This window comes from Manacus candei, unplaced genomic scaffold (genome assembly GCF_025592945.1).
Source record: "Manacus candei isolate 608988 ecotype Guabito, Panama unplaced genomic scaffold, ASM2559294v1 h1tg000127l, whole genome shotgun sequence".
Classification (NCBI taxonomy): Eukaryota; Metazoa; Chordata; class Aves; order Passeriformes; family Pipridae; genus Manacus; species Manacus candei.
In genome coordinates, this window is record NW_026138175.1 from 70,998 (window position 1) to 344,961 (window position 273,964).

Genomic DNA, 273,964 nt, shown 5'->3' on the forward strand with positions numbered 1-273,964 from the left:
TAATGCCAAGGAATTTTAAGGAAGTGCTCACTAATGGCAGGCAGGCACTCGTTAGTTAATTACCTGAACTGCAGCACCAGAACGTTCTGTCCTGAGCTGGGCAGCAGCACAAGTTCTGCACTCATCGACTGCTTTGTGGGTTGTGTCACCTGTTTGAAATGGGTTCTACTACATAACAGAAATCTTCTGCAGTTTTAAGGGGGCTGTTTCTGTGAGAGGTTTCACAGCAAATCGTGCCTCGTGCAGCTGGGTCTGGAGTCCTGGAAAACGGGTCGGAAAACTGGTTTCAGGTGTTAGATTGGCATTTGAGCCCCAGCCCTGGTTCTGGTTACAGCTGCAGGACTAGACGTGCTGCCCTCTGAGGGATGTGTGTTTACAGGGATCCCTCCCTCCCACATATCTGCTTCATCTTAGTGATCACATTCCCCCTTCCTGCTCCGGATTTCAGTTAAGGAAATTCTCTAATAATTTACCTTTAATTTGCATGGGTTTAGAAACCTTACTGTGTTGCTCACTTAGGCTTTTACAGACTTTATTTAACAGAGTCCAAGATGGTCATTCTTAATAATGATCCTGAAATTTGGATTATGAATCTCAAATTCCTGATGGCCCAAAGTTCCAGTTCCTCAGCTGTTTCCCTGGGGAAAGGCCCCTCTCACCATCAGAAAAAGTGACTTTCTTTCACAGGTAGCAGGTTCAAACCCACTTGATCAAGTCTCAATTCACTGTTCTTATGAAAAAATGATCTTCTGGGGGCAGAGGAAATGATAAAGGTGCCATTGCCTAACCCAGCGCTGACCCTGGTACATCTGAATCAACATCCTGAGCTGGGAGGGACCCCCAAGGATCACCAGCCCAACCCCTGGCCCTGCACAGACACCCCAACAATCCCACCCTGTCCCTCAGAGCGTTGTCCAAACACTCCTGGAGCTCTGTCGGCCTTGGGGCCGTGACCAAACCCCGGGGAGCCTGGGCAGTGCCCCAGCACCCTTTGGGGGGTCGGTGTGTCCCCGGTCCCGCAGCTCCAGGGAAGCGTCGCCGTGTCCCGGCTCTGCCCGCGGTGTCGGGGGTGTCCCGAGCCCGGTCCCCCCGCACGGACGGACCCGCCGGTGCCTGCGGGGCTCCCCCCGCGCCGCCCGGGCCCCGCGGCCTCCCCGTTTCCGTGGCAACCGCGCCGGCCCCGCGCCCCTCCCGCTTCCGCTTCCCCCGGAAAGGGCCGGGGCGCGCGCGGGGGAAGGGGAAGCGCGGGCGGGATTTCCGGCGGGAGCGGGGCGGGAGCGGGAGCGGCCGCGCGGGGAGCCGGGGCTGCGGGGCGGCCACGCCACTTCCGCCGCCGCCGCCGCGCCAGGGGCCGGCACCGCCGGCAGCGGCACCGGGAGCGGCACCAGGAAACGCACCGCGAACAGCCGGGAGCGGCGCCGGGAGCACCCGGGAGCGCGGCGGGGGAGCCGCCGCCCAGCGCAGCCCCGCGCCCGCCGCAGCCCCCGAGCGGCTGCGCCCCAGCTCCATGAATGGAAATCGGCAGCGCAGGTGAGTCCGGGCCCGGCGGGGCCGCCGCGGGCACCCACCGCGGGTCCCCCCGCGCCGCGCAGCCCCCGGGGCCGGGAGGGGCCGGGAGGGGCCGGGGAGCCCCACGGGCTCGGCCCCGGGGCCGAGGGAGCGGGTTCCCCGCGCGGGGCCGAGGGCACGGTCGGTATTTCATAACCGGAGCGCCCGCCTTGCGTAACCCGCCCCGAGCCGGGACCGGCCCGCGAGGGCTCCCCGGGATGGGCCCCGCTGCGGAGCGCGCTGAGTTTTAAGGCTGATTCCCGCGCCTCTGGGTGTGCTGCTGCACTGTCGCCAGGGTGGTTATTGCCCGGGGAAGCTGTGGCTGCCCCAGCCCTGGGAGTGTCCAAGGCCAAGCTGGAAGGGGCTTGGAGCAGTCTGGGATAGTGGAAGGTGTCTCTGCCCATGGAGGGGGTGGGACTGGATGGACTTTAAGGTCCCTTCCAGCCCAAACTATTCTGTGAGGATCTTCACATTTTGGCCGTTTGATCCCTTTGCCAGAGGAGCACGTGCTTGGTATTTATAAGCTTTGTGTTTTAAATGGGTTTTGAGTATCAGAGAAGGAATTTCTTCTTTGGTCTGTCGAAAGAATTTGTCTCCAAGGTTGGCAGAACAGTTCAGGTTTGGGCAGTGTTTAATCAGCAGTTCCCTGACTGAACATGGATGGCAAAGGGAATGTCCAAAGCCACCTGGAGTTCTGTGTCTGTCACATCAAGAGGTGCCACAGGTGCTGAGCATGAGTATGAGACTGAAGGTGCCAGCACAAAATGTGCCTTTTCACCTCCACGTGTAGAGCCTTTTGTAGCCTACTTGAAGATTTAAGGACAAGGATGGATTTGGCTGGAAAAACCCCCCATCTCAGCTGTTGCCTGGCTTGATGAGGAGTTGAAAATATCTTAGGAAGATGCAGGATTTTAGCATTCTGGTGGAATTCAGGTGATACACTCATCTGTTAACTTTAATTATAACCTGCTGCAATGGTAGTTGTCTCCTGATGAAGAGATTTGCAAGAGCAGCCCCTAAACCATTTAGTTTCCCTTTGGAATGAGTTTACCTGTTGTTGGGCTGCAAGATGTTGGATTTTAGCAAAGCTGAGTGTTCCTGGTGGGCTCAGCCTGTGTCCAGCACAATGGGTGACTCTTCCACCTCTGCTGTGTGATGAGGGAAGTGTTAAGTGTGATGTTTTGGGGCGTTGGAACAGGAGGACACAAAACATCCTTGGCAGAACAAACGAGGGTTAAAGCTTTGTCATCAAAAGGAGGACACTGAGATGTGGCTCCTTTTCTGTGTGTGAAGCGAAAATATGGGATAGAACAAGCAGAAGGGAGCAGAGATGGGGTGTGAGTATCCCTGGAGTGAAGTGTGGGAGCGTGTGCAGGCACATCTCAGGTGAAGCAGTGCTGTGGGTGATGTCCTGTTTGTGTGAGAGGCTCAGCCTGTGAAATCTAGAAAATATGGCTCTCCCAGTCTGTGGAACTGGAACATGGCTTAAAGCAGGGGCAGGATGTGAAGGTGACTGCTCAGGGTGCCAGTCGTGCTGAAGTCAAATGACTGAGGAATAGGAGTAAAATGTTCACTGGGAGAAGGTACAGTGAAGGAAAAGCAGCTCTTGGTACTTGAATCCAGTGTCCCACATTGCACTTCCACCAGGAGAATGGGAAGTAAACTTCTAAAAGGCAGAGAGATTCAACCAGCTGGGGATGCTCCATGGTGTAACCAAGTTGGATCAGTGCTGTGTGTGTCTTTATTTCCATGTCTGCATTGCTCCTTCAGAGCTCACAGTTTTTTGTGCTAAAAGTGTTAAATTGTTGTTTGGAGTTTTTGCTCTATTTTTTAACAGCCACTTTTAATATTCCATTTGCTTTTCTGTACAGACTGGCTGAGAAAATCCTGAGAAGCTGCTTTTCTCTTTCTGAGTTCAGGGTAGTGATTTGGGAGGCCCATTAAAAGTCCCATTTTTGTGGGTGGGGTAGAGGAGGGAAGGGGGTGATTCATAGGTGCCTTCAAAAGTTCCTCTGTGCTGTGAGATACAATGGCAGATTTCCTTTGGGGTTGCTGTGGAAGCTGTTTGACTCACAGTATGAACTTTACAAATTGTTTCGTCCTCAGAGCTTTGCTTTCTCAGGCAGGAAGGTGTCAAGAGTATTTCTTGAGCTAATTTTTACCTTCCTGATTTTGGTCTGTGGAAATACCTTCCAGGGAAAAGTCTTCCAGGGTTTGTGTGGGCTGGCCTGTTCCCTTCTCCCAGAGCAGCTGGGTATTAACTTCACTATGTGCATATAAACTGCTGTTTTGAGCTTAAAGCTCTTAGTATTTAGATTTTTTTTTAATGGTTCAGGAGCATTTATTGTCTTGTAAATGCTCCCAAAACACTTCACTGTGTTTTCTGTAACTCCATTGGGCCAGAACTGAGTTACCACGCCAGTGTTTGCTTGTGCAGTTGGCAGTCACTGAGCATGGCATCAAAATGTTGGCTTTTGATGAGTTTTAACATGACTGAATACCTGAAACCTTGAAAAAACCCAAACCCTAAATTGCGAGGAGGAATGTTTAGAAAACGTGGATTGCATTACTCATAAATAATGTAATGCCACCCAGCGAGGCCACAGCAACAGAAATGAGGCAATTCTGGATTTCTGGCAGGAGGAGCTCGATTATTGAAACCAACGTTTGAGTCTGATCTTCCCTATGTGTTTTTTTTAATCTAGAATTAAGTTATTTTTTGGTAGTGTTAGGATTTTCTTAGAGCTCCACAGGCTGGGCCTCTGAGTCCAGGCAGAGGCCAGGGGCCCTCTGCAAGGGAATCTTTTATTTTTCCCCCTCCATGGGGAGCCCTCCCGGGTGCAGCTCCAGCCTGAGGCTGGGATCTGTTCCACAAATCTGCCTCGTGGTCCTGAGCCAGAGTTTAAATTGTATTTTACCTGCTCAGGCCTCAATGGTCTCTTTTGGTCTGTTCCATCAGTTAGAAATTTAGAATGGTTGCATAAACAAAAATAAAACTGTTAAGTTATCTCTGATAATGCAGTCTGGTTTTGTAATGCTGAAGCAACGGCAGGAGAGAGGATAATTTTCTGCTGGGAGGCCTTTCTGTAAGGAAAGGATCATGTAAGGAAATCTGCATTTCCTATGAGCATCCTGCCAGGGCTCAGGACTCTGCTGGGTGCTGTGGAGCTGTCGTGCCTGCCAGCAGCCCCAGTTGTCCGTCAGGGGTGTGCTGGGGGCAGCTGCAGGTCTGTGAGCCCCTGCTCCCTGTGCCCAGGCTTTATCCCAGCAGGGCTTCCTCTGGTTGCCAAGGTGGATGTGGGTGCTGTTTGGCCCCGGGCCAGGATTCCTCGGGTGCTGCTCAAGCCTGATCAGAGCATGGATAATCCCACAGAGGCAAGGATTTGCATTCAGAGCTCCTCCAAACCTTTAGAGGGGCTTCCACAGGGGGCTGGATCTGGGTGAGCTTTAAGGTCCCTTCCAGCCCAAGCTGTCCCCAGATGTGCTCCCTGGCTGCAAAAAAGCCTTCTAAGAATCTGTCCTAGGCACCAGTTTTTGTTCCTCTCTGTGTGTTCCTTGTTTTCTGTTATAAATCAGGTGACTTTTAGTGCTGGGGACCCTCCTGAGCAGGTTTTATGAATTGAGCTCTGCTCTGACATGCTGAGCCAGGCTTGGGCTAGAGGGTTTTTCCTTGGGTTTTTAAGAACATCTTTGGTGTTTACCTTAAGGGAGCCTACAAGAAAGATGGAGAGAGGCTGTTTACAAGGGCCTGGAGTGACAGGACAGGGGGGAATGGCTTCCCACTGGCAGAGAGGAGGTTTAGGTTGGTTGTTAGGAAGAGATTCTTCCTTGTGAGGGTGGGGAGGCCCTGGCACAGGTTGCCCAGAGAAACTGTGGCTGCCCCATCCCTGGAAGTGTCCAAGGCCAGGTTAGATGGGCTTGGAGCAACCTGGGATTAGTGGAAGGTGTCCCTGCCCATGGCAGGGGGTGGAACTGGACGATCCTTAAGGTCCCTTCCAACCCAAACCATTCTGTGATTCCATGATGTGTACATTCCTGAGGCTGGAATGGCAGAGTAGAATGGTTTCTTCAGCACAAAGAAGTTTCTCCTCTAGAATTTGTGGGCAGCTGAGCAGGGCAGAGCTGCTGTCTGGAGGCACTGAGGAACAGCAGGAGGAGGCCCCGCAGAGCTGCTGCCTTGACAAAGGGGTTTGAGACTTCGCCCACTCTGTTTTTGCAGTGGTTAAATGCCTTGGAGGAAGGAGCCTGCCCCTCGCTCGCCCTGAGCTCTGCAGATCGAAGCTGCTTGGAGTATTTTTGGTTTGTGTGTTTATTTCCATGAGTTTGACACAGGACTCAGGCATGAGGTGGGGTGAGTCACCGAGAGCTGGGCAGCAGCACCGGCCCCAGAGCGTCGCTGGTTTATTTGTGTTTTACTGGGCTTTGAGTCACAGCTTTGAAGCCAGTGACACAGACTTTCACAACACACAATCTGGCAGTTCAGTGTCTTCTGGAAAGCAGGATCTTCTGAGTGGGCAGTAATGGCAGAATTGACTTACAGCACACTCGGGTTTTTTAAGTTAATTTGTCCAAGGGAACGTGTGTCCAGTGACAGCAAAACAGCTGAATTTCTAAAAATTATGCCTGAACAGTGTGTAGACCTGCACTTCTTATTCATTTATTGGTCACTTAATCCCCAGCTGCCAAAATCTGAGCCTTCCAGGCTGAGCTGGGTGAGGGGTACACAGGGCAGGCCAGACTGAAATAACCTTTTAAGCGTTATCTTTATTTGGGCAGTTTTGTTAGTCTTTCCCACAGATAGGAACTAAATATAAACCAACTGTGGTGTGTATGTCTTTGGAATATTAAAATGAGCTATTGAGTCCTTTATGCCACTCAAATGTTTAGTAGTAGCTGCTTTTTGCATATGCTTATTATATTCTGCAGTGTAGCTGGAGTGAATTGTAGAGCTGCTTGTACTCGTGTGAGAGTATTAAAACGAAGGGAAAGTTGAAGAGAGCAGATGCTTGGAACAAGTTTTGCATAAGCAGAGTCTGTGAGCGGGTTTTAAATGATGCTTCTTGGTTTCTGTTTTGTTTTATCTCGTGGCTCCACGCCAGCCTCACTCAGAATTTTTCGGGAGGTTTCTGGATAGAGCCAGACAAATGTTACAGGGGAACTTGGCTCTGATGTTCACCTGTTCTCAGGACACGGTTTCCTTCAAGACAATGCGTGTTCTTTTTCCAGGAATTATGGAGATTAATCAGAAGGCAAATAAAAAACATTTTTCCCAGCACTTGACATTTTAACTCTGCTATGAAAAGGAGTGGGCTGGAGTCACCTGCGTCACCGAGTGGGAGGAGAGGGGAGAACTTTGCACTAACTCACTGGAGTGCTCTGTAAATCAGGGCATTTGTACCATGAGCAACTTCTTATAATTCAGGCTACAAAGGGTTTTGGGTTTGTTGTTGCTTCTTGACTGGAAAGAGGTATTTTTAAGTGGAAATACCAGTGGAAATTCTTGGAAATGGACTATGTTTACTACTGCGTTTGGCTTGTAAGGCATGAGTAATGCAGATCTGGAGTGCAGGATTCTCATCTAAGTGGTGCAAAGTAAATTAAATAGATGAGAGTGGACCAGATTACTGGGCAGGTGTTTTTAGCTGACTTTGAAAATACCCATCTCACTGCAGATTTGGATGTTTCTCTGAGCAGCTCTGAGTATTCTCTAGTCTATGAGTAATCAAGAGTTTTACAATCCTGTGTCTTAATCTGAGTCTTTACTCTTCCGGCAAATTGGCTTTGTGGGGGCAGTTAGACAGGAGGTAATGGTCTTACTCTTCATCCATTTTCAGCCAGCAAAGTTCAAGAATAATCTGTCTTCCGAGACTAAGCTGATAATGGCACTGAAATGAAGAGTTTGTCACAAACCCTGTGCATCAGTCCGGAACTACTAATGCATTTTTGTACTCTGCAGCCACTTTGTTATTACCAGGGTGTTCAGGACAGGCTGGTAAAACTTTCTCTGATATTTTTACAGGGTGGTTTTGTTGTTTTGGTTTTGGTTTTGCTCGGTTGATTTTCGTTCAGGAAATCTCCTCACCAGAATCTCCTGATTTTGTTCGTGCTAATCCCAGAAGCTCATCAGTAGGAGAACAGCCTAGATGTGGGTGGAGGCTTCAGAATTAAAAATGGGCAAATGTTTGTTTGGACTGTGGCGGGCAGCAGGCTGCTGATGTGTGCTCTTGGGGACGGCTGATGTCCCGTTTTCCCACCTGCTTGTCCTGGGAGCTGGGTCAGGGGATTGCCTGTTGTGCCTCTCTCCTAATCTGTGGGGTTTTTCCTTCCGCAGGACCCGTCGGGGCACAGCCCCTGCTCATGGTGCCCAGACGGCCCGGCTATGGCACCATGGGCAAGCCCATTAAACTGCTGGCCAACTGCTTCCAAGTTGAAATCCCAAAGATTGATGTCTACCTCTATGAGGTGGACATCAAACCAGATAAGTGTCCTCGGAGGGTGAACAGGTGAGAAGATGAAGTTCATGTTGTCCATTGTGCCAGTGTGAATGTTCAGTACCATCCTGTGAAAGGGAGAGTTCCTTTCCCCACGTCCCAGCTGGGAGGTGAAAGTGCTGCTGCTCGTGCAGCTTGAAGAGGAAGTCAATATTTGTCATTTTCCTGAAGTGCTTTGGGTTAATATTGCCTGGCCAGGAAATGGTGCCTGGGAGCTGCTGCTGTGCAGGAATTTTGGTTTGCAGGTGCCTAAGGAAAGTGTTTCCATTCTGTAGAATGAGGGAATTGTGTGTCAAGTGAGATATGGCTGTTGTGCCACAGAAACACAAAGGCTCCCCAAAGAATTCAGGTCCTGAGGGCAGGTTTCAGTCAGAGGTCTTGCAAAAGTCTCTCTGGTTCTATTTACTACTTCTGTCAAGAAGCCTTTTTTGTATAAAAATTTTATGGTGTTTTTTCAAGTCTGATTTCAGTGCTTATATCAGGTTAATCTTTATTGCCATCAACTTATAATAAAGCAAGGGAGATGAATCTTTAATTGTGTGCAAATTTGATCAGGCTTTTACTTAATTTTGTGGTAAAAACTCAGGTTATTAAGGACTTAAAGCCAAGACTTTTTTGTTAGGGTACCACATGTTTATAACCAGTGTAGGCAGAATTCAAAATTCTTGTTAATTGAGGAGCAGGTGAACATTGCTGCAGACTGTACAGTGAGCTGGCAGAGCTTCCAGCTGGGAGTTTGTACTGGTTTTTATCACAATACCATCTTGTGGGTTTCTTCCAAGGTAACTGTGTCCTCATTCTCCGTAATAAAGGTGACACAAAGGCCTCAGTCATTTCTAGGAGTTTCTGAAGTTATTTCAGTTCCAATATTTCCCAATATTTGAGCATTTACTTTGATTCTGATTTTATTATTTAGTGTTTATTTATTATTTTAGTTGAAGCCTGTGAAGCACCTTTTGGAATACCCAGTGGGTGTTTATAAATCACTGAGTGCTGTTTATTGAAATTACTTCAGCAAAATATGGGGTTGGGAGCCAGCTCCAGTCTGATCCTTCTTTGGAAACATCCTCAGTGTAAAAATATCCCCTTTTCCAGGGATGTGGTGGACTCCATGGTGCAGCATTTTAAAGTGACAATATTTGGGGACCGTAGACCAGTTTATGATGGGAAAAGAAGCCTCTATACAGCCAATCCACTTCCTGTGGCCACTACTGGGGTAAGATAACTGTTGTATTGGTGGCAGCTTCCTGGGAAGGAGAAAGAAACGACTTTTAATATTGCTGAGTTCAGAAAAACTGGAAGTGTCTTACAGTAGCTGTGCTGAAACAGAGTCCTTGTGATGTATTTCCTGCAAGTTCCAGTGTGTGTAAATGTGCAGGTAATAGTTTAGAGGTAACAGAACCTCCCCTAGGATTTAGCAGCCACTTTGTACAGCAAAATCTGTTAAACACGGTTTTGCAGACTGTAAAACATGCTCTTAGGATGAATTAAAAAATCCAACCGTGTTTTTTCTGGAATGAAGAGTTTCTGATTTGAGGTGACAACAAGTTAGATGATTCTCTTCTGCTTGGTCAGGGCCCAGTTCTCTTCACTCTGTGCATTTTATAATGTATTTTATCAAATGTGCTGTGTCCTCCATATCTGAGTTTGAGTCTCTGGCCCAGTTATGGGGAGGAGTGGAAACTCAAGGCTACCAGACTCCAGGTTAAACAGCTGGTTTTCATTTCTCTCTTCCCTCCCCTGCCCAGGTGGATTTGGATGTGACACTACCGGGAGAAGGTGGAAAAGACCGTCCCTTCAAAGTGTCAATAAAGTTTGTTTCTCGGGTGAGCTGGCACTTGCTGCATGAAGTTTTGACAGGAAGAACCTTGCCTGAGCCTCTGGAACTAGACAAACCTATCAGCACTAACCCTGTTCATGCTGTCGATGTGGTGCTACGACACCTCCCCTCCATGAAGTAGGTTCACTGTCTTCCTGCAGTCTGTCTTTACCTGAAGTATCCCCACTGGGACACCTTCATCCCTGTTTCTTCACAGGTGAAAAGGAGAGCTGCTCATTCCCCTTGTGCAGCACAGCTGGTGAGCTGGCTGGGGAGATTGGAGCCAGTTGTGTACCAGTGTGTTTCTGTGGGCAGAGCAGGTGATGTGTGTTTGAAGAGATGAGGGAACAGGAGGCACTGATAATAGGCCTTAATTGCCATGCTGAGAGGTTCCATGAGCTGGAGCTCTGCTGTCCTGGTTCTGCTCAGCTTGAGCCAAGTGTCTGCACTTGATGGCAGTGGCTGTGGAAAGGCAGGAGGAGTCTCTTCAATCCACTGACACCCATCACCAGTGTGAGTTTCTCAGGGCTGAAATACGTGGCTGGGACTAGATGCACATCCTAACAGTCTCTAAATTTCAGGGTTTTGAGGTAAAAATAACAAGAGAAGTTAATTTTGCTTGATTTGGTCAGTGAGAGTTATTTTTGAAGTTGGCTGGCTTTAGGCACCAGGATGGCTTTGCTCTGGGGGGTTTCACTGGCTGTAACTGGCTCTTAAAAAAAGGGGCTTGTGGTTTTATGGAAGCCAGTGTTCCTCAGCTTCCCTGTTGCTGAAGGAAACATTTAGATGTTAACCTCTGTACTAATGCCTGTGATTACAAAACTGAGGAGGTGGGGAGGTTCAGGAGCAGCTGTTTCCTACCAGAGAAAGAAGCAGTAGTTCCTCTAGTTCTTTTTTTCCCCCACAGCTTTTGCTTCTGTTGGTGCATCCTGTATTAAAAAGTTCCTTAGTGAAACAGGCAAAATGGTGTTGGAGGATCAGGGCAGTATAGACAGGGCTGTTGTACAGACTCTGCTGTGATGGAGACTTTACCTTCTTGAGGTAGAAAATCAGGAAGGGTAAGTTCATTTAGTTCTTGATTTGTTGTAAAAACTGAAAGTGGTTGTGCATTTCTAAAAATAGTAAATGTTTTGTCTGAATTTGAAAGCACTGTGATGGGAACAGGAGCACTCAGGGTATATTGTTTAAACTTGCTTCTTGGCGCAGATTCCTGGTGCACAAAATTCCAAAAAATAATAGTGCTGTGTGTTATAATCTTGACTGCATAAATTTTATGTTTGGGAGGCAAGAGCAAAAACGTGTGGCCACCTGTTTCACCAGGTACACCCCTGTGGGCCGCTCCTTCTTCTCAGCTCCAGAAGGCTATGACCACCCCCTGGGAGGGGGCAGGGAGGTCTGGTTTGGATTCCATCAGTCAGTCCGACCTGCCATGTGGAAGATGATGCTCAACATCGATGGTAAGTTGAGATTCAGAGCAGAGATTCTGACCAGACCTGTATGGCAAAGGCTGCCTAGAAATCCTAGTCTTTTTTTTTCCTCTGGATTTGTCATCATGTCGGTGTTTGAGCCGAAATTTAACTGCCATATAAAAACCAATATTCCTGTACAGGAAGGAATTGCACATGGCTTGTTTTCCTGCTGAATGTCTGTATTGGTCCATCCCCAGTGACAGGGGCAGGTTGTCTCTGTGCAGCTGTACACAGAGAGCAGCACTCAGTATTTCTAAGAAAACTCTGTAAAACATATCCCAAACACTTCTGTGAATAGGGCTGATTGGGTTGGGCTTTCTTATGCAAAAGCAGATCTGTTCTGCACCACTGTATTGAGTCTCAGATGAATGGATCTGAGAGCAACTGGTGCCTGTGTGAGACTGAGCACTTGAGTCTGTTTAGTTGTTAAACCCCCATTGAAAAGTGCCAGTGGTGGAGGTGCAGGTGCTGCCTGAATTTTCCTCTGATTCACATTCAGTTCTCACTGTCTGAAATGCTCTATAAACCCAAGGTAAATAGTCTGTCTTGCTCCAGGTTAGACAGTCAGGTTGTGTTTCACACCTGTCTTGGAGCAGAATAAAATATCAGAGATACTGAGCTTTCACACTGAAAATTTGCAAGTCTGCGTGTTCTGGGTTACCTAAATTGTGGGTGATACTCATGTGGCTTCAGATGGGTTTGCTCTTGTAAAATTGCCTTTCTAGCATCAGCTGTGGTTTGAAAAACAAATGTCAAAATCTTACCTGTCTCAGAAATAACCAGTGCTGGCCTCTCTCTGTGCAAGGTACTGAGAGAGCTGCAGATCAGGCAGGAGAAGGGCATGAATTTATACCAATTGATGATGTACTGTGCTGTGAAGCAAGTTTTTCTTACCAGCAGTAGCCAGTGAAGTGGCAACTCTTGGAGTAGAAATCTTTCAGTCCTTCCTGTGAGTGGGAAACCCGAGCCCTTTGTGAGCAGCGGCTCACGGAGCCATCACTCTGGGTCGTGGTCTGAGGCTGTGAAACTGCCTCCAAATCCCATCACTGGAGGTGTTTTTGGTTGTTTCATTTGTACAGGGTTCTCTGTGAAAGTGTTGCTGTGGGAGACAACCCACAGGCTGCCAGGGAGGGGAGTGTGAGGGTTTGGGGTCACTCAGTAATTGGTGGTGGTGCGTCACGGGGAGTTGGCAGCCGGCTCAAGTGACACACGGCTGAGGAATGTTGGGTTGTGTGAGCACAGATGTGGCAGGTTTGGTACATGAGATCTGGAAAACTGATAAATGCTTGTCGAGTACGTCTTTTTTGTTGTTGCCAATTGAAGTTTTCAGTGTGTGGAACAGGATGGGACTGAGCTCTGTCTGGTGCCACCTCACTCTTCCCTACTAAAGGTGTTGTTCCCATTTCTTGTAACTTTGTCAAGTAGATGATTTATGATCTTCCATGGAATGAATTAACTGTCCTGCTTAAAAGCAGCGTGCTGTCAAAGTGATGGTGTCATTAGCATGTGGGGAGGGTCAGAGGTTGGAGTGGATCAAGGATTGCACTCCCCACTACACCAACACAATTTGTGTGTAGTCAAAGTAGTGCTCGTGTCTCTACCAAATACTGGTTCAGTAATTGAGTAGATTGTATAACTGATAAAATTATTTTGCATGTTGAATAATGTTAGCTTTTAATATAAAAAAGTGCAGTAGAGAGATATTAATCCTGCATCTGCAGCTCTATACAGAGGTGAAGGAGAATGTCTCTCTGGGGCGTTGCAGCTCTCTAGAAATAAATGTTCCCTGGGGAAAAACCCTTCAAACCTCTGAAATGCAAAGCAGTAGCAGGATGACTGTACTGCAGACTGATGTGTCACCATGGGCCCTCCACTGGCATTTGGATGCTTCACTGTGGCAGGGTTTGCTGACCTGTTTTTAAACAAGCATTTTTCTTGAGGTTTGCGTGGAATTCTAAGAAGCCTTCATTTAATGTGCTGCTTCACAACACTCTGACTGGGTTGGGGTTTTTTTTACACTTAATATTTTGCTCTTTGTAGTTTCTGCCACTGCCTTCTACAAAGCACAACCCGTAATTCAGTTCATGTGTGAAGTCCTTGACATTCATAATATTGATGAACAACCAAGACCTCTGACTGATTCTCATCGGGTAAAATTCACCAAAGAGATAAAGGGTGAGTAGAAGTGGATCTGTTTGGTCCCAGGTAACACAATCAAAGTAATCCTAAGGGATTTGTTTTAACTGGAAGCCTGGCTAGCATGCATCAGAAGGGCCTGGAACTGCCAAGGGAATGGCAGTATCCATGTTTGTAGTTCTAATCCGGAATGGAACAATGCGGCTCTGCGGAAATGAAAGCTGAAAACCATTCCCAGTGGCTTAGAGGGAAAGAGAGGGCATGTTGTTCATTGCCTGGGCAGAGGTAGGTGGCTGGTGCCAACCCCTCCTGAGCCAGGGTCCCTGAGGCCACCTGGCATTGTGTGTGGGCTCCTGCTGTTCCAGTCCTGTGGCAAAGTGAACGTTGGTGTCGAGGCTAACACTGATTCTTTGAAAGAATGCTGTTGCAGTGGCTTCTAATAACTGATGGCCTTGTGGAAAAACAAGTACCACTTGCAGCTGAAGGCCAAATTCCATTCCAAAGGAATTGCATAAGCTGCTGGTTTGAGTGGTTTCACTCCATATATGCTACTTGGGCCTACATTTTCCCATATCCTTCATTCCAGTGTAACTTGCAGAGAGAGAAGCCTTGAAGGAGCTCAGCTCTTAAACACTGATGCAAGGTTAGACTCTACTGAAATACTGGGCAGCTAAAAAGTAAATTTGAACTACAGTCATAAAGGGAAGTGTTCATAGCATAGTCATTAGTGAAAAAAACCTTAAAGGAATTGTTTTGTAGTAGTCCTAACATGCCTCCTTTTACATTTATCTGTCTTTGTCCTGGAGGATGGGTAACTGGAGAGCGAGGAGCTGCCTCTGCTTGATCTCAGGTGCCTCAGAAACTCTGTTACCATAGTCAGAAAATACTGAAATACTACCTTTGCTCTGAAACTTGTCTTTGCTGCTGTAGGATCTGGGAAATCCATCCAGGCTGTGACCACACAGAGCAAAACAAACCCTGCATTAGAGCACTGGCAGTGTGTGAGCAGCACTGTGGGAGGGCAGTGCCTTGGTAGTGTCACAGCAGAGAAATGGCAGAGCAGAGCTGGGTTCCAGATATGTGTTCACAGCCCTTTTCTGTGGTCACAGTGCCCCGTGGTTTCTTTTCTTTGTTTTCTCTTAATGCTCTGTCAGGGCAGTGGTGGTTTATTTTTGACTGTACCGTCCTCTGAGTAATACTGATGTTATTGATGCAATTAGTGTTGTCAGGGAGCAAAGAAGTACAGCTGGTGCTTCTTTGGGATGTCTCTGTCCCCAGTAAACCAAGCTCAGTCTGCTGTCTGGTACATGGGGAGCATGTACCAGATTTTGGAGCTGCCACTGTCATGATGATCATGGGTAGAGATAAGTCAGGAGAGGCTCTGCTCTGGAGGCTGAGTGCTTTGAGATGAGATGCTCAAAATCTAAAGTTAAACCTGGACGGTGGAATTAAAGAAAGTTACAGGCTGAATGTGGCCATAAAGCTGGAGGGGGGGGGGAAGACAATAAAGTAGAAATATGGGTTTGCCCTCTTAATTTCAATTACATTGGAACTGGTAGTTTGAAGAGGTTGTACAAGACTGGGAATGAGGACAAGAGGATATGGTGAAAACAGGCCTCTGAGTTCAGTCAGTGCCTGTTAAATGAAAGTGCTACAGGAAATTCAGAAGACACTGAACGTTAAGTGTTATACCTCATAATTTGTTTTTGAGGGTAGTAATCAGGATTAGTCAGAATTCAAATTAAAATGAAAGCAAAAATGTTTAGAGAATAATAATTCCTTATGTTTGTGCTATTTGATGCTGACCCCAAAGCTGTTGTGTTCTGTCATTGGAAACCCTGTGTCTCCTGTGCACATTTTTGGGTAGTTTTGACACCAGGTTTTGATGCTTTCCTGCAGGTCTGAAGGTAGAAGTGACTCACTGTGGGACGATGAGAAGGAAGTACCGTGTCTGCAACGTCACGAGGCGACCTGCAAGTCATCAAACGTAAGAGGCTTTTTGTCAAAGCGTGGAGTGTGTGAGAGCTTCACACTGAGTGTGCAACAGGACCTGATGGTTCAGTAATTTTGGAGATGATGGTATTTGGCAACTCAGATTTTACTCAAGTGTCTGTCTTTTCAGCTTTCCTTTGCAGCTGGAAAATGGCCAGACTGTGGAGAGGACAGTAGCACAGTATTTCAGAGAGAAATACAACCTCCAGCTGAAATACCCTCACCTTCCTTGTCTGCAAGTGGGACAAGAACAAAAACACACCTACCTGCCTTTAGAAGTAAGGGCCTTACTCTGATAAATCAGAAGGGTTTGGGGTAGGTTCTGTCAGTTTGCAAAAAGTTAAGAATCAGTGCTCTTTGCAGCATGAGCTTGTTTGCAGATTTACATGTTCATTACTTTAATTTCACTAGAGACTGTCTGTATCTTAAAGTGCTTTAAGGTTTAGAGCTACAAGGAAGTCTGAGCATGCAGTTGCTTGGACACGCTGGGGTTGTGGTTTATGGTGACAGCATGGTGTTGTGTGTGTGGTGTGGTGGGGTTTGAGCGCTCCTGTTGTGGATTAATGCCTCTGGCTCTCCCCTGCAGGTGTGTAACATCGTGGCTGGCCAGAGGTGCATCAAGAAGCTCACGGACAATCAGACCTCGACCATGATAAAAGCCACAGCCAGGTCTGCCCCAGACAGGCAGGAGGAAATCAGCAGATTGGTGAGTCCCTGAGCCCAGCTGGGGGTGACACTGGGCTAAATTCCATCAGTGCAAAACTTCTTATACACCCACCTAGGCTTTTCATTCCTTCTTGTCCTTTAACTTAACAGATTGTAACTACTTTCTTAATAGGACTTATTTACAATAGCCTTCAACAATAGCTTGAGTCTGTAGTACAGGCTCTTGCATTATCACCTCTACAATTGATTCCAAGCTGGTGTTTTATTTACTGTGAGGAAACAAAATGCTTTTGAATAGGCAAACTACAAGTGAGCACTTCAGTAACAAGTGGGAACAAAAAAACATGTCATCCAAGATAACTCCTGGTAGTAATTGTTTTTACTGGGGATTGTGTTGAGCAGTTAAATCCGAGGCTTTTCCAGCGAAATTGTTGTAGAACACTTCTGCAGTGTTCCTGTTACTCTGTTGTTTGTTATATGAATTATAATCAGACACTTCTGTAACCTCTTCTTCTAGGTGAGAAGTGCAAATTACGATGCAGATCCATTTGTCCAGGAGTTCCAGTTCAAGGTGCGGGATGAGATGGCCCATGTGACGGGCCGTGTGCTCCCAGCCCCGATGCTGCAGTACGGGGGACGGGTGAGGCTTTGGCTTTTCCTTTGCTTTCCATTCTGAGGAGGGATTTCCTGTGCACCTTGACTACTGCAGGTAGCACAGGCAGCTTCTTCTGCAGCCACTCGAGTGTCTGTTGCTTTTGTTTCCCCAGAATCGAACTGTGGCAACCCCAAGCCATGGAGTGTGGGACATGAGAGGGAAGCAGTTCCACACTGGTGTGGAGATCAAGATGTGGGCTATAGCTTGCTTTGCAACACAGAGACAATGCAGAGAAGAAATATTGAAGTAAGGCATGTCGTGGTTCAGGCTTTGGACTGTTCTCTTAATGAAGTGAAACACGAGTACAGGATTTCTAATGAGCATTTACCTGGGTTAATCATCTGAGGTGTTATAGAGAGAACCCAGGCTGGTTTCCTTCCTTGCTGGAAGCTATAGTCAAAACACTGTGCCTGGGAGCCTTGTGGGGTGTTGGTCCTGTCCCTTCTGGTATCTTGAATGAAATACTTAAGGTGTCTAAATGTTTTGGGGTTTTCCCCCTCATTCTGGCCTGTGGTGTTTTACAGCTGCACAGCCTCCACATAGTGAATGTTTTCTTAAAAAGCTATTTGGAATTGTTGTCATTTGACTACCACAGTTCTTTGGTCCCCTTCTGCTTTGGTTGTTGTGTGCTGTTGCTACTGCAAAAACCCAAAACTGTGCTGCTCTTCAGGGGTTTCACAGACCAGCTGCGCAAGATCTCCAAGGACGCCGGGATGCCCATCCAGGGCCAGCCCTGCTTCTGCAAGTACGCCCAGGGTGCAGACAGTGTGGAGCCCATGTTCCGACACCTCAAGAACACCTATTCGGGCCTGCAGCTCATCATTGTCATCCTGCCAGGGAAGACACCTGTGTATGGTAAGGGCACACCTCTGTCTCTGCCGGGTTGGTCGGGTATCGTTGGGAGAAATTTGCTGCCCAGCGTACGCTAGGAAATTATTTAGGGCCGTTCTTTAGGCATTAGAAACCATGGTTTGTGTCTGAAGATAAACTGGAAGCAGGTCTGAGCACGCAGGTAAGTCGAAAGTTACTGCAGAGTATGTGCACTGAAATTATTGTGACTTAATCTAAGGTCAGAATGCAGCAGTAACCTCAGATGGACTCAGGTTGTCTCCTCCTGTTTGCTTCCCAGCGGAGGTGAAGCGCGTGGGAGATACGTTGTTGGGAATGGCCACACAGTGTGTTCAGGTCAAGAACGTCATCAAAACATCTCCACAGACCCTCTCAAATCTGTGCCTGAAGATCAATGTTAAACTAGGAGGAATCAACAACATCCTTGTACCTCATCAACGGTAAGACTCTGGAGACTGACTCGGGCTTTCTTTTAACAGGTGTGGTTACTTTTGCTACTTTGCACCCAAAATTTAAATATGGCCAAGTTTTAAGTTGAAACATTCTTCTGGTATTAGTACATGATGTTTGAGGTAGAATTCAGTTCCTTCCAGCACAGGTTCTGAGTGGTTGTTGGCCTGTGAGTTCGGTTTTAAGCCAGGTTTGATGAGTATCAAAGGTGAAATGTGAACAGTGGTTGTGTGGGAGGGTATTTTAAAGGCCCTGGGAGACCATCCTACTCTAAGTCCTGTAAACCAGAGTAGTGTGTGTGCCACTGCTCCCAGCTGCAGGGCTGATGCTGTACCACAGTGGGGCTTGGGTGACCTCCAGGCACTGCTTTGATCACCTGCAGCACGGCAGGCTCTGGAAGCAGCTGGATGTGCCACTGAGGTGTAACTCTGTGGCTGTTCCCCACCAGAATCCCCCCTGGAACTGCTCCGTGGCTGTTCCTCACCAGAATCCTGCCCCAGTTCTGGCAGTGTGTTCCCAGTGTGTGCTGGACTCTGTGCTGGGGCAGGTTCCAGGTTCACCTCCTGTGCAGAGCCCCCCTTGCTGAGCCTTGGCCCCGGTACCTGACAGGGCTGAGGCAGAAACAGCCCCCGTGAGCGACGACCTTGTGGCAGCTGCTCAGCTACGAGTGTGACTTAGCACTTTTTTCTTTTTGAAGACCTTCTGTGTTCCAGCAGCCAGTGATCTTTTTGGGAGCTGATGTCACTCACCCTCCAGCTGGAGATGGAAAGAAGCCCTCCATCGCTGCTGTGAGTTTTGTTACATTAACGTGTTTTTTCATCTTAGGTAAATGTTAGAATACAAAATACAACTCATGGACTGTGTCTGTGTCAGATACCTGTCAGGGCTTATGCCAGTTCTTTGTACACATTCCCAATGATACTAAAAGTCATGTCTTTAAAAGGAAAAAACAATGTTTGATACTTCTGTCTGGTTTCTTAGCTCTTTAATTTTTAAACTGAGGTAAGATAGCATTGCTAAATAATATATTTCTCCAAAAATGTTCTCACCTTGGCAATGTTAGCTAATAATGTCCTTGTCTTTTTAAAGGAAAAAAAGTGTAACTAAAGGCCTGGTTTGGCAGAAATATTTTTGATACTTCTTACCTTTTGTGTTGGTACAGTCCAGGAGACGAAGGTGATGGTTGGAGGCTTGGTCAGTCCTCTTCTGTTTTGTCCCCTTGGTATTTTAGATGTCATTGATTGCAGTTATGGAAACTGTGTCCGTGTTTAAAGTGACTGAGGGAAACTGAGGTGTTTGGCCATGTAAAAAGTGAGAAAACTTCACAGGAAAAAGTCTGTCTGGATTATAAGAACGTGCATTAATGAGGTGTGGGACAGAGGGGAAGGCAAGTTCTGTAGATGCATTTCAGGGTGCTTGGGGACAATTTTTGTTACCTCTTCTCAGAAGGTGTTAAACCTGTACCTACTCCAGATTACTCTTGTTTCACATAAGCATCTTTTACTTGAGAATTGCTGCTCTTGGGTTTTTTGCTGTTGATTTCTCTGGATGGATTGGATCTTGAAGCCTTGGCCGCCGTGCTGTGCCCACAGGTTGTAGGCAGCATGGATGCCCACCCCAGCCGGTACTGTGCCACGGTGAGGGTCCAGCGGCCCCGGCAGGAGATCATCCAGGACCTGGCCTCCATGGTCAGGGAGCTGCTCATCCAGTTCTACAAGTCAACACGGTTCAAGCCCACCCGCATCATCTTCTACAGGGACGGGGTCTCTGAGGGACAGTTCCGACAGGTGGGTTCAGCTGGGGGTTTCTTGGAGGGGTTTGTTGCTCCACAGTAACTCCAGGTCTCGTTTTTGTGCTGTTTGAGTTGCTTACCACCAAGAGAGCAGAAAGTAACTGAGACTTTGAGGTCGAGAATTTCTTAATCACATTGGGTAAGAAGAGTTGGTGTTTCTTTCCTGTCTGGGAAGGGGAAGTCCTAGAACTTGGGAAACCACGTATTTCTAGGTGCTTCCTAAGATTACTAAAGCAAAGTTGCACTTGGTGTTGTTAACTACAGCCCCTTTACTAGGTGTTGTGTGTAGAATGCAATGGAAGGAAAACCTGAACTCTTCTGTTCTTGTAGGTTTTGTATTATGAGCTGCTGGCCATTAGAGAAGCCTGCATCAGTCTGGAGAAGGATTACCAGCCTGGGATCACCTACATCGTGGTGCAGAAGCGACACCACACGCGGTTGTTCTGTGCTGACAGAACAGAAAGGGTGAGCACTGCCCTCTCCTAGGAGCCTTGTGGGAAAGCTTCATGTCAAGCTCTTATGCTGCTGGAGGAAATATAGTGTGGGCTTCTCTGTCCATCTGGTTGTCTGTGCACTTAGGGAAGTGTTGGACTGATAAAATGTGGCCCCAAATGGAAAAATCATTGACCTAAGTAGGTTAAAAGACCCCACACATCCCCCTGGAGCTGACGTTCCTGTGAGCAACCAGGACCAGTCCCCAGCAATTGGAACAGCAGAAAGTACAAAATGGTGGAGCCTTTTTTCTGAGTCAGTTGATCCAAGCTGAAGCTGACAATTGGAAATACAAATGTTCTGTGCAGCTCTTGAGGCTGAGCTGGAAAGCCCTGAAGTGCTGTAGGTGCAGTGCTGAGGTGCTGGAGAGCCACCCAGTGTCCTTGTCAAACCTCCCAGGCTGCTCTAGTGGCACATTCCTGAGGCACTTCTTGCACCAAACCCTTGCCAGTGGTGAATAGAAACTTGTGTTTTCCATTAGAGTCGAGCTGTAAGAACAGCTGAGGCCGCACTTACCAAACCTTTTCCCCAGGTCGGACGGAGTGGCAATATTCCAGCGGGGACAACTGTAGACACAGACATTACACACCCCTACGAGTTCGATTTTTACCTCTGTAGCCATGCTGGAATACAGGTACAGTTGCTTCTTTGTAAGTAAACGTGACTTTAGAACGTGTTGTTTTTCTCCGTTTTGCGACGCCTGTTTGCAAACAGTTATTTGGGAGGGAAATGTCATTTTATCTCAGTTTTATATGATATCGCATTATTTTGGGACTGAGTGTTATTTGCTTAAGAGGTGGTGGTATCTTCTGCACCTTTAAACTTGCACTGATGGTAAGTGATGCTTTTTAAAGTTTATTTTAAAGGGGTCACTTTTTTTTGTACCTTTTTATTTCTGAAAATAAAACTTGCTACTTGTATCAGGACATTGCTTAAAATGGAAAAAAATTAACTCCTTAATTTTTATCATGTAAGTGTGACAACATTGTAATGAGTTTTGTTTAGGTTGGATGGGCATGATTTCTTTTCCAGTTTTGAGTCATTGCTATGGTTTTTTGTCTGTCCCTAGGTCTGGGCAAGCTGGCTTTTGGCCCTTTGGAAAAAAGAATTGTATCAATATAAGTTGAAGCAGAAATTGCCAGATGTAGTTTCAGCTCATTTTAATTTATATTTTAATACAGCAAGCCACAAAAGGGCCGCAAGTAAATTTATGCTTTCGATACATTTTTTTGAAAAGAGAGACTTGTTGCCTGGCTAAAGCACAACTATTGACCTAATTCAGGTGCAGTGTAAAATTTAACTGTAGTTTCTAGTGTTCATACTTGAAATTAGGATGCTCAGGAATTGCAAAGAAGTAAAAGCAGCAGTTATTTCTCTGGGAAATGTGTCTTGGTGAGAAACTGAAGGTGGGTAAGAAGTGGTGTAATCATGGTTTGGTCGTGTTGGGAGCAGGTGTAGATCACTGAAGGTTATGTAGAAGGCAGGTGGGGTTTTATCCAAGCAAGAATAATTACAGCAGTATAATCAGGTAAATGTTACTTACTCATCTTTAAGTGCTTTTAGGGCTGACATGAGACTGAATGTTCTTCAGCTGCTGTTCCGTGGAGTTCAGACAGGACAGTCTGACCCCTTCTGAACTTGGTGTGACTTGTTTGTCTGGAACCAGGTGAGTGAATGGATGTTCCCCTCTCACAGGGAACCAGCCGGCCCTCCCACTACCACGTGCTGTGGGATGACAACTGTTTCACAGCAGATGAGCTGCAGCTCCTCACGTACCAGCTGTGCCACACCTACGTGCGCTGCACCCGCTCCGTGTCCATCCCAGCCCCAGCCTACTACGCTCACCTGGTGGCATTCCGGGCCAGGTACCACCTCGTGGACAAGGAACACGACAGGTAAGTGACTGTGTGCTCGGGTTTGTGTCCCCACTGACCTCTGTTCCACTGTCAGGCCTAAAGCCACCTGACTGGGCTAAAAAAAAAACCCACCTGGGTTTGCGTTTAGTTTTTGTTACCTCTGGGACCAGCCTTGAGATCATCACTGCTGACAGCTGCTGCTCTGCATCAGGCCAGGCTGGGTTGGTGGATTCTGTGGAATAACACTCAGATTGAAAGAATCAAGTGTAGTTCACTGAAGTGTTTTGTTATGACTTTGACGTGGTCTGAGGGAATCAAGCAACACATTTAGTTCTTTGCTTTGGGATCGGAGTTGTCATGAATGAACCAAATGTTAAGTGCTTCCACTTATCTAACTCCGTACGTCAGAAATATTTTATAACCTTCAGACCATCAATATATTTATAACAGGCTTATTTTTAGATGAACAAGCTGAGCAGCCACGGTGGAGGGATTTGTGAAAAGCCTCGAGGTTGCTGGGTGAATAGAAGAGTTGATTCTCCTCAGTATTCAGTTCTCTTCCTGGTGCTGTGTTGCTCTGCTGAACGTTGGTGAAGGGTCTGGAGAGTCATATGAGGAGGGGCTGAGGGAGCTGGGGGGGCTCAGCCTGGAGAAAAGGAGGCTCAGGGGGGACCTTCTGGCTCTGCAACCCCCGACAGGAGGGGGGAGCCGGGGGGGGTCGGGCTCTGCTCCCAGGGAACAAGAGACAGGAGAGGGAACGGTCTCCAGCTGTGCCAGGGGAGGGTCAGGTTGGACAGCAGGAGGAATTTCTCCATGGAAAGGGCTGTCAGACCTTGGCAGGGGCTACCCAGGGAGGTTTGGAGTGCCCAGCCCTGGAGGTGGCCAGGGAAGGCCTGGCCGTGGCACTGAGTGCTCTGGGCTGGGGACAAGGTGGGCATCGGGCACAGTTGGACTCTGATCTTGGAGGTCCTTTCCATCCTCGGTGATCCTGCGATTCTGTCGGGAGCGATGCAAAAGCAGCATTTTGATCCAAATTAATACAATTTACAGCCCTGCCTGTCTCTCCCTCGTTCCCTGCAGTGCTGAAGGGAGCCACGTGTCAGGACAGAGCAACGGGCGAGACCCCCAGGCCCTGGCGAAGGCTGTACAGATTCACCAAGACACCTTACGCACGATGTACTTCGCTTAAGTCAATGACCCGGGAGACACTCACCGAGAGGAGAACTTGAGAACTTAAGCCACATACAATGTATGTTTCCAGGGGGTTGGTTTAGGGGCTGTGCCTCCCATCGTGCTGGAGCTGACGCTGTGCAGGGGGCGAGAGGCTCACCCTTAAATTGACACGAGGAAGATTGTTTACTTCATCCAGGAACACAGCACTATTATGCAATATGAAACCAGCCAACTGCTTTTTTGGGGCGGGCTCCCGTGGGAAGCGCCGCCGTCATTTTTTTTTGTTTTTTTTTTTTTTAATTATTATTTCTCGTAGTTTAACCCTCTTCTGCCTTTACCTCAAGTTGCTCGGCAGCACAACTATTGTTGCAAAAAACAAAAAAAAAATAGTAATAATAATAAACTAAAATCTGTTGTGGAATTTAAAAACAAAAGGCAAACCACCTTTTAGGAACAATCACAGTGATTGTTTGGAGGGAGGGAAGTGTGCAAAAAAAAAAGAAAATAATTAAGTTTTTAACCCCCGTGCGTTGAGGAATCCTTCTCCCAGTATTGCCATCGAGCATTCGAATGTGAACATATCCGAGTGCATTGGAATGTGCAGCACTAGCTAGGAAACAGAGAGGGGGGAAGAAGTTTTGCACACTAATCCAATAATTTGAACCTAATTTAGCCAACGGCTGCCTTTGTGTCTTTTCTCACAGCTTTGGAGTTCTCAGCTCCAAGAGTTCCCTTTCAAAAGCAATCCAAGAAGCTCGTGGTTCGTGTGCAGGCAGTAGTGACCCAACTCTTCTTGCTCCCTGGGGAATTTACTAAAGCTGCTGTTTCACCTAGTCCGAAAGTTTCAATTTTTCCTATCTGGCAAGTCCAATCTGTTGAAGCTTCACGTGAGATCCAACGTCCCAGGTTTGCTGGGATGACGTACAGTAACCACCAGAACTGAAACTTTAGAGCTAAGGTCTTTTTGGAAAAAAAAAAAGAAACCTGCTAGTTTACTTGCTGCCTCTCACACCTTAATGTGATTCATATGTATGTGTGTTTGAAGTTTAGCTTCCTTTTGTTTCTTTTATATTTATTAGAGTAATAATAATGCTTTAATTTAATTATTACAGAACATGTGGTCAACATCAACTTTTATTTTTTAGAAGTGTAACCATGTTTATTTTTAAAAAAAGAAACTGACAACTTGTTTTGCTATCTTTTAGTGCAATAAGCGTTCTAAAGAAAAACTGTGTCCATTGAGCTGTACTGAAGCAGTGTCTGTACCACGGACCGTGGGAGAATGGACACCTCCAGGATTTTAAAAGGACAAAGTAAAAGCCTTAATTTTGAAAGGAAAGTTTTATAGTCAGAAGGAATCTTGAATTTTCCTTTTTTAAATCAAAAAAAAAAAAAATTACAAAAATGCTTCTAGACTTCTGCAAGCTTTACTTGTCGCTGCAGTCTTTTGATTTAACAAAGGAATTGGCCTTATTTTTGGCTTTGAAATGTGGAGCATATTTGAATTAAATGGAAAGGGTTTTGTATTAAGATCTCAGTTTTTACATGCTTAGTTAAACCTATTTGACATCAGTAAAATGTCTGGAATTAATAAAAGTTTTTAGGCTTTTTTCCTCTTTGATAATGACTTTCCTTTTAAAATTAAGTTATTGGTAACTTCATTTCACTTTGCAAATAAAGAGGGCTGGGATAGTTCTAACATGTTAAATCGCTGAAATGTGAATCAAACTGATGAGACTCTTTCATTCCACTTTAAAACCAATGTTTAAGATGTCAGAGACAAGCGTTTATTCAACGAGGGGACTGGGGAGTTTTGCACTTTGTAAACTCGTGAACTGCATTTTTGACTGTTTTTATTTGCACTGGTTCATAGTATATTTACTGCAGATGTTTGTATGGGCATTGCTGTTGATCCCAGCCCTCCTGACCTCCACCTGCTCTCACATGAAAACCAGTGGGTTGGTCTAAGTAGCTTCTCTCCTCTTTTCTCACCAAATCCACTGTTTGCCAATATACTGTATTTTGAGCCTAAAATCTGAGCCCGTTTTGCTTCACCAGGCATGAACCTCCCTTTTTTCTGCCAGAAAACCAAGTACTGTATTTTGTGCATTTGTATATTGTATGGAAATGTCCGTAGTGCTGCTCACAACTGTCCACAAGAGCTTTACTAACAGTTAGTGTAGATACTTATTTTATCTCCCAAAATCAAGGAAAACAATGGAAACAGACTAACCTGGCAAAGTTAAAATTGCACTGAAAACAGTCGTGAGGGTGGGCAGGGCTGGGGGTGCTCGGAGAGGAGGTGGGAGGTGGTTGGGGGGTTCAGCAGATCCCAAGGGATCAGGAACCCCTGGAGCCAGGGCTGTTCCCTCTCAGCACCTTCAGAGAAACCTGGTGCAGGGAGGTGGGTGGGACAGAGTCCTTTGAGCAAGGTGGTTTCTCAATAAGTCTCTCAGATGTTTTTCCCAGTCTGTGACCTGACAGTTTTCTCCTAAAGCCTCCACCGGTGCCGTTTGTAACAGGTCCAGCTTAGGCTTTTTACAGAAATTTGTTTTAAAATAATTTTTTTTTTTTTTAAATTCTCTGTTTTACAAGGAGTTCTTGTGGAGTTCTGGCATTTAGGTGAAAACTCCTTTTTACAAAGCCTTTTGACTCTCCTTTCAAAGCTGCTGGATGCTTCTCATCCCACCCACGCTCGGCAACTCGGATTCGAGAAGCTTTTTTGCTCGCTGCTTTCACCAAAAACTAAAGAACCTTCATTGGCAAAGTGACTTCAGTTGTCAAGGTAACGTTGTACCTGGTTTTCATGTGAAGAGTATTTGGAAGTTTTAATCTCTCTTCTTGGTTTTGCAAATATCTACGTCAAGTGCCGATACTTCTTTGTATTACGATATCAAGTTACTGACGTTGTGAGGGCCACACATTAATGATGCTGTAGCTGCTATATTTATTTAAATGGAGATGGACAATTACTGCACTAAGGAATGAGGAGAAAAGCAAGGAATCAAGGTTAGTTAGATATCTTGGGGTTTTTTTCAAAAGAGAAATAATGGTGTGAAATATCAAGTGTAACAAAGGGTGCTGTCATTTTAACTGAGATTAAATAGCCAGATATTCTTCTTTTGTTTAAAAACATATATATTTTGATGTTTGCAGTTTGGGGGTGGGGGGTCGGGATAAATGGTACCTCATCTGTGGTGGCAGTTTCCAGTATATTTTCAGAGTATATGGATTTCTTTTATTTTTGTACCTGCTCTCCTTTAAAAAGAAAAAAAAAATTCTCAGATTTTATGTGCCGTTTGAGGAAATCTTGAGTGGCACAGCAGATCCCCCCTCTCCTGGTGGGAGCTGGCTGTGGATAGTCCAGAGAGGGACGTGGGCACAGGCTGATGATTCTTCTTGCTTTGCAGACACCGGGTTTATGCCTGTCGGGAAAAGCAGTTCCCGTCTCCTCAGACACTGAGACCTCACTTGTACTTAACAAGTGCCACTAAGTGCTCCCGTGGGGGGAGCAGCCCCAGGGCTGGGCCAGGAGTGGCTGTAGGGTATTGCTGGAATGGTGCTGGCCATGGGGATGGACCCTGGGGTGCCATCAGTGCCCCTCCTCACCTGGGGATGGACCCTGGGGTGCCATCAGTGCCCCTCCTCACCTGGAGCCAGCTGTGCCCAATCCTGCCATCTGGCCACTGGTAGATCCACAGTTGGAGGGAACCCTGGAATGTTTTGTGGTCGAGGCATTAAACTTGTGGCATCTGCAGACAGACCGAGTGACTCCCTAAGTCGCCTTTTGTCCTTGGTAGGGATTTCAGCCGTGGTCATTGGACTCAGGATCGCTGTGTCACTGTTCAGTGTGTCATCTGGTTACACGTGTCCAAAAGTTATTTTTATAGGGTTCATTCCGGCATCCTTCTGGAAGTTTGTTTGGCCACAGAAATGGGTTTTCAGGAGTTAAATGGGTTTCTGGAAGCTGTCAGTCAAATTATTTCAAGATGCTCTTGGTCCTCAATGATTTTCACTTATTCATGTATGAATTCTTGTCCTAAAAAATGCTCAACATGAAATACCAGACAGTCATCTGCTGTACAAATTCCAGCTACAAATACTGGTGTTCTACTAGTCTTAAAGTTCACTCTGGTGAAATTCCAAGCTCAAACTTGAGGCCTTTTGTTTTTCTACACTTTCTTCATATCTTGTCCTGTTCTGATATTTTCCCTGTTTTTTGAACTGAGGGTTTAGAACCTTTCTCGAAGCACTTTTATAACCAAGAAATCACAAGCTCAGATTATGTATGTCAGACCTGTAAATTCAGTTTTCAGAGGAGGTTGTTTCTAAATGGCCATCGTGGTCTCTGGTCAGGCCAGGCTGATGCCCTGTCCCTTTCAGTGCCGTGGGGTTTTGTGGCTGCTACTGGCAGGTTGGTTGGATCTATTGAAAAAATCAAAGGGAAAGATTCCTGTCTTTTTCTACCCAAAGATGGTACTTGAGGTTGATGCTGGGTGTCAGAATATCATTTTTATTTTGGCACATGTTGAAATCCAACTTCACTTAGCCAATTCACTCCTGGTTTTTATACAATATCATGGTTAGAGCTTGAGCTCGTTGATGCTTTCTGCTGGTAGAAGATTTTGTACTTTCTGTAGTTGAGGTATGAGCGAGATGGATACAGGATCCTACATTTTACCTCCCAAGCAGAGTCTTAAGAATCCTGATCTGTGTGACACTAAAACCCAAACTGTTGTCCCTGACTAGGCAAAGGTGCATGTGGAGGGGAAGGAATTGTAAGCGAGAGGTTTGTGAGGGGAAAATATCAAAGCATCGGTTTGGCAGAAACGAGGGTGCTGGGGAGACTCCATCCATCTCTGCACCCCACGTGCCCTGGCCTTTCAGATCCTGTCTGAGGTACCCCCTCACCTGCCACGGGTCGTTACTGTAGGGTTCTTTTCAAACAAAGCAGTTCCACTGTTTAAAACTTGGAATGACTTTTATTTTTTTTTTAAGCAAGACAGTCCTCAGAAAGTGCCTTTTTAGAAGATGGTGCTGTAGATTTTTATTTTCCAGTTGTACGTGGCTGCAAATTTAAGATAAATTATTGAAAAATGCCAAGTGTTTGATAGTATCTTTTAGGTACTTTCAAGCATCAGCTTCTCTGAGTCAGGACCAAGAATAACCAGGAAGGTGTTTTCCTTTGGAGGGAGAGGCATTGAGGAGCGATCACCAAATTCAGCTGGTAGGCTGGGCTTGGGCTGGGTTTGGTCAATGTGATTTGCCTCTTCATATTGAGGGGGTGTGGGGTTTAGGGTGTGGGAGAAGCTCTAGGGATGTGGTTAGTGTCCAAAGGAATCCATAGCTACTGGAGGATGTCATCTCTTAGGGGTAGAGACATCCCAAAGATCCAGACAAACTGAAAGGTGTCTTAGGAGGATGTCTTAAGGATGGCTTAGGAGATGGTGGGTCCTCACATGGCTTGTGTGTGTCCAGGAGGAATGTCATGGATCACTGGGTCCTTCTGATTCCCAGCTGGGAGTTGGGTGCTCTGGATGGGAGTGGGTTGGGGGGTGGGTGGTGCCATGGAGGGGGTGGGTTCCTGGTGAGTTTGGTGAGCGTTCCTCCAGTCAGGAAAAGCTGTAGACTAAACTATTAAACACTGCACCTCAGTAACCTTGTAATGCTGCATAAAGTAATAATAATAGCAAAGTTGTGCTTTGATGACACTGTAATGTGCTTGCACATGCCTGCAAAAAACACACACTTCCCTTTCCTTTGGTCTGAGTAGCAGTTATGGGACTTTTCTTTTATGATGAGCCTCGTCCTTTCTTGTGATATTTCTGTATATTTATTGGTGGTCTGTGTGCAGCTCATAGGTCTGTGTGTCTGCTCTGTGTGTTGCTTTTAACACTTTATTTTTAGGCGGGAGAAGTTTCTGAATGTTTTGGTTTTCTTCTCCGAATTCAGCTTAACCAGTCGTGTTTGAGAGGAGCCAATAAACCCACTCACCATAGACAGAGGCTTCATTGGTACCTTGTTTCTTTACAACTAAAATGATTTTGTGCATTTTATTACTGTTTATAACGTTGGGCATTTAAGATGTGGAATAACTCGACATCAGTCAGGGTAGGTTTGAATATCAGGAGCTTAAGCGCAGAACTCGCTGAGTAATTCCAAGTGGTATCTTTGCAGGAATGTGTACATGTCCAGACTTTTTCTGGGAGCAAGCAGAGCTTCTGGACATCCTCAATGAAATACGTAGGGCCCAGAGTGCCAGCGTGGGGCAGTGCCCCTGCTGAGTGCTCACACCTCCTTGTGAGGGGACGCTGCCCGAGGACCGTGCGGTGCAGCCCCTGCTCCGCTCCCCAGGCACAAGTTGACTCTTTTTGCTCTGTGATTTCTTCTGATTCAACTTCGAGACCTGAGTCTCTTGTAGTTTGTTACCAACTTTCTTGTCTTATTACAGTGCCCAATGCCACTGTGTTGGTATTTAAGCTTGCCATGATGTTCAATTGTTTTATATTCCCAATTTCTTAGTGTTACTAGAGTAGGGTTTAGAAAGCATTTTTCAGTCTAAGTTCTGAGCCAAAACTGTGTCTCCTGTCCTTTTTAGTAGTAGCTGTTTTTATCTTTTAGACTAAAAAGGGCCAAAAATCTTGTACCATCAGCTTGTTTGCAGCAATATTCTCCATCTCCTCCCTCACCTGTGAACTGGTTTGTTTCTCTCTACATTTAGCTAATACTGGAGCTGTTGAGATTTAGAAGGAAGTTGCTGCCTTTTCTTTCTATCAAAAGAAATGACAGAAGAACCTGACAAAGCAGGTTTCTGTTGGACATAAATCTCTTGCCTTGGTGTCAATGAGCTGCTGCACACGAGGTTTAATTCCAGCAGAAATGTTTCTGTTTCAGTCATTTGAGGGTGTATGATGATGTAAAGTATCCAAATTAAATAGGAGCTAATAAACCACTGAAAAGAGACACTACTAAAATACTTCAAATTAAAAAAAAAAAACAACCAAACAAAAGGTCCTTTCCAACCCAAACTGTTTTCTGATTCTGTGATCACCTGAGGAGAAAAGCATTTTCCTGTGTATTTTAACGGTGCCTGTTCTTCTCCAGGACTGTGCTGTGAGCAGGTGGCAGTGCCTGGAATAGCTGCACCCTGAAATCAAAGTGTGGTTTATCCACACCTTGGAACTCCTTTACTTGGATCAAACCAGGTGCAGGTTCCAGTAGATTGGTGCCACCTGAACCAACAGACCCGAGGGGCTTCTGAGCAATATCTGACCCCTCCAGCCAACACAGAAGCCCTGACAGATTCCTGGTTGCCCTGAGGTGTGTCTGGCTCCCAGGAACAGCAGCAGGCAGGTGTAGAGGTAATTTTGCTGCAGCACTACAGTTGCTCTGCTCCTCCTCAGCTCTTGCCTACCTCCCCTTTCCCTGACCAGGCTCACTCTCCCTCCCCTGCCTGGGTGGAATTAGCCATGTTGAGATGCTGTAGCTGTGTGGAACACAGGCCAGCTCTGGATCTGAGGGTGGGGCTGAGATGGTGACAAGAGCCTGTAGAAATGAAGGACTGGGTAGGAGGTGGGTGGGTGTTGGTGAGCTGTGATCAGCTCGAGCCCTTCAGGGACATTGATGGGGACGTCAGCCATGAGCTTGGTGGTCCTGAACTGTTTGTGCTGGACTTGAACTCACTGAGAGCAAGCATGTGCCTTTTTCTGACCAGGAACAGAGCTGGAAAAACCTGTGTTTGCATTGGTAGGATGGTTAGTGTTTTTCTGGAACTGTTTTTAAAGCTAGAAGTGCTTGGTCAGAATGGAGTTGGTTTTGTGTTTGAATTATTTAATCAAAGCGAGCCCTGAATTATTTGTGAATTAGAACTACCCAGAGAGGAGAAGCTTTTAAAATAAGTGGTTTCTGAAGAACAATGTCATCAAATAAACCTACTTCCTGGTAGACTTGCAATTTTTTTAAGATAAAATTTAACCTTGATGTGTTTATCCAATAAGAATCATTAATTCTGCCTTTCTTTGAATGTTGCCTGTCCAGTGATGTCCTCACTCTTTACTGTGCTCCTGCAGCTTTCCATACACTCCATTGCTTCTCCCCTCTCAGGGATGTGGGGAATATTGTCCAGGGAATGTCGGGGAGCAGTGCAGAGCTCTGATTCAGTGGGAATGTGGAGGTGAGGGTTAAACATCACAGATAATTCCTCGAGAAGCAGTTTGCCAACAGCAGGGAACAGAATCATGTGGTCGCTTGGGAGAGACAAAGTGGTGTGAGGGGAGGAACAATCCCTCATCCTCTGACACCAGGTACCTGTTTTAGACAGTGTGCTGTGCAGAATTAGACACCTCTGTCCTTAGATGCCAGTTTGAGCTTGCAGCTGCTAAAAAAAGTGGATTTTCAGACCAAAATGGAAGAGTTTTTCCATCAGGTTCTATTTGATGCAGTTTTGAGGTACTGGGGAGTTGTCCAGCCAGGAGCTCCAGTACCAGCTGGCTCTGGAGCGAGTTCCCTCTCTGACCTGGGGGAAGCGACTGCCTCGTGTTTCATCTAGAAAATGTTGGTGATGGTTCGTGTCGCCTTGTGAGAGTGAGTTACTGGGTGTTCTGGGGTTGAACTGTGGCAATGGTAACTGCTTGATACAAACCTGTGCACCTCTTGCACGTTTGCATCTGCAGTGAATCTGGTTCTGTTTGGAGCCTGTGCTCTTCCCTTCCCTCCCATCACAGCTCTGCCCGAGGCAGAAGGCACTCGGGGTCGATCCCGTGATGTTTGACGTGTTGCTTTCTTTTCAAATAATCCATTTCTTGTAAAACAGACAGTCAGAAGGCAAGTTTATTTAAATGGAGGGGCTTTTTTCATTGCTGAGAAGTATACAGGTCTTTCAAACACATCTGGCAGTTGAAAAATTAACACCGTAACACTATCTAGCAACACAAATACACAGACTGTGTTGAGTTTAGGGCTATGCTGGCCCATAAATCATAGGTCCACAACCCATTTACATACAGGTGTGCAAAAATTAGCTTTTAAAATAGTTACTAATAAAGTTTCCTTGTGCTTACACTTGCAAATCTCTTGAATATCTTCAAAACTAGTTTCTTTGATAGAAAAATCCGTGTCTTGCTGGTTAGTGTCCGCTCAGACCTAATAGCAAAGTGATGCCCACTGGAGCAGTGGAGAATTTAAAGGACTCTTGGGAGTTTTGGAACCCAATGGAGTGCCAGCAAAGTGGAAACTTGAGTAGTGCTCTTCAGGTAGTGAGGAGAATTGAACACCCACAAAACTCGGTGAGAGGAAGCAACTTTGCAGTGAAGAATGGCTTCTCCTGGGTACTCAGTTTTGCACATCACTGTGGCTGTAGTGTTTAGCTTTCTTTGACTTGACTTCTGTTTTGCAGCGAAATCTTCTGATTTTTGCAGTTTTCAGTGTTGAATCTCACCTCGAGACAACTTCCTGTTGTTTTCCTGTAGAAAAAACCTGCTTCTAGCTCGTTGCGTTCGGTGTCTGTTTGCAGGCAGGTGTGAAAAGGGAGCTGCAGCACAGCAGTGGAGCTGGCAGAGCGAGTTTTGGGTTGGAAATGTTGGGTTTACAGGCACTGGCGTGCGGATCAGCATTCCATGGATGCGGTGACGCTTTGGGCTCACAGGGTACAGACCCTCCTGTCTGTTGTTCTTGTCCCTTCCCCTGGTGGGAGCAGTTCAGCTCCCCCAGGTAACCTCGTGGTGGATAAATGGTGCTTGTTGGGGAAAAACTGGGCTGTTTACCTGGCTGGAGGTGTCTGATCATGGACAAGAACGTTGTCCTTTAAAGCTTTCACAGAAATCAGTAGCATTTGGTATGAGCCAATCTAGAAAGGATCTTCAGAAGAAGGTGGCTCAGGTGGCATCGTGTGTGCCATACACATCGTTGGCCAGTGAGCTGGGTTAGTTTTGGAAACTGCTGGAAGAAATGTAGCGCGTAGAAATCTTGCGTATTTAAGATCATGTGTTTAAATTGTTAAAAAAAAAAAAAGGAAAGAAAAAAAGAAATCATGCTGTTTGGGATTCCTTTTCCCAATAAAATTCTAATAAACCAGCCCAGGGGATCCATCCCCTCCCATGTGTCTGCTCTCTCTCATATGCTGGTAACTGCTCCCCTGTTTTGGTGTCCCGTTGCTTCGGCAGGAGCGTGAGTGTGTTCCCACCGTGAAGGTCCTGGGGGCTTTCGAAGCAAAAGGGAATTATTTTCAGGAGTAAAGCAGAGCTGTGACTTGAGACGTTGCACAAATAGATTGTAGATGGGTGGCAAACAAACTGGTAAAAGCCTTTATTTTTACTTAACCATCTTGACCATGTGTGCCTCTTTGTACCGCGGGCGTGGGCTGCAGCCGTGCGGGGTGGGAGGGAACGTGTTGGTGTTTGAGATGTACTTGCTAAGCAGAAGCCGTGTCCTCTGCCCCTTCTCCCTTTCCGGAAAAATTGTTCTTGCCAAAATTTTCTACCTGTTGCAAGAGTTGCTTTCTTTCCAGCACAGTAAAATGTCGACTTCTTTCACTGTTCCTTCCCTCTCGTAGGCATCTGTAACCTCTGTACGACTGTGTATAGGACACAGCAGTCATCGATCTCTGCTGGCTATAGATACCATCAACTTGAGTGTATTGTAAACGAACCGTATTCATTTGAAAAATAAATTTTTTTTGAAATGCATCTGTGATACTTTATTTTATTTCTACTTGCATCGTTTTAATTTATTCCCAGAGCCAGGATCTGATGGAGGTGGAGGTGTTGGGCTGGGTGGTGGGATCTGCGGGGAGCTCCAGGCACACCCATGCCAGAAAACCACTTACTTCTGGTCTTTTCTGTTTGATTTTTATTTTAATGCCGTTTAGCTTAACGAACAAACAAACCAACCCCAAACGGGGCCGAGCTTGAAATGCTCAAGTTGTAGTTTCAATCCTGTGACCACCTGCAGGAGTCCTGGGAAGGGATGGCTGCTGTGGGGTGGGGAAGGTGCTCTGGGTCTGGGCGCTCTCTCCTGCTCTATGGGTCATTTTGTTGGGATTTTTTTAAAGTATTATTATCATCCTCCTTAGCTGCCTTGGGTGGCACTCGGCTGCGGTTTGCGGGGTCCCTGTCCCCGACACCCGCCCTGCAGCCGGTGCTGCACCCGCCGCACCCGCCGCTGCCCGGGACCGCCCGGCAACGGCCCCGCGCGAGCCTGGGGAGAGCCGGGAACGGTGAGGGCAGACCGGGGATCGGCCGGGAACGGTGAGGGCAGACCGGGGATCGGCCGGGAACGGTGAGGGCAGACCGGGGATCGGCCGGGAACGGTGAGGGCAGACCGGGGATCGACCGGGAACGGTGAGGGGGGACAGCGGGGCCACGGTCGGTCCTGAGCGGGGGAGAGCGCGGGATCGGCGCCAGCCCGGGCTGTGAGGGGAGCACGGCCCGGACCGGCCCTGAGGGGGGGCGAGCGGGGCCGGGAGCTGCCCTGGGACGGGGACAGAGCAGGGCCGGGACCGACTCTAAGGGGGGAGAGAAGGGGTCGGGACCGGCCCGGGCTGTGAGGGGAGAGAAGGGGTCGGGACTGGTCCTGAGGGGGGGAGCGGAGCAGGGTTGCCCGAGAGAGAGAGGCTCGGAGGTGCCGAGCCCCCTCCACCGCTGTGCCCCGCGGCCCTTTGTGCCCTCCCTCCGCGCTTCCTTCCCTTGGGAATGCCTGGTCTGCGCTTCCCCGTCAGCCGGTGGTGTCGGTGGCCGTGCCCGAGGGGGCTGCGGGTGCGGGGGGTATCCCACAGAGTATCCCAAATCTTTGTTCGAGAAGCCTAGCCATGATCCCACAGACGGGGACCCCCCCCCAGAACTGCACCTGACCGTGGGGCTGGGCACCTGCAGCCCCCTCGGGACCCGCTCTGGGTCTGTGGAGTGGACCCTGCAGTTCCTGCCCGCTGTGCAGGATGTGCTGGGTAACAAGGGAGATGGCTGCAAACTCTGCTGTCCCTGCAAAGCCTTGGAGTGCCCCGGGATCACAGCCCTGGGCTCAGCCTGCAGCTGTAGCACGGCAGAATCAGTCACATCATCAGCCATTTTGTCCAAGCTCGGTGCTGTGAGCAGCTCCTTGTCCCTGCTCCGTTCCCCAGGGAGGGACCGGTGCACAGGGCTTTCCCCTGACCTGGGGCAGAGGAACGGCACCGATCACCTGTCCTTATGCTCCCCGTTGTGAGGACACGTGTCTGTGTTAGGCCAGGTGCCAGGTTACCGTTTGCCGCTGCTTTTCTCTTGAAGAAGAGCTCTGCAGTTTGTGGCTGCAGCTCCATTTCGGGCGCACTTCCACGAATAAACAGATAAATCTTCCACTCCCGTGCAGTCACCTGCTGAGCGAGATGGCCTCGCTGAGCGTAAAGCCGGGCCAGCGGTTCACCCTGCCGGACTGGCAGAACAACGCCCACCGCATCTCGGCCGATGCCGAACACCAGCGTTCTACTTCCCACCAAATCCGGCAGGAAGCACGAGCTCTCCGCAACGACACCGGCAACCAGGTGCGCCTTCTGGCAGGGGGGCTGCTCCCAGGTTTGTCGGGATGGCGGGCTCAAGAGCATGGGAGAGTGTCTGGATTTGAGTGTATGAACCTGTACAGAAACTGCTAAATATGTGCATTTACGTCCTGTAAATCTGCCTGCAGTGATGTGTCTGTACGGTCAGGAAATCCTCGGGTGTGATTCTCATGTCTGTTGCAACTTGTGTTGTTCTCTGTGCTCTCCGTTTGTGTAAATGGCTGTTAGACCAAATGGCAACGTGTTGTGCTCCTGTGTAGGGTCAGTCAGTCCCAAAAACAAGGCGAGGCTTCAGCAAGATTCATAAATGCAATTTTGAAAAGAGTAACGTCATTTCTCTCTAATTCCAGGCGAAATGGGATGAGTGTGAAACCCGAACTCGCCTGAAGGATCGTATTACCAGCGTGGACAGATGGAGAGAGGTCCTGGCCAGATGCCTCACAGACATAGACTTGGAAATCGATGCCTTAACCAAAGTATGTTGGGAAAACAGATGGCTGGAAATCAACTTACACTCTCAACGTGGGATGTGAAATAATTGAGGCTTGTCTTGTGCAATGGGCAAGCCCATCTGGATTTCAAGGAGGCCTTTTCACTAGATATATATGAATATTTTATACTGGGATCCATAGCTGATGGAATGACTTCCTGGAAGACAAACCACTGTGTGTTCTTGGCTGAGCCAAGCCATGATATGGAGCCATGCACTGCATGCTCCTGTTTGGGTTTCTGGGTGGTTTTTTTTGTTGTTTGGGCTTTTTTTAGAGCTCTGAAGGAAAATGAGAAATATGTTAACACTGTCCCTCAAAAATGTTTGGTTTTAACTAGAGAATAGCAGTGGGACATCTCTGATCCTGTGAGTTCTAAACCTGCTGCTCCTTGAGTTGTTTGTCCCCAGCAAGGGGTGATTCCCAATGGCAGTGGCAGGTGTAGAGGACTAAGATGTTTGGCTCTGGCAATTTTTATTCCAGACCTGCTAAAAGGTTTCAGAACTGCAAAGATGGGCAGTGTGAGCCCCTCTTAATGAGGGTATGGGTGGGTTCCCCTTCCTTTCTTCCTCCCATCCCTAAAGGTTCCCCCTACACACCTGGCTGACTGCTTCTTCCAGGTGAAGGAGGCAGCAGAAGATGCCCTCCAGGCAAAGAACTTGTGTTTGGATGTTGCCATCGAGTGCCTGACGTTCCGCGAGAGCCGCCGCGACATCGACGTGGTGAGGGACCCTGTGGAGGAGGAGCTGCACAGGGAGGTGAAGGTGATCGAGAAAGCCAAGAAGGAGCTGCAGCAGCGAGTGGACGAAGCCTTCACACAGCTCTGGTGAGGAGTGACAGCTTTTGGCCAAACTCTGCCCTCCTTGCTTGGCCCCAGATATTTATTTAATGTGCCTCTAATGCCACGCTGAGACGGGCAGGCAGGGAACCACACAGGAGCCTTGGATGGTTACTGTCAAGGTCTGGGGATTGGCAAGGGAGAGTGTGTCAAGGGAGACTTCACAAGCACCCTCGGGAAATTTTGGCCCAGACAGATCTCTTGTGCCACCTGCCTTGGTTCAGGAATCAGCAGCTGGGAGGTGTTAAAGGTCCCAGGCCCTAATCCTCCATGGGAATCCTTTGCAGTTCCATTTTCCAGGGTGATGCCAGCACAGGCAGTGCTGGGGGGGCGGGCCCAGTTCCCGGTGGGGTGGGAGGTCATCCCTCATTTCAGAGATGACTGGCATGGTGATGAAGCTTGGGGAATTGAGAGCTGCCGTTCCCCTTGGCCTGCTCCCACTGACCCCAGCCCTGCTCTCCGCAGCCTCCTGAAGGAAGCTCGGCAGCAGCTGAACTGTGACCACCGGCACAAGGTGGAGGCCTTGGATCTGGATCGGCAGTGCTTGTCCTTCAACGTCACCTCCGGCAACATCTCCTTCAAGGTCAACCCAACGCGGATCCCAGACGGGTAAGGAAAGAACCTGCCCTTGTGTGGCCAAATCCGTGCTGGTGCCTGGAGGAGCCCTGAGACGCTTTTTCCTTCTGTGCTGTATCCTGGTTTGATGGGTACAGCTTTGGAGAGAGCTCAGAACAGGATTTGGCTCTGGGATTTGCTGTGGAATGGTGAAGCCACAGACTTTTGGGAGCTAGCTAATTCATCACCACAAACCCAGGCCAGCTGCTGGGCCTCCTGCCTGGCTGTAGGTGACACTCAGTGGTGTGTGTCACCCCTGCCACAGCTCATGGGGGAGCTGCTGCACATTTTCACTTGGCATTCCCTTCCATGGCTTGGATGTGTCCCTGGTGGAGCAGCTGTTGGGCTCAGTGGGGTTCAGTCTCTGAGGAGGTGAGGCAGGACGTGACCTCCAGATTTCTGGAATTGTTTTGTGCTGCACAAAGCCATCCTCGTCTGCAGCAGGTGGTTCCTTTGAGCTGTCTTGCAAACACTCAAGTTTATTTTCTTAACTGATTTGTTGACAGAACAACTGCACTCCGTGAGTGGGAACTGAACAGCCAGTGCAACAAGGATCGTGCTGATGCAGAAATGAAAGCCTCGATTGATCTCCGAGGAGCCATCATGCTCACCATTGCCCAGGTAATGCTCCCTTGGCTGTGGATCTGTGGTGCTGTCCTGGATCCAGTGTGGGAGAGTGGCAGGCATGTCTCTGGGTCTATCTGGGAGCAGCTGCCCTCCTGGTATAAGAGAGGAGCTTGGCTGTGCTGTGGAGCATGCAGCAGTGCCAGCAAGCTGGAGGGCATGTACCTGTCCACCGATCCCTACCTTCTGGCTACTGGGGGAGGGTGACCTGCACGCCTGTGGCAGTGGCCAAACCCAGCTGGTTTTGCTCCTGGGCTTGCCCCAACCTCCCAGGCACAGCTGGGGGGCACAGACACCTTGTAGCCACGTGTGACTGGAGCCTGTTCCCTCCCCAGACAAACAATGAGCTGGATGCTCAGCGGATAGCTACGGAGTTTGCCTTGAGGAAGAGGATTAGAGACATGGAAGGAGCCCTCAGTGAACTGAGATGGCAGGAGAAGAACGTAAGTGTTGTTTCTTTGGTCATCCACCACAGCCCTGGCTGGGAATGGAATCCAAAAGGCTGTTGGTTACATGGAAAGCAGCTTGTGGAAGCAGAGGGTTCAGTTCTCAGAAATCCTCAGAAACCCATCCCCAGCACAGTGAAATCCCCAGAGCCATGGGGGCTGTGTCCCAGTCTGTCTCCCAGGCCATCCCTCATGACACATCTTTATCCCCTCAGACCTTGGAGGAAATTGCTGAGATGGAGGAGGAAATCCGGCAGCTGGAGGAAGATCTCCGGAAGAGGACGCTGGATCTGAAAGTGGCTCACACCCGCCTGGAGACCCGCACGTACCGGCCCCACGTGGAGCTCTGCAGGGACCAGGTACCTCCCCTGGCACAGCCCCTGTGCGGGACGGGGGCTCTGCAAAACCTAGATGAGTTTTGGAGGGGCTGAGCAATGGATCCTACAGTGACAGAGCAAAGCAAGGAAACAATGTCACAGCTGGGGTGGAGGGGGAATGGGACAAGTGTGGCCTTTGTCAAACCATCCCTGGTCCCCCCTGCAGGCGCAGTTCGGGCTGACAGGGGAGGTGCAGGATCTGGAGGCAGCGATCCGAGTGCTCCAGCAGAAGCGGACAGAGTCACAGTGAGTGTCCTGCTCCCTCTGAGGCACGGGATGGGCTCGGTGGGCACGAGGCACAGCACGAGGGGTCACTGTGGTTGGAGGGGAGCAGGACTCCCACGGCCCCTGCTCGACTCTGACTTCATCAAGGCACAGACGGTTCCAAAAGGGGCAAAAAGGAGGGTGAAGAGGAAGCAAGAGAAATGCTGCTGTGGGCTGGCAGCTGCCAGGGTATGGGCTTACTATTCTCTGCCCCAAACAAGGAGTGTCTCACACCAAGGAGTATCTGATGAGTTCGCTGTTTGCACAGGGCCAAATGCTCTGTGAAGAAGGTGGGAAGTTGGGTGTGTCCTGTCCAATTTAGAATTATGGAATATCCTGAGTTGGAAGGGACCCTCAAGAATCATCAAGTCCAACTCTTGGCTCTGCACAGACACGCCAAAATCCCACCCTGTCCCTGAGAGTGTTGTCCAAACACTCCTTGAGCTCTGGCAGGTTTGGGGCTGTAACCACTTCCCTGGTGGGTAATGCAGTGTTTAATCCCAACTCGTCTCCCTTCCCCTCGTTCCCAGGAATGCCTTGGACGCTCTTTACAGACAGCTTCACCGCATCCAGACCGACATTGGCTACAAAACCAACTCCCTGCAGCTGGACAACAAGTGCATGGACACCCGGAGGAAACTCGTGATCCCCGTGGAGAAATTTGATCCAGAGGTTGACGCCGTCAACCGGACCAGGAACCTCCCGAGGAACAGTCAGCTGGAGCTGGCTTAGTTTGGGAATCACGCAAAAACTCCCGGTGGTGACACGACTCCATAGAGCCAGGAGGAGGGGGGTGGGTGGAGAACAAGCGACATCTGCGCCGCGTTAGGAGAATGGAATTCTCCCCCCCCCCGCCACACACCCCACCTCCTTGGTTTTCTTTTATAACTCTCTGCCCCTTGGATGATGTTTACAGCCTCCCGCGCTCCGAGGAGATTTATAAACAATAAAAAACAAAAGCAGCTTGTCCCCAGTGGTCATCCGAGGGGGATTAAATCCATGTGGATTCCAGGAGGGATTTTCAAGGCGGGTTTGCTGTCGGTACCTCGGTCCTCCGGGACGCTAGGGGGCAGTGTCCGCGGAAACGCCGGAAGGCGTTTCCGCGGACACTGCCCCCTAGCGTCCCGGAGGAAGAAGACGCAGCTCGGGACAAGATGGCGGCCGCCGGTCCGGCCTCGGGCCCTGGGCGGCTCCCGGCTCGTCCCCGGCCCGGCCCCGCTCGTTTCCGGGGCTGTTTGGCCGGGGCGTTGTTGGGGGATTGCCTGGGAGCTGTTTTCGAAGGCAGAAGCGTCGTGAAGCTGCCGGAGCTGCTGAGTTTCCTCAGAGGGCTGGAACCGGCGCCACCTGAGGAGGAAAGGGGAGAGGCGGCGGGGAGCGCGCGAGGAGGTGGGTGAGGGAAGATCGGCTTGTCCCGTCCCTTCACGCACCCAGCTCAGCACCCCGGAGATTCGAGTTGAACCCTTATACCACCCAGGATCAGGTGTTGGAGTGCTGTCCCCCTCCTTCCCCCATAGAATCTCCCAATCTGGGATACTGTGGTTCTGTGTTGACCTGACTCTGATGCACCTCTAGATATCAAGCACTCTTTCCTGGATCCTGTTAACCAGGAAGTACATTCTCTCTGGTTTTAGCTGTGGAGGTTTTGGTTGGAAAGGACCTTAAAAACATCTCATTCCACCCCCTGCCATGGGCAGGGACACCTCCCACTGTCCCAGGTTGCTCCAAGCCCTGTCCAACCTGGCCTTGGACACTCAGGGATGGGGCAGCCACAGCTTCTCTGGGCAACCTGTGCCAGTCAGGCCTTGGGGACCGGGGAGGTGCTGGCAGAGGGCAGGAGCAGTTTGTCCCTGGCTGGGGGTGTCACCCTGTCCCTCCTGTCACAGAGTCGCTGCCCTACACGGACGACACAGCCATGAGCAGGTCGGTGGTACAGTCCCTGCTGGCCAGGGGGGAGTTCGACGAGGTTGACATGGCCAAGAGGTGAGGACGGAGCCTCCTGAAGGTGAAACCATCACTGTGGCTGTCTGTGGAGTCACTGGTAATTTGTGGAGGGGAAAAAAGTCAGGACAGTGGTGGCTAATCCTGTAATTTGGTGTGTGCTTGGCCCTGCCCTGGACCTGCAGCAGCATTGGCAGCAGTGTGGGGTCAGAGTCTACCTGGACATGTCAGCCCTCTGTGTGTTCATCTTTGGGGAGCAGAATGCCTGGAGAGTTCAGAAACACTTAATTTCATGTTTATTTGTTGCTATTTATGTTTGTGCTGCCCTCAATTTAGTGAGGGAATAGGAATGAGCTCAGCTTGGCTTTGTTTATGATCCATTTCCCTCTGGAATCCCCAGCCCTGGGAGCATTTGGTTCCACTTAAGGGAGAGCGTTTCTTTGTTTAGAAAACTCTTCCATTGAACTTGAACAAAAGACTTTCCTTGTGGTTGTGACCCACGGAAATGTTTCCAGTTTGCTTCTATTTCGAGGCAAAGCTGAGAGGGAAACAAGTGAGTTGTGGAAGGTGGTGTTTATACACCCTTTCCTGCTTTCACACTTTTTCAGGAATTGTTTCCTTGCAGAACTGAACCCCTGACCCCTGACTGTCACTGACTCACACGTGTGTTATTAATTCAGTTTAGCAAGAGGCTTCACCCAGTCACAAACACCAGTAACAGACCAAACCCCCCATGTGTTTACCCTGCCCTGCCCACGCCAGGTTTGCTGAGGAGTACAAGAAGGAGCCCAACAGGGGTTATGGGATGGCCGTGGTCAACGTGTTCAAGAAGCTGCTGAGCCCCAAGTGCAGCGACGTGTTCGAGCCCGCGAGGGCCCAGTTCAACGGGAAGGGCTCCTACGGGAACGGCGGGGCCATGAGGGTGGCCGGCATCCCCCTCGTCTACGCCGACACCCAGGACGTCAAGAAGGTGCTGGAACGTTCTGGGCTCCCCGGGGTGTCCCTGGTGCCGGGGCAGCCCCCTGGGAAGCTGTGCTGACACTGGCCTTTCCTTGGCAGTTCGCCAAGCTGAGCGCGGAGCTGACCCACGCCAACTCCCTGGGCTACAACGGGGCCATCCTGCAGGCCCTGGCCGTGCACCTGGCGCTGCAGGGAGGGCTCAGCAGGGAAACCTTCCTGGAGCAGCTCATCAGCCACATGGAGCACGTGGAGGCGGATGACAAGTCCCTCAGCGACGCCCGGGCGTGAGTAGCTGTGGGGGAAGCACCAGCTCTGCTGTGGTGGTTTGTTCTGGCTCTTCACGTTCTCCCCCCCTTCCCTCTCTGCTTGCAGGCTGGGATTTGAGGATTTACCGTTTTCCAGGCGTCTAAAGAAAATCAAGGAGTTTTTGGAGTTCAGCAGCGTTCCCAAAGCAGATGTGTTGTTTGAGTTAGGTGAGTACCTTTCTTACTATTAGCATTAGGGAGGAGCTGGAAGCAAGACTACCTCAGCAAGCCTGGTAGGTGCGTCTTCCCCTAGAGTTCTCTTTGTGCTGCCTGTTGGGCACAGAATGTGCTGGAAAAGCTGCCTGTGCTGACCTGTCAGGAATTGCAAGTCTCTACCCAGTGATTCCCGCTCTGTGTTGTGTCTTGCTAAGGAAAACTTATCTTGCATAATACATCTTAATATTCAAAGATCTCTTAGTGACCAGTGGGTTGTCATGTTGAATGGGAACAGGTAGATGTGTATGGCCAGACTATACTGGCGTAACTGGGAGTTGCTCTTTGGAATATGAGTGATACTGGGGAACAGGGGGGATTTCTGAGGCACAAACCTTTGCACCTTTTCCTGATAAAATTCATGATACTGGTATGGAAGGTCAGTGGCAGCAGGAAGCTGCAGTTGGAAGAGGGAAGGGAGCCCTGAGGGTAATGGCCGGGTGTGTTCCAGGCAATGGCATCGCTGCTCTGCGCTCCGTCCCCACTGCCATTTACTCCTTCCTGCGCTGCATGGACACTGATCCCGACATTCCCGAGCACTACAATGCCCTGCAGAGAACCATCATCTACTGCATCTCCCTGGGGGGGGACACGGACACCATCGCCACCATGGCGGGGGCCATCGCCGGCGCTTACTACGGCGAGGAGCAGGTGCCCCCGAGCTGGGAGCAGAGCTGTGAGGCTTTCCAGGAGACCCAGAGGATGGCCAAGAGCTTGTATGAACTCTACTGCCAGCGGCTCTGAGCTCCAGGGGAGCTCCAGGGGTTTCCTGAAGGCGAAGAGATGGTCACCTCTGCTTTTGTGGTCAGATCCAGCAGTGGATCCGTGCCGTCGGTGACACCAGCAAGCCTCACCTGGGAAAGGTGCCTGCTGCTGTCAGCTGGGAGCATGAGCTGCCTTGGAAGGGGGGGGACATCCCCTGCAGTCATGGATCAGCTGGGAAGTGGCTGCATGTGGCACCTTGGACAGTGGGTGCAGCTCTTCTGAGTGTACAGGAGTGTCTTGTTTTCCATGGGATTTCTGCTGCTTGCTTTGTCCACCTTTGTGCCATTTGTCATTGCAGTTACTGGGGGGGGTCTACATCTGCGGACTTTTTCCCTGTTTTCCTCTGCTCCTGTGTCTGTGGCCTGTGTTGTGGCCCATCCAGTGGCTTTGGGAGGCTCCACACCCCTCGCACAGCAGCAGGTCACTCTCAGCTGGCCAGCTAAGGGATGTCACAGGAGTCACCAGAGGCCTGGTGGCCTGGGTTGTCCCCTGTGCTGAGTGAGGATGCCAGAGCACAGACCTCCCAGGGAGATTTGTTCCCCCAAAGGCAGAATGAGAAGTGCCAGAGAAAGAAGGGATTTCTTTGCATCACTGGTGGCGTTGTGAGAGACCTTTGTTGCCTGCAGACAATCCCTGCTGGGAGAGGGTGTCCCTGATTGCTGCTGCTCTGTGTCCTTTGCCCTGTGATCCAACAGGCACCATCACCTGCTGCATTTCATGTTCCCTTGCACAGCTGTCACACTGCTGCAGCTGCTCTGGCTGCTCCTGTGCTCCTCATTCGTGCATCCCACGTTTTTAACATCCTGTGTATCATGTGTCCCCAGAGCACCACGTGAGATTCCTGTTTAAATCACAGTATCACAGTTCTCTGAGTTGGAAGGGACCCACGAGGATCACAGGAGTCCAGCTCCCAGGGAGACCAAATATGGGGTGGAGATAGTTGTGAAACCTGGTGTTACAGGGATGGAATTCCCAGTTCTCTCAGTGGGAAAAGTGACTTGAGCAGGATGCAGGAGTTACTTCTCACAGTTCTAGTCCTCTGTATTGGATAAGACCCAAAATTAGAGGGGAAGGTGGGTTAATTGGGGGAGAATTTATCAATGTTTAGAAGCAGCTGGTGCTGGTGGCCAGGAACATTCTAGCACAGCTGTATTCCAGAATTTCACATTCAGAACCTTTTCCTGCTGGAGCTGGTGAGAAAGGGAGAAACAGCTTGGGAATGGCACGTCTAGAAAGGGGTTGGAAGCTTTTTTAATAATTGAAAACAAAAAGTCATCATATGGAAGCGTTTATAAATTTGAATGTGACTGTGTGACTCTGTTATTTCTCCAGTATTTCTTGTGACACCGGGAAGTGCCCGTTGTGCTCCCCGGTGGTGTTGGCACGTGGGGGCTGTGGCAGGCTGCATGCACATGTGGGAATCTGGCTGCCACAGGTCCTTCCAGTGTTCCCTGTAGTCTGCTTCCTTCAAGTGCCAGTCTTTTGTGTGATGCTTTAATGGGTTTTCCTCGTATAAATGGGTTCTTGTCCTGGGAACATGTGGAATTTTGGTCTGTTGTATATTTCTGTATTGTGCTGCAGATCTGAGCTGTAAAATGTCAGGTTTTCCACATTATTCTGCCAGAGGGGCGACCAGATTCATGGAATTATTTAAAAGAAGATATTTTTCTTTTAAAGCAGCTTTATAATTTTAAACGTTTGGAACTCACGGAGAGCAAAGAGCTCCTGTTTAAAGACTAGAGCTCGTTTTAGGCCAAAATTTAAACATGTACTAAAACCTTTAGCTCTGACTTCCTCGGAAAGGAATAAAATCCCTCAGTTATCTTTGTTAATTAGCCACTGCTCCTGTGTTTTGATTCAAGTCATGAAGTTGTGCTTCCCTAATGCCAGGAGTACCAGGAGTGGCTCTTGGTACCAGGGTGAGTTGACACTGGGCATTGCAGGGAGGGTCACTGGAGAGGAGCTTTCCTTCTCAGGAAATCCAGCGTGTGGTGATGGTGCAGAGACCAGGGGATGTGCTGGGACCCTGTGACTGGCAGCACGAGGATGGCTTGTTCCTTGGAATGACTTTTGAAGGTGCCTGCATGGCAGCCTGGCTTCCCTGGGAGTGCTTCACGTGTTTACAAGGAACGTCTCCTTTGCCAGGTGGGAAAACACATTTTCTTCTCTTTATTCTTTGTACTCTGAGCCTCAGAAGGTGCTTTGCTACAGGTGATTCACCAGTCCTGGCTGTTTCTGAATCACTTGGGATGGAAGTTGGCTGTAGAATAAAAAATCATGGGGAAAAAAAAACACATAGAAGGGAAAGGGAATCCCCAACGCTTCACCCTAAATTCCTCAAATTAATAACTGCCTGGCTGGAAGGGTCTGGGTTTCATCCTTTTTTAAAACTGAACTTCTGGAGACAGGAATCTTTTCCTTAATCAGAAGAAATAACCTCTTGCATAAGGATATCAACAAGGGAATCTGCTGGGTGTGAGTGAGGAGATTTGAGGAGGAAGGAGAGTATAAGAGAACTGTGTGAGGCTGAGCAAGTCCCAGGACAGAGCACAGCTGAGCCCACCTTTATACAATAAGTTTTATTGATGTTTTGTCAATACAATCAAGTACTGCAGTTTTAGTTGTGAAGAGCAGGCCAGTTTTGGGTCACAAAGAGTGCATTTTAAACCAACTTTTACTAGGACAGTGCATGTAATAAGTATTTACAAAACTAAAAACCTCTATATACTAGGTTAGAAATGAAGATACTAGAGGCAAATTTAAAAAAAATAGTAAGAATTTGTATATAAAAATGCACATTGTAATGCAGTTTTCAGCATTAAAAATAGACACTTCATCCAACCCAACCTTTTTTATCCTTGTGATTGAAACCAAAATCCCACGCGCTCACACACACGACAGAAAATAATCCTTTCTGCTGGCGAATATGTACTCAGTATTCCAGAAAAAAATCCTTCTGGAGGGTGAACAGCCTCCCTCATCCTGTGCATCGTTTTTTTTTTAGCCTAACTATGTGCGTGTAATATCTTTGCTTTCCACTAGTGTGTAAATGTAAGAGGTTAAATAGCTGCAAGGAGTGATTATGGGTTTGCTCTGCACATGAAGGGAAAGTGGAGTTGCAAAACAATATCTACAGCACGAAGGAGTTAATCTGGGGGGTGGTTACAGTGAGGAGTTTGGTCGTTGCTTTTTGCCAGCTCGAACAAGAAGTTTGGAGTGAAACAGAACAGAACAAAAAGAGGTGGGATGTAGGGTAGGCACAGTATAAATAAGTCGCTTTGAGGAGCAGGGTGAGGCTCCCACCAGGTGTGGCAGCTCCTGGCTCTGCACAGGTTGTGTGGGGCCAGACCAGCCGAGTCCCTCCCTGTTCTCCACAGGGAAGGAGATAAATCCCCTGCCAGCACCCTCCGCTCCCAAACCTGGGCTTGGAAAAAACATCAGAGCTTCTCCTTTTAATTTTAGGGACTCTCTGTGTATGGGTCCTGTTCCTGCTGGGAAATAACCTGTTACAGTCACAACCCAAATGGTCCTGACCCTGACCCGCCCTCAGGAGTTAAAAATGTCCAGCGGGATCTGACACCTTTCAGCTTGAGAAGTTTCATCTTTGCATGAAACTTGCAGCTTTAAGGAGAGAAAATCCCAGGAGGGGACACAGCCCCAACAGGCAGTGGCTGGAGCACTGCCCTTCCAACTGCCAATTTCCTTTTTGTGTTTTTTTAATTTCAGGAATAGGTGTGTTTTTAAAAGGAAGCCCTGGATGGCAAGAGGCAGAAACACAGGACAGGCTTGAGGAGGAAAAAAAAACAAACAAACAAACCAGAAGTAGGAAAAGGAAAGTTGTTTAAATATCTTGTAGAGTCCATCTGGAGGACAAGTTCAGTCCCAGCCTTGCTGTGTTTCTTTGGCCATCAAACGGGCTGTAGGAAAATGCAAAGGTCAGAGGAGCTCAGCTGGTGACCACATTGTTGGTGTTTCTCAAGGATGTGCCTTTGCAGAGGGACATGCAGTGGGATGCACATGGATTGACTTCAGCAGCGTGTTCCTGGCCTGGGATGAGCAGAATCCCTGTCCTGTGAGTGGCAGTGACTGTTCTACTGTGAGAAACCTGCAGAGCCACGGATTCCCTTGTTGCCTGTGCCAAGGGACAGAGCAGCCAGGTGGGCCCAGAACCCTGCAGCTCATACTCAGGTCAGTAATGCTTCAGCACTGGGGAGACCAAGTGGTAACAGCAGAGAGATGCTGATTTTTTTAACCTAAGTCTCCGAGTGGCACCGGGGTTGGTGCCCTGTCACAGGCCCGTGTTTGGTGCCCTGTCACAGGTACCTATTGCACTACACTTGTAACACTGTGAAGTGGATCATAGCACCGTGGTGAAATCACTGCATGGGCAGTTAGAACCATACTGTTTTTTCTTAATGCCAAGATCCCCAGAGCAAGGGGGGACACCAATGCAAAAGTTCCCACATCCCGAAATAAACAGGAAAAGCAAGTTGTCCATCAGTGGCACTTCCTTGTGGCACAACAGCTGGCAGTACCGTGAGCCAGGCTCACAGTGCCATCCTTGTGTGGGCAGAGATGCTCCCGAGGCCAAGCAAGTCTTTGGGCTGCAGAGACAGACGGGACAGGACCAGCCCTTGGACTTCCCAGCAGGTGAATGGAGAGAGCGGATGGTTGTTCATCCCAGGGGTTCCAGGTTCCCTCGCCTCCTTTGGAACAGGTCGTGCCATCCTCCCAGGTACCAGTGCCTGGATGTTTTAATTCCTAAAGGTGCTGGGGGGGGTGTTCAAAATAATATTTACTTCTTAGAAGGTGCTTATGCAAAATGTTCCACTTTTTAGGATTATAAATCCAACCACACTGAATCTGGAGTGAATCGGAGAGACTGCCCCAAAGCAGAGTCTGGAAAAACAGGCGTCAGCAAGCCTGGAACTCGGGCATCTGATGGTTGGGAAGGAAATTTCTCAATCCAGCATGGATCCCTGCCGCTGTACGGGTTTGTGTAAGTGCTGGGACCCTGCGTAGGTTACCAAACACACCAGCCATGACACAGCTGGATTTATTTATCCAGCATTCCAAATGGGAAACGAGGGCACTTGATACAGACCAGGAGGGTCCGGTCTTCCAGCCGCCCCTCTCTGGATCACAGAGCCAGATCCTTGCCATCCCAAGCGTGTTTCTGTGTTTGATGTCCAGCCACTGGGGTAAAATTTATTCCAAATATGCTTTGCTGAGGAAGTTGCTCCCCTCCCTCCCTTCTCCCTTCCCCAAAAAAAAGAAAGATAGATGGGTAGATGTCTCCTTCCCGATTACCCTCGTGACTCTTGGATCAAACAGCGTGAAGCAAGGTCCCACAGCAGCGGCTTGCGCGTTCTTCCCAGTGACTTTTCTTTTTTGTATTAATTTTAAAACACTTTTTTATCAAAAAAAAAAAAAAAGTTTATGGCTAAAGTGGGTGAAAAGGAAACGTGCCCAACAGCCGTTATGTGGGGCAGAGCAGGAACCCAGAGAAGGAGGAGTGGATGTATTCCGTGGAGTACAGCCCGTTGGCCTGGTCCGAGGGCATTTGTACCCACACCTGGTCGTTCTCCTTGAGTTCAAGCACGGCACTGCCCGAGGCCTGGTCCAGGTACCCCTTTTTGTACTCGTCGTAGGTGTAGGTGGCCGGCACGTTGTTCTTGTACAGGGCCACCCAGACGTTGGTCCCTTTGACGTGCACGTGGTAGGCGAAGTAGTAGATTCCGGATACGGGGCAGGTGAAGATCCCGGTGACCGGGTTGTAGCCGTTGTGCCCGTTGTACAAGGTCCGGTCAAACTTGACGGGCATGCCGGAGGCGGGGAAGGGGGAGGTGAGGATGGCGGTGAAGGCGGGCGCGATGCGGGCGGCGAGTTCCCCCCGGCCGTACTGCGGCTTGCCCGGCTTCCCGTTGCCCAGCACGGCGCCCTCCACGCCGCCGTCCGGCAGGTGCAGCCCCGCGATGCCCGTCTCGTCCAGCACCCCCGGTGCTCCCGGCGGCCCGGGCGGCCCCGGTGGGCCTGGTGGCCCGTTCAGCCCCGGCGTTCCCGGCATTCCGGGGGGCCCAATGGGTCCGGCCATTCCGGGCTCGCCGGTCTTCCCCTCGCCAGGAACGCCAGGGAGCCCGGGCTCCCCTTTCAGCCCTGGTAACCCTTGCGGCCCCATGGGACCCGCGGGTCCTTGCAATCCTGGAATGCCTGAGGGGCCCCTCAGCCCTGGCTGTCCTGGGATCCCGCCGTCCCCTTTGGGCCCAGGGCCACCCGTTAATCCGGGCACCCCTGGGAGGCCGATGAACCCTGGTTCTCCTTTGGGGCCTGTCGGGCCAGGGGGTCCCACTGACCCGGGCAGGCCCCTTTCTCCCGGCACCCCTGGCTTCCCAGCAAAGCCACTGGGGCCCTGGTCACCACGCATCCCCGGCATTCCTGGGGGCCCACTTGGCCCCACGTCCCCCTTGGATCCGGGCAGCCCGTGCTTGCCCGGCAGCCCCATGGAGCCCGGTGGGCCCGGCGGGCCGATGATGCCAGCAGGGCCCGGCTCACCCGGCTCCCCATCAACGCCGGGTTCCCCCTTGTCGCCGATGGCTCCCTGTGCCCCCGGCTGCCCACGGTCTCCTTTCAGGCCGGGCAAACCCGGCTTCCCATAACCCGTTGGGCCTGGCAGACCTGGGAGGCCGCGGATCCCGGGCTCTCCCTTTGGTCCCATGGGGCCCTGTATCCCTGGCACCCCCGCAGCGCCCGGGACCCCGATCCCGTCGATCCCAGGGGGGCCCCGCGGCCCCACAGGGCCAGGCTCCCCGGTGACACCAGGCCCACCCGGGGGGCCCATGTCGCCCTTGCCCCCTGGCGCTCCTGGCAGCCCGTCAAGGCCGGGCTTCCCAACACCAACAGGCCCGGGGGGCCCTGCAGGGCCAGGAGGGCCCCCATTGCCCCGGGGCCCTGGTAACCCCGGCTTCCCCACACCATTTTCACCCTTCATCCCTCGCTCTCCGCGGGGACCCGGCTCTCCTTTCGGGCCAGGCTCACCCCGAAAACCAGGCAGGCCGGGGCCACCCTGGGGACCCGGCTTCCCATTGACAGAGAGTCCAGCTGGCCCGGGCAGCCCAGGGGGGCCGGGAAGTCCTCTTGGCCCTTGCTCCCCTCGCATGCCAGGCTCACCCTTGGCTCCAGGCATCCCTTTCATACCCGCCTTTCCAGGGAGTCCTGGGATGCCAGGTTTCCCAATGCCCGAGAAGCCAGGAGGCCCAGCGGGGCCAGGCTGGCCGTGCATTCCTGGCTTCCCTGTGCCTGGTTTTCCTGGGTAGCCAGGGGGCCCAGGGGGTCCACGTGGGCCAGGCTTCCCTGGTGGTCCTGGCTCCCCTTTGAGGTCCATGGGCAGCATCGGTGGCACGTCTGTGGAGAGAGGAGACACGGAGCGTCACTGGGGCCAGCAGTGGACAAGGACTGTGCCGCTGTGGGATGTCCTTGGGATGTCGGAACTGGGGCCTCTGCACTGCCTGGGCTGGGCTTACAGGAGGACCCTTCATTTAAACGTGGCCACAGTGGCTCACATCAGCAGGCCTGTCCTAAGGCAAGACCCAGGCCAGAGCCCAGAGTGCTAATCCCAGCCTTACATCCCTCCACGGATGTCAGGTGACACCATGGAAGGTGTCAGCACAACCAGCGCTTGCCTTGGGCTCTGGCAGCGTTGTTTGGTGATGAGTTACTGCAGGGTGTTTTTAGGAGCTGGATTCAAATCTCCTGCTGCCTCACTTCCCAGCCGCCTCAAAAGCACCGTGGGATTCAGTCGCCCCTGCCTGGGCTCAGCTGAGAGGATGGCGACAGAGCAAGCCAAGACCGAGGATAATCCCTTCACCCCATCCTGCGAGTCCAGGGCCTCAGGAGACCTTTAATCCTTTTGGATTAAAAAGAAAACTCTTGGACATGTACTCGAAAGCCTGAGGAGGCAATGGGTGTGTGGGTTAGGCCATGCCCACAGTGCTCGCTGGCACAGCTCCCTAGTCCAGCAAGGCAGAGAAAAACCAAAAAGGAAAAAAGCGCTGGAGATGGAGGAGAAGCCAAGAGCTGGGAGGGAAACGCAGCCTCAGCTCCGTCCAAATGAGTCAGCCCAGCTGGGAATAGGCCGCAACCACTTGACATTTCAAGAATTTATTGAGGTCTTTTGCAAACGGATATAAGAAAGAAACTAATGGGCTGAGAGTCTCCAAAGGCGAGGAGAGGCAGATGACATGCCCACCGCAGCTCGGCATGGAAAGCGCAGACGTGAGCATAAATAACTCCTTGAGGCCGGCCCAGGCAGGGTGTCACCTCCCACGTGACACTGGGAATGGGTGAAAAAGAATAAATCAGACAAACTCTTTTTTTGGGAAGTTTGAAATGAAGGAAACACTTGACATTCGCACCTACACAGGACGATGACGAGAAACGCGGAAGGCAGAGGAAAGGACCTTGACATCTTGGGTGAATTGTGACCAAATCTGCCTAAGGTGGATCATTCCAGTTGGGAAGAGATCTGTACTGATTCCATCTGGGATGGGAATGGATCCTGACTGGGATGGGAGCAGGACATGAGACGATGTGCCTGGGCATGGTGTTGTGGAGGAGGCAGTGGGGTCCCCAGGGTCTGCCAGCCCGGCCCCCTCAGTGAGCCAAGCATGGCCTTGGGAGCAGGGACACCCATAGAGCTGGGATCTGCCAGCATGGAGATTTCCTCACTCGATGGGAAAAGCTTAGGGGAGATTTGAGACACGTGAAAAGAATAACTGTGGCAGCAGCAGGCACCGCTCCCGGAGCATCGGAGGTGGCTTTGCTGCCCCAAGCACAGCAATTAGCTCCGGCCCTTCCCAGCCTGGTGCTGGCGTGTTTTCCTTTGGGTAATGGAAACATTTTCAGAGCTTATCTATAAATCAAAGCCTGGCCCACATCCCCAGCTGTAGCCACGGTCACTTGGCTCCCTTGATGAAGGAAATACTTGTCTGTCATGACATTGCCACTGGATTTCTGCAAACTCCTGCTCCTCACCCCGGAAAACCATGTGGGAAAGAGAGCGAGGAAGCTGTGCAGTGCTGCACAATTTCTGGGGGTTGAATCTTGGAAAAAATTTTCTCCAGAAGATGATTTCAATCTGCTTTCTCCCCCTACTTTATTTTTTTTCTTCTTGCACTGGTTTGAAAAGAATTAGTTTTCTAGGTCATTTTGCATGGAATCAGAACAAGGATCTACAGCTGAGCCCATGAAGGAAGGAAAAAGCACACACACGCTCTCTCACACAAGGCAGCGGAGAGAAACGCCAGGCAGGAGCTGCCAGCTCGCAGGCGGCCAAAAAAGCAGACGGGAAAACCAAACCGGGGCCGTTAGCAGAGAGAAACTGGGACACTGCGGCCCCGCTGGTGTCCGATTTCAAAAGCCCATGTCTTACCACAGACACATGTCTCGGAGCTCTGCGCTTCACAGCAGCAGCCTGGGGTTCTGTGCTCCCCTCCAGCTGCCATGAATGTTAGCGTGGAGCCAGCTGGGGCAGCGGGAAGGGGACGGGGCAGGAATGGCCCCTGTGAGCCCCCACCTGGGCACCACGGAGTGTCCCACCTCCTGAGGAGCACGGACCAGGTGGGTGCTCAGCCCCTCCAGAGCTGTGCTCATCCCAGTAAGGACCTCTCATGCCTGGAAAAGGGACCCAGCAGTGCAGACCGGCCATCAGAGGAATAATCCAGCGGGATGGGAAGTGGTTCCCAGCCAGGAGCAGCCAGCAGCGGGCCTGGCCAGCGCAGCCGGATGACACTGCAGGAAGGAGAGGTTGGCTGCTCCGTGGCGGAGCCTGGCTGAGCTCGTTCCAGAGCTGCTGCCAAGCCCTGTCTCGTGAGAGAGTTTCACAGGCTCGCAGGGACATTGCATGGGATCAGTGTTTTAGCACCTCTCAAGCTCTGCCCTGGCAGTGGGTGTCCCAGCACAGCACCCAGCAGTAGGTTTACCTGGCAGCAGAACCACGGACGTGGTTTCAGTTTTGCAGAAAACAAACCCCAATGTGCAGATCTCTGCTTCAGTGTTCTGAGCATTTTAGCACTTAGCAGCATCTCCCACCCTGAGCTGCCTCCGTGCTCCTGGGGCAGCAGCTTTTGGGTCAGAAAAGGTGTCTGGCACCCTGAGGGAACCTGCCCCTCACTAGGTGGCACCTGGAGGCAGGAGGGACCCCCCCGTGGCTCCCCAGCCGGAGATCCCAGGGCTGGGGCAGCCGGGGGGCCCCCCCAGCTCCCCGCCGGGTCAGGGTAACCCGCGGGGGCACGGAACAGCCCCGCGCCATCGCGGCGAGTCAGCTGAGCTCCCCGAGCAGGGCAGAAGGCCAGCAGGGATTTTCCTTGCCAAATTAGAGGTTAAGCAGAGATGGGAGCTCGGTGGGATCCAGGAGGCACCGGCTTCCCCAGCTGCCTCCGTGCAGCCCCGCAGTTGGTGGCTCAGGCTGCAGCTGTCCCTGCTGCGTCCCTGTGTCCCCCACCTGTCCTCTCTTTCCCAGGGGTTCAGGAGAGTAATGTCCATGGGACTGCTGTGCTCTGCCCTACTCAGTGTCCCCTGTGTGCCTGCTCTAGGCTGGCAGAGCTTGCCCAAACCACACCTTGCCCCAGCCTGGCACTTGCTGCTCTCCCCACAATAGGTGGTGCTGCTCTGAGGCAGCACAAGCCGCTCCCGTGCATAGGAAGAAGGAGAAAAGAGAAGGGAAAACAGCAGGGAGAGATTTGAATCCAGTCCCACCAGCAGCTGAAGTGTTCCTGTGCTACGCTGGAAGGTTTTGGCTCTGGCTGGGATTCAGGGAGCAGCTTTACAACAGCTGGGAAGGGGGCAGGGAGGGGGGGCTCAGAGCACGCTTCGGCTCCAGATTTTGCTGTGTGTTTTCTGACACATGTGCTGAGCTGAACTCCCGATAAGCCATTCAGCCCCGCAGTAAATCAGCCACCGGCAGCCCAGCCTTCTCCAGTTTCTCCTCCCAGAGCCAGGACTTCAGCTCCTGGGAGCGTCAGGGTCTGTGAGAACCCACAGGGAGGCTCTGGCACCTCTTCCCGAGGGCCAGGCACCAACCTGGCAGCTCTGGGCACCCAAACCCAGCGCTGCCCCATCCTGTGGCACTGCCAGCAGCCTGGGATGGGCACAGGTCCCAAGGGCAGCTGTGGGCAGGGGTGACAGAAGGCTGGGGGCCCTGCAGCCCTGGCTCTGTGGAGCGATGGCCCTGGTGCCTCGGCCCCTCTGAGTGCACATGTCACTCCATGGGGAACGATTTAACATCTGAGGAGTTTCTGGTTGCTGCTCTCTGAGGGAGGAAATGTCTCTCTCCTGCTCTTCCCTTGCCAGACTGGGTTTCAGCTCTGGCCTTGGCACTCTTTCCTTTCCCAGCTGGTGCAAAACACAGACAGGGAAACGGAATAGGTGGAGGAGTGGAAAAAGCCTTGCTGGGACAGCTCAGGTTTAACAGCAGTGAGAGGCAGAGGGGTGAGTGCTGGGGCTCCTGTGCCTCACAGCTGGGACGGGCAGCAGGGTGGGAGCAAGAGGCTGGAGGGTCCCCTGTGTGTCCCAGCTCCCAGACCGAGGGACCCACGGGTGCCCCCCAGCCCCAGCAAAGGGGGGGCCTCTGAGCCTCTCCCTGTGTCCATCCTGTCCTTCTGCAATGGGTTAAGGAGACTCAAAAGGCCCCTTGTGCTTTGCCAAAGATGTTTTGGACCCTCGGCTGTACCAGGTGACTCCCAGGGGCTCCAACCCCAAGGGTAGGAGGTGACAAGTGTCCGGTGGCTCTGGGGTGCCACAGCCCCTTCCCGCTGTGCCAGCAGCTCCCCCGTGTCCTCCCGTTCCCCCGCAGAGCGCGGCCCTTACCCAGGTACTGCCCTTTGCCTTCACGGAACGGTGGTCCCAGGGGTCCCTTCACCATGGGCTGCATGTACTTGACCTGGGCGTAGCCCCCCACGCCGCCTCCCACGGCTGATTGAGGGCCGACCACCATCACCATCGTCACCAGCAGCGCCACGGCATCCGGCAGCATCCTGCTCCTGCTCCTGCTCCTGCTCCTGCTCCTGCTCCTGCTCCCACAGCTCCTGCAGACAAAGCAACAGTGAGAGTGGGCACCCACAGCCCCCCTTGTCCCCTCCGCCTTGCAGGGACCATCCAAGAGCCTGGGAAGGATCCCAGTGGGAGCAGGACTCCCTCAAATTTGCCTTTTTGTGGACCAGAGATGCCCTGAACACGTCGCCCTTCCTGACACACTGTGACTGGGAGATGCACAGTAAACACACAGTTTATGAGCAGTAACCAACAGTGGGTGCCCAGCAGAGCCTTACAGAGGCTGCCCTGGCACCTGTGAGTCTGGGGTTATTTCCACACCAGGCTCTCTTGATACTTTTAGCACATAAGAGGGAAAAAAGTCAAATGAAAAACCCACAGCCCACCTAACCCAATGTTGCTGTCACGCTCCTCAAGTGACCAGGGGCTCTCCTGAGGAGACCTGTGGCCGTGGCTCCTGTGGGAGGCTCAGGCTGCCACTGCCAAGCTCTGCCTGCCCTGGGAACAGCCAGGTGAGTGCTGAGTCTCCCAAACGGGTGCTGGACCAAACCCACAACGTTGGAGCTGGAGACTCCCGTTTGTGGCTCAACTGCGGCGCTTCGCGGGCAGTGCGGGGGCTCACACGGAGGATGAGGGAGCAGCGAGGGAGCAGCAGCCTCAGCCTTAAGTGCTTGTTTATTTAAAATAAACCCCCTCTATAAATACTCTCTTCCTCCAGCAACCTTCCCTGCCGGCTCCACGCTGCAGAGCTGCAAACAGGTTGATTTGCAAAGAACATTTATTTTCGGAAGCTTAAACCACACGTGATGCCAAAGAGCTTTTTTGCTGATTTTCCTCCTTCTCGCAATAATTGACCCGTGGTGGTTATTAATGAGAATTAAGCTCCCAGCCTGTCCTGCTGGGGAGCAGGGGCAGGGCTGCTGCACGACGGGATTTCATCAGAATTTCCTGAATCGCTTTTGCTGAAGCAGCAGTGGAAAAAAAAAAAAAGCTGCAGACTAGAGAAAAAACAACCCAAAACCTCCCAAATTAGAACAAAATTAAACCAAATTAAGTCAAGGGAGCAGGGAGCCCTGGCACAAGACTGTTTCTGATGCCACAGGGGCTTTGGCAGGTTGTTGAAGTCTCCAGGGATGAGGAAACCTTGACTGCTGCTCCTCCTGCCTGGAAAATGCCCTCGGAGTAGCTGAGGGCAGGAGAGGACAGGGATGGCCCTACCACTGGCTGCATGATGGAGCTGTGAGGATGCAGGTGGCTGTGGGGGCTGCCAGGAGAGGAGCTCAGCTCTGCCCATCCCACCTCAGCCGTGGGGCCGGAGCGGTGCCGGGGCCACCAGAGCACCCGGAGCCGTGGCTGTGGGTCGGGTGGCACTGCCAGGGACACGCGTGGCAGCCACTCTCGGCCTCCCTGGCAGCACGGCCGGGGCCTCACCGGCCTCATTGTTTTTCTGTCTTCAGGGTCGAGGAGAGGAACGCTTCTTTTATGAAGCATTATTTTACAAGGATTTGTTTAAGGGAAAAAGAATCCCATTTTAAGGGATTGCAGCTGTAAAAATACAGTTTCTGTTAAATAAAAGAGGAGAACAAACCCCTGAATCAGCTATTTACTTGTTTTCCTTACCTGGTATGACCCCTGTGCCTCTGTCTCTGCCTCCCTCCCTTCCCAGCTCTCTCCTCTCCCACCTGAGCTGGATTCGCCCCTGCTCCTCCCCTCTGCCGGGCTGGTTTCAGGATGCTGCCGTGGGAACAGCACCCTGGGGTGGCTCAGCCCCTCACTACTGGGTGCTGCTTCCCCTGCCCTTGAGGAGACACAGGATGGAAGGAAAACAGAGCCAGAGGGAAGGGAGAAGGAGGACAAGGGAATCTGGCCACAGTTTCACTGTGTACTGGATACAAAATGAAGTTCCCTGTGCCCTCTGTCAACCGGTGGCTCCAGACATGGACTCTCCTGTGTGTTCTCCACTGGTCCAGCCGGGTCATTCCACCTGTTCCCACACTCCCAAGGGGCTGTGGGACAATGGGGGGAGCCTGGCCTGAGCCCCCCAGGCATGTGTGTCCATCCCTTAAGGAAGGGGGTCTCTGGTGCTGTGCTGTCCCCCCCAGTGGTGCCCGGCATTGGGGCAGGAGGCCTCCCACTCCTGCACTCTCCAGGCAGTGATTTAATGAGAATAAAATGGAAACATCTGGAGCCTCATATGATGGATAAAGTGTGCACAACGTTCCTGTGGAGAGGCTCTTTCATGCCTGAAATCTCCTGTGTTATGAACTGATAATTAATCACACGGAGCAGCCACGCCACACTCCCTTCTCGCCCGGCAGGTCGTGAACAGCGGCTGGTCCGTGGTGTGGATGGGGCAGCCACGGCTGGGGGTCACCTGCCTGTCCTCCTCTGGCTCACCCTGCCCAGCCTGGGCACTACAGCTGCTGGGCTGGGCACTATCCAGCCAGGCTGACATCCTTTGGAGGCAGCTCCATCCCCCTCAGCACACTCTGGTACTTCAACCACAACCACCCCTTGCCGCAAAGCCAAGCCCAGCAGGAGCAGCTGAGCCAGGAGGGTTCACACAGGGGCAGCACTCGAGGGGTTTGTGCTGTTCCCTGGAGATGCTGGAGCCCAGGATGGAGCCCAGCAGCACCACATTGCTCAGCTCTGGGGGGAGCAGGGCCCTGAGCCGGCACCGGGACCCCTGGCACGGCTTCAGAGCCGCCGCTGCCGCACCGGCGGTGCGAGGGCCGGCTCCCCTGGCAGGCAACAAGCAGACGTGTTAAAAACCCCTGGCACGCCATGAAAGTGCCGAGAACAGGGAAAAAATCTCACACTTAAAGCATGAGAAAGGAGACAAGAAATGTCACCTTGTTCTCGCAGGAAAACAACCAGCCCGTGCCGCCCCCATGGCTTCAGAACTGCCCGTGGCTCGTGCTGGGCAGCTTGATGAGCTCCTGTCATGCTCCCGGCGTGCTCTTGGTCTTTCCCCATGGAAGGGGCTGCTGGTCCCCACACTGACCCCCTCTCCCTGCAGTGTCCGTGTCAGTGCTCCCGTGTCCTTGGACTGGGCGATGTTCCTGTGAGCACCACGGCCGTGCTTCCCTGTGGACACAGCTGGGGCTGTTGGCTGAGCCGTGGCTGATTTATGGCCCCTGTTACTGAAATATTAATGAAGGGCTTGGCCGGCCCCGCGCCTGCTCCCTTCAAGGCTAATTATTTTTTAAGTCAATATATGTGATCCACGGGGGATCTGCCATTGCGACTGAAGGCCGGCACGGCAGGGAACTCGTTTAAACCCGGCAGTCAGAGCGTGGTCATCGCAGGGCACGGCGTGTGCTCGCTGGCCCTCACCCCAGCTCTGGCCCCACATCCACTCCGGGGCCACACCAGCCCCATGGAGGGGCTCAGGGATGAGCCAGGGTGCGGAATTTGATGCCCTTCAGCTGCACACCCAGGCTCACTGGTGTGGCCTCATCCCATCCCTGTCCCTGTACCCATCCCAGTCCCCAGTCTGTGCTCTGGGAGCACGGGGCACAGTCACCACCTCTGGAAGCTGCGGCAGAAGTGGCCCCAGGCTGGGGGGGCAGTGGGAAGCACCTCGACTCGCCCAGGGCAGGGGGACGCGGGGAAGGGGAAGCTCTGGGAGCAGCCGGCGCGTGTGGGTGGGCTGGAGCAGGCGGGCTTGGCCGCCGCCGTGTCCCATCGAGCCGCTCCATCCTCCGGTCATTTACAATAAAAAATAAAGCAGGGAGGATTTCCAAGCCCAACACGGGGCTGGCCCGGCTCCAGCGGGGAGGTCGATGATTTGCTTTGCGCTACACATGCTTTAAAAATAACAATAAACCCAGTCGAAAACGAAAAGTGAGCTACGGAGAGGGAGAGCAGCACGTTGTTTCCGCAGGCCGGGCTGCGAAAGCCAAAGACATCGGGAGCAGCTCGGCTGAGCAGCGTCGGAGCTCGGGGGAGACTTGGCACCAGCCCGTCCTTAACTGCATGACACCTGATCCCATCCAAGGCTGCTGTACGCGCCGCCGGAGCCGGAGCCGGAGCCGGAGCCTCACCCGCCAGCAGCCCAGGGAACAAGAAAACATTTTCCTTGACGAAGAAAAAACACCCCACCCCATCTGCAGGGACCTGCTGCCCCTGAGCGGTGCCCGTGCCCGGCCCTGCGTGGAGTGGGATGGGCACGGTATGGCCCATCACGGCATGGCATGGCATGACATGGCATGGCATGGTGTGACACAGCATGCCCACGGTGCAAACTGTCCGTGGTCCACTCTGCCCGGAGCCGAGGAGCCCGGGGTCCGGCAGCGGTGCCGACACCAGCGTCGGTGCCACCACTTGATCCCACGGCCGCGGGGTCAGGGCTCAGCTCAGGCGGATTAATGACCCCGGGCGTGTGTGCCGGGAGCGCAGCCGCAGGTCACAGCTCAGGGCTTAATCCCTCACCTCCAGCTGTCAAAACTCCTCGGGAGCGCGGCAGAGCCCCGGCGATCGCCATCCCTGCGGAACGACGGGCACCGTGGCATTGGGAAACCCACACAGAGAACCCCGGCTTGGCATCGGCTTGGACCTGGGTCTGGGTGGAAAACCTCGGCATAAAGCTGCAGGAGCACTGTGTTCCTGCCCTGGGGCGAGGCTCAGGCTGGCTCACAGCATCCCTGGGGTGCTGCAGTCCCCTCACCAAAATAAGGCTGGGAAATCCCCCATGGAGGAGAGCAGGATCCCCAAGGGATGTGTCCTCCTCTTGCCTCGGCCCCCGTGGAGGGTTTCTGCACCCAAGCCCCCCAGTCCTCTCCCTCCCACCAGCCTCCACTGCACTGAAATACCAGACTCGCAGCATTAATAGCAGGGTTCCCTGCCAGGTGCATAGTTTGACCAGTCGGATCACACATGCCAAACCACAGGTATTTTATGAGACGTTTCCTGTTATGAAGACATTTTTGTGGGGATTCATTTTTTTCTTCCCTTCTTCTTCCCGCCTCCTCCTCCTCCCAGTGGGATGGTGGCCTGCCTGGAGGGCAGCAGTGGCACTGTCCCTGAGGGCTGGATAGAGCAGAAGGGGAGCCGAGTGCCAGAGCTGGGGTGCAGTAGGGATGAGGGTCCCAGAAGGTCCCATCCTCTTGGCCATCCTGGCAGGGTCTGGAGCCCCTCTCCAGGGGGCTGTGGGGGTCCAAATTGCTGTGTGAGCCCTGGCTCATGCCATGACTAAGAAGCACAGCTTCTTACTGGATCCTGGGGCAGGATGTGGAGTATCTGCACAGCCACCACGGGGAAGGACATGGGCTGTGAGCCCCAGTGAGCTGCTGGAGCATCAACCATCACTACCTGAGGCTCAGTCAGCCTTGCTCCAGGGACACATAAGCCCCGGTGGCAGCAGTGGGAAGCAGTGGGAATTTACCCAGGGTCTGCGGGTCAGACCCACTTTGCCCTCACAGCTCCTGCACAGGAACAGCGTTTTCTAAGGCAATGGGTGCTTTGCACAGAAATCTGCTAAGCCTGGGGGGACCCACAGAGAGCAATTCCCGGCTCAGGGAATTTGTGGGCACGTGGTCATGGCCCGCAGACATTTAAACCTCAGCCTTGTGCTGGGGTCACCGGCCTCATCAGAATGGGCCATGGTCCAGGCCAGAGCCTTCTGGGCAGGGTGCTCAGGGGAGCTCCCTCGGGGGGCTGCAGGCTGGGACACACAGGGCAGGGATGTCCCAGAGACCTGCCATGTCCCCATGAGAGCCGGGGGGATGGCAGGGAGCACCCCGGTACTGCTGGAGCCCATCACATCCGTGCAGCATCCCGGGGGATGTGGCTCCTGCACCCGAGGGAAGGCAGTGACAGCCCTGCCCATGCATCCCATGGGAAGGGGACTCCTGTGAAGGGGGAGATGGGAGAAGGGGGAGCCTGTGATAGCACTCAGGTGTTCAACAGCAGCACCTGCCCTGCCACAGGATGGACACACTCTGGCCAAAGCGACCTTGCACCACGGCACAGACCGGCTCCAGGAGTGTCCAGGGAAAGCAGCTCCTGGCTCCCTGTGCCCCAGCAGGGCTGGTGCCTCCCCGGCACAGCATCACCTCTGCACATCCCCACACTGGTTTTCCATCAGTCCATCCCCTCACCACCCTCCAACACGCTCCCAAACCACCCAAGGTACAACAGCAAATGTGTGAACTGCTGTGCAACCATCCCCTCCTGTGAGGAACACCAGGAACATCCCCCAGCCCTGCCCCGGCTGCCCAGACGGGAACTTGCCTTGCAGTGTTTATCCTAACAGTCATTTTATTTTAACATCAGGGGTTGAAAGCCTGTCTCCCTGGTTTTGCTGGGTCCTTTGATCTCCATTTCCTCTCCTCTTCCAGCTTTTTAGCAACCCCCCAGGTGAGCCTGGCTGGTGCCAGCACTGCTGCTCCCACACATCCTCAGCGTCCATCCTCCACAAAACCCCTCAGCCACAGCACCCAGTGAGACCAGCTTCGCCCTTGGAGCTGCATCTCCTCGGGGGCGACCCCAGAGCCCAATTCCCTGCCCCCAAAAGGGCAAGACCGTGTTTGGGGCCCCCCGGCTGCACCAGCAAACCCTCCCACCGGCTGCCACTGCTCCCCATCCCACCAGGTCGGTCACAGCCCTCGGGGACTGCTTGGCTGCAGCTGAGGGGACCTGTCTGGAGCAGTGCCGGGGTCCCCCTGCCCTGGGCTCAGCCCGGGCAGGTGCTGTATAGTGGGGGGGCCGTGTCCCCCCCCGTGTCTCCGAGACGGCCCCTGCGCCGCTCCTGGGGTTAACGGGGGGAAAATATTGTTTATGCTTCTCTAATATCGGCCTTCTGTTTTGCATTTGCCGTTTCTTCAAAGATAGGGAGCCGCCTCTGCCAAGATTCCAGAGGAGATATCCTCAGTAATGCCGACCGCGCTCCCCACCGCACTCAAAGAAAACAAATGTCAGGCCAAGGATTGATATGAAATAGTTTAAAAATGAGAAAAAGCTGCCTTACAGCTAGGTTTACATTAAAATAAATTTCAGGAGCAGGAGCCTGGGCCGTGTCCCTCCCCGGCGGGCGGCGGGGGATGGGGTTACCTGCGGGGGCGGTGCCGCCGTCCTGCCCTCGCCCTGCACCAGCACCCACCTCCCCAACCCCTTTCTCACCTCCATCCCCACCCTATCCCCATCCCATCCCATCCCATCCCATCCCATCCCATCCCATCCCATCCCGTGCCTCTCCCTGTCTTTATTTCCATCCCATCCCCGTCCCTATTCCCACCCCTTTCCCATCCCCATCCCTGTTCCCATTCCCTGCTGCCCCCCAGGGCCGTGCACCATGAAGGGGCACTCCTGGCACGGCAGTGCTGCAGAGCTGCTTCCCCATATCCACACCCCAGGAAGGGGATGGAGTGCACGTTTCAGACTGTATTTATGTTCTCTAACTTAATTTACTTTAATTTAATTTCTGTGAGCTGTTGCGAGACCCCAGCCAGACCGAGGTGTTTGGTGGAAACTCTGACAAGACGCTCCCACACTCCCAAGCGGATTTCAGATTTCCCCTGTGCTCTGTAATGCCCGTTTCAGGGGGCAGGCTGTCTGCCAGGCAGTGCTCCCAGGGCCCTGCAGTGCCCTCATCCCAGTGGGCAACCCCCACGTGCCTTTCCATTGGGACGGACGCGGGTTGTGCAAAATCAAGCTGGTTTTTTCCCAGAACTTTGCTTGGAAAGAATTTGTCTGACACTGTCACAAGATGTTTCACCATCGCTGAATCAGCTGCTTTGATTTTTCAATTTGAAATTTCTATTTTTTTTCCTTTTTTTTTTAATTTTTTTTATTTTCCACATTTCCTTTGTCTCAGAGCTGACAGCCTCACAGGGAATTCCACTGGCCCCACTTTCCTGGGGATTATGCCAACCCCCCATCCCCCTGAGCCCCATGCAGGGGCAGTTGGGTGCCACGTCCTGAGGGACACAAGGGGCCACTCAGTGTCCCCATGTGCACCATCTCTGCCATTAATGATCTTTCAGCCTCAGGTAACACCAACAGGCCACAACCCGCAGCCACACCCTCGTTTCCAGGCTCCAAATTTCCAGTGCAATCGAGTATCCTGTTGAATTTTCTTCAAAGGGTTCCAGACCCCCCCTTGCCTGGACCCCTGCACCCATGTTCATGTCCTGCTGCCTCTGCCTCTCCCAACGTGGCACATCGGCAGAGCCGCCCTGTCCAGGGCACACGGAGCATCCAGACCTCTACAGGGCAGCCCATAAGGAAACGGGATGGATTTCATGTGTCCCAGACCATTCCAGGGGAAGAACCACCCCTGGACCCAGGTTGTAGAAAGGAGCCAGCCAGGACAGTGTCTGGGAAAGGCCCGGAGGAGCCGCTGACCTTCACGGCTCCAGAGCATCTGCCTTGGCGTCGCTGTTACCACTGACCCTTTGCCAAGCAAAACTGGGGACCTGGAGCTCCAGCACCAGCGGAAAGCAGTGTGGAATACATGGAATATTTTCTTAGTGGGACTCATTTGTTTCTGCTAGAGACACCAGCCAGTGGCACTCAGGGCTGTCCCTGTGTCCCTGCAGAGCCCTTGCTGGAGGATGGGATGAAACGGGAGCACCCGGGCACAGAGCTGGGGACTGACCCTGGGGGACGGGGAGACACTTATTACAAAACCTTTTGTTTAGTCTTCAAGCTGGAAAAACACTCAACTCACTCGAGTTTTCCTCTGGGCTCTGTCATGTGGGAACCTCCCTCTGTCCACACTTGGGACCCGCTGCCCAGAGGGGCTCATCCTGTCAGTGGCACAGTGCTGAGCCCGGCCAGGACCCTCTGCCTTGGCATGGGGACACCCCCTTGTTTGGGCATAGCCACTGAGAGGGTGCCATGGTGCTCAGGAGGGGACTGGCACCATTACTGCATCCAAGGAACCCCAATGGTAATCCCAATTGTCTCTCCATGACAAGAGCAGATTCAGACTGCGGGAATAGACCCAGACCTGGGGAACAGACCCAGTCCTGGGGATCAGACCCAGTCCAGGGATCAGACCCGATTTGGGGCAGGCTCTGGCACATTGCTGCCTTCTAGGAAGTGGTGGGCATGTGGCAGCCCCAGTTTGGGCAAGTACTGGGCATCTGCTGTGGGTGTCACACTGGCCTGGCATTTATGAGTAATGAAACGGAGAAAAAATTAAATTGACCAATTGAGCCCATTTTTCTAGAAGACAATTCTTAAAAAAAATCGAACCAATACCAAGAAGGGAAAAGACCTTCAGCCTTCAGCCTGGAGTTATGGTGGGACCGGGGCAGGGAAAGGCTCTGGAGGCAGGGACAGCAGTGGGCAATGCCCAGGGAGGGTGACAGTCCCCTCCACACTCACCATGGGCAGGTCAGGGGGTGCCCTAAAGCTCTGCCCCGAGTGGCTGCGGGACCCACCCAGGACGGGCAGCACCAGCCACGGGAATAACCAGAGAACAGGGTGAGCAGAGCTGGCTGTGATCCCAAGGATGGCTCAGAGAGCCGCAGGGCTCCGGAGGATCCCACCCCATCCCAGCTGCCTGGCAGGGCTCAGCCAGTGCCTGGCACGCCCACGGCTCAGCGGGCTCCTGGGAGCCATCCTGCACAAGCCCACAGACATTTTCCACCGCATTTACAGCAAGAGCATTAAAATGCTGTTTTCCGAAGGCTCGGCACATCGAAATGTCAGGCCCTGGATGGAATGTGGTGGGGGCGTGGTGGGAGGAGGGCTCTGGTCGTGGCTGGGTGCCAGGAACCCCCCTCTGCGCTGGCCTTTGGCCTCCAAGGGAGGCACTGGGGGCTGTGGCTGCCCCGTCCCCCTGGCACCCTGCGGGCATGGCGAGCGGAGGCGGCCGGGCCTGGCCGGGGTCCTGCCCCAGCACTTGGCTCCCGGCACTGTCTCCTGCCCACTGCCGAGCTCCTTTTGTTGGGAAGTTATGGCTGCCCCTTCCCACGGCCCCCGCTGGGCTCTGCCAGGGCCAGACCGTGGCCACGATGAGTCAATGGAAAGCTAATGCCGTGCAAGGCCAGTGTCCCACGGCCTCGGGCCATCCCTGCCCGTGCCGGGCCAGCGCCGTGGCACCAGCACGGTGAGTGACTGGGCAGGAATGGGAGCTGAAGCTGTAAGGCCACTGCTCTCCCCTGGATCCTCTCCATCAACCAGAGCTTGCCAAGAGGTCACTTTATGGCAGCCAATGTCCCCTCTGTGTGGTGCTGGCACACACCATGCCCCAGGGATGCTCCCTACACCCATCCCCTGCTGCAAACCCACCCCTGGGCACGGCTGGCACGTGCTGCTCACTCCTGGACATCCCTCCTTGCTGGGGGACAGCCCAGGGGACATGTCCCATTGGGAGGCTGGTGGGAACAGGGACACATCCCAGCTGGCCAGGGCAGCACATCCTGGTGCTGCAGGAGTGGTGTGTGAGCCCAGCCCAGATGGGGGCAGGGAGCTGGGGGAGCCCTGCGGTGTCCCCTGTGGACAGGGAGCCCACACGTGCCATGGCAGGTTGGTGGGGCTGTTTCAGCACCACCTAGAGAGGTGTCTGACGCTTTTATTTATAAACCCACTGGCTCCTGCACAGCTCCAGCCACTCGCATGCAGGGAAAATGCCATGGGAGCCAAGACCAACAGAGCCAGCAGCATCCCTGCACACGGGAGGCAGCACCAAACCAGCCAAGGATGCTCTGGCTGGACTGTCCAGCCCCAGTACCTGGCAGGATGGCCATGGCCTGGCACCACAGCCCCACAGCTGAGATCCCACAGCACAGACTGCCATGGCATCCACGCAGCCACCCTGGGTGCACCAGCGGTGCCAGGGCTGCCTGGAGCTGGTGGGGAGCTGCTGGCAGGACCTGTGGGCAGCCCCCAGTGCAGGGGCTGCTGCTCAGTGCCAGGGGTCTGCAGAGCCACTGTGGGACCCCTGACACCGCAGCTGCCCCCTGCTTCCCATCCTGCTCCCCTGGCACTTCACCAGGACAGCCAGCCCTGCTGGCAGCCAGTGCTCTCCCCAGGGAAGCCCCTCTGCCCAAAGGCAGAGAGGGATGCAAACTCCCACGGCTCCCACCAAGCATGAGGATGAGGGTCCAGCCCTGTCCAAGGGGGCAAAAGGGCTGCCCCCACTGATGGGCTGCCCCAACACTGGTTCCAGCCCTCGGCAGCACGGTAACAACTGGGTTATTGTCAGTGTGTGCCAGGGACACGAATGTGACAGGGAATTCAACAAACCGGTGCTTTCTGCTGGTCCCAGTCCAGGCTAATCCCACAAGATGCCCTGTCAGCACAGCCAGCAGGGAGAGACAGCAGCTCCTGGCCCCCCACCTGCCCCAGCACCATCCAGGGGCACAGCAGTGCCACGGCCCCAGCGCTCCCATCGGGCCCAAGGTGGGTGCAGACAAAGGCACCGTGAGCACCGGCCCCAGCTGCTCCAGGGACTCAGCTAATGGGGTCCATTTGTTGGGTAGTTCTTGGAATAACAAATTGTATCATCCAAAAAAGCAAAACCACAAAAGGGGATCGGTTTGCAGCCCGGCTCACAAAAGCCCCTTGTCTGGAGGCCCCCAGCACCCCCCAATCTCCCAGAGAAAACTCAATTTAACCAAAATAAGCAGCAGGCCCAGCCCTGTGCCCTCACACTCCACATCAAACCGTGGAGCAGCACAGATCAACCCGATCCTGCAGCTGGCAAATGGCACCTGGCTGTGCCACAAGGTGCCAGAGAGCTGCCCACCACTCCTCTGGAGCTCCATCCAGACAAAACCGAGTTGGCCAAAGCCCAGAGGGCTCTGGGCACGGTGCAGACCCGCAGTGCTGTTCCAAACCCATCTCCCAGTCCATCCCAGTCAGCAGCAGGGAAAGGGCAGCCCCAGTCTGGCGGGGCTTGTGCAGGAGCAGGAAAGAGCAAGCCAAGGATTTCTCTGTAGCAGGATGAAAGATGAGGCTCAACACCTGCTAAACCCTCTAATCCCCCTCCTCACCCCTGCCAGCTCTCCAGCAGGCCGGAGCCCACCAGCCTCAGGGAGGTGGAGGTTTGGAGCAAACAAGGTTCCCAGCACAGCAGGGAGTGACCCCAGCCTGTAGTGGGACCAGTCAGACAAACCCATCAGCTCCCTCTGGTTTCTAACTCCCATGAGAATGTCCCACATCTGCTCTCAGGGCCAGAGCGCCCAAGGTCACCCAAGGTCACGAGCACCCATTTGCATCCTGAGAGGACACACTGGCTGAGATGCCCACCTGGGTCCTGTCCTGGGGGCTGCAGGAAGGGGAAAGGTTGAAGGGAGGGGAGTTAAACCCTTTCCCAGTGGGGCTGCCCTGCAGAATCATGAGATTTTTTACCTATTCCTCCAGTTGGGATTGGACTCCAGGGAGCAAACCCTATCCTATGCCAAGAGCCCCCCAGCAGCAGCCCTGCAGGGGTCTTGCCTTTGAGAAGGTGCCCCTTCCATGCCTCCAGCAATGGGTGGACAGAGGTTTGCTTCTCCCACTGCCCTGACTGTCACACTTTCACGTGCAGGGCAGGAGCACCAGCTGCCAGCCCTGTCCTGGAGCACAGCTCTGGCCCCACAGCCCCGCTCAGGTACCCCCAGCCCCCAAACTCACTTCAATTATTGGCAACCTGAGCAATTCTGCTCAGGTTTTGGACCAGGTTCCACCCCTGGACCATCTGCCACCAGCCAGGAGACTCAGACAGATGATCTGTGACACCCTGTCCCACTCGTGCAGGACACCACGGCCCCGCAGCCCCGGGGTGGGAACGGCGGCAGCCACGGCACTCACTGACCTTTGGGGACGGACACGCCTGAGCTCCCACATCCCTCGGGAGCGCAGGGAGGGAGGGAGCCCTGCACCCGGCTCTGCCCCAGACGGTCACTCCAGCACCTCCCCTTTTCCCAGATGCGCCCCGGGGCAGCTCCGGACCAGGGGCAGCTCCGGACCAGGGGCGACCCCGCCGCCACGGCCCATCTGCCGCGGGTAATTCTCCGCCTGCCCGGCAGCGCTCTGGCTGCATTCCTGCCCTAAGTACCGCGGATTTGCTGTGCTTTATGAAAAACGAGAAGAATGTTTTAAATGAAATTAATTCTGACGAACCCAAGATTTCATAAAAGCGCTGCCTGGGCACGGTTTGGCACGGGCCCGCTCTTGTTCGCTCTAGTGCCTCCCCTGGGGGGAGGAAAATACCAGGCTTGGCATAAAATAATTACAGACTCCTTGTGCAGCTTGGTTTATGGCTGCTTGAGGAGCGCTGAGGTCTTGTCCTGGCCCGTAGTTGGTGGTTGGCAGTGACATTACACATGGTCCTCAATAAAAGTGTGATGGGAGAAGGTGTAATGGAAACGGGCATCGGGCTGTCGGAGCGGTGCTGGACACCTGAGTGTCCTTTGCTGGGGCCACGTGGGATCATCTCACACTGCCCCATGAGCTGGCATTTGCTAGCACGGTGCAGTGCTGGCACAGACAAGGTCCATTCGTGGCACAGACGTGTCCGTGCCGGCGGTGGGAAGGAGCAAGCAGAGGTTCGGGAAGCGGGCACGGAGCCACTGGTGCTCGGCACAGCCCCACCAGCTTCCTTTGGACGCAGACAGGGGAACTGCTGCTGCCCTGCTCGGTTCTCCCTTTCATCTTGACTTTAAAAAGACACTAAATTAAAACCACAAAGGCACCCAAGCCCCGAAGCGACTCTGCTGTCCCGCCGGCCCCCGCGCCAGGGGATGCTGGGCAGGACGCGGCACTGGCGCAGCCGGAGCAGCTCGCAGGGCCCTGACCTCGTTATTTATGTAACACAAAGCTCTTTTCCTCTGTTCATGCACTGCCACGAGCCAGCTGCTGAGACCCCTCCCCAATGTGACCCTCAGGGGTCCGTGGGCCCATGGTGGTTGCTGAGCTCCGGACCCTCGTGCTGCTGTGACCAGGGGACAGCCCAGCTCCAGTTGTGGAACAGGCTCCCCGGGGATGTGGTGGAGTCAGGACCCCTGGAAGTGTTCAGAAAACAAGCAGACGTGGCATTTCGTGGTATGGTTTAGTGGGCATGAGGGTATTCGGTTGACTTGATGGTCTTGGAGGGCTTTTCCAACCTGTGTGCCCAGGCACGGCCCCACACCAGCGGCCTGGTTTGGGGTCTGCTCTGGATGCCCTCCCTTCCCTCCTCAGGGCTGTGGGCTCTGCCCTCCCAGGTTATCAGCTCAGCCCTTCGGGGACCAGAGCACCTGAAATTAAAGGCAAAGCAAAGACAGAGGTATCACCACTGCAATCCAACCCCGGGATCCCACCGGGATCTGCCTGTGGGTCGTGAGTGCCAGACTGGCAATATCAGGAAATATGAAGAAATAGCAATAAAAGTCAGCTTGTTCCTGTCCACTGGCTCATGGCACACGGAGCAGTGAGAAATACCTTTCTGCAGTCGTTGACAATGCATGTTTGAGGCTGGAAATATGCTTTTCTGGCAAAAGCCCACATATTTAACCCCAGTGGGCACCAGCACCTCACCCCGTGGGTCCAGAGAGGGGAGGGCAGTGGGACTTCCCAGCCTGCCTGGGCACAGTGGCACGGGGGAAGCTGCTCCAGCCACTGACATGGAGCAGGATGTGAGGGTGATAAGTGGTGAGTGCTGAAATGAAAGCTACAATGAGAGCAAAGGACCTGCTGCAGCTCCGCTCCATGCCAAGCCTCCCGCCGCCTTATCGGTGCTTCCCTGAAAACCATGGCTGTGTTGTCCTGACATTAAATATTCCTGTGGTGATCTGTATCTCCTCCATTTCACTCACAGCACCCGAACACTCCAGCCCTGATGCACACCCTGGATTCACACTCTCGCCTCTGGACTGGAGCCAAGATCTCCAGAGGAAAAAATGCAGCCAGAGCTTCCAAGTTTTGTGGTGAAACCACATGATTTTGATGGGAAGCCATAAATCAGTCCCAGGCTTCTCTCAGCCTCCGGTAACTTCTTAAAACAAACCTGGGCTGAATTTTGGGTCTTGTAATGAAATCTGAAAGCAGGTGAATTGGCCGCGGGGTTCGAGCAGCACCACGAGCGAGTGCACGGAGTGGCCTCGGCAGCTCTGGACAGCCCTGACTTGTTCTCTGTGGGCCCTACAATTATAGGGCACAACCAAAGCATCTTCCACCTTTGTGGTGTCCGAGGGCAGAAGAGGCTCGAGTGCTGCCCAGTCCCTGTGGCAACACTGAGACCTTTCCAGCCCAGGGGCACAGACAGGGCTCCAACAGCAGGGGAGGACAGGGAACATCCCGGCAGTGAGACACCCACTGCCCTGCCCTGCCCTGCCTGAACACGGGCATCAGGGAAAGGGGGAAATACTCCTGTTGCTGCGGGAATGGGGGCAGCTCCCCAAGGTGGTCTGGCCTCAGGGTCTTGGGTTTCAGCACAAAACAAAGCGAAGGCTCTTATTTGGCTAATGTGCCTCCGAAGAAAAGCTCTATCCTTGTTTGCTCCCACTGTTGCATTGTCTGTGGATAAAGACAGGGATAGATCTCATCTGATACAGCAATATCATCTCGCCCATCTGGACAGGGCTCTTTACAAGACCCTGCTTTAGAATTTAGATCCCTGGGAACTTGGAAGGTAGCAGTGAAACAAAACCCTCCGCCAGAACAATAAAGAGGCTCTCGGCGACGGCCAGAGCTCTGTGGGGCAGGCACAGGAGCACTGTGAGGTCCCAGGGGTCCAGCATCGCTGGGCTGCTTGGGTGTGCAGCAGGTTTGCAGAAATCTGTTGGTTTGGGGCAATTCTCAGGGCCCATCCTGCCCAGGGAAAGCAGAGCTTGGGCTGGGAGCACTGCAAGAAATAGAGACTCAGGTTTTTGGTGCAAAATAGCCAAGCTGGGCAAGGCCTTGCATCGACCGCTGCATCCACAGCACGTGGACATCGAGGTCATTGTCCTCCTCTCTAACTGCTCCCTGCCAAGGCCTGTCCTGGACAGAAGTGCCTGGAAGAGCCTCTGAGGACAAACATCTCCAGATGGGCCAGCGGGACAGGCTCAGCCCCAGGGAAGGTCGCAGAGACCAGACCCGGCTACTCTGCAGATTTTGGCTGCAGTTGCTCCTGTGATCTGGAGCTTCGCTCCATGAACTCGGCTGACACCAGGTCCAGGGCCACCGGCTGAGGGGACAGCAGACACCTTCACAATGCCACCTTTGGCTCCTTTGTAATCCCACCTCATTCATGGCAGCACCCACCTCCACCCTGCAGCCCCCAGCCCAGGTCAGGAGTGCTGCAGGGAGGCAGCAGCCGGTGGGAGCTGCAGAGTCCCTGGTGGGACGCTCCTGTGAGGACCCAGGGGTGAAGGGCACGAGGTGGATTTGGTGAAGGGTCTGGCTCCTGTAGCTCATTGGGAGCAGCCCAGTGATGCCCAGAGGTGAGCCAGGCTTTGGGGAGCAGAGTCTCCCATCCCACCAGCCCCGCCAGGCCCTGTGCAGATGTTTCCCGGAGCGCTGCCATCCCTCCAGCCCTTCCCGGCCAGGATGGATCCCATCGCTTTGAAGTTCGCAGCCGATGTGCAGGGTTATGCAGCCAGAGCAGACAGCCCTGGGGAAGAGCCAGGCAGCCAGGGATGTGACTCAGGAGCAGCTCCGGTGACAAGGGGAAAAGGAAAAGCGGTTTATTATGTCTGCGCCGGCGTCCAAGTCGCCAACGCAAGGAAGCAACATGCAGCTGAGCCCTGGGCAGGAGGGAGAGCTGGGGAGTCAACAGTGTGGGGCATCACCCCACCTCACCAGCCACCCTGAGCATCCCAATCCCACCAGACTGCTGCAGGACACAGCCAGGTTCCAGCAGCACCAGCCCAGCCTCCCAAATGTCCAGTGCAGGGAACCCCTGAGTGCAAAGGAGGGAGTGGCCATGAGTCAATGCCCCCCACACCTTTGTTAAGGCAGTTAATTGCCCTCTCTAATTAGCCAGTAATGGAGGATGTAGGGGAGTGGGGAGGCTCAGAGCCCAGGACCTGCCCAATAGAGCCAATGGCCTGCACCCTCTCCCACCGGAAAAGGGCTGGGATGAGAAACTGGGGGAAAACAAATCCAGTTTGGTGTCTTTTTATCCCTCCCCTTCCTGCGCTATGAGATTTTATTGTCACAGACATTTTGTTCAGTGCAGGGGAATGGAAACTCTGCTCCTTCCCAGGCTGCAGACAAGTTGAAATAGGAGAGAATGACAGAGGGGTGTGTGGGGATGGGACGGGACCAGCCCCCACGCCCTCCCCGCCGGGTTAATGCCTTTTACAGGTGCCATTGCCCAAACTCCCTTGTTCTGCTGCTGCCCCAGCATGAGGAGCCTGGCTGCTGCCCGGCCATGGGGCAGCCATGGAGGCGGTTTTGTCCCTCACATCACAGATCCTGAGGGCAGACAGACATTAAAACCAGGAGGTTTCATCTCCACCTTCCCGGGAGAGGCTGTGCCCCCCGCCAGCAGCCGAGAGCTCAGATGCACCACACGCCGGCATCCCGTGATGGATCAGCATGGAAAACAACACCCTGCTAATCTGCCTCCCCAGCAGCCATAAAACTGTCTTCCCAGTTCCTTCAGAGAGGATTTACAGCGGCCCAAAGCATCCTGAGTGGCTGGAGGAGGGAAGAGCCCCCCGTGGGCTCTGGCCCCACACCTGGGACACATCGTGGCATTGGGGTGATGCCCCCAGACCTCTTGGCCCCCAGCCATTCAGCTTGATTCACCCCAAACCAATACTCCCCAATGGGGACACAGCCCCCCAGAGCAGGTCAGTGTCCCCAGGGTCATGCCTGAACTCTGGAGTCCCTTGCCAAGGTCCCATCACGCCATGAAGAGGACCAGGAGAGGTCTGTCCCCTTGCTGGGCTGTTCCTGTCCCTCATGCTGAAGGCAAACAGGGCAGGCTCTGCCCTCACGGGGACAGCTGGTCTGGAGCTTTGGTCACAGCCCTGGTGACCATCACTCGAGGGGCAGTGCCATGGGCTCAGGGAAGGGCTGCTGCTCCCCAACCCCAGGGCTTGCTGGGCATGTAACCCACGGGGTTCGAGCCTTGGGAGCTGCCCGACAACCCACAACCCCTGGGCACAGCCTGTGCTGGGCCCCTCTGGCCCTGAGAAACATTCCAGTGCTGGGCAGGGGCAACGGGAGTGCTGCCCCCACGTTCCCCCCGCTCTGTATCCAAGTGGGAAACCAAAAACCCGACGCAAGGCGAGCTGTGCTGAGCCCCTGCCAAGAGCCACGGACAGAAATATCCTTGATTTCACCAAGGTGTGAATAACTTTTGACACTTCTAGGGCTTATTGCCTTAAAAAAATCCCCCCGCAGTCCCCATTCACACTCTGCAGGACTGTGTTTCATATGAATGGAATATATGAATCACTGTAAAGAATTTAAATGCTTCCCTGTACAAAGAAACGCTCCCTCCCCGCCTCTGTGGCCGGGCTCCGCACAGCCTAAAACAAAGGCATGGCAGGAGACGGGACAAATCCCCATCCCCAATCCGCTGCCTCCGTGGCCAAGGGCAGCCCAGCCTCTGGGTTCGGCCCAGCACGGTGGGGCAGAGCCCAGCACCCTCCACCACCCACTTCAACCCACAGCCAGCTCCTCAGCCACGGCGCTCGCGGTTTCCAAAATCCCGATGAATTCCTGACAGCTCCCAGGTTCTCCGCGTGCCGTTCGCATCTCGACTCTGCTCCCACTCCTAAACCCCACTTTTCACACTGGAACAGGCAAAGAAAATCTCTTTACTGCCATTCCTCTGCCCAGACTCGCTGGGACAATCCACCTCCCCACTGCTGGGGGACCGAGTCAGCTGGGCTGATGGAAACCAGGCGATCCTTCCTGCAAGAATCTCTCCCGGTTTTTTAGCAGTTTGGGTTTTGCTGCTTCTTTTCCCCTTGGGCAACAGGGCGAGGAGGAAAAATGTAACTGGAAGCCTGGCGCAGCCTCGCTGCGTTTCCAGCTGTGATGTTTCCCCTGGCATCGCTGCCTCGGCTCCGCACACGCGGCCGTGTCCACAGCCCCGGCGGCGTGAGGGAAGCCAAGACGGGGCTCCAGGAGCCCTGGTTACGTTGGTCCCTCAAAGAGCAGGGGCAGGACAGCCCTTGGAGCCCTCATTCACCACCACAGCACTGCCCCTGCCCCAGGGGCTCACGGCCACCAGCCCCACTGCCAGCTCCGTGTCCTGAATTCGTAGGATCCGGCTCTGAAAGGAGCCGCTTTGTTCCCCAGTGTCCCTCGCAGATGGATCAAAACTGCATTTTTACAGAAGCAATAAAAATCCCAGGAATTCACCGGCCTTATGATTTATTAAACATGTTCCTTATAGCAAAGCTGCCCATAGATGAGAAATATCTCCGGTAGGTTATTGCCTGGCCTGAGGCTACTGTACAGGGGGGATCTTTCCTGGCTTACTGGGAATGTTCAAAGCTGGGGAACCTGGTAGCTCAGGAGCCAATTAACAGCAACATTCTTAAAAAAAAGCTAAATAAAATAAGCACCTTGTATTTCCCAAGGTGTTTGTGGAAGGCCACTTCCCGGGAATGGTGCCGGGACCCGTTGGGTGCAGATGTTGGCAGCTGCAGGAGGGGACAAGCTCCGGGAAGGGCCGGGGCAGGGAGTGCCAGCAGCGGCTGTCCCAAAGGTCACGGCACTTTCCCCAAAACACTTTTGCTCTCACAAACATATTTCCTAACAGCAGAAAAGGCTGGCCTTTGGGAGACCACAGAGGCTCCGGGGAGGATTCCCTGAGAAAGGGACCCGACTGAGGTGGGTCAAAGGAGGGAGAAGGGATGAGAAAAGGAAAAGTAGAGGAAAGCGGGCTCAGACCTGTCCGGGAAGGGATGACTGGAGCGTCCTGGGGTGTTACTCGGGGGAAAGGCACCAGAACCGCGAGACTCGTGACTGAGAAATCCACGGGATCAACTCGCGCCCGAGTGCGGGGAGACCCGCGAGACACGCAGGGGAGCGGGAGCGGCGGAGCCCAGACCCATCCCGGCGGAGCGGAGCGGACCTTACCTTACCCTCGGCGCGGCGGAGCGGAGCGGCGGGCACGGGCGGCCGCGGGCGGGAGCGGCGGGACGGGCCGGGCCGGGCCGGGCACCCCGCGGGGCGGAGCGGGGCGGGAGGGAGGGCGGAGCGGGGCCGGGGGCGCGGGGGGTGCGGGGGATGCGAAGCGGGGCCGGGGCTGCGCGGAGATGCGGAGTGGGACGGGGGGATGCGGAGAGGGGGGATGCAAAGCGGGACGGGGGGATGCGCAGCGGGGGAATACGAAGTGGGGCGGGGGTGCGGTGCGAGACCGCGCCAGGCTGGCTTCTGTGATTGCTCTCTTTTCCCTCTTTTCCCTCTTTTTTCCTCTCTCCCGCCGGCGGTCCCAGCCCGGCCGCGCTGCTCGTTGCTCCGGCGCGGGAAGGAGACTGCGCGCACCGCATATCCCCGACAGCGCGGCCCCGGCCCCCGCCCCCGGCCCCTCCTCGCCACCCCACGCGGGACAGGGGCCCGTGGGCACGGCCCCCCGGGCCAGCCTGTCGTGTCCCCGCGCAGGGATGCCCGGAGCCCTGGGGATGCTGATGCCACCAACAGCAGCCACGGGGTGGGAAACGAGTCCCCGGGACTGAGAGCTGCCGGCCCCCGGGATGGGGCGCGGTGCGGTCCAACCCTTTTCCCCCTCCCCGGTCCGTTTGGCAGCCCAGGGCTGGAGCAGCGTTTCCCCCACGCTCCCACAAACCCACTGCCCAGTCCCTTTGTGGGCACAGGGCCACAGCAGGAGGTGCCCCCCTCTTCTGTGGTGGGGGCACTTCGCCACTCCGAAAATCCTGTTGCCCTGGGCAGAAAGGTTGGGAAACGTGGTGCCAGTGCATCCTCGTGACTCTGCACAGTTTCAAATCGCACACGGGGACAGAGGTGCCCCGATCCCGGGGGAGCGGGGTGCCCGCAGCCTTTCCCACCCACCGTGTGCTGCCCGTTCCCGAGGCGGAGGAGCCGCGATGTCCCGCTGGCAGCCGCGTGCCTGGCACAGCCGGGACAGCGCCGGCGCTGCCGCAGCTGCCGGGGTGCACGGGCCGGGGGTGCGGGGCCCCGGAGTGCCCCGGGAGGCAGATTAGGGTTGCTCAGGCAACGGGCACGGAGAAAACCCGTCGGGATGGAAGCCGCTGGGCGCACAAGGGTGTTTGTTTTCTGTATTAAGCGCCTGAGCAAGGGGGGCATCAGACGGCTAATCCCCTCTCAATGCCTTCCCCCGGCGAGCAGCCGGACCCTGCTCCCAGGAATGCTGATGTGCTGTGCCCTGCGCGGGCGGACGGGGCTGGGGTCCCCTCCGTGTCCCGGGCAGGCGGGGCTGGGGGTCTGCCCGCAGCTGGTCGCTACTGCAGAGCACGGTGAGCAGCTCAGAGCAGCCCCAAGGCTGAACCACGGCACACGGTCACCTGCTGCTCGGGTACTGCAGTCCCAGCGGGATGGCTGCTGGCAGCAACTGCTCTGCCACCGGCTCAGCCCTGCAATCACTGTGTCCCAGCAGTGCCAGCTCTCTTTCCCACATCCCTGTCCCACCTGCAGCCCTCGGTCACTGGGCAGAGCATGGAGGGCCTCCACCAGCACGGTGGTTCCTGCAGAAGTGGACCAGCCTTGTTTAACCGGAGCTCTCACTGGCAAAGCATTTCCTCTGCTCACAGACTCGTTCACCAGCACAGACATTCCTCTGTCCCGCAGAGCAAACCATCGGCTGCAGGCCCGCTCCGTGCCGGCCTCTCCCGCCTGTCATCACTCCCTCACTGCTTCCCTGCTCCACAGGCCTGTCCCTTCACCGGGATGGACCCTGGGGTGCAGCCAGGTCACCTGGCCATGCCACCTTGGCCATGCCACCTTGACCCCGCCGTGCTGGCCACACCGGCTCCTTCACACTGCCCAGAAATGGTCATTTTTGGGCTGGGGTCTTCTAACCCATCATCGGGTTCTTTCTCTTTTTCCTTCAGGCTGGTCACTGCTTTCATCCTGTGGAGCTGCAGTTTCTGCTCGTAGTTGCAGTCTCCTGATCCTCTGTTTTGGGTGCTGGTGCACCTGCTCACTGGCAGAGCATGGGGTACTGAAAAAGTGTAGGGTTGGATGAATGTCACTGAGCAATACCCAAACCATCCGTGTCTTATCAACACGGTTCTCATAATAAAGGCACAACCCAGCACTGCACCAGCTCCTGGGAAAATTACTGTGAAATTCACTCTGTTCCAGCCCAAAACATGTCCAGGTGTGAGCTCACAGCTCAGAGCCCAAGGCTGCAGCAAACCCAGCTCCTCGTGCTGAGTGAGGAAAGCAAACAACATCCCAACTCACCCAGTGTCATAACCATGTAACTCATTCTACTTAAAGTGTACTTATCTGAGCTAAACAACCGATACCTCTCAGCACTGTGCCGAGCCGCTGCCGAGGGCTCTCCTTCCCAGCAGGAGAGGGAAGCCAGGCTTAGTGCTGGATTTAACGGCTCCACTGCCTCCATCCCCTGGCAGCCCCGCACCCGCTGCTGTGCCAGGGCTCCGTGGTGTCCCCGGCACCGTGCTGGCCCTGCCAGGGCCACATGTGAACCAGTGACAGCCGCGGTGCCACAGCAGCACCGGGCACTGCTGCACCTCCGGGCTGCTCGGGGGGTCCCGGGCTTGCTGCCCACCCAAATCCCCCATCCCAGCCATCCCTCTGCTCCACGCAGGAGGAACAAGAGAGGGGGAGGAGACATAATTCAATCTAGGGCTGAAAAATGCCTTAACTTAATTTCGGTGGGTCACGGACGTAATCGAATCAGCCCCGTGCATTGGAATATCGTTTCCATGTTTCCACAAGACGGATAATTGTGCTCGGAAAACCAGCCCTTGGTGCTCAGCGGGAAAATGTGCCCTGGGGGCGGGAGGGGGCCAGGGACTGGGCTGGCAGAGCCGAGCAGAGCCGGGGTGCACTGCCGTGCCTGCTGAGGGTGCTGGAATGGTGTGCCAAGGGTAGGGACAAGGGGCATCCCCCTGGCTTTGCTGGCAGTGACACTCAGGTGAGAGGTGTGCTGGGCAGGAGGACACCGGGCAGGGAGCAGTGGTGCCGGGGCGAGCCACAGTTCCGTGTGGAGCGCAGTGCCAGATCCCAGCCTTCGGGAACATTCAGTGATGGATTAAATGCAATCTGACTACCACTGTGGGAGGTTGGAGAGAATTACTTCATACAAATGCACTTCGGAAAGTATTTAGAGTCAAATTTTCAAAAGCCCCTGAACGATTTAAGAGCCAAAATCCCATTTTCCAAAGTCACTTAAATGAGCAAGAAAAGATCAGTTAAGAAAACACGTGGGCAGCCGGGGCCTGGGGGGACGGGCTGCGGGCACAGCACCGCGTCCCATCGGCCACTGCAGCCTTCACCCTGGGACACACGGGGATGCATCGGCCTCAGAAAGCATCCCTGGGGTTCTCCTTGGGGGTTCAGCCCGGAATGGGTTCCAGTGGGTCAGGTAGAAGGGAATGGTCCCGCTGGAATCAGGGACAGCTCCTGGTTCAGCAGCCGTGGGGCCATCGCTGCCGGCTGCGAGCACGGACCCCGCCGGGGCAGGAAGGGTCCCCGGCTGTAACGGGAGAAGGCAGGGCTGCAGCTGGGAACCACAGGGCTCCTTCCCTTACCCCACAACCGCTGCAGCCTCCTAAAAGCATCTCCAGTTCCCCGCTCAGCATCCTAATGAACCGCAAGGGCAGCTGGGACCCTCTGAGGCAGCAACCATGGAGACTCGACCCCCCCAAAGAGCAAATCCCAAAGCAATTAGCTTTGCAAGCCTCGGCCGGGCTGGTGGAGGTTCCACATTCCTCGGTGGCTGTAAAGCTCTTTACTGGGATTGTTTTCCTGCGTGAGCCCTGCCCGGGGTACACATGGCCGTGGCTCCAGCTCCCAGCACCTTTGGTGCATGTCATAAAAAAACACTCTCAGCACGTTGCCTTTGCTCAGGCTGAATCGAAGCGGGTTTATACACTTCCCCCAATAGAAAGCAAAAGGGATCTGAGACAGAATTCTTGCTCCAGGATCCTTTACAATTCCTGGAGGACATTTTTGGAAAGGGAAGGGTTGTATTTACTTTGGCAGCTGACTCTGCTCCTATATACATACGCATGGAAAAACTGCACTCACCTACAGTTTCCAGGGCTCCCTTGTCTGCAGAGCGCCAGCCCAGGTGGGAGATGGTGGCCCCCGGACCTGTGTTTGGAAATGGCACGTGGAATTGGAAGCTGAAGGATAAACCTTTCCCCAGGGCAGCCTTGGAGCTCATCGTGGCCCAACGCAACCTGGAGCCAGGACATCCCTGTGGTGCCCTGTGCCCCACGTGCCCCTGTCACCCCCCTCTCCGGGCACCTCTCCGCACCTGCACCTCCAGCTTTCCCGTGGCTGCTGTGATTAATTCACTGACAGTGGGGTAGGAATAAATCCACTCGTTGGCACGTTGTAAATTCATCACGTGCTGGGGACGCGCATTCCAGCCCACCATAAACACCCCTGGCTATGAGGCAGTAAATCTGCCTCTGGAGTGGAGGGTGAATGGAGTCCCTGGGTCCTGCGGGTTGCTCCAGCCCGGAACCAGGGTCACCCTACAACACCCAGCTGTCCCTGGACAGGGGTAGCTCAGGACAGAAGCCATCAGGAGCACAGTCACCCACCCAGTTTGCATCCTTTCTTCCACCCTGTCCCATTCCTGCACCAGTGACTGGTCTGGGTTGTCCCATGAGTGCCAGGGACCCATCTCATGGGATGAGGGCAGGGTCCTGAACCCATCCAGGAGCTGCCCAGAGCACATGGAGGAGGTTTGCTACCCCAGTGCTCTGTTGAGCTGTTGAAACGTTTATGCAGTAAACTAGTTGTAAAACAGGGGAAAAAATAACAGTTTATTATCCACCAAACAGCTGCTGCTTCGTTTTATGAGGGTCATTCTCTGAGGAGGTCAGGTTGGTGGAGCAGAGGCACCAGCCCAGGTCCCAGCGGGCTCCAGGCTCTTGGTATCCCTGGCTTGGCTCCCCCATCCACCCCCCAGCACCAGGCTGGCACTTGGGGAGGATGGACAGGGAAGGGCAGGTGTGGCTTTAGGGTTTTATCAGCCTTGCTATTGTTGTGGCTGTCAGTAGGTCACCCTGGGGAGGGGGCATGGGGGGCCCTGCTCAGTGGGTGCTGCATCCTGTGGCACCCCAAGATCCACCTGCGAGGCCAGTGCATGAGCAGCTCCGGAGGGCAGGGCAGGGAACAGGGAACAGGGAGCAGGGCTGGTTCCCATTGCAGAGCAGGGAGCAGGGAACAGGTTCTCAGTGCCTTCCCCAGGAGAGGAAGCTGGGGCACAGCTCAGCATCCCTTTCCCAGAGGAAGCCGAGTGCTTGGGACGTGGCATTGCTGGGCAGGGCTGCAGGATGCAGATGCCATCCTGGGGTCTGGGGCTGCTGCAGCCCCAGCACTGCACGGAGCCTGCTCCCCCCTGAGAGCTGAAAGCAGGGCTGGGGGTCCCTGGGCATCACCAGGGATGAGGTCCCCGGGGCAGGATGAGCACCAACAGGGACAGGCAATCAACCCTTGATCCTGCTGCTCCCCCTCCTCCTTCTGCATCCCTTGTGCCCCCTTTGCCTGTGCTCCACGTGGGCATGGAATGGGCACCCTGGGTCACAGCACTGGGGCCAGCACTGGGGAGGGGGCTCAGGGGGCTGTGCCTGCCCCTGCACCACACCGTGCTCGGCCTGAGAGCTCCCAGCAGCTCCAGCCTCTATGAAATAATTTGTTATTTTAGTTGTAAAACAGTAAGTGGCCCCTTTCCAGGTGGAGAAGGGAAAAGCCAAACGGCCCCACTCCTGCTAATGAGTGAACGAGTCAGTCAGCATGGGCAGGACTGCCATGGGAGTGGGAGCCGCCTCCCCTGTGCCCCCGCGGACACCCCTGTGCCCCTCTTCCTTCCCTGTGCCCTCTCCACTGCCCCACCATAAGGACATCTTTATGCCCACGGTGAGTGCTGGGACAATTTTCGCCGTCTGAGCTTCAGAGGCGATGGGAAGCCCCCGGAGTGAGGTGCAGTTGGATGGGACTGTGTCATTCCCGAGGCCAGGGCTGGGTGTGAGTTGTTTCTTGGCATCTCCCCCGGCCCCAGGGATGGGGACACCCGGAAAGTCCTCCCAGTTGCTGTGAGTGGGAGCCCTGGGGTGCAGCAGGGTCTCAGCGGGGCCCTGCTCAGGGATTTGACTCCCCAGCAGTGGTGCCAGCTCTGAGTGACAGGTATGGACAAAGGGCCCAACAGCATGTCCTTGGGGTCATTCCCAGGATCCCGGGGTCCCTGCAGTGATGCCAGGCAGCCTGGCCATCACTCCTGGAGTCTGGCAGCGCCGTGCTGGGCTCCGGGGCTGTGCAGGCAGCACCCCTCCCCGCTGTCAGGTTATAGACTGGAGTCCTCAAAAATGCAAAAAATGCACCGGGAATCAAGGTTGGCCTGCAGAGTTTTGATCTTCCCGCAGTTGCTGCAGTATTTGCTGTAAGTGCATCCAGATGGCTCAGACCACACAGAGGCAGCACCCGCCGCCACCGTCACCTTCGGGCCACCCCGGCCCACCTGGCCTGCCCTACCCAGGCACCTCGGGGGCCAAGGGGCACGGGGACGTGGCCAAGGGCTGTGCTCAGGGCCGTGGCAGGTTGAGCTGTGTGTCATCAGGGTTAAACCTCATGGGTGGCTGCAGGGTGACCTGTCCCCAGGGCTGGTGGTGTCGCGTGGCTCCCAGGATGGCAGAGGCATCGCCCTGGCTTGTACCCGGGGTGAGGGATGTGACCTCCCCAGTGGAACAGGGAGCTGAGCACCCTGCAGGTAAACATCAGAGCAGCTGCTGAGAGGGGACCCTGAACTGTGGCTCAAAGGCACTGGCCCCATCCCCTCCGCTCTGGCACGATCCCTACATGGCTGTGGTGGGCTCCTCAGTCTGGCAGCTCCTTGCCTGGCTCTGTGACTTCATTGTTTATTTGGCCTGGCCATTGCTACTGCCAAAACTTCAATGGGAGGGAAGATGGTCCTGTAGTTTACAGCAGGTGAGTGCTGTGCCTGCAGGAAGCTGGGGCTGGACAGACCTGGGCTTGTTTTGATACTTTTACTGCAGCTTGGAGCTGAGGAGGGAGGGAGGGAGGGATGGATGGATGGATGGATGGATGGATGGATGGATGGGGCTGGGGGTCCCTCCTCCCCGTGTGGGCTCCTCCAGATCACCCAGGTGCTGCCAGTGCTGACCCCTGATCTCGTTCCTTGTGGGAGTGGGAATGTGTTTACCCAAAGTTTGTTCCTCAGGGAACAAACCCGTTAGTGGCTTTTGTCAAAAAGCAAGAGCACTTCTAGGGAGCTCCAAATTTCCTTTCCTGAAAGCCAGTTTCCAGGAAGGAAAACATGCTTTGACCAAAAACTGATGCCCATTTCTCTGTGGTTTAGCTGAGAGCAGAAGATACAGTCAGTGGTGTGAGGTGGGTGCCTTGTCTGGCTCTCATTCTGCCCACCAGAGACCAGAGTCCCCCCCTCCAGTGGACATCACCCCAACACCAGCCCTGCTGCCGGCGCAGGGCTCACGAGGTACCTGGTGGGGATGCTCCCAGAACCCAGCATGTTCCTCCTGCTCCTCTCCCATCACCTGGAGCGAGGTCCTGGTCCTGTCCCCTCTCACCTCCTCGCCCCCGGTCTCGGCCGAGCACCCGTGGGCCGGTGGCCGTGCTCCCCCTCCCCTGCACTGCCCACCAAACCGAGGAAGTCGCAACCGCAGAGCTCTTGAAAGCATTTTTTTGGTGGAGACCACCGGTACTGAGAGATTAAAATTGCTGTTGTTTCTTCCATTACTCAGCTTTCCTGAATTATGGGGTGTAATACTCAGGGAGTGGGAATAATTAGGGGAGAACAATGGCAGGCTTGAAGGCTTAACTACGCCTGTGTGGTACTGCCGGCCAGGCCAGCCTGCTGTCACATTTCTCTAGGCCTCCATTTTCCACAGCCCGTGCCAAGCCCTCTCCACCACGGTACCCGCTCCGGCTTCCTCATTCCTGGGGCTGCGCTGCCTGGCCCCGCCGCCCCGGTTAACGCTCTGGTAACCCACGGCACAGCCCCCTGGGCCAGGCTCTGGGAGCCCGGGGGATGCAGGAGCACGGGGCAGAGGGATGCTGGAGCCTGGGATAAGAGGATGCTCGGGGGATGCAGGAGTGGGGCGGAGGGATGCTGGAGGTGGGGGGGTGCAGGAGCCCAGGGCAGCCCCAGCTCCTGTTTGCCCTCCAAGGCTCCTCTGCACCGGGCAAGCAGAGGTCCCACCGGGTTGTTTCAGTGTTCCATGCTCGAGGAAGCCGCTGGATTTCTCCCCTCCACAGGGGACACCCTCCAGCTCCTCAGTGGCATCTTGCTTAAGCGCCTTCCCAGCAATGGCTTGTCGCTCCGGGGCCTGGGGAGCAGTGACAGCCCCAGCAGGAGCTTGGGCAAGAGGCCACAGTGCTGGTCCCAGCCCCGGGCAGACTCTGGCTCCAGCCGGGGCACGCGGGCGGCTCCGTGCCCACCATGGGACAGGGACACGGAGCCACAGCCCGGGGCAGAGCCGGCCCCGTGCCCGGCAACTTCTCCCTGAGCCCTTGGATGTCAGCACTGGCACTAATGAAAATGAAATCGGTATTTTTTTTGCTGGAAGAAGAGACATTGTTCTGGAGAGCACTTTCCCCCGAGTCAGCTCCTGTGTCTGTGTGTGACGGGCAGGGAGAAGCCAACGGGAACGTCTGGGCCTTCTCTTCCTTCAGGGAGGGGATTGGTTTTAAATCTTCAAACTGTTTTCTCCTCTCTCTATTTACTAAACAGCTTGGAAGCCTCGACTGCAGCAGTCCCTGGTCATCCAGGGGTCTGGGTCGGTCCTGCTTGTGGGGAGCTGCTCACCATGGAGGGCACAGGATACGGGTTGGGATGGGATAGGGGACAAGGTGGGATCGGGATGGGCTGTGCTTTGAGGGGTTCCAGAGCAGCCCCCAGTTGGTACCATCTGTGTAGCGGCAGGGGAGGTGTGGGGGCTTTAAAAACAACCCCCAGACCCATCTGTTTGTAACAGAGCAGCTTTGAGGCACCTGTGCAGGGATGGGGAGCCTTGGCGAGGTCAGGGCAGCCCAGAAGCAGCAGAGCAGCCCCTCACTGGGGTGGCAGGGCCAGGGTTAGGGTTGGGGTGCCTGCTGACCACTTGCTGTGGCTCTGAGGTGCATCCATCCCCCTCAGGTGGGCTCAGGAATGCTCGTTGGACCCCCGCCTTAATTAATGGTGTTTGGGCAGGTGGCTTCCCTTGAGCTTTTGAAACCCCCTCTGGTCCTAGAACTCCTGGTCTCTCACGAGCTCCTGTTTTCTCACAAACAGCCTCCAGTCTTCATTTTTCTGCCTGAACAACAGCCCGAGTGGAATCATATTTTTGTTACTGGATTTTTTGAGGAAGACTCCCGTAGCTCCCAACTGGAATTGTGGCCAGGATGGAAATTCACTTGTGACTGAAGTCAGTCATCTCCTGACCCTGCAACCAGTGGTCCTGAGTGAGACCCTTTTGAGCTCTCCCAGGCTGCACGTGCCAGCCTCTCCCTCGGAGTGGGATGAATCTCAGAGCTCATGGACTCTCCTGTTTGTGATCCCAGAGGACCAACAACGACAGAGCCTGGGCTGATATCCCCCAGCTGCTCGAGGCTCAGCCCTTCACCACTGAGAAGATGCATCAATGTGAGTATTTCACTGAACTCAAATTTCTCACAGGTCTGTTCCTTCCTTGTGTCCATGTGCGTGTGCATTATGAGTGTTGCCTCTTTGGATTTATAATTAATTTACGGTTATAGAAAATCACATTTGAATCATTTTGTCAGAGTTAAATTAGCCAATTGATCAAGGGCTGCTGTTGCTGTGTTAATGAGATATTGTCATGATTAAGTGTTGATAAATCCTTTAGACTTAAACCAGTGATCCAGTCTGAGGCTAAATTTAGCCAGGGAATCCTCTCTGTACCTGCTCACTCAGCTCAGGGTGTCTCCCTTAGCCCTTTGCACCCCTGACTTTTCCCTCCTTTCCTTTTTGTGTCCCTATTTCCGCCTAAATCATTGGAGATTGCTTTTAATCCAGTTTTCCTTGGTGTGCTTTACCTACACCGTAAGCAGCAGAGTGACAGAGTTGTATCAAACCTGCTTTTGCTGGTGATTCTTCAAGCCTCCCAAACCCCTCATTCACGACAGGCTGAGGGAGACAGGGACTGTTCCAGCGGCTCCCTTCCTTGGAAGCCACAATTAAAACTATTTTAAAAGAAAACAAACATTTCTCATCAAAATTCCTGCCTGTTCCTGGCTCTCATTGTTGGCTAAGGCTGCTCAGCACCAGCAGCCTCCCAGGTCATCTCCAGGCAAACCCACCTTGCTGGGTCCTCGAAGTTGGGAAAATTGACATTTTCTGTGGGAAATTTGCACTTTTTGTGGAAATTCAGGAAGGCTGGAACAGCACTGCCCTGCTGCCCGGGGTTTCTGGGATGCAGAGAGCTCATGGCTTTGTTGTTTGTGGTGCAAGGAGGGTGCCTGAGCTGTACCCATCCTGTGGGTGCTCCGGCACCATTTTGGGTGGATCCCAGCCCCGGAGGGCACTGTGCCCCTGTGCCACATCCTGTGCCACATCCTGTGCCACTGGCAGCTGAGGGGTGGCTTCCAGAGGGGAAGGGAGCTGCTGTGGTTTGAATTACTGGGATTTGGTTGTGTGTGGGGTCTGGACCATCCCATGCCAAGAGAGCACCAACGTCATGGCACAGGGCCAGGAATGGTGGAGTGGCCAATGTCACCCTTATTCCCTGCAACTGTAGTACCAGGGATGCCCCTTCCCATCCCAGCTGGCACGAGCTGCTGCTGCCTAAACATCCAAAGCACCACGGTGACCTGGGAACACAAACCTGACCAGGAGATGAACCGTGCCTCTGCCCCAGCCACTCCTCGTCCCTGCACATGCTGTCAGTGCTGGAAGCAGGGAGGTTTCTCCCGCATTTCCCCTTGCCCAGCTCTCAGCAGCCGCCTCCGGCGCGGCGTGGCTTTCACAGGGCCGGAGCAGCTCCGCAGCCGGGCAGAGCGTGGGAGGAGGGTGCTGGTCCCACTTAGGAAACACAGAACAATAAAAGAGGAACAATGGAGCTTCCTTCCTGTCACCCCAAATACCAAACGCCACCAGAATGTGGCACCGCTCCGAGCGGCGCTGCCGGGGCCGCTCCTGCGTCCCCTGGCCCGGGGGAGGAACTGCAGACACCTCCTCCTCCTCCTCTTCCTCGCCCTGGCAAGGGATGCTGCGGGAGGGCGGGTGCCAAGGAGCGTCGCCAAAGGGCTGCCCTGACCCGGCGCTGCTGCCAGAGGCATTCCCAGCTTTGGAAACCGCGTTCGGGCCAGGGCAGGGGGTTTGCAGCGCGGCCGTGCCTTGGGAGAGGATTCTGTGAGCTGCCTGGGCTCCCAGGGCAGCCAAACACGTGTCACAGTCAGCCCAGGGGCCCGGGAGGGGTTATAAAAGCATCCAGTTACCCAAATTTGCCGGACCCTTATCAAGGAGAGACCACGTTCTCATGGGTTTGGTACCCGGGTGGTGCCAAGCACAGGGAGATGCTGGGCCAGGTCAGACAGAGGTGGGAATCCTGTGAGGGATGGATCCATCCCTGGCTGGCACCCACCCCCTGAGCATCCTGTTCCTGGCTGTGGTGGGTGCTCAGGGATATGGTGCCAGAGCCCCCTGAGGGGCTGGGGCTGGTGCCAGCCCGTCCCCCTGGCACTGCCCACACCTTGGCTGCTCGGGGCCACCGGCACCGTGCCAGCCCTGCCAACAAACCCCATCCCCACTGCACGAGCCCTTGTGGGTGAAACATCCTCTGCACAGCCCCAGCGAGCACCCGGCACCCCGGCCAAGCACATCTGGCTGAAAGCTGTGGGAATTGTCCCGGCAGTGAGGACACCAGCCCAGAAACACTTCCCTCCCGGAGAGATTCCCCTGTCCCATCCCAGATCCTCTCCTGGCACCAGCCCTGCCCCTTCAGTGGGTACTGGGCTGTGGGATCTGCAAAGGGATGGTGCCCGGGGCTGTCACCTGCCCCAGTCTGGGTGTCAGGAGCAGGGCTGGGAGCTTTGCTTGCCAGTGGTGAGGGGAGAAGGGATCACCTTGCTCTGCGCTGGCACAAGGGCAGGATGGGGGTGCTGTGGGCACGAGGCAGTGGGGAGGCAGCAGGCTGTCCAGCACTGGCCAGGTTGTCTCCACTCTGGGGACATGAACTGGTTTAAACCCTCACGCTGGACCCTGAGTCACACACAGGACTTCAGCTCCTGCCAGTGCACTCCATGAGGACACCAGCCAGCGTCCCACTTTCCTGCTGGAGGGAACAGTGCTGGAGGAGGGCAAGGGCTAGAAAAGCTCCTTCCACCTCTGAAGGCACTGTGGCAACTAAAGCTCCTGCATCCTGTTGTTGTGGGAGCCGGGGATGGGGTTGGGATGCAGTGCTGTGGCCGGGACCTGGGGCGTGGGCGATGCAGGGTCTGTCTGCTGCCATCTCAGGGTGCTCAGGCTGGCGAGGGCACACTGGGGGCACACGGGGGCTGGGCATGGCAGGGGGCTCACAGCATCCTGCAGCATCACTCTCTAGCACCACTCCCACGCCATGTCACCTCCCTCAATTTGTTGCTGTTGTCATCTCCAATATCGCACAGGGAAGTGAGAGGCTGGAAGTCGCCTCTTTTCCTGCCAGGTTAAATCGCTCTCCAGGAATGTCTATTATTCCCACAAGTCAACTTTCCCCTCTGTGGTATGTGTCAGGGGTCAGGGCTGGCACCACATGAAAGCGACGGGTATTCAATAACCGAGAGCCGTGGAAAGGCTTCGGTCCAAGCCCAGCCACGTTGGGGTTTATTGATGCAGATGCCTTTCCCCATTTGTTTCCTATAAACAGCACATGGTAATATTTAGTAGGTTTCAAACAGAGCTTTTTGCATATTCTCCCTTGTCTGCAGCGAGCTGCTCAGTAGTAGACAGTTTTAATTTACTTAATGCTATTTCTGCTTTTTCTTCTTCCAGAAGGTCTGGGCTGGTTTTGACCCAGTCGCCCCAGCAAATTACTGTAATTCCCAGGGGACTGGGAGCAAGAGTCCGGGATCTACTCCCAAGGACACGGGACCTCACTCCCCCCAGACCCTCTGGGGGACAGTCTCAGGAGCTGGGTGGGTTTGGGGGCTGTTTGGGGCCATCCTGGCTGGCCAGGCCTGGCTCCTGCTGCTGGCAGGGCTGGTGGCACGTGACAGTCACCAGCTCCAGCCAGAGGGGAAAAGCCACTTCATTGCAAAAGCTGCCACCTCCCTGTCCTCGGGGCTGGCAGATACGGGGCACAGCCCCGGGTGCTCAGTGCCCAGGGCCAAGAGAGGCTGCAGGGTGACCCTGGAGTGGGGGATGGCCACCAGCACAGGGCAGAGGTGCCCGTTGGCACAGAGCAGGGCTCCTGGGGAGCACTTACAAGAGCAAGGGAGGCACAAACTCCCGCTCCTGGAGAGCAGCCGTCACTGTCCCTTGTCTCCACGCTCCCGGCAGCAGCAGCTCGTGGCCGATGCCAGCCATGGAGCAGCACTGAGCTGGCACTGGGGCTGGGGGAAGGGAGGGCAGAGGTGATTTTTGGCCACTGGGAATGCCCACAAACAGCTCTGCAGCAGCTGCCTCGGGCCACTGAGGACACAGGAGCATTCACAGGGCAGAGAAAGGCCAGTCCCCAAGCCGGTCACACCGAGTGTCTGCTGCCCCCAGTGCCACAGCCCTCCGTGTGCAGAATACCGGGCAGGTTCCTCCAGGCAGCAGCTCCAGGAGCATCGGCAGCCAGGAATTCTTGCTGTGGTGCTGCTGTTGCCCTGCCAGCCCCGGGCACCCCATCACCACTGTCACTTTGCCAGCTCTGGCTGCCACTCCACACCAGCACCCGCCACCAGAACAAACGCAAGAGGAGACCAAAGAGTTGACACCGGGATTCTTTTAATGCAATTGCTTCTAAAATGCAGCTTTAAAGAGATGTGGAATGGTCAAAACAATGAGAAACAAGGGATGGTTTTGAGCTCTGCAACATGACTGTGCAGCACCTCTGACCCCAACACCCACCAGCCACCGCTGCGCCTCAGTGTTGTTCTGTGGCTGCTCTTACAGTGACTCACTGGCCCTTCACATCTCACAGGGCATCCAAAGGGACTCATTTGGGCCAAAGAGGGACAGGATGACTCATTCAGCGCCAGATGACCCAACATTCATCCAGAGAACCCAAACAAGAGCAGCACGGGCAGCAGGTCACTCCCTCTCACCTCACACTCAGGCATCAACCCACACAGGTACTGGAGCTCCCCGTGACCTCTGTGGGGCTGTGCCTTCATGCTACGTAAAGTGATTTGGGAACCCAGTGTCTGACTCTGTTTTCTGACTCTGGGTGGCAGAGGAAGCTGATTTTCCAGTCTCTTGCTTTTTGTTATCTAACACTACTTTGTGTATTTTACAGACCAGCAGGTGCCACAGGTCACCAGTCACGGAACATGGGAAATTCTGCTGCAGCCTGAACATGTGTAAGAACAAACCCCAGCACCACCTCCACACCATGCAGTTTACACACCCCAACAGCAGAAGAGTCTGAAATGCCTTTAGCATCTCCCAGGCCTGAGCCTGAGTTTGGTTCCCACTGTGGATCACCGATGCCATTTGAGCCACCCTTGCCTTTCTCCACGTAAAGTATTTCCTGCTGCTCCACTGCAGTTTAACATCTCCCTTCCCGAGAGGGGAGTGGTGAGGTTGCTGGGGAAGGAACACTGGGAAGGTCACAGGACTCCCAAATCTGCCATCCTGTGTGGTGCCACAGCCCCCCCCCCAGTGCCAGCACTGCAGCAGCTCTCCCGAGCCAGCCCTTTGGATCAAGCTTGCATGTACCAGTCACCCCAGAATCAAGTGCAGGAAGTTTGGTCTACAGAAATACTACACACTTTTCTCCCAATGGATTTTAAACACCTCATTTAAGGAAGGACAGGGTTTAGCAGGGAATTTGTGGGCTCTCATCGCTTGGTCTCCAATTCTGGACATCCAGCACCGATCCAGACGTGAACAGACTGGAGCTCTCCTGGACTCTGAGCAGTTGTTCTCACGCAGCCCAGGTCACAACTGGAAACTGAGGATAGGAAGCCTCTGGGGAGTAGGAAAAGCACATCAGCTGATGAAAAAGCTTTAGAATGAACCTGGGAAATAAACACCAACCAGAAAATCATCTTCTACAGAGGATGGAAGAGACAGTAGAAGAAGAAAATGACATCTGAAACAGTCAGTGAGTCAGTCTGAGTGTGCAGGGGCAGGAGATCCCTGCGGGCCTGTGAGGAAAGCTAATGGCCAAGCCCAGCTGGTCCCTCCAGCCCCCAGGGAGACGGGGCTGTGGTTCACTCCTCCCCAGCTGGAAGGTTGTCTTCAATCCTCCTGATGAACTTCATCCGTATTTCTGTGACACTGTCACCCTTCAGCGTGTCCTGCACAAACTTCACATCCACAGCCATCTGCACCTGAGGGAGGGGAGAGGAGAGGGGAGCTGGGATCTCCCTTTGCACAGCAGCCTCTCCAGGCACTGAATGATCCTGGAGCACCAGCTTAAGGACTCTGAAGGCATGGCATGACATGCAGGGCTCTACAGACTCCGAAATTTGAGACACAGCTGTTCTGTTGTCCCAGCCAGTTCCCTGGGAATGCACTTCAAGGCCAAAGCAAAACCAGAAGTCATGAACATGGGCTAGAATCAAAGTATCTGCTGACACCTGGCTATCCACACCCCCATCCCACGGGAAGAGACATGGCTCACCATTTCCAGGGCGCCCCGCAGCACTCCACAGAGCAGGTTGGAGTAGATGAGGGTTGAGTGGTTGTCAGGGAGCTCCACAAAGTCCACTAAGGGATTGTTTTCCAGGATCAGGGAGAACTCGTCACCTCCAGGGCTCCAGTTGGTGATGCTGGGAGTGATGCCCAGGTACATCTTAAATGCAATCTGTTGTGTCAAACAGAGGAGGAACAAGAACATGTGAGGAAACAGCACAGCCTTACCTATGTAAAATTACTGAAGGGGTTTGCAAACACCTCTCCTTTCTCCCAGTTCCCACCAGCCAGCAGTAGTTGGGCTAAATCTCTCTTTTTCATCTCCAAAATCTCAGCCAGACTCTCAGAACAGTCCCATGGGCAGTAAATACTCCATCCTCACATGCAAACCCCCACCAAAACCTGAGAAGGCTGTGCTTGGACGTTTACCTTTGCAATAACATCGGCAGTCTCACGGAAATCGTGGCACCTCCCGACGTTGGAGCGGGCCAGGAAGTCCTCGATGAGCCGGACCCCGATGTTGTAACCCCTGGGAAGGGACCAGAGCAACAGCTTTAGGAAGGCAACAAATCTTTGTAAAAGAAGGCAGTGGAGAAGAAAAGCTGAATCTGAGAAAGATCAGTGTTAAAATAACTTCAGCCTGCCGGGACTTTGCTCCCGGAGCAGCACACAGGGATGTGATCCCTGCTGTGGTCCCAGCTCCAGCACAGCTCCCACACTGCAGATCCATCCCCACCCCTGGAGCCACTCACATCTTGTCCAGCTGCTTGTTGACGTCGTCGTCGTTCTCGTAGTCCTTGCAGAGCTGGGTGACCAGGGCGCCGTAGGTCAGCGTGAACAGCTCCGAGTTCTGCGGGGAAAAGGGACTCACCCACGGAACCTGCCCCGGCACAGAGAGGGGACAGATACCTGCTCCATTCCCAAAGGAATATGGTGCTTAACCAGGAGGGATCCCAGCCCCAGTTTGGGCAACAACTTCACTCTCCTCAGAACGGGGCTCTGAGCAACCTGGTCTAGTGGAGGATGTCCCTGCCTACGGACGAGCTTTAAGGTCCCTTCCAACCCAAACCACTCTGGGATTCTGGAAAAGAGCCAAACAGCTCCTGGATGGCTCGAGGTGCCATGCCAGGGCCCTGAATTTACCTCAGCCACTGGCCTAGAGCTGAGATCTGGCTCAAGCCTGTGTTTCACCAACACGTTACAAACGGGCAGCGCTCAGCGGGCTCCAGCTCCGGTCCTTTCAACAGGCCAAAAATGCTCCTCCAGCCAGGGATTTATAACACTCTGTACCAAGAAACAAGATTCATCTGGTCCCTAGAAAGTTTTCTGGGCACAGAATTTGCTTCACAGATTAAAATCAGCTCCTCAGACCCAGCAGAGGCTCAGGGAGGATGATCCCAGGCCAGCCCAGCACTCGAGTGCTGTGCACATCCAGGAACAAAGTCACTCAGGTTTTCTTTGCACAGTTGTCAGATTTGCAGAAAATTTGCAGAAAGGGGGAAAAGTTCTCCTCTCCCAGCCACCACCTTCGATCCTCACCCTGAAATGATGTCAAAGAGCATTTTTTGGGAGCCATCAAGCCAGACCAGTGCTTAACAAACTCTGCAAAAGGAAGTGTTCTGGGGAACGCACGAACCCCCAGCACTGGTTTCTGCTGTCAGTTTTGGCATGCAGGGGGATCAGAGGGGCTGATCTGGGATCTGTCACCTACCATGAGCTGCAGAGAGGCAGAAGGTGAAATGAATGGCAAATACCAATACTAGAGAATGAAAGCAGCAGCAGGCAGGGAGGGAAAAGAGACAAGATCAGAGTTAAGTGACAACACAGACCACGACAAGTTCACACAGAGCCACAACAAACACATGGAGGAATCACCCCCAAACAGAAACTGGGTTGGTAGAGGACACAGGGAATTCCACCTTGTCCTGTTCCTTGATTAGGAAGAAATTGCTCCCTGTGAGGGTGGGGAGGCCCTGGCACAGGTTGCCCAGAGAAGCTGTGGCTGCCCCTGGACCCCTGGAAGTGTCCAAGGCCAGGTTGGACAGGGCTTGGACAACCTGGGCTAGTGGAAGGTGTCCCTGCCCATGGCAGGGGGTGGAAGTAAATGGCCTTTAAGGTCCCTTCCAACCCAAACCATTCCATGATTCTGGAATTGCCATTTCCAAGGAGCAACAACAACCAAAAGGCTTCAGGTAAGAAAAGAAACAGTCAGGCTCCTTGGAACTTTTGCCCCACTTTGGCTCTAAAGAACTGACACGTTCTTTGGGGTTTTTTTGCTTAAAATTCTACTTTTCTCTTGGAAAACTAAAGGTTGGGCAAGTTCACACCAGTGGAAGGACGAGGTGGAAGTTCCTTTGGCTCAGCTGGACTCAGACACTTGGCAGAGAATTTAACATTCATGCAGAACAGGTTGTGAGGGTGTCAGTGGTTTTAGTAAAGACAGAGGTGGAGGGGAGGGGGATGGAAGGGGGGAATCCAGCTGTCCCCAGCCCAGGGTCTGTCACTGAGTGAGGCCACCGAGGGGGTCACCTGCTGTTGGCAGCCCCAGCACACCCAAACTGGGCACAGTCGTTGCCTGAGACGCTGCTGTTCACGCAACTCCAAACGAGGCAAACCTCTAAATTTGTTTTTGTGCAGAAATTCTTCATTTTCAGCCCATCTGACAGAATTAAAGTGCCCAAAGCTTTTCCCACTGTTTGTGTTATTTCCTACTGCAGACCAGTCTACAGTGTCCACACTGTGTAACTATTCTGTGGCCACAAAAGTGCCAGAATTCCCATGAATTAACACCAATTCCATAAATAATCGTTGCGTTTAAGGAGCTGAATCCCTGGAAGAGGATTCCCCCACGGCACGGAGGGGCAGCTCAGCCTGACCCAGCCCCTCCACACGGCCAGAGAGGGAGAAAAAAAATAACCCCAGATTTTATTTTTTTTATTACCGATTTTGCATTAAAAGCTAATTAATTCGACCCCGAATTCGAGCCGAGCTCTGCAGCTTTGGGCTCCATCTCACAGTTCCTGGCTCAGCGGATAATGGGGTTGGAGAGGGGAAGCGTTTTGGGTGTGAAGGCCCCACGAAGGGGCGCGCCTGGTGCCGGTGCCGGCTGATCGCTGATCGCTGCCGGGCGCTCACCCCCGCCCCGGGCCGCGTCCCGCGCTCGCCGCCCCGGCCCCGCCGGGCCCCGCCGTTACCATTTTCTTGCTCTCGGTGCCGCGCCCGCCCTGTCGCGACATCGTGTCCGCCCGGCCCGGCCCGGCCCGGCCCCGCGGCTCCGCTCCGAGCGCGGGGCACCGCGGGCCGCGCGGGGCACGCCGGGACCCGCAGTCCGCGCCGCGCCGCCGTCCGCGCTCCGCCCGCAGTGCGGGACTACAACCCCCAGGGCGTATCGCGAGCCGGCCTCCCCCGCCGCGAGAGCCGGCCAATCGCGGCGAGCGGGAAGGGTCAGCTGACCGCGCTGCGCCCGCCGCAAGGGGGTGCCCGCGCCCTGCCGAGGCCCCGTCGGGCCCGGTCGGTTCCGCCCCCCAGTCCGGGCCTGCTGGGCCCGCTCCCCCCGGCCCCGGTACCCCCCGGCCCCGGTACCCCCCGGCCCCGGTACCCCCCGGCCCCGGTACCCCCCGCACCGCTGACCTGCTCCCTCGTCCCGCACCCTCCCCGGGAGCCGGCGCCCGCCGCAGGGGCCCTCCCGCGGCCCCCCGGCCCCGGTGAGGGCGGTACCGGGTCGGTGGCTCCTCACGGAACGGGCCGTGGGCAGAGCGAGGCTCCGTCCGTGGGGAAAGGGCCCCTCCTGGACTGCGGGCCCCGCTCCCAGCCCGGTCGCACACTGCCCCCTCGGAATGGGAGTGGAGTCGTGGAATGGCCTGAGCTGGAGGGACCCACCAGGACCACCCAGTCCCGCTCCCGTCCCTGCACAGACACCCCAAAATCCCACCCTGTGCCTGGGAGCGTTGTCCAAACGCTCCCTGAGCTCTGGCAGGGTCGGGGCTGTGACCGCTGCCCTGGGCAGCTGTTCCAGTGCCTTCCCGGCTGGCTCGGGGCTCTGGCAGAGGCTGGACCCCGGGGAAAGGGCGGCGGGTGTCCCTGGGCTGCAGGAGCCCCGGGCTGCAGGAGCAGGAGCTGCTCGGGGCAGGTTTTCCTGCCCATGAGACACAAATAGCTCCACAGGAACGCGGCAGGGGACCAGCCTGGCCTGGGCTCCAGGGACTGCAGGGAATGCTTCCTGAAACAACCCTGCTCTCCCTGACCCTGCCCAGCCAGCACAGCCCCCGGAACACGGAGCTCTGCTCCCAGACGGGGTCTGCCTGGCGTTATTTATTTATTTATTTATTCATTCATTCATTCATTTAATCCGCCTGTTGTTTATTTATTCATTCCGTTATGTCTCTCCTCCAGACCCGTCCCTGAGCGAGTGGCTCGGCTGGGGCTGCGTGCCGGGGGCAGGACGTGCTGCGGGTGCAGAGGGACCCCCCCAGCGCCGCCGGCTGCTCAGGAATCCGGCAGCTGGGAGCGGGCTGGCTGTCCCCGCCGGGCCGGGAGCGCGGGGACCGGCCGGGCTGCGGGGCCCGCGGGCATTGCCTTACATGGCCGCGTCCCCGGGACACCGCGGGCTGTGCCGGCAGTGAGGCACCGGGCCTGGCACCGGGGCACGGCGGGGTCAGTCCGGGCTGGGGGGCTGCCAGCGGCACCTCCGTCGTGCCAGGGAGGTGATGGGATGTCTGTGCTCCCCGTCTCCACCCCTGCAGTGCCAGCTCCCCTCCTGCTCCCAGCCCCCAGTGCCACCTCGTGCTCTCTGCCACAGTGGCTCTAGTGCGCTGGTGGCCACTGGAGACTGTGGAATCATGGAATGTCCTGAGTGCAAAGGGACCCACAAGGACCATCCAATCCAACCTCTGGCCCTGCACAGACACCCCAACAATCCCACCCTGTCCATGAGAGCATTGTCCAAATGCTCCTTGAGCTCTGGTAGGGGTGGTGCTGTACCCACTACCCTGGGGAGCCTGGTCAGTGCCCAACCACCCTCTGGGGGAAGAACCTTTCTCTGATACCCAGCCTAAGAAGACACCGTGTCCCTGGTCACCGCAGGAGTCCCTGGCAGTGCCGCGCCGAGCTGAGCTGGGCGGCACGTGGGGCACACAGGGCATCCCTGCTGGCACCTCGCTCCTTGGATCTCCTGGACGCCCGGTGGGGACCTTCCCAGGTGGGGCAGCTCCCGCTGCAGCCGGGAGGCACCAGGAGCCGGTCTGGCGGCGCCGGGCGGCTCTGCCGGGTCCCGCTCGCAGACGGGAGATGCTCGGGGGGGGGGGGGCGGGTGGAACTGGAACGCCGCGACCTGTCCCCGGGGCGGGGCCCGGCTGCGCGGGGCTTGGGGGTCGCCGCCCCCAAACACAGACCCTGACGCATCCAGCTGATCGGGCCGGAGGGCGCCCGGGACCCGACAGAGCCCCAGGACCCCCGTCCCGTCCCGCCCCGCCGCGCTCCGCCCCGTCCGGGGGCGCAGGACCGGCTCCGCCACACTCTGCTCCGCCTCGCTCATCGCCGGGGCCGAGCCGGGCCATGCCGTGCGGGTCCTGGGGGCCGAGCCGGGCCATGCCGTGCGGGTCTCGGGGGCCCAGCCGGGCCATGCCGTGCGGGTCTCGGGGGCCGGGCCGGGCCATGCCGTGCGGGACTAGCCCGGGAGCGGCGCTGGCGCTGCGGGTCCTGGTGCTGTGCGCGGTGCTGTGCGCGGGCCCGGTGCGGGCGCGGCCGCCTCCCTTCCCCTTCTGGGACCCCGCGCTGCCCTGGCACCGCCGCCTCGACGACCTGCTGGGCCGGCTGAGCCCCGCCGAGCTGGTGCTGCAGGTGAGGGGGCGGCGGGACCCCCCCGGGGACCCCCGCGGGACCCCCCGCTCAGCGCCGCTGCCCCGCAGGTGGCGAGGGGGGGAGCGATGCGCAACGGCCCCGCGCCCCCCATCCCGCGGTTGGGCATCGCGCCCTACAACTGGAACACGGAGTGTCTGCGGGGCGATGCCGAGGCACCCGGGTGGGCCACGGCCTTCCCACAGGCGCTGGGGCTCGCTGCCACCTTCAGGTACGGGCACCGGGGCACCCGGGGGTGTGGGATGTGACCTTGTGAGACAGGACCCCCTCGTCCGCTCCCCCTGACACCCCCCTGCCGTCCCCACAGCCCCGAGCTCATCTACCGGGTGGCCAACGCCACGGCCACCGAGGTGAGAGCCAAGCACAACGACTTCGCCGCCACCGGCCGCTACGGGGACCACACCGGGCTCAGCTGCTTCAGCCCCGTCCTGAACATCATGAGACACCCGCTGTGGGGCAGGAACCAGGTGCCAGCGTGGGGGGGTGGCCCCTGGCCGGGATCAGGCCATGCAGGACCATGGCCAACCAGCTGGACATGGCAGTGGGGACACGGGGCTGGGGGTCTCGGTGATGACCCGCCTGCACCTCGGCCAGGAGACCTACGGGGAGGACCCGTTCCTGAGCGGGGAGCTGGGCCGCAGCTTCGTGCAGGGGCTGCAGGGCCAGCACCCCCGCTACATCAAGGCCAGCGCCGGCTGCAAACACTTCAGCGTGCACGGGGGCCCTGAGAACATCCCCGAATCCAGGCTCAGCTTCGACGCCCAGGCGAGTGTGGCGGGTCCAGGGGTGGCAGGAGGGCAGGTGACACTCCGGGCACTCCTGACCCTGCTCTGCTGCGGCGCTTGCAGGTGCTGGAGCGGGACTGGCGCATGACCTTCCTGCCCCAGTTCCAGGCATGTGTCCGTGCTGGTTCCTTCAGCTTCATGTGCAGCTACAACAGGTTGGGAGCACGGTGGGGGCCACATGGGCTGGGCTGCCCACGGCATGGCCGGTGCCTGGCTCTTCCATCCCCTCTCTGACAGGATCAATGGCGTTCCCGCCTGTGCCAACAAGAAGCTGCTGACGGACATCCTGCGTGGCGAGTGGGGCTTCGAGGGGTACGTGGTGAGCGATGAGGGGGCCCTGGAGCTCATCATGCTGGGGCACCACTACACACACACCTTCCTGGAGACAGCAGTCGGTGAGCTCACGGGCTGGGTGTGGCGTCCCCGGGCATCCCACGGCTGTGACGGGTGTTCTCCCTTCTCTCCGGCATGGCAGCCTCAGTCAACGCCGGCTGCAACCTGGAGCTCTCCTATGGCATGAGGAACAACATCTTCATGCACATCCCTCAGGCTCTGGCCATGGGCAACATCACGCTGCAGGTGAGCCAAGGGGAGCAGGGCAAGGGGGGCAGGGAGCCCGGGCTGTCCCTGCCAAGCACAACTGAGGTTTTGGGGTTGGGGTCTCTGCAGATGCTGCGTGACCGAGTCCGGCCCCTCTTCTACACGCGGATGCGGCTGGGGGAGTTCGACCCCCCAGAGATGAACCCCTACAGTGCCCTGGACCTGAGCGTGGTGCAGAGCCCTGAGCACCGCAACCTCTCACTGGAAGCTGCTGTCAAGAGCTTTGTGCTGCTGAAGAACATTCGGGGGACTCTGCCCCTGCGGGCCCAGGACCTGCCCGGCCAGCGCCTCGCGGTGAGCCCCTGCACAGGGCAGGCAGGGGGACACGGTGACCCAGGGGCTGCTGCTGGCTCTGTACCCCGCTCACACAGGTGGCACAGGGCTACCAGTGCCCACCATCACCCCTCTGCCCTCCGCAGGTGGTGGGTCCCTTCGCTGACAACCCCAGGGTGCTGTTCGGGGACTACGCGCCGGTGCCAGAGCCTCAGTACATCCACACTCCCCGGTGAGACAGCGCGGTGCCACCTCGTGTTCCCCTGTCCTGGGCACTGCCTGGGGCTGCTGCTGGAGCTGCTCGTCCCTTCGCTGGGGGTCAGGGCAAGGGAGGCATCCCCAGTGTGCCCTGAACCTGGGGTAGAGCAGCCCCTGTGCCCTCTGCTCTTCCCTGGCACAGGAGGGGGCTGGAGACGCTGGGGGCCAACGTCAGCTTCGCGGCGGGCTGCGGCGAGCCCCGGTGCCGGCGGTACTCCCGGGCACAGGTGGTGGGGGCGGTGGGGGCGGCCGACGTGGTGGTGGTCTGCCTGGGCACAGGTAGGTGGGAGCACCAGGTGGGCACTACCAGGGGAAGGGGAGTGCTCTGGGAGAGAAGGGGTGCCCGTGAGCTCCCTCTGAGGCGGGCAGTGTCCCTCTGCCCTGTCTGCCTGCAGTGCCCCGGGTGGGTGTAAGGGGCTGTCCCTTGGCTGTCCCCACGCAGGGGTGGATGTGGAGACAGAGGCGAAGGACCGGAGTGACCTGTCCCTGCCAGGGCACCAGCTGGAGCTGCTGCAGGACGCCGTGCAGGCAGGTAGGGGCTCTGTGGGGCCCAGTGAGTGGGGCCACAGCCCTCCCAGGTGTTGCCCATCCATGGGACACCACCCTGGAGCCATCCCAGCAGTGCCACTGCAGGGGTCTCAGTGACAGCCACCTCCCCGCAGCCGCCGGGCGCCCCGTCATCCTGCTGCTGTTCAACGCGGGGCCCCTGGACGTGGGCTGGGCACAGGCACACGACGGTGTGGGGGCCATCCTGGCCTGCTTCTTCCCTGCCCAGGCCACCGGCTTGGCCATCGCCAGGGTCCTGCTGGGCGAGGCGGGGGCCAGCCCGGGTGGGCGGCTGCCGGCCACATGGCCCGCGGGCATGCACCAGGTAAGGTGGGGGTGCTGGTGGCACCTGTAGCCCTTTCCTGCCTCGGTGGCCAGAGCAGTGGTGGGATGCAGGGCTGGTGCTCGTCCATGGCCACCCAGCCCTGCCCTGCTCCACTGCCCTGTGTCCTTCAGGTGCCGCCGATGGAGAACTACACCATGGAGGGACGGACGTACCGGTACTACGGGCAGGAGGCCCCGCTCTACCCCTTTGGGTACGGGCTCTCCTACACCACCTTCCACTATCGGGACCTGGTGCTGAGCCCCCTGGTGCTGCCTGTCTGTGCCAACCTCACCGTGTCTGTGGTGCTGGAGAACACGGGGCCGCGCGACGGCGAGGAGGTGGGCACGGCTGCTCTGCACTGAGCTGGCTGTACGGGCACGGATGTGCCCTGGCTCTCTCCTGCCAGGGGGCTGCCGGGGGGTCCCATGGCACTGACTCCTGTCCCTCCGGGCAGGTGGTGCAGCTGTACCTGCGCTGGGAGCAGTCGTCCGTGCCGGTGCCACGCTGGCAGCTGGTGGCTTTCCGGCGCGTGGCTCTGCCGGCCGGCCGGGAGACCAAACTGTCCTTCCAGGTGCTGGCTGAGCAGCGCGCGGTGTGGGCACGGGACTGGCTCCTGGAGCCTGGCACCTTCACCCTCTTTGCCGGGGGGCAGCAGCCGGGCCAGCGGACGCGGGCGCCCTCGGAGGTGCTGAGCGCGCGGTTCGGCGTCACCGGCGCGGCCCGGCCCCTGCGCGGGTGCTGACGGTGCAGTGCCAGCGGGGCGCTGGCCGAGGGAAGGGGTGCGAGGTGTGCCACGGGGAGCTCGGGGGTCGTCTGCCCTGCAATAAAGTGCTGGTGCTCCACGGTGGCTTCGTGGGGCCTCCTCCCCTCTGTCCCCCTGGCGCAGTGCTGGGATCCTCCTGCGGCAGGACCACAGTGCCCTTCCTCTGCCTGGTGCTTTCTCCCTCCTCCCATCCCTGTCCCACCCCCTGCACCCCACACCCTTCCCATGCCCCACATAGGCCACCAGGCAGTGGCCGGGCAGCGTGTGCCGTGGCCGCACATGCCTGTGCCTCCCGCTCTATTTATAGCTGCTGGGCTGCTCCAGCGCATTCCCTGTGCAGAGGGAGTGGGTCACTGGCAGCCCTGGGAGGCTCGGGAGGGCAGGGACTGGCCTCTCTTGTGCGGGCAGGATCTGTCCCTGGCAGGGTACAGCCAGGGCAGAGGTGCAGCGGTGGGAGCGACCAGGCCCTGTGCTGGTCAGAGGGACAGATCCAACCCTACAGCGGCTCAGGGGCTGTGGGACAGGGCTGGGATAGGATTCCTGAGGCAGTGCTGGCAGGGAGCCGGAGCCAGGCAGGAACTCCTCCGGATGGTGTTGGAGGACTCTGATCTCCTTCAGCCCTGGGGCCAGAGGCCAAGGTGGGGGTGGCGGGGAGCGCGTGGGGCTGCCCAGGCCTGACCCCATGACATCAGGACACTAATTACAGATGCGGCTTGGGATAATTAGAGAGCGGGTTGTGGCAGGGCAGGGCAGGGCTCAACCCATCGCTGGCCCATTTGTCACCGGCACCCACGGGGGACTGTCCTGCAGCAGCCGGGATTTGCCACCAGGCACGGTGTGGCCCCACGGCAAGATGCCGGTGGGCTGGCGGCTGCCCTGGCACGCTGCTGGTGACGGGCTCCTGCTGCACCCTGGGACAGGACACAGGGACAGACACTCACCCCTGGGGTCCTGCTGGGGTCACTGCCCCAGGGCTGGTGGGGGTCAGCTGGAGTGTTTTGGGGACAGGGGTTCAGATCAGCCCTCGTGGCCACAGTGCCACAGAGCAGCAGGGTGGGAGCAGCCTGTGGCCAGGGCAAAGTCCTGGGGCTGAGGAGGGAGGTGGGGGCAGAGGGGTGGGGAGCGGGTGGGATGGGGTGTCTCACGTGGTTCTTTGCCCGGAGGTGCTGGGGGGGTTTGTTTGCCATCCTCATCCCTGTTTGCTCCCAGCTTCCCAGCTCACGCCGGCGGAGCCCAGCCCGCAGGGTGCAGCCCCCTCCCCACACTGGCCCGAGGGAGCCATGGCAGTGCTGCCCCCCAGGCCACGGGGTGAGGAGCACGGGGAGTGCCGGGACGTGCAGCTGCTGGGGCTGGGCACAGTGCTCATCATGAGCTCATTGGATTTTCCATCAGCGCAGGGAGGGTGGCTGTTCCCAGTGCCAGAGGACTGGGGGGGCTGGACCCAGGAACCCCGACCCAGCAGGGCTCTGCCTCCAGGGAGCGATTGGTCGATGCCCTGCTTGTATAAGCCCATTGACTTGGGCTGGTGTGGCGGCCACGAGTCCTCTGTGCTTCTGCCCACACTGGGAACACTGTCAGAGCATGGCCACGCTCATGGTTGCCCCTTCCCCACTGTGCCCCCTGCTCCAGGCTCGCCCTGCTGTGGGGATAAGGACCACAGGCTTGGCTGGACCCAGTGCCAGGCTGTCCTGGAGTCTCAGGATGTTTGTCCACTCTGGGCAATGCTGTGGGACCCACAGGGACATGGCCCTGCCAGGGAAAGGGGCTTTGGAAGCCACCTAAGGACACCTTTGGAGCAGGTCATGGGGTGGCCCCAGCCCTGCTCTGCCAGGTCCTTTGTGTGCCATGGAAATAAGGGACTGTGGGGCTCCTGCAGCCCCTTGGAGGCTCAGCCACAGAGCTGTGAGAGTGGGACTGTTCCCCTTCCCTGTCCTGGGGTGTCCCCTGGGTTTGTGGGTTCACTGGGACACTGCACCCCTGTTCCCTGCCATCTCCCTGGGGTGCCCAGCTCCCAGAGCCAGGGCTTGGCCAGCAGCATTCCCTGGCAGGGAGTCAGCCAGCGGGTGAGGCTCCGGGAGTTTCAGGAAGCCTCTGCTCTGGCTGAGCTGGGTGAGAGGGCACAGGACTGGGGGCTGTGGGAAGGTGAGAAGACTTTGGAGTGATTTGGGGTGTAGAGTCACCCCTGCAGCATCACAGAGTGGGGCTACCCTGTCTGCTGAGGAGCTCCCTGTTTCTGAGTCAGGGGAATACTCTTCCAGAGGAAAGGGCTGGGATTTTGGGAAACCTGTTTGCCTGGTAGGTGAGGGAGGATGAGTGGCAGGGGATCTCCTGGCCTGTGGTGACATCATCCCCAAAACAGGCATCTCTGATGGGTGCTGCCTGCAGGAAACTGGCTCTGTTGATCCACACATCCTGGTGAACCCGGGCACTGTGCAGGATGCCCAGAGCACACTGGCCACGTGGTGGACAAGGACATGTCCCTGGCTCCTGCTGCCCCTTCAGAGCCTGAAGCTGCGTTCCTCCCACTGCTGGTGCTGCCCACATACCCCCTTGTCCTGGCTGTGCCTCTGCCTGGGCAGGGATGGGGCAGCGTTCCCGGCCCATCCCCGATCCTTGCAGGCCAGGAGGGGTTTCACCCTGAGTGGGGCTGAGCCGAGGCCGCTGCTCCTGCCCGGGGGGCGGGAGAGGCCTCTGTTCTCTGCCGGTTCCCGGGGCAGGGGGGGATGCGGGGGGCAGCTGCGGGAGTGGGGGCAGCTGCTGGTGGTGACTAAAGCTCACGTGTGACGGGGAGGGGGAGCAGCAGCTCCAAGGCCTCTCGAGCAGCTGAGGTGGGGCTCGGGGATGGGAAATCGGTGTCCTTTTGGGGTGCCTGGGGCTGGGGCATCTGGTCCCGTCGGCGCCGGCTGTGCATCGCGGGGCTGCCCGGGGCGGGCTGTGGCTGCTGCGGGGCCAGCGCTTCGCGGGTGACCGAAGCATCGTAAAATGTGTGTGCGAGCCCCAAAATCTGGGGGAGGCGGGGCTGGAGACGGGCGAGTTGCCGAGCAAAGCCGGGGGATGCTGTGCCCCGCGGAGACCGGCGGCGGGGCAGGCCCGAGGCCGCGGTGACGGGCGCGGGGTCCCAGCCCCGGCTGCGGGAGGAGCGGCGCCGGGTCGGGGCTGCGGGGCCGCGCCTGGAGCCGGGGCGAGGCGGAGCATCCCCCGGCCGCTCCCCCCGGCCGGGGCCGCGGGGCCGGGGCGGGGAGCGCTGAGCGTCCTCCCCCGCGGGCCGGGGGGAGCGGGGCTGGGCCAGCCCCTGCGCCTGCCGCGCCATGGAGCGGAGCCGCGCCGGGCGGGAGCCGCAGCCCCGGCCCCAGCCCCAGCCCCTCGGTAAGGATTCGCGGCGGCACCGCCTCCGGTACCGGCTCCGGTGGGCGCCCGGGGCCCCCTCCCGCCCCGCGGGGCCGCGGGCAGCTGGGGTGCGGGATGCGGCCCGGGGGTGCGGGGTCCGCCGGGGGTGCGGGATGGGGCCGGCGGGGCCGGCGGGGATGCGGCGGCCGCCTGGCCCGCGGGATGCGGCGGAGCGGAGCGGGGCGGCGGCCCGGGGCGGCGGTGGAGGAGCCGCGGGGGGAAAACGCGCTGTCGGGGCCGGGGCGGCTTCCCGGGAGGGACAAAGCCCGGGCACGGCCCTTCCATCTTGGGGTGGGCCGTGGCGGCCCCGGCCCCGCCGCCGGGGGGGTGCGGGGGGGCTGCCCTTGGGGAGCCCCCGGCTCGTCCCCGCCGGCCGGTGGGCGATGCCCCCCGTGGGAGGCACCCGCTGCCCCCCGCCCGCCCGGGGCCGCCCCCGCCCCGCCGCGTGGACTCGGGGCTCGTCCCGGCAGGGCCGGTCCCGCTGCCCCGGGATGAACCGGGAGGGCGGCGGCGGCGGCGGGGCCGCGCTCGGGGCCGGGGCCGGGGCTGGCGCTGCCTCCCGGGGCTCCAGCGCAGCTCTCGCTGTGACTAAGCAGAGCTCCGCGGCCGAGCCGCTTCCCACCGCGGGAGGAAGAGCAGAGGCGGCTCCCCTCCCCCTCGGCCCCGGTGCTCCATCGCCCACGGCCCTGGCCCGCGGAAAGGGAGGGATGGCGGGAGGAGCGGGATGGCTGCGGCTCCCGGCGATGCTGAAAACCGGAGCCTCCTGCACCAACCGGCCGCCGGTCCCGGCATCGCTGCCCGAACGACGCGTCCTGCGCCAGACATGTTGTCTGAGCCCCGCTCGCCGCCTTCCCACCCGCCGTGCCCTGCCCGCTCGACGCGGCGCTGCCCCGGGACCAGGGCTGGCTGCTCCCGGCCACCCTGGTCCCCCCACACACCCCCAGGGTGGGTCGCTGGCAGCTCTAGCGCGAGCAGAGGATGGTGATAGAGCAGCATGGGCGGTTTTGCACCATGTCCTTCTTCAAGGACCATCCGTGATTCGTCCCATGTGGGTGACCGTGTGGCTGGGCAGCCCTGGCTGCTCCCTGTCTTGCCACCCAGTGCTCTGGCTCCCCTGGAGTGCCGTGTCCTGGCTGCCAGTGGGGACAGGATTTCACTCCCAGGACCGGGTCCCACCAAGGTGTGGGGTAGCCAGTGGCACTGAAGGCCAGGAAGTCACAAAGGGCATTGAGGGCAGGGTGGGACCCTGTGGAGCAGCCCAGGTGGGCAGTGGACACGGTGGGCAGAAGGACGAGGACCAAGGCAGGGAGCAGGCAGGGGTCTGTTCTTATCCAGATTTCCCCTGGCTTCTCCAACCCTTCTCCCGGCACGGCGGAGAGGGAGGGTGAGCTGGTTGCCCGCCAGCGCCTGTGTTTGGGAGCAGCAGCTCGGGAGCTCTCCCAGTGCGGGAGCCACTCTGTGAAACCGTCAGAGCAACGTGATGCGACGTGCGGAGCGGTGATGTGACAGTCCCGTGGTGCCATGTCCAAAATAGTTAGCACAGCTCTCGCTCCTCGGAGGGCTCCAAGCAGGGCAGGGCAGGGCAGCACCACAGGCAGCCTGCCGGGAGCGGAGCAGGATCCTGCACGGCCCAGCCCTGGTAGGTGCCGCATCCGCGTTGTGAGGCACAGGCCCTATTTCTTGGGGGGTGCTGAGCACCTGCTCCCTGCAGGGCTGGATCCCATGCCCTGCCTTCCAGCCAGGTTTCTGTTTTCCCAGCGTGATGCTAGCAGACAGGTTCTCAGGACAGTGGCTGGGCCGGCTGCCCTCAGCACTGACGGTGCCACACGGGTCACCCCAAGGACGAGGGCACCTCCTGTCGCCACTGCTGCTGTGCCCAGATGGATGGTGGGCAGGTGTTCCTGCCCCTGCCCTCGGGCTGTTTGGGGCTGTGCTGTGACCACAGTCACAGTTTGCTCTGGGGGTGCCGGGGTGCAGCAGCAGCTCCAGCTCTTTCCTCCGCGTGTATTTTAAACCCTGGAAACCCCCCAGCAGCTCTGGCTGTGCTCTGGCCACAAGATCCCAAGTTCCCCTTGTTGCTCTCCAGCTCGGCACGTCACCACCGGCTCGGCTGTGCCGTGGGAGCTCGGCAGCCTCTGCCACAGCCCAGGGGTTGGTGCAGTTTCCCCATGGCTGCTCCCCACACCCCCATCCCAGAGCCTGACAGGGCATGGGCCTGGGAAAGGGGGGCTGGATGCCCCTTCCTTCTGCCTGGCACCCACCACGGGCACCTGGCTGTGCCCTCCCAGCTGCCCTGCTGCCTGTGCCTCTCCTGCCCTGCTCCAGCCTGTCCCCAGAGGCCTGTCCCCGAAGCGATGCTGTGGGCAGTGGTGGGGCACTGAGGGCTGATGCTTGACCTGCCCTGGTGCTGCCGTCGGTGTTTCGCTGGCTCCAAGCTGGCGGGGAGAGGAGCCAGCCTTGAGTGACAGTGCCCGTGTGCCCGGGGACAGGCTGTGGGTGACTGTCCCTTGGGAGACGGGGTGTCATTGCTGATGGTGGCTGCCAGGGTGGCACTGGCTGCCCCCGGGGTCGGGGCTGCTGGCATTGTCTGCGTCTCCCTGCCCAGGCGTGTGAGCCGGGGCTGAGGGTGTGTGTCAGTGCTGTGCCTGCAGACAGGACATGCTGGGGACGTGTTGGGGATGTGCCAGGGACCTGCCAGGGACATGTTAAGGGCACTTGCTCACTGCCCTGTCATCCAGGTGTGAGGGGTGCTGCATCACAGGCAGGGCTCAGCCCCAAGGCACATCTGAGACAGGTTGAGGCAGGAGTGGGATAAGGGGCAGTGCCAGCACTTGGAGCACCCCCAGGGTGTGAAGCACCCCCCGGTGCACTCCACAGCACTCCGGTGGCCTCAGGTAGAGCAGACACCAGAACACAGAGAGCAGTCCCTGCCCTGGGGCCACAGCTGCCTCCCTGCTTGGCACTGGGACCTACTGGAAACAAGAGACCTTGGGACCCATCTTTTCTCTCCTCCGGGTGGCCATGGGGCTGCCATTGAGGTGGGGGAGGCAACTGGGCACATGGGTGTCCCCGTGGGCAGTGGGGAGCAGCCCTGCAGGGCCAGCGGGGACTCTCGGGGCTTGGGGTCCCCTTGGGGTCGTGTCCCTGGGCACGGCAGGGACTGGTGCAATGGCGAGGGTGGCCGAGCACTGTGACACCAGCACCTCTGTGTGGCTTTGCAGGGGTCACCACTGACCCCCACTGCACCCACCAGCCCTGCTCTCCTCCAGAGGCGTGGCCTGGCCGATGCCCCCCGCCCCGCTGGGTGCCACACGTGGAGCAGCCCGTGGCGGCCCCGGCTGTGCCGTGGAGCAGGGACACGAGGACACAGAGCCGGGGGAAGCTGAGGTGACACGAGGTGGGTGCCCCCCCGTCCTCGTGGGCAGTGCCCCGCGGGGATGTGTGGCGGACGGGTAACGAGGGCCGCTGGTCCGAGCGGTGCCCGCGGGCCTCGATGTGCTCTCGCTTCACGGCCCCGGCGATTTGCCTCCGCCTGGCTGAGCATCCCCGGCCATGTGCCGGCTGTGGGACCGCGCCGTGCCGGGCACGGCCCTGCTGGAGGTGCTGCTGGTGCTCGGTGGCACAAGCACTGGCACCGAAGGGACCCACGGGAGGGGCGGGATGGGCTGAGCACCGCGGCGTCGAGGGCAGCACCTCGCCCTGTGCCGGGCACGGCGCTGTCCCAGTGCCACAGCGGGACCGGTGCCGCCGTCCCAGTGGGGCCGGTGCCGCGCAGGCTCGCCGGGACCGGGGGCTGCGGGGCGGCCGTGCCTGCGTGTCTGGGGGGCCGGGAGCTAATCCCTGTGGAATGCCCTGGCCGGGGGAGAGGGGACGCCCGCACTGGGCGCAGGCAGCGTTGGGTTTCAGGGCAGCTGCCGCGCTGGAGCAGCGACAGGGACAGATGGCAGCAGGGCTGGCCCAGCCCCGCGCTGGGGGTCTTGGCCGTGCCTGGGGGTCTTGGCCGTGCCCACTGCCCTGCCCTGGCCACGGGTGCTGCTGTCTCTCCAGCCACCGGGGCAGGACAGATCCTGCCCAGGGCTCTGTGCCAGGCTGTGTGGTGTGGCACGAGGTACCCGCTGTCCCCCGCCAGTGCTCCCTGCACATCCGGGGCTCTGGCAGGTATTTCTGTCTGCTTGGAGGATCATCCTGGTGCTTTTTGCTTGGCCCCACAGGCTGGTTGCCACCCCAGTGCTCCTGGGGTCACCGCTCCCAGCTGGGACACAAGTGGTGCCACCCCATGTACCATCCTGGGATCTGGCACCTGGGGGCTGCCAAGCCCCGCTGCCTGCGGGTGCCAAGCCCTGGGGGGAGAGGGCAGGGGACCTCCTCAGCTGCAACCCCAGCACAGTCCCAGCCCTGCATCAGAGCAATGGCTGCCCCACAGGGCACAGCACTGGGGACTTGGGATGTGCAGGATCGGGGCCAGGGGATGGGCCGGCTTCCTGCAGCAGAAAATACCCGGAAGGTCTGCGGGGGGGCCGGGGCTGGCTGTGTCCCCACAGAGCCCGGGGTGGGGGAACCCTGCTGGCACAGCCCCGCCCTGGGGAGCTGCAGCAGCACCTCAGCCCCTCCCATGGGACCTGTGGTGTGCCCATGCCTGAGCACAGGGGGGGCTGACGGTGCCTCCCTGGGCATCCTGGGCTGACCCCGGCTCATCTGGCACCGGCATGGGCTGGGTGAGGAGCCGTGGGGCGAGTAAGGAGCTGTGGGGTGGGTGAGGAGCTGTGGGCTGGGTGAGGAGCCGTGGGGCGGGTGAGGAGCTGTGGGCTGGGTGAGGAGCCGTGGGGCGGGTGAGGAGCCGTGGGGCGGGTGAGGAGCTGTGGGGTGGGTGAGGAGCTGTGGGCTGGGTGAGGAGCCGTGGGGCGGGTGAGGAGCTGTGGGGTGGGTGAGGAGCTGTGGGGTGGGTGAGGAGCCATGGGCTGGGTGAGGACGGCGCCGGCCGTGTTTGCAGAGCCCACACTTTACCCCTCGCTGAGGGCTGTGGAGAGCTCTGCAAACACGGCTGAGCCAGCGTGTGACATCAGCCCACGGAGGGTGCTGGTCACTGGGGTCCTGCCATCCCACCCCCTAGAGCTGGGGGCTCACACTGCAGCAGTGCCAGTGGGGCTGGAGCTGGGTGTCCTGGGATGGGTTGGGCATCATTCCAGGCAGGAGTGATGGCACTGCCCGCTGCGTGGGTGTCAGGGTTGGGACCCTGGCACGTGCTTGAAGGTTTGTTTGCAGAGGGCTGATAACTGATAACGAGGGCTGGGGGAGCCACCACTGCTGTGGTTACCGTGGGCAGCTGTGACACACCCACTCCCGCAGAGGGCACGTGCCACGGCCTCACTAGGCGCCGTCGGCGTGTTGGCACATGCAGCGGCTCCCTCGGGGTCCCCCAGGGCTGGCCAGGATGGGGGGCGATCCCCCCTCGGGGGCACAGAGTGGCCCTGTGCCCCCCCGGCCCCACGCGGGGAGGGGGCTGCGTTGCCTCGTGTGCATTCCTGGGCCGTGAGTTCATGGCTGCGGGTCCAGTGGGGGCCGTGGGACGGTGACGTCAGGGGGCCCGCGCCCATCCTGCCCCTGCCGTGCTGCCAGGGCCGGCGGAAGCCCCTCCATCCTCCTCCTCAGGGGAGAGCAGACCCTGTGGAGGGTCTCCGGCCCCACATCCCCCACAGCAGGGCTGAGTGGCAGCTGCCGGGGGATGAAGGGCAGCTTTGTGGTGGCAGTGCCTGGCAGAGCCCGGCCAGTCCCTCTGTGCATTGTGTGCCCAGTGCCTGGCACCCGCCCCGGGTGCCCCCCAGGATGGGGGCAGCAGCAGCAGGGCTTAGGTGGGGGTCTCACTGCCTCCAGAGGGGATCCCAGGGACCAGCCCTAGCCCCTGTGGCCAGGGACAGCCTTGCTCCTGAGGGCTGTGTTTGGGGAGGACAGGGCTGTGCCCCCCCAGAGGGCTCTGCCCGGGGAGGACGGCTCTGCCCAGGCTCCCCCACTGAGAGACTGTTCTGTTCTGCTCTGCCCCCGTTGCAGGGAAGCCACCATCCCCGATGGGAGACAGCGTGGCCCCCCCCTGCTCGCCACCCCCCTCGCCCGGGGATGCCCTGCAGAGAGAGCGCAGCCCCCCCCAGCGCGACCAGCCCGTCCCTCCAGACGTCGTCCCCTCCGAAAGGACCGTCCCGCCCGTCCCTGCAGCCGTCACCCCCTCTGAAAAGACCGTCTTGCCCACCCCTGGAGCCGTGTCCCCCTCCCAGCAGCCCGTGTGCCCCCCAGCCGTGATGCCCCCCTGCGAGAGCAGCCCCCCGCAGCGTGACCGTCCCGTCCCTCCAGCTGTGACACCGTCAGGACAGCCCGTGTCCCCCAGCCCTGTGGCCATGGCCCCCTCAGCAGAGAGTGTCCCCCCCTGGCGTGACCAGGCCCCCCCCGGGCCCCCCAAGCCCCCTGGGACGGAGCACCCCAAAGCAGAGGTGTCACCCCACGCCCCCGAGCAGCCGAGCCCTGTCCACGCTGCCACCCCATGCCCGGCGGAGACGCTGCCCCCCGGGAGCCAGACCCCAGCCCCAGCTGCCGGGGAAGGGGCTCCCCCTGATGCCAAGAGCCCCCCGGGTGCCACAGCCGGGCCCTCAAAGGACGTGACCCCCCGGAGCGACCGCCCCTCACCATCCCCTGCCGCCAGCCCCCGGCCCAAGCAAGGTGGGTACCAGTGGGGTTGGGGTGCTCTGGTGATGCTGTAGCCCTCGGGCACTGCTCAATGCCCACGGGGGCCAGGCGATATCCTGACAGTGTCTCCCCACTGCAGATGCCCAGAAAGCCCAGGCAAGGCACAAGCAGGCGAAGGAGCGGCGTGAGGAGCGGGCCAAGTACCTGGGTATGGGGCTGGGGGGTGGGAGGGAAAGTGGAAGGGGGGAGGCAGGGGCTAAAGGAGCTTTGCCGGGTCATGGGCAATCCCATTAGCTGTGATGGGCTGAGCCCGAGCGGGCGCTGCAGTGCCGGCAGCTCTGCCTCCTCAGCACGGCGCTGACCCCCTGGCACACGGGTGCCCCCCGGTCTGTGCAGGTGCTGCCAGCTCGGTGCCCAGCTCTGCCGTGTGCAGGCAGCCCCAGGCAGCCCCAGGCAGCCCCAGGCAGCCCCACAGTGGCTCGGGGCGCCGGGCGAGCGGGGCCCCCGCGTGCGGATGGGGCCTCCTTGTCCCCGCGCTCTTTCCACCCTCATTCCCCCATTGTTCACCGCGCGGCTCGGCGGGCTCCCGGCGGGCTCCCGGCCTCCCTTTTGTCCTGGCCCAAACCCCTCCCTCGCTGGCCGGCCGCGATGCCGCCGCGTGCCCCGGCCATGGTCACCCCACGGCCCCGCGCCACCGGCTCGGGCACGCGGCCCCACCACGGGGCTGCCCAGGGCTGTGCCTCGGGTGCGACCCCGCTGCCCCCCGCAGCTGCCAAGAGGGTGCTGTGGCTGGAGAAGGAGGAGAAGGCCCGGCTGCTGCGGGAGAAGCAGCTGGAGGAGCGGCGCAAACGGCTGGAGGAGCAGCGGCTGCGGGCGGAGAAGCGCCGGGCGGTCCTGGAGGAGCGGCAGAGGCAGAAGCTGGAGAAGAACAAGGTGGGAATGGGGGTCACGGTGCAGCGGGCGGGGGGGCTGGGGCGGCACATGGGATGTGATCCCTGTGGAGTCCTTCTGGCTCCAGCAGTGCTTTGGGAGTGCTTCGTTAGCCCTTTGGGAGCTGCCCACTGCGGCTGTCCTCTGCTGTGCCCATCCTTCACGGTGCAAAGCCTCCGTGGTGCCCTGGCCCTTGGCACATGTGCCCTGGCCAGGGTGGGTGTCGCTGCCCGTTTCCCTCCGAGCACCCCATCGCTGCGATGGCCTCACGCCGGGAGGCTCCGGCCGGTCCCTGCCCTGCTCCGGGCTCATCCCGTCCCTCTCCCTCGGGCAGGAGCGCTACGAGGCAGCGATCCAGCGGTCGGCCAAGAAGACGTGGGCAGAGATCCGGCAGCAGCGCTGGTCCTGGGCTGGGGCCCTGCACCACGGCTCCCCCGCACACAAGGACGGTGAGTGCCGGGCCGGGCGCGGGCACCAGGGACGCCGCGGCTCCGCCGGACCCTCACCCAGCGCGGCCCCCCTGCAGTGGGGTCACACTGACGTCACCCCGGGCTGTGCCGGGGACCCGCGGGGTCCCTTGGCTTTTCCCTGCTCTGGTGGGGATGGGTGTGAGCTGGAGGCCGTGCATCACGGTCCCTGCTCTTCACAGGGATGTGTCGAGGGACAGCCCTGGCTGCCTTGGAATGCTGTGGCTGTGCTGCCGGGTCTCCAGCAGCTCTGTGGGGAGCCAGGCAGGGGCTGTGGAGCTGTGCAAGGCTTCTGCAGGCTCCGACTGGGGTCTGTGCTGTGGTGTGTCCCTTTGTGCCCCAGCTGGGTGGGGGCAGCGCTGGCCCCTCCAGCTCCAGTGACCGTGGGGGTGACCGTGGCCATGTGTGTGGCTGCAGAAGGTGGCCCCGCTCCTTAGGGGCTCCTCAGGGACACCCCGAGCGATTAGGCACCAGGGTTGGGCATGTGGAGGTCTCCACTCGTCCCTGACTGCTGAGGGTACAGGGCTGTGCTGGCAGGTGCTGGCACTATGTGGCAAGGATGGTGACAGAGAGGGGAGTGCTGTGTCCCCAGGGTCTGTCTGCCCACCGTGGGGTGGCTGTGGTGGCCGTGGCTGTACCTGGTGGGGCTGTGTGCAGGTGTTGTGTTCCTGGCTGTACCTGGCCAGGCTGTGTACAGGCGTTGTGTGCCATGCTCTGTGTACGGGCACCATGTGCCACGTGTGTGCAGGCGTGTGCCCGGCTGTAGCTGGTGGGGCTGTGTGTACAGGCACCATGTTCTGGGTACACCTGTCCAGGTGCCATGTGTGGCACACTCGGGGACAGCCCCGCGTGTCTGTGGTGCAACACCCAGCAGGGTCTGGCAAGAGGACACCTTCCCCTGCCACCTCCTGCAGGGGTGCACTGCCAGAGCTGCTGCCAGCTCTGACTCACCCATGTCCTGCCTCCACCAGCCCAGAGCTTCCCTGGCTGTTTTGTCCAGAGGAGCCTGGCCAGACTGGGGAGATCCCAGCACTCCGTGGAGGTGCTGCCAGCCACCAGCACCCTCTTGGCACTGCCATACTGACCCAGCACCAGTGTGACATTGTCTTGTGTCTGTCTGGACCTCACCCTGCTCCCCCAGGGTGGCTGCTTGCCAGTGCCGCCGAGGTCTCTGGTCACCCTGCTCCCGACTGCCAGGACTGTTTTTGGGGAGACTGTCGTAGCATGGTTCAGGAGCCGCCCTGCCTCCCCAGGGATGAGATCCCTGCATGATCCCAGCATGACCCTGTGGGGTTCGGACACTGTCATGACGAATGCCAGTGCTGTGTGTCATGTCCCCAGACACCAGCGTCTCCTGCCATGTCCCCGGATTCCAGCATCTCCTGCCCCACTCTGTGCCGTGTCCCCGGATTCCAGCATCTCCTGCCCCACTCTGTGCCGTGTCCTTGGACTCCAGCATCTCCCCTGGCCCCACTCTGTGCCATATCCTTGGACTCCAGCATCTCCCCTGGCCCCACTCTGTGCTGTGTCCTCCCGCTCCCACCCCAGTGCCCCGGCACAGCCGTGCATGCTGCATGTGGGGGGCCTGGCCCCGGCCCCGGGACCTTAATGCCCTTGTGTCTTTTCCCTCCTCCAGGTGCGAGCCGGTGCTCGGTGTCCGCTGTAAACCTCCCCAAACACGTCGACTCTATAATCAACAAGCGGCTCTCCAAATCCTCCGCCACCCTCTGGAACTCTCCCAGTAGAAGTAAGAGCCCTTTGCGTTTGCCCCAGCGCAGGGGGCACAGCCCAGTCCCCGCCCAGCGCTGGGGACCCCCAAGGCCAGGGTCCCCCCTCCCCAGGTGCCCGCGGAGAGAGGAGAAGCCGTTTGCTGTTGGCAGGAGGAGGCTGGAGCCGGCCGGTGGCTCCTTGAGGCTGCACAGGCTGGGAAAAGGAGGAGGAGGAGGAGGAGCAGCTGGGTGCTGGCAGCCCCATGAGGCGCCAGGATGGGAATGGGAGCCTGGCTCCCTGCCCCAGGGCAGCTCTGGTGGGTGCAGGTGCAGCCACAGAGGGGCTGCCTGTCATTGACCCGCCCGGGGCCGGGCACAGGCTCGTGGGGCTGGTGCCACGGAGCGCCGTGGCCGTGGTGCTGCAAGGTCGTCCCGGCCCTGGGAGCGCTGCCCAAGGCCGCGGCTGTGCCGGAGGGATGTGTCCAGCGCCGGGGCTGTTGTGTTTCGGGGTTGCCTGGAGATGGGCGCCTTCCCAGCCGGGTATAAATAGCCAGAGCAGCTGAGGCAGGCGGCGGTGACGCAGCAGCTCCCACTGCCCCGTGCTGGGGCTTGGCCCAGGAGCAGCACCCAGGGGCTGCCGGCACCGCCCGGGCAGGAGCAGCATCTCCCTGGGCCGCTGCCAGACCTGCCACCCTGTCCCCCTGTGGCACCCCTGGCTCTGTGCTCTCCCCTCCCGTGCGCCGTGGGGTGTTTGGTGCTGGTGACAGGCACTGGAGGGCAGCCAGGACAGCCCTGTGCCCAGCTGAGCCAGTAGTGTGGCTGGAGATTCCTTGGGTGCCGTGAGCCTGGCCTGGCTCCTGCGGCACACTCGGTGATTCGGCACAGCTCCCGTGGGGTGAGGGCACACTGCGGTGTCCCCACAGCAGCTGGCACGTGCCAAGGCTTTGGTCACACAGGGCAGGGGCATGGGGGGTGCACACCATCGCCGAGCACGAGGAGAGGGCACAGTGGAGGGGCTGGAGTCACCAGAGTGGCACGTGGTCCTGTGGGTACGTGGTGACTGGGGTGTCTGCAGGACACAGGGGCACCATCGTCGTCCTGCCACAGCGCCGTCCCACGGATGCCCAGCTGCCGTGGGGACCCCTCCCCAACACAGCTGAGCTCCGGGCACTCCTGGAACCACACACATGCCCCGGCCTTGCTGCAGCCACACGGCTGTTCCCTCGCAGCAGAGGTCGTGGGGCTGGGATGGGGTCTGGGGGCTCAGGGTGCACTGATGGCCCCTCTCCCTCCCCAGACCGGAGCTTGCAGCTGAGCCCGTGGGAGAGCAGCATCGTGGACCGGCTGATGACGCCCACCCTGTCCTTCCTGGCGCGCAGCCGGAGCGCCGTGACGCTGGCTGGGAACGGCAAGGAGCAGGGTGAGCACCGGAGGGGACAGGACATGCAGGTCCTGGCACAGACAGGGGAGTGGGACGAGGGAGTCTGGGGCCAGCGGGGAGCTGGTGTTGGTGCCGGCTCTGTCCTGACTGTGGTCACTCCTTCCCCAGTGCCCGTGTGCCCCCGCTCGGCCTCCGCCAGCCCCCTCAGCCCCTGCCACAACCACCGGCTGCCGCACCGGTGCTGGGAGCGGCGGAAGGCGGCCACCGCCAGCCCCGATGTGACGCCGCGCCGCAGGACCGAGCCCTCGCCCGTGAGTGCCACCTCTGCGGGGACCCCGGGGGTCACGGGGGCTCAGCTCCCGGCTGAGCCGAGCACCTGGGGCTGACATGGTCTCTGTCTCTGTCTGTCCCTCTCTGGAGCAGAAGAAGAAGGAGAAGAAGGAGAAGGACCGGGAGAACGCCAAGGAGCGCAGCGCCCTGTCCCGCGAGCGCAGCCTCAAGAAGCGGCAGTCGCTGCCGGCGGCACAGCCCCGGCTCCTGCCTGCGGCCGACAGCAGGTTGGGACCCCCCCACCGAGGCTGCCTGGCCCCCTGACCCCCCCGGGGCCTGTCCCAGCCCCAGTAACACCATCTCCTGCTCTGTTTGCAGCCCGGGCCCCAAGAACCGTCCCTCGTCACCTGCCACCCCCAAGAACCGTCCCTCATCCCCTGCAACCCCCAAGAACCGTCCCTCGTCCCCTGCCACCCCCAAAGCCCGCCCAGCGTCCCCCAGCCCGGCCCTCGGCTCTCCCCACAAGCCTCCCCTGCCCCGCAGCGCCCACTCCTCCCCCAAGGTGCGGGCCAGGGCGCGGGAGGAGCGGGGGGAGCAGGAGGGGCCGGCGAAGGCACGGGAGAGGAAGGAGGAGGAGCGGGGCCCGGCGCCCCCAGCCCTTCCCGAGCCCCCCAAGGTGCCCGCAGAGCCGACGGCAGGTGGGTACGGGGGGGCCGTGGGGCAGCGGGGCCGGGGGAGCCAGAGCAGCCCTAACTCTGCCCGCACCCTGCAGCCCCCCCAGCCCCTGCAGCCCCCGGCCCCGTGCCGGCCAGCCCCCCAGCCAGACCCCCCGCCGGCACCACGGACCGAGAGGAGGCCGCCCGGCTGCTGGCGGAGAAGCGGCGCCAGGCCCGGGAGCAGCGGGAGCGTGAGGAGCGGGAGCGCCGGGAGCAGGAGGAGCAGGAGAGGTGGGTGCTGCGCCCCTGGCCCCGGGCCCGGCCCCCCTGCCGTGCTGAGGGCCCCCTTCCCGCAGGAGGGCACAGGAGGAGCGGGCGGCCGAGGAGCAGAGCCGGAGGGAGGCCCTGGCACGGCGGAGGGACGAGGAGCGGCGGCTGCAGGAGGAGCGAGAGGCCCAGGAGAGAGCCCGGGCCGAGCGGGAGGAGACGGAGCGGCTGCAGAGACAGGTCGGGGGACAGGGTGGGGGGTGAGGGGCTGCAGGGGACAGGGAGGAAGGCAGGGATGGGGGGTGAAGGCAGGGATGGAGGGTGAAGGCAAGAATGGAGGGGGAAGGCAGGGATGCTCTTGTCTGGTTCCTTCTCCAGTGGGATGCAGGGGTGAGGACCAGCCCAGCCCCTCAACGCCCAGGGTGGCAGCCTGTCCCCACTGTCCCTGCCCAGTCCCCACTGTCCTTGCCCTTTCCCAGCCCTCCCTGCCCTGTCTCACCCGCCCCTGCCCTGCCCTGGCACAGAGGGAAGAGGCCGAGGCGAGGGCACGGGAAGAGGCCGAGCGGCAGCGCCTGGAGAGGGAGAAGCATTTCCAGCGTGAGGAGCAGGAGCGGCTGGAGAGGAAGAAGGTGAGGGCTGGGAGCACCCCTGGGTGCAGGGCACAGCAGGGCGTTCCCTGGAGGGGGTCCTGCGTGGCACCAGGGCCGTGTGTGACCCCGCTGTGCCCGCAGCGCCTGGAGGAGATCATGAAGAGGACGCGCAAGTCGGACACAGCAGATGCCAAGGTGGGGGCCTGTCCCCTGTCCCGAGGTGCTGGGGACACGGGGGTCTGTGCAGAGCCCCCCTGCCTGCAGTCCCCGCTGCCCCTCACGGCCCTGCTGTCCCTGCAGAAGAAGGAGGACAAGAAGGTGGTGAACGGCAAAGCGGCCGAGCAGGAGGATGCCCCAGGTGCGTGGGCACCTCAGGGTGCCGGGGGTCCTGCTCCCCCCAGCCCTGCTGGGGCCCAGGCCGGGGCTGAGCGGGGCTCTGTGACCCCCCCAGGCCGTGAGAAGCACCCGGGGCCGATCCCGAAGGTGGAGGAGCTGCCGGAGACGGAGCCGCCGAGCGCGGGGACACCGGGGGGCACGAAGGGCCCGGTGGGCGAGGGGCTGCAGCCGAGGTGAGCGTGGGGATGCCAGGGGGGGCAGGGGGGCAGTGGGGCCCAGGTGACCCCAGCCCTCCGTCCCCCACAGCGCCAAGGAGGCGGCGGCCCTGGTGAATGGCGTCCAGCCCGGCAAGCACGAGAACGGCTTCACGGGCACCGAGGGCCCCAAGGAGCTGCGGGACCTCCCCCACCACGGCGGCAGCCCCGGCAGCATCATCCCCTTCGGCGACAAGGAGCCCTTCCTCAAGCAGGCCGTGGTGAAGCCCCCGCAGGTGACAGGTGAGCGGCAGGAGGGTGGTGGGGGTCAGCGCTGTGCCCGCCCGGGGCTCACCCCGCGCTCTCCCTGCCCACAGAGGTGCTGTGAGGGCCTGGCCGACACCCCCACGGGGCCACCACCCGCGCCCTGAGCCCGCCTGGACCCGGAGCTGCCGTCACAGCACGACTCTCGCTGCTCCCCCGGGGGGCTGCGGGACCCCCCGGCAGGGACGCCTGGCTCCTCTCTCTCTGCCCTCGTTTTTATTTCGTTTTGTTGGTTTTTTATTTTTATTTTAAACATGCACCTTATCAGACTGACAGCCCACCCCCGCAGCCCACCGGAGCCGCCCCAGACGTGTGGTGTAATGATGTAGTTATTTAACTCGCTGGGTACAACGTCTGTGAATACTGTAAATAGAGCCGGCCGGGCGTGGGGATGCCCCGGGGGGAGCTCGGGGTGGGGGGGTCACAGCTCCCCATCCCCACGTGTGTCCCCCCGCATGTCCGTGTGCCCGGTGCCCCCGGGCCCGGCCGGCACCACGCTGCTCTGTGCCCTTGTGACAGTGTTATTGCATCCAGACAACCTTTGCCAACAATAAAAGTGGACAATGCCCGTGTCGTGCCTCGTTGCGTCCGGGGAAGGGCAGGGCCGGGCTGGGCGCTCTCCAGGCCGCCGGCAGCAGCGGGGCGGGTTCACCCCCGTGCCCCGGGCTCGCCCCCATCACTACCCGCTCGCCAATGGCTTCGTCTCGGGGCTGGGGGTGCTCGTCCTCGCGGCTCCACATGCCCTGTACCCTCTGCACGTGGGACAAACGGGCAGCGCGGGGCAGGGCAAAGAAACGCTCCGCAGGCCCCCGGGGGCGCAGGAGGCCGGGCCGGGCGGGGCAGCCCCGGCACCGCCCCCGCCGCCATTTCCCGCTCCCCCCTCCCGGAAGTGCCGCTCCCTCCGCGGCGTCGCGGGGCGGAGGCGGAAGTTGCGGTGGCACGGAGCGCGTGGGGTGCGCCGGGAGCTGTAGTTCGGTGGGGCCGGAGGGCAGCGGGAGCGCGGCGGGGGCTGGACTACGATTCCCGGCGGCCCCCACGGCGCGGGCAGCGCGCGCGCGTGGGCCGGAAGTGCGCGAGGCGGCGGCGGCGGAGGGGGCGCCTGGCGCGGAGCGGCCGCGGCGGGGCCGGTGAGTGAGAGCGGCGGGAGCGGGGACCCGGACCCTGCGGGCTGTGCCCCGTGCCCGACCCTGCCCCGCCGCCACCGCGCTCTTCCCTTCCCCTTCCCCTCACGCCGGGCCCTCCGCGCCCGCCCGGCTCTGCGCCCCCCGCCCCGCCCGGGTCTCCCCGCGGCGCTGCCCCCCCGCGCCATCCCCGCGCCGTCCCGGCCCCGCCGTGCCCCGGGCGGGGCTCGTTCGCAGCCCGCAGGGCCGCCCCGGCCCGGCCCCAACCGCGCCTCGTGGCGGGGCCGGGCCCGGCCAGGCCTCGACGCCTCCCCGGCCCGTGGGGCCCGCCCGGGCCTGTCCCGACGCCGCCCGTGTCCCGCTCCGGTCCCCTCTGACCCATCCCCTGCCGCATGCCGGGACATCCCGTTCTCCCCCCGCGCCCCCGGAGGTTCCCCCGCGGTCCTGTCGTGCTGCTGCGGCTCGGGGGGCGCCGCCGGGGAGGCGGGCGGGCCCCGGGCCGGGTGTGCCGGTGTGCGGCTCCCGCGGGGTCACTCACCGGCGCTCGGCACCGCCCTCCCCCCGGAGCGGCGGGGGGGGATTTGTGCCCTCGCCTTCACCGCTCTGCATCGTGTTGTTTGAACGTGAAGTTTGGCAGAACTTCAGGTGATGTGGCAGCAGGGGCGTTGCGGTGGCTCAGACCCACGTGTGAGCCCTGAGCCTTCGTTTCTCCCAGGGCGATGAGAGGGTTTTTCCCCTCTAGTTTTTATTATTGTAGGGAAATAAACATGCTGGAGGTTTCTACAAATATATTCCAGACTCTGCGCGAGGTGGTTGTCACTGTAGTTCCTCCTGGATGGGTTTCTGGGTGTTTGTGTGCCAGAAGGTGACGTGATAAGTCTGGAATAAGCAGTTCTCCATAGAGTCACAGGATGGTTTGGGCTGGAAGGGACTTCAAAGCCCCCTACCATGGACACGGACACCTCCCACCAGCCCAGGTTGCTCCAACCTGGCCTTGGACACTTCCAGGGATCCAGGGGCAGCCACAGCTTCTCTGGGCAACCTGTGCCAGGGCCTCCCCGCCCTCACAGGGAAGGATTTCTCCTTAATCTCTGATCTAAACCTCCTCTCTGTGTGAAGCTGTTCCCAGTGTCCTGCCCTGGGAGGTGAACTCCTGTTTGTCTATGTGTGTGTGCAACAGCTTCCCCGTGGGGTTGTCAGAGCTGGGGAGCTCCCTGATGTACTGAGTGCTGTGGCACAAGCACAGGTTTGTTCCCTGAAGTAAACAACGTTTGGAAGATGTTCTGGGTTGTCTCATGGCTGGTGGTGGGAGAGAAGAGCTTTTGTTGCTGCAGGGTCCCACCAGGCTGCTCTTTGCTGAGAGCACAGACAATTTAATAGTCCAGTTGCTCTCTGGAAGGGCTCCTGAGTGTTCCCTCCCGGGGGGAGCGAGGGCAGCTGCTCTGTCAGTGTTGGTGGGGTGTGACATTTTGGGGGGGCTTTCCCTGCCCTTTGTGGGTGCTGGGCTGGGAGAGCTGCTCCTGGGCTTGGGTGCCATAACCTGGGCTCCACTCAGCCAAGAGATGCTTTGAAACTTCCCCTCTCAGGTTGCCTTGAGGGGAGTCCATTGTAGGGACAGAAAAATGAGTGTTAGGACACGGCAGGGCCTTGTCCTGGAGCGTTCCGAGGTTCCTCTGTGTCCTGCTCCAGCACTTCACGTGTGCCTCAGGCCATGCTGGCAGGAGCAGGTCAGGGCTGCAGTGGGGCCCTGCCTGTGCTCTGTGTCTGTGGGAGCACTGCCTGTGTTTCTGCTGAGTTTTGCCCTGGTTCTTCCTGCTCTTCTCCTTCCGTGCTGATTCGCTGCCTCTCCGTGAGCTCTGTGTCTCTGGAGAATGTAGTTGTGCTGTCAGTGCTTCAGGAAGTGATGTCTGGGAAGAGGTTTCCCTGTGTGCTGGGATTTCAGAGCAGCCACGTGCCCTGACCTTAACTTCACTACTGGTTCTCTTTCATGAAAGTTAAGTTTTGTCCTTCGGGCCAGGGCAGGCCTGTGGGCTCAGGGTGAGGTGTTTGAGGCTGATGTGCCTCAGGAGAGCTGGTGAACACCTTCTCTCATGGGTGCTGCTATTAGAAAATGCTATGTACATAACACATCAGGATATAGAATAAGTGATGATCCACGTACGTCAGCAGATCTAAATTTGTTTTACCTGCTCCCACTTTCTCTGCTGGAAAAGAAATACTGCCTTGGGAGGACTAAGGAATGCTGGGCAGGGCTGGATGAGCCTGAGGATGCTTTTCATTGTAAGGCCGTGGTGGCCCCTGGTTGTATCCCTGAAAGAACGGTGCAGTTTTACCAGAAGTTTGAGTATTTTTCAGCTCACTTGGCTTTGTCTTTGTGTAACGACAGTTGGTGCATTGGAACTCATTAATTGTTTGAGCAGCCTCGTAGCCCTTGAACTTTTTCTCCAAATCTGGAAAAGTTTACAGTATCCCAAGCTGTGTTTAGTGGCTGCACATGCCAGGGCAGGAACGTGGGGTTTGGGTCGTGTGGTTTCCTCGGAATTACGGAGGTACAGGGAGTTCCTCAATGAGGCAGGAATTTCAGGATATTCAGCCATATAGTTGAGGCCATGGGCATTGGAATAGAGAAGAATGGTGGTGGTGGTTGCAAAAGCTGTCCCGGGGAGCTCGTGCCAGGTGATGGTGCCAGGGAATGGTGCGACAGGTGCCAGTGGGCAGTGGGGCTGCGCTGCTGCACCTTGAGCTGCCCCTGTTCCTGGGCAGGCCTGGGAATGAGGCTTAGGCTGCTCAGTGGGGTTCTGTAGTGAGTCCCAAGAGAGGAAGGTGTTCTCTTGGCCCAGGAGCTCATCTGGTCTGCGTTCCTGCTGGAGCCAGGCCGAGGGGGTGCCTGGGAAGGAGCCGGTGCCATTTTGTTTCCGGCTGACAGGCGGGGTGTGTGGGGCTGGAGTCTCCTGCCGTAAGGGAAACATCCTTCCCCTCTTCCCAGGGAAACTGTGTTAGCAGAGGAGAGGGAGTCACTGCTGGCAGGTTGGAGAAGTTAAGAGTTCCTGCTTAATTTAGCTTTATCATGTCAGAGCTATGAATAGTGAAATCACGGGATCAGGTTTCGTGCCAGCTGGGAATGGTGTTTGCGCTGCCTCCCTCCATGGTAACCGGAACTGCCGGGCCACGGCAAAAAAGTTCAGATAATGGCACACAGAGATGACACCCGGCCCTGCCTGGGGGTCGTTTCCCACCCAAGGAGGAGTTTTCTGCCCGTGCCCTTTGTCCTGTCACACATGGACGTACTCTGTGCCTCTCCCCGGTGTAGGAGAGCTCAGCCCTGCTCGTGGCTGCTGCTCCTGTGATCCCAGAGCAAGTGCCCTGCTCACAATTTCTCCTCCACATTCGTCACCCAGCCATTTTTAGCCTGCCATGATTTACAGGGTGAGGTGGCTGCACAAGCCCCGAGGAGCCCCTGCTGTAACCGAGGGGTGCGAGGCTCGCTCGGCCCCAGAGTCCTCCCGCTGCTGCTCCAGGGCCCTCCTGCCTTTGGGGGAGTGAAAGGAGGGAGGAAAACGGGGCAAGGAACCCCCAGGTGTGTCTGCTCTGGGAGCATTAAAGGTGATGGGGAGGGGGGTGTGTGTCAGACTGGAATTCTGTCCTCAGGGGAGTGAGGCTCAGCAGTAATGGTGTCACTAACCTGGACACATGATAGCAGGTGGGCATCGTGTACCTCGTAACCTACACCTAAAATAATTACAGTAAGTGCTCCTGTGGGGCTGTGCATGAGCTTGGTTTCCTGAGTTAAGGATGTGTCTGTGCACTGTCTGATTAGATGGAATTATTTTGGCAGCCTTTTTTTTACTGGGAAACGGTGCTGGGATGAATGACTAGTATCAGAATCCTTTTCTGTGCTGGTAAAATGCGAGGATTTGTTGGTATCTGGCGTGGTTTAAATTTTGTTTTCCCTTTTTTACTTAGGTGAGAGCTCAATTGCTTCTAAAAAAGCAGTGTTCAGAACCAGACTTGATAGGACACTTGTACAAGGTACGTGAACACAGCATGGAAAATGCTGTTCAAATAAGCTTATTCCATGTGTACAGCATTCCTGTGGACAGGCATTTCCCTCTGTTCCCTCTGTAGTCTGGCAGAGTGTAGGGGTGGCCTGGTCTGGAGCCTTGTGCTCACAATAACCCCACGATTTTTAAATTTCTTTTTTAAAGAACTTTAAATGTTATACCAGGTCATGGAAGTGCTTTTCCTTGTTTTCCCCTGAGGAAGCAGGATCCAAGTTAAGGTAGAGGGAAATGAAGTGCTGGCTCAAGAATATGGGAGTGGTTCTGCATTTTTCAGCTTATAAATGAAATTTGCTGGAGCTTGTTTTTCTGTAGGTTAAAACTGTGAAGAGCTGTAACCCTGCAGGACAAATTCTGTTCTGGCTGTAACTCTACTGTGTGTGTCAGAAGAAATTCCAAAGAGCCCCAAATCAATTGGGTTTTGTATTATTTACTGTTTATTTGGAAGCAGAATTTCCACGTTTGGGGAAACACCTGATTTTTCTGCTTCTCTCTTCCCAAGTTGTGTAGGTTTGGAAGGAAAAAGCTGATAAAACAGGTTTTTCCCCTTTTTTTTTCTTTTTTAACTATGGATGTTTTTCTTCTGTGTTTAACAGAAGTTCCAGCTGCCTGACTTCTGTAAGAAAACCATCCAGATTTCTAATCAGCTTTTTCTTGGATTTGTTTCCTTGAGCTCCCTGTCACTAAACTGTCTGAATAACAACATACGACTTTTTAAGCTCAAAGATACATAAAATATTTTTTATTAAGTAGCCAGTTTCAGGACTAAAGTCATTGATTGGTGTTTGTAGCTGGTCAAATTGTTTGGAAAGGGGTTGTTCAGCACTGCAGTCTGCAGAATCAGTCCTTTCCAGGAGAACCTGTAAATATTCTTCCAGCCATTCCGTAGAACCTGCTTCTAATTATCCAAACCCAGGGCTGGAGTTCAGGATTAAACTTCTTTAGGGATTAGTTTAATGGTGTGAAAACCCAAATATTCTTGGAGGAAAATCTTAATTTGAAAGCACAAAAACTAGAGAGAAATTGGAGCTGCTGCTGACAAACCTGAGCTTCTCTTGCCCTGGCAGAATAATCTGGGTGTTTTCCCCCAAAGTGTGTTTGGCACATGTGAGAGCAGAACACTGTTTGGGGGTTTTGATCATTTTTTAGCAGTGTTGTCCAGGACACTTTTTGCTGAAGAGGTTGGTGGGTGCAGTTGTAGCTTTAGTTAACTTGGGTCATTAATCTCCTGAAAACACACACTGGATCCTTGATCTAGGAAGAGAAATTGTTCTGCTTTTTGTTTCCCCAATGAAATTTGATTGGCAATGACATTTTAATTTGCTCCCTCCTGGCTGGCAGTGAGAGCTGTGCAGGTGGCTATCAAGAACATACTTAAGGTTTGGTCTTGCACCAAAAATTAGCTGGAAAAGGAAGAATCCAGTAGGAAGTGAGGTGTTGGAGTTGGATTTCTGAGCTAACACAGCCAGAGTGTGCTCTGCACTCTGCCCTTCCTGCTGCACTTCAGGGGAGTGCAGGGAGCTGCAACCCTTCCTGAGCTTATTTCTGCTGTGATTGCTGTTGCCTCATTGTACAGAGCACACTTTGTAAGGTGCTGTGTGGGATTATTCTTTTTTTTTTTTTTAGAACGAACTAATCTTGTTTGGGTTTTGGGGCTCGGGATTAGGAATTGTAGAGCTGGCTGAAGGAGAATTAATTTTTTTTTGTTCCCTGATAATGAAGGCTGTTGTGAGCAAACGAAGGAGCAGTTCAGCTGCTCCTCCCGAGCTGAATGTCTGTGCTGGAGAACACAAATGGATGCCAAGAGGCTCGGGCAGAAATGTGCTCTCTAATGAGGTGCCACCTCGTTTGCTTTGGGTCCTACAGCAAAATAAACCTCCACAGCTTCACTCAAATGCTGGACAGAAAGGAACAAGCAAGTTTTTGTTTTCCTGCCACAATTCTGTAGAGCTTTCTACAAATGCTTTTACAAAATATTTAATATTTATGAGTGGAGTGTTTGTAAACACGGTGTGATAAACTGGAACAACCGTAAGGAGTGTCACAGTGCTGAGCTCAGCTCTGAGGTACGTACACCAGCCATGTCCCTTGTTTCCAGGGGTTTGGGGTTTGTGCTCAGTGTGTTAGAGACAGATCTAGCACAAATAAACAGCTGCTTTGGCTGGGAGGGCCCTGCTGTGTTTCCCCCCCAAGCTGGCACACTGTGGTGCTCCAGGTCTGGAATTCTCCGTGACACCTCGGGATGGAGTGGTCTCAGCTGGAGCTTCTGTCAGCTCTGGGCAGGGCTGTTCTGCTGCAGCAGCTGGGAAGGGGCTGAAATCCCACCCAGTGCTGCCTGAAAGACTTCAAACAAAGGAGTGGAAGATGGAAAGAGTCGTAAAGTAACACAGGCCAGTTGGAAACAGGGAACGAATTCCTGGAAAAAGGCATTGTGGCAACCCGCAATGTTCTTCTGTTGACCCATGACTTGGCACATGGAAATGTTCTTTGCGGTGTTCTGGAATAAGAAACTCCTGGACTGTGATTTCTGCCTCAGCAGAGAGCATTGAGCACATTCCCTGCTTTGCTTTCCCACGTTTCCTACTTTCCTTTCCCTGTCTGGAAGAAAGGTTTACTAGTCCTGCTTGTTGTGTGTTGTCTTGGTTCCTTTTTCTGTAGTAGTTCTCCAAGTACCAGAACAGTTTTCCTTTCTGAAGGAGAATCCAGCTTCTACTCTGGATAACACCTCTGAGGGAGATTGTACCAAAACTTGGTGGTAATGGTGGTGTTTGGGAAATAGGTGAAGAAGCAAACAAAACCCAAGTGTTCTGTCACACAGCAAGAAAAAATGGGTATGGCAGACTCTTTTGTGGCAGCCACTGTGAAAGGCTGAAAGTCAAAGGTCTTTGCAAGATATAAGGTGAGATCTCTCTTCTTCAGGGACACTTAGACAGGTGGACAAGACAACAGCAAAAATAATTTTTAAAAAAGTCTCTGCATGCTTTTCTTTATGTGGATCTGATGAGTGTTTTGGGTGCAGCAGGAGCTTAAGGCAACCAGACTCCTGTTCATCACTGGTGGTAAGCACAAAAAATGCACATACAAAGGTGTGTTTTCTTCTCATTTCAGGTTTTCTTCCTGATATCATAACTGACAAAGCTGAGACTCTGAAACCTGACTGAAGGGTGTGAGGGGTGAGCCTGCTCCAGCAGGTAGGCACACAGCAGAAAAGGCCTTCACAAGAGGTAAAACTGCTTGTCTTGGGATTTGGAATAGACCTTCTTATATCCCTTTCTGTCCTGGGTGTGCTGCAAGTTAAACTGTTGCTTGAATTCTGCTTTCATTCTTAATGTTGCTGTGCAAAAAGTACAGAACAGGTTTAGAAGAAAAATCTCAGCCTCATGTCTTGGAATGTTTGGGCCTGTCTTCCCAAATAACTGCTAACTAGAAGGGTAAACTAGAACAGTTTAGTGAAATAGTCTTGGATGTCCTGGAAGAAGTAGTACCTGCTTTTGTTTTATTTAATGCTACATTGATTTACACCGTGTTAATTTTGGAGAGAAAAGGACTTTCCCCAGATACCTTAACTGGCCAGGTTATTCCATGTCACACTGGTCTGTGTTAAACCCCATATTCTGCTCCTGTGTCCTCCTCCAGCATTTGTTTTTTTTGCTGGAGCATTGCAGTGATTTCAGTCAGTGGCCATAGAAGTTCTTAACTATCATGAATATTTAAATTCCAAAGCTGTGGAAGCTCATGGAAGTGCACAGCAGTGAGAGACTCTCAATGGTGACCTTTTTGTTGCTGTGGAGCAGAGTTCAGCTGCTCTTTTGAGATCTGTCAGGAGGTAAAACATTAACTTTCCTGCCACTGTTTCCTGACAATAGTTTGTCTTCCGGGCAAAGTCCATCGTGGTGCCTCAGTGGGAGCATTTGTTCCTCTATTGTTTCCATCTCCGAGTGCTGTGCTGGATTGCCCTGAGGACTTAGGAATGGAGAAGGCAAAGAAGTGCTCCATACAGTGTTTTTTTATGGCAGATCAAGTTTCCAGCAAGGTAATGCCTTACCAGAACTTTTAAACTCAGCACACTCAGATCGGTGCCGATAATTTGGGATGCCAGACTCTGCTCCCTGGGGAGACCTGCTGGATGGCTTAGAACTGGGGCTGCAGACACGACAAACTGAAAAGCAGTGTTGCAAACCCCTGGCAGTGTTTCCAGCAGGACATGCCCTCCAGATGTGTGCAGTCACGCTTGTGAGGGGACCTGGAGCAGGAGCAGGATCAGCCCTGTCCCTCCTCAGGCACAGATGGAGCTGGGGCCAGGGCTGGTGGTTCTGTAGCTGTGGGCAGGAAGGAAATGGGACTGTGGCAGAGCAGATTGTAAGGACAGGTCTTCATAGCACTGTGTAAATGCTTCTGCTGCAGTTCCTGCTCAGGGCCAGACACGTTCTTCTGAGCCTTGTGCCTTGGGCACAACTCCCTGGGCAGGGGAAAAATGAGAATGGGAGGTGAGCAGCCACTGCTGTTCTCAGTTTGCCTTTGCTTCACTTACAGGCACCTCTTTATTTCAAAAGTATATTTCTAAAATCCCTTTTATAAGAAGAGATTCTTTCAGAGCAGGGTTTTGTGCTGAACACATTTTATCTGGGTCAGTCACTCTTAGAACAACTAAATGTGCATCACAATAAGTTTACAACCTCAGTTAACTCAGGGGAGCTGACCTGACTCCAGTGTTCAGTTTGTTTAACCTTTTCAGTGCTGATAGAGCACAGCAACTCAGTTTCTATTCCAGTAGGAGTTACCTCACGTGTCTGGAATGAATCAACATTCAAAGTGTTGGCAGAGATAACAAACCCTTCCAAGACGTTTGGCACACGTTGCACATACCGGGCTGGGAAGTGCTGAGGATCAAAGTGAAAGACAAAGACTCCTAAACAGCTCAAAGTGATACTTTTAAAATCTATTTTGGGGGTCTTTTCAGGACTTCCTGGGAGTTACTGCAACATCTTCTGTATCTTTTAGTAGTTCCTGTTACCATTTATTTCTTCTGCTTCTTTTTCGTGTTTTGGTTTCCAGTGCTCAGCACTTGGTTGTTTTGGCCAACAGAGTAGGAAGTGTTGCTGGTTCAACAGATGCATTCAGTAAATTAAAAGGAAATACTTATAACTGATCCTTTCAGACATTCTTTCTCTGAAAAAGCACAAGAATGAGCGTTGGTTCTCAGTGACAGTGCCTTTTGGTTTTCATCCCTGGGGCGACTTATTGTTTCCTAATACAAGAGGAAGCATTAATTTTATTATTTTTTCCTGCGTGCTTTCCGGTGTGGAATGTATTATAGTACTGGAATTGATATAACATCTTTAGTATAGTGAAAGGGAAGAATGGGAACACGTAACATGATTTTTTAAAATGAAAGCCAACTTCCCGTTTCTGGAAGGTCTCATTTCTGGTGATGAGCCACCACCCACTCTCCCATCAGTCACTCCTGGGCTGGGCATTGTGCTCTTCCTGGAAGTGCCCTGGCAGAAGTTGGAGTATTTGATAACCATATATGTAATTTTGGAGAGTGAAGTATTGCAAGTCAGTCCTCTGGAATTTCCTTAAAATGGACATAACAGCAGCAGTACTTGATCAGTTGTGTTTATGTACCTGAGTGCCTCTATTTTAAATCAGTGGGTGAAAAGTAGGTGGAGTTATACTAATATAGTTCCTTTCTATTTTTGGCTCTTTTTCCTTAGTCATTTTGGCTAAAAAGTTTGTTGATAACTTATGCAATACTCAATTAATGCAAATTTTGCTTGTTGATAAAAGAGAATAGATGATGGGAGGGTGTAACTCAAACATATGTGTGGTCAGACTATTCCCTGAATCATCTTTTAAGGGACTCTTTAATCTTTACCTGGATACATGCCTGAAAATAGCCCAGGTAATTCATAATTATGGCTATTTTGAGTCATTTAATGCTACAGTGTAATCTCTTCTGTCTCTGAATATTTGGAAGGACATCTGATTTATTTTGGCTGCAACAGAACTCCTCACTGGGTGATCCACACTGGTGACTGATCACAGCAACTGCACCAGCAGAGAGGGCAGGATTGGACCTGAGCAGAGCTGTGCAAATAGGGTCATATTCCTGTATCTTGGAGTAGCCATTTTTTGGTGATTCCTTCTGAAAGTTTAGATAAGAGTTCAGGGGGTGGGTTTTTTGGTTTTTTAATGGTAAGCCTTTTTCTTTTTTCCCTCTTTGAAGCAGTGGCAGCTGGCTGTACTGGCAGTGATGTGACTGCAGTGGGATGGAATTGCACTTCCAGGGACTGGTTTGCCTGCCCAAGGGTGGCCCTGCCTCTCCCTGGGGCTGCATTAACGTGCTGCTTTTCACTGTCACAGTCACAGTTGTGATTCCTCTGGGTTTAAAGCCTTTTATTCTTTTTGCAGATTTCCTCCTTAGACTGAAATAAACCTTCTATTCTGAGCCCAGCACCATTCATCTGTTCTCAGCAGGCACTTCAAACATTCCTATTCCCAGCTTATCAAGCTCCCTGTCCCTGGAATCTGTCAGCCTGCCAGGAGGTGCCTGTTCTCTCCTATCAGCCACATGCTTCATTTCTCAAATACTTTTATTTCCCTCTTTCCCTCAGGTGCACTGACAGGTGCTTGCAAAGATGTCTAAAACAAACAAATCCAAATCTGGATCCCGCTCCTCCCGCTCGAGGTCGGGGTCGAGGTCGCGCTCCCGTTCCTTCTCCAAGTCCCGCTCCCGTTCCCGCTCCATCTCGCGCTCCAGGAAGCGCAGGCTCAGGTGAGTGTGGGCAGCCCCCGAGCCAAAGGGTGGAACGGGGCTTTTCCTCCCTGTGCAGCTGGTTTGTCACTTAGCTCTTTTCCAGGGAGAGACTTTGATTTGATCCCAGGACAGATAAAGCCCCGAGTCTCGGGCTGTTTCCTGCCAGCCTGTGCTCTTTGGGTGTTTTCAGTGACTTAGGGGAATAGCTGGTGAATAAATAAATAAATTAGGAGAACAAAATGTTTATTGTCAAGATATTTCTTGGCTTTTTTTTTAAGCTTTTAATGTAATTGATCCCAGACTCGAGGGGCCTTTCCAGACGTCACGTTTTCCTCCCTCCTCTAAAAATGAATTGAAACAGGTTTTAATGTTCCCTTGCCCCTCCCCTCAACGTGCAAGAGCCAGGTAACAGAAATGATCCTTCTGGAGAGTTAAAGTAGATAATTTTGCTGCTTAGAGTTGATTTTGTGAAATCATTAATGTGCATAATAGTTGTCCTTACCTCCCTGAATTGCTTCTGAGCAGGCCAGTTAGAGGCTTGTGCCTTCCCTGGGTATCTGGTTTTTCCTTTCCTTTTGGCTAAGCATTCTGTGCCTGGCAAAGCCATTGCAGCTGGGCGGGGTGTGATGGTGTTCCACTGCTTTCTCCCTGCAATGAGTGACACGTATTCTGAAAATGCTGGGCTGGGAGCACATGGGAGTGTTAACAGTTAGGGATTTTTAACATGCAGAGGCTCTAATGAATGTACAGTTGGAGAAAGACTGACATGACAAAACTAAATCAGAGGCGGAGACTTCTCGGAGGCTTCCAAGCGAGTCCTTTGCAGAAGGGAGCTGGAGTGCTGGAAGATCCATGCTCATCTGGGACTGTCCTCTAGCTGGGAAGGAACTTTGGCAGTTGAAAACAAAGGCAACTCGTGCAAACATGATTGTTTCCTCTGTGCTGCTGCTGAAGCTTCTTTTGCATTGTAAATAACTCCTTTTTAAAAAACAAAAAAGCCTCAGAATGGAGGGGGTCAGCCCAGCCCAGCCCCCCTGCCTGGCCTTGGGATGTGCTCCGAGGTAGGTCTGGTGGGATCTCAGCATAAAAGTCCATTACTGTGCACTTCAGGATGCACCACAAACTGTTTTACTCTTCCTTTGGTAGGTTTGCTGTTTCTTAAAAGTTACAATGCCATGTTGGAGTCTGCCTAATATTTCCTGCTTTTCTACGACTTTATTTCTCACTTTTGCCTCTTGTAAATGCTGGGGGTTCAACCCTGGAGCAGTGCAGTGCCAGCAGCTCCGGGGGCTGGCAGAGGTGGGGGAATTATCACTTGTGGTGTTTCTTTTACTGTATAACTTTTACTGTATTTTTCAAAAGAATTTTCTGGTAAATAGTCTCTGCTGCTTTTGGAGTGAGATCTTCCTGCTGCAGCCTCTCTAAAACGCTGGAGCAGACTTTGGAAGCGGCGTGCAACAGGTCCCTGCTGATAATTGATCCCAGATGCAGCAGTTGTCTGAAAATTGAGCGTCTGTGTTCCTCGGGCCTTGGACTAGACCTTGTTATAAGTGGTTCTTGCCTCCTGCCCCTCTGCTTTTCCCTCTGCTTGAATGAAGAAGTGTCTCAGATAAGATTTTTGGTTGTTTAAAGGATAAAGCATCTGTTAAAATGATCATTAAACTGTTTGCTAGTGATGACTGAGTATGAATAAGAATTTCCTTCTAAACCGTGACCTGGTTGGTAGGAGGAGGAAATGAAAACAGAACTGAAATACATCTCTGATTGCACACATGTGCTCATGGTGCAGGAATTTGAACAGCAGGTTGCTCTCCCCTGGTTCTGGGGGTTTGGGGTGGGAGAGGCACTACAGGTCTGTGTGAGGAAGTCCACGTCCATTGGAATATGACCAAGGGCCAAAGCTCAGAATGTAAGGAAGGGCTTTGGAAATGGATCCAGTGAATGTTATTGACTAAAATTCCGTTTGGAAAAATCTCTTTTCTATTTCAGCTTCTTAGTTTGGACACTTTCTGTGTTTCACTAATGCAAATTGGCTAAAATCTGAGACTTAGAGCAGAAGTTTGTTTTCCCAACAGCTGTGAAATCCTTCCTGCAGCTCTGGGATCTGAGCTACGGTGGAGCCTTCAGTGGTTACACAACCGCAGCTCCAGCAGTTTAATGGAAGAGACCGCTGGGACAATTAGCCCCTAATGCCCGGCCGCTGAAATCCGTGTTTTTCCAGGGTTTTGTGTTCTTGGATTCGGTTTCTGTGGATGCGGGCGGGGCACCCACAGCTCCCTCTGGTGGCACCAGCGTGTCCCACCGTTGTCCCACTCCTCGGGAGCTCCAGGGCTGCTCTTCTCTTCTTGGAGTGTAGCATTTATTTAACTCACCCGACAAAGAAGTGGGGTCTCATCTTGATTGTCAGAATTTCGAAGTACAGGAGAAGTTGGGACACGAGAGGAAGATTTGGGATCTGTTCCAATAACAGCAGCATGATATGCATAAAAAATACTTCTTTGTGGATGGGGTATAAGATTGACCTGAAGCTGTAAGTGACTGTAAGTTTGAGATCTGTCACTTTTTTGTGAAGCTGGATAACACCATGTTCATCCCAGAAAAGTGGAGAGCAACATGGGCTTATTATGGTCTCTGCAATGATCCTGAAGTCAAATATTTGACAGTATCACAGGTACAAGTTATTTCCACGGCAGAGTGAAATACCTCAGTCAGATAGGGGTAAACCAAAGAAATTACTTTTAGAATCTTAGAAAATGAGCTTTTCAAATTCTTTTTCTCTGAGGCTTCAAATTCAAATTGTGGCGGAGGAATAAACTCTAAAAACAGACCAGCACAAAAAATATTTGCGTAACTTCTTCTCTTCTGTCAGTTCTAGGTCTCGTTCAAGATCATACTCTCCATCTCACAACAGAGAGAGGAACCACCCCAGGGTGTACCAGAACCGGGATTTCAGGGGCCATAACCGAGGATACCGGAGGCCGTACTATTTCCGCGGCCGCAACCGAGGGTTTTACCCCTGGGGCCAGTACAACCGCGGCGGGTACGGCAACTACAGGTCCAACTGGCAGAACTACCGCCAGGCCTACAGCCCTCGCCGGGGCCGCTCGCGCTCCCGCTCGCCCAAGAGGAGGTCTCCGTCCCCGCGCTCCAGGAGCCACTCCAGGAATTCCGACAAGTCATCTTCCGACCGCTCGAGGAGGTCCTCCTCCTCCCGCTCTTCCTCGAACCACAGCCGGGTCGAGTCTTCCAAGCGCAAATCCGGGAAGGAGAAGAAGTCCTCCTCCAAGGACGCCCGCGCGTCCCAGGCTGCGGGGGAGAGCCAAGGAGACGAGTCCAAGGAGCAGCCCTTCTCAGGAGCGGGGGCTCAAGACGCCAAGGCGTCCGAGGGGTCGAAGCCATGGCAAGACGTGAGCGGCTACGGCGCGGGCTCCGCGTCCAGGGGCTCGGTGTCGGAGCTGAGCCCGCGGGAGCGCAGCCCCGCGCTCAAGAGCCCGCTGCAGTCGGTGGTGGTGCGGCGCCGCTCGCCCCGGCCCAGCCCCGTGCAGAAGCAGAGCCCGCCGCGCTCCAGCCCGTCCCCGATGGGCTCTGCCGCCCAGAGCGGCTCCGGCTCCTTCCAGGGGGGCTCCCACCAGAGCCCCTTCGAGCACGGCTCGGCGGGCCTGAGCCCCACCAGGAAGAGCCCGGTGTGCAAAAGCCCCACGCCGGTCAGCTCGCTGTACGGGGCCGCTCCGAAGGAGGAAGGCACAGCTCCCGGGGGAGGAACCTTCTCCAAGAGGCAAGTGATGTGTTTGTGGTGCTGGGTTGCTTTCTGTGTTGTTTTCGAGGAGCCAGCTGCACGTGTGGGTGCTCTCTGTGAGCGGGGAGAGGGCTCTGGGGCAGGCTCCAGCTGGGGGCTGGTTCTGTCCAAGCTACAGAGCAAAATACAGACCGAGCCCTGAGTTTGGAGGAACTTGGGATTGGTTTTCCAACTTGGATAGTTCTAAAGATTGTATATGTTCCCTGCAAAAGTATTCATAGCCCGTGAATACTTGAAGATGTGCCCAAGGAGATTTCCTGGCAGCTGGAAGCTGCATTTCCCAAGTTATTTATGTGTCAGTAAAAGACATTTTTAGTGTTGCATTCTGGAATTGCCTTACATACTATAAATTAGAAGAAATTCATTAAATCCTACTGCATGTCCTGCTGCAAACAGCCCGAGGCAGGTGCAGCTGCAGTGCCTGAGCCTGTGTATGTGGGTAGGATGGGAAATTAAAGCACCAAGATCGTCCCTAAAATAAAGACATCCTTCCATGCAGAAGGCATCTGCTTCCATGATTCTCTTGGATAGCCCACTGCAGATTGTGCCTGAAGGTGATGCTTTGGTTCAAAAGATGTGGCACCATTCACAAGTGATTTCAGATCTTTATTATTTTTAGAGTTGTTTTGATCTGATTCTATATCAAGGATGTCTGAAATTTAAGAAGAAAAGGGAAAAAAACCCTGTGACTGTTGTTTGGGCTTTCCCAAGCACTGAGCTGATGTCCATGGCTCTGTTTCCCAGAGCCAGGGTTTGCTTTGTGAATGCTTTAAAACTGTTCTGATGCTATAAACCACCTGAATTGTTCTCACCAGAAGTGTTTTATCTCTCCCAGCAGCACATTCTCCTTGTTAACCTGTTTGCTTTTATTTGTATTTGCAGTCTGTCATGAAATATTTAGCTTACCTATGAAACTTGCATCCCAAATTTGAAGTAGCTTTTGAGGCTTTTATTTCCAGTGTGTTGTTTAAAGCAGAACAGCCCAGTTTGAAAGGTTTGATGTGTTGTTCTCCTGAACCAGGTTTGTAAGTAAATAAACAGAGTGGGTAAGATGTTCCTCTTTTCCTTCCAATGCATCTGTGGGTCAGCTGGGTTTGATTTGTTCTTGAGCCTCATTTCATCGGTCCTGCATATCCATTTCCTTGTGTATTTGCTGAATTCAGTGAGAACTAAAGTCTAAATCGAGGCTGAGTTTGACATTTTAACTATTTTAGAGCCTAGAGGAAGCTTTCTGTACATGCATAGCTTGGTGTTCTCTGAAGTTTGGCTCTTTGAACTGACTCATTGACCTCGTTGATCTCTAATATGAAAACTCCTGTGATGTTTTGTGACCAGGTATCTGGAAGAGCAGAAGGCTGAGAATGGGAAAGACAAAGACCAGAAAGTAACAAATGTCGAGAAAGAAAAAAGTAAAGAGAAAGGGAATTTCTCTGAGTTGGGATCAGCAGATGGAAAGGCAAAGTCTGACTCGTATGGCTCCAAAGCTGACTCGGAGAAGGGGTACCGTGGCAGCCAGTCCCCCAAGCGCTACAAATTCCGGGATGACTTCGACAAGATGAAGGTCCCGGAGTTCCACAAGGAAGGTCATTATGGCAAAGAGGAAACGGATGAGCAGGACAAGAAGGACAAGGGAAAAGGCCGGAAAGATTCGGAATTTGACGATGAGCCCAAATTTATGTCTAAAGTTGTGACGACTTCAAGTAAAAATCAAGAAGAGGATAGGTCAGGAAAATGGGAAGGTGTGGTTTTCCTGCCACCTGGAAAGGAGAAGCAAAGGAAATCTGATGAAATGGAGGAGGAAAGCTATTCTGAAAGGTCCAAAAAGGAAGAGAGACCAGGATCCAAGAGAGCTGAACCTGGTCACAGGGGCTTTGTTCCTGAAAAGAATTTTAGAGTGACCACTTACAAATCAAGCCAGGAAAAAAGCTCTTCCCCCCCACCAAGGAAACCTTCTGAGGTGAAGGAAAAGCCAGGTACCAAAGTGGAGGGGCTGGCTCCTGGCAAATCCTCCTTTTCCATTACCCGTGAGGCCCAGGTCAATATTCGGATGGATTCCTTCGATGAGGACCTTGCACGGTAAGGGGCTGCTGGCTTTGGAGAAGTCTCAATAGTGATGTTTTTTCCTGTTTCCCTTCCTGAGATCCCCATGTGCTTGCCAAGTGTGAGGAAGGCTAAGCAATATTGCATCACAGTTTGTGATCTTGGGAGCTAGAGATTAACTTTTCCCTAACCTTTTCTATGACTGGGTGTAAGATCAGTTCAGGATGTCAATGCTTGTGCCTCCAGTTCTGTGCCACATGGGACTCTGGGAGGAGTCCCAGCTGGAGTCAGGTACTCAGTGGCTTCTGGCTGCCAGAAGCTGAGTTGTGCAGTGAAGTTACTCTGCTGGGTAAATCCTGGTGATTTGCTGCAGTGTGTTTTACTGCTCTTACTCTCCACGCAGCATTACAGAGTAACAGTGACCTGAATTATCCCAATAACCTGGGTCAGTGTGTTTGGGGGTGTTTAAGGAAGCTCCTGGCTCACACTGTGGGGTGTTCTCAGGTGCCTTCCCAATCCTACATAAAACATCAGTCAACTCCCAGCTCCTGCAGCATTAATCACCTTGACCCCCTTCTATTTGCTGTGCTCTGTTCTCTTCCCAGTCCCAGTGGCATATTGGCTCAGGAGCGCAAGCTCTGCCGGGACCTCGTGCACAGCAACAAGAAAGAGCAGGAATTCCGGTCCATTTTCCATCACATCCAGTCGGCTCAGTCGCAGCGAAGCCCTTCTGAACTGTTTGCTCAGCACATAGTGACTATAGTCCATCATGTAAGAGGTGGGTCACGAGTCCACGTGTCCTCAGGGGAAGGTTCACTCCCCCCTTGTACAAATAACTGGGGTCTGTGCACTCTGGTTAATGGCCAGAGTTGTTTTCCAGCAGATATTCCAGAGATGGGACTGACAGCCCGATCATGATCATCTTTATTTACATAAATACCTTTCTGCACAGGCAGAAGGTGTTCCTGTTTTTACCTGAGAACTGTTCAGAGTGTGTGACTTAGAACTGTGTGTTCTGGTGAATTTGTGACTCGCTGGCAGGAATTGCTCATTTCACTGAAACACTAAAGATTGAAACTGGAATTTGTCAGCAGCATTACAGCTTCACTGTCCTGCAGCTGGGATGGGCTTTGTCTTTTTACAAAACTGGCACTAATGTTTTGGCACTTCTTTCCTCAACCCCCCGACAGAGCATCACTTTGGGTCCTCAGCAATGACACTGAACGAACGCTTTACCAAATATCTAAAGAAAGGAATGGAACAAGATGCAGCTAAAAACAAAAAGAGCCCTGAAATCCACAGGTTGGTGCCATTAGACACTGTTTTAACATTGCTGGGGTATTTCAGATTTCATTGTCTTAAACCCTGGAATGATTCCAGAACAATTCAAGTATATATAGGTAGCTTCAACCAAAAAAAAAAAAGGGGGGGGAAATATGGGGAGTTTTAAGTACCTTTGGAAATACTGGTCTGCTTTAAATGGCATTTGATCTAAAAACTTTAGATTCTTCTTACAAGTAAGGTTATATCTGTGTTTTGTTTGCTTTTAGGAGGATAGATATATCTCCCAGTACTTTTAGAAAACATGGATTCTCTCAAGAGGAATCGAAAAGCTCCAGAGATCCTGGCTTCAAGGTGAACTGTTACTCTGATTAGTTTAATTCAACAAAATGAGTGCATTGGGCATGAACTTAACAGTGATGTTTTTGTTTAAATTACTCTCTACTTAAGTTTGTGTTTTTCTTTTAAGGATGGGCATAATTCTAAAAATGAACTACAAAGGGTTAATTTTTATTAAAAATGTATCAACAACCTTTGTGAAGTGGTTAGACTATGGTAAATGACCCCAAAGTCAATTGAGGTGAGCTTGAGAAAAAAGAGAGGATTTTTGGAACAAGTGCCCATGATGAGAGAAGAGACTTTTTGTGATATTTTTCTGCTTGTAAGTATGATTAACTCCATTGTTACGTGCAATATTGCCAACCATGTTTTCAAAGACATGCATGTCAAAAAGAGGAAAGTAAAACTAAATGCTGAGCTAAAGCAGATACACTATTAAGCAGATGATAAATTTTGTTCTAACAACTTACTGTACAATTTCTGTTGATTGCTGTTACTTTAACATTCAGCACTTGTCTTAGATCCAGAGCATTTGGGATTGAGTGTTTTAGCTTTGCTGAGTAGATGAATGTTAAGCCATTGCACTCACTGTAAACAATCATAAAAAAGGCTTAACGTAAAATGTTTGAGATTTTAACCTTTGTTTATTCACCTTCATACATATTTACATTGAAGAGATTTTAACCAGTCCTGCTGAAACCTTACTTGTTTCATATTTGTTTTCGATTTTTTCCAAACACACTTGTGGCTTGACATGGACGATGGTGAGATGGATTTGATGGGCCTGAACTCTGAGCATCAGCTTGGCAGAGTGTGTTATAAACGTGGTTTCCAAACAGCTCGCCAGCCCTCCGAGAAACAGACGTGCCCTCCCAAACCCAAATAGGTGTTTGCTGTGCCACATAAGGGAGCTGCTGCCGATTTTGTCACTTATCTGTCATCCACCGTGTTGGGAGCAGTTTTATTCTCAGAGTAGAAATTAAAGCTCTTTGCCTGGGGAAAGTAGAAGAGCAAAATACCAAAACAAAATGCCTGCTCTCACTCCTGCGTTATTTGACATATTTATTTAAACAAAAAAGTGGTTAGAAACTCATGTAAGTAAAAAATTTAACAGCTAGAGAATTACTAATCCTTTTGTATTTAATTGAAGGCGATTAATGTGATGTATGTTGCATATCAAGTCGTACAGTTCCCAGGATGAGTGTTGTGTAAATGCAGTAGCAATGGCTGAGGCTGGGTGTTGTTACCAACATATGGTGTAAGGCTTCCCACAGCCCTCCTGCTGCTTGTCAGAACCACAGCCACTGTCAGTTTGGGCAGGCAGCAGAACCTCACCCAGGTACCACAGGGCTCAAAGGAGACACAGGGAACACAACTGCTCATTTCCCAGAGAACCTCCTAATCCGTTCCTGAAGTACCCATTTAAATACAGCTCACAGCGAGCACTGCCAGGTGGTTTTTATGTTTGTTTTTAATTAGCAATGTAAATTTATTTTTAATTTTTCGTGCAGCTGGTGGGTTTTTTGCTCTGTGAAACACCAGCCTGCTTTAGCTGTGTGGAGCAGCTGTCACACGGTGCCTCCAGCCCGGGGGGAGGAGCTGTAGGTGATGTCTGCACCGAGTCAATCCCCCTGACAGACACAGTAAAGCCTCCCTGTCCATGGGACGTTTGGCCTTCTCACAGACCCCTTGGATGCTGCATTTCAGTGGCCTCCATCTCCTGCCCCTTGGATCAGTAATTGCAGTTTTGGGTGTCTCCAAGCAGCAAACAGCTTTTATTTCTCCTGAAGTGCCACTTCCAGGTCTGGGGTTCACGAGCTCTTGGGCAGCTCTGCCACATTGTAGTGGTGACACATAATCAGCTGGATGGGATTCCCAAGTTGTTCACATCTCTCCCTGGCTGTGGTGTACAATAAATGCCAGCTTCCATGTCTCCCTCCCCTGTTCCAGGCTGTTTGTTCTAATGCTGTTTAAAGAGGAAACTGAAAGTTTAAAAAGCAGTGATCTTAAGTGTAGGAAATTTGAATTCAGACAAATGAAAACTTATTTTATAATAGTGCATTATTTTACATTTTAAAATGGAATATTGATTAGAGTTCAGTTAAACTCCAGTTCTTCAGAAGTCTGTGCAGTCAGTAGCAAAGTAAATGGTGCTGAGCTGGGGCACTGCAGACCTTGTGTTCAACTCTCCCCTCTCCCCTGCCTTTGTAGGCTGAAGGGAAATATAAGGACGACCCTGTTGATCTGCGCCTTGATATTGAACGCCGTAAAAAACATAAGGAAAGAGATCTTAAACGGGATAAATCCAGGGAGTCGGTGGACTCGAGAGATTCAAGTCACTCGAGGGAAAGATCAACTGAGAAAACGGAGAAAAGTCACAAAGGCTCAAAGAAAAAGTATGTAGCCATTTCCTTCTGCCTCTCGTGTCTCTGCTGCTCAGGTTGGAGACGACATCGTGTACACACAGTTGTACACAGGGTGGTGCACCTGGGACATAACTGCTCCAGTGGCCTGAGTTACCCCTCTGCGTGTCCTCTGATATCATTGTATCTGTGTGAAACACTAAGTAACTGTAAAAGGTAAATGGGAAGGCTCCATGTGTCAGGATGGGTGAGTCACTTTTCCTTCTTGTTCCTGTTGTGTCAGAACAGCCACGTTGAAATGACTTGGCTTTGATGTTAATTTAATAATTCTCTATTAGCCTAATTTTCCATTGACTAAAACTCTGTGGATGCATGCTTAGCTCAGAGCAGATGGTGTGAACACGTTAGGAAGGAGCAACGAGTTCCTTCTGGAGAGCACTTGGGCCCTGTGTTAGAACCTGAGCTCTTCCTGTGGCTTTTCCTCTTGTGGTGGCATTGATAAGGAGTGCTAACGCAGTGGTTGTGTATCAGGTGGGTCACAACTGAGTTCCTAACCCTGTTGGTGTTCCCCTCCCTGCATTTCCCATCACTGGAACAGGAAACACCGACGGGTGCGTGAGAGATCCAGATCCAGTTCATCGTCCTCGTGGTCCTCTCACTCAGTCAAAGGAGAGGAGTATCCCGAGGAGACTGAGGAGAGGGAGGAGAGCTCCACAGGCTTCGACAAGTCCCGGCTTGGGACTAAGGAATTCACTGGCCCAAATGAGAGAGGAAGAGCAAGAGGGACCTTTGTAAGTGTTCTCCACCCCCTGGCCCGAGGGTTGATTCCCAAAGTGGGCAGGAAGGGATGCTGGATCTCCTGAAAGCCCTGGAACGTGGCTGGGATGGGAGGGCACTGCCTCTGAAACCTTACTGTTTTTCTGCCCTGTGTTGCCCTTGCAGCAGTTCAGAGCTCGAGGGAGAGGATGGGGCAGAGGCAACTTTTCAGGCAACAACAACAGCAACAGCGGCGGCAACAACGACTTCCAGAAGCGGAGCAGAGAGGAGGAGTGGGACCCCGAGTACACACCTAAGAGCAAGAAGTACTACCTGGTACGTAGCTGGTGCTGAAACATCTGTGTGCTCCAGGTGTGTCTGGTCTCAGATGCTTTCGAGGTGAAAGCACCGGCTGTCCCTAACCCACCGGGGAAGGCTTCGGGTGACACCTCACAGGAAGCTGCTGGCTCTGCCTAGAGAGAGCTCGTTCCTGCTCCTTGTGGAGTGGATTCCACCAAGTGGCTGGCACAGGGCAGTGGGAGACAGGTGCCGGGGTTGTGTCAGCCTGTCTCACCTGCTGTCCTGTCTCTCCCTGCAGCACGACGACCGGGAGGGCGAGGCCGCGGACAAGTGGGTGAGCCGGGGCCGCGGCCGCGGCGCCTTCCCCCGGGGCCGGGGCCGCTTCATGTTCCGCAAGTCCAGCACCAGCCCCAAGTGGGCTCACGACAAGTTCAGTGGGGAGGAAGGGGAGATCGAGGACGACGAGAGCGGGACGGAGAACCGGGAGGAGAAGGACAACCTGCAGACGGCGGCCGAGTAACCGCGGGGCCCACGCGGTTCCGGGAGCCCCGGCGGGAGGGGGGACCAGGCCGGTGCTGGAGTGCCCGGGGGATCCCCGGGGGCTGAGCAGGGCCCTGGAGAGGAGCTCGGAAACGATCCCGACGTTAGTGAACCGCATCGCCAGAGTTCAGCCTCCCCAGGCACGGACTGGGACTGACTGACCCATCATTTATGCTCGGAGCCACTCCTGGAGTTTCTCTTCCCAAAGACTTCCCCTCTGGACTGGATACGGTCTCAAGCACTGGGTGAGATCCCAGATTTCCCCTCCTCTGTGACCTTACAGATGGTTGGTTATTTTTTGGTAACAGGCATTGAGGACGATGTGGTTTTGGTTTGTGCCCACCTGACCCCACCAGTCCTGACATTTGTTTCTCTTTTATAATTTGACCCAGTGATGGTCAGGGTTTGCTCACCCGCTCAAATTTTCCTCCCCTATTGTGTATTCAGTTTTCTAAATTCATACTCTGCTTATTTTAGGCCTTTACGTACGTAGCGACATCAATTCAAAGATAATTTTGGAAACTATTTTTGGTTCTTATAAATAGGAAAACAATGAAGCATGTGAGTAAACATCTAAATATTCACTTGTTGGGACCAAACTGCTATGATTTTTTTTTTAACTTTTTTTTTTTTTTATGTAACAGTTGAGTTTAGGGCCTTTTAAAAATGATTGTTTTCCTTTTATGTTGGAAGTTAACAAAATTAGCATGGTTTTAAAGAGAAAAAAAAAAAATTACACCCTACTTCTGGCCACTGTTTGTGTTCACTGTTAGGCCTGGTGTGTGCTGGACCCCAAACTGCTTGTAGCATTTGTGTCTCCTCCCTGCAGCTGGTTGTGACCTGAGTGCCCTTTCCAAGATGACAATTTTCTAAGGAACTTCCGAATTCTACTTGGGGAAAAAATATAAATGGAGATGAGAATTTTTCAATATTTTTTATTAATCTTTTTATAAAACCAAAAGGCAGATCCCTCCTGAGCTGATTGAGGACAGCCCTTAGGATGTGTTTCTTTGTATCTTCTGCTTTAAGAATACCTGGAGCAGTTTGCAGATGGTTCCCGGCCGGGTTTGAGCCTGGGCGGGGAGGCACAGCCGTGCCCACTCTCCCCTCTCCCCTCCCCAGGATTGCTGTGCTGTTCCCCACACACCAGCTAGAGTTTGGTTTGTTTTGACTTGAACAGTTCCTGTTTAGCAAAGCCCCGAAGTTTGTTTATGCAAATAAAATACAATAAAATACGTAGTAGGTGTAACTCTGCTTGGTTTGTGTCCTGAGTCGCCAGAGGAGGCCAGAAGTGCCTGGAGCTGCAGGGGAGCTGAGGGACACAGTGGTCCTGGAGGAGAGGTTGGAGGGACACCAGGGGTGGAAGGGGAAGCCCAGCCGGGTACCCTCACTGTCACAGAGCAGCAGGGGCACAAACCAGGGGTTTGTGCTGGGCTGACTCAGATATGAAAGCAACTCCCTGTTGGGTTTTATGCGTTAATAGACCTTTCAGCCCCTGTTTTGGCACTAATTGCCTGGGGACAGAGGGGACACAGCCATGGACCCTTCCCCGGCCTGCTGCCAGCAGGGCTTGTGTCACCATGCACGGGAGCAGCTCCATCCCTTCCCACAGCCCAGCTGGGTGCTGGATGTGTGGCCTTGGGGTGGTTCAGGGGATGCCCAGGGGCAGAGCAGCTTTCCCGGCGCTGTGGGGTGACGGCCAAGAGCTGTCGGGACAGAGGTGTGGGGTAATGGCAGCTGCTTCACCTCATGCTTGACCTCGGGCTGACCCAGGGAAAGGGGTGCCCAGTGTTCCCAGTTCCCCGAGGGGTCACCCTGGGAATTGCAGCAATGAAACCTCCCCTCCATCGCCCTTCTCTGCCCGCGGCCGATCCCCAACCCCTGCTCGGGGCTCAGGATTGCTGGGTCGGGTGAGTTTGGCCAAAAGGAATATCTGTGCTGCCTCCTGGGCCAGGTGCTGGCCAGGCCCGGCCGGAGCACTGGTGTCACAGTGTCCCACTGACACCCCGGCCCATGGAGGGACCGCGGCCACTCCACCCCCTGCGCTCGCGGTCTGTGGGTTTCGGCCCCTCCACAGTTTGGGTTTCACTTCCCCTCCAGCCCAAGGTGACAGAACCACTGTCACCCCGGGTGGCTGTGAGCTGTCACCAGGGGCCAGCTGTGGTCCTGCCCCTTGCCTCACTCCACCCTGTGCCAGCCCTGGCTCTCCCCAGCGTTTGGGGCTCAGCCGTGCAGGGAACCCCGATGCCGTGACACTGGTCCCCACCTGCAGTCCTGGTGCCCTCCAGTCCCATCCTCACCCAACCTCTCTCCCACAACTGATGCCAGCGATGCCATCCCAGGACACCGAGCCCAGGGATGTCTGGCCCCAGTGTCCATCCGGCCCCAGGAACCCCCGTGTCCCACCAGGATGGCCGGGCAGCCCCGCAGGTGGGTGTGAGGTGGGTTGGGGCAGCCAGGGACCTGCCCGGGATGGGGGGCAGGGGGAGCCCTGTGGGGCACAGGGATGTGGTGTGGACCAGCACCCAGGTTCTCTCTGCTTCGACTTCCTTCCCAGCACGGAGCTGATTTCCTCTGGCATCACGTGCACAGTGCGGGGCCAGGGGAGCCTGGCAGGGCACGGCTCGACCTCGTGGGCAGAGGCAGGAGGGAGCAGGAGGGCAGGTAGGAGGGAGACGCCGCAGCTCTGGGGGGCCTGTGCGTGGGAACCACCCCAACAGCAGCCCCCGTGCTTGGCCGAGCTGCTCCAGGGCTGGGCATGAGGACAGGGTGGTCCATGGGCACCTGCCCACGGCCTGGTGCCCTGTGCCTGCCGTGCTGGTGGGCCTGCCCTGCTGTGCCCCCCGGGCTCGGTGGGACGGGGATGCTGCTGTGCCGTGGGGGTGGGATGACATCCTGCCCGTGGTTCCCCTGCTCTGCTGCACAGAGGAAGCGCCGCCCGCAGCAGGGCCTGTGTGGGGCTGGTGTGGGGCTGGGAGAAGGTCCTGCCCCAGAGCCTAAGGAGCCCTTTTGCTCCCTGGCAGTTGGAACCACAGCGAAGGACAGGGAGGCCGAGGACGGGGAGCCCCCAGGTGAGTCCTGGGCTGGGGGAGAGGGAGGGACAGGGATGTGCCTGGGACAGGCCCCCCATGCTGGGGCAGGAAGAGCTTCCTGCCCCGTTCTCGCCGGCAGTGCCGGTCCCAGCCCCAGCTCCGCTCCTGCCTCCTCTCCCCAGAGCTCCCAGCACCGGTGAGGATGGAGCCGGCCAAGCTCCCGCTCACCAAGAGGATGGCTCCTGCTCCCCCCGTCCCTGCCAAGGCCAAACCAGTCCCTGTGCTGGCCACCAAGTAAGACACATGTGGCCGTGCTGGAGTGTCAGGGGCCACAACGATGTCCCAGCACCAGGGCCATGCCCACGGCCATCTCTGGGCCCTGGAGCAGGACTGGCTGTGCCATTTCACACCTCTGCTGTCCCCAGGCCTGGTGACCCCCAGCCCAGCGCCATGGCTGACATGGGATGGGGCAGAACCGGTGACCCAGGTAGGGTGCAGGGGCCACACGAGGGGCTGCAGGGGGGCTGGGCCCTGCCTGGTGCCAGACACCGATTCCCGCTCTTTCCTTGGCAGATGCCGATGGCTTCAACGTGGTGTCGGTGACCACGGCCAGGCTGAGCCACCCCACGGCCACACGGCCACGGGTACCCGGCCAGCGGCCACCCAGCCTTGTCCTGGGGAGTGCAGGGGGTCCCTGTGGGGTGGAGCAGCCCTGGGGGCCGCCCCACGCCAGGCTCTGCGTCCCCGTCCCCAGCGCGGGGCAGGCGGAGGGGCCGGAGGGGAGGCCGCTGGCCCTGGAGGACCTGAAGGCCGAGGTGCGGACGCTGCACATCCTCGTGGACCTGATGCGGGTCCAGCACCTGTGAGTGGGGACAGGGGGGTCGGGGGGTCCCCAGTGGCTCCCTCAGGCCCTTCCCTGCCGGGTCTGGCCCCGGCTGAGCCGTCCGGGCGCGTTGCAGGCGGGACCTGCAGGAGCTGCGGCTGGAGCTGTGCCAGGAGCGGAGCCAGCGCCAGGCACTGCAGGTGAGTCCCGGCAGGGGCTGCCCCGTCCCGGTGCCCCCGTGCCCCCCAGCACTCACAGCCTCTCCCCACAGGCAGAGATCGAGCGGCTGAGGAAGGGGCTGTCCTGTTAGTGCTGTGGGGGCTGCGCTGCCCACCTGGGGCAGGTGGGGGGCACATGGTGCCCTGTGCCCCCTGACCCCGCTGCCCCCAGCCTGGATCTGCACTCACTGGGCACAAAATGCCCACCCTGTGCCCAGGTACTGCTCCCTGCAGCACAACTGCCCCCGAGTGTATAGAAATTGTTTATGATAAACTATTTTGGGCGTGGATCTCTGTGTGGGGACTGCTCAGGGAGCTGTTGTGGGCTCCCATGTCCCTGTGGGGCTGGGCTGGTCCTAACGGGCACAAGGGGTCCCACCATGGCACAGGGGGTCCTGCCAGGGCCCACAGCAAGGCTGGGACAGGGTCTCCTCCTCCTCCTCCTCCTCCTGCTTGTCCTCCTCCTCCTCCAGCCCCCACATAGTTTCCCAGACCAGCTCCAGTCCCAGCCCCAGCACATCCTGGCCTCCAGCCACTGGAGAACATCTGGAAAACATCTGGATCCTGCTGGCGCTGGCGGCAGGGGGGACCAGCCTGGGAAGAAGCTATTTTTATAAAGCTGCTGGGGAGGGGGTAGTGGGGCCCCCGCACCCTGTGGGGCTGTGCTGGGGCTGGGAGCAGGGCAGGATGCAGCTCAGCCTGGTGGGAGCAGCCACATCCCTGGGGAGCAGCGGCCATCCCAGAGTCCAGCGGGAACATCCGCCCTGGTCCCACCGGGAGGGCGCTGGGTCATGGTGGGCGGTGCCGGAAAAGATCCGGCTAAATTTAGTGGGGCCAAAGAGGGAATCGGCCTGGGGAGGGGCTGAGACAATCCCTGTGTCCAGGGCCCCCCAAAACTCAGGACCCCACCACGCTGGGCTCCAGCTTGTGTATAACAGCACCATGTTTGTGAGGCAGGAGCCCAGGGCTCACACGGACGCCCAGCCCGGCCCTGTCCCATGGGGTGACCCCCCACCCATCCCGGCTGAGATGGGCCAGCAAGGTCAGCCCTGTCCCTGTCCCTGTCCCTGCATGTCCTGGGGCTGCTTGGCTGGTGCCAGCCTCGTACCAATGGCTCAAAGTGCATCATGTCCCGCGGTGCTGTGGGACAGTCCAGCCCCGGCCGTGCCCGTGGCACCGCGGTCCGGCTGTCCTTGGTGCAGGGACAGCCCAGGGCGGCTCCGCCGGTGCAGGGGCCACAAGCGGCCCCCGTGTCCTGCCGGTCCCTCCTGGCACGGCGTGGGATCGGCTCTGGGGGGAGCAGGCACCGTGCCAGGGCGGCTGCCCCCGTGCCAGGGCTCAGTAGTAGTGGACACGGCCCAGGGTGCCAACGGAGCCGATGGTGCCGGAGCCCAGGATGTCGGGCTGCCCGTTGCGCCAGATCTCGCGGATGATGCGCTCGCGCTCCTCCAGCCGCTGCGCCCGCTCCAGCTCCTCGGCCGACGCGAACACGTTCACGGCCAGCGCCCCGTCCCCGGGGCCGTGGCTCTCCAGAGGGATCTCGGTCACCGGCAGCAGCGACTCGGACGCTGCGCGGTCGATGGTGTCCTCCTCTTCATCCTCATCCTCATCATCCTCGTCCTCGCTGGCGTGGCCGGGCCGGGCCGGGGGGCGCGGGGGGGACCGGCAGGACAAGCGCAGCACCAGCAGGCACAGGGTCAGCACCAGCCCGAAGCACACGCCCAGCACGAAGTAGAGCCCGAAGCTCTCGGGGTTGGCTGTGGGAGAGCAGAGGGGGTGAGGGACCGGTCTGTGCTGCTGAGGGCCCACACTGGCCCTGGGGTGGCCTTGGAGTGCCCCGGACACGCCCCGGCTCACCTCGGATGTGGGCGTACGCGGCCATGCTGTTGCTGAGCAGCTCCATGTCCCTCCGGCGACTCTCCATCCCGTGCCCGGCGGTTCTCAGCGGCTCCAGGGATGGCACACACTCGGCATCTGCGGGATGGGGGGGCTGAGCAAGGCTCTACAGGGGGCTGAGAACCCCCACAAGGCCCCCAATCCCTTTCAAGGCCGTGCCTGGGTGCACCCAGGGGCTCCTCGCTGAGCGGGGCTCGTTCCTGGGCTGGGCTGCTCCATCCGGGGCTGGAATCCCACAGATGCTGAACTGGAGCCATCCCACTCCACCGCCCTCCGTCCTTCCTGAGGGACCAGGACGGATACGGCTCCTCCTGGACACAGCATCAGGCGGATCCGTGGCACAGGGCCAGGCTTTCCGGCCCCTGCCCTGGCCACGGGATGGGTCACGGGGCAGGGAGGGATCCCAGCACACATCCCTGTGCTCGTGGGAGCCGGAGCTGCCTGTGCTCATGTGCACACGTGTGCTCCAACACACACATGGTGTGCCCCAACACACACATGGTGTGCTGCAACACACACACACACACACACACACACACACACGTGTGCTCCAACACACACACACGTGTGCTCCAACACACACATGGTGTGCTCCAACACACACACACACACACATGTGCTCCAACACACACACACGTGTGCTCCAACACACACACACACGTGTGCTCCAACACACACACACAAACACACATGTGCTCCAACACACACACACACACGTGTGCTCCAACACACACACACACACACGTGTGCTCCAACACACACACACACACACGTGTGCTCCAACACACACACACGTGTGCTCCAACACACACACACACACGTGTGCTCCAACACACACACACACACACAAACACACGTGCTCCAACACACACACACACACGTGTGCTCCAACACACACACACACAAACACACGTGCTCCAACACACACACACACGTGTGCTCCACACGCACCGTCAGGGCAGTGTCCCTGTCCTCGTCCCTGCACGGCTCTGGCCCAGCTCCAGCCTTGGCCCTTTCCCGGGGGCTCTGCAGTGCAGGGACAAGGACGGGCACAGGGCAAAGGCCACCAGGACAGCGGGCAGGATGGGCAGCAGGGCAGTGGGAAGGATGGGAGGCAGAACAGCGGGCAGGGCATGGACAGAGCGGGAGGCAATTTGGCCCTGGCAAGGGACGAGCTCATTTCCCAGAAAGGGCTCCAGGGAGAGAGGAATGAGGAAAGAAATGCAGAAAATGTGACACATCAGCAGAACCATCCCGGACAGTCCAGGGTTGTGGGGCTGCAGCACATCCCGGGGCTGGGCAGCCCCTCCGGTGGGACACCCCAAAGCAAGGCCAGCAGGGTCCCCAGGACGGGTGGGTGCCCTCCCTGTGGAGCGGCTGCACGGCCGGCCCTGCCCCGCCAAGGCTGTGGGGCTGGAGGGGCACAGCCCCGCCATGGGGCCCCAGGGACGCCCAGAGCCCCACACGGTGCTGGTGAGGGCACTGCAGGGCTGATGCAGGGCCTGAGGGTCCCCAGGTGTTCCCAGGCACTCAGCCCTGTGTCCCCAAGGGCCGAGCCTGGCGTCCCTCAGCGCTGCGTCCCCAAGTACCACACTGAGCGTCGCCGAGCCGCCACCCCGCGCCCTCACCCGCTGCATCCCACGCCCCGAGCTCTCCAACCCCGGGCACCCGGCCCCGTGTCCCGGCACTGCTCCCGTGTCCCGGCACTGCTCCCGTGTCCCCCAGCCCCACGTCCCCCGACCTGGAGCTCCTCAGGCAGGGACGGGGCAGAGCCCGACCCCCGCCGTGCCCTCGGGGTCCCCCGGGGTGCCCCGCGGCCCTGAGCCCACGCGGTGCCAGGGCCGGTACTCACCGGGGCGGGAAGGCGGCGGAGCCGCTGCACTTTGGCTGGAGCGAGGGAAGAGAGGGAAAGGTCTGTTTAGCATTAACGCTGCAGCAACAGGAAATAGTTCGGAGGCGGCTGGCGGTCAGCGCGCCCCGAGCCAATGGCAGCCCCGGCCGGGGCTCGGCGGGGCCGGGGCTCGTCCCGCTCCCCCGGGACCCCGCGCTCGGCCCGGCTGCGGAGCCGCCCCATCCCGGCCGTGGGCAGTGCCCGGCCCTGTCACCCCTGGCAGAGGTGTCGGAGGGGCTCGGATTCCCTCGTGCCAGCCCTGGACGTGCCAGGGCCGGACCTCGGGGACACGAGGCTCCGCATCCCACCACTGTCCCCAGCGGCCACCCCGGGGAGGGACAAGCTCAGAGAGGCCCCCATCCCACTCCCCTCCCACCCCTTCCCCGCGGGGTCGCCGGGCTCTCGTATGAAGTTTTATTGCCGACATGCAGGAGTAGTTCCCGTGTAGTACAAAAATAACGTCTTTATACAAATTTTTTTCCTCTTTTTTTTCTTTTTCTTTTTTTCCTTACAACAGGCTCTGTCCCGCTGCAGCCCCTGGGCCCCCCCGTCCTGCCCCCCACACCACCCCCTTCCAGTTTGCCTTAGTACAAGTGGGATTGACCGGTGCTGCCCAGGGCACAGGATCCTGGTGTGACACAGCCTCAGGGAGTCCCAGAATATTGCTTTTTGCTTTAACTTTGGGGGAAAAAAAAATAAAACGACAAAAATAAAGAGGTGGGAGCGAGGCAGGAGAGAACCAGAAGGAGAGAACAGGGCCCTGGTGGGGTGCTCAGGGGGTCCCTGCCCTGCTGCTGGTGGCACACACTGGGGGATGCTGGGACAGACCCACCATCTTCAAAATAAATAAGGCGAAAGAACTGGGGCTACTGGCTCGGCTGGGGCCGGAGCAGGGAGCTGGTCTGTGTTAGTGTTCACGAGGCCCTGCCTGCCCACGGGGCCTTGGCAGGCGCAGGCAGGACGTAATGCCCGACGGGGCCAGGGATGCTTCAGGTCCATCCCCGTCCCCACAAAGCCACCAGTGCAGTGGCCCAGCTTAGAGCCCGTCCCCTTCCCCAGCCCGGGGCAAGAGAAGGCAACAACACGCTACAAACATCTGCTACTCGCTCCCTGCCCTCCCCGGGAGGGCTGGGCCCAAAGAACACGCTGGCCCCCAAGAGCAGGACAGCCCCAAAAAGCAGGGCAGCCCCCCAGCTCTGCCCCTCCCTGCTCCCAGGGCTGGCAGGAGGGTGATAGCAGGGCTGGGAGCAGCAGGGAGCAGGGAAGGAGGCAGCCAGAGAGCCGCTGCCTCGAGCGGGAGCCCTGGCACGGGGAGCCCTGGGAGGTCTGTGTGAGAACAGTTCATCTGGCAAGACAGGCATCCAGTTCATAAATGAGGCTCAGAAACAATCATTCCTGTTCTCAGCACAGGCCAAAACTCTTCCAGTGGCACCAGGTGACAAACCAGGACATCCTTCCCCCACCTGGGCACGCAGGGAGGGCAGAGGCAGCCCCAGTTTTGGGCTGGGATGGCAAGAAAAGCTGGGAACAAATACAGTAGACACTTCAGCCTGCCCCTTCCTACCTCTAGGTGGATTACTTTGGGAAGCTTTTCACATTATAACTCATAAATTACATCTGTACCACAACTGAGGGGGAAAATGCTAAATCAGAATTAATGCAACTGTAACTGCACCTGGGACAAGCTACTGAAAAATAAGATTAAATCATAGATCCTTATAAACCAAAGGAATCAGTGAAAGGGGGGAGAGGGGGCAGAGGCCCCAGGGGGCCAAGTCCTGTGCAACCTTCGAGCTGGGACAGGATCCCAGCCCTGCAGCTGGTGCTGCCGGGATGACTCCTCGGCTCCTGCCGGGCCCTCCGGTCACAGCGGTGGCCACACGGCCACTGAGGGCTGGTCAGCACGGCCAGACCGGGTGGCACGTAAGGACAGAAACAGATTTGATGCAGATGAAGGGAAGTGGGAGGTTTCAAGAAATTCTTCCTTTCCAGAAACCCTGGTAAATCCAAGCTTATTCAGACCACACGGAGCGGGCGCCGCACGGGGCTGCTCTGTGCCAGCAGCTTCACCCTCGGAAGTCTCCTCCTTTCCCACAAGCTTTGCTCGATCCAGAGAACAGCATGGTTAAAAAGACAAGAGAGGTAGATTACAGTCATGATTAAAAGCAGATTAGTCATCTAGGCTTCGATTTTAAAAAACAGATTCCAGAAGATGCCAAGAGGTTTGCTGCTTCCAAAACTAGCTTTTCCAAAAGTCTTCTCCCTCCGGAGCGGGTGTGAGTGCGTGTCCCTGGACAGAGCTTGGGATTTGCTACATTATTCCCCGTCGTGGGACACCGGTATTGCTGTAGGCTGGAGCAGGCAGGTGAAGGCAGACTGCAGGGTGGTGCTCGTGCTCTCGGGGCGTGGGGAGCTACTTCCGGAGGTACCTCTGGGCCAGGATGGCCGCGTCCAGGGGGTTCATGGGCTGCGCGTCGTGGCCCAGGCGCCGCACCGGGGGGATGTTCCCGAACTGCCGCTTCTGCAGGAAGCTCTTGGCCTCATGCAAGGTGTTCTTCTCCTCAGCCAAGAGCAGCTGCTGCCTCATGTAGTTCTCGAACTCGTACTGGGAGCACTCCTCTGTCACCTTCACCTGCAGAGACCCACCTGTCAGAGCCACGCCTGCAGCCCCAGGGCTCCTCCGATGGGCCCGGGCTACCAGGGGATAACGGGGGTCCTCGTGCTGGGCACGCAAGCAGGACTCCCTGTGAGCCACCGCTGTCACCAGGACAGACCTTTGTCCTGATGTGGCTCATCCCAGCCCTGCCAGGCCCTGGGGCTGCAGCTGCCTGACCCCCATCCCTGCTGCACACCCTGCACGGCCACCCCTGGGCAGCCAGGCCGTGGCAGCACTTCCAGCACGGAACAGGCCGCAGGAAAACAGGATGTTTGCTCCCATGGTGGAGCTCACCGAGAGCCGGAGCCAACCCCGCTGCCTCCTCCCAGCATTCCCAGCTGTGTGAGGGAGTGAGCACTGCTGGGAGTGGACTGAGCTGCCCCTCACCGGCTCTGGGGCCAGCGAGTCACTTCCAGGCAGCTCGGCCAGCTGGATGTGACTCCCAGTCCCAGCAGCATCACCCTTTCCTTCCGCCACACAGGGTGATGAGGACTCGGCCACGTCTTCCCTGCCCTCCCCTTCCCAGCTCAGGGGCACAAGGGCTGCCATCCCTTCCCATTACACACAGACTTGGCACAGCAGCACGGAAAAGCAGTTCCTTGGAAAGGAAAGCAGGAAAACCTACCTCCTGGGGGTTTTCAGGATTAGCCACTTGGTCATCGATGTCCGGCACCACTTGCAAAGGGCCACTCAGCGAGGACATGGACTGCCTGGGGGAGAGCACAGTGTTGGCATCCAGAGCGTGGCACTGGCTCAACCACCCTCACCCAGCCCTGGGTGATCCCACTGGGATGGCCATGGTTGCCACCAGCACTGGCAGAGGCCTCTCCAGCTGTATCCGTCAGCACACACCGCTGGTAGAGACACGGGATGCAGCTCCCAGAGCCTCCTCTGGTGAGCTGAGCCCGCCACAGCTGGAACAACACAGCCTGTGGCCAGAGCCAGCATGTCCTGGCTCTCCCCGGGCACGTACCAGGACGCTATGATGGAGCTGAGGGAATCCAGCACTTCAGAAGCTGTCAGCCGCTGCTGCGGGTCCAGGACCAGCAGTTTCCGGATCAAGCACACAGTGTTTTCCGAGACCCGGCCATCCCTGGGGGACAGAGCATGGTGAGCCTGGGGCAGGCAGGATGGATGTGCTGGGAGCACAGTTCAGGAGCTACTGGAGCCACCACTGCTCTGACCCTGAGACCCCCAAATTAACCAGGGGGTCCATTCCCTGTCCCTGAGCTCGGGACCTACCCCACCTTCCCATGAGCTGTCCCAGCTCTGCTGCTGCTCCTCAGTGTCCACCCCAAACAGCCTGTTCTCAGGACTGCTGCGACCCTCGGGGCACTGATGGGAGCCCCTCCAGCTCCAGCTGTCCCAGTAAGGCCCAGCAGGCCCCCGGGGCAGGCTGTACTCCCTCAGAGGGGAGGCTGTACTCCCTTAGGGGCAGGCTGTACTCTCCCGGGGGGAGGAGGCTGTACTCCCTGGGGGGAGGAGGCTGTACTCCCTCGGGAGGAGGTTGTACTCACTCGGGGATGGTGTACTCGGCAGCCTTGATTTTGCGGAAGAGCTCCTGAGGTATGCTGTCGTAGAAGGGGAACTGGCCGTAGAGCATGGTGAACAGCACCACCCCCAGGGCCCACATGTCGCTGGGCTTCCCTCGGTACGGCCGACCTGGGGACAAGGGACACACACCCTGCAAACGCTGCAGAGCACAGGCCTGCTGACCCCCTCACCCCCCCAGGGAGGCACCCTGCATGGCCTTCACTGAGCCTTGGGGCTTCCTCATCCCAAGGCACCAAAACTCCCCCCAGGCTGCATCCTCTGTGAATAAGCAAACTGTCCATCTCCACACAGGTGCCCTCCCATCCTCTGTGGAGCAGGAATGCCCCTGCTGAATGACCCTGACACGATCCAAGGGCATCAGGTAAATCAGAACTGCTGTGACCTGTGCTGGAGTTCCCAAGTCACTGCCCCTCACCATCCCTACAGCCTGGCAGGTTCCCCAGATCCACCTGCCTGCAAGTTCAGACCAAGGGAGGGGAAACTCAAGGGCCAGAGAGCACAGGGCAGGGGGAGGCAGGAAAGAAGCCCAGGAAGGATAAGACTGAGCTCCTGGTGATGGGCTTTGCCTCTGGGATGGGTCCAGCACACAGCCATGGAGCCAGCCGTAGTCACAGAGGGCACAGGAAGGTGTTTCCCTGCACAAAAGACATTCTCAAGGCTGCTGCAGCCCCGGGGTTCACCTGATGGAAACGATGCTTCCAAGCCCCTTCAGTCACAGCAATCAGCCCAGAGCAGCACGGACGAGGGCCACCAAACCAAACCCCAGTGCTGCAGCACAGCACAGGACTGAGGAACAACTTCCTCTGACTCACACAGTGAGTCACTGCTGCAGCATTTGGTATTTGTACTAATTATTCTTTGCTTTATATGCTCATAAAAAGGCACCTCTCCCTCCTCCCCCTCCAACTTTTCCTGCTGTGACATTTCAGCAGCCATCCCTCAGAAGAGACAGTTTCTCCTGGAGACCCACAACAGTGATTAATTCCTCAGGCGTTCCAGCTTCCCCTGCACAGGAGCACCAGCAATACAGAGGGATGCTCCGAGCTGTGGTGATGCCTGGAATGTCCTCAAGTAACTTTTCCCTCAGTGCCTGGAGGGGAACTACAGACTGAGCCATTTTGGGAGAACATTTTGGAGAGAAGGGTTGATCTCAGACACCAGAGCCAGGGCAGGGCAGTGGCAGCATGGGCCAGGCTGGGCAGTGCAGGATGAGTCCTGAGCTAAGGCTGTGTCTTGCAGGGTCTCAAACAGCCTCAGGTGCCAGCAATCAGCCAAGACAGCCTGTTCCACCTCCGAGAGTGCCCTTAGAAGAAAGGTAGGAGGGGAGCTGGGCTGAAGTGGTGGACACATCAGCACCCTGGAGCAGGAAGGAGCAGCTCCCTGCAGCCTCCTCCAGCCACTTGAGCCACAACCAGTCCAACCTCCTGCACAGCAGTTGGCTCCTGTCACCCATCTGGTCACAAGGGCCTCAGGATATCCTGCAGAACAGGAAAGGCCTGCAAAAAAGCCAGGATCCACCACCCCGCCTGCCTCTGCTCCCTTCCTGGCTCAGTCCTGCCCGGGAGGGAAGCACCTCAAACCTGCCTGGCAGATCACAATGGAAGAGCTCAGCTAGTTTGTTCCTGCTGCCTGCAAATAAACCTCCTGAGAGGAGTCCACTGGGGCTGGATGTCCCAGGACCAGCTCCCTCTGAGGGCCTTTCTGAAATCCAGTTGGGACACCAGGAACAAGGAACTCCTGAGCTAATGCCCAACATGTGGATCTACAGAGGGAGAGGTTTCATATGCACAGTCCCACCTGCACCCTTCAACACTAGGCCAGCTCATTTGGGTAAGAAGAAACCCCCCCAACCAGGACCACCAGTGGCTGCTCAAAGGCTGGTACAGGAGCAGAGCTCAGAGCTCATGGAAGAGAAACCTCCTGAAGCAACTGAACAGACAGAAACCACAGCTGTTTCCAACAGCACTGGGAACAGCTAAAGGCAGGAGGACATCAGGGAATGCTGTTCTGTGCCAGACTCAGCTCAAGGCCTCTGCTGGAGACAAGGCACAGGCCAGGCTGCTGGAGAGGGGATCCAGCCCAGACAGACGGTTCTGGCCTGCCCTCATCATTCCTTTATTTTTAAGTAACTCCTCTCTGTCGGCCCAGAAGCTGCCCAGAGGGTCACCAGTTCCTGCTGGAAGTGAGCAGCAGCTGCAGCAACTGCTCCTCTTAGTGCACAACTCAAATACTCTGATATCCTGGTGGGATCTGGACTGGCTGCCCCTTCAGAAAAGCCTCAGAAACAAGATTCAGACGTGGGAAAGCAAATGTCTTGTCTGCAGTCAGACTTATTAGGGAACAGGCAGGAGCTCTGAATTAGCTTTGAAGTTCAGACAAGCCTAAGAAAAAAGTCACGCTCGCTCCTTCCCTCCTTCCCCAGCTGGAAAAGCAGATCAAGCCTCCTAAGTGGGCCCTGATGAAGGCAGGTACATATGGGGACACAACAGGCGGGTTTATTTACTGTCAGGAGGCACAACTGACTGAAAGAAGCGCTGAGCTGGGGGAATTCCTACCGCTGAGCACGTCGGGGCTGATGTAGGCAGGGCTCCCCCGCTGGTCCTTCAGCAGGTCGTCCTCACTCACCAGGTGCTTCCCCAGGCAGAAGTTGGTGATGGTGATCCGATGAGTCCTGGGGAGAAGCACAGGGTGTCAGGGAACCACACAGCACAGACAGAGGGAGTTAACTCCAGAACAGAGGTGTGTGTCTGGGGGGCTTTTTGGGAAGCTTGAGGTGCTGGGAAAAGACACAGGGAGCAGTAAGATGAACTGCATCCCAAAGGGAAGGGATTCCACACCTGTCAGCACGGCTTGCAAGGCTCTCACAGGGGAATCAGAGGGTCTCTGTTACAGCTATGGCAATGTCCACACCCAGGCTGGGTGGCACATGTAAGCACAGGGTGGTACCTGGCCCACGCTGCAGCCACACAGGTGCCTTGGACAGTCTCCCAGGAGCATCTCAGCCTTTCAGCTACTGATTCTGCCCTGCACTTCCCAACTGCCAATCCAAAGCATCTTCTTCCCACAACACTTTCTGGAACTGAGGGAAAACATGCAGTGGAAGGGCTGCCCCGTGCCTGACCCCCAGGCACTGTGTGTAAACACTGTGTGTTTGTGTCACCAGATGAGCTGTGATCACATTCAGCACAACCCCTTTTGTGTCACCCAACTGTCCCACACAGGAGCCTGGTGGCAGTTCCACGGGATCTGCAGGACTGCTCTCCACACATGGGTGTGCTGAACACAAACCCTGATCAACACCCAAAACCCTCCTACAGAAAGGGCAGAGCTGCAGGGACACAAAATTTCTCTGTTAGGACATCCCTACTTCTCTACGGCACTGCCAGCTCCCATTAATGAATTTTTCCATTTCTCATTACAAAACTACTGTCACATTAAACCTTCCACGTCACTCAGATAATTTTGATTTTAACTTACAACTCACAGGTGTGAGTAGAAAAACACTGTCTGGAAGATTTCTATATTCTTGAGAAGTATTTCACAACCAAACCTGAGAGAATGGATTAAGTCAGTCACAATAACCAAGGAACATTCCCAGCCAGTCTTACAGACAAGTGAAACAGAACCAAGTGTGGGTTGGAAACGGAGAGCTGGTTATTAAAACAGACAGACTGGTGTTTAAGAAGTGTTAGCTACAACTGTCAGGAGACTTCCCTGGCTGAATAACAAGCTGCAGGATTTGTTAAGGATTTAAAAGACTAAGTGTTCTACAGGACACTAAAATGTTCAGGGTTGCTTGGTTTTATTTAGTCCCTGAAATTTGATCTAATCTGTAATCACCCAACTCCTGCACTGCCCAGTGGGGAAACCTGGGAGGCTTTAATGTCTCGTGGGGGACAAGGTCTGAGGGACCCTCAGGTGGGACATGTCAGGACCTTGCAGTGGCACCTTCATGCCCCACCACGAGCAGGGACCTGGCTCCTGGTGAGCTCAGATCTTTGTTCCTGCTCCGGCTGGTCCTCTCCATGGAGATGGTTCTCACGCCTCTCCCACCCTTCCCATGACTCACTCCTGCACAGGCTACAGCCCTCCCTCACCAAAGCTTGTCAGTAAAGAGCAAAAACAGAGATGGAAAGTAAAGAGCAAAAACAGTCACAAGGAATGACTCTGGCCAGTGTCTCTTGACAGAGCTTCAAATACCTCCCCCCGCCAGCAGTGCCCTGGGTGCTCCCCTGCACTCTGTGCCCACAAAAGAAGGGAAGTTCTGTGGGGATCCTTCAAAGCACCAACCTTTGCCTGCCTCTTCAGCAAGGAGGAGAATCAAAGCAGCAGGCAGGAGAGATTTATCTTACAGCAGCTCTACAGAAACAACTCAGAGGTGGCCTCGAGAGGCAGCAGCTGCTCTGTGTTTGTGTGGGGGGGGACCAAGTTCAAACTCTGTAGGTAAAACCTGTTTGCTTTCAGTGTCAGGGAGGAGAAGCAGCAAGCTGTGAGCCCAGTGAGCCTGCAGGCTTTGTACAACAGACTCAGAGACTGCAGACCTCCAGCCTTCCAGCTTTTTACTCATTCCACGGAAACCCAGACAGTGTGAAAAGGATGAATTCCACTCATTCCTCAAGTTAGTGCAAAATATTTAGTCAGTAATGTAATACTGGAGGACAGAGCAGAGTGTCTGAGCTGAACTAGGTGCCAGCTAAATAACACAGAACCCAAGGCACTGAAGAGCCCCAGGGAGCCAGCAAGCAGGGCCAGGCCATGACCCACTGCCCTGAGCTGCTGCCCCTGTGCACAGCATCCAGCACCCACCAGCTCCCATCAACCCCCCTGGAACAAGGGAGCTGCCTCAGACACAAACACACACTGCACAGAAGAGCTTTTGTTTAGATAAGTCAATATTTTACTGCTAGCAAAAACACAGCAGTGCAACAGTCAGATCTAACACTGCTGTGATTGTAGCACAGCCTGCAGGGTTGGGAATGCTCTTGGCCCAATGGAGAGTGGATGATGGGAACAGAACCAGTCACCACATTCAATTCTTCTTTTTGTAAACATTTACAAAATCAGTACTTCTCTTCCAAATTTCTGAATTACTACAAAATTCAGTTTTCAGCAGTTAGAATCCAAAAGGAAGTGCTGGCAAGGGGTCACTAAGCTGGGGGAAAGAGTGAACTATCTAAGTGGGGCTCAATTCCTTTTTGGAGATAAACTTTGGATGTAACTTTGGGCTGGGTCTGTATTTTTCCCTCACCCTCCTGCATGAGAGGGCTCAACAAGTGCTGCCTTTGACTGTGTTTCTATTAGAAATCTGCTTTGGGGAAGAAACAAGAGCACTGCCAGGACAGCAGCTCTCCAGCACTCTTACCTTTTATTTAGCACCATGTTTCCTAGTTTCAAGTCTCTGTGCACAATATTTTTCTGTAAAAAATATAAGAGTATAACATAAGCAAAAGCCTATTTAGAAGTGTAAATTCCATACTCAGACCAGAACACTAAAAAGAAATCACGGCATCTTCATTCTCAGGAATAACCCAGGTCAAGGCTGCAGGTCGAGTTCCATTCTGGGTACTTTGTGCACTTCACTTTGATTCTGATCAGGACAGAACAAGCAAATTTGCTATTCTAACACAAAGAGCTCTCAGACCTGAGAGATCTGAAGCTGAAGTGTCCAGGCTCAGTAAGGCCACTGTGATGAGCAGCAGCCCCACGCTGTGCTGCCCTGCAGTGCCCCGTGCCACGGGGTAAGAAATCCAACATCCACAGAATCCACTTCTACTGCAACAGTTTCTAGTTCATTGATCTCAAACTTACAGCCTGAGGTTCCGAACCCACAAATCAATTCTTACATTGTGATTTATTTTGCTTCAAAAGGAAACAGCTTGTGTTTCCTGTGTTTGATCAGGCTCTGCTCTCCCCTGGCTGAGGTTACCACACTGTGGTTCCCCTGCCCTGCCCTCAGCTGGCCCCTCTCCACAGCCCACAGACACCACCTGATCATCCAGAGACGTGAGGAGCAGGGAGGGAAGGGAAGGGAATGCTCTTTAGGGCTTGGGGCAGGAGGTTTTGTACAGAACACTGCCAACATCCATCTCCTGTAACCCGGCCACTGCCTGCACCAGGAAGTTTGAAAGCACCTATTATGCTAATGTGGGAAAAGTCAGGCTCCCAGCACTGGAGGGGTGAGGAAGCTCTCACCTTGTGTAATGCTTCTACCACTCGTACCACGTCATAAAATATCACCACTGTCTCCCGCTCGCTGAGCCTCTTCTCTTTAATGACATAATGCTGCAGGTTGATCAGATCTGCTGTTTTGTCACTGAAATCGTGAGCACAGAGACAGTCCAGCACCAGGCAAATGCGCTTCTTCATCTTCCTCACCATCCTGTTGGCTTCCAGATCTTCTATAATTTCACAGGCCCGGTCCTGCAGGGAGGCAAACACAGCAGCAACCCTTCAGGGCAGCCTCAGGGCAGGGGTACAGAGCTGGGAGAGCAAACAGCTGCAGGGCCATCTCAAAATAAGCAAATGCAATCCCAGTGCTTGGTCTGTGCCCCGAGGTGGGATTTCAGAAAGATACAGGAGCTCTACTTCATGAATCACACAGAATCACAGACTGGTTGGAAGGCACATTAAAGCTCATCCAGTGCCACCCCCTGCCATGGGCAGGGACACTTTTCACCAGCCCAGGTCACTCCAAACCCTGTCCAACCTGGCCTTGGACACTTCCAGGGACGGGGCAGCCACAGCTTCTCTGGGAGACCTGTGCCAGTTCCTCACAGGGAGGACTTTTTCCTCACAGGAGAAAAGAGGGCAGAGGAAGTCTGTGCTGTCTGGCTCTGTGCCACGTCAGTGCTGATGCTGTTCATACACACAGACCCCTTGAGCTGAGCCCAGGGAAGCTCTGCAGCAAAGCAGCCTCTGGGAACAGCAGGGATCCAACACACCATTCATGAGAAGAACAGACATTTTCAGACACAATTAGCAGTTCTTCCATGACATTAAACAAGACACAGCTGAGTTGGACATTCAGCTTATTTCAGACCTAGTACAGATGGTCTCAAGTGAAAAGCACGTTGACAAAATGTAACCAGCAAGTTAGGCAATACCAGCCATCAAACCAGTAATTCCCATCAGCCCCTCACATCAGTGAACAGCTCTGAAGGGATCAACAGCAACACAGTCCACTCACACAAAAACTGACCAGCACAGTGACCAGTTTAACTTGCTGAAACAGCTTCTTGGCTATTTGCCCCCTTATTAAAAGTCATCATAATCAGTATAAAGACCAGAAAGCACAAATTTAATTTTAAAAGGTGCTAATTAATTTGCCACTGAAGCAGCTGTTGTCCTGTTTGAAGGGGACAGTGCTGAATGCCTGTCCCACTTGTGAATGTTCTCACATTTCCCAAATCCCAAACTCTGTTACATCCCACTGAACTCTGCAGAGCCCCTGCAGTGGTTAATCTCAGAGTGCTGGAACTCTGGACACACAAGAACGGGGTCAGCACAAACAGTACATTAAACAAAAGCAGCTCAATCCAGCAGCAGTCCCTGGCATTGCCCCAGCCTGGACGGTGAGCAGTGTACCTGGAAGAGCCCGTGATGATGGACCACTCCCTCCTGGTTGTGGAGCAGGGAGAGGAGAGAATACTCCGTGTGCAGCAGCATCTTGCCCTGTCGCTCCTCCTGGGTTTCTATTCCTTTATCACCCCTTTCTTCTAAGGTGAGAATCTTCAGGAAAAGGGAAAAGATCTTTATGGTTCCCAGAAAAACCCACACATTCCCTGCCCTCTCTGAGTTTTGGCATCCCCATGTGTTTAACAGCTGATGGAATTGCTCTCATGGATGTGAGAGGTCTCACAGACCTGGCTGAACCCAGCACCCTCCACGCAGAACGTGCAGCAGCAGCTTCATAACCACAGAAAAGTGGCTCAGGTGGCTGTTTGCAAACATGCCAGGTGATTTTTCCCTCCTGGAGCTGCCCTATTCCAGGCACAGATCCAAGGGAGAGTAGCAGAGGCCCCGTCTCAGGGCTGATGTGGACACAGATCTGTGCCTGGCAGCGCTGCCCTGCCGAGGGGCAGCTCCAGCAGCTCCAGCAGCTCCAGCAGCCGTGTCTGACTGTGCTGGCTCAGCCCACACCACTCCCTGCACGGGGCTGAGGAGCCCTGGGGATCCGGGAGCTGCAGTTTGCTTACCTTCAGCTGATAAAAGTCATCTGTCCCATCCTTTCTTGCCAAACACTGAACAATACTTGGCACAGGGGAGTTACCTAAACGTGGACCTACAGCAGAAAGCAGAGACAGACTTGTTTTCCCTCCAGCAGCAGTGACTAACCCGGGTTACATCAGCGTCACGCAGCTACATTTGCTGAAACCAAGTTCCCTTTTTGCAGGGGCCTGAAAGCATTTCCACAAATTGAAAGCTAAAAAACCCCAAAGGTCTTAAACTCTGAAACCTTTCAGGACAATGTTTCATTTGTTTCCTTGAGAAACATTTATCAAAGCCCAACCGTGGCCCAGCTGCCTGCAGAAGCCCTCATTTCTGCAGGTCTGAACCACACAGCAACACCCATGGCAACTGCTCCTGCCACACCTGGGAACAGCTGCCACCTCTGCAGGGACGGCTCACGAGTGCCCAAATCTGCCCAAATTTCAAGTTACCACAGAGTCTCCACTCCTCAGTTTAAATCAATCAGCTCCAGCTGATCATCCATTAGTTTCCACGGTGCAGTCTACCATATCTGACAGTTTACATAACTAGTTCTGAACCAACAACTATTCTAGCAACTCTTCAGAGCTGGCAGAGAGGCCTTGCCTTGGCACATACCACTTCCAGTGGCCACTAGTGCAGTATTACATTGCCCCTGTGCTGATGTGACAGCACATTCCAGGCCAGCAGGGTCAAACATCTTCCCAGACCTCTAACCAAAAAGCCCCCAGATGAATTTGCTCATTAACAAAGTTTAAGAATGTAGTTTAAAAAAAAAAAAGAGGTAAAACCGAGGGCTCATGTTTCTCTCCAAAGCTCTGCCTGCCTTGCTGCACTGGCACCTCACACCTCCTCACTCACCCCAGTTGCTCTGCACATCCACTGACCCGCGTTCTCGGGTAAGACACCGAGTTCCACACCTGCCTTCCCTCGTTCCACGGTGCCTTTTATTCTCAGTTTTGCCACCTGCAGCTCCCCTGACAAGTGCAAATCCCCCGTCCCTGCTTACCCAGGATGAAAGGTCCTGCTCTCTTGGCGTTATTCCCAGAAATCCCCGCGCACAGAGCCTTTGCCTTGGCGGATGTTTCCCCAGCTCCTCTGTCCGATGCTCGCCGCTTCATCCTCGGCTCTTGAAAGGGAAGAGAGACCACGTCCCATGAGCCACTGAGTTACTCCCTCCTGCTAGCCCTCGTCTGTACTGGAAGGCTCCCACCCACGGGTGCACTGGAGGCTCTGCCCACTCCTGTGTCTACACAGGGCCCTGGCAGAGCAGGGTGGGCTGGAGGCTCCGAGCGTTTCTCCAGGCACAAATCAGCCTCGTTGTTCAGAGCAACATTTCTTACAACAGCTGTTTGAGAGACATAGTGGGAACAAGTCAAGATAATTAAGGCTTGTTTTACAGCAAAAACGAGTTTGCAAATTAACATATTCCAAAAGCCTCGGAAAGAAGGTGCCCAAGTTATCCCTGTGTATGGGTGGCTGCTGCTGCTGCCCAGGGGCTTTCGGGGGATCCTCCACGGGGGATCCCCACGAGGCATCACAGTCGCCCACCAAGTCTCTCAGAGGCTCGAGTCTGTTCCTCAAACAGCTAAGAATGCACAAAACTGATCATAAAAATTAATATTTTTCACCTTTCCCAACAAGGGCATAGAAAATAAACACGCTAGTTATCCTGAGATTCAATTAAATTCTCAATGACTTCTCAAAAATTTATTTTTAGCCTTGAAAAAAGTCCCCTCTCTCTTTGCACCTCTTTAGGATCTGACCTTGTTACATCTCCATCTGCCTACATCCAATGCAGCTGAAATTTGGAGTCCAGCATGCACCAGCTCCAGCCAACAGAAGCTTTGTTCCCAGCACACCACCTCTTCACCTTTAGCTCTCAGAAAACAGCTTCAAAGACTTTCACAAGCATCATCACATTCAATGTTTGTGCTCTGACTTTTTAAAGATATTTTGGGGGGTGGGTGTGAAGAGGAACCAAGCACAGCTTCATTTCCTCACTCAAACCAAACCCTGGGAGTTCTTCCCTAAGAGGTTACTACAGTAGAGTGGAAAACATTTTTTGGGCTGCCCTTATCTGTTTTAAACGAGCCACAGTGTTTCACCAGGCAAGAGAGTGACAAAGGACTGGACATGAGAGCAGTTCCCCCTGGGGCAGCCCCGCCCCTCCCGTGGACACAGCTGATGTCACTGCATTGATTCATCCAGCAGTACCTGTCCCCAGGAGCAGGGACAGCCAGGGGATAAGGGGAGGAGTCCTGCAGCAGACTTTGCATCCCTGCACTCCCAACCCCCAGTGCCCTCACACCTCAGCAGAGCTCTGCCACCAGGCCCAGAGAGCTGCACAGAGCCCTGAGCCCCAGGGCTCCTTGTTCCCTTCACATCCCCGGCCCAGCCTCTGACTGTGCCTCACAAACTCCTCCCCTCCTTGCACATCGTCATCTCTGCTGGAAACATGTGAGTAACATTTCCACTGGAGAAACCCCCCCGCACAGGAACCCTGGGATAAACCCGTTGTGCAATCCAGCTGGACAGCTCGCTGGTGCAATGGAGTTACTGTAAACAGGGACTCACGTAGTTCAGCATCAACTGTATCCTTACTCTTCCTCCAAACTAGGTTTTCCAACGTCTCAGGAGACAGGAGTCATCACCCTGGAGAAGGCTGGATGGGCAAAAGGTCGAGGACTCTGCAACATGAAACAAGAGGCACTTGATGCTGTGGTTCTGGATTATTCTGACCACAGTTATGCATTTGGGATGAAGCTGGAGACCTGGCCCAGAGGGTTCTGTCACACTCTGTTCCCTCTCTGCGCAGCCTTCGCAGGGAATCACATGAGCAACATCAGGCTGCACCTTATCCCCCCCAAATACCACACTGGGCAGTCCTTATCAGCGAGGATTAACCCAAGTTCACATTTAAGCCTGGCTCACAGCAAATCCCAGCTCATGGGAAGCCGTGTTGGACATGGCAAAACCCTCCATGAACACAGCATTCAACGGAGCTTCCTGCATGGGAAGGCAGGTCCCAGTGTTGCCTCACTCCTTCCCGGGCCAACCTGGCCAGGGACAGCTCAGACCCGAGTCATCAGCTCCCAGGGCCAGAGCCTGGGCTCCCACTGGAAAGGCTTCCCTGGGAGCAGGCGGAGCTTGGATCAGGCAGGCCTGCGGAGGAGTCGCTGGCTGGGGTATTGCAGGCAATGTTTGCAGGGCAGATCCCAGGGAAAGCAGGCTGTTGCATTAAGTGTATGAAATTTGGCCAAAACTACACCCCTTGTGTCCCAGCTGGTCCTTGGAGACCAGGATCATCCCACCCTGGGAGCAGGGAGAGGAAGTCTCCCACCGACTGTCTCCAAGGGCTTTTGGCTCTTCCTCCTCACCAGGGGAAATTTCTGCCCCCCTCATACACAGCCCAACCTTCTTCTCCTCCTCCTGCAATGCCACATACAGCATGATCTACATGGGGAGTTGAGTAAGAGAGTCATATGTGGTAGCATGTACTTCATTGAGCTGATTAGCATTTGCAGGGTGTGCTTTTTGATATAAAAATGACCCTTAATCAGGCAAAAGTTATTTTTTGGCTATAGCGTCCTTCAAAGTTTCAGTCATAGGACTTTGTTTTGTTCTTCAGCGCCAAACCAGACCCATCCTGTCTGCAGTCCCTCCTCCCATGGCCAGCTCAGCCTTCCCAACACAATTCCATCCCCAGAGATAACGTGGAATGCACAGGGGAAGCCACAGCCCTTCCCTGGCTCATTATCCCACAGGGGCCGGGGTGGGCTCTGCTCCCCTCCCTCTGCACAGCACCAGGGGAGATTCCCTGTGCAGGAATGTCACCATTACTGGGGGCTCTGGAAGCTGAACCGTTCTCTGAGAGAAATAAACATATGTGTGTGTATATATATCTCTCTCCCTATAAAAAAAGCCCATTGTATGAGTCAGTGCAGCCCGTGTTCCGCTGCGCTGCCCTTCCGGGAAGGGAAGCCTGCTCCCGAAACGAGCCCTGACTCACAGGGTTCTTGGAACTGCACGGACACTCATTCAACTTCTTCCCTGAGCGAGAAGTTCGCTCCAAACCAGGCACAGAATCTGCCTGACCAGAGAAGGAAAAATGCCAGGGCACTGGGCAGCACGAGGGGCTGGGGCACCCCTGTGCCGCTGGAAGGGACCCGGGAAAGCAAGGACAGGCTGAGCTCTGCAAGCTGGGAGACAGGAACAGCCCTGGCAGCCCCCACTGAACCCCCCCACCAGAACAACTCCTTCCTCAGCCAACCTGCCCATCAGCTGAGTCCCGGCCACGTGAGCACGGCACAGCCAGCACCTGGGAGTACAGGAGCCCAGCACACCTTACCTCCACCCACAGCCAGCTGTGGCCAGTCTCCAGCTCCTCAGGGACAAAAAAGGCTTCCACAGTCCAAGTCACACATCAGGGAAAGCACATTCCAGCCCGGCCCCCCACAGGCAGCCGGGGAAACTCTGAAGCACAGGGTTCCAGTACGTAATTTCAGCGCAAGCAACAAGCTAGGCTTTCTTCAAGCCCTTCTGATGCATCACCACATGAGATAGCCAAGGACTCATCTCTGGGAGTTCCCTCTTTGGTTACATAAACACCAACCTCAGCTTAACCCTTTCAAGCTGAAGCACAGGCCACATTCCCCGGGAAAAATCCCTGCTCCAGCCCAACACCCTCCCAGCAGGAGCCTGGAAATGCAGCTGCAGCACCCGAGGCTGAGCTGCTGCCCCAGCGCAGTCCCCAACCAGGGGCTGCTCCCGTGGCCAGGCTGTGCTCACCCTCCAGACCCCAGGAGGAGAGGGGGGTGGTGTATCCCGAGGTTTTGCTTCTCCTTTACTGGCCCTGTCACCGCTGACGTGCCACAAGCCCCCGCAGCAGGAGCTCCGTGCCCAGCGCGGCGTGACCCGCACACGTGCTGACACTTCCCAGCCAGGTGTGGCCCCGGTTTCTCCCAGCAGTGACTCACCTGGCCCTGGCTGGAGAGGAGTGGATTGAAGTTCCCTGCACACAGTGCCAGGCCGGCGTTGCTGGGCTTTGCAGTGTGACAACACACCGACAGGCTCACCAAAAAACACCGACCCAAGACAGGCGTTTCACGCAGAAAACGACCACGGGCACACAGAGCTTCCTCTGTCCAGCAAGAGCTTCCAGCTGGAGCTCCCGGGCAGGAGGGAGGCACAGATGTACAGCCAGGATATCTGCACTGATAACACCCCCCTTATTCCACCTGAGCAGGCTGGGCAGCTCAGGCACCAGTCGTAGAGCTGACTCTAATCCCAGGATGGTCTGAGTTGGAAGGGAGCTTAAAGACCATCCCGTTCCACCCCCTACCATGGGCAGGGACACCTTCCACTAGCCCAGGTTGCTCCAAGCCCTGTCCAACCTGGCCTTGGACACTTCCAGGGATGTGGCACCCACAGTTTCTCTGAGCAATCTGTGCCAGGGCCTCCCCACCCTCACAGGGAGGAATTTCTTCCCGACACCTAATCTAAACCTACTTTCTGTCAGTGGGAAGCCATGCCTCCTTGTCCTGTCACTCCAGATTGTACATAGCCTCTCTCCATCTTTCTTGTCAGCTCATTCAGACACTGGAAGGCCACAGTTAGTTCACCCTAAAGCTTCTCCAGGCTGAGCAGTCTCACCTCTCCCAGCCTTTCCTCTCAGCAGAGCTTCTCCAGCCCTCTGATCACCTTGGTGCCTCCTCTGCACTCACTCCAGCAGCTCCATGTCCTTCCTGTGCTGAATCACAGCACAGCTCGGTGCCTACAAGGCTTCCCCTGCCTGCTCTATGGAGACAATTCCGTAACACCCTGAGGATCAAACCCAGCTGAACTTTGCTCTTAAGGGACACGATGCTGTGACCAAACCCTCAGCACGGACACCACAGAGGAACAACCAAAGGATGCAGCGCGAGCCCCCAGCACACCTGCACTCAGCAGGGTGTGTGAAACCCACACCTCAAGGCTCTCAAAGGCTCTGCAAACTACCAAAGCACTGAATCCCCAACACCAGTGCAGCACACCCCCCCACAGCCAGGCCAGGGCGGGACACCGGGAGCCCCAACCCCTCCTGTCGGGGGGAAGGTGCCATCCCACAGGCTCTCCCCCGCCAGGGAGAGCCTGAACACCCTCAGGGCCTGCACCGGCGAGAGCAGGGACCAGCACCGGGCTCTGGGTGGGGGAGATCGCTCAGCCCCCGGGGGAGCTCCCACGGGGAGCAGGTTCAGGCCCCCGGGGCAGGTTCCCGTTCCCCTCCTTCACTCCCCACGGCCCCACTCCCGTTGTTCCCGTTCCCACTCCCCTCACTGCCCCATGGCCCCGTTCCCGTTGTTCCCACTCCCCTCACTGCCCCACGGCCCCGTTCCCGTTGTTCCCACTCCCCTCACTCACCCATGGCCCCGTTCCCGTTGTTCCCACTCCCCTCACTCACCCATGGCCCCGTTCCCGTTGTTCCCACTCCCCTCACTGCCCCACGGCCCCGTTCCCGTTGTTCTCACTCCCCTCACTCACCCATGGCCTCGTTCCCGTTGTTCCCACTCCCCTCACTGCCCCATGGCCCCGTTCCCGTTGTTCCCACTCCCCTCACTCACCCATGGCCCCGGGCCCGGCCCGGCCCGGCCTCGCTCCGCTCCGGGCCCGCCTGGCACCGGAAGTGACGCCACCTCCCCGTCCCAGCCCGCCCCCTGCCGGCCGCAGCCGGGCCGAGGCAGCGACAGCGCCGATTGGCCGGCGGGGGCAGTGCGGGCTGTGATTGGACAGAGAGCGGGGGCCGGGCCGGAGCTTTGCGGCGGGCTCTGATTGGTTGAGGCGCCTTCAAAGGAGAGAGAAGGAAGCAGCGAAGGCCGATTGGCTGCGGTGCGAAGAGGCCATCGCTGATTGGCTGCGGCGGGACGAGCCTGTCGCTGATTGGCGCAGGGTGCTGGTGGGCACGCGGGAGATTCGAACGCGCGCTGATTGGCGGAGAGGCGGGGCCTGACGCGCTGGCCACGCCCACATAGCCCCCCCCTCAACCGGGACCCCTGGAATGGGGACCCCCCGAATGGGGAACCCCCCACGCTGGGGCGCCCTGGGTTGGAACCCCCGTGGGCAGGGACAGGCCGAGCCGGGGGTAGCAGCGGGACGGCAGCTCTGGCTAAAGGGTCTTTTGGCCCATCAAAGGAGGGACACGAACAGAGAGAGACCACGGAGCCTTTTAAACAGTTATTTGGGCTTATTCATTACAAAAATCATCCCTGCTCCTCCACAGGCACCGGCCCTGGGAGCAGCAGAGCACAGAGTCCCTGGGGGGGATGTCCTTGGGCGGGATGTCTGGTGTGGCAGTCCATCAAAGGGGCAGGTTCATCCCGGGTCCATCCTTGCCCTTTCACCTCACTTGTCCTTGGCCTGAGGGAACTCCCTGCGCCCCTTGTCACGGCCCCCGAAGAAGCGCACCCTGTGGATGGCCCGGAGCTGCTCCTCGATGGTGGCCCTGATGTCCACGTCGTCGGGGATGTGCACGTAGCGCACGTTCCTGCCGGTGACGAAGAGCTCGTCCAGGTGGGACACGGCGCCGCGCCGGTCCGTCAGGGTCACCTCGGCCAGGCGCACGTTCATGAAGGCGTCCACGCTGGTGACGAGCCCCGCGGCCGCGCTCTCGTCACGCAGCTCCACCGTGGTGACGCGGCCCCGCAGCCCCTGCAGCAGGATCACCAGGCTGTTCTCGGCGATGGTGCGCTCCTTCACCGAGTGGCTCACCTCCATGGCGGCTGGGGGACAGGGCTGCGGACAGGGATGAGGGATGGGGACACGGCTGGGGGGACAAGGCTGCGCTGGGACAGGGCTGAGGGAAGGGAACAAGGCACACTGCGCCTCCACACCCACCCGTCACACCCATACCTGTACACCTACCACCCCTTTCACGCTCACCTGCATTCCTACACCCCTTGCACTCGCTCAAACTCCCACGTGCACACACACTACCCCTCTCACGTTCATCTGCGCAGGTACCACCCCTCGCCCTCTCCTCTGCCCTCTCCCCTACACTCACCCCTCTCCTCGCCCGCTGCCCCCCTCCCCAGCCACCCCCCTTCTCCCTGCCCGCCCCCCCCCTGCACACTGGGCTCCTCCGCGCCCCCCCCCGCACTCTCACACACACGCACACGCACACACATACACACACACATACACGCGCACACGCACATACACGCGCACACGCACACACACGCACACTCCTCCCCGGTCACCCCCGTTCTCTCCGTGCCCCCCCCATCCCGTTACACCGGGAGGGTCCCGCGTCTCCCCCGCGCGCACTCACGCGCCCCTTCCCGCGCGCTCGCTCGCGACACCCCGCCCCCCTGCGCACGCGCGGCCCCACCCCTTCCTGGCGCGGGGCGGGGCCAACATCGCCCCGCCCCGCCCGCTGCTCCCGGGGCTGTCCCCGTGTGTCCCGGAGCTGTCCCCGTGTGTCCCGCTGTGTCCCGGGGCTGTCCCGGAGCTGTCCCCGTGTGTCCCGGTGTGTCCCGGGGCTGTCCCGCTGTGTCCCGGTCACAGCCCGTCCATCAGTGCCAGCAGGTCCTCGCCCTTCTCGGCGCTGCCCGGGCGCGGCTCCGCCACCTCCAGCTCGCCCAGGATGCGGGACAGCTCCGCCCGCCGGCCCGGCTCCTGCGGGACACACACCGCGCTCAGCCCCGCCGGGACCGGGACGGCCCCCTGGCCACCCAGCCTGCCCTGATGTTTGTCACCATTCCAGTTCTCTTAGTAAATAATCACCAGTTCCACCGGCCTGGCAGAAAATCAGCCATTAGTTACTCAGTGTACCTTACTTAACGTTACTTAAGTGAAATGGGAAAAAATGTATTTTTAAGTCACTATTCTGGGTGAAATTCAGCTCTTGGCAAGGCAGGAGTGGTGAGAACCAGCGGTGAGAAACACAAAACGTACCTGTGTGGCTTCGATGTTGATGACCTTGTAGGACAAGTCCTCTGGTCGGGTCTGTGCAGCGTGTCTGGATGGAAAACATGAAAAGGGGGGTTAATCCCATGAAGACATACAAGGCAATGATAAAAACCAGGTTTCATGAGGCTCCTGTAGGCCCACAGGATGCCCAGAGGAAGCCTACAGGGCCAGGCTGCACAGGGCTTGCAGCCACCTGGTCCAGTGGAAGGTGTCCCTGCCCATGGCAGGAGTGGAAATAAAGGATCCTCAAGGTCCCTCCCAGCCCAAACTATCCTGGGATTCTATGAAGTTTGGACAATGACCCTCATCCTACTTGTCAAATTAATGTATGGACCCCAATTTGGAGGCTTTTCCCTGTCCTACATTTTTCTGTTAAGTGCAGAAGAGAGGGAATATCTCTGTAGTTGAGATTCAAAGCAGGTAAGAACATCCTGCTTGAAGGGCTGGCGAGATGTCCCTGTCCCTGCAGACAGGACCAAGCACAGCTCCCGGCCAGTGGCACTGCCAGCAAGGCACCTGGAGCACAACAACAAAGGGCTAAACCCTGCTGGTCTGTCCCTAAAGCTGTGCAGGGCCAGCTTTGGTCTCCAGGGCTCCCCACGTGTCCCCCCAGAGCCCAGCCCAAGAACATACTCTTCCTCCTCGTCGGTGGTGAACAAATTCAGCCGAAATCCCGTCTCGCCACCAGCAGGTTTCTGGATGTCCAGACCCCCCAGCAGCCTGGCCAGGAAGTTCAGCTCCTCCTTGGCCAGAGGGTTGGGCACTGTGTTCTCCTGCAGGAACAGCAATGGGGGGTTACCAGGGAGATGGGGCCTGCGAGGAGTTCTGTTTTCTGATATTCCATAAATGTCCTTCAGAGCGATACAAACACACGTGTGTTGTTCCTGGGACAGGCTGTGCAGATAACCAGGAACTGCCAGATTTATACTGGAAATGGCTGCTGGAATTTACAGTCCCAGGACAAGGTAATTTTCCAGCTAAACTGAACAGCTGAGAAATCTGTACATCCAGCTTTGTTTTCTGAGGAGATTAAAAGAGAAGCAAGCACATCCTCGCATAAGCCTGTGGATTCTTTGGGAAAATGTGCCCTTCCCCTGGCTCCAAAGGGAGCAGGAAGGACTGGATGAGGCTCTGAGAGCAACAGAAGAGCTTCCTTGAAGTTACCCCATACCTGGAGACCAAGAAGTTGGCCAGTCCAACCAGTGACAGGACCGTGACAACACTGACCTTTGCACGGGATGCCACGTTTTTGGATGATCCCGCCATGTGTGTCTCCACTGGCCGACTCACACTGTACCTGGAGGGAAAAACACACAGGGAAGAAGCTACTGGGGTGAGGGACAGGAACTGGAGGGAGCAGCACAGGATCCAGGACTTTAGGACATTTTCCTGAAGCCTGTGAAGAGCTGCAATGAGAGGTTACGGCTCAGCCTGGTGGAGTATTGAGGCACTGAGGTGTGTGAGGGACAAAGCTGTAAGAGGGAACAGTGGATGGAACACAAACATGGAGAATTCCATGGATTTCTTGAACGTGGTTAAATTAAATCACATTTCACATAACATGCAGCACCAGGTGAGAGCACTCTTTACTCAGCTCTATTGGACACATAAAATCAAGTTTTGCTCTTTCCCACAGCTCTTTATACACACTGCCCACTTGTGTCCTGGTGCAGGGCAGCACCTTGTGACCAAGTCAGGCTGATAATGGCAAAAGAGGCAAAACCACACAGCTTCTGAACAGTCCATATCCATCAACATTTGGTTCAGGTTCCTACACAGGACAAAAATGACTTACATGTTTGTTCCAAGTTTGAGGACTCTGTCTCCATAAAGCTCAAAAGATCCTTCCCTTTGGGGAGTAACGTAATTCCCAGCAGTGGTGAACTCAGTCCTTTTAACTTCCACTCCTTTGTGATTGAAAATCCTTAAAACCAAGGCATTATTGAAACATTTAGTAGTTTTATTCCTGATTTTAGTACCTACTTCCTCTGCTTCCCACACAAGGGGAATAAAACCCTATTCTGTAAAATCTGCCTTTTACAGGATAAATTACTAACAGCCCATTTACTGGGACAGAGAATTCCAGAAGCAGCTCAGCATTTCATTGCTGGGTGACTTAGCCCCAGGTCATGCCCTTTAAATAGTATTTACTGGAGTTCAGCTCTCCCTGTGCCAGGAGCAGCACTGGGAGGGGGCTCCTGAGCCTCTGGGCCCCCAAGCAGCCCCAGGCAGGCCCCGACTCACCTGATGAGCCCTGGCACCTCTGTGCCCCAGGGGACAGGCCCCGAGATGGGCAGCACGAAGCGCCCGTTGGAGTTCTGCACTTTGTCCTTCAGGAAGATGGAGACCTGCAAAGGGACATCACACCCTGGGCAAAACCAGCCCTCTGACCCCACTGCTCTGGAGCCTCCCTGCCCAGGCTGGGGGGGGTCTGGATGGGTGTGCAGAGACTGTGACACCGAGCCAGCAGTGTGGGATTGTGTTTCAGAGGGTGAGAACTGATCTAAGATTAAAAAAATTGTATTAAAAAGCATGTCCTGTTCATGCACTTGAGTGTGATCAGTTTATTTAGAGAATATTGAGGCTTCAAGCTCAGGCTCTGAGTTTCATATCAAGTTTCTAAAAGGAAAAGCAGATTTATCAGCTAGCAAATCATACTGGCAGAGATTCCTTTTTTCATAACATATTAGAATTATTCAGTATTATTGTAGTAGATCCATGTGTGAAATTTGAGTGCAATTACAAGCACATCAGGATGACTGAAAAGCACAAGTAACAAACCCAAAACTGCAATGTTTGTAACCAAATCCCTCTGTATTCCAGCCCCAACTCCCTGCCATCCTCCCTGCCATCAGGCTCTTACCCTGATGTGCATGTCCTGAAAGAAAATGAGGAGCGTTTGCCTGATGAGCTGGAATTCACCATCAGGGAGGCAGTTGTACGTCTGGAAAAGGAAAACCACCACACAAGGCTTTGCAGGTGTTCATGTCCCACCCAGGGAAAGGGGGAAACAAGTGCCTCAGAATATTCTGATACACAGAATATACAGTATATTCTGATGCACTTGCAGGGGAAGTAGAGGTGCTGTAAGGGTGTAGTGATGTAATGCTCATCATTATCAGTAATTATGTCTGTGACTAAAAGTCTGATTTAATTTCTGCTGAAGTCAGTGGAGACTTAAATCAGGCTGAATAAGCAATATATTGATTTAAACTGGGCCAGCAGAAAAATACCACTTGACTCACAGACATGTACAATGCAGTATTTAGTCTCTAAGATTAACCTGAAAGAGGTAAAAACCCATGAAGCCAAACCACAGTGTGTCCCACCCTCTTTCTGAGGGCTCTTACTTCGATCAGCTGCCGGAAGGTCTCATCCACCTGGTTCAGAATGGCAGGGGACTCGTAGATGAAATCCTTGATGGCATCCAGGTGGTTGAACGTGACCAGCAGGATGTCCCTGGGCCGAGGGCACAGCAGCACTTGGTATTTGAAGGCCATGGTCATCAGGTCATAGAGCTGCAAGAGAAGGGAACGGAGCTGGGAAGGGGCTGGAGCAGCAGGAGCAGCTGAGGGAGCTGGGGGGGCTCAGCCTGGAGAAAAGGAGGCTCAGGGGGGACCTTCTGGCTCTGCAACCCCCTGACAGGAGGGGGGAGCCGGGGGGGGTGGTCGGGCTCTGCTCCCAGGGAACAAGGGACAGGAGGAGAGGGAACGGCCTCAGGCTGTGCCAGGGGAGGCTCAGGTTGGACAGGAGGAGGAATTTCTGCCTGGAAAGGGTGGTCAGGCCTTGGCAGGGGCTGCCCAGGGAGGTTTGGAGTGCCCAGCCCTGGAGGTGTCCCAGGAAGGCCTGGATGTGGCACTGAGTGCTCTGGGCTGGGGACAAGGTGGGGATGGGGCACAGGGGGGATCCATGGGCTGGGAGGGCTTTTCCAACCTCAGTGATTCTATGAATTTCAGCAGCCCTGACACCCAGGTGGAGGGCTCTCTGACAATCCTGCTCTCACCATTTTTCCCCAAATTGGCTGTGGATTTACTGTTTGCAGGAATAACTCCAACACCTGCAGCTGCCAGTGAGTGTCAGTACATGAACACAGACACTGACACACACCCTCAGAGGTGTACATTTTCAATTATATGAAAACATCCAATAAACTTAAACAATCCAATAAACTTAAACAATAAACTTAAACTTTAAACTTCTTAAAATCAAACACTGAGCTCACAAATACTCAGTTGTAAGGTAGGTGGTACCACCGTGGATTTCCCAACAGCTCCTTTGGCCGAGAACCATTTTCACAAAGGAAGCAAATGGAAAGAGGGCTGTTCTGAAATGGTAAAGCCAGGGATGGCTCTCAGCACAGAAGCTGGTGGGGGCAGCAGGGAAGCCCAGCCAGGAGGGGGGGTTACCTTGTCCATGCTGGCCTGGTTCAGCCTCATGATGGAGGCGTGGGCCAGCCGGTCGTACACCGTCCTCAGGGCCTTCTTGGAGTACAGCTCCTGGGGCTTGAACAGCTCCTCCATGAACTTCCTGTTGAACATGGTGCTGATGATGTCGTTCATCACTGCAAAGACAAGGAGGCTCCGTTGTTTGCTTCCCCCCACCCCTGGGGTCCATCCCACACGGACACCGGGGGCTGCCACGGGGGCTCAGCTGGGAGAGCAGGGGCAGGGCACAGGAGAGGGGACAGCACCTCCCAGCCCCACACTGCCTGGGCCCTGCTGGGCTGAGCCCGCTGCCATTCCTGGGGCACAAACCACCTGGGCTGAAGGCAGCACTCCCTGCTTCCCAGGGGCAACAAGGCTGGCTTTGCTGCCCTGGTTTTACAGCTGTGCTTGATACTTTTCACTTGTAAATAATGTTGTTTAGAGGCTGCTCTGACACATTATTATCTAGAAAACCTCCAGTTCTGCCTCCTAAGGCAACTATTCTGCATCACTCTTGAGCTCTGCAGACTGCAGCTGTGCCTGTTCCCCTCTGACACTGCCAGTCTATCTTTTCTCTCTCAGCAGAAGCTCCTGGATGACTCAGGGCTCTCTGTAGCCTTTATTCCAAACAGATTAAAACTGGCAGGTATTTAAGGAAGCATTTATATCCCTGGGATCTATGTCAGCCCATTCAGGGCTCTCACAGCTGCAACACCTGCAGGCACTGAGTGGCTCAAAGGCAGAACTCCAAACCTCCTTATGTGTGGTTCATGTTTTATGTGTAAATTTGGACCTGGAACTGTTTTGTGACTCACTGAAGAGTTTGTAGAGCTCAGGAGTGCTGAGTGTGAGGGCTGTGCTCTGGATATCCAGCTTTTAATGCACAGAAAATGGAAAACATTTTGCACTGGTTCAAGCAGATGCAGCATCTGAGCTTCTGTGCTGGATTGGACATTTTATTATCTCCCTGATAGACTCTGCAGAGTTATCACCAATAAACATTTGTTTCTCTGCCAAAAGAATGGTAAATGAAAATGCCAGGCCACACAGATTACTGGACAAGCAAGGATTTTCCTAAGCAGGTGACTGTTATTGAAGCCCACAATGCCAGGCAATCCTTGGGGATTAGAAAAATCTCAGAACAAGTAATAAAAAGAAAAGGAAAAAGAAAAAAGTGAACACAGAGACAGTGGTGGTGATCAGTGCTTTGAACTGCTGCCCTAATGATTCCCTGGGGGGTCAGACTCATGGCTTTTCACACCTGCCCTACACCAACAGCCACAAGAAAGGTCATGTCCCTGTCACTCCACCTCTTCCAACAGGATTAACTCCCTGGGAACATTGCTGGGAATGCTGGGAGCCTGGGCAGGGGCAGTTGTGAGGGCAGGGGCCTCCAGAGGTGATTCTCTGCCCTCCCTAAACCTGCTGGTCACAGGCTCCTCCTGCACTGGTCACACACAGCCCAGCAGCTGACAGGGCTCACTAGTCTGGGTTTAAGTACCCAAAGTACCTGAGCAGTGGGTTATAAATACACCTAAGCACAAAGAGGAAAAAAATCCCTTCTTCCTCCCTTCCTTTCTAATAAACTGTCCATAAAACAATCCCTACTTGCAATCTGAGGCAGAAATCCTTGCCGTTTCAGGGAGAAAATCAAATATTATTAGTATCTATTTCATTTTGAAAGGAATCAATTACAAAAACAAATAAGAACTTTAGCCTTATACAGCTATCAAGGAAAGCATTTTTAAGCTGCTTGTGTGTGCTGCCCACACAAAGGCTTCTCCTGTCTTTGCAGAGTCACAAATAACCCAGAACACCACCAGGAGACAGACACCTCCCAGTATGGTGATTTGTCAATGGAACTGAAGCTCTGTGTGAACCACACACCCAGTCTGACATAAATTATCTTCTAGAATTAAAACCCCTTGTGTGGGCTATAAAAAGAACCGAGAAAGACATAAAAGAAATCACAGTAAAGGGCAAATCTCACACAGTTTGATAATAAATCTGTCACATGGTCACTAATGACACAGCAAAGACCCCAGAGAGGCCCTGGGGAGCTGCACACACCAGTGTGGCCATGGCAGGGGACACTGCAGGGCCCAGGACATGGCACAAGCAACACAGCAAAAAGCAACTGAGCAGAGAGGGGGGGCATCCACTGGGGTGGGAGGAGGGAAACCAGTACAGCAACCAGGCAACCCCTCGTTGCTTTGGATGGGACAATATGGAGCATGTCATGAGACTTCTGAGATATTAAAGGCTGGAAAGGGGTGTTCTTGGAAACAGGATGCAATGGTAGCAAAAATAAGCTGGGGCAAACCCCAGGATATCAGTGTTTACCTGCAGTAAACATCAAACCCTGCCACAGGTGCTTATTTTGAAAAACATGAACCATAACCCCGATCTCTGGTAAGAAAGGGCTGCTCAGAAGGCCCCTGGGAGTTCTGCTCGTGCTCACTTAGCAAAAACCTGAGATTCAAGAGGTTCATTTCCTCACCCAGCTCTTCAGCACAGCCCTTGCTGGAGGCTCCTGTTCCAGGCAGATTCCAGAGGGAAACCTGTTCACAGCTCAGCTGCTCCCCTGCAACACCCTCGGGCTCAGTCCCACCCTGGGGATCATCCCAGGCAGGAGGAGCTCAGCTGAGGGGCACCTGCTCCTCTGGGATCACCCTTTGGGAGCACCAGCACGGGCTGGGAAGGAGAAAGATGGGAATGCCTTCAACCTTCCCTGGAGCTCACCTGTCCAAACCCTGAGTGGTGAGTTAGACAAGGCCTTGGAAAAATGGAGCTTGCCCAATATTCCTGCATTTCAGCAGACAAACAACCCCCACACTGCTCACACATTGCATGCTTGCATCAAAACAATGCCAGGGAAACACAGACTATTTTGACAGGAAAGACCATTCAGATAGTAAGTTTTGATCCATTTATAGTCTCTGTTAAACCAACAACTGATTTTTGAGGCAGTGTGATTCTGAGACGTTGCCTGTTTTCTCTCAAGGTGCATTCTGAGGCCCAGGTGAGCATCCCTGGGGATCTGTGACCCTGCCTGAAGGCTGCAGGAGCAGCCCCGGGGGTCAGGCAGGACGAGCCCCAGGTGAGCCCGTGGGGTTGGACTGGTGCATGCAGCCAGCAGTTACTGTACCTCGTTTCCTGTCCACATCTGTCCATTCATCTACACGAAGCATAAAACAAAACAGCATTTGAGACGTGAGAACAAGAGTTGCAAGGAGAAGAAAAGAAATCAACTAAAAAAAAAAAATAAAAGAGGAAAAAAAAAAGAAAAAGAAAAGCTAACTAATGGATTTTTGTCTCTTCTCATCAGCATGTGGCACTGGAGAATCCTGCCCTCCCCTTGGATAAAATCCTGCTGCTTCAAAGCACATCAAATTTTACCCTTTGCACAGAGCTTGGGAAGTTTTCGGTTGCATTTTTAAGTGAACAATATTTGAGTGAACAGCTTTAAGCACTAACAAACACTTTGGTGTGGACAAACCACATCTCAGTGAAATTAACACCCAGTTTTTGGGAAGATAAATATCCACGTGTGGATAAACTAGAACAGACCCAGTTCTCCTGCTGAGATACTCTGCCAAGAAGTAATTTAGTTTGAACTCCAAACTCAGCCCTGTATGAACAGCAGTAAACTTTTGTCAGATCATTCTCTCAGGACACACCATAAATAAATAATAACAAATTGCCCCCTCACAATAATATGATAATTAAACAGTGAACCCTTTGTTGTTTGGCACTTCATACAGGACAGGCAAAGGGATAAACATAACAACCTCTTCAATACCGGGCTCAAACCCAGTTGATTTTTTATTAAAGCATCCCAAAGCTTCCCCAGGCACATTCCCCATCCCACGACGGAGCTGCAAGGACTTGTAAAGCAAAGCTGTAGTAATTTAAAGTGGAAACCAAAGAGGTGCTGGGCTGTGAGCTGGAGTTTGGTGCCACAGGACTGCACAAGGATTTTGGCCAAATGCTGCTTGAGAGATCGTATAAAAACCAGACAAGGGTTTCGGGAGCCGGGCTCGTGTTATTTGAATTCAATAAAATTTCATATCCTGCTTCTGCACAGGTATTAGAAATTTATTCCTGGAAACTCCTTCCCATCGCAAAGTGACCTGATCTGCCCCAGACAGTTCCGGACCTGGGCTGGCATCACCAAACCCTGAGTTATTTTGAGCCCAAAAGCAAGTTTCCGAAGCTTTAACCCCCAAACCGAGCCCAGAAACACCGACGGGGCTCCAATCCCTCCTTGTCTGCGAGAATCTCCCAAAGCAGCCGCGGCGGCACCTCCGGGCTGTCCCCGCAGAAACCTCCCGGAGCCCCCCGGCTGCGGGACAGCACGGAGGGTTCGTCACCGCGGTAATTACCGCGATAATCACCGTGCCAGTTAATTGCCCCGGGGCGGCACCGACGGCACAGCGTGTCCGTGTGTCCCGGGCGGCCTCCCGGGAGCGGCAGCGGGGGCAGAGCCCTGCCCGGGGGCAGCGGGGGCAGAGCCCTGCCCGGGGGCAGCGGGGCGGCCGCGGGGGGAGCGGTGCCCGCCCGGCGCTCACCTTTGCGCGCCTTCTCCCCCGGGATGCTCTGGGCGCGCAGCCGCTGGTCCAGGATGTAGAGCATCTCGCCGCCCAGGTTGAGGAACAGCAGCGGCAGCGTCCGCGCCGACATGGCCCCGGTATGGCCCCGCTATGGTCCCGGTATGGTCCCGGTATGGCCCCGGTGCGGCCCCGGCCCCGCTCCCCGCCCGGGTCCCGCTGCCCGGCAACCGCCGCCCAATGGCGCGGGCCCGTCTTGGCGCGCGGGACGCGCGTGCGCGCGGGGCGGGGCCGGGGGGACATCCCGGCCTGAGGGGACACGGAACCCCCCCGGTGCCCCCCCCGGCACGGACACGGGCACGGGCACGGACACGGACACCTCCCACAGCCCAGGGGGCTCCAGCCTGGCCTGGGACGCTTCCAGGCGTGGGGCAGCCACAGCTTCTCTGGGCAACCCCTGCCAGGGCCTCCCCACCCTCCCCTTCCAGGACACCCCACCAGCCTGAAGTTAAACGTCCGAGCCACTGGAAGCACTCGCTGCCCTCCCCAGGCGCTCAGCTCGGCGTGGACACCACATGAGCACAGAGGCCTCGGGTCTTTGGGCACGTGTTTATTGTCAGGCTGGCTGTGATGCTACACGGGAGTTCCCTCCTGTGCTGGCTTCTCCTGTGCCAACTTCTCCTGCCCCTGCCCCTCCTGTGTTTGCTTCTGTGCCAGCTTCTCCTGCCCCTGCTGCCCCCGGGCCGCCCTCGCTCTCGCCTGCCGCTCTCTCTGCTTCAGCCTCTCTGCTGCTTTCAGCTTCTGCGCCTCCTGGTACACCTGTAGGAACAAAAGGTGAGACAGGGCTTGGTGGAGCTGCCTGCAGAGCTGCTCCCCGTGCAGGCTGCTGTGGGCAGAGCTGCTCCACCACAGGCCAGATCATCTCCTCCCTCTGCGTCTCCTCAGGGCTCCAGCCAGCCCTGCTCCAGGGGATCATCCAGGCTTATTCCACTAACAGAGAGTTACAGAGGTAGGAAAAGACCTCTGAGATCACAGAGTCCAACCTGTGACCAATCCCCACCTTGTGAACCAGACCAGAGCACTGAGTGCCACATCCAGCTGGCTCCAGTCCTTTGGATCCAGTGTCATTGATTCCACTTGAGCATTTACAGACCCGAGGCACAGCCAGCTTTTGGTTCTGCTCAGTTATACCAAGATCTACTGCACGCAGTACTTACACCCATGTATTCAGAGCAGACAATGGGTGCACTCACATTCCAATTCCAAACTGCCAGAAAATTATCTCATGTACCGATTCCCATACCAGGCTTTGAGGAAAAACCAGCTGGTTTGAAAAATACACTTTTGAGCAAACAAGTAGCACAACCTGGAGCGCCTGAACACAGCACATGTGTCACTGCCCATGACACAACCGTCCCTCGGGGAGCTCTTGGCTGAGCTTAGGCAGTTCCCTCCAGTCGTTATCAAACCCAAAGCCTGGATTAGGACTGGGCAATCAGGTCAGCCCTTTCTGTCCCAGCTGTGCCCTCCTCTGCAGCGGTGCTCTCCCAGCCCAGCTGCCCTGCTCCATACCTTGATGCAGAAGGCCTTCTTCACCAGCCAGCGCTTGGTGACGCGCCGTGTGTAGGGCGGGGGGAGGCTGTACTGGATGTCCAGCTGCTTGCAGGTGTTCTCGAAGGTGTCGTAGCGCACCCGCCGCAGGTACCCCAGCAGCTTCCTCCGCCTGTCCACGTCCATCAGCATCCGCCGCTTGTTGTTCTTGTCCTGCAAAGCACCCGGGGCTCAGGGCCTGCAGGGGCACTGCCCTGCCACCCCCAGAAATCACTGAGAGCAGACTGGGATGGGGCTGAAAGGGAACGACCGGGTAAAGGACAGGGCCTCAGAACAGCTTGTCTGAGGTGCTGCGTGTCGGGTCAGCACAGGGAGATCCAGGAAGATTTCATTTACTTTGCACTGGAATTGCTTTCTCTGTTCTGTGGCTGCACCTTCCCCTTCCTCCCCGACCCTGAACTCTGTTTTCAGCTTATGTGCAGTTTCAGGTGGTGGCAAAAGCTGCAGGGAAGGTCTGCTGGCTAAAACCTGCTGCCCCTGAAGTGTACTGCTCCAGAATAACAGAGGCATTTACCTTCGTTTGGCCAGAAATCAAATGGGAAAATAACCCATGACTTGGCTCTGTCTGACTGTCTGGCTGTTCTCTGGAAGGGAATGTGAGCTGAGCCACACCACTCAGGGCAACCCCTCATGGGAGACATTTCCCTGTCCTATAGGAGTGATTTGTGTAAAGCACAGGCTCCAGCAGAGGAAGTATAAAAGGTCTCTTTGCTGGAACACTTGGTACAGCTTCTAGCTTGTAATAAAATCTGAATTCTGTTCTGTTTTACCCTTCCAGTTTTCACGATTAACAAACAATTACACACTTGTTAATCCACTTCCCACCTTTTGCCCTGCATAAAGAACCTTTAGTAACTTTTATTGATTAACTCAGTTGTGATGTTTCAGATTTGGGCCCGAACCCAGGTAGCTGCAGGCAGGGAAGTGGCTGTTGGGACATTCACACAGCCCTGCCCACCAAACCTTTCCATGAGCAGCACCAGGAGAGACTTCGCTTTGTCTTTCACTGCAGCTCCTGCAGTGACACAATAATTAGTGAAAACTAAGCAGTGAAGCCACATCTGCAGGGAGGAGAAGTGGAGCTCAACTTGCCCAAAGGACTCTGCTCAGCCATTTCCTCCAGCAGTAACAAACCTGAACACCCTCCATGCCAGCTCCCCACACTGGCACCAGGGAACAGCTGGAACCATTTCATAAACCTCCTTAGGAAAGCCACAATCCCTGAAATTAAAGTCCTTTTGTTCTAAACCAAGAAAACCACCCGAGCAGCTGCTGGGTGTGGGCTCAGATCCCCGAGTTACCTTGGGGTGCCTCTGGAGGTGCTCCTCGAACATGCGGATCCTGGCAGTCAGAATTGCAACTGCGAAGAACAGAGTGAGCTGAGTGAGAGCAGCAGCCTTCCCAGGTGATCCAGGATCCTCTGCCCTCCCTGAAGCTGCCAGCTGAGCACTGCTGCTCCTGGGGGACCCACAGCACCACGGCAGACACTGCCCACCAAAGCACAGCACACAACCTGCAGAGCTGTAACTGTTGAGGCTGCTCAGTTAGAAGGGAAAATTTTAACAACAGATCATAAAAATTTTATCTGTGAAATTCCTCTTGCACTCAATTCCCAGTGATTTTACATTCATTTCACCTCATGTGGCTCAAGCTCTGGAGGAACAGAAAACAATAAAGGTGTTTTTTTAACAAGAGCACCAGGCCAGCTCTTTGGGATTTCGGGCTCTGGAGGGAGCTGCTGGTGGCACCCTGAGGAACTGAAGGGCTTTACTGATGATGAGGAAGTGCACCTTGGTCAGTGCAGCGTGGCCTTTGTCCCTGCACTGTCCCCACTCCAATGCAAAGGGAAATTTGAGTTCCATGGCTAAATCTGGTTCATTCTGGTAACAGATGCAGCTCAGTGCTTCCTGTCCCAGGGGCACTCCAAGCAGAATAATGCACACACTGCCTTTGGAGGGTGGATGTGGAGCAGGAATTTGGAAGCACCCCAGCAGCCTCTGCCAGAGCATCCACTGCCTCTGCAATGCTCCCACACCCGGAGCAGCCCCCCAGGGCATCCTGCCTCTTGAGTGCTCTCCTGGAGGAGATTCTCCTAAATTATACAGCCAACTGGAAGTGCTGGGGTGGCAACAGCTGAATAAAGGCAGAGGTGTTTCATCTGCCAACAATATCCTTCCCTGTTAAACTTGCCTTGCACCTCAAAGGAGCCGTTGTCGCTGGGAGACCTCCTGACCTTCTCCACCAGCTGCTGCGTCTTGATTTTCATCTTCTCCTTCTGTGGGTCACAGGAAAGAGCTTGTCACTCTCTCAGGAACACTAAAGGTCAGAGACACCAGCTCCCTCCACAAACACACAGGTAAAGGCTTTGCATTTAAGAGCTTTACTCAGTGGTTTTACATCCTTTTAAGCTGAAGTGACAACCAGCAAGGAGCGGCGAGATCTCTGTGCCACTTTATTATCTGTTTGTTTTCTGGGCATACAAAAGTAAAAATAGCTCGAAGAACATCTGCTGTCCAGTGCACTGGTTTCTAGAACACAGGAGGCCAACCACAGGCAGCAACAGAACACAGCTCACCACCCCAGGACTGCTGAATACTTTCTTCTCTCATTTTAATGTGCAATTATTATCCTAAAGAAGACTGTGGGGTAAATTCTAGAAGCGCACAAGAATTATCAATCTCATGTATTTAATCACCCCAGATGTGCAGTCACTTAAAAATACAGTAACTGAAAGGTATTTAACAACACAGACAGGTCTCACACAAATGTGCTCACTACATCTATTTTTTTCCCCCAAGCAGAATGACACTGACCTGACTTGCCATTTCCAGGGACAACATCCTTCTCACTACATCATCCACGCTGCAAGGAGACAGCAGATCAGTTTATAAGCTACAATCAAGTCTATATAGCAAAAGAAATGAGCTCAGGTTTTCAGAACATACTCACTTTCCTCAACTTTAATTTACTCTACAATGGAGTAGAGTACTACTCTCACAGGGAGTAAACAAAGACCTCCCACAGCCCTAACCACTGACTGTGTCTGTAATTTGACTTTCAAACTGACTTTGCGATTTTTGTGCCCACAGAGCATTAATTAGTTAATTACTGAGCAGGTGACTGCATCCACATGTGGTTCTGTGTAAGACACAAAGCTCTGGAGAGAAGAGCCATTCCCTCTCCCTGTGTCATACCTGTTCATTACTGGGAGATTGGCATAATCCTTCTTCAGCATGGTGGGAGGGAGGTCATCCAGCTGGCTGGGGATGTCTACAAAGAGGAGGTAAACGTTTGAGGAAGAGCAGGACAGAGCCAGAGCTCTGAGCTGGCAAACTGGATCAGAGGAAAAATGCTGCAGAGGAAACTGTGCTCCAAACAAGACAGGAGAACTGAACAGATCCAGCCAAGCTGGCAGGAATTGAGGGAATAAAACAGGTTCAGCCTCTTCCCTTCAGCACTCTGGACTTACAACGTACTGTACGTGGATTTACAGAGTCCACTGAGCTCAGAGATCCCAGCATGGTTTGGGTTGGAAGGGACCTTAAGAGATTATCCAGTGCCACCCCCTGCCCTGGGCAGGGACACCTTCCACTGTCCCAGGTTGCTCCAAACCTCGTCCAACCTGGCCTTGGACACTTCCAGGGATGGGGCAGCCACAGCTTCTCTGAGCAACCTGTGCCAGGGCCTCCCCACCCTCACAGAGCTCCCACTACTGACAATCACTGATTTTCCCACATTCAGGAGCTGCTGAATCTTCTGGGTGACTTCTGAGCAAGGAATCATTTCTGGAATGATTTCTGTGCCCTGGGGGTACAACTCTGAGCACGTCAACAGCACAGCACTTGGCCCCGTGGGTCCTGACCTACCTTTCCTCCTCCTTGTCACAGGTCTGGCATAGCCCCTGGCTGCCTGGAGAGCAGGGCTGCAGGCTGGGGGGAGAAACAAAGAGTTACCAGACTCGTGTGCTCGTCACACACTGCTCAGCCTGTGCAGGGGCAGGGCACTGAGGCTCCCTCTGAGCAGTGACCGGGGCTGTAGTGCCAGGGCAGGCAGGACAGCTCAGCAGGGCTCTCACACAGCTGTGCCCACCCGAGCCCCACGGCTGGGCACGGAGCAGCAGCACAGGCTGCAGAGCGGGAGGGCTGCCCTGCACAAATGTGGTTACTGAGAGACTTTAAAGTGAGGAATTAACCCCAGTGACGCCACGAGCGAGGTGCAGGGGCTGCTCTGGGCCCCCAGTGCCAGAGCTCAGGGCAGCCACCCCTGGGGAAACCTGTGTGTGACCCCGGTGTGAGCACTCATCATCGGCCTGGACCGAGTCCTTCCTTGACCTTTCAGGAACAAACTCTTCCCGCTGCTGTTCCAGGCCCCGGGAATCGAGTTATTGCCCTGTTCCTCCACCGTCTGCAGGCGCAGACCCGGCAGTCCCTGACCTGCCTCACAGGGGCCGAGGGGCCCGGGGGGCTCAGGCCGCCGGGGTCCTGTCCGCGCCCCGTGGCCCCTCGAGGTCACCCGGCTCTGTCCCCTCTCAGGTGTGTGGCCCCGAGTGGCCCCCGGGCCACCTCCGGCCCCGGGACCGCCCCTTCCCTGCACCCTCAGCTCCCGCCGCGGCCCATCCGCCGCCCGCTCCCCCATTCCCCCGCCGGGCCCCGCTTCCCCTTCCACCCCCCGGCCCTGCCGCGCCCCCCGCGCCCCTCACCGGCCCTGCCCAGCGCGGCGGCCCCGCCGCGGCCCAGCAGCGCCAGCATGGCCGCGCTCAACGACACGCCGCCATGGGCGCCGCCATCTTGCCCAGGCGCGGCGGGCGAGCGCCGAGACGGGGCGGGGCGAGAGAGCGAGCGCCGAGCGCGTCGATGGGAGTGCCAGTCCCCACCCCGGTCCTCTCCCGACCCCTCCCGGTCCAGCCCTTGTCCCGGCCCTGTCCCCGCCCCTGTCCGGTCCCGGTCTCTTCCTCGTCCCCGTCCCTGTTCCCATCCTCATCCCCATCCGGTTCCCGATCCCGCAGAGGCGCCCGGGTTGTTCTCAGCACGTTCCTGTTTATTGCGGAGGGGTGACAGGAGGGGACACACAGTGCGGGATGGAGCCGGGCAGCGGTGGATCCCCCATCCCGGGTCCCCGGTGGCGGTGGATCCCGCATCCCGGTCCCCGGTGGCATTCCCGGTGCCGCTGCCCGGCTCCATCCCGCGCTAGTCCGCCCGGCACTCGTGCAGCTCCTCGGCCCCGCCGATGCGGAGCCCCTGCAGCAGCGGGAAGCTGGCGGGGGTCTCCTCGGGGACCCACCAGTCCCCGGCGCCGTCCCCGCGGCCCCGCAGGTTCTCGTAGAAGCGGGGTCCGGGCTCGGGGAGCAGCCGCTGCCCCCGGTACCCCGCGCCGCCCACCCGCGCGTACTGCACGGGCTCGCCGGGGCCGTCCTGCCGCACGTAGGGCCGGGGCAGCGCCGAGGGGGCGGCGGGCGGCCCGGGGGGCTCCTTCCCCGGCGGCTTCCCCGGGGCCCCTTCCAGCACGGTGACGGTGGAGATGGCGGCCGGGCCGGGCTCCCTGGCGGCGGGGACCAGGAGCGGCTCCTGGGGACAGCGGGAGGTCACAGCCGGTGCCACCTGCCCCTGGTGCCACCTGCCCCTGGTGCCACCTGCCCCCGGTGCCCCTCACCGCGGCCCTGGTGGGGAGCAGGGCTGGGGGAGCGGCCACCCCGGTCTCACCTGTGGCAGCACTGCCGGCACCCACTTGCCCAGGCTGCTGTTGGCGGGGTCAGGGACGCTGGGCCAGAGCTGCTCCTTCACTCTGGGGACCAGGGGACGAGGGTGCTCAGCCAGGGGGGCTGGAACGGGCGGGCTCGGGGCTGGGCTGGCTCCTGCCAAGCTCACGGCGGGATGTCACCACTCCCAGGACCACCCTGGCCAGGGGCTCCTGGGGCAGCCCAGCCCGAGACAGGGCTCCTGGTACTCACCTCTCGTTCTTCTGGAAGCAGATGAGCAACAGTATGAGCAGGAGAAAGGCCAGCCCCAGGGTCAGGAACAGGAACTGGATCTCAGTGTCATCTGGGAAGAGGGACAGGGTCACAGGGAACTGCGGTGGGCACTGTCAGCTGCACTGGGCCACGAGGCCGGGGCAGGACCCGGGGTCTGGGGATACCCTCCCCCCGTGGCTGCCCCCTCACCAAGCACTGTGGTCACCAGGGTCAGGCTGGTGCCGTTGGTGCCGCCGGCAGCCGTGGATGCCATGATGTGCACCTTGTACAGGGTCGAGGGCCTCAGCCCCCGGATGACAAAGGAGCTGAGCGAGGGATTCACGGTGGCACCTGGGGACACACAGAGCTGTGGTGGAATCCCCTCCCCTGCACAGCCCCTTGGGTCTCTGCTGGCAGGACCCGACCCCCTCTGAGGAGGGCACAGGGTCTGAGGAGGGCACAGGGTCTGAGGAGGGCACAGGGTCTGAGGAGGGCACAGACCCTGCTGACGCCCACACCCAGCACGTCGAGGCGGGACAGAGGGCACGCTCAGGACTCACTGGCCATGTCAGCCATGCTGTTGGCCCAGAAGATGGTGTAGTTGGTGATGAAGCCGTTCTGCACCTCCACTGGCAGTGGCTCCCAGCACAGCTCGGCCTCTGACTTGCTGATGCTCCTCAGGTGGAGCTTTGGGGCGTAGGACGGTGCTGGAAGGAGCAGGACAAGGCACTGGGCACTGAGCAGAGCCGCTGCCTTGGGTGGGAACTGGTGTGGGGGGCTCCCACTCCCGAGGTGTGGGCATCAGGCCCTGCCCACACCGTGGGTTAGCTGAGAACACCTCCAGAGATGAGCCAAACCCAGCCCCGCAGGCTGAGCTCTTGGGCACAGCCCCTGAACTGGGGCTGTGTGGGGGAGCACTTGTGCCTCCTTTCAGGAGGGCAGAGGCTCGGGGGGGCCCGGGGCAGCCCCGGGGGGCACACGTACCCCTCTGCTGGGAGTAGGCTGCGGTGTGGACGGGCATCCCGACGGCGTCCTTGTAGAGGGGGTACAGGGAGATGTTGTACCGCTGGAAAGGCTCGATGCCATCTGCAATGCAGGGCAGGGGGGCGGGCGCTCGGGGCACTGTGCTGAGACCCCCCGGCTGTGCCGCCCCCGCCCCACAGAGCCAGCCCACCCTGCCCTGGGAGCGGAGCCAGGGGAAGGAGGGAGGGTGGGGAGAGGGCTCGGGGCAGGGTTTGGTCAGTGTGGGTGTCAGCCCCCCGGGACAGCCAACCGGGGGGGCAGGGACCACCCGGCAGGGCAGGGACCCCCACTTACACTGGATGAGGGCTGCAGTGGCCGCCCGGTCACGCTCCAGCTGCCAGCAGGCGCTGCAGTGTCCGGGCTCAGATGTCACCCGCTGCCACTCCAGGACATAGGCGGCCACCGGGGCCGGCGGTGCCTCCCAGTGCACCCTGAGGCTGCTGATGTCCCGGGGCTCGGCCCAGAGCCCGGCCAGGGGCTCACCTGCATGGCACAAGCAGCCGGGATGATGGGAGACGGGAGCATCCTGCATCCCTGGAGTCAGCCCTGCTCCTCGCCCTGGCTGTGCACCCCCTGGCAGCCTGTCTGGGGGAGCAGAGCCCCCCGGGGGGCACACAGAGGCTTCAGGCACTGCCCTCACCTTTCCTCTCCAGGAGGACAACCTCGGTTGCTGCCGACTCTCCGGCGGCATTGTAGGCTGAGAGATAGACCCTCCTGGTCCCCGTGGGCGCCGAGAAGTTGCACTCGGTGTGGGTGGTGTTGCAGACGGTGGGGGGGTCCCTGCCCCTCCTCCTGGGGCTCAGGGTGACACGGTAGCCCAGCACTTGCCCATTGGCCTCGTGCCGCCGTGGGGCCTGGGCACAGGGGGGTGTTGGTCCCCGCAGGGATGTCGGTCCCCGGGGTGATGCCCCTGCAGCCCCCGAGTGCCCGCCCGCCCCCGCTCACCTTCCAGCGCAGCTGCACCTCCAGCCGCCCCCCTGCCCCGGCCGGCCGAGCCCCCCACCACGCGTCCAGCTTCCCTGAGGGGGCTGCAAGAGGAGGAGCTGAGAGGGGCCAGCGCGGCCGTGCCCCAGCGCTGTGCCGCCTGCCCGGGCACAGGGGACCCCTGGGGGACTGCACCAACCTTTCTCGTGGGTGGTGTAGTTCCTGCCCGGGCTCCACTCGCTCCAGAAGGCCAGTGCTGAGCTGCGCCGGCAGCGCAGCTGGAAGTGGTACCGTGTGCCGAAGAGGAAGCCGCAGCGCTGCGCGGTGCCAGCCCGGCCCACGATGCCAGTGACCTGGTGGCAGCCAGAGTGAGGGCTGTGCTGGCTCCTGCCTCAAGCAGGAGCTGGCCCTGGTGTGGGTGTGAGGGGACACCTTGTTGTCCTCCTCCCACACGAGCACCCTGCTGCTCCCACTGCTGGGAGCGCAGGGAGGGTCCCGGCTCCTGCCCGTCCCACCGCCCCGGCCGCACTCACCAGGCTCCAGGCAGGGTCCTCGGGTGCCCGGTAGCGCAGCTCACACTGCAGCTCCATGTGCTCCGTGCCCCGAGCCACCTCCCAGGCCAGGGCAACGCAGTCGGTCTGGAAGGGGATGGACTGGATGTTCCTCAGGGTTGGGGGGTCCAGCTTGGCTGGAGGAAGAGCAGGAGAGAGCTGGAGAGATGCCGTGGTGGGCAGAGCCAGGGGCCATGGCCTCACATGCATCTCTCGTTAATGCCAGGACCTGCAGCTGGGGTTCTGCAGCAAGAAATGGCAAGAAAGCACCCTAAACCATTTAGGAAAACAGCTTGTGGCAGGGGACAGGAGCTGGTGCATGTCCCTGCCTGAGATAGGACAATGCTCAGGAATGCAGCACTGGCACTGCTCTGCATCAATGCCTATGAAGGGAAAACAGATTTCGTGGGGCTTGGTGTCTGGAAGACCCCACATTTGGGTTTGCCCACAGGTGAGTGTGGCACAGCCATGGGAGGGCTCAGCTGGTTCCTGGGCAGTCCCTCCCTGGGCCCAGAGCAAGGAGGATAAGCTGCTCCATCTGGAAAGGCTCCTTTTATAAATAGTTTATAGGCACTGGATCCATTATTAATAGACCTCCTGAATAAATGGGTAATCAATTGCTGGAGGAGCTGTGGAGTGCAGCAGGTCAACCGGCAGCTCATAACCCGCCGCACGCGCTGCTCGTGGAACGCGGCGCTGGCACCGCTTCATCCCGGCAGGACATCCATCACGGAACCCGCCCGGAAAACCTGACCTAAACCCCGACCTGCTTTAATGGCACTTTAATACCCCTGTCACCGCTGACGAGCTTCCCTGGCCCCTGTGCCGTCACTCACCGACGTCCATGGGGTCGATGCAGAGATGCTCTGACTCGGCCGTGCCCAGGGCGTTGGTGACAGACACCCAGATCTCCATCTCCCGGTACAGCTGGAGCAGCGGGCGCGGCACCGTGCAGTGGCTGTGCCCGCCTCGCGGGGTGCAGCCCGTCACCGCCTGGGCTCTGCTCCTGCGGCAGCCAGAGGAGTGGGCTCGGGGTCCCTCCGGCAGAGGCCGGGGCTTGGCAGGGGTTTGGCGGGGGCACCGCGGCCCCGAGGCTTACCCGGCACACTTCAGTGCCACGCTGGTGGGGAGGTGGCTGTCGGCTCCCTGCTCCCACTGGCACGTCAGCCCGTAGTCGCCGAGGTTCAGGACACAGCTGAGGTTGAGGGGCTTTGCAGGAGGGTCTGGGGGAGAGCGGTTGGGGAAGAGCCTGAGCAAGTGCCCATCCCGGGTGGGGAGGGGGGTGACACGTGGCAGCAGCACTTACAGCCTGCCCTGATCTCGGCCATGCCCACGCGCTGCTTGGTCCCATTCCACTCCACGCAGCACCACAGCCTGGCCTGCGTGCGGTTGAACTGGGGCAGGGTGAGCTCGGACACCTCCGTGCCCCCCGGACCCTGGCGCTGGCTCCCAGCCACGGGCTTGTTGTCCAGCATCCAGCTGATCCGGACCTTCCCCCGCTCCAAGCCCTGGCAGAGTTCCCTCTGGATGGTGCAGGTTGCTGTGACGGCCGAGCCCAGGGTCACAACGGGTGAGCCCACGGCCACCAAGGCGCAGCCCAGAGTCCCTGCAGGCAGGAAAAGTGTGTCACATCCTGGGCACGGCTGTGACAAAGCCAGCTCAGCTTCTTGGTGCCCAGGCAGGACAGAGGGATGAGCCTCTTCCCTCAGACAGGCCCCCCAGCCCTGGAGAGGAAGAGCCGGGCATTGGGCAAGCTGCCAGCACGTGCCAGGCCCCATCCTGCCCGCGCCCGCTGTGCCACTGCTCTTCCTGCCAGCCAGGATGGGCACGGGGTGCTGGGGACAGCGGGGGCACACGCTGTGGGACAGCACAGGACGGGCCCCACTCACCGCCCGGGCAGAGGAGCAGGAGCAGGGAGAGCTGGAGTAAGGGGGCTGTCCCAGCACGGCGCCTGGCCATGGTCTCCTCCTCGGCTTTGGCATCACCTGGAATGGAGAGAGCGGCTCGTCCCGGGGGTCGGCAAGGGCTGGGGCCGAGGCGGGCTGGAGAAGCCGGGCTCCATCGTCCCCGGCGCTTCCCGGAGCAGAATGTCCTTTAGCTGTCAGCGCCAGCCTCTCCCCAGCCCTTCCGACACCTCCGCCCCCGGCTCGGCCGCCCCCGCAGGCGCCGGCGTGGGCAGCGCAGCGGAGGCGCTGGGACGGGGGTCCCGCCCCGGCCCCGCTCCCCACCCGGGCACAGCACCCCCTGCCCGGCCGCAGCACGGGCTCAGGGCTCAGTTTATCTCCGTTATCTCCAGCCGCTGCCGGGCAGAGATTTGCGCTTTGAGGGCGGGTGAGCGCTGGGGCTGTGGAGGGCGATCAGCTGGAGAGGGAAGGGAGTGACCGACGGCAGCACAGCCTGAGCTGCGGGTCCTGCGCACGCCCCCCGCTGTCCCCCTGCCTGGGGCTGGGAATGGCCCTGCCGGCGGCCCCTGCCTCTGTCCCTGCCCGGCCACCGGCTCATCTCTGCCCCGGCCGGGTCCCCGCCGTGTCCCAGGAGGGGCTGCCCGTGCTGTGCCCAGCTCTGGGTGCCCACAGCAGTTCCCTGCCCCCAGCCCCAGCCGACGTCCAGGGCGAGATGAGGGACTCGAGTGCGGGAAATGGGACAGCAGCCACCCCTGAGCACCCAGCACGTGCGGCTGTCCCGGGCAGGGGACAGGGCAGAGCAGCCACAGACAAGGTGCTCAGTGGGACCTGAGCACCACGCAGTCGTCCCTACCTCGCCCCCATCCCTGCTCCTCCTCCGTGCCCGGTGTGTCCGGTCTCCGCTCACCGCCCGCTCCGAGCGCCGGGTTCGGGCTGCCGGCGGCTGGCCGTGCTCAGCCTGTTTGCTAACATGCTGCTTTCCCCGTTAGTTCCTCAAAACCAGGGCCGTTAATTGCTGTGACGCTCTGAAGAAGGTGATTGCAAAACACTTCCCTGAAGGCTGCGACCCCCTCGCTGCCGCAGGCAGGAAAGCCCAGGGCACACAGACATCCCGAGCAGCGCCAGCCCCCACCCTGCCCGCTCCAGCGGCCGGACCTGGACCAGCTCCTCAGGCTAATGCCCTGGGGCCACCAGGCTGGGCTGGGAGACACGGTGGCGGACTTTGGGGACAGGTCCTGCAGGGGGACATGGGCTGGGGACGTGGGCCTCAAGGAGCAGGAGGCAAACCCAGCTGTGGCTGCCAGTGTGATGTGGTGCTGCCTGGGTGCACCTCACAGCCCCCAGCCCGTGTCTGTGCCCATGTGCATGTGGTCCAGCTTGCCCCAGAGTGAGGGGACCCACAAGATGCCCAAGGGCAGCCCATGACCCAACCTTCCCACCAGTGCTCCCAAGTGCCAACCATTTACGCAGGTTATTCCAGCAGCTCCTCTCCCAGGGCTGACCCGGGGGCTCACTGCCCCTGAGGGACCCCCATGTCTGGAGGGATGGGGCTGCCATGGGGGGTAGCCAGGGGGTTGCCCAACCCACCACGCACTCACAGCCTTCGCAACCACGGCAGCTGTTGTGCAAACTGCTGTTTACTCCAGGGTCAGGGCTGTGTGTCACCCTCATGGTACATTACAGAGCTCACGCAGCCCCACACTGCCAAAAACTGGGCTCCAGCACAGCCCCCTGGGAGCAGAGTGCCCTGGGGTGGGGGAAGATCTGGCACTGCCTCCCACAGAGCTGGAAGGGGGTGGCTGGGGGCTCTGACCACCGACCTCACAGCTCCCAGAGTCCAAGCAAAGGCATTTTCCCCCAAATCTGCCCTGCCCAGAGGGGGCTGTGCTGCTGGCAGGGGTGGGGTGGGGGCTCAGCACCCTGGGCTGGGCCATGGGGTCGATGCCCACCACTGGCCTGGCCTGGGGGAGCTGCCCTCGCAGCATCTCCCTGGGGTGCAGCAACCCCCAGTATTTGGGGAGGAAGCTCAGGCCGTGCGGGCTGTTTACCAGCAGGAATACCCGTGGGTAGCCATGGAGACGTGGGCATCTCCGTGGGAACTGAGGGCGCAGCTGCAAACACCCAGCTGGACACGGCCCGTGGGGCCCCCCCGGGGTCCGTGCTGGGATCCCACGTCCCAGCGTGTGCAGGGGACCCCACCTGCCCCGGCCTCACCCCATCCCTGCTCCACAGGGAAAGGGCCTGGCCCGGGAGGCTCCGGGCGTGCCAACGTGCCCTGGGAGCAGGGATGGAGCGGACCTGCCTCCGTGGCACTGCTCTCGGTTCCCCTTCAGCTCTGAGTCACCCTCACAAGCCCTGGGATGGGACAGGGGACGAGGGAGGGCACAGGGTCCCATCCCTGCAGAGCCCCTGCAGCCAGAGCCACAGGGCCTGGCCAGCCCAGGAGCAGGAGGGTGCATGAGGAGGGGGCTGCCAGGGGCAAAGCCTGGGATGAAGCCCGAGGGTCCCACGGTGAGGCTGTGGCTGTGCAGAGGCAGGGGGGACACAGGCCATGGTGTGGGATAGCACAGGGAGCACGGTGTGGAGGGAGGGTGGGTGGGGGCTCATGAGGCAGGTTTTGGGGTGGTGGTGGGGCAGTGGGCTCCCCGGCCATGGCACAAGAGCCTCCCAAGTCCGAGGCCATCGGGCGAGGGGGAAGGGGAAAAGGGGAAGCGGCCGTGGGGCTTTTCCTGGGTTGCAGAGTGTGGGATGGGGACTGATGGCACTGGGCAGCAGCCCATGGACAAGGCCAGACCCCAGGGACAGCTCTGGTCACAATCTACAGGCAGCAGCCCCACATTCAATGCTGGGGGGGGTGGTCTCAGCTGCCTCCGTGTTGCCAGTGCTCCTGACTCCATCCCTGCTGGGTGGATCATTGCTATTAAGCAGAATAAAGTACATTCCTGGTGTGTATCAGCTCTGCTGGCAGTCAGAAACAGCCCCCCCAAGGGCTTTTCCCTTTCTTCTTTTTATTCCCTAAATAAATAAAATATTGCCAGTCATGTAAGATGCAAGATCTAAGTGCAAAAGCTGCTGCAGTCTCTAATGGATGAGGAGAGCTGGTTAATTGCTGCTCAATATATTAATTCAAACAAACCCCCCTGCTCAGCTGCCAGCAGAGGGGAGGGAGCAGAGGGCTCCCTGCTAAGCTGCCCCATGGGTGGGCACACATGGTCAGGACGGGACCCTCGACTCGGGACAGCAGCACAGGGGGACACAGGGGAACGTGGGGAGCCCAGGCTGCCAGCACAGAGCTGCTCCAGGGATGGGAGCCCAGCTGGGACCCTCCTTTGTCTGCAGGCTCTGGTCTCCCAAACCCCAGGGATGCCCCTGTGCTCATCCCTGCCCTGTGCCACCACCAGCTCCTCCCCAGGGAGGAGGCTGCAAATTGGAGAGGATTGATGGTGGGGGGCTGACCTTGAACAGCTCCCAACACATTCCTGCAATTAATGAGGCAGGAGGATTAATTTCTGCGTGGCAGATCTGGGGAGGCCCTGGTGGGCACGGGGAGGGGGAGGAGGGAGAGCTGAGCTGCCATTATTCATCTCTAATCTGTGAGACACCAAAGGGATGCCAGGGCTCGTCTGAGCAGAGTGATCCAACGGGTGCAGGGTGAGAGGGAGAGATCTCCCATGGGCCCACCTACCCCTTGCCTGTCCCTGAACTCCTGGCTCTGCTGCCCAGGTACCTGTGGGGGAGGAACCTCCCCACATCCGATGGCTCAGCCCTGTGCCAGCACCTCATCCCCTGCCACTCCTGGAAATTCCCACTCCTTTCTGCTGAGACACTCCAGAGCCCGTGGAGCATCTTGTCCTTCTGCCATTGCTGAAAAGAAATCTCCCTTTGATGCTGTCCCCCACCAAACCACCAGGGGTGGTTTTTTTGCCCCCACCCCATGCCCACAGTGCCAGGCAGCACCTCTGAGTCTGATCCCGGCCGCCAGTGGCCCCTCCTGACACTTCCCAGCAATCAGGCTGCAAGCACAGCACTATTATTTTTCTGCTCTAATAAACACCTCTGACAATAATAGAAAAAAATCGGCTTTCATCTGGAGAAAAGGATACCTGGGAATTATTTACTCAGAGTCAATAGTGGCAGGTGGGGGGCCGCCAGCCCAGGCAGGTGCCAGCAGCTGCTTGTGGCTGGAACATTGCATGGAAAAGGGGCAAAGCCCTCTCAAATGACCTCCCCTTGCTCCTGCTCCCCCATCTTGGCTGTGCTGATCAGGGGAACCCCCCTCTTTCTCTGTCCATGCCACCCTGGGACACGCTGCCACTGCCAGGCCCCTGGAAGGCACAGGGGGGCTCCAGGTGCTTGAGCCGTGGGGTGGGAGCCCAGCTCAGAGCTGGCACCTCTCCTCTGCCTCTGCTCGGGTCTGTGAGAGCAAGAACTGCATGGTCAATTGAGCTAATCACAGAGGCAATGAATGTCTGCTCCGAGAGGCTCTAAACATCCCCGCTCAGAGCCAGTGACACGAGGAAATAGGAATCCAACCAAGCGGCCTCCAGAAGTGTTTTATTCCCCATTATTTTCATTAGCTGCCTTGTAATTTGATTTGTCCCTCTCCTGCTGCTGGCTGGCTCCGTGGCCAAGAGCAGTGACAATGAGACACCGTCAGGAGCCCGGCGGTGCTCGGGGGGGTCGGGAGTGACGCAGCTCCCCCGGCCCCGGGGCTGTGCCTGTGAGAGGGGACTGAGCTCTGATATTGCCCCCATCTCTCCCCAAAACCCCTCGAGGCTCAGGCTGTGGTTCCCAGCACTGCCAGTGCTCTGCCTGGGGGGCACAGGGTGAGGGCCTCCGGGTGCTCCTGTGCCCCTGCTCCCGCTGACATCCCGTCCCCATTATCCGCAATTTCCTTGAAAGCTGTCAGGCCTCACCGGGGCCCCTTTGCAGATGAAGAGAGGAGGAAACAAGCAGGTCTGCATTTATCCCACTAGAAATTAATCCCCCCCTTCTTATTTAAAGGTATCAGTGAATGAGGCCAAGTTGTTAAGTGACAAAAGAAAAATGATTCTTGCCTTCCAGGGTTATTAAAATCATGTTCTACAATTTTAGCAGCCACAAGGAAGCCCAGATAATGACAGATGATGATAATCCATCTCCAGCACAGCCTGGTCTATAATGATACTGCCCATATCTCTTGTATTACCACCAATTACTCAGCGTATAATGAAAATGTACATCCATTCTGGGGAGCTGCGTTTGCTGCCTCTGAATCCAATTTCTCCCTCTCCTTCTCCTGGCCCTCTCTGGCTGCAGCTGGAACCCCCGCCGTGCCTGGCTCTGGGATCAGGGCTGAGGGTGTCCTGTGCCTGGCCCTGTCCTGGCCCTGCGGGACTGGAGCTGCGGCTGCACGGGGGCCTGTCCGGGACTCAGGGAGGAAGGGAGAGGCTTTGAAATGCAAATTGCAGGAGGAACACGAGGAGATAACAAAGCAAAGTGAATCCTCTCTGGGGCACCGAGGTGGCAGCTCGCAGGTAACCCGGCCAGGGCAGCCCTCAGGAGCTCCCAGCAGCTGCCAAAATCCACTGTGAAAGTGCCTGTCCCAGTGCTGAGCTGGCATCATCTGGCCCAGCACAGCACCACCCTGCCCAGCACAGCACCACCTTGCCCAGCCCCACCCTGCCCAGCACAGCCCCACCCTGCCCAGCACAGCACCACCTTGCCCAGCACCACCCTGCCCAGCCAGCAGCATCCACAGGCCCCAGCCTGGAGCAGAGGTCCTATCACACCCCCAGTGTCACCTTTGGCCGTGACACAGGGTCACACACCTCCCCCCATAGCCCTGTCCTGGGGAAAATGCACCTCTGAGCTCTTCCACCCCCTCCCTGGAGGCAGCTGTGCCTCCCCCCCCAGGACTGGCTGCATCCCCCAGCAGGGCTTAATCCCGTTAAATCAGAGTGGGAATCGCTCAGACCCAGATGAGCCTCTGATTGCAACTGGATCTGCTCCTGCCACAGCACCTGGAAGCTGCACAAAGCTCTCCCTGTGTAAGATTAATGTAGATATATATTTCATCTGGATTCTATTATCTTTCACTTTATTCAGGTCAAAAAGCAGGAGACAACATCTTTTAAGATGAAAACATAATCTTTTGGAAAATTGAAAATATAGATCATTGTTTGGGCAGGAGTCTGTGTGTGTGCTGCTGCCTCCAGCCCTGCCCCAGAGACCCCCAGCCCACCCTGGGGGCAGCTCCACGGGGGTCCCTGGAGCAAAGGAGCATCTTGTGCTGATGGAGAGGAGCTGTAAGTGGGAAAGCTCCCAGAAAAGCTTTGTGTGTGTGTATGTTTGTGTGTGTGCCTGCCCTTCCCAACACCCACTGAATCTCCCCATTTACAGACCTCCCTGGAAATGCTTTTCCTTGGAGCAGAGCTCTACAGCCAGTTAGCTCGTTAACACAGGCCTCCAGCCAGCAGAACTTGTCTCATTATTTCTTAAATTAAATGCCTTTATTTTTTCACAACTTTGTGTAATAAATCTGTGTGTGTTTAATACATAATTAAGGGCCCCTCCTGCTCTGAGCTGCTCTGGTACTGCCTTCCCCAGCACAACTTTACATGAGTTATTAAAGAACAGAGGTGCATCCATTAATTATTTCATAAATATTAACAAGCCCCTAATGGCTGGAATCCTGGAATAACAAGTTTCCCAGGGAGTTAAGTTTCAAAAAGGTTGTTAACTACACTGACCGCCGGGCTCTGGGAGCCCCCGGGACCCCACGCCGTGGGTGAGGGTAACAGGAGCTGTGCCAGTGCCAACTGCTGTGCTTGGAGCCCTCAACAAGATGGACCTAAACTGAGGATGGACCTCACCTGGAACACGGCTTTAAACTGAAGGAGAGTGGGTTTAAATATTGGGAAGAAATTCTCCCCTGTGAGGGTGGGGAGGCCCTGGCACAGGTTGCCCAGAGAAGCTGTGGCTGCCAATGGACCTGGTGTGCAGGGGGTGAAGCGGTGATGTCTTGGAAACCTGGGATGACACTGATTCATTGGGGCAATTAAAGCTCTTTCTGGCCTTTTCTCAGTGGTATTTTGGCATTTGGCTCGTCGTGAGTTACAGCACCTTCTTCTCGTGGGGAAATTTATAGCCACGAATTTTGCAGATCCCAGTAGAGCATAATTACCTGCTGAGGGGAGGCAGGAGCCTGGGCAGCAGCTCTGCCTGCAGGGAGGGCAGTGGTGGCTCCAGCTCCAGGCAGGGGTGTTCCAGCCAAGAACTCCAGTGAATTCCCGTGGGCTGGGGCTTCTGGAAGTGAGAAACACAGAGTCAGAACCACGGGGTTTGGCACGTTTTCATTCCACCCTGCAAATTACCTTTTGTTGAGGGAAGATCCCACGGACTGAGCGGGAATTCCCTGCAGAGCATCCCTGTGGGATGCAGGTCTGGCAGTGCCTCTGCCCTGCTCCCAGATCCCACATCCCCAACATCACCGGGATGGGAGGACACCACTGATTTAATCAGGGTGACAGGAGCAGGGGCCCTGGAGGCTCCCTGACATTGGTGTCACTTTGTGTCACAAGGCATTTTCTAATGTCCTTTGCCAGTAACACAATCACCTTCTCGGGGTGAGAGGCACTTGTTTCTCATCCATTATGATACAGACGTTGCTCCTCAGCCCTCATTAGTGCACGGGGGCAACACGTCTGGTGTGCTTAGAAGTGTCACATGGATGAGAAATATATTCTTGCCTTTCAAAGGCAATAAACAACCTCTGTTGTGCAACTTCCCTCGGGGCCATGGGGGTGACGGGGGCTGTAGAGCCCACCCAGCCTCACATCTGTCCCTGGGGAACCGGGGCTGATCCCGGGCCTCAGTGCTGGGACAGGAGTGGTATTTGGGGAGGTCTGGGGGCTTGGGGGACCCCCATTTCAGCCACCAGGAGCTGGGTGACCTGCAGGAGGGCACTGCAGGGCCCTGGCAGGGATGTTTTGGACCGGAGCAGATCCAGCCCCAGTGGTATCTCGGGGCACCATCACCCCCCTGGCAGTGCCAGGGCTGACCTGAGCCAGGACAGGGCTGGTCTGAGCCAGGACAGGGCTGGCCTGAGCCAGTCCAAAGCACCTCCAGACAGCGGGGTTTGAAGGTGGCTGCCTGTGCTCTCCTGACCAGGGAGCTGAGGCAGTTTATCAATGTATGTATGTAGTGAGCTTTCAGCTCACCTTCAAAGCCCCTGACTCCGTGGTGAGCAGCTCCGCTCGATTCCGCTCATGCATCTTTCATCTCGAGTGAAAAACGAGGGTTTTTTCCTTTCAGTGTTTGGCTTCAGAGGCTGAGATAACATTAAATCTCCTCCTCAAGCAGACCCAGAGGGGCAGCTGCAGCTCTGCTCCCCCAAAAGCACCACACTGCCCTCAGGGACTATGCCCAGTGGCACGAGGGAGGCACAGAGTGACCAAAAGTGAGGGAGCAGGAGCCAGGCAGCTCCTGTGTGGTGCAGGATCATGTCCCCATCGTGGTCATCTAGGCCTGTTATAGACATGAAGCACTTTGATGAGCCAGACAAGCACTTAAAGAGTGCTAAACCCACCAACAGGTCAAAATGCAACTTCAGCTCCTGCCCCAGTGGGGTCCACCCAAGGCCTTGGGATCAGCAGGGAGAGCACCAGTGTCTCGCAGGAGCACAAGGATGTGCTGGTTTGTTTGGGGTTTATTTTATTATTATTTTTTTCCAAGAGGAAAAAATCGCTATGGCAACTCCTGCAACCACGGCGCTGCTGGGAGATGGGCTGGAGTGAGCCTTGCCACTCATCACCTGACAATGTTCATCTGCAGGATTTACATAGTAATTAATGTCAAGAGGCAATCTACAACTTGAGCAATCAGAGTTTCTGTGCATTAAGTCAGACTCTGCAGACAGCAATTCATAATTGTGTGTCAGAAAGGCATTTAACCCCTCGTGGGCTCTCCCTGGGGAGCAGGAACTGCCCACACCCCGACCCCGACGTGGGGCACGGAGATCCTTCGACCCCCCGAACCCAGTGAGCTCCAGGCTCTCCCACCTGCAGCTCCCAAATCCTGCCCATTCCTCTTTGCCCTGGAACTCCTCCAGCTGTGCCCTGAGCAGACCATTCCTGCTCAGGTCGGGCCTTTCCTGCCCAAGTCCCACTGCGTTTTCCCCGGATGCATCATTAACTCAGCACCTTCAGGATCCATCTCTAACCCAGCTGCTGTCAGCAATAACCCTCCTCCCCCAGCAGCACCAGAGTCACCCCCAGCTCCAGGGCAGCCCTCCTGTATCCCCCATCCCACTCCAGCCATTCCCATCCCCACTTCCAGGCTCTCTGGGAAAGCCACCGTCGGAGCCAGGCAGTTCAGGGTAGGGGGCTTTGGGAAGGGGCAGTGAGACACCTGGAACTTGGCCCTGGAGGAGGGAATGTGGGGATCAAGAGGGGACAGGGAAGCTTTCCACCACAACCAACCCAGTGCTGAGGGGCTGCTCCTGTCCTCTGCTGCATCCTGGGACAGGGTTCAGTCCTTGCCACCCAAACCCCCTGCAAATCTCTGCCTCAAGCTGTTCCTGCAACCTCCTCTGTAAAGGATAAAGCTCCACTGAATCCCAGTATCCTTTCTTCATCCTTTCAGCTGAAGCCAAAAACTTCAGAGGAGGAATAAAAAAAAAAAATCTAATTGATTTCTTCCGTTCTAACGAGTCAATCATTAGGGTGGGGTTTTTTTAAAGACTCATAAGCAAGCTTGACATGTCTGTTAATTAAATAGCCATCTCAGCTCTAATCTGCTGCAAGTTAATCATTTGGGGAATTAAAAGGTGTCAGTACTGAATTCCTCATTAGTGTAAGTGCTCTCCTGCCCTTGCTGGCAGGAGGAGCTGGGAGCTGAGCTCAGGGCAAGGAGGGGACTGAGCCCCCAACACCCCAAACCTGCCCCCAGCAGCTGCCCACTCACCCCAGACCACTCACCCAGTGCTTTCTCCCACCAAGCCCACCCACCCCCAGCACCCACAGTCCAGCAGCCCTGCCAAGGTGACTGAGCAATGCTCCTGCCACAGGCTGGCCCAGATGGAATGGGACAAATCGGGGTGACAAACTGCTCCTTTTGGCTTTTGGGAGCAAGGTTGGTGCCTCTGCTCAGGCTCTTTTGAGTAGCATCAAAATGAAGCCCCCCCAGTTCAATTTATTGCCTCAGTGCACACTCCCCATGACCAGCCACGTGCTGAGCGATGGGACAGGGTGGAAGTGGGTCCTTCCCGGCCACATGGGAGAAGCTGTGGGCAAAAAAACTGTGGAGAGCAAATAAAGAAAAAATTCTTCTTCTGGAAACTTTTCTTTTTGTGGGTCAAGACCTTTAGGTTTAGAAACCCTCCTGCAGGGTGTCAGCAGGCCACAGGCTGCACTGGTTGTGCAGAGGTCAGAGGATTTACAAGCCCACTAGAGGCTCCTGTGTATTAAATCTTGATTATAAACTCCTCAGAGCCAGTTCTCCTGCCCCCAGAAGATCCTGGCCCAGCCCTTTGTGCCTCTGCCTTCCCAGCTGCTCATCCAACAGCAAATACGGATCCCTTGCATTTCCTGCTTTTCTCACCATTTTATTAAGCTGAACAACGAGAGGGCAAACAGGATAACTCTGGTGCTGAATGAAAGATGCAGCTTCATGCTGCTGTGTGTGTTGTATTAATCACTTAGTGACATGCTGGCTACCGGCCTGATGCAAGATAACGAGAGGTAATTAGTTACCAAAATTAGGAGGTGGGCAGATTGCCAGTTGTTTACAGGAGCTGTGGCGAGAGGGGCAGCCAGGAAAACTGCCTTTTCCGAGGGATCAAAGCTTGTTTAAAACATGTGATTCAATTATGGAGCAAAGGCCGAGCTCTGAGCGGGAGTGGGACATGAACTGAATGTTCCCTTTGCCCACCAGGGAATATGGGAACATGCCCTGAGCCCACTCATGGTGCTGGAGCTGCTGCTCAGGGCCTGCCTGGAGCACTCCAGACAGCACAGTCCAGGGTGTGCAGGAAGGGAGAGCACAGTGAGGGGCTCCTGCAGCACCCTGGGCACAGCCCACCCTGCTTCCCTCATCCCAAGGGGCAGCCCTGCTCCACTGCCTCTCTGGAGGGTGCTCCCAGCCGTGGGAAGTGTTTCCTCCCCACACCCAGCACACAACACTCACCAGCACTGCAGCTTCCCCAGGGCTGGGGCAGGAGGAAGAGGAGGCAGCAGGAGCAGCTCAGGGGAAAACTTGGGCTTCTTAGTGGCAGAATTTAAAGGTTTCTCCCCCACCCGTGCAGGTGTTTCACTGGCCCCAGGTGCAGCACCCGGCACAGGTGAGAGAGGCTGAGGAGTGAGTGGGGGCTGGAAGTGAGCATCCTGCATCCTGCATCCTGCATCCTGCATCCTGCATCCTGCATCCTGCATCCTGCATCTTCCACCGTGCACCCTCCATCCCGCTGTGGGTGCTCCCTGCCCAGCCTTCCCAGGGCAGTCCTGCCTCTTGTCACCCCAACACAGCTGTGCCAGGCTGCACTGCCCATTGGGTAGCAAACAGGTGGGCAAAGGGCAAGGCAGGCTCTGCCCCTCTGGGCCGCCCAGGATCCCTGGGTGCCACTGGCCCAGTTGGTCACCCAGAGGTGCCCGTGGTGCCCCGTGGCCCTGGTGTGCTCCGTGTGGGAGTGCTGGGCTCTGGCTGTGCCAGGAGCCACACGTGCCCGGCCACGTGCCCGCCGGCACACGCGGCACAGGCGGCGTCACCGCGGCCAGGAAACCTCCCCTCCCTCCCCACGCGCCGGAGCAGGAGCCACAGGGAGCACTCGATATTTCCCCCTCGTAGATACAGGAGCCACAGGGAGCACTCGATATTTCCCCCTCGTAGATACAACTGACGTGGGCAGAAAATATCAGCTGCCGTCTGGCGAGGGGTGCAGAGGCCAACTCCATTAAAGCTGCTGGAATTGGTACATTTGACACGACACTGGCTATAACTTAGAGCCAGAGTATGAATAATAGAGCTCTGCACTCGGACCTGCAAGAGAAATATATCTGATTGTTGGATCGCCTGCTGCACAGAAACAATCCCAAATCAATTCCTGCCTGTCTGGTGCCCGGGCAGGGCCCGGCCAGGCTGCAGCCTTGCCTCCCTCCCTCCTCTGCAGCTCCTGCCCCTGGACAAAGAGCCACCAGCTCCTCTCACCGAGGTGTTGAGCCCCTGATTGATCGCTGGGCACATCATTAGAAGCAATGTCTGTGCTGGAGGCAGAGCCGGGGGCTGTGGGAAGATGTTGTGCCAGTGGAGGGGACGGAATAGAGAGAGGTGGGAAAGGGATGCTGGAAGCAGCGGGACCATCCCTTGGCCCCCTGAGGGAGCCCTTGGGCAGCGGCTGGAGACGTGTCCAGGGACATCCTGCTGGGGACCAGGGACTGGGGGCTGAGCCTGAGGGGCGATGGTTCAAAACAGGAAGGATTAGTTTGGGGATAGTCTGTGCCTTTGGATTTTGGAGCCTCCACCTGTTTGCGGGTGTCCTGCAGAATTGCTGAGCAAAAGTGTCCTGCCCACCAACATCTCCCCACGGGGCTCAGAGAGGGCTGGAAATGGGGGGCTGCTCATTAACAGGGGCTTGGGCTTGGCACGACCCAGGGCTGGAGTGCAGCTGGGAGCAGAGGAGCATCCTTATGTGGGGCAGGAGGAGCAAAATCCCTCCGCGGGAGGGAAATGTGGGAGGGCACCAGGATTCCCACCGGAATTCTCAGACTCAGCCTGGCACGAGGTGGATCCCTGGTTAATCCTCTCATTACCGAGGTGCTTCAGGAGGGATTACAGCCTTGGGCTTGTGGAGGGTTCCCCGGTGTGGCAGCGGCTGGGGAGCTCCATTCTCACGGGGGGTTCCCCACGCTGAGGGGTTCCCCACGGTGAGGGGGTTCCCATGTGCCACCCTCCATCACTGTTTTTACAGCAGGAGACAGGACTGATCCATCTTGTAAAATGCCTTTGTCAGAGGAGCCAGGGAACGTTCCAGGAGTAAGGGGGGAATCAGAGCAGAGCAGGGGTCGTGAAAAGCACACGAGGTTTATTCACTATGGGGAGAAGTCAAAGCCTGACACCCCTCCCCTCCCCTTAGGCTGGGCCTGGGGAGTCCCAGACGGGTCGGCAGCAGAGCAGAGGGGGCACAAACACTTCCATCACCTCCGAGCCAGCTCCTGCTCGTGGCACTCTTGAGGCAGAGGAATAGGCACAGGCTGATCTGAAATTAATATTGCTTGAAAAGTGGCTTTCAAACCACCCCCAACCACCAGGTTTTCCATGTTGGCAGCTGAACTGACAGAATTCCTGATATCTATCCCTTCCCTGGGGGACTGGGAGCCTTCGAGGGGCACTGGGCCTGGGCTGCCCCTTCCCCAGCAGCCAGCAGGGCTGCACAGCCCCTGTAAGCAGGAGTGTGCAGTTAGTGCCCGCTGAAGTCCCCGCGCTCGGGGCTGCAGGGCCCGCTGCCGCAGCCAGGGAGCACGATTGCCGCGCTCGCTGCTCATCGCGCGTCCCGGCCCCGGCAGCGATGGGGCGGGCGGGATCGGCCCAGCGCGGTTCAGCCCCGCCTCACCCACCCCCGGAGCCCCCCCGGCACCGCCCGGGGCCCGCACAGCCCCCCCAGCACGGGGGCTGCGACTGCCGGGCCCCCGCAGAGCCCCGACGGAGGAGAAGGGCAGGGGACATCCAACAACGAGGCACCTCCCGACGCGCCCCCGGCCCTGCCCCTCCCAGCCCCTTCCAGGGAAATTCTCCGGGAGTAATTGCAAAATCCTCTGGAGCATCACACGCGGCCCGCGATGTTATTAACTCGGCAGCCAGGAGCTGGCAGGAAAGCAATCGGGCTGTTTCCCCAAGACTGAGCCGGGGATAATTGAGTTGAATGGGAAGGAATCGCTGCTCTTTGTTAGGAGATGATCCTCCAGCCCTTCCGTACTGATCTCATTTCGGGTTATTCAAACAGACTTTTGAATTAAGAGATGAAGTTGTTTCAAAAGACTCCAAAGCTCTTAGAAAAACTTGGAAAAATCTTTCTGTTTACACTTAACCCTTCTCCCGGTGTCAGGGCTGAAGGTCTGCAGTGTGTGAGCACCTTGAGTGGAGCGATGCTCCAAGAGTGGGATTTGAGCCCAGGCCATCACCCCGACACCCCAGCACCCCGATTGCAGCCCCCCAGCCCTGACAGCCCGATTGCAGCCCCCCAGCCCCTGGGCTGGCTCTCGGTGGGTGCAGGGGGATGGGGGGGCTGCAGCCTCAGTTGAGGGGTCTCACCCCCGAGAGGTGTGGGGCAGGGGAAACACAAACTGCCCATGCCACCCTGTCCCTCTGTCCCCCCGCAGTGGGGGCAGCCCTGTCCCAGGGAGGGGGAGCTCAGGGAGGGATCCGTGGAGTTCCCATTATGGAAAGTACGACGAGCTGGCAGAAAATCAATGCTGAGATATGGCCAGCTGTACTCCTTCCCTTAACTAGCTCCTTTAGGACTGTTTTAAGATGCAATTATGTAAGGTTAGGGAGGTCAAGTACACAACACAATACTGCTGAAAATTAACTACACCATGTAATACTGCTGAAAATTAAATACACAGTGTAATACTGCTGAAAATGTCCCTGTTTGGGCTGTTTCCCCCCAATAATGGAGCCTCCTCCCTGGAATTTGTCTGAGCTGTGAATTAGCTCGTCCTAAATGCAGCAGAATCCAGGGTCCTCCTTCTATCCAAGCTCCAAGACACCAAAACCCCACACAAATGTTCACCACTTGCAGTAAGCCCACAGGAGACTGCACTGCTGGCGGCAGCACTTTGGCCTGTGCTTCACAGGAGCAAATCCATCAGCTGGGTAGAAACAATAATCTTATCAAAACACAGGCTTTGCTTCATACACACATCCAGGCTGGAGTGAAATAGGGCTCTGCAGGAGGAGGGCAGAGTATTTTGATTGATTAAGATGCCAATCACAGCAGGGCTGCACACACAGCAACAGGTCCCAGCTCCTGCCAGTGAAAATGAAACCCCTTCAGCACCAATGTCTGCGGGAGATGGAGCTCCCCAAGTGCTCCCTCAGTTCCCCTTCAGTAGCTGCAAATGCCCCTCAAAACACCTGCAGCCAGGTGGGAGCACGGGCTGGGGACCCCCCTGCCAGAGTCAGGCCCTGGGTGCTGGAACAGCAGGTCAGTGGAGGGGGCTTGGAGAGAGCAAGAAACGCTGGAAAACATGTGGGAACAAGCAAGTGATGAGAAGAAAATTGATCCTGAGGCAGCACAGGACACAGAACGGATGGAATGTGCAGAGTGAAGGGGTTGGGGCCACTGACAACCCAGCAGGACCCTCGGCTGCTCCGGGACCTCCTTCAGAGTCAACGAGAACAAAGCCAGGGCCGTGGGGGAATTAATTTTGCTTCAAATCCAACAAAACACTTGCAAGAAAAAGAATTAATTATTCACTAAGCTCTAACGATAATAAAGATGAAAATTAAGCTTGAATTTCAAGACAGAAAATAGTTCCTCTCCTGTTCAAACATAAATTAGGAATGCAGATAAATGCTACACAACTCAAAATTCATTTTAATTTCTAAGCAGCCATATGATGTTCACAGGCACATCGGTGATTCCACGTCTCACCCAGGATCACTGTGAGCAACCAGCTCTGGAGTAACACACCTGGATGAGGGAAGAGCCTCTCCTGGACAGGAGGGCTCGTCTGACAGGATAAACCACAGGATCATTTGGGTCGAAAAAGACCACTAAGATCATCAAGTCCAACCATTAACCCAGCACTGCCAAGGCCAGCAGTAATCCATGTCCCCAAGGGCCACATTCACATGTCTATTAAACCCTCCACGCGTGACTTGCCAGCCTTGGGGGTCCCTCCTTGGGGGTGCCACTGAGTGCAGCAGCAATTTGTCCCTGGAACGGCGTGAAAACAAGAGGGGAAAAATTATCTGCATTTTTGCCACGTATTTTTGTAAGTGTTGTGCAGGGAGAAAATAAATGTGTGTAGAACAAATTAGTTTGTGGTGAGACGTCGCCGCTGGAACGCTGGGCTGCAGATAATGCAGGGAAAGCTTTGGAAACCAAATGCCCAGCTGCAGCGGCGGGGAGAGCGCCGTAAATGCTGCTCAGAACAATTTAAACAATTAATTTCAGCATTTAATGGGCACTTGCACTATCTGCTGGAGCAGAAATGAGAACGTGTCTTCCATTACCTGCCACACTTCCCCTATTCCTCATCTCACCACCATTCCCCCGGGGGCAAAACAAGGCATATGGTAATTGAAATTGCAGCACAGCTGCAAAAAGGGGGGGGGGGGGAGATGGATTTCAGGTTTTTGTCGACCCTGGTTTCCACCGTTTCCACAGGGGGAATGTGATACTCGACTATTTACAAGCAGAGAAGTGTCAGGGGACACAAAGGCTGCTGGAGAACGAAAACAAACAAACTACAGGGAGGTGGAAACTGAACCCGGGTTATTTTTGCCTGTTAATCCGTGTAAACTGGTTCTTCTTCCACGGAGAGAGGGGGAATGGGGCAGGAAAACTTCACCGTGCCTTTTCCCCCCTTGCTGCCCCTTTGCAGGGCATCCTCCCACACCCTCTGAGCCATGTCCAGAGGATCCCGGATGCTCCGGCCAATATTTGGGGCTGGAAGAGGTAAATTTGGTGCTGCGACACCACCTCCTGCCCACATCCGTCCACTGCCCCTGTCTGGTCACTGCTATCCCTGCCTGGGATGCACTGGGAGCACTGTCCAGCACTGTCCCTGCCTGCTCCCTCCTGTGTCCCCCTGCCCCAGAATCTCTCCGGAGGTGACAGTCCCTGCGGCGCCTCAGCAAACTCGGAGCAAACGCTGCCCATCACCCTGTGATGAAAACACGGGCTGGAAAAGGCTCCTGACTCCGGGCAGGGAGGCTGGGAGGGTCTCGGGGACAACGAGAGCAGCTGAGGGGGGGAAAAGCCAAATGTTAGTTTTCTGTTCAACAGCAATTGCCTTAATTTGCTTCTTTCAGTAACAAGGGGCAGGCTCAGGAGTCCTTTTGCTCCTGCCATTTGCTCACTATCAAGATAGCAAAACCTCCTTGGCCTGAAAATGATTATTTTTCTTGACAAATCCTCCTGCTGCTGCCTTTTCTATTAATCTCCCTCTGTCTCTTCAGAGCAAAGAGAATTACAGCGGCTGCTCAGAGCACATTGCTCGTCTGTCCTTGAACCCGGCTGGCAGCCCGTTGTTAACAGAACTGAGCAAATAGCAGAGAAAGGAATTTCTACAAATATTCTCTCAAATTTGAAAGCAGATTTCCACCCAGCAGCACAGGCAGCTCCTTTGTGGTCCCGTCCTGGGAACACTGCAGCGTTTGCCCTGAGCAAGCAGAAACACAGGAAGCACAACTCACACTTCTGTTGACTCAAACAGAAAGTGTTATTCTGACTAAAAATACTCAGTTTGAACAACGATTAACTGGTGATTAATTTCAGAGTTGGAGGAAAGGGCTGGAGGTGGCCACATCCCTCAAGTGCTGCCCTAACACTGGTCCTGAGGTCCTTGTCCCCGGTCATGTGCCAGGACAGACCCTGGGCATCCTTGTCACCGGCTTCAGCACTGCACAAGACCCTTAAAAAATGGAGCTGTTTGGCAATTCAGACAAGATAGGCATCCAGAATTTGGGATCCAGGTTTAAAGCCCCTATTACTTTCTGCTGAGCACTTAGGAGAACCTAATCCAATTGGCCATATGGTCCTGGGCTCCCTCCAATCTAATCCACCCGTCCCTTGGGCATATTGGAGGGAAAAGGGGGGGGGGAAATTGGAAAAATGTAAATCACATTTTAATAGACTCATAAAAATACACAAAGTGATGACCGAGAAAACTTATCAGATTTTATGGGCATGTGGGTTGCTCGGCAGAATATGGAAATGCCACTCAAACGGCAGAGCTGTCCTCGGAAACTCCCCAGCACAATCCAGTTTGTGCCGCTCGCGAGACGGAGCAGCCGGAGTGACTCGGAGTCTGCATCACTGTCACCTCTGCTTCCTCTCCTGCATCACTGTCACCTCTGCTTCCCCCCCTGCATCACTGTCACCTCTGCTTCCTCTCCTGCATCACTGTCACCTCTGCTTCCGTGTCTGCATCACTGTCACCTCTGCTTCCTCCCCTGCATCACTGTCACCTCTGCTTCCTCTCCTGCATCACTGTCACCTCTGCTTCCTCTCCTGCATCACTGTCACCTCTGCTTCTGTGTCTGCATCACTGTCACCTCTGCTTCCTCCCCTGCATCACTGTCACCTCTGCTTCCTCCCCTGCATCACTGTCACCTCTGCTTCCCCCCCTGCATCACTGTCACCTCTGCTTCCCTGGGGTGCCACTCAGGGCCAGTGAGGCCAGCATGGCTCAGCCCAGCTCAGCAAAGCTCAGCACAGCTCAGGATGGTTCAGCCCAGCTCAGCAAAGCTCAGCACAGCTCAGGATGGCTCAGCAAAGCTCAGGATGGTTCAGCCCAGCTCAGCACAGCTCGGTCCAGCTCGGCCCCTCCATACAGCCCGACGGCTGCTGCCAGAGAGAGAACCCCAGGGTGGGGGGCTGGCTGTGCCCCACCTCCCAGTGTCCTGGGGGTCACACAGCCACAGAATCACTGAGGTTGGAAAAGCCCTCCAACACCATCAAGTCCAACCTGTGCCCGATGCCCGTGGGGAGAACAATTTTCCCCAAGAGTGCAGGATTCAGGCAGAAATGGGGATGCAAGAGCCTTTGGCAAAAGCTTTGAGACACCATTCCCAGATTCCTGCTGGCTGCACAGTGTTCTCAGCAATGGTAATTCAGCCAGTGACTGTTGTTGTTTCAAAGGAAATGTTTGAAGCATTGACAGGCGATTGTAGAGAGGAAAATAGGTGTTGTGCAGGTGAGCTGGTGAAGTTCACCCCTCTAATTGCTCTGTAATTGTGCTGCCTCACAGTGGAGCTCTCTCCCGAGCCTGGCTTTGCCTGAACACGCTCGCAAAGAGCTATTTTGTTGGAAGAATTTAATTTTTGCCATTATGTTGTCCAGCACAGTCCAGCTCTGGGTACTTACCACCAATTATCCGTCTGGTATAAAGCTAATGTTGACACAGAGGTCCTCGATGCATCGACTCTGGGAATCTGCCAGGAAGGATGGTTTCAAGCAGAATAATTAGTGGGCACGGATATCCGTGTAAGATGCCCTTGAACTGATGGACTGTCTTTATTCACTGGGATGTGATCAATTCTGAGGTTTTTCTTTTAGACAAGCCCTTGAATTTAATTCCATTCTGTACAGTAAGGATTTCTTGTCTGAAATTCACTTTGCATCAGGAGAGCCCTGTCTGAGCTCCCCCATTAGCTATTCTTTCCCCTCATCACAGGGTCTTAAAGCACTTTACATGGATTAACTAATTAGCTCTCTTCATAACCCAGGCTTTAAGTTAATTTCCCCGTGTGCATTATAAGGACGATGCCAAGGAACAAACCTCCCTTCCCCCAGCTCCTTCCCCTCCCGCTGCTGCAGGTACCTCTGAGGTGCTGGGGGGAGAGAGAAAAGAGCCTAAAATCCCACGGGAGGGTGACACGAAAGCAAGCAGGCCTGACCCCCACGGTGCCTGTCCCGCCCTGCGTGTGCCCTGCTCGTGTGCCCTGCTCGTGTGCCCTGCGTGTGCCCTGCGTGTGCCCTGCTCGTGTGCCCTGCGTGTGCCCTGCTCGTGTGCCCTGCTCGGGGCTGCAGCCGGACAGCCGGGGAAGGGAGAGAAGCTCCAAAGCAATCCAGGGCCAAACACGCTGTGGGAAGGATCTGGCAAAAGGGCAGCAGGAAAAAACCAAGAGCAGTGGGAGAAATGAGGGGAGAGGAGGGCAGGGAGGGAGACCCAGCCAGGCTGGGGCCTTTTGCTCTCGATGGGGCATTTAGGCAGGTTGTGTGTTGGGGACCCTGCCAAGAGGGAGGATCATGTCCAGGAGCACACGGAGCTCTGGGCTGAGCTGTCACAGCTCCAGCTGCCCCAGGGATACTGCCAGGGCACCAGGGGGTGTGGCTTCAAAGAGGGGTCTGAAGATGAAAACTGAAGTACAGAGAAAACTGTCAGAGAGCAAAGCCACGTCATGGGGCCACGTGCCAGGCAGGGGCTGCCACCTCCTCGTGAGGTTCTTTGTGTCCTTGGAGGTCCCCTAAAGCTTTGGAGGTCCCCTAAAGCTGGAGTCCTGGGACTGCACCTCACCTGGGAGGGTACAGGCTGCCTGCAGACACAGGGGCTCCCAGGAGCCTGCAGGATCCCTCTCTGGAGCTGTGGTGATCCAGCAGAAATCCTGGGCTGGGCCTCTACCCCATCCCTTCGGGCTCCTGTGCCTGGGAATTCCTGTCACACAAAGGCTCCTCACTAATGGCTGCCCACCCGCAGGGATGAACATATCCAGTTAATATCCCACTGTGCAGCTCCCGGGTTACCTCTGGAAATGAGCCTCAAACACGAGCAGCACCAGGGCAAGGCAGAGCACGGACAGCGATTCCCTGCTGGGGCAGAAACGGGGTGACCACGAACACACAGCGAGGGGCACACCCAGCCTGAGGGGCAGCTGCCAGAGCCCAGGAATTTGGACATTTTAATTTCATTTTGACTAATTTTTATGCCTAAATTTCTCCTGCTGCCATTCAGAGCAGCTGCATTTGCTGCAAGCCAAGTTAAAAACTTGTGCGTCTCTGCCTGTCTTGTCTCTCTCCTGCTCTTCCCAAGGGCTGTGATTTTATGTTTGTTTAGAGATAATTTCACTGGCCCCTGAGTTTACCAACCACTCTGACTCTCTGTACTGGCAGGTCACTGTGCTCTGTATGTGGAGGGTTGTTTACAGCTGCTGATGCACTCTGGAGGCACCAGGAACAACCACTGCCATATATTAAATGCTGCAGTGTAAAATAGGAGGAAATTCATCTTTTATTTCTCTCGCTTTATAAACTCCTACTCATGTTCTATTGCTGTTCTTGTAAGTTATGAAAAGGTTTATTTTTTAGTAAGCATGTTCCACTTTAGCACAAAAAAAAAAAGAGCAGTGTGTAAAGGGAGGATACAATCCCTCCTGGCAGATCCTGGGAAGGAGTGGGCACAAGGATGGGGAGAGATTTATCTGAAGGAGGGAGGGAATGAAATTAAGAGAAAGGATTTACACCAAACAGCAGGGAAATGTGCGAGCAGGGAGAGCCCTCAGGCACAGGAGAGCTTCCAAAGACAAGGGCTGTCACGCTGGGATCGTAATATTTGGGAAAAATTGATAAATTGCAGAGCGTGGGAAGCTGGCAGGGATTCTGGACCCCAAATGAAAGAAGGTTTCATTTGCAATAAATATCAGGAGCGAGCAGAGCCCCATCTCCTTCCCGCCCCCTTTCCTCTTGGCTGCAAAGCTCTGTGGATTTAGGAAGCCTCTGGGAGAGGAGAGCAGTGACACAGGTCTCCTGAGTGCCCGAGGGTCTCTCACGGGTCACAGGGAAGTTAATTCTCCCTCTGATGAGGCCCCTGGTGAGGGTCACTGCTCTGGGAACGGGCTCAGGGCAGGCTGGTGGCCCGGAGCCTGGCTGGGCTGGGAGCAGCTGGTTCGGTCACGGCCTCATCATCTGAGTCTCTAAAAAGTGACCTTTCCCCACCTGGTCTGAGTGACTGAGTGACAGCACGGGGCTGATGGCAGCTGTAAATCTTGGTCCAAGAATGAGTTAGAGATGGAAATTCATTGCTGCACCTCCAGCAGGTGGTAAAACCCATTGTAAATCTCTGAAAGGCTTGTCAGGACGCTAATGGATTGAGCTCCTGATGCTTAAATTTCACAGCTTCCCCTTCTCCCAAAATGTCAACTAGAGGACTCTGCAGAAGGACACGGGGACAGAAATGAGCCCCCTTGGCCTTTGGTGAGCTCTGACAGTGGGGACAGCCCCAAGCTCTGGCACTGCAGGGGAGGGATGGGGGCTCATAGCCAAGACACAGCCTGGGGCTGGCACGAGGAGCTCAGCTCCTGCTCCACCACAGCCTTGGGCCAGCACCCACCAGCCGATGCCACGGGGTGTGGGTGACCTCCTCTGCCCACGTGGACATGTCCCCAGGTCCCCACATCCTCTGCCCAGGTGGACAGGTCCCCAGGTCCCCACATCCTCTGCCCAGGTGGACATGTCCCCAGGTCCCCACCTGCACTCACCCCATGGATTCACACCCGAGGGCAGTCTGAGGGCAGAGCCAAACTCAGCCAGCTCAGCTGCCCAGGGAAGGAGCTGGGGCTGCCCTGGAGCCTGGCAGAGGAGACAGATGGGCAGGGGGTGAGTGGCATTCACGTGCCCACAGCAGCAGTAATTCTACCTCTGCCTTGCCCAGGTGAGCAGCGCTGCAGCAGCACCTCCCTGAGAGGAGGAATGATGATCCCTATTTATCTTGTCTGGCATCTCAGCTCTGGAAGCATTTTTAATTCCATTTCTCCATTATCCCCCTCTTTTTGTCTTCCTGGATGTAAGTCCCATTAAAATCTGTCTTGTTGGCTGCTCTGTCGAGCAGGGGAGAAGGATTTCAGGTATTTCTCTTCTGAAGGTCTGTCCTGACTCACAGCAAGTTAACCCATTGCTATTTCTAAGCTCCTTCTGTTGTATCCTCTTTCATTTCATTTTGAGTAAACAAAAGGCAGATTCTGCTCTTGCGAAAGTTCTGTGGTCAGAGGAATTGCAAAATTAAAGGGCTGTTATTTTGTTTAGTCTTCATGTCCCTTCTGCAAAACCAGCTGGGGATTTGCATAAGCAGATCCAAGGGGTTTGGGAGCCCTGCATCCATCTCACTCCTGTGCCCAGATTGCCCCATAAGTCCCCCCTGACACTGATGGGGAGGCAAGTGATGCTCTGCCCCAGCTCCTCGGGGCAAGTGAACCCCCGGGAGTCCCTTCCTGGAGCCAGTACTGGCTTGTGGGGGGGGTTCAGGAGCCCGAGGCAGCTTCCCACAGATGTGCCAGGGGGGCACAGCAGCGGCTGGGGCCAGGCAGCAGCAGCAGCAGGATGTGGGAGAGGGAACACAACACAGCCACCTAGGAAAAGGAAACTTTGTTCCTAAACCTGGTTCTAACCAGCAGCCCCCATTCCTGCCTTCCTGCCCCCTCCCCATGGCTCATGCCACCTGCAGACACTGATCTAAAGGTGCATTTTACAGCCATCATCCAACCACTGCCCCGGGAGCTTTCAGTGCATGGACTGGCTCTGGTGGGACTGTCGGGGTTTGCAGTGAGCAAACAATGAGAAACATTTTTTAACAAATCTTCTGGAATTTCAATATCATGCCATTGGACTCAAAACCATTACTGGTCTGTGTCATTAAGGACCGGGGCAGGGGAGCCCTGTGAAGCCTCAAGGCAAGGGAATAAATATTAGGGCTGGTTTTTCCTTTTGTATCTGGCACTGCCTTCCTTTCCAATAAGCTGCTACACAACAGGAGAGCCCAATCAATTAAAATAAAGCAAATTAAGAGTGGAAAAATATTGGGCAGAAAGACACAAACTGAAGGGATTTGCTGGTGCCACTGAGGGTCCCAGTGGGAAGCTCCAGAGCAGCAGATATTGGTGCTGATGGCTCAGCCCTGCCAGGGCTGATTAACAGCTGTCTTTAGGGTCAGGATGGATGCTGGGCATCCCCAAGGGCATCTCCACAGTGGGAAGCAGCCCTTGGTTGCTGCCACACCACAGGACAAAACCAGGCAGCAGAGAGCACCCACTCCACACCACGGCGGCCACTGGACAACATCCCCCTTTGCAGGTGTCCCCAAACCCCCCCAGCCTTCCCCAAGCCTGGAAGGGGCCACAGCACCCAGAGGTGACCCCTGAGGGGCAGCAGGAGACCAGGGCACCCGCTGGGGTGATGGGCAACACCCTGTTATCAGCCAGGCTGGGAAATCACGCTCAGCCAGAGGGGAAACGAGCTGCCAGGGCTGGCTGGATGTGGTGTGCAGGTCACCTCCTGCACAAAAGGGATCTCATAGCATGCAAATGTCGTTTGTATTGTGATCATTAGCTCGAGCTGTGGGAGGTGCCTCACATCAGTTAAATTCTGCCAGGGGCTCCTGCAGAGCCACGGAGAACTTCTTAAGTGCACAGTGGCATTTAAGAGATTGCTGCCTGTTCTGAGCAGATGTTCCATGGATTAGACAGCTCAGGGTGCAAGACAGCTTCAAATGAAAACAAAAAAAGCTGCAATATTTATGGGTCGCTCTGCATGTGCTGGAAAACTGAGAGGAACACACCACGTCTGGCAGTAAAGGTACAACCAGAAATGTACCTGCAAACCCCTGGAGCTGGGCTTCAAAGGGAGAGCAGCAGTGCAGGCTGGGGCAGGGGTGGCTGAATTAGCACTTCTTGAATGTTTACAGTCATTTACACAATTCTTCCCTGTGAGGGTGGGGAGGCACTGGCACAGATTGCCCAGATTTTTAGGAGTTTACTTCTACCTCTCCTTGGCAGCACAGACATGGACAGAGATGCCCATGCCCTCAGCCAGCCTTCCCCTCAGTGCCTAAACGAGTCCTGAGGAAGGAGGAGGAGCAGCACAGCCAGCCCAGCCCAGTCCAGCCCAGCCCAGTCCAGCCCAGCCCAGCCCAGCCCAGCCCAGCCCAGCCCAGTCCAGCCCAGTCCAGCCCAGCCCAGCCCAGCCCAGCCCAGCCCAGCCCAGCCCTCCACACCACAGTGACCTCAGGGAAGCAGCTGATGGTGCCCCTTTTCTGCCCAGCACTCCTCAGCCCCACCTGCTCCTCTTCCTCGTGCTTCCCTTTAAATCTGCTCCCACAGAGCTGCCCTCTCCCTCCTTGGATGAGTTTTCCTGTGACATCCTTTGCCCTCTCTGCAGGGCTGTTCTTTCCAAGGCTCCTCCAGGAGCTCTGCTGTGCAGAGCTGGTAGGAGGTGGCACGGGGCAGGCAGGGCATAAGCGAGCTCTGCACTCGGGTCTGGTGGGGGGAAAGGGGTAAAGCCTCGGGATCCCCCCTCTGTGCTCCCTGGGGATCCTCTCCAGGGGCTCTCCAAGTGCCTGTGCCCTGCGTGGGCTCGGGGCCAGCCCCGGGAGCAGTTTGCTGCTGCACAGTCGCTATAGGTGGCAGCATTGGAGAGCCAGAGGCTCCTCGGCTGGGCTGCCTGGGATGGTTCGTACACAAAACGAGAGAAAGTGCGATACAGGTGATCCCGAGCACAAACACTTCCCTCGCTGGAGCTGCACTCCAGTGCTGGGCTTTCCATCAGGAGCAGCCTCCTGGGGCCTCCTCCTCCTCTGCCCTGAGCCTTGGGTCACTGTCACCTTCCCCAGAGAGGTTTTCTCACCCAAGCTCCTGCTCAGGGGCTGCCAGCAGACACCTAATGCTCCGGGTCCCTCCTCGGCAAGTGCCCTGCCCCTTTCCCCGAGCTTTCTGAACGCTTTCTTGTCATTGCTGCCCTTGTGCTGGGCAGACCTGCAGAGGAGAGCAGCTGGGCAGCGATGGGTTCGTTCAGTGCCACGTCCCTGCCGTGTGAGGCAGGACCTGGGATGTGCCCAGCAGTGCCCGGGGAGGAGCAGGGAGGGAAGGGAAGGGTCCTTGGTTCCCCTCACTTCTGGGAAGGGAAAAGGGGGCAGAGGAGATGCTCTCTGGGGACCAGGGTCTCTGATTTGTGCCCTGCAGGGGAAGGCTTCTGAGCAGCAACAGGCAGGAGCAGCTTCCTGAATTGGATTAGGGAAGCAAATGATTCCTGAGGGCACCAACTGAGAACAGAGCTGGGAAAGATCCCATCCAAAGCCACAAGTTTCCTATTTATTTTCCAGTCACAACACACTCTGTAACCTCCCGTTTTACTCAGAAGGGAAAACCCTCTATTTATTTATTTATTTATTTAAATTGAGAACCCTGGTGGAAAACAAGCTTTGCTTCCAGAAGCAATTACATTCCATCCCTTAACTGGATTAGGTAACTTGATAAAACTCCAGTGGAGAAATATTTGCTCATATTTAATCATTTGTTGACTTGGCACCTCACGGAATAAAGCAAAATTAAATAAAAATGTGTAAAGGGCAACCTGCTTGCTGATAAATCCAACCCACTCTGAGCAGTTTATTACAGGAGCAACGATCCATTAGCTCACACATAAATTAGAATTGTGCATCCGGTTTATGGAGTTGCAAATTGTCAGCTGCTGCTGTTGTGTCAAAAATCGGCTGTGCCAGGAATGAAACACAGTTGTGGACGGAGGCCAGGCAGTTTAGGGTTAGGCAGGATGGAAAGCAAAAGAAATTCAAGCCCTTTATATATTTTCATAGAGTATCATGGAATCACAGAATGCCCTGAGCTGGAAGGGACCCACAAGGATCGAGTCCAACTCCTGGCCCACACAGACACCCCAACAATCCATCCTGTCCCTCAGAGCGTTGTCCAAACCCTCCTGCAGCTCTGGCAGCCTTGGGGCTGTGCCAACCACCCTCTGAGGGAAGAACATTTCCCTGATATCCAACCTGAGCCTGCCCTGACACAGCTCCAGCCGTTCCCTGGGTCCTGTCACACAGAGCAGAGATGGGGCTGCTTGTACAAACAAAGCAATCAGCATGTTTGCATGTTAACGTGGGCTGCAGCCATGGAATGAACCCTCTGTTAGTCCCCTGAAAACAAACCTGTCCATCTCTCAATCACAGCTCTGTGTTATCAGTGCCCAAGCGTGGGAATCCAGCCCCTGAAATGAGATCCAGCCATCAATATTCTCCCTGGGTGTCCCTGCTGCTGTGCTCCTTATTGCAGGTTGGATCACCTCCCGAGGAGTTTCCCATTATTTCTCAGCCCAAAAGGAGGGAATTCTGCCCTGCCTGCTGAGGCTGCCCCTGCTCCCAGCGTGCTGCTAACGGGGAAATGAGAGGCTGGGGGTTCCCTGGGGTTCCCAGGGGATCCCTGAACGGCTGCAGTGACAGCAGAACACTTGCTCTGGGGGGAATTGCAGCAGAACTGGTTCAGCCAAGTACTGGCCCCATCAGCCCCCACATCAGTCACCACACGGGGCTGTGCACAGGCTCCCCTGGCAGGGTCCATCGCTCCCATCCATGCTCTGCAGGGATTTAAGGATCTGCAGAGGTCACAGCCACAGGGGAGGATTACATGTGCTATTTTCTGTTCTGCCCCTACACTGCAGAGCTGTGTTTAAGCTCCCTCAAGGCCCAACACCCCAATTCCCAGGCTCAGCTGTCCCTTTGCTGGTGGCTGCAGCAGCTCCAGGCCCATGGGGAGCCAGGGCTGGGTGACCCTTTCCTGCCAGATGTGCTGATTTAAGTGGTGGTTAATAACCCCAACTCACCTGCAGGGGCAGAAGAAATGAAATAAAAAAGGTTCTGCTTTATTTGTTCTTCTTAATATGAAATTCATGCCCTGATTGCCTTTGCTCTCTCCAGCCAGGCTTCTGGGAGGTAAGAGATTCAGTTCATGAATCTGGATTTGGGGAAGCTTCATCTTTTGAGCTTTCTGTTCAGGGAAAGTTACTTGATGGCCCGGGAGCCAAGGGGGAAATACATTATTGAAAGAAAAGCTTCCCTTTTTAATCTAAAATTCAGCAGGATCTTTGAGATGAAAAAGGTTATTTCCAAGAGTCTGTCCAGCATATCTTGAGGGCTTCTCCTTCCCATACAATAAGTAGTGAGTGGGAGGGAGGGAGGATAGAGCCTCAGTCAGAAACAGGCTGCTGTTCTCTCTCAATTACACCAGCATCCCACCTCCTGACAAGGGAGTAGCAATTCCCCTTGCAAAGAAGTGCTTGGGGGCTGGTTGGAGAAAGAGGAGAAAGTAATTATGGCTAAACTGTGCAAACAGGGACTCCTGGGAGCAGCCCACAGAGTGCAGGGGCTACTCACAGGAGGAAGGTGTGAGTTAGAACACTCCCACCCGGGAGAGCACTTACACTGGAGCCTTGGTCCCTTTGAACTCAATTTGCTGAATGCTGGTTGAGAGCATCTTGAAGCCCAGAAAAAGGAATTAGGGGATTTCTGAGGACAGCTGGATGCTGGGGCGTTCCCACGTGGATCGGGGCTGGTTGCCAAGAGCTCCCTGCAAGAGGGGCAGTTTTGGGGCACTCGGTGCCTTCTCTTGCCTGGCTGCCAAAGAGCTTTGGGGAAGACCAGGACGAGATGCCTTCTTCTGTGAGATGCAGACCCTGTTCCCTGCAGGGCTGAGGATGGGATGCTGGAGCTGCTCCCCTCATGAGGCAGTGGGAGAAAATCTTGTCAGAGTCAGACTCATCCTTGGGAGAAACTTGTTTTTCTCTCTGACCTGGAAACGCTCCAGCTTTGCTTCTGCTCCCAATTTAAACCCATTCTCTTGCCACGGTCAATTATTTTAAATCCTCTCCCTGGCCTGTGCTGTGCTGGAGGAGCTGCAGCAGCAGGAGCCGTGTCTGTGTGTGTGTCTGTGCAGGGGAACAGGGACAGGCTCTGCTCCTCCCCGGGGATGCCATTAGGGGGGATTTGTGTGCAGGCTGCAAAGGCAGCAGTTCTGCTCTCAGCAGTTTTTCCACAGCCACTCACTCAGCCCCGCTCTTCTCCACCCCTGTGGGTGCATTTGGGGGCTGGCTGTGTTAAAGGGAGGCTTTGATCCTGCCACTTGGATGACAAATACCAAATGAGACAGTTTGGACCCAGAAGATGTCCCGGCCAGCTCTCCCTGGATTGTACCCAGTGCTGAGCACCCAACTCCTGCCATCCAGGGAATCTCACTTTTAGAATCCCAGAATCCCTGAGGTTGGAAAAGCCCTCCCAGCCCATGGATCCCCCCTGTGCCCGATGCCCACCTTGTCCCCAGCCCAGAGCACTGAGTGCCACGGCCAGGCCTTCCTGGGACACCTCCAGGGGTGGGCACTCCAAACCTCCCTGGGCAGCCAACCCTTTCCATGCAGGCTCAATTCCATTTATTTTGAAATGCCATTAAGCTGGGAGGAAATGTAAACCCCTCTGCTGGCACCAGAGAAACAGAATTACACTAATAAGGTGCTCAAAGGAAATTATCTCTCCTACCTGGTTTTACTGGGAACAAAACTTTGGCCCCTGGGATTTCAGCTCCCTGGCAAAACTAATTATAAGATATTCATAAATTCGAAGTATTAGTTATGCAAAGAAGTTTTCTAAACAATCTTGATGTTGTTCTCTCCTCAGTGAACAAAAAGTATTAGAACCCATGGGCTGGAGGGACCTGCTATTTTGGACAAATAATCCCCTTCCATGTCTCCTCACCCCAGTTCTTGCCCTGCCCCACACAATGTAATTTTCCAGCATGCTTTTATTCCAAAAGGAATCACCCAGCAAACCCACCAAAGCCTTTATCTGAGGGGAGCTATCAGTTAATATTGGTTAAAATAGATTTTTCTGAGCACACAGTATTGCTTTTTATTTTTTTTAACACTTAAACTGCAAAAGGATGCCTTGAAGATGAGATTAGTTCATTATTTATAAAAGCAAAATCCCTCAGAATGTATTAAATATGAAAACATTGTATCGGGGTGTAAGATTTGGGAGGATTAGGCTCTGAAGTCTAGACATTTATCTGCGACCGCATCGCATCTGCATTCATTACGTGTCCTGCTGTACCTCTAAACACAAAACTGATCTGCAGAACGGAGATCAAAGCAGGGAAATGCAGATCAGAAAGCACGCTGTGTTCGCTTAGGAGCGAGAAATGGGCTAAAAACCAGTGTAATTGTCTGCTCTTGTGGTACACGAGCCCTGCCAGGCCCCCGCAGCGAGGGGGGTTTGGAGCTGCTGCCGGGGGGCTGCTGGTGGTGCAGAGCTCCCTGAGCCCCTCAGGGGGTGGGCACGGGGGTGAGCACGGGGGGATGGCCTGCAGGGAAGTGCCCTGGGGAGATCCAGCCTCTGTCACTGCCCAGGCACAGCCCCTCCTGCATCCATCCCCAGGAACACCACACCACAGGATCCCACGGCCAGAGCAGCACCTGACCCTGGGCACAGGCTGCTCCAGCCCACCCCTGAGTTCACTTATTAATTTTTCACTAATCCAGACCTTTCCACTCTTTGCACTGGCTGGAGGTTGCGGTAACAGCTGCACTGCAGCTCTATCCCCACACCTTCCCTTTCCAGCCCAAGGGCAGCATCCGCTTCACTCTCAGCCTCTGAACTTTATCCAGTCATTTAAGATTCCTGAAAAAACCAGAAAATCAATATGACTGATCTAGAGCCCCTTTTGGTCAGCCCTCAGCAGCCCTTGCATGGTCAGCTCTCCAAATCGGTACAACTGAACATTATTTTTGCATTAATAATTGCCCCTGAACATTCCCCTGAGCTCCTGTTGGATGGAGGTCTGTTGGCATCCTGACAGGACATGCTGGCACAAGGACACCTCCTCCTAAACAGGAATGTGGAAAACTTGGGTGTTTCTGCCTTTCCCATGGGAACACTGCGTCCCACTCAGAAATGGTGGGAAGTTTGGGGCTAAGCCCTTGAAAACAGGTGCAATTTCAGGTGAAATTCATTTAATTTCTAAGGAGTTTTTATTCTACACTGGGACTAATGTCAGGTCTTCTGGAAACGTTCCCAAGGTTCACAAAGCATTCCAGCGAGTTTGGAATCACTTTAGGATGATTTATACATTTGGAGAGAAACCAGGCTCCCAGGCTCCCTCTGCCTTTGACCTGGACACAGCTCCAGCCTTGATTTATTCCCTGATTTATCATGCGTGGTTTTTTGCATAATTTCAAATCAGAATAAAATTTGAATCCACAAAACCACGCAAAGACAGCAATCCCTTGTGGATGATTCATCTGCCTTATCTCTCCAGTGTGCTCATCTCCCAGCCCAAATGCATCCAAATCCCAGATCAGAAGTCCCATTGTTCCCGGGCTCTGTGTGTTCCCACAAAGGAAAGCTCATTACACCCGGAGTCTCCGTATCTGCGGAGTGTGACAAGAGAACGAGGGAGCACTGCCACAGCCTGTGCTCACTGCTCCCAAACTCCTCTGCTGTCAACACAGAATTCCCTCCCTTTATACATATTTGAAGCGACAAATCCATGGAATGAATCTGGTATTCATTGTTTGCAAGGGAGAAGAGAGGGGATTTAAATGAAGCAGATATTCTGCAAGAAGCCTCAGGAAATCATTTACCAGCTCCAGCAAGAGGGGAGCCTCGTTATCAGCAGAATTTCCACGTCACATTAGCCAGGAGTAGGAATGTTCCTCTTTCTATCCAAAATCTCTTTGCAGAATTAGCAGAATACTGTTGCTTTAATGCATTTTTCTTGTCATCAACAGTGCAAATCCTCTCATCTGTGCTGGAAACCAGGAAAATTAAATTTGTGAACTAGTGTCCATTCCAAACCACACTGCAACAGGAGCAGAGGCTTCAAGGTTAAAAAGGCTGGAAGTTGCAAAAAAAAAAAAGAGGCATTTTTAGCCTTTAAGAACTGCTCACACAGTGAGTGCCAGAGAAACAACTGGTTGTTCTGTCCTGCTGCTGCTCCATCTGGATCAGGAACGGGAGGGCAGAGAAACCTGAGGTTTGACTCTGGCTCTGCTTCTCCCTGGAAACAGGTCTGGGCACGGACAAACCAAGGTGGTTTTGGGGCATCAGAGGCCAGCAGGTCATGAGCACCCACAGAGCCTTTTCTGAAACACAGGAAAATGGTATTTGAGCAGAACATTTTTTTCCCACCTCTCTCATTACAAACCTCGTTGCTTTTAACTCCACTGGCCCAAAAGCCAAATACCAGGATCCAAACCCGAGCAGGTGAGTGTCATCATGGAATTCAGTGGGGCTAAGGATGCTCCTGTGTTTAGGATGTGCTTAGGCTCACAGAGTCATTAAGGTTGGAAAAGACCTCCAAAATCATCCTAAATCCCTTTCTACATTGCAGCCCAGGTGCTGAGATTTCTTAAAAATCTCACTGTAAATTTCCACTTAATGGAAAAAAGTGGGAAAAGAGCCCTACTCCTCCCTGCTCGGGCTGCTCCTTCCCAACAGTAAATCCCTGCTTGGCAAGGCAGTGCTGGTGGGAAAGCCTGGGTGTCCATCCAGTGCAGCTGGAAACTGGACTGTTCATGGAGGCAGCTGGGAATGTCTCCTGAGCAGCTCAGCCCAAGGTGGCTTTGACCCCTGAGTAACAAAACCTGTGGAGTCAGGACAGGCAGGAGCCAGAGCACAGTGGGGGGACACTGCACCCCCTGAGGGCTGGGGGGTCGTGGGACCTGCCCCCAGTGCTCTGGGGGACAGGGCTGCCACGGGGGTGGGATGGGATTCGGAAGAGCTTTATGCTTGCATTAAAAAGGCCTAATTGAATGTCCTGGTAGGATAAGACACAGCTCCTGGTGTCCTGGAACAGAGGCAAATCCCAGCCATGAAATATGCTCAAACTGATCTGCCTCTGTAGCAAACCACTGCCCCGAAACCTCTTTATTCCTCCTCACAAAGGCTGAAAGCCATTTCCTGGCACCAGATCCCCCAAATTTCCAGTTAATAAGCCGGCTTTGTGCTGTTGACCTTACACATGCTGGCAGAGCCAGATTTTCCAGCAGAAATGGGAGGCCAGCAGCCAGCTCGTCCTGCACTTTAAAGCTGTGCAGCCTGGGGAGGGCAGGGCAATGGTCCAGCGGTGACTGGCACCCTCGGCGGAGCGCGGTGGCACCGGGACACTGCTGAAATTACTTCTGGATGCTCTGTCAAGCACAAGATATAAATTGCACAACGTTTTTAAATGTTTTGGAGAGATTGCCTTTTGAGTGGCACCCTCCATTCCGGTGAGTCCAGGAAGGTGTAGAGAATTCATTTGCATTTTTCATTTTTATCGGTGTCTTTTAGCCAGCCTGGACCAGGAGAGTGAACCCAGCTGCGTGCATGATGCCAGGAATGGCTCAGCCTCCATCTGCTCAAAGACACAAATTTGATTTTCCCTCATCTTTATTTTCATGTCAAAAATTTTCTCCTCTCTTTCAATATCCTTTTTTCTCCCTCTTTTATCCCTGGTGTAAATCGGTGACTATCAAATGAAATGAAATGGAAGGGAATGGACTGCCTGGAGCTACTCACGGCACGGGAACTCACTACACCTCCTAATAAGCCATTCCCTATTTATTTTTAGCAGCACACCATCCCTATCTCTCCTGTTATTGTTGAATACTCAAGGGGTGCTGCCGCTAAACATTATGACTTTCTTTCCTTTGCTTAATTACGTGCCAATCAGTGTGGAGCAGAGTGTGCTCTCAGCTGGTTGCTGGATAAATTTTGAGTGCAATGCAATTCCAGACATTACTATGGAAATGGGCATTTCCAAACCTCATGTTGTTGCAGTTGTGGTGGAAAGAGGTGCCAGCTGTGTTTCTGGGGCGCACTGGGAGCAGCTCATGGCCCTCCATGGCCAGTCTGGGCATTTCCAGCTCAGATCACCCCCCCGGGGGCTTAGAAGAGAGGGTGATGATTTTTGGATGTAATAACAAGAAAGGCCATTTTTTGGTACCCAGTTGTCTTGTTTTCAGTTTGTCCACGTCCTTTCATCTGTTCAGGCAGGAGAGTGAACGTGCCCTGGATAAACTGACCTGCCCTTGGCTGTTTCTGGGAATAAACCCCAGGTTCCAAAAGGTGCCTCCACCCCCACAGAGGAGCTGCCCAGGGTTCCACAGAGGAGCAACAAATCAGCCTTTTACCAGCTTGGGGATTTTTTTTTCTCTTCTTGTGTCTTTGCTCTTTGTTGTTGTTTTAACATAGCTGAGAATATCCTGTCTGCTGCTAATGAACAGCACGGAAAGCATACGCTTGCAGGGCTCTGGGGCCGTGCCGAGTCGGCTGCTGCTCCCCATACACTGCTGGGATAGATTTGCCAGCATTTCAATTAGATCATCAATAACCCAGTGCAGCTGCTGAGAGAAGAACTCAGATGTTCATAAATGTTATAGTCCATTAAGTTCAGATACTTCAAAGGCAGTTTGGAAAGAAAGTCATTTGTTAGGCTGAGTGTCAGTATAGCGGAATGCAAATCATGCTGGATGCCAAAGAAAGGGATTAAAAATGGAGTTTAAAGGTCAAATTAACTTAATTTGACCACTTCTGACACATAATGCAACTCCCTGACTTTTAAAATATTGTAGCCCTGTGCCAGGGTAAGGAAGGCTGGGTGCAGGATGCCCAGGGCAGTGCCAGCAGCAGCACAGGGACACCCCAGCAGTTGAGGGGTGTGGGGTCTGGGGCGGGTATGTGGGTGTGTGTGTGGGGTGTGTGTGTGTGCACTTTCCTCATTCAAAATCCATGTGGTATTTGCCGCCTCTAAAATCAGAAAAGCAAGTCAGTGCTTCAAGTACAGCAAATATTGAAAGAACTGATTAACACCACGAGAGATTTTCCCATTTTAAAATGATTTCCTTTTGGAGCAGGCAGAGATCCAAAGCTCCTTTCCCAGGATGTTTTCCTGCAGCCTCCCTCTCCCCTCGGGAGGCCGGTGGTGTGCACGAGGGAGCAGCAGCTGATTCGTGGGGCTTTGGAAGCAGAGAGGAATGCAAACATCAGGGTGGATTAGCAGCTGACAGCAAACGCGGCCAGCTCACCTCGGAGGAGGGATGGCACGACAGGGAGAGGGAGGAAAACACTACATCACTGTGCAACTGCCAAACTACAGCTGAGATTCAACAGCAGAAGAAATCTGGGCACGGCATCTGCTTTCAGCAAGCGGAGCTGCATCCCAGGAGCTGAGCAGATTGGCACCGGCCGGGGAGCAGCACGACACATCCTGCCCCAGAAACACGGACAGGACGCTCACCTGCTGCCCAGCACAGACAGGTGGGAGCTTCAGGAGTCACAACAAATGCTTTCCCCACCTGGCAGGGGCAGGGGCTCAGGTAACCAGGGAGATCTGTCCTTTGCAGTGTGTCCTTCCTGACGTGGCACATATGGCAGGGCAGGGTCACCCCAGCCTGTTCCCATCCTGCTGCTCCTCCACAGACACTTGGGGCTTGGGCTGCAGGAACATTTCTGTGACTGCCTCGCTGGAAAATTTGGGGTTTTTATGGAAACAGAGAGTTTTTCAGCAAATACTTGCTGCTATAAAGCAAGTTCCAGAGTTCTGGATGGCTGGCGAACCAGTTACATGAAATGTCTTGGCCAGATTTTCACCTCAAATGTGACAGTTTTTAAATTTCCTTTAAAAAACAGGGCGAGGTTTCTCAGAATGCTGTGCCAGCTTTGCCCAAAGCTTCTGGGCCTTGGCATGCCCAGCTGCAAGGACAGGGACAGCACAGCTGGTTGGTGTGACTGGGGTTCAGGGTGGTTTGGGGCTCCATCAGCAGTGCTGGCAGTGCCAGGACTGTCCTGGTGGCAGGGACAGGAGACAGGGAGGGTTCTTGGCACTCGCAGAGCTGGTGATGAGGATCTGCAATGGAACACACGAGTTCAACCTCATGCCTGAAATATATCTGGGGAAACAAATGAAAAGGAGGTGGGGAAAATTCAGGAGGGAAGAAGGCAATGGTTTTCCTCTTTCCCTCAAATCAGCTTCCTCCAGACAGCACAGAAGGAAGATCCACAGCATGTTCTCACTGTGAGAGCCTCACTCCTGCCTCCTTCCTTCCACAGCCCCAGGACATCCCCAGGGATGCTCCAGGCAAGCTGGAGAGAGGCAGCCTCTGGCTCACCCTTCCTGCAGGGACCTCCTGCAGCAGCAGTGGAGGAGCTGGAAGTGCAGCTCAGGGAAGGGATGTTCACTCCCTGGGGAAGCTGGTAAGATCACAGACAAGGCAGAATGAGGTGGCTGTGCTCCCAGGTTCCTGCTGGATGCCTGCAGGAGCCCGTGCCCAGGGCTTGGAGCTGCCAGGGAAGCTGCCGGGCTCTCCCCTCGCTCCTCCTCCCCTTGTGCTCACATTTTTAAGTCAGGCAGGGTGGCAGGAAAATCCCTCCTGGAAAGATTATCTAAATATTTGGTTCATCATTTTCAGTGGTGATACCGTCTGTGAGTAATTAGGGGAAAGGAGGAGGGAGGCAAGGAGGAGGCTTTGGAAGTGATTCATTAGCAGGATATTAATGAAGCTCTTGCTTGGCCCTGCAGGGACAGAAGCAGATCGTGGTGACTCCCCTGGCCACCTCTGCACCCCGTCCCCAGTTGTGTAGACCGTGGGCATGTGGGATAATCCCAGACGGAACAGGATGGGATCAGAGCAGGTACAGGAGGCAAAGAAAGGGAGAAACTCCTGAGCACTGAGCCAGCTGAGGCATCCAAACTTCCCGTGGCTCTTGCAATGACTGGCATTGCCCCACTCTGCTGCAGCTGATCCTCCCTGGGCGAAGCTGTGGGAGAATTCCGATCAGGTTATCAATTCCACGGGAGCCGGGAGGCACATTTGATAAGCGCCTGCGAGGGCTGATTAAGATGGAGAGAAGAGGAGCCTCCGGTTTAACTCCCACCTGACCTTTCGAGAGGGAGGCAGTGTGTTGAAAAATGCCATTTGGAGCTCTTAAAGGTTTTATGCCCCTGAACGCCTCAGAGCTGTTTAAGGAGAATGATATTCAGCTTGTTGAGGCCCTGCCAGCTCCTGCTTCCCCTCACAGCAGCGCCTGCCTGGTGGGAGGCTGAGAAGGATTTATGAAAGGTCAATATTTGAATGTGCAAAACTTACTAAGTCTATCAGAGCATGGGGAGAGCTTCTGCACCAGCTCACCGAAAATCAGCCTCAATTTCCACTCAAGTAAGGCAGCAGCTGGAAAAACTCTCCCTGGCTCCACTGGTGCTGGCTCTGGTCAGCTGTGCACAGGCAGCTCCAGGAACTCCCCTCCTCCACTGGCACATCAAGGTCTTGTCAAGCTGCAGAATGGAATGGGGGGAACAGAGTCTGCCCCAGTGTGCCCAAGATCCCTCTTCCTTCTCTCAGGGTCTGTAGATCAACAGGACAAGTTCCTATGGGGGCTGATGTGAGCTGCTGCAGAACCAGGACACTCCTGGGGAAAGGGAGAAGCATTCCCAGTCTGTCCAGGCTGGGAAGCCCTTTCTCAGTGCTGAGCACTCATTCTGGGCAGGTGACACCTCAGAACCACCTCTCCCAAACTGCAGACATGGAAAGCAAAGCTGGAAAGCAAACTCAGCTCTGAATCACAATGCCAGGGAATGTTGCTGCTTGTTTGCATGATCACAGCAGCTGCAGCTTTCACAGGTTTGTGGAAAAAGAACAAATTTCACTGCAGGAGAGGAGTGAACCCAGGGCAGAGGAGCTGCTGCAGCCACTGACATCTGCTGCAAAGCCAGTGTGAATATTTCATATCCCACAGCCTAAGTCTGCAGGTGTCTCCCAGAGGGGGCCGGGGGGTGATGTGTGACCGAGGGGTAGCAGTGGTTCAGCAGGAACATATGACATGAACTGGTTCCAGGATTGCAGGGTTCTGAGCTGTGATGTCATTCTCACTCAGCACTATGACAGGCAGAAGGTTAAATTCCAACAGAAGAGAGAAAGTGAGAAAAGACTCCTATTGCTTGGAATCAGTCAGAGAGCAAGATGTTTCCCATTTTGGTGGCACTTCTGGTCCCAGGTCAGGACCATATGCCAGGAGAGGGAGGCTCCAAACCCAGCAGGCAGGAGGGGATACAGGCAGGGCTGGGCAGGGGTTCCCAACCCCGGCTCAGGCAGCTCTTTGCTTCTCCTGCTCTGGAGCCCCAGAGATTTTGGAGTCATCAAAATAAAGAGCAAGTGTTTTTGCATCTGGTTTGCAGCAGGAACCGAGTCTGTGGGAGGTGATGAGGCATGTGCAGCTCAGGGGAGAGGGGATCATCTGGGTGAATTACAGGCCTTCCACCACTTCCCAACACCCACAAACACTGCCCGATTCCTCAGTATTTAAACTCCTTTCAAGAGCTGAAGTGTCATTAAGTTTCCCATTTTGCCACAATTTACAATTAGTTTACCTCATTAAGCATTGTTAGAGCTGTCGGGAAGCACCTTGGAGGTTATCCATCACCCTTACTGCTCCTGCTGCGTGTGGCTGTGGAGGAGCAGGAGGCTCCTCGGGGACTGGGGGCTCAGGATGGGGCTGTGGAGCCCTGAACTCGGGGGATGACAGCACCGGGGCCCCCCTCGGGAGCACCAAAGCCACGAGTGCCACAGCCCTGTGGCACCTGCCCCGGCCACGAGAGCCACCGAGAGCTGGGCCAGGCTTTGCTCCACTGCAAACCCCTCCGTGGCCCTGAGCACCAGCCCAAAGGCCACAGGGATTATTGCTCCTGGATGTTTCTTGGTTTAAAGCCTGACAGTTGGGTAACTAAAGGCAGCAGAAGGAAGGGACGCACTCTGCACAGCACAAATGAAAGCAGCAGAAGCAAAAAAGTTGCTTTTTGCTAAATCCTGTGTAATAGAAGCCAGATAACAGCAAGAGGTGGGGCTGCATTTTAAGAGAACAATCTCTGACTGTTCTGCATGTAAGAAGCTCTCATCCCTCCCAGCAGTTCTGGATCTGTCCTGGTGCTCTTCCTCTTGTCTTTCCCCAGTACTTGCAATTTCTAGTGAGTAGTTAAATTTGACCAAAAGATAAAGCTCTCATTTCATAACCACTGCCTGGGGACAGTTTGAATCCAGAGACGAGTCCTTGCTTAACTGATGTAACTCAAACAATTCTCATGGGAGCTGATTCTCAACTCTGGAAACCAAAACACTTCTACTGAGTCACCAAAATTGCAGAAAGAAGTGTCATTTTAAATAATTGAACTACAGTAATTTGATTAGTGTTAGCCAAAGCACAACCTGCACGCTGGCAGCAGGGATGGTTAAACCACTCAGTCACCTGTGTCTGTGTCCCTCTCCATCAGCATGTTGGGTTTTTTTAGGTTTCCAACAGTAATGCTGAAAATTGCCCTACAGGTTGTCTTCTACCCCTGTTTGAGGCTCCAGCCCAGGGAAGTAGGAGGGATACCAGAGCTGCCTGGTGACACTGTTACCCCAATTCCCATAATAAATCCACACACCAACAGCAGGTATTTGGGATTTAATTGTTTTGATAAGCACAGGGCACTTTGCCAGAGAGTCAATTGAACAAAACTGTGGCAATTAGCAGAGAAGTTCTCCCTGCAGAATTGCCTCTTTAAGCTCCATTCCCATTTACAAATGAGATTGGATAAGTGGGGGTGTTCATGCTAATCCCTGTGCCCAACCCCTCCTGCCCCACAGACCAGGCTGTCCCAGCTCTGTGCCTTGCCCAGTGCTCTGACCTCCCACCCGAGTATTTCTGGTGATCTTACACACACAGAGAACAAAAGGTGATTTACCCAGACAAGTGAGGATTATATTTTGCAGAGAAGTTCCCACTGGACGTGTATCTCTGATTGTCTCCAGTGTGGAGCTTCAATCTCATCTTTTCATCGTGAGAAATGAGTTTACGGAGTCACTTCACCTCCCAACAGCCCACCTGGAGGTCACAGCAAAGGGCTCACTTACTCACAACCTGTCTGTCCTGCATCTCTGCAGGGGAAGCTTTTCATGGTCAAACACATCTACGGGAAAACTGAAATCAGGAAGCGGGTTCTTTGAGTTTATTGTCCCTGCATTTGGAAAGAAAGATGCTTTGTTTCCTCCAAGAGGGGCTGTGACTGTGGGAGATCTGTCTGTGCGGTGTGAGCTGTTATTGATGGGTGATCTGAGCAGGTCCATGTGCTGGATCAGAGCACAGAGATCAATGAGCAGCAAGTGCAGGCAGGGCCTGGCACCTGCCTTGGTTCTGCAGTCCCCAGCGAGCCCAAATCTTTGTAAAAGGCCAGAGAGGGAAGGTCTTTGTCTGCAGGCACTTGCTGGTGTCCTCCAGGGCAGCAGGAGGCTCCCAGCCAGGTCAGGGTGCTCGTGGTGGGTCTGTCAAAGGCCCAGGGACAGTCCCCTTTGCCAGGTAACCTCCCTGAACTCGGTGTGGCTGAGCTGGAGAGGGGTAACTTCTTCCTGGACACCAGTGTTTGCCCCAGGATGGATGAGGAGCCAGGGGAGGGAGCAAGGAGGCTGCTCTAGTCCACCTGTGGCGTTACTGTAAGTCCAGGATGGGACCAGAGCCCTGCTTTACTAATTCCCTTGACTGGCAGCAGGTGTTCACAGCAAAACCAGCTCCCAGAACCTGTCTGGCTGTGCTGTGCAGAATCTCGACATGGAAACAACTGTCCCTGTCAGCTCCCCTGCGATAACCCCAGTGGGACACGTGGCCTGTCGGGCAGATAAAGCTGCTGCTGATGTGGAACACACTGGGCCAGTCAAACCAGCTCGAGCATTGCCTCCTGCTTGGCTAATTAATTTTATCTTCTACTCAAACCTCAGCAATCCTCAGCCCTGTAGAACTGATTTCAGGGCAAAGGAGGGATATTTGCTTCTTACAAGCCAACTCCAGTTACAAATCTGAAGCACTTGCTCTCTGTAATTTGCATCAGCGTGTTCTAAAGTAGGACACAGCACTTGGATGGTTTCTATTTTGGGAACTTACAATGTATTTTTATAATGGTTTTTTCCTTCCCCTCCCTTCTCTTTTCTTTTCTCGGAGACAAATAGCAGCTGTGTTGTTGGCACAGTGCTGAGGAAGGGAGGCAGGAGGTTACCAAGGGCACAGAGATAAGCAGTTCTGGTGTAAATCAGATCCTTCACAAAGCTGAGATTAGAAATTGTCACTTGTCTGCAAATAAGTGATGATTTCTTGCCCTCCCCGTATGTGCAGGCACTTTGATTTTCCATTCAGATGGTTTCTGAACACTTCACTCTGGAGTGGGAAAGGCAAGGATCAAGTCTCCACTCGTCTAGGAAGGACAGAACCTGGTGTTCTCAGAACAGGCCCAGCACACGGACTGACCCTGCCGTGGTGCCACCACTGAAGCAAAGAGCAGTCTGGAGCAGCAAATCTGGCCCTGTGTTGGCCACCCAGAGTCTCCAGGTGGGTGCTGAGCCAAGCCTAGGGGTGGCAAACCCAGCAGGACAGGGAAACCCCCATATGACCCTTCAGAGAGCTCTGCACAGGCTGCCAGGGCCACCAGAGGGACCAAGAAAATCCCTGGTCAAATAAAGGAGTAGCTCAGCTCAGGAAACGTGCTCAGCTCTAGAGCCACATTTCTGGTCCATGGGGCCCTGGGACAGGCTGGGCAGGATGCTCATCCCTGTGCCCAGAGGCTTTGGACAAGGAGAGCTCAGCACGGTGATCACGTTTGGCTTCTTGGAAGGCTGAAGGATGATCAATAGTTGATTAATCTAGTGAAGAAATTAATGTATTAAAAGCAGTGACTGATGTCAAATACATTCTCTCTTGCTCATCGATTTCCTTATTTTTAACCTGCATGTGCCAAAGCTCTGAAGCCCAATTCCAGTGTGCAGCTGGCACATCCATCTCTTTAATTTCATATGGATATAAGTTACTGAGCAATGTATTTGATTGAGTAAATGTGGTGCCATTGATTTTGTGGCTGAATTATCTGACTTGATTGGCACCGTGTCCCATTTAATAGAGAAAGCAACCAATCCAATAAGTAATGTTAGTAATTGGGGAGTTGTTCTCTAAAGAAAGATTACCTGAGTTTATAGGAATAATGTTTCTCGGTTGCAGCGTAAACCGGATAAATTTCCACACGAGATGAACACGATAACATTTATCTGGGTAATAACAACCTGCTGGGCCCCTGGTGCAGCTCCAGGGCTCTCGGGCAGCCCTGGCCCTGCAGCTCCCACAGAGCTCAGGCACCAGGGCCAGCCATTCATTAACCCCCCAAAAACCTCTGAGAAATGCCCCAGACGTTGGGTGTGTTCTCACAGACACACTGATGGTACCACAGAGTGACAGAACTCCCTGGGCTCAGGGCAGTGCCTGGGTGGGGGCCTGGGAGCAGGAGCAGGAGCAGCCTTCACACCAGTGTGACTGAACCAGAACCACAGGTCACTGAGGTTGGAAAGGACCTCTGAGATCATCGAGTCCACCCTGTGCCCGATGCCCACCTTGTCCCCCAGCCCAGAGCACTGAGTGCCACGGTCAGGCCTTCCCTGGGCACCTCCAGGGCTGGGCACTCCACCACACTTGGCTGTGTGACTACAAACCAAGGACCTCTGCCTTGCCTGGAACACCTTCCCAAGCCTGAATCTGAGGCAAGTAGTTTTATCCAAGGTGATGCTCAATACTAAGATGAAGGATATTTAATTAAATGTTATACTCAACAAATCTGATACCAACAATCGTCTGTCAAGTTCCTGTAAAACTGATAGTAATAAAAGCAGAACGACTCATATACTGATTTTTCAGCCTATGCTGTATTATTTTCACAAGAGAAACCAGCACACACCGATTGAATTCCACGCTGATATATTACAAAATACAATCTAGCCATAATGCTGATGTGACAGCCAAAAGGAGTGCAGATATTAGCAGAAGAAAGTGATTTTTTTATTATACTATTTTATCACTGGATGGAAATTTCAGGACTCAAATTTACCATCACATCCACACCTGAACCTGAATATCTGGGAGGTCATTTACTGCCTGCACAATAAAAAGGAGTCAGACAAGGTAATGCATAATGGAAATCAAAGCAGGGCTCCCATTTGCACAAACACTATCGGTGGGATCTAAATTATGGGCAGATTCACTCTCTGATGATGAATACGGAACATAACGAGCGGGGAAGGACAGACCCCGAGGGAGGAGGAATGTGCCACTTGTAGAGGTGTTTATCAACACAGAGATATGCTTCTCTATCTTAAAATGTTATTTTTTTCTCAAAATTTATTGCAGATACCGATAAGCAAGACCTGTTTATTTACTCCATGGCAATTACAGGGTTGTTCAGAACTGCCTGCTCAGACAGATTTTCCCCACAGAAAAGGCTTTTCACTGAACATTTGCTTCTAAAAATCCAGAGCTTCAAAACAATTTTTAAATGTAGAAGTATTCAGGGTTTTTTTTCTGTTTCGGAGGCCTAAGCTGCATCTTTCAAATTCCTGACTTCTTAAAAAAAGGAAAGAAGTTTCAGGCTGCAGAACAACAAGGAGTTATTTTGTTTTCCTCGGGGCACTGCAGGGCAGGAGCCCCTGGGGTCCCTGGAGGTGGGGGACAGGCAGGAGCCCCTCGCCCTTGGGCACCCCCTGCCCCAGGGATGCTCCTGCTGCTGCCTGGGAGAGCTGTTCCCAGCCCTGGTGGGTGGTGTCTCCATCTGACACGCTGGATTTACCAAGCAAATACAGTTCTGGCCGTATCAAGTGGGTGAAATGGATAGAGAACAGCTTTGTGTTAGGGCTCCCCAGCTTTTCAGAGGAGACACTCAGCAGTCAGCCTCTCCTGCCCACCCTAAGCCGGCTTTGTGCGAGAGCTGCAATGGAGAAGGGCACAGACACCCCTTTTATCTGCCCTTAATTAAACACTGAAGTGCTCGTGTGTAGTGGGGGGACTGTGTTGTGGTGAAACCCAAGCCCCATGAATGGGGTAATTATAAGCTGAGGGATTTTGCTAATACCAGACTTCCCCTCGTTTTCCCTCGGTAATTAGAGCACAGCAAATAAATCAGTGTGCAGTTGACTTAAACAAACTGCCACTGGAAGAATTACTTGCTGATGACTTTCCTGGCAAATCATATCTCTACTGCTGCCACATATCAGAGAAATTGGTTTTGTTTCTCAAAGATGTTTCACCGAGCTGGCACGTTCTGATCCCTGCCTGCTCCTGGACAGGCCGGGAGCACTGTTGGAGGGAGCTGTAAGACATGAGGTGCTTGGAGTCCTGGTCTGAGCCACACACACGTATGTGAGCAGAATTCAGACTGGGGGCAGCAGTTTGAGAGCAGGGTGTTGGTGTCTAAGTGACTGGCAGGGAAAGATGTCTCCAGAAGAACCCCAGAAAGTGGAGCCTCTGCCTGACTTCTGGCCAACAGGACCACACCCTCTTCAGAGGCCTGGGACACACCAGCTGTCCCAGTCCGGAGTTCATGGGATCTGCACAAGGCTGTGCTCCCTATGAACCAAATATTCTAGATTGGTGCAATATCCAGAACTAAAACACTGGATCTGGGAGCAGGAGTTTCACTAACCAGGACAGCTGCTGTGTGGTTGCAAGGCCTGCAGCAGACCTGAGCTGTCCCGACCTGTCTCCCTCCCAGTCTGACCACCCTGGACTTCAGAGGAACAGGGTCCTGTTGTCCGGGGGGTGGAAGCAGCAGGTTCCTGCAGCACGGTGGGGGTGCCGAGGCTGTAAGAGCCCTGACTGTGCAGGAGAGCAGGAGCTTTGTTTCCCAGCTGTCAGCTCCTGATGGGAGGTGTTATCCCAGCCCCAGCCCCATGGCCGGGCGTGGAGCTGAGCCGGCTGATTTACTGACTGCTCCCGCCCGCCTTGCGAGAGCTCTGTGAGTGTAATCTGCTCCAAACACCCCGGTGGGACCCATAAACTTTATATAAGGAGCCTTAACTCAAACAGTAAGAGGCTCCGAGGGCCCATGGAGAATGGCTCAAATGCTGCCGAGGATGGATTTTTTTATGCGTTTTGTTTTTTCTTTTGCAGTCACAAAGGCTGTTTTCTGTTTATTTTGCGAAACAAAAGCAGACAACCCCCCCAAAAACCCTGTCCCCCAGTCTCCTCTGCCATAGGCAAGGCAGGGATGGTGTGCCAGCACTTTGTCATCCATCCAGACTTGGATGACCTGCATGGGAAGACAGCTGGGCGACCTTTCCTGGTCCTTGTCCTCAGCAGGGATTCGTGAAAAGAATGACTGATGTTATTTGATGGGATATTTGCCTCTCAGCACAGCAGGGAAGTTTAACAGGAATGTGTAATTCCACTGTGGTAAAAACATGCTGGTGGGATGAGCCCTGCTGGGGCAGTGCTGGCCTGTGCCATGGCAGGAGCAGATGTTCTCTCCAGGTGACATTGCCAGGCTCAGGTGGGCTGTGCCACCAGCACTGCAGACACCACACGGGCTCACCAGGATGCTCAAGTCAACAACAAACCCTTCTGATCCCATCCTCCTCCCACTTCTTCCCTGAGAAAGAAATCTCTGGGAAAGAAAGGAGGCTCAGGGGGGACCTTCTGGCTCTGCAACCCCCTGACAGGAGGGGGGAGCCGGGGGGGGTCGGGCTCTGCTCCCAGGGAACAAGGGACAGGAGGAGAGGGAACGGCCTCAGGCTGTGCCAGGGGAGGGTCAGGTTGGACAGCAGGAGGAATTTCTCCATGGAAAAGGCAGTCAGGCCTTGGAAGGAGCTGCCCAAGGAGGTTTGGAGTGCCCAGCCCTGGAGGTGTCCCAGGAAGGCCTGGCCGTGGCACTCAGTGCTCTGGGCTGGGGGACAAGGTGGGCATTGGGCACAGGGTGGACTTGATGATCTTGGAGGTCCTTTCCAACCTAAATGATTTTATGATTCTAATAAAAAGTGTCATTTTAATGTCCACGAACCATGGAGAGAATCTGGAATTACATTATCTCCCTGAACCTGACACCAACAAGGATTTGGCTGTTTGGCTCCACTTTGAGATAATTGTTTCCAAGGATCTGAATGTAGAAAATATTTTAAAAACAACTTTAGAATCAATAGCTCTTTTAATTTGCAACTTGAAGCTCACTTTGACAAATAACCCAAAAAAGGAGGATAAATAATGCAGCTTCAATTACATTTCTGTACAATATTTGTCTTATTTTGTGTTGTGTGCTGCTGAGCTAATTCAATTTTCTGCTGCCAGCCCATGCTTGTTCCCCTTTCACTTGTAATATATAACTTTATGAAGAGGGACTAAATCTTCCTGCTTGAATGGCACTTTATCCTCAAACGTGAATGTTTCTGGAAAATCAGAGAAAATAAACCAGCTACTATACTCTTCATAAAAGTAAGAAAAGCTGCACAGCTGACTTATTTTTCAGTAGGGACAAATGATACACAATAGAAGAAAGCAGGTGGCAGCTGGAAAACATTCAGAAACCTCAAGAGGCTTCTGTTTTCACAGCTGGGAAGCAGGTCCTGATACCCTCTGCTCCAACAGGCACTCCTTTGAATTCCCAAGCCAAAGGGGCTGGTGGAAGAAGCTCGTTCCCTGCTCTTCCTGCTGCCTCTCTGAAGGACACACCGAGATCTGTGGTGTAGAACAGTGGCTCCTGCCCCCAAAAGATGAAAACTTAAACTGGCTTTGGAGCCTGGGGGTGGAAATTTCAAATTCTCTTTATCTAAAGGTGAAGATCAGAGCTCACTGGGACATTCCAGTGTGCCCAGGAGTTACTGGAGCTCAGTGCCCACTCCCCTGGGCTGGCACCACAAAACCTGTGCCTGTTTTAGGTGGTGTCACTGCATCTGCACCCATGCCAGTGGCTGGCAGAGCTGGGGGCTGGGATCTCCTTGTGTGGTGACATGGGACAATCCCCCCAACCAGCTCTGTGCTGAGCAGGACACGGTGAGTGGTCACTCAAAACTTTTACCCTATTGCTCACTTCCTGACATTTCTGTAACTTCTGCATCCTGTAGTTCACTCTCATGAGCTGCCCTGGGAGCTATTTCTGCTCCAACCCCAGTGCCCTTCAATCGCTTTTTCTCTAAATTGCTGCCTCTGGAGGGGGGAAACAAGCCACGAGCACTTGTTTCTCGTCTCAAGGCAAAATGTCAGTCAGGCTGTGCTGTGCTGGTGCCCGTCATCTCACAGCATCCCCAGGGCTGGCTGCTGGGAGCCAAGAAAGACACAGAGGAGGCTGCTCAGCTAAAGGTTGGGAATTGTTCACAGCAAACTGACAGATGTTTATGGTTCATGAGTACATTCCCAAAAGGACAATGTTAGCAGCTTGAAAAAATGGGAGGGAGGAAAGATGGAGGAATTGATTTAACATCTGTGTTTTTCTTGAAAACGTGTTCTCTCAGGGATGTCGGGGAGCTGACATTTTCACAAGGCAGGAGTGGGGCTCATGGCTAATTGTGGTCCTGATGGTAAAACGGAGCAGGGGATCCAAAGGAAAGATTTGGAAGCTGCAGCACCTCCTTCAGAGCTCCTCCACTGCCTGGAAAACTGACAGGGAGAAAATATGGGATGACTACAATTTTGTCCTCTTGGCCTGTTCCACACATTGCTTTGCAGCCTGTCCCCTGTCTCAGCACGACACACGGCCTGGAGGGAGCACCACTGCTCCAGAAATGGTGCTGGGAGAGAAATCCACCCTCCCACCTGGTCCCTCTGCCTCTGTCCCCTACCCACAGCCGGCCCTGCTGCTCAGCAGGCTCTCCCATGCAACACTTGGGGCTACAGATGTTTATTTTTCAGTTTTCCACTAAGCTGGTGCTGCTCTCGCACAAACAGTCCGACAGTGATGGCAGGAGCTGTGTGAGCAGAGAGCCCAACAGCAGTCACACAGCCGGCTTTCCACGCTCCCCCACTCCGGAGTGACAGGATCCATGTTGCACCTCCCTGCGTTTCAGCCTGCTTGGTGTTAATTTTAGCACAGAAACTTTTGTTTTTAGAGCTGAAAAGGCAGCTGCTGACCCGGGTAACACCTGTTGCTGTGGGCTCCCTTGTCGGGAGGCAGTAGCATCCTCGGGAGCACATTGTGGCTGCACTGCCAGGTTTGTCTCGGAGCTCCTCCCAAAATCCTGGTGGGAGCTGTCAAAGCCATGGGCACCACGGCCCTGTGCTTCCTGCTTGTCTGGCCAGATTATCAGACAAATTTTAGGGTGTTTCTGGCACGGGTAACATCAGCTGTGGTGTGATGGATGAGCCCACACGCACTGCCCGTGTCTCCATTACTCATCTCTGCCCTGGGCTGTCAGGGAGCACCAGGTGCTCCGGGCACTCTGCTGGCAGGGGACGTTTTTGGGAGCAGGGATCTGTCTGCAGGGTATGTACTGAGTACATACAAGATGCCTTCCCTCACTCAGCCAGTGCTTGGTGCTCTCTCCTTTGCCAATGGATCAGGTGGGGCTCCTGTGGAGCCTCCTCTGTGCTGCTGCCCTGAGCTCTGCTCCTGCAGCTACAAAGGCTTCTAAAGCACACTGCTAACGTTTTTGGGGACCCACAGCTCTGAACCTGCAGGGAAAACCAGTAGCTGCCAGGTCACTGGCACATCTCCTCAGCCAGGCCCCAGAGGTGTGAAGCTGCTCACCCCAAAACTGGGTCTCAATGAACAGGGTGCAAAAGGAAAGCCCCAGCTCTCCAGTACTCAGCAATGCCAGAAATCCCAGATTAGCCAAGAGCAGAATCAGCTGAAGATGTAGAGTTTTTCTTTATTTTCAAAGTAATAAACTCTGTAATTAACCATAGCTTAATAAGTCATCAATCTTGTGTTAAAAAAGGAATAATGAACTAATTAACTAGAATGCATTTCCCAGTATAGACAATCAATGCCTTATCTTAATGCCGGGGTATCTCTGGAGGGGAAGGAGGGAGGTTGGCAACAACAAAGAAACTAAATATTGAGAGAGAGAGAATGATTTGTTTTTCCCCAAAAAAGGAAGCGGATTAAGAGACAAACTTTAGTGTTTGAAACCCAGGATACTTCCCCCGTTTTCATTCCTAGAGAAAATACAGGCTAAGAAATACCCTTAGTAGTCTCTCAGTAACTATTTTATATTTAAGACAAGAACCACAAGGCTGGCAAACCCCCTTTTAATCACCCTCCTCCCCCCTCCCCAAGTTTAAAGAAATGTAAATTGCCATTCCAGAGGCAGTGCCTTCAAAAAGAGGGAGTTTGCATATCTGTGAGATTTCAGAATGTGTCCTTCTAATCTTCCAGTCTCACACATATTTATTCCAGTGATTCCCTTTGCTTCCTCTTGTCAGCCTAAAGTTAATTCAAGTCATTTTATACTCCAAAAGCAAGTCTTTTCTTGTATGTTTAAAATACAGTTTGAGCCTCTCCCCGTTCAATAGAGTCACTTGGGCTGTGAGGAACTGCTCAAGCAATTGCTGCTTCTTCCCTCCAGAATATTACATTCCCTGTTGCTCACAACAAAGCCCTCCCGAGTGTTAATATTGTTGTCATGGTGACTGACAGCTGCTGCAAACATGGCTGATATAAAGTTAAATTACTGCACTTTGGAAGCAGCGCAGAGCTCGGAGTGTCGCTGGGCTGATGTGTTACATCCTCCCGGGAACGCTCACAATTGAGAGGCTCCCACCCATTCCATCACAGCGCTCAGGAAGCTTTACACACACCTGTCTGCTCCCAGGGACAGCTCATCTCATCTCCTGGGCCGAGCAGCTCCAAGGCTCATGGCAGAGAACAAGGGGCTCCTCCAGCCCTGCTGGGGGGCTGCAGGGCAACAGCGGCCACAGGGCAGGGGGAGATCTCTGCCAGCAGCAGCTGACCCATGAAGGAGTAAAAAGGTCCCACGTCAGCCCTGGTGTTCACCCCACAGCCCCCTGTGAGCTCAGGGGAGTGAGAACCTACAGTGACCCATGGATGTGTACACTCAGAGCAAGCTGAGCAGCAGGGTCTTGCTGAGCACCAACATCTGAGTGTCTGTACCAGGATGCCTCTGGAGACCCGAGTTCATTCCCTTCTATTCCACAGTGATGTTGTCTTCCTGCTTCCAAACCTGCAGGGCTGGGATGGGCTCTGAGACACAGCGGCAACAGGACATGCATTGGAGCAGCTCTGTGGGATGAGCCACCACGAGTAACATCCCTGGCAGGAGCCTGGGCAGGTTGAAACTTCCCATCCAGGTCCTCTGTTCCTCTGTCCAACCTCCCAGCGAGGCTCCCGGACCCAGTGCAGGAGGAAGGCCTGAGTCCATGCACCTGCCAACAGGTGAACATCACCTCGGCTCAGGAACCATCTCCCTCCAGATCTCGGGGGGCTCAAAGCTCCACCAGGGATGAAACCCAGGGGGGTGGAATCAATCACACAGATGGAAGTGCGGGAGTGAAGTTTGGCTTAAGAAAGGCCAGTTTCAAACCATATTTTTAATTAAACTGGGGAAGTTTTTAACTGATAAAAATATCTTTAGTTGGTTTTAATGGCATTTAGCTGCTTTAATTGGGATGTCTATATTTGGAGTTTGCAGACAGAAACAGATAATAAGGCAACAAAAACAGATCACAGGGGCTTAAAATCCTGGCATTTGCATAACCCAATTGTTCACATTATGAAACGGAAACCCTGTTATCAGCTTGCATAAAACAGCTTGTTTTGGTAGATTGCAAATACTGTGTTTAATTAACCAAGCTTCAGGGACAGTGAATCTTATTGTTACAAGATACCACTCTGTGGAAATAAAGGCATTTTCATTTAAATAAAACAAAAGAGGATGTTTATCAGGATGTTACTTAATTGTCAGCATTGCTAAGGAGTTTTGTTCCTGCTACAATTTATGAACTGGAATTGATCAGTGAAGCAGGGAACCAGACGCCTTTGTCCTGTGCAATTAAAGCTCTGTCATCTTAAATCCTGGCATTAATGATGCCAAGGGGATAGGGGGAAGATCTGCAGGCACACTGGAAATCCTGGGTTGTGAATGAAACCCAGTTTTACCCAATTAGCCCTCTCCAAGCACGTCCATCTTGGTATTATCTAACTCTGGCTTTTCCAGAAAGTCCATTCCAATATCACTGAGGTCCCAGCACACTCCCCACCAAAGAGCAGAGGATAAAGTTGGGCAGTTATGAGAGCATATGCCACTGACACATTCTCTGCCCCCTCCTTCCTCAGCATTCAAGCAGGAGATCCTTATCTGAAATCCAGGAGTTGTCCACAGAGCAAGATGGAAAATAACTGAACTGCCAGGGAGGGAATGATTAGGTTTTCCTTGCAGAAAACACTGCTGGGAATGGAAAACATTCTTGTTTTGAGCTTTAGACACAATAAAACGTAAACATTTCTGTATCTAGATGTGTTTTCACTAACATTTCCAGTATGACAGAAACCATTTCTCATTAGAGGGGAAAAAACCCCCACCCAGGCATATCCAGAAATGTTGTTTTCTGTGCTGCAGCCTCCCTGGGAACCTGCCCCAGGCCACACCCTGGCACGGCAGGAACGTGCCCCCTCCTGGGAGAACACCGAGCTCCAGGGAAAGCAAAGGGGAGGAGAGGATGCTGTGCACACAGAGGACAGCCCTGTCCACATCCACACTAATGCAAAGCACAAACCACAGGATGTTCCTCCGAAATATGGAACTGTATTTGAAAGGACACAAAAGCTGCAGTTGCTGAGCTGCTTCCAGCAACAAAATGTAATTCCACGGCCTGAAACAGTCTTATTTATATGCTGTGTTTTCCCGTGATTGCTTAAATATGCTTATCACAGTGGTCTTCTTGCTGTGCAGCACCACTGAATTCCCGTTCCCAAATGACAATGTGCAGCCCCTGATTTCTGACCGCAGAGAGACCCCCCAGGCACCTGGAGGCAGCGGGGAGAGTCTGCCGGGGAGTTCGGTGAGGGCAGGAGCTGCTGGTGAACCCAGTAAAGCAGGGAATCAAAGGAATGTGCTGGAGTAATTGGAGGGGAGAGCAGATGCTGCTGGCAATAAATGCCTGTGTGAAACCCAGCTGAGAAGCCAACTGTGAGACCCACAGGGGCAAATTTCCCTCTGGTAGGACAAAAGAGATCCAGCAAGTGAATAGCGGAAAAATCTCTTGCAAGGTGCCCATTATCAGGCAGCAGTGAGGCTGCAAAAAGTGGTGAATTGGATCCGAGGAGGGAAGGGAAGGGAAGCAGGCACCCCGTGGACACAATTACAGAGCCAGCTCAGGAATTGCGGGTGTGTAAATGCAGGAGCAGCACATGGGAGAGGACGAACTGAAAGCCATTTCCCCACACGTGCCAAGGAAATGTTCAGCTCTCTGCTCCTGCCCCTGCTCCCTCCCACACTGCCCAGTCCCACCAGCTCCCACCTTTGCCACTGTCCACACCCTGGCAGCTCCATCCCCTCTGGACCCTGACCCTGCTGGCAAAGGCAACCAGGGTGTGCCCCAAGTGATGGAGGTGTCCCACAGCGAGGGGGATTCTGCTCCCAGTCCTGCTGGGATCCAGCACTGCCCAGCCTTGTGCTGCCCCAGCCCTGGAGCCTCCCAGGGAAACTTCCCAGCAGCCAGATTGCTCCTGGAAAAGGTGCCTTGAAAGGCACCAAATCCTTTAATCCCTGCAGCCACTTTAACCCTTGGCTCCAGAGCCTTGCTGAAGGATCTGAGAGCTTGCCGAAATCCCAAAGTATCACAAGGATCATTGTACATCCTTAAATAAACCTCCTTTCTTTAGCTCTCTCCCTTTGTGAGGATTTATGCTCCAGGAGGCAATGGCTCGATGTTCCAAACCCTCCCCTGGTTTTCACTTCTTGCCTCTCGAGGGTTAACAATCCTGGGGAGTGGAGCAGCCTGTCTATCCACCTTGGTAATTGAAATCAATTCCTCTGCCTTATCTGTAGGAAACCTATATAGTCAAGACACTAATCTGCTGGCTCTGGCATCTTTTAAATGAAAACCTATTTTAAAAAAAGAAAAAGGTCCTTTTCCTGCCTCCTGATGCTCCTTGCTCAGCTTCCAAGGGGTGGGGAGAGACAAAGCTCCAGGCCCTGAACTTATTTTGGGAGCTCACACGCTGGCCAAGGGGACATCCAGTGGGAGGAGGGATGCCAAGAGCAGCCAGGAGAGGGGTTTTCAGCCAGATTTCTCCCTGCTGCAGCTCCTTGGCTCGTCCTGCAGTTACTCCCAGGCTCTGTTCCTGACTCCTGCAGGGGTCACAGAACCAGGTGCTGGGTGTGCTCACTGCCACAGGCAAAGCCCTGCCAAGGGATGAAGGAGCTAAGCCCCCCCAGCCTGCTCTGAGGGAGATCAGTGCCTCCCTTCACAAACCTCCCAAATCTCCAGTTACCCAAAAGGAATCCTGCAGAGAAAGAGCAGCCCCAAACCTCTTCTCTCCTAATCCTGATCATTAGGAATCCAGCCAACACAATAGATTTCTAATTTGCAGTCAATCGGGCTTGAAATCCCTGTAGCTTTGACTGCAATTATATAGATCAAGTAATCAATAGGGAATCATACCTGCCTGACCCTGAAACAGGGTGAACTCTGCAGGGAGGGAGATCCCAGGGGCAGCCTCGGAGCAGGGAATGAGGAGGGAAGCACAGAACCAATGGCCAGACCAGAGCCTGGGGCTCCCCTGTGAGTACAGACTGAGAAGACTTGAGTTATTACTGACCCTGAAGTCTGAGATGTCCTTCCATATACTGACCCAATCCATGGTCCTTCCCAAACAGCCATCCCACTGCTGGCTGCACGAGGCACCAGCACCATTCCCTAACGACAAATGTGCCTTTACCAGAAGTTAACAATTTGTAGTTTCCTTCAAACTAAGTGCACTTTTTGAGCAAGACAGTATAATTAAATGAGGCACATTAATACCATGAGATAAGCATCACTGACCACATTTATGACAATATTAAAGGAATTTGCAGAGAAAATGAACTTATTCCCTATAAATCAAAGCATTTTGGTGCACAGAATTTGGGAACACGAGTCTATGAATTGTAATAGAGCATGACGAAGTCTCATCAGCAGAAGTAAATATAAGCCCCCGATGACAAACAGACACACACATCCTATCTGAATGTTTTTTCAATTTACAGCAGTTCCCTGATTCTTATTCTCTTAATCGAGGTAATTTGCTTTAAGTGTCCCTTGCAGCTGAGAAATTACAATTGCCCCTTTAATATTCTGGTAATACAAACTGCATTTTCCCCATCTGATGCTAATCCTCGTGCTCCTCTGAGGAGGAATCCTCTCTGGATGAAAAAAGCTTGATAAGAGACCAACAGGCACATCAGAAAATGAAATGTCTGACAGTGATTTGATTGCACAAGGGTAGAGGAGGGAATGGCCATTTCCCTGGCCTGGCTTCCCCAGCCACTTATCCATTAGAGGAAATTGCCATTATATTCCTTTCAGCTCCCCGAGAAGTCAATAGAACATAATGAAGTTACCACAAGATGCAGCTTCCTGAGCTAATTTGGTGATGGCAATACAAAGCAGCTCTGGGTAAAGGTTGGGAAGAACTTTGCAGAAGGGAACATGAAGATAGTTGGGGTTATACAGGACAAGCAGGAGCTTCTTCCACTGTCCTTGCTCTTTCAGACACGGTTTTCTTATCCTTTGATTGGTAAAAATGTCAAAAAAGTTTCAATACTCAATGTCACAGCAATAGGAATCTGAAGGATCAATACAGGTACAGGCTTCTCTTGCTTCTGACACTCAATCGTTACACAAATGCTTGTTCCCTTCCTCCAGCAGTACTTCCACAAGGTCCTTCAGGAAAGCCTGATACACCTGTGGCTTTTGCCTCAGCAGAACACCAAAGGAATAAGAATCATAGAATCCCAGACTGGTTTGGGTGGGGTTTAGTTTGGTTTTTGCTGGAAAAATTAACAGGATGAAGATCAAGGAGCAAAGTGGGCTGACCTGTAAATATCTGGCATTTTTAGTCCTGTCTCAAAGCACCACAACAGAGCACTGTGAACACAAGCCTGGCTCAAAATGAATCACCGAGTGCTCCACAGAGCAGGAAACTGCAAGGGGACACTGTGGGCCCTGGGCAGAGAGAACACTTGCACTTTCACCATTTCTACCAATTTTCTACCCCCTCAAAATTCGATAGGCCATGTCTAATTATTGACTGACACATGTTCCCCCTCACACCAGGGTATTATCAGAGCACGGCGCGTGTGTCAGTCCACAGAATTAGCAGCTGTAATTGGGCCCTTTTAACAAGGTACACAACACATTTTAAATTAAATTGCATTCCATAAATCAGGTTAACCTTTTCAACATTGCTGTAAGAAAATTAATTACTCATATCGAAGCACATGACCTTTTCACAGTGCCTGGGATTAGCTTCCACGTTTATTTTCCCTTCTCTCTGCTCCTCCCTCCTCTCTCCCGCAGCCCAGACTTCTTTCTTCATTTAAAACCATCAGAGTCCAAAAAGCATCAGGGCTGAGCACCTTGCTTCAACTCTCATAGCTTCAGCCAAGCACAGCTTAATTGTTTAGTCCTCTCCCAAGCAAGCTGCCCCCCTCCCCTCTTTCCTGGCAGGTGGAGCCATGGCTGCCCAGTGCCAACACTCAGCTTTATTATCTGACCCTTGAGTTGGGTCTGATGTTTGCTTCAAACACCTGGAAGTCTTGCGACTCCCTTTCCATCAGCAGTAACTGGCAATATTTCTACTTTATTAGCTTCAGAATCATAAATAAAGTGTGGCTGAGTGCCCTAAGAGCTCAGAAGGAAGAAAAGGGAAAAGTGCTTTGTTTGCCAGAACTTTCTACAGTTCTGCAGCGGTTCTGCAGGGCTCAAGGGAATAAATATCAGCAGGGAGTCCCAGCAGTACCTGGGCACATCAGGAGAACAGAAATCCCTTCAAGCAGGGCACCCTTCAACCAAAACAGCTGGAGAAACCCAAACAAGTACAGTCCCACTGTCCCCACTTGATCCTACCTGTAGCTTCCGTGTGATGTGGGTTCTGTGAGCTCCCTTCCACCTTCCACAGCGAGTTTAAAAGCTGGTTTAGCAACACCGACAAGTAACAAATCTGTTCTAATGGGGAGAATCAGGCAGAGAAAGGCTGAGGGAGCAGCGGCCGCTCGGGGAGCTCGCCCTGTCCACAATCACCAACAACAGCTGCCCCTGCCCCAGGAATGAGGTCCGGCCCCAGGTGCCTCGAGTTCTTTGTGAGGGCAGCACTGCGGGGCTTCAGGGGGAGAGCAGCAAACTAAATCATGGCTCTGCAGGACGACCCCTTCTGCGCTTTTCCAGAGTCTCTTTGGGATAAATAATGTAAGTTTCTGTCACACTCCCTGGTGTTGTATCACATTTCTAATTTGCTCTTAACTCGTGCTACTTTGCAGCCGTCTTTCTGCAGAAAATCCTTCAGGAACGGAGCGGTCATTTGGGATTGGGAGCATTCTTTGGTCAGGGGTGCACATTAACGTTTTTCAGGAGTTTACAGTGTCAGTTTTGTTTTGCAGGCTCCCCGCTGTTGTTTGCTCTTAAAACAAGTCCGACGGCGTCGAGTTTTCCCTCACGGCGCCGCGTCCTCCCTCACGGCGCCGCGTCCTCCCTCACGGCGTCCTGGCCTCCCTCACGGCGTCCTGGCCTCCCTCACGGCGTCCTGGCCTCCCTCACGGCGTCCTGGCCTCCCTCACGGCGCCCTCTCCGGGCCTGGGCGGGTTCAGCCCCGCGGAAGGAACCGGGAATTGCAAATACCCTCACGGGATTGACCGACGGGCACCGGCAGCGCCCGGAGGAAGGTGGGACAGGACTCGATTTGGAGCTGCGAACTGGCCGTTCTGGGGCACGGTCGGACCCCGCGGTGCCCCCGAACGTGCCCGGGGCCCGGTGTCGGAGCGTGGGGGCCGCTCCTGAGGGGACAGCCCAGGCCGCCCTGCCCGGGTGGGCACCCGAGGGACGGGCGGGAGAGCAGAGCATGGAAGGGACGGGACCCCATGGAGCCCATCAACGCTGATGGCCCTGAGGGGCCAGGACCCAGGTGGAACCCATCAATGCTGATGGCCCGAGGAGTTGTGACACATCTGGAGCCCATTAATGCTGATGGCCCGAGGGGCTGTGACGCTGCACCCTCGGCTCTGCCTTAAGCCCCACATCGTGCCCGAGCACACTCTGCCATGCCCCAGCTCTGCTCTGCCGTGCTCTCTCACCCACCACGGGACTCTGCCCGATGCTGTTCACCCTCTCCAGGATGCATCCTCTGGTGACTCGCTGGCTCGTGCTCAGGAATTGGAAGGGACGAGCAGCCTCATCCTGTGTCTGGACTGACCACGGCTCCATCTGTGCCCTGGGCTGGCTGTGGCTGCCATCCTGCAATGCCTCGTGTTCGAACTGCCCCTGACTCTGTCTTGCGCTGCAGTGCCTCGGTAGCGATGGAGGGACACACGTCTCTCGTTGAGGAACTGGGCAGTGGGGTCTGCTCAGTGCTATTCCTGTGGCACCCGGACTGGCAGTACTGATGGTGGGATGAGCTGGCTCTTCCCTGGGGCAGAATCTAAGCTCCCTGTACAGCCGCTGTTGGGCTGGCAGGTCTGTGCTGCCAGGGGCCACCGCCGTGAGGGGCCGACGCCGTGAGGGGCCACCGCCGTGAGGGGCCACCGCCGTGAGGGGCCGACGCCGTGAGGGGCCACCGCCGTGAGGGGCCACCGCCGTGAGGGGCCACCGCCGTGAGGGGCCGACGCCGTGAGGGGCCGACGCCGTGGGACCCACCCGAGGACGTGGCCGTGCACCGGCCCCGAGCCGTGTGCTGGCCACCGGGACCCGCACCGGGACCCACCGGGCCGTGCCGCTGTCTGCCAAAGGTAGGACATTGCGGGGCTCAGGGCCCACGGGCTGTGTGAGGGGGAGGCCGGGCAGCGTTCTGGGGGCTCGGAGCTGAGGGCAGCAGAGCCCGGGTCTGTTTTGAACAGGAGAGCCCCAGAGTGGTTTCCCTGGGGATGTGTTGAACTCCTCGTTGGCTGCAGGCTCTGGGTTCGGGGCTGCACGCCCTCCAAATGCCGCGTCCGTGTGTTCGTCATGTGGGCTCTGTGTGTATAAAACATGGAATACTTGTGTTGTAAATGCGCTGGGTGAGAAACGGGAGGAGCAGGCTGGCGGGTTGTGGCTTGGCCTTTCTGAAGATGCTGATTTCGGTGTTTGTCCTGAGCTCTGTTCAGAAGAGGATTAGGCTTTGGTGGGGGAAGCAACAGCTCTTCAGCCTGGGAATTTGTGGGAAAGATGGATAGTATGGCTTGGACTGAGAGGATTCGTGGATTGAGTTCACGGGGGTTGGGTACTTTGGAGATGGACACACAGAGCAGGATCCCTCAGTGCTCACAGGTGTGTGTTCGCAGTGGTTCGGTGCTGTGACAGAATGAGGACTCTGTCCTGGCTCTTGGGTGCCCGGGCTGAGGGAGCAGTTCTGGGGCTTGGGCAGTAAGTTAGGAACACTTTGAGACTCTGGTGTTCACAGCAGCTGCACCTCTCAGGGTGCTGCACCTGCCTCAGGAGCATTTGCTGCAGCCAGACTCACTCCTCCTCTCTGGGCCTGGTTTCTGGGGGGGACCAAGCCCCAGGGACTGGTGTCTCCATGCTGTGTGCTGACCCTGGGACCCACAGGGCCGGGATTGGTGTTGTCAGACTCTGTACAAATGTGTGACTTAGGAAAGATCCTCAGAAGTTAAGAACATCCGTTCTTCTGTTCTCCTCTCAAATGGGATAATCCATGTACTTTTACTACAGACTGTATTTCCCAGCTGCCTTAATTTCTTTAAATTGCTTTGTGAGTTGCTGAAGTCATCAGCAGAAACACTGGAGTCAGCTGGATTTTTAGCATTTAAAATGATATAAGACCATTTTCCTTCAGAAAGAATCTTAAAAAATGTAATTATTTTTTTTCCTTTTTCCTATTTCTCTTTCTTTTTCATTTAATGACGGGGTTGTTGAAACCTCCCATTAAAAGTGCCATAAAATAAAACAGACAAATAAAAAAGCTTAGAGCAGAATGTGACAGTTTGGCTGAAAACATCAGGCATTTGCTGCTGCAGTGCCTTTTTTTACGTGGAGAAGGAGGGAATGAGGAGAAGGGGGGTGCTTGGGGGTGGCTCCTGTGTTTCATGCTCAAGTTAATGCCTCATAACCAGTATTGCAGCATGGTGCCTTCTCCTTGGAAACTAGATGTAGAGTAGATAAAAATGTTAATAACCCAAGCACAATTAAAACAGCTGCTGTAGGTTGGGTCAGGCCCAAATCTGGTCTCCAGGTGAGGGTACTCCAGGTGAGTACTCTAAGCATGTGTAGACCAAAGGATAGTGATGCAGGACTAAATCCTGGCCTCCTAAAACTTGCTGGGCGGACTTGTCTTCCATAATTAACCCAATTAACCAGCCTGGTTCAGCCGAGTTGATTTTGAAGCACTAAGTTTGGAGACAAAGGCAAAAGTTGCTAAGAGCTCATTTGAAATGAGGAAGCCAAGGTAGCTTTTCCCCTTGTAGTGTGCTTAAGCTGTGTTTGTGTTTTTTTTCCTGTGTACCCAGACACACATTAAAAAGATTGAACATAATAAGTTAATTGTTTCCCTAATCCTTAATGAAGATTGCTATTTCCTCTTCAGAATTGCTGCTTGAAGTAAGATGCATTAAAGCTCTGTCAAAATCGTTTGTGTTGGGAGTAGGTGGAGCTCAGGGGGAGTTTTGTCCTCCTGCTGTGAGTCTCCTGACAACGTGGGGATCCTGTCACTGCTCTGTCCCTCAAAGGCAGCTTCCCCAACCCAAAATAGAAGGAAAATTAAAATACAAGTCTCATTAGCTGCAGTGCCCTGCATCGATCCAAGAGGATCACTCTGGGGGTCACTGCTGGGCAAATACCTGTAGTAACTGCCTGCTGCTTGGCTGTGATGGTGAGGAGCTCCTGGGGGGGATTCCTTTCTGTCCCTTGTTTTTGTGAAAACATGGAGGTTTTGCAGCTGTTCTGAAGGCCTTGTTCTATGGCTGGTTCTCTTCTCTGTGGCAGTGCTGCCTCCCCCGAGCTCCCTGTCGTTTGTAATTATGGTGGTTTTGCATCAATCCATCCACCCCTGCCCTCCAGTTGTAATTATGCTTTTTGATGCCATTGAATTGCAAAGATCTGGGGAAAAGGCTTTAAACGTCTCTGATAGCAGAATGTGACACATCATTCAGCTGGGCTGGGGCAGTGGCTCCTCAGCCTTGCTCTGAGCTAACTCAGATGTTCCGATGGTGAGTGACAGAGCCCCGGAACCCTCTCGTTTAGAGTAATGAAGTCCCTCAAGGTGAGCAGTTAATTCATACCCAGCCAGGGCCGTCCATCCACTCGTGCCAGTGGTGCAGGTGGGTGAGCAAAGAGTGTGAACTTAACAACCCAAACCATTATCAAACCCAGCAGTGCACATTTGCTTCTAACAGACTTATTTTGCCCTAAAGTTTCATTTGTCTCATTTTGCCCATTTCAGATGTTGCTCCAGTAACTCCTTCATTACAGCAAATCAAATAAACAAATGAAAAATTAAAGCTATTGTTATCCAGCCGTTCCCGGGGGGGGCTGTGGTTCTTTGCATATTTATGATGCTTTTTGGGCTGTGTGTCCGATGAGAACAGATGGCAGGTGGGTTACACTGCCGTACCTGCTCCAGCAAACTGGCAGGTGTCCACGATGAAAAGCCCCAGAGCAGCCCTGGGAGAAGTACACTGTAGTCATTGAAAGCTATTTTCAATTGCTTATCATGTATTGGTTTTGGTTTTTCTTGTGGTCTTTTCTCCTGTGCTGTTCATTAGCCCTTCTGGAATTTAAATGGCCCATTTTATGGATGAGAGTTAACTCACTTTGGCAGATAGAATTGCTGCATGAATACAGAGATGTGGACATCGATAGGAATGCAAGTCACTCGAAGTATTCTGACTGCTAGAATATTTCTTCTCCTTCTTTATTTAATTTTGCTGTTTGGAGTGAAAGGAACACATTTAAATAATAAAACGAACCACAATGTGCCTGCTGCTCTATTCAGGGAGTTTTTCTAATTTCACTCCTTTCTGCAGAACTGCTATAAATACTCTGACATGAGAATGCCTGAGAAATAGGTCACAGCAAAAACTGCTAATATGTACATTTTATAGAAGTCCTTCCAAAGTTCTGATTTCTTTCAGAGTGTTTCATAAAGCAAATAATGTGAAGATTAGGCTGGTGTTTTCAAGAATACCTGTCCTAGAGTGGGAACCAGATGAACAGTGCTCTACTCCTTTTCACCCCAGACATGGGCTCATAAGATCTGGTCCAGATCTTGACCAGGGAAGACTCCTGCAGGCTGGAGTCCTGGGAGAGCAGGAGCATCAGTAATGTGGTTATCTCTTCTTGGGACAGTTTGGTTTTTGAAACCAAACCTTCCCCAAGGGCTCCTGCCACTTGTCTGAAAGGTGCTGCAGGTCCCAGCCACTGGAGAGGCTCCTAAAGAAAAGAGCTGATCTCTGTAAGCAAAGTCGGGAAAAAAAGCACTGAATGTGTGACAAAATAAAATTCTAAACTGGCTTTGGCATCAAACTAAGTAGAATTTTTGGCTGGAACTCTGGAGGTTTTGGCTTGCTGGGAGCAGTCAGGCAGGAGCTCCAGAGGTGGGTGGTGGGCACTAATGGGGATCAAAGCACAGTGTGTTGGCTGCATTTTGGCAAAAGAATTTGAATTTTGCAAATCTCCTTTTAAGCTTTTCTCCCAGGGCCTGGGAGCTGGATCTTCTGAGAGACATGATACACACTGCAGCTCAGTCTGATTTATTTTTTTCCCCAAAGCAGTTTGGAGGAACTTCAGATAATCATCACAATGTGTGGACACTTATTTAAACTGAACAGAACTTTCAGCTGTGAAAAGTTGCTTAGAAAAGCTCTTTTGGGAGGAAGAGTAATCTTAAAAAACAGAATGAAAATATGCGCTCTATTTTTTGAAAATTCTTTGTGGACTTCTAAGTATTTTTGATGATAAGGGAATTCATGGGCGTGGTTGGACCTGAGCAGAAAATATGGGCTGTGGAAACTTGTGTTTTCAGATGATACATTACACAAAGAATCAAATGATGCTTTAGATTCTCATTAAGGTAATCTGTGTGTTTTATTTACAGTAATATAAATTACCTGCTTTGCTCCACGGTGGTTAATAGACCGAATATGCCCTGAGGCTTTCCTAAAGGATAACAAGGCTGGCATGTATTAGGGCATTGGTATTTAATAAATCTGCTAGCCTTGAGTAAGGGAGGAAAGAGAAAACATAATGCAAACAGAATGTGACAGCATAAATAAACTGTTTGGAATGTGGGAGCCTGAAGTTGAGGTAATCACCAGTAAAAGAAACCTGTAGGAAAAAACCATGCAGTGGTGGGAGAGTGGAAAAGCTAGAGTTGAATTCCAGCCCCAGTAGCAGGAATACCATAGGAAGTGCTTTCCTTTTTTCAGTGAGGCTGATCCCCTGGGATGGCGGTGAGCTTCCCCCTGGGATCAGGGAGGAGCTGCAGGGTTCCCAGCTTGTCTGGTGGCATGTCCTGCACGTTCTGGGGCAGGGCCCAGCTCCCCTGGGCTGCCCCTGGTCCTTGGCAGGAGCTGCTGTTGGTTCATGCTCCTGCCCAGCCCAGGTGTGCACTGAAGTGCTCTGGCAGCGGGGTGGGCATTTGGTGTTTAATTGCCACTCTGCCGCTGTTAGTTCTTAATATACTCGCAGCAATAAATGCAAGATGATCTATTCCTGCCGGGCTCCCAATGTTTATCATTAATAGAGAATGAACTGACATAAAAGCTTAAGTATCTCTTTCCCCTCCTGTAGCGAGTAAAAACTTGATTTCCTTAACTAATAGATCGCTGTCAGTGTAACGGGAACGGAGTTTCCAGTCTGTAGTTAAACAAAAAAAAAAATCACTTGCTCCATTTACTTCATAGAGGAAAAAAAAGAAGAGCTGAACAGCTCGTGCTTTGTGTGTGAGAAATGCTGCGTTTTGGAGGCAGGGATGGCATTAACATTCTAATGGTGGCTGCTTAAGTGCAATCAATGTACTGCAGGTGTACTACAGATCCCGGGGATGGAGTGTTCCTTGTCTGAAGGTGGAATTGGCTGCCTGCCTTCTGCTCTTTGGGGGCTGATTCAGTTTGTCTGTTTGCTCATATTTTACAATAAATTAGAGACCTGTGACCATCATAGTAACACTTAGAACAAAAGCCCTTGAGTACTTTTATCTTTAGAGTAAATGATACTGACTCAGATTAGAGACATTTTGAATTTTCCTCATGAAATGTCAGCAGTAGGAATCTGTAAGTCCTTTACTGCTGTTTTCTCGACATCAGAGTCTGAGATCCAGCACCAGGTTGGAGCTCAGGAAATGGTCTGGATTGTGGACAAAGCACCAATGGCTTTTCTGTTGCATCTCTTTGGAGCAGGATGGTGTTGGTAGAGCCTGGGCTGCAGTCAGTGCTCCTGGCAGGGCTTTCCTGAGCTGCTCCAACACCAGTACAGAGCTTGTAAGAAACCAGAGTGCTCTGAGCTGCAAATCTTGGAGTCGGCTGGACAAAGCCAGGAAAATGCTGATCATTCCCTACTTCGGGGCTGCATTTGCTCAGCAGTGATGGTCCCAGCTGGAGTCAACTGCAGTGACCAGAGTGATACTGGGCTGGAGCTGAAGCAGGGGAATAAATCAATTATACCAGGGACTTTTTCTCGTCTTTGTAGTTTGTCTCCCTTGGGCATTTGTGGCCTTGTTTTCAAGGGTGTTGGTTCCATTATACCACTCTGTCAATGAAAATGGGCTTTAAAGAGAAAATGAAACCCAGACTTTCCCCTGTAGGTTTTAAAGATGCTTGTGGAGATTTTGGGGGTTGGTCCAGAGCACACTGCAATCAAGGCAATCCTTCAAGTGGTTGAGCTGGGCAGTGAGTACAGCCACAGAAGTAAAAACCAGAAGTTAGCACAGCAGCAGAGAACCCCCAAATATCGGGGCTCCCGGGCAGAACTGAACTGAGGACAAAGCTTCTGGCAAACTGGCAGAGCTGGGGTGTTTGGGGCAGTGGCACCCCCAGGGAAGGGAGGACAGGCATTCTGGAGGATGAATGTGTTCTTCTGACCCCATAGTCCCTGTGGACATGGAGAACACAGAGCAGTCTCATTGTAAAATATTCATAGACAGCTGCTCTATAGCATTTATTTATCCCAGTGTTACTGAAGTCTTGAGCTTGTTTATAATTAAAGCATTTATGTTTCAGATGCTTAACAGGGTGTTTTAAATGTTTAGGTCTTGTAAATGATGTTTATTTATGGTTAGCTAATTAAGTCAGCAGAGTTCAGCTTGGTCTCAGATCCAGTCCAAAAGATGAGCAGTGACATTCCGGGTTACTTTGGAAGCAGCTGATCCGAAGGGGATCCCCACTCGTTCCCCAGGCAGCTCTGGGTGTGTGACTGCCATGTGTTGGCCATCCAGGTGGGATGTCTGTGTTCCTGGCCCTCCTGGCTGGGAAATGGGATGCACAGAAATCCAACAGCTGTTCAATGAAGCTGCCTGTGCTGTCAGGGTACTGAGTCCCTGGGCTGCTGGAGTCTTCGGTGTCACCCAGCCCTCCTACTGCTCTGTTTGGTGCCAAATGGTTCTCTTGGCCAGCTCCCTGACCATGGGTGTTTGGGGAGCAGCTTTGCTGCTGTGGAAGGGATCTCAGTTCTGGGAGGGGAGAGCAAAAGTGCCAGGTGAGTGTTGGCTGCTCATGGGCAGGGAGGTGAGAGTTGGGACAGCCCCTGGGCTGGAGGGCGACAGTGTCCTGCTGCTCCTTGGCACGTGGTATCCAGTGAGGCTGCAGCAGGAAAGGACTTTGGGTTCTTGAAATGAAAGCCAAAGTTTGCAGCAACACCACGGACAGTGGGTCTGGTTTGGGGCCACCCCTGCCTTCCTCAGGGATGCAGAGCCAAACCTTTACTTCCAACTGCAGGAGCAGGGGGAACACCCAGCCTGGAGGGGAAACCTGGTGCCAGCCTGAGCTGCGGGTGGGGGGTTAGAGCTCCCTCTCCAAACACACTCAAGTGTTTCTCTGGTGAGCAGTTAATTACCTTTCCTCCTTTGGTGAGTGCGAACTCCCAGGTTCTGAGGGCAGGAATTGTGTCTCTGCTGCCGGTGGATGCTGAGCACGGTGGCGTGCTCGATTCTGTGCTGGATTCTGTGCGGTCTCAGTGCTATTGTGATGCAAATGCTAATAACGCAAAGGAAGATCAAGGTAAAGAGCTGTTGGCACCAGCTGGAAGGCTGGGATGCATTTTGTTCCCACCAGTTAATCCTGCAAGACTGTGATACCCTGTCACTATTTCTCAGTTTCTTTTTTTTTGCATTGCTGAAGTATTAGCATGAGGGGTTGGCCTTTAACATCCTGAAGTTCATGCTTTTAATATTTGAATTCGTGTAATTATTCCCATCCTCTTTCTCCCTACTGTGGAGTTTTGCTTTCAGAACAATTCTACCTTAAAAGCAGCAACTAAATGAGGTCAAAAAGTGCATATATGGAAAGCATATCTTGTCTAGAACATACAAGTGATGGTTCATCAGCCTCTTGGCTGTGTTCAAAGGGATATTAGCAATAGCGTGTGTAACCTCCCGTTGCTTTACTATCCAGGTTTTTTACTGTATGTTTTATCCACCAATGCAAAAGCTTCTGCTCAATGAGGTTTGCTGATGGACTGGCCCTATAAAAAATCCCTGATGGTGATCAAAGCGTGGTTCAGACATTCCCCCTGAGGCTGTGCTGCCCCGTGTGCACTTTACAGGGGCCAGATGGTTGGTACATGTGCCAAATGCCACATATAAATTCATGGCATCTCTGTGGCTAACCAGTGCATTTCAGTTAGTGTAAATCAAAACACAGCCCCAAATTACTTCTTAACCAAATTGTAGCACTTTAATATAACTGTTCCCAGGCCGGCTGGAGTGGGGTTTGGTTTTGTTCATTTCGGGAACCATCTGTGCCTTTCAGCGCGGCTCCAGAGCAGTGAAAATAACTCCAGACAGCAGTGGGAATGTACAGAGTGGGCTAAATTGGGTTAAATGAGCTTCAGGCTGAAAGCTGGTTGAATCCCTCCCTTCAGTTCTGCCTGGAAGTGGAACGTGTTGCCACCCTGAGCAGTGCTGGGTCACCCCCTGCCCATGTTCCCTTCAGGTGAGAATGGAGGGAGGGAAGAGGCAGTGGGACCCCTCGGGGGTTGACCCTCACGAGGTGTTTTCATTTCATCTGGGCAGGAGGTGCTTTGAAGGGTTGCCCTGGTGCAGGAGGGACCCCAGAGCAGCTCCCCAGCACAGCTCAGGCACCACAGGGTTATAAAGCCGGGCTCTGTTCCGCAGTGCCGTGCAGGGGAGGGAATTCTGGGAGCAGTGCACTTCACGTTGGAGCTGTGATTCAGCTCCTGGAACTCATTGAAGCAGCGGGTCTAAATCTGAGCAATTTTACCTGGATCTATGCAAATTTATGGCATAATAAGACATGGAAATATATGTAAATGTTGTCAATTATTGTAAAGCAAAGGAGCACATAGATAGAATATTCCATAAAATGTTTTATACAGCATTTTTTGAATTCCTAAAAAATAAAGCCTGAGAAATAGCAAATGAACTGGAATTGAGTGTGGATGTTCCAAGCCCATTACATTGGGACATTTTCTTTAAACTGCTTATTAATCTCACTTTGCCATGTGGGTTTTCAAGAGCTCCCTTCCCTTCACTGCTACATTATACCTTTACAAATCAGGGAAATGTCAACTCGTGATTTACTGACAAAGCCAACAACTGACATAATTTATCTCACTTGAGATCAGTTCATCAAACTTGGGAACATCTTGGCTGCTGTAAAATCCAGGCATTTGATACAATCGCGGCTGCTTAAAATGCAAAGGCTAACCTACATTTTTAAAATGCTGTAAAAAGAACAAGAAGTGATGCCAGGATGAAAATTTATGAGGCACGGAGCCGGGATGTGAACGGAGCTTTGGAGTGTTGTTACTATCTTGTTTGCACAGTTGAGAACGAGTGTTAATGGGAGGATGGAGCGGGAGGCTCGCCTTGGCATTCGAGTCCAGGCTCTGACCTGATGCTATGCAGGAATTTTTAATGCTCATCCTTGATTTAATATAACATTGTTTGATATCAGTGGCGCCTTGTTAGCGGAGCTCTGATTAGAGCAGCACGTTTGGCAGTTTGAGCACTTGCTGCATTCAAATTCAGAGCTGAACCTATAAAAACACAGATGAAAGTGGAGGAATATTGTTTAATATCATCAACTACTCTGGTAATATTAAAATGGAATTAGCTTTTACCCCTTCTATCCAGAGATGTTGTGTTTAACGTGGCAGCACTGTGAGGTGTGTGTTGGGTGTTTGCACAGTGCTTGGCACAGTGTGCAGGATGTGGCCGAGTGCTCTGCCCAACAGCAGCTCCTGCAGTTCTCATCACCAGGGGATGAGATTCCCTAGGATATTAAAATACAGAGCTTGAGATTAAAACCTGATGGCCTCTTCCTGTGACCTCCAGGTACCTCGGTAATGGCCACCTTATCTGGTTCCTCTGCACCAGTTTGTACCTGCTGTGGGACTGAACATGGAATAACTGCAGTGGGAGATGGGTGTGCTTGTGTTTTACAACAACTTTGGGGAACACTGTGCTCTTAAATATTCATGACTGAGCCATCAACTGACGTGTCAAGAGTCATGTTGACACAAAACCTGATCCAAGGGTAAACCAAGCCTCAGTCTTGACGCGTAGCTCAAACCCTCCTCAGGATTTTGCACCCCAAATGTGTTGGATGCTTCTGATCTCTCACAGCCAGTGCTGAGCCCGGAGAGAGCAGGGCTGGGGAGGGTGTGTGGTTCCTGCAGCTCTGCCGGGTGCTCCGTGCCCTGGTGACACTCACAGCACCAGGAGAGGCTCTGCAGCTCAAGAGGGAAAGCAGAACTTGGGTTAACATTTATCTCAGCTGTCATCGCCGTTTACAACACTAAATCTTTCTCATAAATAAGTGCAGAAATCTTTGCTTCAAAGTGAAAAATTCATGCTCCAGTTAAACCTCAATTATATTTCCAAACAATATTTATCAGATTTTCTAATGTGTGCTTAGTGCAGTTCAATTTTGTGCTATCAGTCAAAAGTGGCAGCTCTTGGGAAGGGGGCTGGGAGGTGTTTTTCAGGTGGGAAATGGAGCGTGAACTGAGGAGGCAGCACTGCCAGGGCAGGTGAGAGGAGCCATTGGCTTGGGTCCACTTTTAATGAAACATCAGTGCATTAAAGAAAATGCTGTTGTTTCTCCCTGTAGAACAAGGGAGGTGGATCTGAATTATAAGGGCTGTATTCCAGAGGCCTGGAATGGGAAGCTATTGTTTCATTCCATAATTCTGGGGAGGAAAAACTGTAATTTCACGACTCTCTGAATTTATTTCACCTGAGCTTTTTTCTACGGCTGTTTACCACATTAATTTAGTAAAAAACCTGACAAGTGTGCGTATGCAGAATTTAAGCTCTGTCCTTAGGTACACATTAAGTCAGGATTTAAGGTTTGAAATATAAGATTAATTCAACTCTTGCCTACAGTTGCGTTGCAAAATTGTTGATTACCTAGAAATTCATGTTTCTTGTTCATATAAATTTGCTCATGTGTAGTGCTTTCTATGTATAGTGCTAACACTTATGGTTAGAGAAGTGAAATTCTCGAGCTGAATGGGAATGAAGTGTGTGCTTGAGGCTGCAACGTGGAAGTGTTGAACAGATTCTTCATGAAGTTTTCAGAGGAAAGTTGTGGGCTGGAGCTGTGACAGCCCATGGGTGTGAGGGGCTCTCTGCTGCTGTTTTAAGCACAGTCCCTGGGTCTGGTGCCTCCCTGAATGTTCTGCTCCCACCCACCCACCCATTTACACCTGGAGCTGCTTCTTTGAAGTCATTTGTGCTTCTGCCATTGATGCACTAAAATTGGGCTGTTCCCTTTGTTCTAAAGAAACATTCTTTGGTCCTGTCCTCAAGGAAGGAATTAAATGTTCATTTCAGTTCTGGGCAGAGGGATCTTTTTTCAACAGGGCTTCGCTCTGAGCCTGAGTAAATCTGGTTTTTTTGTAGGTTTGTGTGACCACAAATTACAGCTCAGTGAAAGGAGAAAAGGCAGGGTGTTTTGGAAAGTCTCTGAACATGCAAGGCACATATTGTTTATTTCTGATCTGTGCTTCAGAACGGGGCATTTTATAGAGAAGAAGGGACTAAGACAAGTGTTGGAAAAAACCACCAGTACCCAGCGAACGGATTCCAAGATTCCCATTTCAGATACATATAAAGAGGGAAGCTATAGCAGTATCATTCAAATGTGACAGCAGTCACTCCAACCTTTGCTATTACGGCACAAAATTACATGTTCTTGCCAGAGAAATAGGAAGGGCTGATAGGGACGACAGCTGGGATTTGCTTTCTTATCTATATTTTACACACATGCTCTTTCATTTCTCTCCCTCTCCTGCTGTTCCAGGATCCAGGTTGGCTTTTAGAGCTGCTGTTAGTTTGCAAACAATGGGGCAGCTTTGTACCCTGCAGTTTCTCAGCCCCACAGATCCAGGCTGAAAATGAAATGTAGTTCCTGTGCTTTGTAATTGGCAATGTTAAGGATGGAGCTCTGCCTGCAATGGGCTGTTGGTCCTGAAGTGTCTCCAGAGGTCCTTTCCTGAGCTGTGGGTGAGCTCTGGGGACTCAGTGTGTACTGGGTTTGACTTGACTGTAAGGAATTGGGATTGGGAATGCAATCTCAGCCTGCACTGCTTCATGGCATCCAGAGAGAAGTGCTGAGCTGAAAATCCTGAGCAGAACACATCCTGGGAGCTTGCATGACCTTGCTATGCTGGAGTTAATGGCAGCTATTACTTGCTACTAATAGCTCATCAAAGCACTTTAATTTATCTACCTCTTGGGTGCATATTATAGATTCTATAAGTTGTAAGATCTGTGGTACCCTCTTGTCTCTGCCTTTCTGCTTGGTTGTTTTTTGATTTCTAGAACACTTGCTCATGGGCTCACCCACCAGTACTGTGGGAAAATCCATTCCCACATTTCCACTCTGGGTTGCAGAGGGATTTCTTCAGTGGGAGACCTGTGTGTCAGGGTTGTGCTAAGTGAGGGATGTGGAAAAGGTGATCCAGCAGTCATTCCTTGTTGGGATTTGCAGCAGTCACACTGGAGTGGAGTGATTCTGAGCTATATTAAATTTAAAACCAAAGCAAGGTGTGGGGCTGATTTGATGGATTAATAGAAAAGTTAATTGGCCTTCCCCAAAATGATTATCATTAACAAAGTGCAGCTGTAACCTGCCAGAACCAATCTGTGCACACAGGATTCGGGGCTTTGTTTGGCTGGTTCTTTGTTCTGCTCATGACTACTTAGGATAAGGATACTTTTTTCAGCCTTAATGTTCTCTCTTGATTGAGCTGGGCCTGGGCTGTTGGTCTGGTGACTCTGCAGCCAGAGCTGTGGAAATGGGTGAGCTCCAGTTCCGGGGATGGGCAGGGAGTCAGATCCATGCCCGTGGTTAAGGAAACTTGAACTGACAAGCACTGTGGGCTGGCTGTGCAAACACAGGGAAGTTTTCTGTGCCAAGTCAGTCCCATTAATCTTGGGGCTGTGACATGTCTGTGCTCTTATTGATTTCCCAGCAGGCTGTTCATCACCAGGCTCATCACGCTCTGAGCCAATCTGGAGAAGGCACAGGGGGGAAATGGGGCTGGTGTGTTTATCTCTAGGGCACAGGATGCTCATAATCAATGTGACTTGGAGAGGAAGCCAGATGGGTTGAGATAATTGATGGAAAGTGCCTTAAAGTAGGAGAGGTTCTACATATCTTACAGAGAGGGGGAAGTGTTTTGGTTAAGGACAGGAGATCTGTGTCCCCTGATACTCAGAGCTGGTCTGGGGGCACTGACCACAGCTCCCATCCCTGTGGGCCAGGTTGGCTGGTCCCAGGCTGTGCCCATGTGGGAACCTGGGCCAGACCTGCACAGCTTCCCTGTGCTGGCCCTGCTGGAGCTGCAGGGACCTGGGCTTGGTCCTGTGGGGGTGGGTGATGTCTGTGGAGACCAGGAGACGGGCTTGCTGCTCTCATTTATTTGCCCTTTGCAGCTCTGTGTCCAGCCCCACATCACCCTGCACAGGAAGATCTCAGTTTCCTCAGAGTCTCTGCTCCCAGGATAGGGCTTGTACAATTCTCTTGCTGTGCCAAGATGCACAAACTCACCCCCAAGTCCTTCATCTGGTCTCTGAAACTTTCCTCAAAGTATTCCAAAAATGCATTTTTCAGCAACTTAATTATTTCTTGTCTTCTCAATCAATAATGAGCCATCCCAGTCAAGCTCTACATATTAAGTTGTTTTCGTGTTGTTCTTTAAGACAGCTGCTTGGAATGAAAATAGCTCGTAGGCAAATCTCAGAGAAACAATTAAAAGCCTGGTGCTTGGGAGATTTTTGCAATTATGAACTGATCATGGTTTGGTCCTGGAAAGACTTGTGCCTCCGGCACAGTGGATGGGAGCTGTGTGTAGAGATAAGCACAGGAATATTTTTTGCTTGATTGCGGTCTGAATGCAAACTGTGAGTTGCTCTTTGTTTATTTAGTATCACTTAATTTATCTCATTGTCCTCTTTGCACTTCCTTCAGTGGTTTTTGTCTGAAGGAGAGAAGACTGAGACAGGTCAGTCCCTGGCAGAGCTGCCTCTCTGACCAAGCTCTGCAGAGGACAGAGGCTGATGGTTAGTCTTGGTTTTTCTCTGCAGAGGAATCCCACCCCAAATCTGAGACCTCCTTCCCTTAAGAGCCCAAGCAGGGTGAGCTGCTCCCTTCAGCTGCAGCACCTCAGCCCAAAGGCAGCCCCCTGGTCCTGCTGCCCCAAGGCCTTGCAGGGAAGGGGGGAGAGCCAGGCTGGGAGTGCCCTGGGTGGGGTGCTTGGAATACTTGTCACTCTTCAACTGTTTCTTAAAAGAAGCAAAGCCCAACCACCACCAAAAAAAAAACCCCCAGGGAGTATGTGTGTGTGTATATAGAATCCAGAATGCTCTGGATTGGAAAGGACCTTAAAGCCCATCCAGTCCCACCCCCAGCATTGGCAGGGACACCTTCCACCAGCCCAGGTTGCTCCAAGCCCTGTCCAACCTGGCCTTGGACACTTCCAGGGATGGGGCAGCCACAGCTTCTCTGGGCAGCCTGTGCCAGGGCCTCACCTCCCTCACAGGGAAGGATTTCTTCCCAATATCCAACTTAAACCTGCTCTCTGTCAGTGGGGAGACATTCCCCCTTGTCCTGTCAAGCTTGGACTCGATCTTGGAGGTCTTTTCCAACCTAAACACTTCTGTGATTTTTCTGTGTGTTGGAGAGAAATAACACTGTGAATTCTGTCATACATCCAGTGTCAGAGCTACAATAGATAGCTCTGTAATTAATGTATTTCTTTCCCAGGTGTATTTCTGTTCTTTCACTTTTTATAAAAGAATGTCATTCCCAAGGTGGGCACAGCCAAAGTGGGCTCATAACGTGTCATTAGAAGCTTCAGACCTTGTGCCTCGCAGGGTGTTATTACTGTTCAGTGTGAGAGAACAGATGCTATTTTACTGAAAAAGAAAAACTGCATTAAATTGACAGCACTTTAATTTTTCTTGATAGTAGCAAGAATTCTTATTTCCTATTTTATTTGCATTTTTATTACCAAGAAGCACAGTGCCTAAGCTACCTGGTGTCACTGCTGCTCATCTAGTCAGGCTATGACTGTCCAAATAGCAGCTGGACTATGAATATGTATCATTTATTCATATGACAGACTTTTGGTACAGGATACTGAATAGATGGAGGCTTCCTGCAGTGAGTGACCTGGAGAGTAGATGGCAAAATTAAGTGTCTTGAAGTGGAACACTCCATCAAGGCATTCACATTGTCACCTAAAAGCAATTCTTCTATTGTCCAATTTCTTGCCCAGACCATTCCATTTTCTGATTCTGAGCATATATGTTGGGCTGGGTTAGAGCTGCTTGTGCTGATATGGGTTATTCAAATCAGAGATGCTGCACTGATAAACAGCAGGATGTCTTGCTCCAGCCAAGTGTCCTGGTGGGCTGCAGAAAATTCAGGGATTTTAATTTGATTTTATTTTTCCTTTTTTAGATTTAGCTTATATTAAAAGTTACTAAGGTATCTGATGCCTTCTGACCTCCATCCTAACTAGGGACATAACGCCATATGACCATATGAATGCCATATGACACAATGACCATATGAAAAGGTCCAGGGTATTGCTATTGCTGGGCCTAGAAAAGGCTACTGGAATGTTGTTCTTCAAACGTGCAAAACAAACAAACGTGCAAAACAAACAGACTGCAGAGGAAGAAATTCTCTTGTCTCTTCTAGACAGGGTGTCTGTTCCTGGGGGCTCTTTAAGAAGTTTGGACAGGGATCTGCTTGATTAGGAAGAAATTGTGTCCTGTGAGGGTGGTTATTGTTTCCTCCGTGGATATGTATAGTTATTTATAGTCATGATGTCTGTCCTCCTGTGAAATTCTGACAGGAGTCAGTAAAGATAGAAATACTTGTGATGCTTCAGGGCTGTGTCAAGGAGAAGTCTGAAAAGAGTGAGGGTGATCCCTGCCTGGAGGGCTCAGTGCCCCTGCTCTGCTGCATGTGGGTGCAGGTGATCCCTGCCTGGAGGGCTCAGTGCCCCTGCTCTGCTGCATGTGGGTGCAGGTGATCCCTGCCTGGAGGGCTCAGTGCCCCTGCTCTGCTGCATGTGGGTGCAGGTGATCCCTGCCTGGAGGGCTCAGTGCCCCTGCTCTGCTGCATGTGGGTGCAGCTGCTGTCTGAGGAGCTCCCTCAGTGCAGCCCAGCTGTCCTGCAGTCAGTGCACTCCTTATTGCTTTCAGTGAAGGGGGGAACTGCAGCAGCCTGGGATGTGCAGGAGTTTGGAGTAAAGAACTGAACTGTCTCCATGGCCTTAAACTCTGAACCTGTGAGTGATTCAATTTGCTGCTGGTGGGAACAGCCGTGCCCGGGGATGTTCATCCCTGTGCCTGGAGCTGCCCAGGCAGTCCCAGCCCCTCGCTCTCTCTGCTGCCATTATTTATATTTATAAAAAGAGTGAAGTGCCTGCAGCGTTTTGCCTAAAATGGTAATAACCCTCCTCAACAATGCAAAAGACTTTCTTTTGATAAGATCATTTCAAAAGGTAACTGCTTATGATAATACAATTTATTCCTTATGGCTTGGGGGCAAGCTAGGATGGAAATGAAGCATGTCTTCCATTAGAACCCTACAGAAACAAACTAATAGGCTGCAGAGAGAACCATTTGTAATGTTACTATAATTCACATGATTCATTAAACTGAAATGGAAAATGATAGCATTTTCCCCTGAAAAAAATCCTTATGGAATTACATGCTGGGATCACTTAGTTGAACTATTTTATTGACTAAGCATCTTGTTGTGCTGATGTGGAGATTATATAGGCCTGCAGCCATTTATTTTTCCGTTTTCTAAAATTAGAACTCCTTTTTATTGTGGGAATGCTCTAATGTGTTTCCCCTCCAGCTGTAGCTGCTGGTGATGGCAGGGGCTGCTCCTGGCATTCCCTGGCATCGGGCATTCCCAGCCCATGGAAGTGGATTGCTGGTGGTCACCCTGCCAGGTCACTGGGGGGAAGTGAAGGATTGAAGGGCTACGAGGCAGTAAAAGCAGAGGAGTGATGGGTTTTAGCACTGGAGATAAAACCACAGTTCTTTCCAGGTGATTCACGTCCCTGGGATCTGGAGAAGTTTCTCTTGACATGCACACTCACCCTCCTCAGAACGTCACCCGTGATTAATGTCAGCAAGCACCCTGTGCCATTTAAAGGATTTTGGGGAAACAGCACACTGAGCAGGTTTTAATGCTGATTTTTTGACAGCCTTCACGTTTGGCCGTGACATGCTGTGGAGGAGACTCTGTCTTCGAGTGGCCATTTATCAGAGGACAGAAAAAGACTATTTTAAATGAGCTCAGGCTGACCTCGGAGTGGATTAATGTATTTGGGAGGCCTGATCAACCTGACAATCTCACATTCATCAGTGTGAAATCAATCTGAAAGGTACAATGGGTTGTATCTACTTAACTGTTGATAGAGGATGCCAGAACTGACAGAATAACCTGGCACTTGCTATTTACTGCATAGGGATGCAGAATACTTGCCTGTACACATAAACATCTCTTCCCTCTTGCAGCACATCGTATGGCAAGAAAAACTAATGGCAGCCTGGGATAACTGGGCATTTTCTGACAGTCTCACTCGTCTCTTTAGTCATCTGTAATTCCAATGAAGTGCCTATTCCCATGCCATGCAGCAGAGGAAAACTGGAGCTACAGTGACTCTTGTGCCAGTGTCATTTACATTTTGCTTTATTAGACAAAAGGCAAGTAATTAATCAGTGGATTGCTTAATTCAAAATTCAGTCAATTGCAATTGAGGCTTCATCACTCTGCTTTCCACATGGTGAGATCTGGGTGATAAATTTGATTCTGTTTTGGTTGCCTGGCTATGAATAAATAAAGCGAGTTTGGGTACAGACAAGCCAGAGACTTCAGGTTTTGCATGTGAGTAGAAATGGAAATATTGGGCTGTGAGCAAAATTCCACAGGGAAGTTTTCAGACAACCCAGTTGGATTTCAGAAATACTGAGCCTTTGCTGATGCTGGGGAGAGGGGATCTCACCAGCCCATACAAACATCTCCAAGGTGGGTGGCAGGAGGATGGTGCCAGACTCTTTGCAGTACCAGTGACAGGATGAGGAGCATCTGGGCCGGGTGATCTCCAGAGGTCCCTTCCAACCCCAGCCATTCTGTTATTTTGGGTTTGCTTCTTTCAGCTGAGTGTGAGTGAATTTACCTTTGGTGGGTCAGATCCTGGTTTTCCACGCTGGTAAAGCTTCCCTGCCCTGGGGAACCTCCCCAGGCTGTAAAATCCAGCTGAGCCCCAGTTCAGCCCCACAGGGAGGGTGCAGTGCTCTCAGCCGGGGCTGTGGGGAGCTCCTGCCTGGGAAATGTTCTCCCCCTGTGCCAAGGCCCCGAGGGGCAGGACCTCCAGGGGTGTGCTCAGCTCAGTGGGCACTGCACGAGCCTGGGGCAGCAAAGCAGGGCACTGGGAGCAGGGGTTGGGTGAGGGTGCTGTGCATTCCTGGGGGGTGCGGGGTCCCTCTCCAGCAGGAACTCTGCTGTCAGTGCCTCTGAGCAGCCCCCAAGCAAGAGCTGTGCAGAGGAGGCTTAAAGCCCTGCTTTTAAGTAAATTGAAGTATAAGTACAAAGAATAACCAAATGTATGTGTTTGGAGATGCTTATTTCCCTGTGAAGAATATTCATTCAGTGGTCTCCTACCTGCAAAGTCATAAATCTGCACTCCAGCCTGGATTCCCCTGTAAGCTGGAGCAGAAGCTGTCATTTCCTATTGTCTAAACAATTTACAGCTACCTTAAAAGGGTGTCTCAGCAATCTTGACATCTCGACTTGATCATAAATTCAGAGCTACTGCTGAAGGAAGTGCTTTTCCCTTCAGATAAGCACACAACTGGAAGTCTCCCCCGTCGGAGCTGCGGGAAGGTGGCTGGGTCTGTCTGTGTGTCCCACCAGTGGGGCCCTGCTGTGTCAGGCAGGGCTGTGGGGGTTGTCACCTTGCTGTGCCCGTGGCCAGGGGCAGGTACAGGAACGTTGCTTTAGCAGCAAGTATTTCATTACCAGCTTGTATTGCTTTAAGAAACTCTCTGCAGTGGAATTGTAATCGCGTAAACCCGGGGCCCATGAAATGAGATTTTCAGTTCTGTGAGTTAGCAATAGGTGTGATACATTAAAGCAGATTTGCTCCCCACGTGAGGGAGATTTTGATGAGAAGTGTGATAAATTAACCACAGAGATTTCTGGTACAGAGCACAGCTCGCCTGCTGACCCACTGCCCTCATTTGGCTTTTTCATCTGCCTGCTGTGTTTGAGGGAGTGCTCCACAAATAAAATTAGCCATAACATTACCGATACTTTTCTGCAGGGGAAAGGCCAGGGAATTTCTTCTTGAAGATGTGGGAGGTTGTAAGAAGGTGAAACTGCAGAGATTTGTTCCCGGTGTTGGTTCCAGGGACAGAGGTGGGGTCTGGAGCACCTCACTGACAGCAGGAGCATCTGCTGAGGCTGCTTGGCAGTGGTGGTGCAATTCATCCTGGATCCCCGGGGCTTCCTCAGCCCTGTCCCTGCTTCCTGGCGCAGGGCAGGTGCCAGGTGTGCCAGGGCTGTGAGCTCTGGTGCAGGGAGCAGATGTGACCTTGCCCTGGAGCTGCCCTGGGTGTCCTGGCACGGGGCTGTCACCTGGGCAGCTGTGCCCCCTGCCAGCCCTGTCCTGTGTGAGAGCCCTTCCCTGCTGAGACAGCCAGCCACGCTTGGCACCAGGGCTGGCACACTGGGGCAGCCACAGACCCAGGGGGAGAGTTACAGCTTAGTGACATCAGTGAATTTCTACTTGTCTTCATAAAAACCATCACAGAATATGCTGGACTTTTTGGATCCTACTGTTTTGGGTTTCCTCTTTCTCTTACCGTTATTGCAGATTTTTTTCTTCGCTCCAAATTTTCTCTCTCTTTGCCTTCTGGGGGCCTGTTTCCCTTCCCCAGGCTCCCCTCGGTGTGGCACGGGTGGGGTCATGGGGGGTCAGTGTCTGGCAGCAGTGGCAGGCAAGCCCATCACTTTATCTCTGGTGTGATATCATTGAGACAGGGCTAGTGCTTACCTGTCAGCCTGCTCAGCCCTGTAATCACCTGAAAGAACGGGACAGGAAGAATAAAGGGGCTGTTCTGTGTGCTGACATGCCCTGGAGGAAGGTGGCACGAGCTCCCTGGGCTGGAGCACGGGCAGGGCAGAGCTTTGGTCTGGAATTGCTCTGTGCAAAGGGAACCCAGGGAGGATTTGCAGCTGAAAACCATCTTTCTTACCCAGAAAAAATGTACTCAGAAATCCTGGTTTTATGAGTTCTCACAGCCTGTGGGTGAGATTCACAGGTGAAGTGACAAGAAATGCAGATGGAAACAGGATGGTTCAATGTCGACCACAGTGACAAGTGTCACTGGAGAGAGCTGGCAGATGTGTGATGGGGAGAAGTTATGGAGTCAACTGGGCAGCAGGTCATGGAGAATCCAGGCAAGCACTTGTTCCTCCCTCCAGAATCACACACAAGCCTCCCTGTGCATCCTTGGGCTGGGTGTGTGAGTACCTGTGGTTAATCCTGAGGTGACACAGTAATGGATATCACTCTGTGTGCACACAACACACAGCTGACTCCAGCTACATTTATTTAGTCAAGCTTTTAATAAAAGGTAATTGAAAGGACTTATACAGGATCTGCATGTAGATTTGACATTTAAGGATATGATTAAGTGAAAGCTGCTGAGGTCATTGCTTGACTAGATTGGCTTAATGAATGTTGATTACACTGTACATGTTAATTTAATTTAGTGAGATTTTATCTTCTGGGTTGGGTATCAGCTTCTGTCTAGTTATTGATTGGGATGTGGGAGGATGCCAGGACTGGTTCTGTTTGAGTTGATAGGTCAGTGCAGCCTGGCTGCTCAGCCTGCCTGGGAGCACTGAGCATGTGATGTTCTGTGTCTGTCTTCCAGGAGAGAGCCCTTCCCTCTCCACTGATGGCAAGAGTCCCTCCAGGGCAAGAAAGGGCTGATGCAATGCTCAGATTCTCCCAGGAGCTGCCCACGTAGATGTTGCCATGCTGTGGTGCCTGAGTGTGTTACTGAGGTGTGACTGCATTGGTACAGCTGTGAGAACAGTGTGGACGGAGCTGCCTGTCTGAGTTTTCTGGCTCGTGGGCTGGAATCTGCCCCTAGAAGGGAGTGAAGAGAATGAAGTTTCCTCCACTGAAAGGCTGTGGAAAACTTAGGTCAGGAGGAGACTAATTGGTCTGAGCGTGTCTTCTGTGAGCCTGTGTGTGCTGCCCTGGTTGGAGTTTGGGGATGGGGAGGCTGGAGCTTTGCTGCCTGACACGGGGCTCTGCAGTTTGGAGCCAGAGGGTTGGGAGAGGAGGCTTCTTTCCCTCTATCCCTCTGCATTCCCTTGTTCTAGGCCCTACCCTGTTGCTCTGCCCTGGATGGCAGAGGGTCCCAGAGAGCCCCCAGTGTGGGGCCTGTCACGGTGCCAAGGAGCCCCTGCCCACAGCTCAGGCTCAGTGCGTGGGGAGATGAGCTGCTGCCTTTGGAGAGAGCTGCTCCTGAGGGAGCCACATTCCATATGGAATGTTTCAGTGGCATATGCCGTTAATCCTGCATGCTGAATTATTCAGCAGCTCCCAGCAATGAATCAGTGAACAAAGCTGTGCAGCTCCATAGGCCCTGGGTGCCTGGTGCAGCAATCCTGGCCAGTGTTCCTGGGTGGGTGCTCTGCAGCTCGGGGGGTCACTTTGCCACAGCTGTAGTCCCAGGGAACTGGCTTTCAGGCCACTGCTTGGGGCTGCATGAGCAGCACCTTCCACCTGGCTGTGCAGGAAAGCTCAGTGCTCAGTTAGCAGAGCAGCTCTGGCTCAGTCTGCTCCTCTCCACAGTGGAGAGCTACAGCACAGAATCACAGGGTCCTTTGGCTCGGAAAATCCCTCTGAGGTTGAGTCCAGCTGTCCCCTTAGCTCCCTGTGCATCCTTGAGCTGGGTGTGTGAGTGCCTGTGGTTACTCCCTGAGGTGACACAGTAATGGATATCACTCCGTGTGCACACAACACACAGTTCCTGGAACTTCTTGGCATGATGCTCTGACATAATGTGCATTAATAGGTCTCATTGCCCACCAAAATCCCTGACCCTGGAGTTGTGGCATGTGTAAGAAATGGAGAGGCAAAACCCCAGAGAATGTAGGGCTACAACTCATAACTACTGCCAAAATAAGTTAAAGTCCCAGAGCAACTCATTTAATAAGCAAGTGAGCTGGCATGCACTACAGTGGAGTTGCTGACATTGTCTGATGTTGTTCCCACAGAGCTCATTAAACCTTTTTATGTAATGTTGCTGCAGCCACACGTTGCTGAATCTTTCCTCGTTGTGCATTTCACTCAGTGGTTCCACGTATTTTAATAATTCTTTTGTCCTCTCAATTTAGAAAAGAAAAATCATGGTTCAACAACCTAAACAGCTTAATAAGGGGCAAGTGAAATGTCTCATTTCTTTTGGAGGCGAGTTCGGGTGTTTCAGGTTTTAGCAGTGCAATTTCATCCTGGAAAATAAAGAACAGTGTTTGTAGCCAGCTTTGAGAACTTGAGCAATAAGGAGCACTGTGGAAAGGAAAACACTCAGCACACCATTTCCTGCAAGTCTATAAAAGCTGCCACAATATGTTTATTGGAAATGAATGGGTTTTGCTTTGGACTGTTGTGTGGGAAGGTGGCTCTTTGGGAGGGGTTTTGGGTGGGAAACTGGTGGCTGTGGCTCTTTGGGTGGGACTTTGAAAGCCACACTTCCCCCAGCTCTGCACTCCTGTGTGATGCCCCCGAAAGGCAGGAGGTGGGGTGGGTGCAGTGTGGGGGCTCTGCTGCCTTTGGGCCCCCACACTGACAGTGTGTCTGTGCTGTTGGTGGAGGTTGGGACTAGTGTGCACAGTTTCTTAATCACTCTTCAACAAACACTGTTTAGCCTCATTAATGCAAATTAACAGATGATCTATTTTTACAGAGTCTCAGTCCCATCACATGAACTTACACTTACAGCAACTTTAGAAAAATCAATTTTTAGTCCTTACTACAAATTGATTTATGGCTTTTTCTGCTTGGAGCTGCTGGGGCCCCTCAGCCCTGATCAGCCAGGCTGCACATTCCCCTGTGTGCCGTGGTCACTGTGGGGTAGAGGGGGAACACTGACACTGGGAAAGGTGTCTCTGAAGAAAAATTGGTCTTGAGATTTGCCTCTGAAAGGCTCTGTAAAACCTTACAGAATTACAGAATCATTTAGATTGGATCACAAGATCACTGGGTCCAACCCTTCCCCCAGCACTGCCAGGGCCACCACGTCCCGAATGCCACATCCACATGGCTTTTACATCCTCCCACTGCTGCCTTGGGCAGCCTGGGCCAGGGCTGCACCACCCTTTGGGTGAAGAAATTTTCCCTGATATCCACTTGTACGAAAGAAATGAAGGATTTGTAATGACCAGGTTTGGGTTCTCTGCAGTCCTTCCTTGAAGTGTTACAGTAGGAATGTGCCCATCAGTGAGTCCTGACGATGTCCCCGGTGCCTGGTGGTTATCTCGGGGACAAGAGTCCTGAATGGGAGTTTGGAAGTCACAACCACTTCACTTGAAGATGGTGTGATCCCTGGGCTCTGACCGAGTAATTATGTTTCAGACTTGAAATGAAATGTCTTTCTTGAAATGAGAATTTAAATGGATTAGCTGTGTCTCTCGGCAGGCGCTGAAGGGGCTGGTTTCATTTAAGCACCAGGTATAATCCTGGCTTGGCACACACAGCTTAATTACAGTCCCTGCTAACAACAAACAGCAAAGCACGGGGGGAGCAGAGCCTGGCCGAGGCAGCACTGGGGCTTGAAGTTTTTCCCAAGTATTGAAATTGCTCTCTAATTAATTTACCCTGACCTGATGGTTTATTGAAGGAAGTTTGCTTGATCCCTCAGCTGAGTTGTCATTTACCATTTAATTTGAGCCATGCAGGGAAGCTGAGGAGCTGCACTTAGTTGTCTGGTCTAGTTCACAAGTTGGTGATCAGTCAAAGGCTGGAACTGAAGATCTTGGAGGTCATTTCCAAACTGAATTGCTCTGTGGTTCTGAGGATGCAGAACTCGCTGCTGTGGGGGGAGGCTGTCCCGGTGCTGGTCTTGGGGTGTAAGACTTGGCTTTTCTGCAGGGAGAGGTGGCAGATGGCCTGGGCTGGGAGCAGCCTTGAGTAGGGTGGCTGGATAGGGCCTGGGAATGGCTCTGTCTGCCATGGGGCAGGGGGGAGTGACTGGGATAGTGGGAGTCTGTGTAAAAGTAAATGTATTGGAGTATTGTAAATGCTTTTAAATGTCCCATATCCCTAAATGACAGGGAAGGAGGTTATACCCCTAATGACAAAGTTCTAATCACAGAATCAGAATCTGCTGAGTTGGAAGGGACCTACAAGGATCATTGAGTCCAACTCCTGACCCTGCACAGGCCCAGCCCCAGAGTCACCCCGTGTGCCCCAGAGGATCATCCAAATCCTCCTGGAGCTCTGGCAGCCTTGGGGCTGTGCCCACTGCCCTGGGGAGCCTGGGCAGTGCCCAGCCAGCCTCTGGGGGAAGAATCATTTTCTACTCTCCAACCTAACCCTGCCCTGACCCAACTCCAGGCCACTCCCTGGGGTCCTGTCCCTGGTCACCACAGAGATCAGTGTCTGCCCCTCCTCTTCCTCTCAAGAGGAAGTTACAGGCTGCAATTTCAAGTAACATGACATTTTTGGGGAAATACCCAAAGAGAACCCTTAGCTAGTCATGAAGCCGTTTGTTGATAAACCTCCTAATTTTGCATCCACTATTTATTTTGCAGCCTAAAATGTTTTTGTCATGTCTCAAAGCCACCTCATTAGCTCAGTGATTTGTCCCATTAACACAGTTGGTGCGTCGGCGGTCGCAGGCAGCACGTGGCTCAGAGCACGAGCTGGGGTGCAGGCAGATGTGTGTCACAGGCCCCAGCATGAGCTGGGGCTGGCAAAACAGGGAGTGATTTAATGAAGTTTTGATACAGCTCATCAGATACCGGAATGGGAAGAGGCAATATTAATTTAGAAACACATTATCATTTCAATTGTAGTCGTTCTGAAGAGTATTAATAACAGGAGAGCTTGTGGCAGTTTGGGAAGATGATGTATTAT

The 273,964-nt window shown here is 54.7% G+C and overlaps 13 protein-coding genes across 32 annotated transcripts; 6 read left to right on the top strand and 7 right to left on the bottom strand.

Moving 5' to 3' along the window:
• Window positions 1-1,273: 1,273 nt before the first annotated feature.
• On the top strand, window positions 1,274-34,070 carry LOC127462398 (protein argonaute-3). Of its 5 annotated transcripts, none has more exons than XM_051770980.1 (19): window positions 1,274-1,530; window positions 7,880-8,051; window positions 9,135-9,255; window positions 9,788-9,996; window positions 11,179-11,315; window positions 13,368-13,502; window positions 15,363-15,450; window positions 15,586-15,733; window positions 16,042-16,161; window positions 16,639-16,761; window positions 16,889-17,022; window positions 17,447-17,631; window positions 17,906-18,065; window positions 18,773-18,863; window positions 19,668-19,862; window positions 20,198-20,332; window positions 20,892-20,993; window positions 22,055-22,254; window positions 23,296-34,070. In XM_051770980.1, the coding sequence occupies exons 1-19, from the start codon at window positions 1,512-1,514 to the stop codon at window positions 23,402-23,404; spliced, it is 2,583 nt and encodes an 860-aa protein (XP_051626940.1). In that variant the 5' UTR covers window positions 1,274-1,511; the 3' UTR covers window positions 23,405-34,070. The 5 variants fall into 5 exon arrangements, 3 of the variants coding, with proteins under 3 accessions (XP_051626940.1, XP_051626941.1, XP_051626939.1); XR_007900436.1 differs by lacking the exon at window positions 1,274-1,530 and having other exon boundaries at window positions 7,549-8,051; window positions 23,296-23,464; window positions 24,093-34,070; XR_007900437.1 differs by lacking the exon at window positions 1,274-1,530 and having other exon boundaries at window positions 7,549-8,051; window positions 23,296-23,464; window positions 25,984-34,070.
• A 458-nt stretch (window positions 34,071-34,528) lies between these two features.
• TEKT2 (tektin 2) lies at window positions 34,529-40,542 on the top strand. 5 transcript variants are annotated; one of them, XM_051770987.1, is made up of 10 exons: window positions 34,529-34,631; window positions 35,728-35,899; window positions 36,265-36,390; window positions 37,023-37,228; window positions 37,706-37,849; window positions 38,362-38,476; window positions 38,815-38,922; window positions 39,141-39,284; window positions 39,469-39,548; window positions 40,097-40,541. In XM_051770987.1, exons 2-10 carry the CDS (start codon window positions 35,744-35,746, stop codon window positions 40,296-40,298), a joined length of 1,281 nt encoding a protein of 426 aa, XP_051626947.1. In that variant the 5' UTR covers window positions 34,529-34,631; window positions 35,728-35,743; the 3' UTR covers window positions 40,299-40,541. The 5 variants fall into 5 exon arrangements, with proteins under 5 accessions (XP_051626947.1, XP_051626950.1, XP_051626949.1 ...); XM_051770990.1 differs by having other exon boundaries at window positions 34,545-34,600; window positions 40,097-40,542; XM_051770989.1 differs by having other exon boundaries at window positions 34,623-34,662.
• Window positions 40,543-40,697: 155 nt separating this feature from the next.
• On the top strand, window positions 40,698-49,202 carry ADPRS (ADP-ribosylserine hydrolase). Of its 3 annotated transcripts, XM_051770995.1 has the most exons (7): window positions 40,698-40,952; window positions 41,450-41,546; window positions 42,267-42,474; window positions 42,564-42,748; window positions 42,837-42,937; window positions 47,728-47,935; window positions 48,586-49,202. In XM_051770995.1, exons 1-7 carry the CDS (start codon window positions 40,721-40,723, stop codon window positions 48,617-48,619), a joined length of 1,065 nt encoding a protein of 354 aa, XP_051626955.1. In that variant the 5' UTR covers window positions 40,698-40,720; the 3' UTR covers window positions 48,620-49,202. The 3 variants fall into 3 exon arrangements, with proteins under 3 accessions (XP_051626955.1, XP_051626954.1, XP_051626953.1); XM_051770994.1 differs by having other exon boundaries at window positions 47,728-49,202; XM_051770993.1 differs by lacking the exons at window positions 47,728-47,935; window positions 48,586-49,202 and adding an exon at window positions 43,434-45,582.
• COL8A2 (collagen type VIII alpha 2 chain) lies at window positions 49,202-75,750 on the bottom strand. The gene is made up of 3 exons (XM_051770986.1): window positions 75,737-75,750; window positions 55,610-55,827; window positions 49,202-51,148 (listed from the first exon to the last, which is right to left on the bottom strand). The coding sequence occupies exons 2-3, from the start codon at window positions 55,773-55,775 to the stop codon at window positions 49,227-49,229; spliced, it is 2,088 nt and encodes a 695-aa protein (XP_051626946.1). The 5' UTR covers window positions 55,776-55,827; window positions 75,737-75,750; the 3' UTR covers window positions 49,202-49,226.
• Window positions 75,751-89,712: 13,962 nt separating this feature from the next.
• Window positions 89,713-94,898, bottom strand: TRAPPC3 (trafficking protein particle complex subunit 3). 2 transcript variants are annotated; one of them, XM_051770913.1, is made up of 5 exons: window positions 94,778-94,898; window positions 92,336-92,433; window positions 92,013-92,112; window positions 91,573-91,755; window positions 89,713-91,279 (listed from the first exon to the last, which is right to left on the bottom strand). In XM_051770913.1, exons 1-5 carry the CDS (start codon window positions 94,817-94,819, stop codon window positions 91,160-91,162), a joined length of 543 nt encoding a protein of 180 aa, XP_051626873.1. In that variant the 5' UTR covers window positions 94,820-94,898; the 3' UTR covers window positions 89,713-91,159. The 2 variants fall into 2 exon arrangements, with proteins under 2 accessions (XP_051626873.1, XP_051626874.1); XM_051770914.1 differs by lacking the exon at window positions 94,778-94,898 and adding an exon at window positions 93,295-93,337.
• Window positions 94,899-97,128: 2,230 nt separating this feature from the next.
• On the top strand, window positions 97,129-101,068 carry LOC127462368 (uncharacterized). Its single transcript, XM_051770918.1, has 14 exons — window positions 97,129-97,421; window positions 97,490-97,650; window positions 97,747-97,906; window positions 98,034-98,204; window positions 98,288-98,379; window positions 98,462-98,619; window positions 98,700-98,803; window positions 98,894-99,118; window positions 99,244-99,329; window positions 99,498-99,634; window positions 99,798-99,887; window positions 100,018-100,226; window positions 100,358-100,564; window positions 100,681-101,068. Exons 1-14 carry the CDS (start codon window positions 97,137-97,139, stop codon window positions 100,966-100,968), a joined length of 2,373 nt encoding a protein of 790 aa, XP_051626878.1. The 5' UTR covers window positions 97,129-97,136; the 3' UTR covers window positions 100,969-101,068.
• A 3,165-nt stretch (window positions 101,069-104,233) lies between these two features.
• Window positions 104,234-118,740, top strand: MAP7D1 (MAP7 domain containing 1). 2 transcript variants are annotated; one of them, XM_051770919.1, is made up of 18 exons: window positions 104,235-104,355; window positions 110,422-111,081; window positions 111,188-111,256; window positions 111,818-111,981; window positions 112,313-112,427; window positions 114,082-114,192; window positions 115,452-115,574; window positions 115,704-115,846; window positions 115,959-116,092; window positions 116,184-116,503; window positions 116,578-116,752; window positions 116,818-116,968; window positions 117,253-117,357; window positions 117,460-117,513; window positions 117,619-117,676; window positions 117,770-117,887; window positions 117,961-118,151; window positions 118,226-118,740. In XM_051770919.1, the coding sequence occupies exons 1-18, from the start codon at window positions 104,298-104,300 to the stop codon at window positions 118,234-118,236; spliced, it is 2,760 nt and encodes a 919-aa protein (XP_051626879.1). In that variant the 5' UTR covers window positions 104,235-104,297; the 3' UTR covers window positions 118,237-118,740. The 2 variants fall into 2 exon arrangements, with proteins under 2 accessions (XP_051626880.1, XP_051626879.1); XM_051770920.1 differs by lacking the exon at window positions 114,082-114,192 and having other exon boundaries at window positions 104,234-104,355.
• A 492-nt stretch (window positions 118,741-119,232) lies between these two features.
• THRAP3 (thyroid hormone receptor associated protein 3) lies at window positions 119,233-141,804 on the top strand. Its single transcript, XM_051770969.1, has 13 exons — window positions 119,233-119,299; window positions 123,257-123,322; window positions 126,460-126,542; window positions 129,969-130,129; window positions 132,981-133,886; window positions 135,243-135,983; window positions 136,553-136,725; window positions 137,138-137,249; window positions 137,498-137,582; window positions 139,779-139,963; window positions 140,529-140,721; window positions 140,873-141,022; window positions 141,285-141,804. The coding sequence occupies exons 4-13, from the start codon at window positions 129,993-129,995 to the stop codon at window positions 141,504-141,506; spliced, it is 2,904 nt and encodes a 967-aa protein (XP_051626929.1). The 5' UTR covers window positions 119,233-119,299; window positions 123,257-123,322; window positions 126,460-126,542; window positions 129,969-129,992; the 3' UTR covers window positions 141,507-141,804.
• Window positions 141,805-142,088: 284 nt separating this feature from the next.
• On the bottom strand, window positions 142,089-149,678 carry EVA1B (eva-1 homolog B). The gene is made up of 3 exons (XM_051770966.1): window positions 149,348-149,678; window positions 147,457-147,573; window positions 142,089-147,356 (listed from the first exon to the last, which is right to left on the bottom strand). The coding sequence occupies exons 1-3, from the start codon at window positions 149,418-149,420 to the stop codon at window positions 146,938-146,940; spliced, it is 609 nt and encodes a 202-aa protein (XP_051626926.1). The 5' UTR covers window positions 149,421-149,678; the 3' UTR covers window positions 142,089-146,937.
• Window positions 149,679-149,786: 108 nt separating this feature from the next.
• On the bottom strand, window positions 149,787-168,484 carry STK40 (serine/threonine kinase 40). Of its 3 annotated transcripts, none has more exons than XM_051770939.1 (12): window positions 168,407-168,484; window positions 164,382-164,494; window positions 162,814-162,933; window positions 161,792-161,877; window positions 161,181-161,324; window positions 159,789-160,016; window positions 158,959-159,011; window positions 156,152-156,267; window positions 153,560-153,704; window positions 153,016-153,135; window positions 152,668-152,752; window positions 149,787-152,018 (listed from the first exon to the last, which is right to left on the bottom strand). In XM_051770939.1, the coding sequence occupies exons 3-12, from the start codon at window positions 162,923-162,925 to the stop codon at window positions 151,800-151,802; spliced, it is 1,308 nt and encodes a 435-aa protein (XP_051626899.1). In that variant the 5' UTR covers window positions 162,926-162,933; window positions 164,382-164,494; window positions 168,407-168,484; the 3' UTR covers window positions 149,787-151,799. The 3 variants fall into 3 exon arrangements, with proteins under 3 accessions (XP_051626899.1, XP_051626902.1, XP_051626901.1); XM_051770942.1 differs by lacking the exon at window positions 168,407-168,484 and adding an exon at window positions 168,207-168,231; XM_051770941.1 differs by lacking the exon at window positions 168,407-168,484 and adding an exon at window positions 166,156-166,280.
• Window positions 168,485-169,006: 522 nt separating this feature from the next.
• Window positions 169,007-180,190, bottom strand: OSCP1 (organic solute carrier partner 1). 4 transcript variants are annotated; one of them, XM_051770946.1, is made up of 12 exons: window positions 179,746-180,190; window positions 178,323-178,352; window positions 175,157-175,311; window positions 174,101-174,268; window positions 173,614-173,694; window positions 172,995-173,098; window positions 172,546-172,674; window positions 171,978-172,047; window positions 171,384-171,523; window positions 170,732-170,799; window positions 170,110-170,504; window positions 169,007-169,574 (listed from the first exon to the last, which is right to left on the bottom strand). In XM_051770946.1, the coding sequence occupies exons 1-12, from the start codon at window positions 179,855-179,857 to the stop codon at window positions 169,185-169,187; spliced, it is 1,842 nt and encodes a 613-aa protein (XP_051626906.1). In that variant the 5' UTR covers window positions 179,858-180,190; the 3' UTR covers window positions 169,007-169,184. The 4 variants fall into 4 exon arrangements, with proteins under 4 accessions (XP_051626906.1, XP_051626905.1, XP_051626903.1 ...); XM_051770943.1 differs by lacking the exon at window positions 169,007-169,574 and having other exon boundaries at window positions 170,241-170,456; window positions 170,736-170,799; XM_051770944.1 differs by lacking the exons at window positions 169,007-169,574; window positions 178,323-178,352 and having other exon boundaries at window positions 170,243-170,456; window positions 170,736-170,799.
• A 129-nt stretch (window positions 180,191-180,319) lies between these two features.
• Window positions 180,320-186,175, bottom strand: MRPS15 (mitochondrial ribosomal protein S15). 3 transcript variants are annotated; one of them, XM_051770949.1, is made up of 8 exons: window positions 186,035-186,175; window positions 185,202-185,264; window positions 184,530-184,605; window positions 184,149-184,197; window positions 183,526-183,610; window positions 182,637-182,695; window positions 181,297-181,488; window positions 180,320-180,543 (listed from the first exon to the last, which is right to left on the bottom strand). In XM_051770949.1, the coding sequence occupies exons 1-8, from the start codon at window positions 186,081-186,083 to the stop codon at window positions 180,358-180,360; spliced, it is 759 nt and encodes a 252-aa protein (XP_051626909.1). In that variant the 5' UTR covers window positions 186,084-186,175; the 3' UTR covers window positions 180,320-180,357. The 3 variants fall into 3 exon arrangements, with proteins under 3 accessions (XP_051626909.1, XP_051626908.1, XP_051626911.1); XM_051770948.1 differs by lacking the exon at window positions 186,035-186,175 and adding an exon at window positions 185,769-185,985; XM_051770951.1 differs by lacking the exon at window positions 186,035-186,175 and adding an exon at window positions 185,667-185,759.
• Window positions 186,176-186,295: 120 nt separating this feature from the next.
• CSF3R (colony stimulating factor 3 receptor) lies at window positions 186,296-192,667 on the bottom strand. The gene is made up of 16 exons (XM_051770930.1): window positions 192,538-192,667; window positions 191,670-191,765; window positions 191,087-191,386; window positions 190,880-191,003; window positions 190,617-190,786; window positions 189,763-189,917; window positions 189,429-189,582; window positions 189,251-189,333; window positions 188,946-189,159; window positions 188,600-188,788; window positions 188,267-188,368; window positions 187,843-187,989; window positions 187,493-187,633; window positions 187,283-187,373; window positions 187,035-187,116; window positions 186,296-186,899 (listed from the first exon to the last, which is right to left on the bottom strand). The coding sequence occupies exons 2-16, from the start codon at window positions 191,737-191,739 to the stop codon at window positions 186,522-186,524; spliced, it is 2,400 nt and encodes a 799-aa protein (XP_051626890.1). The 5' UTR covers window positions 191,740-191,765; window positions 192,538-192,667; the 3' UTR covers window positions 186,296-186,521.
• Between the last annotated feature and the right edge of the window lie 81,297 nt (window positions 192,668-273,964).

Coding starts and splice junctions, on each gene's coding strand:
- LOC127462398 (XM_051770981.1), top strand. CDS start 7,786: ATGTCCCGTTTTCCCACCTGCTTGTCCTGGGAGCTGGGTCAGGGGATT. Junction 18,066..18,772: donor ATCCTTGTACCTCATCAACG/GTAAGACTCTGG, acceptor TTCTTTTTGAAG/ACCTTCTGTGTTCCAGCAGC. Junction 20,994..22,054: donor GTAGCCATGCTGGAATACAG/GTACAGTTGCTT, acceptor CCCCTCTCACAG/GGAACCAGCCGGCCCTCCCA.
- TEKT2 (XM_051770987.1), top strand. CDS start 35,744: ATGGCCTCGCTGAGCGTAAAGCCGGGCCAGCGGTTCACCCTGCCGGAC. Junction 37,850..38,361: donor CCAACGCGGATCCCAGACGG/GTAAGGAAAGAA, acceptor ATTTGTTGACAG/AACAACTGCACTCCGTGAGT. Junction 39,285..39,468: donor TGGAGCTCTGCAGGGACCAG/GTACCTCCCCTG, acceptor TCCCCCCTGCAG/GCGCAGTTCGGGCTGACAGG.
- ADPRS (XM_051770993.1), top strand. CDS start 40,721: ATGGCGGCCGCCGGTCCGGCCTCGGGCCCTGGGCGGCTCCCGGCTCGT. Junction 41,547..42,266: donor GAGGTTGACATGGCCAAGAG/GTGAGGACGGAG, acceptor TGCCCACGCCAG/GTTTGCTGAGGAGTACAAGA. Junction 42,938..43,433: donor AGATGTGTTGTTTGAGTTAG/GTGAGTACCTTT, acceptor GGTGTGTTCCAG/GCAATGGCATCGCTGCTCTG.
- COL8A2 (XM_051770986.1), bottom strand. CDS start 55,775: ATGCTGCCGGATGCCGTGGCGCTGCTGGTGACGATGGTGATGGTGGTC. Junction 51,149..55,609: donor AGGCAAAGGGCAGTACCTGG/GTAAGGGCCGCG, acceptor CTCTCTCCACAG/ACGTGCCACCGATGCTGCCC.
- TRAPPC3 (XM_051770913.1), bottom strand. CDS start 94,819: ATGTCGCGACAGGGCGGGCGCGGCACCGAGAGCAAGAAAATG. Junction 92,434..94,777: donor GCACCGAGAGCAAGAAAATG/GTAACGGCGGGG, acceptor TTTTCCCCGCAG/AACTCGGAGCTGTTCACGCT. Junction 91,280..91,572: donor TGCGGGGCGCCCTGGAAATG/GTGAGCCATGTC, acceptor CCCCTCCCTCAG/GTGCAGATGGCTGTGGATGT.
- LOC127462368 (XM_051770918.1), top strand. CDS start 97,137: ATGCCGTGCGGGTCCTGGGGGCCGAGCCGGGCCATGCCGTGCGGGTCT. Junction 97,422..97,489: donor CCGCCGAGCTGGTGCTGCAG/GTGAGGGGGCGG, acceptor GCTGCCCCGCAG/GTGGCGAGGGGGGGAGCGAT. Junction 97,907..98,033: donor CGCTGTGGGGCAGGAACCAG/GTGCCAGCGTGG, acceptor CACCTCGGCCAG/GAGACCTACGGGGAGGACCC.
- MAP7D1 (XM_051770919.1), top strand. CDS start 104,298: ATGGAGCGGAGCCGCGCCGGGCGGGAGCCGCAGCCCCGGCCCCAGCCC. Junction 111,082..111,187: donor CAGCCCCCGGCCCAAGCAAG/GTGGGTACCAGT, acceptor TCCCCACTGCAG/ATGCCCAGAAAGCCCAGGCA. Junction 116,969..117,252: donor CGGAGCGGCTGCAGAGACAG/GTCGGGGGACAG, acceptor GCCCTGGCACAG/AGGGAAGAGGCCGAGGCGAG.
- THRAP3 (XM_051770969.1), top strand. CDS start 129,993: ATGTCTAAAACAAACAAATCCAAATCTGGATCCCGCTCCTCCCGCTCG. Junction 133,887..135,242: donor GGAGGAACCTTCTCCAAGAG/GCAAGTGATGTG, acceptor TTTTGTGACCAG/GTATCTGGAAGAGCAGAAGG. Junction 137,583..139,778: donor CCAGAGATCCTGGCTTCAAG/GTGAACTGTTAC, acceptor CTGCCTTTGTAG/GCTGAAGGGAAATATAAGGA.
- EVA1B (XM_051770966.1), bottom strand. CDS start 149,420: ATGCTAAACAGACCTTTCCCTCTCTTCCCTCGCTCCAGCCAAAGTGCA. Junction 147,574..149,347: donor TCCGCCGCCTTCCCGCCCCG/GTGAGTACCGGC, acceptor CCCATCCCGCAG/ATGCCGAGTGTGTGCCATCC. Junction 147,357..147,456: donor CGCGTACGCCCACATCCGAG/GTGAGCCGGGGC, acceptor GCTCTCCCACAG/CCAACCCCGAGAGCTTCGGG.
- STK40 (XM_051770939.1), bottom strand. CDS start 162,925: ATGAAGCGGCGAGCATCGGACAGAGGAGCTGGGGAAACATCCGCCAAG. Junction 153,705..156,151: donor CAGCCCCGACGTGCTCAGCG/GTAGGAATTCCC, acceptor CCTTGTCCCCAG/GTCGGCCGTACCGAGGGAAG. Junction 152,753..153,015: donor AGCTCCATCATAGCGTCCTG/GTACGTGCCCGG, acceptor GCTCTCCCCCAG/GCAGTCCATGTCCTCGCTGA.
- OSCP1 (XM_051770946.1), bottom strand. CDS start 179,857: ATGTCGGCGCGGACGCTGCCGCTGCTGTTCCTCAACCTGGGCGGCGAG. Junction 173,099..173,613: donor TTCAGGACATGCACATCAGG/GTAAGAGCCTGA, acceptor GTCCCTTTGCAG/GTCTCCATCTTCCTGAAGGA. Junction 169,575..170,109: donor GAGCGCGCGGGAAGGGGCGC/GTGAGTGCGCGC, acceptor CCCTGTCCGCAG/CCCTGTCCCCCAGCCGCCAT.
- MRPS15 (XM_051770948.1), bottom strand. CDS start 185,970: ATGGGGGAGCGGGCGGCGGATGGGCCGCGGCGGGAGCTGAGGGTGCAG. Junction 184,606..185,201: donor TGTGACAAGGAGGAGGAAAG/GTAGGTCAGGAC, acceptor TCCTCTTTGTAG/ACATCCCCAGCCAGCTGGAT. Junction 181,489..182,636: donor ACCTCCAGAGGCACCCCAAG/GTAACTCGGGGA, acceptor GGTGCTTTGCAG/GACAAGAACAACAAGCGGCG.
- CSF3R (XM_051770930.1), bottom strand. CDS start 191,739: ATGGCCAGGCGCCGTGCTGGGACAGCCCCCTTACTCCAGCTCTCCCTG. Junction 189,334..189,428: donor CTACACCACCCACGAGAAAG/GTTGGTGCAGTC, acceptor CTCCTCTTGCAG/CCCCCTCAGGGAAGCTGGAC. Junction 187,634..187,842: donor CAGCATGGCTGACATGGCCA/GTGAGTCCTGAG, acceptor GTGTGTCCCCAG/GTGCCACCGTGAATCCCTCG.